General features: G+C 43.3%; 12 protein-coding genes and 1 long non-coding RNA gene across 30 annotated transcripts; 4 read left to right on the top strand and 9 right to left on the bottom strand.

Annotated features, from left to right (window-relative positions):
- Positions 1-3,684: 3,684 nt before the first annotated feature.
- st3gal4 (ST3 beta-galactoside alpha-2,3-sialyltransferase 4) lies at positions 3,685-38,063 on the bottom strand. Of its 6 annotated transcripts, none has more exons than XM_088620136.1 (13): positions 37,712-38,063; positions 36,701-36,776; positions 25,437-25,508; positions 21,966-22,071; positions 18,958-19,030; positions 18,567-18,644; positions 15,815-15,912; positions 14,682-14,745; positions 14,159-14,254; positions 12,211-12,400; positions 11,236-11,379; positions 7,346-7,498; positions 3,685-6,463 (listed from the first exon to the last, which is right to left on the bottom strand). In XM_088620136.1, exons 4-13 carry the CDS (start codon positions 22,015-22,017, stop codon positions 6,374-6,376), a joined length of 1,038 nt encoding a protein of 345 aa, XP_088476262.1. In that variant the 5' UTR covers positions 22,018-22,071; positions 25,437-25,508; positions 36,701-36,776; positions 37,712-38,063; the 3' UTR covers positions 3,685-6,373. The 6 variants fall into 6 exon arrangements, with proteins under 6 accessions (XP_088476262.1, XP_088476263.1, XP_088476265.1 ...); XM_088620137.1 differs by having other exon boundaries at positions 18,567-18,641; positions 37,712-38,062; XM_088620139.1 differs by lacking the exon at positions 21,966-22,071 and having other exon boundaries at positions 37,712-38,062.
- A 3,703-nt stretch (positions 38,064-41,766) lies between these two features.
- On the bottom strand, positions 41,767-59,032 carry dcps (decapping enzyme, scavenger). Its single transcript, XM_088619423.1, has 6 exons — positions 58,682-59,032; positions 53,903-54,053; positions 46,659-46,804; positions 45,169-45,282; positions 42,999-43,109; positions 41,767-42,147 (listed from the first exon to the last, which is right to left on the bottom strand). The coding sequence occupies exons 1-6, from the start codon at positions 58,901-58,903 to the stop codon at positions 41,881-41,883; spliced, it is 1,011 nt and encodes a 336-aa protein (XP_088475549.1). The 5' UTR covers positions 58,904-59,032; the 3' UTR covers positions 41,767-41,880.
- Positions 59,033-59,034: 2 nt separating this feature from the next.
- Positions 59,035-60,716, top strand: LOC148641175 (uncharacterized). 2 transcript variants are annotated; one of them, XR_015930151.1, is made up of 2 exons: positions 59,035-59,390; positions 60,156-60,716. It is a non-coding gene; the product is annotated as an uncharacterized LOC148641175 (long non-coding RNA). The 2 variants fall into 2 exon arrangements; XR_015930152.1 differs by having other exon boundaries at positions 59,223-59,390; positions 60,113-60,716.
- tirap (toll-interleukin 1 receptor (TIR) domain containing adaptor protein) lies at positions 59,500-65,106 on the bottom strand. 2 transcript variants are annotated; one of them, XM_088619425.1, is made up of 4 exons: positions 64,991-65,106; positions 62,430-62,474; positions 61,274-61,858; positions 59,500-60,470 (listed from the first exon to the last, which is right to left on the bottom strand). In XM_088619425.1, the coding sequence occupies exons 2-4, from the start codon at positions 62,434-62,436 to the stop codon at positions 60,169-60,171; spliced, it is 894 nt and encodes a 297-aa protein (XP_088475551.1). In that variant the 5' UTR covers positions 62,437-62,474; positions 64,991-65,106; the 3' UTR covers positions 59,500-60,168. The 2 variants fall into 2 exon arrangements, with proteins under 2 accessions (XP_088475551.1, XP_088475550.1); XM_088619424.1 differs by lacking the exon at positions 64,991-65,106 and adding an exon at positions 63,289-63,619.
- Positions 63,645-71,838, top strand: cry5 (cryptochrome circadian regulator 5). 3 transcript variants are annotated; one of them, XM_088619416.1, is made up of 11 exons: positions 63,645-64,000; positions 65,011-65,236; positions 65,804-65,998; positions 66,300-66,418; positions 67,148-67,302; positions 67,506-67,646; positions 68,070-68,237; positions 68,599-68,739; positions 69,291-69,442; positions 69,918-70,138; positions 70,389-71,838. In XM_088619416.1, the coding sequence occupies exons 2-11, from the start codon at positions 65,022-65,024 to the stop codon at positions 70,478-70,480; spliced, it is 1,599 nt and encodes a 532-aa protein (XP_088475542.1). In that variant the 5' UTR covers positions 63,645-64,000; positions 65,011-65,021; the 3' UTR covers positions 70,481-71,838. The 3 variants fall into 3 exon arrangements, with proteins under 3 accessions (XP_088475542.1, XP_088475541.1, XP_088475543.1); XM_088619415.1 differs by having other exon boundaries at positions 64,997-65,236; XM_088619417.1 differs by lacking the exon at positions 70,389-71,838 and having other exon boundaries at positions 64,997-65,236; positions 69,291-69,516; positions 69,918-70,051.
- Positions 71,839-72,236: 398 nt separating this feature from the next.
- foxred1 (FAD-dependent oxidoreductase domain containing 1) lies at positions 72,237-82,925 on the bottom strand. The gene is made up of 11 exons (XM_088619418.1): positions 82,548-82,925; positions 81,418-81,638; positions 80,114-80,224; positions 79,417-79,535; positions 78,796-78,890; positions 77,735-77,836; positions 77,306-77,343; positions 76,315-76,475; positions 75,125-75,254; positions 74,715-74,819; positions 72,237-73,948 (listed from the first exon to the last, which is right to left on the bottom strand). The coding sequence occupies exons 1-11, from the start codon at positions 82,696-82,698 to the stop codon at positions 73,694-73,696; spliced, it is 1,488 nt and encodes a 495-aa protein (XP_088475544.1). The 5' UTR covers positions 82,699-82,925; the 3' UTR covers positions 72,237-73,693.
- Positions 82,926-83,006: 81 nt separating this feature from the next.
- On the top strand, positions 83,007-94,540 carry srpra (SRP receptor subunit alpha). Of its 3 annotated transcripts, none has more exons than XM_088619414.1 (14): positions 83,007-83,384; positions 84,437-84,520; positions 85,192-85,355; positions 85,941-86,098; positions 86,758-86,944; positions 87,389-87,539; positions 87,917-88,047; positions 88,482-88,600; positions 89,053-89,139; positions 90,201-90,373; positions 91,025-91,241; positions 92,130-92,293; positions 92,732-92,830; positions 93,296-94,540. In XM_088619414.1, exons 1-14 carry the CDS (start codon positions 83,262-83,264, stop codon positions 93,422-93,424), a joined length of 1,986 nt encoding a protein of 661 aa, XP_088475540.1. In that variant the 5' UTR covers positions 83,007-83,261; the 3' UTR covers positions 93,425-94,540. The 3 variants fall into 3 exon arrangements, with proteins under 3 accessions (XP_088475540.1, XP_088475539.1, XP_088475538.1); XM_088619413.1 differs by having other exon boundaries at positions 87,386-87,539; XM_088619412.1 differs by having other exon boundaries at positions 87,383-87,539.
- A 1,252-nt stretch (positions 94,541-95,792) lies between these two features.
- On the bottom strand, positions 95,793-108,681 carry siral1 (SIR2 antiphage like 1). Of its 3 annotated transcripts, none has more exons than XM_088619421.1 (8): positions 108,201-108,681; positions 106,233-106,316; positions 105,621-105,873; positions 101,983-102,210; positions 101,304-101,432; positions 100,595-100,892; positions 97,449-97,511; positions 95,793-97,079 (listed from the first exon to the last, which is right to left on the bottom strand). In XM_088619421.1, exons 2-8 carry the CDS (start codon positions 106,307-106,309, stop codon positions 97,066-97,068), a joined length of 1,062 nt encoding a protein of 353 aa, XP_088475547.1. In that variant the 5' UTR covers positions 106,310-106,316; positions 108,201-108,681; the 3' UTR covers positions 95,793-97,065. The 3 variants fall into 3 exon arrangements, with proteins under 3 accessions (XP_088475547.1, XP_088475548.1, XP_088475546.1); XM_088619422.1 differs by lacking the exon at positions 108,201-108,681 and adding an exon at positions 106,814-106,976; XM_088619420.1 differs by lacking the exon at positions 108,201-108,681 and adding an exon at positions 106,494-106,647.
- A 7,157-nt stretch (positions 108,682-115,838) lies between these two features.
- Positions 115,839-126,643, bottom strand: stt3a (STT3 oligosaccharyltransferase complex catalytic subunit A). Of its 2 annotated transcripts, none has more exons than XM_088619239.1 (18): positions 126,493-126,643; positions 124,636-124,757; positions 124,248-124,308; positions 123,943-124,064; positions 123,121-123,266; positions 122,794-122,884; positions 122,581-122,687; positions 121,563-121,727; positions 121,080-121,260; positions 120,310-120,465; positions 119,975-120,066; positions 119,123-119,278; positions 118,438-118,626; positions 117,953-118,069; positions 117,669-117,771; positions 117,105-117,293; positions 116,306-116,421; positions 115,839-116,176 (listed from the first exon to the last, which is right to left on the bottom strand). In XM_088619239.1, the coding sequence occupies exons 2-18, from the start codon at positions 124,721-124,723 to the stop codon at positions 116,138-116,140; spliced, it is 2,118 nt and encodes a 705-aa protein (XP_088475365.1). In that variant the 5' UTR covers positions 124,724-124,757; positions 126,493-126,643; the 3' UTR covers positions 115,839-116,137. The 2 variants fall into 2 exon arrangements, with proteins under 2 accessions (XP_088475365.1, XP_088475366.1); XM_088619240.1 differs by having other exon boundaries at positions 126,370-126,527.
- Positions 126,644-127,148: 505 nt separating this feature from the next.
- On the bottom strand, positions 127,149-137,588 carry ei24 (EI24 autophagy associated transmembrane protein). The gene is made up of 11 exons (XM_088619286.1): positions 137,432-137,588; positions 135,859-135,992; positions 135,068-135,213; positions 134,058-134,118; positions 133,550-133,616; positions 132,670-132,794; positions 132,464-132,583; positions 131,666-131,777; positions 130,939-131,050; positions 130,514-130,588; positions 127,149-130,195 (listed from the first exon to the last, which is right to left on the bottom strand). Exons 2-11 carry the CDS (start codon positions 135,898-135,900, stop codon positions 130,033-130,035), a joined length of 1,023 nt encoding a protein of 340 aa, XP_088475412.1. The 5' UTR covers positions 135,901-135,992; positions 137,432-137,588; the 3' UTR covers positions 127,149-130,032.
- Positions 137,589-137,999: 411 nt separating this feature from the next.
- hacl2 (2-hydroxyacyl-CoA lyase 2) lies at positions 138,000-150,788 on the bottom strand. Its single transcript, XM_088619277.1, has 15 exons — positions 150,243-150,788; positions 148,832-149,033; positions 148,232-148,359; positions 147,370-147,508; positions 146,656-146,767; positions 146,214-146,313; positions 145,632-145,729; positions 144,684-144,820; positions 144,296-144,430; positions 143,420-143,534; positions 142,588-142,757; positions 141,620-141,690; positions 140,809-140,880; positions 140,454-140,559; positions 138,000-140,056 (listed from the first exon to the last, which is right to left on the bottom strand). Exons 1-15 carry the CDS (start codon positions 150,354-150,356, stop codon positions 139,878-139,880), a joined length of 1,878 nt encoding a protein of 625 aa, XP_088475403.1. The 5' UTR covers positions 150,357-150,788; the 3' UTR covers positions 138,000-139,877.
- A 2,285-nt stretch (positions 150,789-153,073) lies between these two features.
- LOC148641166 (beta-galactosidase-1-like protein 2) lies at positions 153,074-184,771 on the top strand. 2 transcript variants are annotated; one of them, XM_088620212.1, is made up of 19 exons: positions 153,074-153,354; positions 156,877-157,062; positions 158,009-158,077; positions 161,073-161,168; positions 162,667-162,775; positions 163,734-163,826; positions 164,797-164,878; positions 165,398-165,462; positions 167,150-167,234; positions 168,068-168,205; positions 171,169-171,249; positions 173,597-173,703; positions 176,640-176,786; positions 177,606-177,677; positions 178,028-178,106; positions 178,956-179,043; positions 179,619-179,730; positions 181,016-181,132; positions 181,532-184,771. In XM_088620212.1, the coding sequence occupies exons 1-19, from the start codon at positions 153,263-153,265 to the stop codon at positions 181,616-181,618; spliced, it is 1,905 nt and encodes a 634-aa protein (XP_088476338.1). In that variant the 5' UTR covers positions 153,074-153,262; the 3' UTR covers positions 181,619-184,771. The 2 variants fall into 2 exon arrangements, with proteins under 2 accessions (XP_088476338.1, XP_088476339.1); XM_088620213.1 differs by lacking the exon at positions 153,074-153,354 and adding an exon at positions 155,073-155,203.
- Positions 184,772-187,427: 2,656 nt separating this feature from the next.
- On the bottom strand, positions 187,428-273,578 carry LOC148641165 (galactosylgalactosylxylosylprotein 3-beta-glucuronosyltransferase 1). Of its 3 annotated transcripts, XM_088620214.1 has the most exons (9): positions 273,100-273,578; positions 229,979-230,199; positions 204,118-204,262; positions 203,393-203,535; positions 201,779-201,850; positions 201,180-201,688; positions 193,450-193,746; positions 191,124-191,227; positions 187,428-188,131 (listed from the first exon to the last, which is right to left on the bottom strand). In XM_088620214.1, the coding sequence occupies exons 4-8, from the start codon at positions 203,502-203,504 to the stop codon at positions 191,141-191,143; spliced, it is 1,077 nt and encodes a 358-aa protein (XP_088476340.1). In that variant the 5' UTR covers positions 203,505-203,535; positions 204,118-204,262; positions 229,979-230,199; positions 273,100-273,578; the 3' UTR covers positions 187,428-188,131; positions 191,124-191,140. The 3 variants fall into 3 exon arrangements, with proteins under 3 accessions (XP_088476340.1, XP_088476342.1, XP_088476341.1); XM_088620216.1 differs by lacking the exon at positions 201,779-201,850; XM_088620215.1 differs by lacking the exon at positions 229,979-230,199.
- Between the last annotated feature and the right edge of the window lie 10,927 nt (positions 273,579-284,505).

Below are 284,505 nucleotides of genomic sequence, written 5' to 3'. Positions count from 1 at the left end.
GCGGGAGGAAACTGGAGCACCTGGAAAAAATCCACGCAAACACGGGGAGAACATGCAAACTCCACACAGACAGCACCCCAGGGCCCCATCGCTGTGAGGCAGTGATGCTGACCACTGTGCCGCCCCATTACAGCAGACCTGCATGGAAAAAAAAAGCACTATGCTTTAGAACTCATATTTACAAATTTGATCTTTTTTTAAAAAAAGTCCAAGTGGAGGTCTTCTGATTCTGTGACTAACACTCTGTACATAACAAAATTGTGGAACATAAAACTGCCAACTGGGTAGAATCAAGAGGAGCCTTCTGTTTTGTTCAAGCAAGGCAAATGACACCTTGATATACACAGGACCTGACCTCCTGAACCGGCTTCTCTTGACTTACAGTCCTCCGAAGCCTGTGTGCCCTCCATCCGTTTTTCTTTCGGAGGCTGATTCGCACTCATTTCCATCTGCCTTGCGTGAAAGCAGAGGGATCAGCAAGCCGGAGCTTAAGGCTGACATCTAGTGACGCTCACCGGCCACTGCAGGGGGAGCTCATCCTGCACTGTGCCATGGAGAGCTGCAGTACATGCAGTCTGTGGTCCACCTCCGTGCTTAAAGACCTCATTGAGCTGAACGTTATGGTCACCGGCCCAGTTTCACACTTCGTCTGGCCTGCAGCTATTGACAAATTAAAGACACTGTGAAAACCTGTTGGGTTCTGGCCCTGGCGTATTGGACTGTGATATATACGTACAACAGGGGAAAACCTAAATAATTTGTAATATGAGTATTAAACCTGTTTTTTTCTTCAAGTTTAAAGGTTTTTCCTGTGAGTTTTGTATTACAGTGAAGATCCATTTTCTTCACACAGCATGTAAGACAAATGTGTGATTCCAGGTCTGCATGTTCTCCCCTAATTTCCATTCCAACACTCAGTTAAATTACTTAACTGAACAGGAGGTTAAACAGCAAAGAGATTTCAAGTTAACTGTAATTTGTTGTAAGAGTCTTGAACTGTGCTCTGCTTTTTCAGAAGTGGAGAGCCACTACATTCAAAGAGTACAATTAATTCAGGGAAGAGCTGCATCATAGACTTTCACAGACTTTCGATCTCTGGAAAGCAGAACTGGAAATCTCTTACTGGGTTATTAATTTGAAAGCCTTGGTTTTGAGGTAAGAGTGTCATCTACTGGCTTACAAATGTGCTCTTTCCAGCTGTAGACTGATTTTTCCTGAGAGGCTTCCCTTTGAAGGACTGACCCAGCCTTGCTGGAAAGTGTGATAACTCACCATGAGCCATAATGTTTGGGTAATTGTGCTGATCTATCGAGAACGTACATGGAAGCTCATGCGCCCCACTCAAGAAGACATTTCCTCTACAGATATAGTGTATTCCAAAGACAGAAATGTAGGATTAGGCCCTGCCCCCGGCCTTTTCTGATATTGCCATCAGTGACCAGAAACCCTTCCTGCAGCCTCAGCCCTTGATCATGAGCCCCGGCTCAGTTTGGTCCCCCAGCACACTACAATCTCTGTATCTGGCCTCACTGCAGACAGGGCAGATTTGACTCAGCAGCCTTCCAGATATCATGCTGCCCTTTTTTTCACCAAAACGTTTAATTTGACTGACAAGTGACAGTTCAACACAGCAGGCCCAACAGCGGCTTCCCGGTCTCCATGGAGATTCTCACTTTTCCCACCCACGAAAAATATGCTGAGGGCCGATTCTGAAAAAGCTTATTTCAGGAAAGCGTTCCATTCATAAACCCTGGATAAAACAAGAGCATATTCTTTTCTGTTGTAAATATTTAGTGGAACAACACAACCGGCTTTGTCAAAACAGTCACAATTTACTGTAAATTGAGAATGAAAAGCCAAATATATTTACACTTGAAATGACAGCAGACTTCTGTGGGAACAAGACAAACACAACGTGCAAGCCCTTATACATCTTTATCCAGTGAGTATTCTGCTCTTATTGACTCTTTTACAGTTGTAGTGCTTTGTTTCTCTGCTGACGTGTGACTTTATTGTGAGTACACATGTGGGCCACAAAGACATTACATAACATCCCCTCTCGAGAGAGATCACTAGGAAGTACACTCTGTTATAGTGGATGCTAGATTCATTCATTAACAAATTAATGCATTGTTTCATTCCATAACACCCCCACCCCACATTCAAATTTGAAACAATGCCTAGATTTCTTTTTCTGGCAATATATAAATGCATCTAAAGTAAAGTGGCTCTGCTGTGAAGAAAACAGTACAATGCAGACCTGGGAATACAAAGAAAAATTATTTTCTGCTGGGCGTCATGCAATATTTCACAGAAATATCCTCAAGTCCTCAGGAGCCCAAGTTCCCACTGGTTATTCAGGTATTGTAACGGATTATAACGGGTTATTTAAGAGTTTAAAACATTTAGGTCGTTAATTAATCCTTATCAGCTCGATTAATTATTTGGTTAAGTGACTGAGAGCTGGGCTGAAAGAAAGCTGAGAAGTCCAGGTTACAGTGATAAAAGGCCCGAGACACGAAACTAAGGTCCTGACCGGTTTTGGTCACGCGATCTCAGGGTACTAATCTCGCTAATCAATCTGGCCAAATTCCTACTCAGCCCGGCCGCAGGTCCTCTCTTTACCAAACTTTACCAATGTGTCTATTGAAGATGCACAAGTGGATAGAAGCATGCATTTCTTCGGTAATTCTGTAAACGGAAAGCCTTCTGCTGATTTTCATTCATGCCCTAAGTTGACCAACTTCATGTTGCAAATTGAACTGATATGGTTTCTCAGCATAGTATGGGGTTTCCCTTTAGCTCCTCACAATTAGCCACAATTCGATTAAAACAGAAGGTTGCCATTCAGCCCATGTGCTCATTTGACTTCTAGTATCTAATTGATCTCATCCCACTACGTCTCCTGAAAGATCATCAATAATCCCCTTCGACAACCTGTCTGGGCAGTTAGTTCCACATATCCACCACCCTTTGAGTAAAAGCTCCCAGCTCCCAGCCTTAAATACATTTTAATTTCTTTAAAATGTCTTTTCGTGGCTCCAGTCCTCTGTATTACTGATCCCTTTGAATATCTTTGTTAGCCTGCCTGGACTCAAAATACTTAGGCTGCCTCAATCTCCTCTGCTCAAAACTGAAGAGATTCAACCTGTACAATATCTTTAGGTGCCATGGATAGCTGGATTTCTAGAGGGTTTTTTGTAATAAACTTTCTTCAGAATGTGCTTTTCATTGCGTGTCAATGAAAACAGAAAGCAAACTCATCGCTTGAGGGTGGCCCAGTCTGATTAAGGTAAGGTACACACGGTGAAGGTACAGTCTAAGCCATCATAACTTTATACCCTTATTAACCACCCATATTTCTGCCTGAAGGGCAGTTATGTCATGTGAGCTGCCAACCCGGCTGGGTCATTTTCTTAATGTTTTGTACTCTATACCTTCGACGACAGGTGCCGACCAGCAGTTATTTCTGCCAATGGGATCCATGCCAGTCACCAGCTACCATATTCCCTCTCTCGGAGCTGGGCTGTCTCCACGGAGTGGTGCTTGCTGGATCTCCTTTCCCAAGTCCTCTCAATACTCGATAATGGGAAAAAAATAACTTCCTGGAGCACACACCCAGAGGAGGTACAATGAAAAACTTCCAACGGTTCTATCAAAGGACGAGTACAAATAAAGACACTCTTTTGAAAACTCCCAAAACATTTATTAAAACGTTTTGAAAACAAACTTTACAAAGTCATTTTATTTTTGTTACAAAATATATAAATTTTATTGTGAACTATTTCACTTAAATAAAACATTACAATTTAATTAGGAATCTTAAAAATCTTAAAAACAATGACAAGTGTTGTGAACTAGACGGACGGGTAGGATTCAAGTGAGACACGGGCTGCCCCTGCTGCAGGAGACAGGCCGCGCAGCGATCTGAACTGTGCAAATCTTGTTGATTGTTCTCGAGACAGGATGCATTTGTTTGACATTCAGAAAGCATTTTAAATAATTGCCATACAAACAAAAACTTTCAAGAGAACAGCACATTCACAAGATGCTAGTGAGAACTTGTGTTCAAGTATCCACATGTACAACCGGGAGCAATATTGTAAAAATTGCCTTGCAACAGAATAGTATGGGGAAAACACTGCCATTTCCAGGAATTTCAGCGGATATTAGACTATTTATATTACGCTTTATTCACAAAACATTCAGATCTCAATCGTATTTTTCATGTAAACACCTCCTTACAAACTCCTTCTGTCCCCCCCCCACCTCCCCCAACTCCCCCAACTCCCTATGTGTTTCCTTATGATAAACCGAACCAACCAGCAGCTGCACTCCCTTGCACTCCCTAAGCTCACCTGTGGTTGGAAGTGGAGTTGGCGTATCAGTGCCTACAGGTCCTTCTCTCTTGACCACAGCTTTCCACAACAAGGCTCTTTTTCTTTACAAGGGACTATGCTATGTATGAGTAGCTGATTTAGAGTTCCTGTCCCTACAATGCACATTAAAGATCCCCAGGCATTTTTCATAAAAATGCTGAAGCACCTGCCTGACACACCCCTGCCTCGAACGGGTTAAAGCCTGCTCCCTGCGCAACTTCACTTGCCCCGAGGACAATTTCCAAATAAGGTTCCTTCAAAATGTCCCCACAACAAAACCAAACAATGATTTTAATTCAACCAAATCCCAATGCCAGTAAGTCTTTCAATCTTTGCTCACACACTGCCTCGTATTTTCCCCCTTTTGGCTTTCATTTGACATTATCTTAAAAATGAACAGCTGCAGCATCACATCACCCCGCTTGGCACCTGTGAATCAGTTCATCTCAAGTCCACGTTGGGAATAATATAATGCAATTAAACATTAAGGAAAATACACCTTTAAGTGCTATGGGAACACAGAAAACACACAATGAGATGATACGCAGTTCCAACAGTCTGATTTCTTTGGAAATTGTGCTGTTATACAGGAAAAACAACAATTTAAAATAAGTATTCGACAAGGAAGCTAAGAACTATTCTTGTCAATTTTTGCGAACTGAAAATAAAACAAGTACCTTCAGAATTTGTACATATTTGGCATTTCTGCATAAAACCAAGATTTAGTTGGAACTAAGCCCATATAGTGTAGAAACATGAAATAATAGATGACGCAGGTCAGAACCGTATGAGGGTTGTTAGAGGGTTCTGCTATTTACAGTTGTCAACACAAATCGGTTATATCTAGTGATAACCGTATCTGAATAACCCCACCTTCTTAATCATTCTATTTGTTTGCATCAACAGATAAGTGGCTCCGTGGTTGAATGATGTTTAGAAAATGGGAATTACTTCAATCATAAGTTCTCACTTCTATTGTTGTAGGTGTCTTGATGAACCACAAAAAAAAAACTATAAAAAAGGCAGACAAAGGGCGCATTGACTCACACCCATGTGTCAGCACAATCAAGTAACACATTCAAAACATTTTCGTTGTGAATTAAATTAATCTGCTCGCAAAATTTCAATTTTCCCCAAATATTGGGATTTGAAATTCAAATAAATTTGTCCACAATGCCACAAAAATCTGATCATTCATGCTAAAGAATTTTATCAATAAATTCTGCCCCGTGGTTCTACTATAATGGCACTCTGATGGTTAAACACACGAGCACTCCAAGAGACTACCCTACCTTTCAGCCTCTTTAATTACTGGAGATTAGCTATAATTATCTAATAATACTATATAAAATGCATTGACAAGTCAAATACTTGGCAAATCAAAAACGAATGTCCTCATTCTTAATATGTTTGGGCCCTTACTAACATGGAGTCATTCCAGTAAGGCTCGGCATGTGAAAGACCCAGATGAAAAGCCTTCATGTGAAAGTTAGCAGAGCTGTCATCTCTTACTATACACTTTTGTAACATGCCTTCTGGGCCTATAGGGATCGGCTCCAAAACACTTAGAGTCGAGTCGAGTCTGTACTATTCCAGCTTTGGATCATCAAAACAGCTCATATTCAAGCTAACCCATCATAGCCCGATCCTTTCCAGGAAGAAAGGTATTCATGGACGTTTGGGTAGTCATTGGAATTTTGTTTCACCACAGATATCTGCCAAGCCCCGCAAAAAGAAGCAAGCATAAAAAACATGATTTATACAACATAGCCAGCACATTGAAAATAACAATTCCAAGGTAACCAGGGACGTTAACAGAAATTAAAGAAAACTTAAAATTTCTAGGGGAGATTTGTTACAAACCCTCCTTAATTTATAAAAGAAAATACCCAGTGATGAAAAACCACAGGGTCAGCCAGCTTCCATATAAAATGCCGCACAGGTCCTGTAGAAGAAAAGACAGCGCTCTGAGCGAGCCGGGCTCCCTGCCCCTGTCAGGAGTGCGGGTGTAGGTACGAGATCACCCCCAAGTCCTCGAGCTTCTTCAGAGCTTTCGCTTCACGCGTGAGATCGTGGTAGGAATTCTGCGGCCACAGAGGAAAACAGCCGTCCGAGGAAGAAGAAAAAAAAAGGGAAAAAAAAAAGTTCAGTTCAGTCAGCCATATTCGCTCACCCCAGTCCGGACACCTCCAGTAGCATGTAGCTTCCCGGTCAGTGCCAAACCCCCTGAGCTCCTTCTCCCCTCCACACACCCAGCTGTGTTTCAGGGCTTTGCCCTGCCAGCAGACACACAAGCTTTGGCGTCACCACTGCAGTTATAAGCCAGCTGGCAGAAACAGCAGGGAGATGGAGTTTGCAGCATGGTCACCTGGTCAGTAGTCATTTCGGTTCAGAGCATTCAACCTTAGTGATAAGACATTGTTAAAAACAGGGAAGACAGCTCTTTTTATATGACAATATGAAGGATTTTATTTTCGAACGCTATGCAGTTGGGCACGGCTGCGTTTGTGTTATATTGTTAAGGCTAACAATATAAAGAATTTAGAGACAATGGGCACTATCTAGCTACTGGCAACATTTGACGTTCTCTGGAGCTTCAGAGCAAGAAAGGAACTGAGGTTCTACACACTAATGAATCCTAATGGAAAAAATGGACTGACAACATTCAGAAATACCCACTGTTTTGTGCAATTTATGCAGTTATCAGGAATATGTTTGTCATACGTTTAAAACAATAGCTTGTACTAACAGATTAATAAACACAAATAAATCAGTGCATATACAGTATCCTTTAGGTCTTCATTAATGACCTGTGTTATTTACTTGCTTTAAGTCTGACAATTAAAATCTTGGGTTAACAGCTAAGAAACCCCACTCTTAAGTGATTACAACTATGATTAAAAACAAACATGTTTTGGTCAGCTGTAGTCAACCAGCTTCGATAAGCTTAAGTAGCTCTCACTCACCTTCATAGACTTCATAGTGTCATATCCATAGTAATGGATAGGATGCTTCTGCTCTGAAACCTTAGGATATCCAAACCCCGCGACATGAACTACATCGCAGTAATTAAGGGCCACATAAATGGCTAAAATCCCTGTGGTAGGTTGGGTTAATTTCTGTAGAAAGAGAGAGACAGAGACAGGCGTTTTTAAAATGTCATGATATATTCTAACACAAGGGGGCAGGGACTGCACATTTCAGAGTCTACATTCAGGGTCATTTCAGAGACTGGAAAAAGTTACATGGCTTCCAAAGAATCTTGACGATAAAATCGAGACAAACCTCTGTCCTTGTAAAGCACGTTTTATCTAACTGAAAAGATATGTACTGAGCTGCCTTCTCACAAGATGTGACGAAAAAAACTCATTAGTAGCTTTTTTTGTTCCCTTCAAGTTCTTTTCTTTGAAGAAGGCAAGGCTTACTGGCTGCATAAGAGCACGGAAAAATAATTTCCATATGATACACTAAATGAAAAAGTCAGACAGAGCAGCAGTGCTATACTTGGCAACCTACTCTTTACCTTCATTCCTCTTGATTCAGGCTATTTCCCAGCTATTTGAACATACTGTTGTGTTCCAGTCAGGTTTTACTAAACAAACAATTCATACAAAAAACAACCTTGACCATATGGCAAGTACTGACGAAACACTACGAATTCACTGTACCTTTTGGGTAATGTAGGGATGAAAACTACTGGCAAATGGCACTAATCACGAGCAAAAACAATCTGTGTTTAACCACCCGAGTGCAATACCAGGCGGGAGCTACAGTAGGTGGTTTAAAAACAGTGTGCTACGTCAGCCCACGGTGCTGGCAGGGCTGGATGGTTCTAAAAAAGAACCGCTAAGTAATATTTCCTGTCGAGACACTCCCAGGTTTTCTATAAAAGAACTGGTTTCCAATTTTTGCACATTAAGGGTCCCAGAAGCCCCAGAAGAAGAATGTTCTGCTTCCTCTACAGTATGTGTAACAGCAATGGCTGAAAAGGCTCTCGGAAATGCTCATTAGCTGATATACTAAATCCATGTGCAACTGCTTCACACGGATTTAAGGACAGATACAGGTGTGAGCACAGGGAGGGGAAGGGGATACTGTGGGCCTTCACAGGCATCAAACCAGCTTTTAATTTAGAAAGTGGAACAAAAAAAAGCACAACGCTGTTCCCCCTCCCAACCTCAGCTTGCTTTGCTCCGTGCGTTTCTTCAGCAGGCGGGTCACTCTGCTCGGAGCAGACATTATCTAAGCTAGCTGAGCGCTGCCAAGCTGGCACAGAGGGCCGTGGTAAAGGGCTGCCAACACAACAAAGCAGGTGGCCACTGCTCCTTGGGCGAGATGTTAGTGTGACCACTGTTTAAACGTTCAAGACTTTACAACTGGACTTTTTTAAATAAACAAGCTGCGCTTGACAATCACTGCATAATGGCATAGGAACGCCAGATCAGGATTGGCACAGCGCGTGGCTGGGCCCCACTCCTGATTTTCTACTGAGACCAAAGGAATTATTTTAGCAGCACGCCAATTACGTAATTTGTTTAATTATTTGTTGTTACTGAGTGAGACAAAACTGTTAAAATGTTGATTTTATTCTTTTTACTAGCTGAACACGGGTACCCTGAGGTGCTGATCTGTAAGCTATACAGCAGATCTCCTAGTTGGTATATGAATTTTGTAGATCTGTTCACACTTCAGATCCCTTTTGCCACTCATTGGGTTGCTATATTTGGAAGATCAATGTGAGAGTGTAGTGCACTTTGTGATGCTGCATGGGGGTGGCTCGCTCTTAGGGCCGTTGATCCACACTGTCAGCACGCCCACCACAGACTGCCAGGCAAATTTTTCACTCATCTCAGGGCTACTAGCACACCCATCTTCTGTAACACTATTAGAGGTCAGCAGTTAACAGACCCTCAAATCACTCTGTACTTCAAGTAGAGCGATGATCTTCCTGGCTGCACCTCTGCTTCCTGGACTTCACTCACTTAAACTTTATTCACAAAGTGTGAGTGGAACTCATATGGGCATGACGCACATCTCAGCAAACATCTCAGCAAACCACAGCTTTCAGAGTCCTGTTCCTTTGACACGTCTCCAGAACTTCTTTTAAAGTTTTGTGGTAGGATCCTAGATCTACATTGGGTTCTAGAAAAGACTCTTGGAAATGCTCATTAGCTGATATACTGAACTCCTGTGCACTTTCCAAAAAGAGTTCCTAGATCTCTATCTCACTATCCCTCCAAGATGACTTCAGTCCATTTTGCTTGCTAGCTTCCCAGATTACACTGCACCTGTAGCTGCCAGCCTTACTGAATAACCGGCTACATACAGAAAGCAAGCCTGCTGGCTCACAGCTATGGAAGAAGCACTCTCTGTCCTGTCAGCTCTCTTCTGTCTCTCTCTCTCTGCAGGAAGGCAGGCCCTGCCACTGCAGGGCTGCTCACACCTGTCACTCTCCAAGTCACTGACTGGAGACAGCTACAGGCCCTTAAAGACACAAGCTTCTCCATGAGAAGGTCCACCTCTCACCATTCCATTCTCTAGCCTTACATTACCTCTCCCTTGGACATAGATTGAGGAGAAGTTGGGCCCTTGCAATGCATATCTTAGGTGGCATTAAACTCTGTCCCCCTGGGACAAAGCTTAGGGTGAAATTATCAGCCACACAATCAACATCTCGGGTGGCATCACATGTGCAAGGGGACTTGCTTTGGTCTTCTAGTATGCAAAGGCTCACTTTTGCATGCGTAACAAAAGAGAAAAAAAAGATATTTGAAGAGAGAAATAGAACAGAGATAAGATAGGAATTAACTGCAAAAGAACAAAGGCTCTGTCTTTTTATATGGAGTAATTCATATCTGCATTCCCATTACTAAAATAAAAATCAAGCAGCACAGCAAAAGACAGTAAAAGAGAGTTATGATGAGCAGCACCAGAAACGTAAAACCCTTATCTAAATTAACACAGACTGTACCTTTAGGCAAGGCTAAATCTGAGCCTGCTGATAGCCAGATTCATTACAGTGAAAAACTGCCAAGTAAAGGGCTTGCTTACAGCTCAACAGAAACTCGACAGCATCTTGCTTCAATAAAAGCTAATGGTGCAGCTGTGCCTGCAAGAAGACTCTCCTGCATCCTTCAATACTACAACTTGCTGTTAAACATAAAGCATAATGCAACTCTTGTGCATCTCAAAGCTATGTCCTACTAAGTTGTGACAAGTATCCTTATGCTTAGGTGGGCAAACTGACCCCATTCCAGACAAATGCAAACTGTAAAATATAGCTAACAGTCTCTAAAATGACAACTTACACAGAATACTCCGGATAAAGCTCTGTGGAAATATTACTCCAGTGTTCAGGACCCTTCACCTGTTGCCAGCAACTTTTCAAAACAATTTCAAAGTAGCTACAAAGGGGTCTCTGTCCGAAATTGACTTTGGAAGTTCTTTGTTTTTAAAAACAACTGGATTTTTTCCATGTTCCTAATCATTATTTAGGATCACAAATTCCAGATCTGAGGTTTCTTTGAATCAAGACATTCTCTCTAGGTCAGATGTGGCTGAAGCCTTTGGCTGCTCAGCTCAGCTTGCCTGAGGAACTCCCTTCCTAATCTACATCAGGAGCCTCGAACGTCTTGATTCTTGACAGCCGCCTTTTATAACATAAGCCAATGTATCCGGTGTATTTTTACCAATGAGATTGTAGAATGCATCGCAATAGTGCTGTAGAAAACTGAAATGGTAGTGTAATATCCAAAGAGCCCAATGGTTCTCTCTCCTTCAGTACACTATGCCTGCAGACCCAGTCGGTGGTCCTGCGGGTGCAGTATGTTCTGCTGTGCTGGTCTCGTTCACTCACCTCGCGGCTCTTTGGGTTGACGTTCACCGTGAGGTTAAGCAGCCTGGTTTCTGTTTCGTGCAGGAAGAAAGGGTCCAGGATGCGGATCTGGCTGGTTTTGGCCTGCCAGATCTGAGGAGGGGGCTTCCAGAATCCCTTTCTTACCTTACAAGGAAGAGGAGGGGTTGATTAGGGATCTTGATTCTTGACACTGAGGGAAAGCAGCATGATCCTTCAACCAAATCTGGTTTATGAGCCTGCCTGTGCTAACTGATGGAGTTCTGAGGACAAATTGAGCGTTTACATATTCCCTTTTCTCTGTGGGTGCTCAAGACCCAGGATCAATCACTCCACATGTTGTCAGGAACTCGTATTCTCTACAAACTTGGTGCCAGAATTAGTTTCCTTGGAAATCCCTTTGTTTTGTCCTTTAAAACAAAAACAGTGTCAACGATCCCTTCAGCTGTTACAGAGTGTGGCTTTATGATTTTATGTTATTTTGTTATTAACTTTCTATTGAGAAATGGGAGAAAGCCATGGCTTCAAGCATAAATGACCAGCAGCCAAGAGGAAGGTCTGAGATTTGTGTGGTTTGTATACCTGGGTTGCCCATAACTAAATAAAGTACTTTTTTGTCTTTCTTTCATCACAATGGATTTTAAAAAACATAATATAAATATAAAGAGAAAAATGAATCCTAACAATATCATGGTGCTTAGAAACGTTGTTCCTTTGATGGAATAAACAATAAAGGGATCTATTTACTGTCATTTGAGTCTGCTCTGAATCTTCTCTGTTCACTTTCTAATCAAGGACTCTGGGATGTGTTACTTTAGAGAATGGTTGAGTAAAAAGGACATGTGTCGCAATATAGAGTGAGGAGTGCAGATGTGACTAGAATCTGTTCCGATATAGACAGAGTGAAGGCTGGAATTACACAATACTGTGAAGGAGACTCGCTGTCTCTTCACATTTACATAAGCAAAGGATACTCACCCTCTTCTCATCGTACAGGATCTCCTTCATCCAGCGCAGATCCTGCTGCTTGAAAGGCACTAAGACCATAACAGTGTCAGGGTCATTATGAATGTAGGGGTTCACCGAGGCCGACTCTGGGTAGAAGAATCTCATGGTGGTCTTGTTGCCCACATCTGCCTCATAGCCCCTCACCGGGGCGTCGTTTACTCTGGACAAGCAGAAAGCAGAATTTAACTTCACAGGCACAGCACTATGGTTGAAACCTGGCTTCTTTACACTGATTTTTAATATTAAAAGTTTTTATGCACCTGAATAAACGTCAAGACAGGTAACGTAGCAGTTCTTCAGTTCTGTGACGTTTACTTTTCCCAAGCAAACGGCAAAAAAAACAAACAACAACAACACTCGAACTCCACAATTAAGTTTTAATGCAAGGCTTCGGTATATCCAAGAATATGGGCTTTGTACCTTTTGTTGCGTATCCAGTTACGTTAAACCTGTCGCCAAGGAATTGAGTTTTAAGTGACAGTGTAACTAACACCATCAACAGACCAAAAAAAAAGCAGAATCAAGATAAGGAACTAATCCACTTGGCCCTGAATTGAAGTACAAATAATTGGCCCAAAAGGCAACTACTGGTACCTAAACAAGGAGTTAAGCCAGGAGACCAATATTTTTCAGGAGAAAAATATCCCCTTTTGCAGGCAGCCCCAATCAAATGATTCATTGATGACAGAAAACCCACAACAGTCATGAGGTTTAAGGAAGGAAAGTACACATGAATGATGCAGTACTTTTATAGCTGTGAAGTGAATGAGGAAATTACTGTAAATAACAGGACAGGGGCAACGCTCACCGGCCAAAAGGTTTTTACAAAAACAAGTAGTCATACCGACACCAAGCTGCTGAGGCAAATACTGCTTTGCACATTATAATATGGCAAATGCAAATTTCACTTAGAGGGATGAGAATGATTACAGAGTAAGGTTAAATGTACTGTCTGCTGTTTAAACAAATACAATATAATGTACTGCTGAGCTTTAGCCAACAAGGAAATCGAATTCTAATGAAAACCTTAATGGAACCTTTGACTTAAATAAAAAACAATGTGACCTACTATAGTTCAGCTTCTCAACATGCAAATAAGGGCCACCTGACTTCTCTCAAATTTAAGATCCCTTGCTAAATGATTTTGAACAATTCATTTTTGTGCTGAATTCTTACTAGAAGGAGAGTATGCGGGTGGTTTTGGTGCTGGCACGTACGGTACAGCATTAGCTGTAACATGCTTTCTTACCTTGCAGTGAACATTCTCAACAAACCAATAAAACAAACTAAAAATAAGGAACAAGTAATAGGTTAATTTGTCTCCCTCACACCTGAAGAAGGCTCCACGGCCGAAACGTTGTGATCTCTTTCTTCTTTTTTTCAGCATGGAGTAAACCTATTATTTGTTCCTTTGCAGCCTACGCATGCTGACGCAGCTCCCCCGACCTGAACTACTACAAACTAAATATAAGGTATTTTGCAGGGCTTCAATAAGTATCTGTGCACAAGGTGCATAAGAGGTCATCAGGGGTGTTTGATACATACAGTACACTCACACTTAAGAAATGACAAAACAGTAGTTTGGTTAGTTTTGCTATCTGAAGTTTCGTGGTTTTCAAACGGTATTATTCAAATACCTTTGACCATATTTCCAATATGATTTTGTGCATTTGGCAAGGAGTGGCGAGTCTACTCTGTAGCTATTCACACCATATCCACCAAAGTCTGTCAAGAGCAAACTTTAAATGAACCCTAACCCAATGGCAGAAGGTCTCGAGAGGAGAAGAAAAAGAAAAACGTACTGAGGGGAAATTCTTTAAGGCCTGCTGGGAACAGGTTGACGGGCTGATAAGGAGGTTTGTTGGCTTGGCATAATTACAAGCGGGCACAAGGAAAAAGAAGCACAGGTAATTCTTACCTGATTACGACATCGTACTTGTTGATGGTCCCTCCTAGAGAGGTGTTTTTTATCGAGAACCCATTTCCAACAACAACGCACCTTCTGCAGTCCAAGCTGAGGAGACACCAACAAAACAGCTTCTTCAGGATGTTCGGATTGTGTTCCAGATAAGACCCAACACCTCTCCTCTATTTATTGATTTTTTCCTACAAGCCCATATTAATCTTTTCGCCCCTTGTGTTTCTGAATTTCAGCGGTTTTAATTAATGGCCCTCCCCCCCCCCACACACACACCCCTTTTCAGTCTTCACTTTTTCTGTCCCAGTCTGACATTTCCCCTTCAAACCTCGTCTTAACTGTCATTGTGAAACACTAATGCTGCCTTTTAGTCTCTGTTGACAAACACATTTTCTTTCAGGATGTGACATTACACATTGGAAACCCACTGTATACACAAGACTGGTTAATTAATAACTGTACCAAGAAGTTCTTGCGACGTTTCCACAAACTAACTTAACGCAAATCTCTTCATTTCACTTACCTTTCAATACTTTGTGGCATTTCATAACTGGCTATGACAGCTAAAACCTTCAGAAGGAGCAGTTCTGGGGGAAAAAAAAGAATATTTTACTGTTCTATCAATGGATATGAATATCAATGTAAAATCCCATAGCTGTGCTGTGAAAAATTCAAGGCTACTTACTGTAAGTGTCCACTAACGTTTATTTGCATGCTGCAGTAGACCTAGAAGCCGATGTCTGCCAAGTTTACTTACTGCAGTTCTTTAAAGCATGGGTTCCCTCTAATCATCAATTATATAATTTAGGAGTTCACTGTAGCAAAACAATGCAATTAAGAAGACGGGGGGGGGGGGGGCACAGGATGAGTAGCCATGGGATAAGGCATTCCAACTTAAGAGTGTGGAGCAGCGGCTGGGGCTGTGGGCTTGAAGGCCAAAGGTTGTGGGTTCAAATCTCAGCTGAGAATGCACTGTTATACCCTGGGGCGGAATATTTCACTCCGACTGGGTCAATAAAACGCCCAGCCGTATACGTGAACAAAAACTTGAATCTGTCGCTGCTTCATTTGGCTGATGGTTTCATTCACAACAAACATTCTTAATTTAAAATGCCATTTTAATTTTGCCGATGAGAGAAATGATGAGCACCATGACACGTGACGTGACACAATGCGACGACACTGCAGAGGAAGAAACTGAGTTTGCGGTTTTACAGCTGAGTTTGCAGCGTAAATAGAGCCATCCAGTCTTTAAGAGATCAGACCAATTCGACCCAAGGAAGGGGAGAAACCAGTGAGGAGCCTTTGTCAGGGACGCCCCATAGAGCGGCTTCCTTTAAATCCTTGGGAATGAACACGCTTGTGCTCCTACAGGAGACATGGGAGCACCAGGATGTTGAGACCGACAGCAAAGGAAGAGGAAGGTCCAAGCCCAGAGAACAGAGCAGCAGGAAACACACAAAGGGGATTCGTTGAAGGTTGTGTGTGTACAGAAATAAACAGGAGCCGCACAAATGTTAATGCAATCCCCAGAAACAGTGGACTGAGCACAGACCACTTCACTTTTCAAGGGCTCACAGCCATCAGAAGGACTTGTTCCCAGTGCCTAGATATGGTCATGCATTAGTGAGAAGCCCTAAAAACATTGAAACTTACCACTCCCTTTAATGCCATAAGGTAATGGCAGACTTGCCGAAACATTTTTCCAGAAGAAATCTTCCAGATTCAGGAACAATTTGTTTTTCCTGGTGATGCTGCAGGACACATGTGGAGATACAAGAAAAATAAATGCAGATCCTTCCAGTAATCCTGTCACCACGTGTTTTATCTAATGCTGGAGCTGGAAGTTCTCAAAAGCCCTCACTTACAGTACATGCGCTGTCAGATGAGAAGGTCTCGGGCTTCTGCCACGTTTATAGTAACATTTAAAAAAAAACATTCCCACGAGCCAGCCGCATTGTAGGAACCAAAAATCAGTGTATGGCCGATTTTTAAAAAAATCTACTACCACCACCTGAACAAATCGAAGTGTGTTTTGTTTGCCTTTTTTACGACAGAAAGGAAGCAAAAGGTGTGAAACAACCATTTAGCCTAATAAGGAGAAACGGTCGTGTCTTTGAATACAAGGAACATGAGCGACCAGCCAAATTCAAACAACTCAAAGGACACCCCAAAGACAGACCCATGAAATGATTCAAATGATCTGTAAAAAAAAAAAAGACTTCGATCTGAAATACACAGTCTGGCACCTGTTCTCTATGAAAACAACTTAAACAGAACTTCCCCCCTATCCCTAAAACAATAAAAAGTTACACCGCAGCACAGTTCCTGGACCCATTTAAAAATAAACATACTGTACCTTCCGCAAACCACAACCCATGGACAAATATACACTACTGACATTAGTATACTAATAGAATTGCACTAATACTACATAATTCCAGAATATTGACATAATGATCTGTGTAGTACTAAAACTTAAAGGTTGCAGTCTGGCTTAGGAAAAGGATGGATAAAAGTGTTGTCTTTGCTTAATTGAAATGTGTCTACATTTCCCAAGAGCTCTTTCCCCAATGTGATTTGAGTTTGTCTCAAGTTTCATTTCTTGCAGTACAGGTCACAGGTTTCCTCCCAGGAGGATAGTATGTTGCACAACAGGAAACTAAGTCCAAAACGTCTGAAGTCCTTAGGTTTTCTTTAAACTAAAGATTTCAAGGACTGTATTTAGTTATTAAATGGTATTGTACAGTACAGACATCTTCCAAGACGTTTTGTATCTGGTCATTGGGAAAAAAAGAGCATTTCATTGAAGGTACAGTTACTCCTCCATTGTCTAAGTGCTATTTCCAATTCAGTGTCCCAGTCGAACTGCAGCCTGTCCCAGCAAGCAATGGGTGGAAGGAGGGATACACCTTGGACAGGATGCCAGTTCATCTCGGAGCACAAACGGATACCAGCACGCGCTCAGAGCAGGGCCCATTTTCCCCAGCAGGCAATGAACCTACCAGGATGTTTTTGGACTGAGAGGAGAAACAGGAATACCTGGACAAAAGCCACACAAACACAGAGACTAAAGGGATTAAAAACTCCACGCAGACAGCACCCCAGGCCCAGAATCAAACCCAGTGACCCAGCACTGTCAAGTAGCAATGCTAATAGCTGAGCTACGTTGCCTCCCCAGGTGCAGTTAGCTGTTCTAGGATTTGCTGAATCTTAGAAAGAGGCTTGCTCAATCTCTCCAGTTAATCCATCAATTAAGAAACTCAGAACGCAAACAAAAACAGCACTCCAGGTCATTAAAAATCCGAAGACACTGCTCACAGAGGGGAGTTCCCTCGGATATCCTGACTAATTTCCACTCCAGGAAATTCCACAATCTGCCCTTTCTTGCAATTTTTCCAATTGCTGTGTATGTAGTGGAACCTACTGGCACAGAAGGGCTTTCGGGTTTAAGTTCCCATACAAAGACTTTCACTTGCCACATTTGCAGTGTTAGTAAAAGACTACAAAAATATTTCCTTCATCTCGCTGACAAGACGCGTTTGCAGGAAAGGCTGACAAACTCTTAGATGAACACAAGATCTCCGGCTGGCAGAATGCTTATATAATCTGCTGGTTCAGATGCCTGAGGGCCAGTGTGCTGTACTGTTTTATTTCAACTACGCTCTTAAACGAGCAAAGGCTGCTGGTTACCGGTTTAACTGGACGAGTGTAACAGAAACTTCCAGTGCTTCAGACCTGAAAATCCACCGACACACCAGCACCAGTATTGAACTGCCCTTTGCCCTAGTTCATTCCCTTCCCTCTCCCTGTTGCAACATTGTACAGTCTCCCACAGGATCCCATATATTACACATTTGCACAACCAAATGCATTTCTTAATAATCAATCATTATAATCAATATCGGAAAGATCTCAGTGTGCTTCAAATATCCCTGCTGGACTCATCTTTGGGGACACTTGATGAACACTTTTCTAAAAACAAATTTAAAGAAATTATTAAATATGTCTTCTTGATTTACTAGGATGGGGAAAATGCACTTTCTGTATGGAAGCTGCTGTGTGGTCATTTGCATGGTATGATGCTATTTGTCTGCGCAACTGTATCAATATATACATATTTATACATATATGTTTTGTGTGTACAAAATTTAAATAAAATGAAAAATGTACTTATCTGGCACCCATACAATATGTGAGATTTAGACAGAATAGTTTTAGACTTTTATCTATGCAAGATATTTCATCGTTTGTTCTTTCTAGGGGTCTATGCATCCACAGATCTTAAGGGCTTGAGACAGAATGCAATGGTAATACAGTACAAACAGATATTAAATTTAAAAATGTCTACCAAAAAATTCTTCAAGTCATTCACTCCTTTAAATTGGGTTTAAGGTAAATTACTTACTTTAATCCCAGACTCTCGTACTTCTTTGACGTGTACCAACTTTCACACAGTGGTCTGCTGGGGATGGTAGCTTTGCTGCTTCAACCATAACAGAGAAAAGAGCAATGATAACCATACATGTTGAAAAGACAAGAGACTGCCAGCAAATTCTACAATGATAAGGCCAATCTTTTAACATGGACAGCAGCTAACCTCACACAGACAGACACAGAGAAAACTTTCAAGCTAAAGTAACCATTTTCCACTAAACCCAAGATATCACTTCAAATTGAAAATCAATACCAGCACTGGCAGGGAATAACAGTTTTAAAATGTCCCCGGACACCAGCCCTGACACCAGGCCTATGGCGAGAGAGCCATATTTTGGAAAAAAGGCGCAGAACAACTTTACCTGTGCATGTACACTTGAGTGCAGCAGTACGAAATGAAGAGCAGTACTAATGGTATCAGCCTGATGAACCATGCTGTGTAGAAACAGAAGAAAAATCACTTTTAATCACAGACATTTTTTTAAATACAGGTATATGCATGTTTACAATTTTATTATAATTGAAAAAGACTACTCAAACTCCAAATCAAAAACTAGAAGCCCAAAACAATATGTACAGTATACTGTACATGTAGATAATTATAACAAAGATTGTGCTTTCATTTTAAAAGGCACCATTTTTTCACATTGCCGCATTTTCTACATGCTTTAACCCATGAAGAGTGCTCTTTCCCTTTCCCACACTGACAATACAGTGGATATCAAAAGTCTACACACCCTTACTGAGATTTCAGCGTTTTTGTTGATGTAAAGGCTGAAATCACGTCAGCCCTTTTTTCACACTGAATCAGATTTTATAACCAACAATATTTAAGTAAAAAACAGATTTTTCGTGAAAAATAATTAAAAATAGAAAACGTTCAATGCCTTTGTTGCTATCACAAGACTTGGAACCTTCCAAGAGCTTAAAGGGGAACTGCAACATTATTCTAAATTCGGTATTTCAAACTTCAATGTAGGTACATGTAAGGTGCAAAACCTCCAATTTTACATCACAAAACAGAGAAAATTTCCAGGTATGCGTATTGCATATTGCCATCATTACCTGTAATTCAGAACGCGACAACAAAACTTCTGGTGACATGAGGTGGCACCATTACAGTGCTTTGTAAATAAGCAGGTATGTGAACACAACTCTTTTAAGCCAATTGAAATACTGCTCTTAGTTGTAGAACCATATTCAATGCACATCTTAGGTCTATACTTAGGTCTTAATCATAGTTATGATCTTAAACTGTGAAGATTGTTTGGTATTTGTCTATCAATCACTGATGTCACCCTCTCACTGCACTCTCTATTCGTCAGTTTCTTTGGCAATAGTGGTAGGAAAAGTTTTGGTTTAGTATCTAAAATAAAAATGTATTTCATATTATGAACTATGAAATAATCAGGGTTCCTAACCATGTAAAACGCCAAATCAGAAATAAATTCAACACATGTGCTTTTCTAAACAGCCAATATTTGAAAACGAATTTCTGTTGCAAAAAAGCGAATGCTTCAGACAAAGTGAATTTTGCTACTGTATTAATTCATTTAAAGTATAATGTTATTAAACCAATGCATGAAAGGCAACATGTTTTTTAATAATTTAAGCAGACTGCCAATTTGAATGAGTGCAACTGAATTGAATTCAAAATAACTGACTTCCAGCTGGTTTGCCGACAAATACTATTTGTTACCTTGTTAACTCTGAATGCAGATCACGTTGGAACATTTCTGTGGAGAAATGTCTGCTGCACAACCAGTACTTATTCGCTTGTACATCACGCTGAATCTCGTTAGTTAACTTGTCGATGGGAACAGCATCAGTGCCTGTGTTTATTACCCATCTCTTGGCCTAAAAAGGATTAATGCTGTTTGTAGACCAGGTTTCCCTTTTTTGTTTGCAGGTACTAGTGAGCAGGAAGGGCTGCTTTACATCACAATTCTGGCAATCTCTCTCTCTCGCCCGTGGTGAGATCAGAGGTTTGCGACACAGTGCCAACCATACAGAACTTTCTAAAAATTAATGATAATGATAATGATTAATGATTGATTTGCTCTACCATCAATTAATTACTGAGATTTCATACCTAGTCTGAGAAATTGGGACTGCGGTTCCCCTTAAGTACCCAATTGATCCTTAATTACTTCAACTGGGTTTCTCCTGATAGTTTTGATTTTTGAGGATTAATGGAAGAAAAGACTGGCATTTCGATGAAAGCCCCCTATTTTTCAAATTTGACTTTACCATGGTTTAACTATATGTTTTTTATATGATCTGCCAGTTTTTAAAAAGGAGTCTAATCTGACTTGCTGGTTCGGTCAAAGCAACCTGGGTTTCTTTTTCAAATAACACTTTGCACCTTTTGAGAAAAAAACTCCACTATTGCAAAGGAACATTTGAACAAACACAAACCACAAACACTGCTGAAGGCTGTAACATTTTTTTTTTGTTTCACAATATTTGCACAAAGTATTCAGAGGGATTAAAATTATTTCAGCCAAACAGTCTTTTCCGTTCTCCAACTGTACTAAATAAACGCAGTGATACTATTTACAGACCACTAAGTCTGCCAACAGGCATTCAGGATCAAAGCTATGTACCAATTTAATCGAAAAATGTTGCAACCATTCACATGAAAGAACAAAATGAATTAATTCTACATAGTAAGATTTGCATTTCGGGAACCACTTTGGAAAATGCAAAATTTGTAAACGTCTTTGTGACATTTGGCGTTTTGTTTATTAATTTCAGGCATGGATCTACACTCCACCCAGACTATGTTCAAAGACAAAAACATCAATGTTTCATTTTTAAACATTAACAGTACAAGACCACAAAGTAAAGCATTAAAGGGAAGTATTAAAATGTTTAAATGTCAGGGACAGTCCTCTGGCTCGAGTTGATCACGATGAGCTGCATTGGAACTTTAGTCTGTAACTTAAAAAGTGAAATAACCATCAAGCCCATTCGCTTGCAGACGAGAACACTACCTACATTAAAACTTTAACGTCATATTCCAGGTTGAGTTTATAAAAGGGATTTTCAACATTTTATTAAATGCAATACATTATGGAAGTATATCTACATTTAAATAATAACCATCCTCTTTTGTAGATTAATTGAAATTTAGTAACAAAGCCCTAGTCCTGGCCATAGCCTGAAACACACACATCCATTAGGTGCATCTCGTAACTGTTTATAACATCACTAATAATAAGGTGATAATAGATTATTCGTAGACAGTAACAGTGACCCTGCTGGTCACGAGAATATAAGGTGTGACTGACATTTCTGACACTGGGCTGCATGATCACTATGCAAGGGAAGATATTAAGTCTCTGGAAATACCTTAGGACAAACTTACTGAAGATCATGAAGCAAAAGTCACATTGCTGCAAGGGGTCATCATGCAACATCACATGATCTGCAAGAATCTACAACTTGCGATGGTACTGCACAATGGAGGTCAGCTGAAGCGAAGGAATTAAAAATGAAACAATGCAGCCTATTCATACTAAACAGAATCACAGTAAAAAGTCCCAGGACACAGTACACTAGAACATACTTTTGGGAAAAAAAACATGCACTGGCTTAGCCCACGTTCTGCAAAAAAAAAAATGCTGTGCATGCAAACCAGTAACTAGATATACTGTAACTAGTTGCAGGTGTCTGTGCAAATTGGCCAGTTTACATGCCACGTATTTTTCAGACTGAAGCATTCCGACATTCGACGTTTCTGTGCAATGAGCCACTTGCTCGGTTGTGGCGCTTGTGTTGTATTACAGCAATGGGTCACCTGGTTAACGTAATGGTCCCATGTACTGGTCTGTACATGTATAAGCAACTAGATTGCATTAGCATTTCCTAAGATGCCATGTAAAATAGAAATATGTTACCTTTCATTGAGCTCGGCGTGTTGTTGTTACTTTAAAAAAGTCTGGGAGACGAAGAGATGCACTTACAGCCACCTGGACATACTGTATGCATTATTTTGAGTTATTATTTTTGCGGCAATAGTAATGTGCTAAAATGTTACAATATCTGTGGCCAGTACCAAGTAAAGTTTTTAATTGTAACAATTACTATAAAAATGTTCCTGCATATTATTATATTATACAGTACATTGTTGGAATCTGCAACAATAAACAGGACAACTGTGCTCCTGTGTCCCCAACAGGGGAATCTGGACACCATTAACTGCACACTGGAAGAATATTTATCTTTTATTTAAATCCTGAGATAAACTTAAGGAGGCTACAAAGGGGTTTCATAGTTAAAATCAATTATTTCAAGCAAAGCTTTCATTTCAGCTTCTGACATGTTCTTTAACTGTGCACTCTACCACTGAGCTACATCCCCAATTATCAGACGACTACAAGCACCACAAACTCATTTTTCTCTTTTGTACTCGCTACAGCTTCAGAAAAACCCTCGACAGCAACATGGAGAGGATAAGGGACTTTTTAGAAAAGAGGAGTCCCTACCAAATTTATTGTGTCATACAAATGACAAAGTCCAGGTGTCTGTGTAGTAGAAGTCTCTTTATTTCATATGCATATGGAAGAACAGCTAGCGACCACCGAACTAAAAAATAAGCAACTAAAGACGGTCTTTTATACCGTGAAACAAACAGGTTCTACATATCTACATACATGTAGGTTCTACAGCTACAATATATTCTGAACGAATGATAAGACAATAACATATCCCTATATGGTTATTAATCATATCTAAGTTGCAGAATAGACAAAAGTTCTGGGCACACAGCCAGCTTATCTCATATATGCCCACTTATCCTACTGACCAAGGACAGGCAGCACATTTATAAATTGGGGTGCAAAGCCAACTACAAACCACTAGAAAATTGATATTATTATCTCACTTCCCAGGTGTCTCCTTCATCTCTTTATCTCCAACAACCATTTTAATTCAAAGGAAGAATCAAAAAAGACAAAACTGCATAACAGTGTGCATGCCTGGGTATTTTTGGCCTCATACACAAATTCAATCCCATTTAAAAGATTCATTACTTAGCATGTGGAATTAAACTAAAATTAATTGCCGTCTTGTGAGCTCTGGATTGGTTTTTCAAGGCAAAGAGAAGTAGTGAAACATTACCTTGCAAGGAAACCAATAGGTACCATGCAAAATACCTGTTAAAACAGGTACATTGTTTATACCAACATACCCAGCACACAGCCCTCTATGTCTGAAACACACAAAGGTTGAGTTGCATTTTCCCCCAGTTCACATTACTAAAAATACTAGAATATCCTTAGTATATTTTGTCAAAACACTCTAATCACTCCTCATAAGTAAACTATCCTTAACTCTGAAAATTTAAAGAGAATTTTAACCTGCTCCTTCCAAAAACACTGCTCATTTATAAAAAGTGGGAAACCAGAGTCACAGAGAGAAACACTGAAGCCAAATCCAAGATCTTCCGTCCATACTGTACATCTGCCTCAGGAATTCACTTTCATGAGACACCTCTTTCACACATGGAGACCAGCCTTGTGAAGAAAAGACTCATTTGGAGTGATGACGCAAAGGCGCCCCAGATGCCGAGAAGAGTCGAGTTCTCCGTTTTGCTGTGTAAAAATCTATCTTGTAAAGCCCAGAAGTAAGCGCTCGCCTGCCATCTGCACCAGCTGCATGCCTTCTCCCCTCTTGACGTGAACGGAGAAAATATTCTCCAATCCAAGTCCACATTTTTTGTTTTCCATATTTTGGCCAATCCACTACCCGGTATTTAAAGGATCAGGCGGATCTCCCATTTATTCTAGAAGCAGGTCGAGACGGGAACATTTTTAAAAAAAGACTGTAATCGTGAGGCAATACCCACACAGCCACATACTGTAGCTACAGGTTAAGTTTCTACAAAACATGAACTGTCAACAACAGATAACAGAGTCTGTGGCCAGTTGCATAACATATTTTACCGGTCTTGAACTCTGTGTAAATCTCACTTGAAAAGCATTGCTTGGAACTGTTAAACACGCTGGAATTCATGCCATGAGAAACTGCCTACTTAAAATATTTAACACTGAAAAGGTCTTATTCCATTAGGCCACAATCACCAATTGACAGGGAAATATAAGGAATACAACCTCTTAACAAATCACGACAACACTTTGTAGATTCCGCATTCTGCTCTCACTTTGCGACTTGTCTGCCACACATAATGCATTTCATTTTTTTTTTATGCTGGACTTACGACCCTTTCTTATTGTAAATCCTTTACAATGTCGCCACTGTGGTGTATATCACACCAATACTCATCATATCAGGCAAATGCGATTTTATCCTTTACTTTACACCTCAATACCTGTCTGAACTTTTATCGCCCTACTCCCCAACTCGCAACCTCCTCTTCAAATTCTGCCCTCCTTACTGTCCCCCAAGCCCGTCTACATTGTATGGGCGACAGGGCCTTCTCCTGCTATGCCCCCAAGCTCTGGAACTCTTTGCCCAAGGATATTAGAAAGTCACCTTCTCTAAACTCCTTCAAATCTAGACTCAAAACCTTCTTCTTCAGAAAAGCCTTTACTTAACTGGTTCCATTCTTCACCCCTCTGCTCTTCTTAATACCATCTTCCACGGTCTCCTCTATTGTTATTGTTGTATTGTGCAATTATAATTGTGTCCTATCTTGTGAAATCTTATTTATTGTTGTAGTCTTCTTATTTATTGTTATTGCCACCCTGTAAAGTGCTTTGAGAAGCCACCTTTAAAAGCGCTATATAAAATAAAGTTTTTTATTATTATTATTATTACTGTTTCAGAAGCAAAATTCCACTGCGAGTGGAAGTTGCCTTCATGAAGGGAAGCTTACTTTTAGCAGTCTTGAGGGACATCTTCACCTGTTCCTTCTCATTCTCGTTTCTGAATGTTGCATGTTGTTGTCCTGGAGAGAAAGAAAACAAGGCAACATGAGAAAAATAATCCCGACAGGTGGAGCAAGAACTGCAGCTTTCAGAAGGATATGAATACAGCAGGTCGGCATCGCGGAACAGTCTCGCAGTGCCTGGGCCACGGGTTCTATTCCCAGGGGTCTGTCTGGGTGGAGTTTGTATGTTCTCCCCATGTTCAGGTGGGTTTTTCTCCTACAGTCCAAAGACATGCAACTGGCTTCTGGGAAAAGTGGCCCTGTTGTGAGGGTGTGTCTGTGCCCATGTGTGCCCAGTGATGGACTGGCTTCCATATCCCATATCCTACTGTACCTTGCACCTCTTGCTTGCCGGACTAGGTTCCGACTCCCCCCAAACCCATGTAGAAAAAGGACTCGCATCCTCAACTGAGGAAATAAGCAGAAGCTGCCAGTATTGCACAACTGGAGCGTGATGCAAAGCTATGCAAAGAAGGCGTCCATTGAGGAGTTATTTTAAGGCAGACCATCAGTGGTATTTAAATTCTGCGTTAATATAAACGGTCTACTGACTGCGGTCACTTACAGCGAAGAAGTGTCAAGAACAAGTCGTTAAGGAGGAAGAAAGCATGTGCTGTGCCAGGTCTTCTTCTGCCCGTAACTTTGCACCACTAATGAAGTTCCTCACAACCTCTGGACTTGAAGAAGCCTTTTCGGAACATAGACTTCACTCAGATAAGAGAAGATCACTTTAATAGCACTTTATTATTGAATACCCCAGCTTGCTCTCCACGAGACAGGCAGGCACACAGACAACAAGGGCAACTCGTTCACGGTCCAAATTTCAAAATGCACCTCATTTCGACAGCCTAAACATCTAGTTGAGAATACCGGCCTTGTATTCTCATTATCACCGTTAAGAATAACTTGGCAAACACCTTTACTGCAACAATTAAGAATATTAACTCCCGGCACCGATGCGGTGTTTTACACCCCAAAGGATGCCTAAGTGTTTAACATACAGCAGGGGACCAGCTCATTTCATCCACCACTGAAGTGCAGCACCTGCAGACGGGACGCACCAACTACACACGGGATAGAAGTGGAGAAGTGAGAAAATTGCTTCAGCTCTTGCGCTGTTGGGGTGGGGGGGACTGTACCGCTCTGCTGGTGACATGACTTTTGCACACTTCAGCCCCCTCAGACGACGCGATTCTGGAGAAAACCACAAACCCCTCATTTTTACCTCAAACGAAGGCCTGGGGATTATAAAGGATTACTGAACATCTGACGCCACGCATACTGTAGCTGCTGGTTGTTTTCGAGATTACAGCCAGGAAATCTCTTTATTTCTAGGCGACGCACATGAGACCACCGATGTGGTCTGCAGATATTTCACAAAACAGTATAAAAAAGTGCAACAAATCTCTCCGACTGATTTATACACCTTTCATTAAAAAGGTTTATAAAGCCAGGGAATTCACCTGGCTTTACCAGCCTGAATCCTTCCAAGGGATTAATTTTGAGAGACAATATACATGAAAATTATTTCAACCACTTTATAAAGAAAGAGAAACAAAGCTCATGTTCAGGGATTATGGTCTACTGCATTAATCTAATGCCCTAAACAAGGCACCTCATATTTTTATGTGCCACTGCACTGCATATTAACTGATTATATACTTTGGAGGGCTTTTATTACGGTCTGATTATTTTAAGAACTTTTAGTTTTACTTTATTGAAAAGAAAAGCACCTCATAGAGATACCTCGCTGTATGAAGGAGGTTTTCCATATTTCCCAGAAACCCAGAACGAACCACAGTTTCAGTCTGCCAGTTATAAATTACAAAACCACTTTTAAGTACTTGATAGCAGATCCCCACTGCGTAAAAAGGAAGAAACAAAGTTGCTTTTAGCAGTTTGTATATGGTACGGTTATAAAGTCGGGAAACCATCACAGCAGCCCTGTTTGCATTCTGCAGGTGGGAATCCAAACTCTTTAAGTGCTCAGATGTGTTTGATAGTTAAAAGAAATACTTGGGATTACAAGGAGTTATAACAGAAATGTCTGCATTTATACAACATGTAAATCCAGGAGGATAAAGTATATCAATCTTGTAAATCTACAGCTTTCAAACAGACTATAAAAGAAAATCAGTATTTTCACTCTGCATTGGGAACTAGGTGCTCATTTCTTTTTTTTATGCAAGTCATCACGGCCACATTTGGTCTTTGATGTAATGTTTTCACAGGTATTTCCAGAGATTGTCTTCAAAGCTCAAGAGCACCGCCAAACAGCTGGATGAGATTTCCTCATCTCGTAATGCGGCAAGTGCCTTACTGCAACTTACTGTCTCGCCAATCACACCAATCTCCTGTGCCTCTCAAGACAGATGCAGCCACACACCTCAATAACATCTCAATCTCAGCTGTAGAACATGACCTGCAGCGCAGACGACTTTCTGACTCTCAAGTGAAATGAGCAATCTTCTGCGCATGTTAGCATAACTTCTTTCAGTCAGGTGTTGTTTTTCCAATTTTGTGCACTTCATTGCACCTAAAGAAATCAGCGCTGATGTATCTTCAATATCAAAGCCCGTAGCACAGCAAATTACAGTGAAATAATGTTATATTGCAATTAAAGATTGCTATAAACGTACAGCAAGTGTCACAAAAACTGAAACCATGATGACACACAGAAAAAGGGAAGAGAGATCCTGGTTCTTCCCTTTATTATAATGTGACCACAGTGAGGCCATGTTCTCTATAATCTAAATAATTCAAGAAGATGCTAATTTGCAGACTGTGGCTCAAACCATAATGCACAAGTCACCAAAAAGACCACAGAGAATCCTTATTTTTACCCATATCCTGGGGATCAGTGATTATTCTTATTTTCTTGGGTTAAGAAAAAAAAAAAGACAGCTCTTAAAGTGAAAATTTAAATAATGCAATTGCGATTCTTTGTAATATTCACTTTTGTTCTTTTTTCAAAGACTGCTAGCAGGCCTTTTAGAGACATGCCACAGTTGCTAAAGACAACACCGTAAACTGTATAATGTTTCTACATGTTTGAATGGGAAATCCCCAACTCATACAGATCTTTTCAGAATATAAAAAAATAAATTTGGCCCAATTTGCCGCTTACCTTGGCACAGAATTAGAGTCAATATCTTAATAATTCTATTACCAAAGCATAAGAGGTTGTGACTCTAATGCACTCTCTTGGATATGTTTTATGTTTTATCCATATTAAAATCATATTTGTGCTTATACAGAAGTATGTGACTTTACCTCGTGGTTATATTCTCTTAATCAATCCTGAAAGGAGGACAAGAGCAAATCACTGACAAACCTGACTGATTCGATTTCGTATCTTCCCTGCCTCCAGAAAGAGTCTCACTAGACTTGGGGCCCCTCCTTTAAAAACAAAACAAAACATCCTAGTTGGCTCATTCTCCTATTAACTTGTACTGTATCTTTGCCATTTAACCTGGTTATTAGAACAAAAAAAAACTGCGATGTTGGTCCTACATAAATGAGAAGCACTAGCCTTCTTTAAGGTATATTTATCAATTCCACCGAAGAATAATACCAGCAAAATCCTAGCATTATGGAATCACGCCTCTGCTTGGGTTATAATCCATGCAAGCAATTTTTTTTAATCAGAGCCTCTGGCAGATCGTTTTATTTCCATCAGAAGAGAAATATAAGCCTCTTTTAAGTGAAATCATACCTCGTGATGATGATATGAAAATGCAGAACAAAAAGCACCTTCATTATAACCACTGAGCGATCTTTGTGCTGCTAGAAACTACCGAATTCCACTTCAATCTCTCTCTGTGTGGACAGCCACTGATACCATGAGACAGTCATGGGAAGAAAAAGGCACAGCAGAATCTATATATAACATATACAGCAGAATATAGGCATCCACAAGAGGAGAACAGAAAACAGATGAACAAGACTCCCCACACCCCTCTATTTCCAGAATTCCTTAAAGGCATAACACCCCCCAGCCCAATGTTTGCTGCATTTTCACAGTTTTCCATGAGCTGAAGAGGGAAAATGTGTTTAATTCAGTGAGTGCACATCACTTTGGTGTGTCTTCACTATTAATGTAGTCAGCCGGTACGTATTCTGTGGCCCCCTACTGCAGATATTAATATCTCTGTACTTCAAGTGTTCCACAGACACAGGGAAATAATTACAGGAAAAAAAATATTCTGAGAAATGTCTCGGATTCGACACCTGCGTTTCCAGCCTGTAATCCCTTTCCCATGTTCAAACAGCAATGCGAGTAGTGAAAATGAGACTAGGATAGCCAGACGTGTTGACATAGGAACACACTGCAAACTATTATTTCTTTGTCATACGGCATTTTCTAGAGCCATCTTGCCTTAACTGTAAGTCCAAAAAACTCTCTTAACGACCTCCTAAAAAAACAAAGCAGCCTTGTCTCACCCTGATATTTTACGGTGCTGAAATCTAATTCCTAATGTTGAATGTCAATATTGTGCATTCACAATAATCCTTCACAGTATTAATTACTGTCAACACTGAGATTTAAGATTAAGATTTGCATATGTTTGAAGGACATATTTCATTTTCTGCACTTGTGTTACAGTCTACCTATAATTGAGCAGAGGAATGCATTCCTCCCACAGGCGAACAGTGAAAACCACAAAAACACAGAGCTCAGTGAGACAGACTGGTCTGTCCCAAAAATGTGCCAAAGCTAGATTTCAAGCCAACCAGCACCGTAGGGAAGATCATTAAATAATTCAAGATCAACCTAGGCAGACAAATCCAGTGGAATAGAATGGAAAAAGTCCTTTTTCCCTACAAAGATTAAAGCGGATCAGCCTTGGATGGAACCAGAAAAATACTTCATAAAACCGGAAGTCGGTTAAGGGTATATAGCAAGAAAGGCTTTACTTGGAATGGGGGGAAAAAACAAATTGTGAACATTTGAAAATACCATTCCCAATGGGTGTTGGAAGTAAAAAATAAACAAACATTCTGCTCATACAGTAAAGCTCAAAATCACTTCCAAACTCTTTCATCTATACATGTAAGCTTAAATCTAGAAGAAATAATATCGCAAACTATTTTTCGCTGAGCTAGAGCAAAAAAAAAAACCCCGGTAATTAATCTTCTACAAAGTTAATGACTATCCACGCAAGCCCACACACATGTACACAGCCAGCAGTGCTTCTTGAGAGGCTGCCAGCATGGGCAACATCTGCTCTTAAGCATACTGTAAAGCACCAAATGAAAGGGGTGATATTTATTTCACTTAGTTAATTTTTCGCAGAGGTGCCCATAAATCAGCTATTAAAAGCGGGTGCATGCAGACGTCATTAATTCAGTACACGTTAGAGGCCTGGAAGACATTGTAGCCATAACCAGCTCCACACACAGTGTGTTGAATTAAGCAGTTTAAGCCCCCAGGAAGGGAAAAGAACAGGAAGCGAGGGTTAATCAGCATGGGAATGACCTTGAATTTACATGCGGTGTACACCTCATTCAAGAGGCACAAGAAGGAATTCGATTTTTGGAGTTTTCTGAATTTCTTTTAGAACCACAAAGCTCAGCGTTCCATTCTCTGATCTGAAAAGTCACGCCACACTACCTTTGGTGCCATTTTTGAGACTAACTAAAGTTGCACCTAGCAGAGAGTTTGCTCAAACAAAAGCATGTTACAGCCCCTTCCGAGCTCACTGAACCTGTAGTTAAATCTACCACACATAATTTTTAAACTTCAGTACACCTGCATTTAGAGATGCACTAGCAAGTTTGATAAAAACACTACTTACTGAGAACTGTGCTCCGTCAATAAGATCTGAATAAACATTCATTATACAAACCATGGATCTTTTAAATGACAGAACCTGTACAATTTGACAACAGCAACAAAGGGAAATTGAGACTCACGGAGGAGAAGCCACACTACACTGTGAGAACTGTGCCTTTGAACATCAAACAGACCGTGACCATTAACATTGTATTGACGGTAAAGCATTTCTTAGCATTAATTAAGTTTCATAAGAGCGTGTTCCTTTCGCATTGCTCTGCTACAGATGAGGTTATTTCTGGGACTTCATCGTCCAGAGATACAGACTCTTCATGAAAGTGGAGCACCACAGTGGGTTTTGATTTTCTTTGTGGGGGTTATTACACAGGCAGCACAGTGAGGCAGTGGTTGGCACTGCTGCCTTGCAGCACAGAGCCCTTTGTTCAATTCCCGGGATACTATCTGTGTGGAGTTTGTATGTTCTCCCCCATCCCCCACGGATTTTCCACAGGTACCCCAGTTCCCTCCCACGTGTCCAAAGACGTGCTGGTAGATTCATTGTCTACGGGGGAAAATTTGTCCCGCTGTGAGCGTGTGCGTTTGAGTCTGCAACACTGCACTGGATACAGCAGTCAGAAAATGTTCATTATTTTACTGCTAAAACAATTTTACATTAGTTAACTATTTGACAGCTTTGCTGTAAAAGTCAGGTGTTCCATGCTTTTGGAACAAGAAGTCAAAATAAGGGCAGATACTGGAGTTGGTCTAGTTTATTTTTTTCTTTTCCAGGAGGCTGTTGTCCTGAATTAGATCTACAGATTTATCTATTTCTGAAATACAGTATCCACATTTCCTGTTCCATTCATTTGCTGGCAGGGGCTGTTCTGCGCAGACATTTGTTCCATACCAAATGTCACTTGCTTATGTTTACAACTTTGTAATTTATTTATGACTCAGTTGATTTCTTGTTTTACAAAATGATAACAATCGGTTAAGATGTTTACAAGAGCTAATTTGGCATTGCATATGTGCAGTCTACTGGCAACCTCCCTACAAAAAAAACAAACTAAGAATAATAAAAAAGTATTTAAGAACTAAACAAAGCTTTTAGAATAATATGATCCAATTATATAGAAAGTATTTGAGCACCCACAGAACTGGAGCCTAACCTTTAAGGTTTTTAATCCCCATAAGAGGAGTTTAAATACTTCCTGCTCATGTGTTTTGAATAAAAGCCCATAATTTTTCTGATAAACTTCATTTGACACTGGTGTACAAGGAATGTTGTGCACAAAGCAGAAATGTTAGCACTTGAAACATGATAGTGAACGCAAGAATGGATAGATTACATGGAAGCTTCGGGAAGCAGAAGAAATCGAAAAGCCTTTCTACAGTACTTCTGAAAGAGCCTTTGCTGTACATTGAAAAAAAAAATGGAGAAGATCCATTAAGTAGATGGAGAGACAGAACAAGAGCACCCCCAGTATGCAGGATGATTCAATAAAACCAATTTTATAGAACCTATCTATGTTGGGGGGGCGTGTTCTGAAAAATAAAATCAATACAAACACATTACCCCAAAATGTCTCCTCTGCAAAAAATCAGCACAGTAGAGGATGCCCCCCTCAAGGACACAAGCACAGAACAAACCTGCCAGTAATACGCATTTGCCACATTTCTTTGAAAACACAGACTCGTTTGCCACACAAACTGCACCAGAGATCACTATGTATGACATATCACTACACAGAAATTGACAATTCTCGGTTATGCTACTTATGTGACAAGCAGAAATGCGATGCCAATCACAAAGGAAACTGCCACAGCTTTTGGCCCCGAGAATGTATTACGCGCAAAAGATCCGGACTGTGAATTAAAGAACGCTTTAGCTTTCCTCTTTTCCTCAAAGCGGTTAGGAAACAAAAAGCCTTTGGACTCAGGACTGACAGGTTGCGAGTTCATGCTCCTGCTGCTGTACCTTGAGCGACGTACTTTACCCCAGCTGCTCCTGTGCACTCAGATCATCCTCGCAATGAAGCAGCATCCTGCGCTGGTGGGGTCAGAGTCACGTGCTCTGTAACTTGTAGTTTCCATGACATGGGCCCCTGTGGCTTTGGTATGGACTTTACCTTTTTTTTTTCACTGAATGATAATGTCACAGTACCAGGACATATAAATCATCAGTGTCAAACAAACAAATCATTCGACCTTGTGGGTTGAACAGTAACAAGAATTATTGCCAACTGCAAAGATCTTCAGAGCCATCTCCCCCTCCCACCCCCCTCTACATTTGTGCGACAAACACAGCACGAATGCCTTAAGTGAAAGATTGTTACTTGTTTTGCAGGTATGCGATTTAAGCACACACCTCTCTTACGTGTGGATTGAAACAAGGAACGTTGGTACAGTACATGCCCCAAGTGTTAAGGGTGCAAAAGCAGGAACACGTTACACCTGTCTTGGCATCCCTGCCCCGACTGCCTGTGATTTTCAGAATTGGCTTGAGATTTTGCTTCTGACATTTAAAAATGATCACTGAAAAGCCCCTTTCTATTTTAAAGGACTGCTCCAACTACAGACTTCCTCCCAGATCTCCAGCCCCTTTCTATTTTAAAGGACTGCGTCAACTACAGACTTCCTCCCAGATCTCCTTCCCATTCCTTAGACCAGTCCGTCTTCCGTGGGGGAACTGTCACTGGAATGACCTGCTCCATGATATTACGGCAGTTGAGTTCTTGACAGCATTTGAATCAAGAGTAAAAACATATTTGTACAAGAAAGCCTGTATTTTATACTGCTGTACTGATTCGGGTCCATTTTATTACGGTATTGGTTTTTTTTATGCTGTGGTGTCTGATTTTATTCCGTATTGTATCCTGTTTATTATTTGAGTTGAATACAGTATATTCAATTGTACTGTACCGCACTTTGAGATTGACCTATGAAAAGTACACTATAAATAAAATGAGTAATCACACATTACTCACAAATTGAGTTTTTTTGCTTAGTTTTACAATGCTGTGTTAAAAGCTTAGTTTGAGTGAAAAGAATCCAAGTGTCATTTAGCAATCTTTAATTCACATTGTTCAGAATCTCCAAACACTTGATCACACCACCTTAAGGTAGACTAGAAATGAACAACTAATATGAAATACTGTACTGTCTAATCCATTCCATTTAACACTTCTGACGTATCGGCAGGACTTTGTCATCACTAGCTTATTTGTTCCACTCTACACCTCCACAAAGCAAAAAAAGCTACAAAATACAGATCTTGGAGGATTACTTATCTACAAACAAAAAGGCTAAATTTTCAGTTGAAGACCGCCGTAGAATTGTGTTCCTATACAAAAAGGAAAAGCATTGATTGCATGGAGTACACCAACGCAAAATGACTGACATTTACCAGGTTGTTTATAGTAATATGCTATTAAACTACACACAAAAGTCCATTACCAAGTAACAACACTTTTAAAAAAAAATAAATCACAATTTAACTGTGCATCCATCTTTTGAAAGATATATGCTGTTAACATGTTAGCGAATTAATGTATATAATATTCAAGAACAGCTACCCCCCCACACAAGAAAATAGGTATCCTATATTTTTAAGTCATCGTAGAAGAGCAATTTTGCTGACGAGTATTTTTTTTAAGCAAATACTCTCAAACATATCAACAATATTTAAAATGACACACCCGGTCTCTATTTAAAAAAAATACCAATGATCTGGAAATAATGATTTGACCTCACAGTTTACTTTTATTTCATTTCGTGATTACGTGCTTAGAAAGTCAGGCTGTGTAGATTCTGTAGTAATGATTAGGTTACACGATTCAATTACTGGCAGCTTCGACAAAGCCAAGCTTTCCAGTCTGCCTAAAAACATGAATTATTTTAATTTAACATTAATTATAATTTTCATTAAATTATCGAAAATGAAAATCCGTTTCTCCAGTTAATGGCAGTAACAGATGATAATTTACTCTGAAAACCACACTGTCCTGCCATAGTTTGGTGAGAAATGCATAAGGGACTCGGAAAATGTATGGCAGAAAAAAACCCATATTTGCTTTGCTTATCAGTTTGAAACATTCCTCGTGTAGGTCTGAAAAAAGGATGAACCACTCACAGATAAAGCGGTACTATAGAAATAGTCGCTTAAAAAGTACCTGCAACACGACAAACCAGACGCAAAATAATAACTTTTCAAATCCTTCCTTTTCAACATTTCTTTTAAAGACTTTTTTTTTTACATGAAAATGTCTGACTGGCATCTTGATGGGTAAAACAGAGACACATACTGTATGTGCTCTCAGCCAAGGTTCTCTGGAAAACTTCCAAGACGGGACACTTTCACAAGGGAGTAAATACACTGTTTGTTATAAGTTTAACTATGGTGTGGTGACATCTCCATCATGCCAAATGAGTTGCACAACAGGACTAGAAACAAAACTAGAATATAGGGGAACAAAAACGCTCCTTAGTCTGAACAAGAGAAAAAAAAATGGAATCTTACCCCTTTGTTTTCAGATTAGCCCAAAAGATTGCTCAGGGTACAGAAACAGTCCATTTTTAGAGGTCACAGTGGTTACTGTCGAAGGTTAGAACTTGAACTACAAGCTTTTAAAAAAATATGTGCATCTTAAAGTAGACACAAGACAACAATTTTACCACTTGTGGACAGGTTATTTCTGTTATTCCCTGGCAGATATGAGGTTGAAATTTTGTGCACGGATGGTCGAAAAGTAAAAAGATACAGTACCTTAGTTTCGGCCTAAGCATTGGTATGTCGGTGATATTACAACCTTTACTCTGTCCTTGTTGGAGATGGTGTTCTGTGCCATTAGTCTCAGGTGGCTAAATACTTTCCTGTCATATAAATTTTGTACTGCTAGTAATATCACCCCGGTTAATTAAACATAGATTCATTATCCAACATACACCACTGCTGAACTATTAACATGCTACTAAAGATGTTGCTTATTATTCTTCTTATCAAGACTGTTTCTATCTATATATACACAGGATAAACAGACCATCATAAAGTAAACAAATTCATGCTATTAAATAATACTTCTGCTATTAGGAGTGAGTTAATAAGAAATACAGGGAATATTAATCAAGAAGTTCTCCGATTAAGGGCCTTGCAAGCAACAACAACAACAAGGCTCTGTGGTTATTAAAATTAACAGTTGTGCAAATGAATAGTCCTACATTTGCTACAGGCACATGAAGAGTTAGTTTCCCTAACAGCTGCTCGGTACATGTAGAACATGTATGACAATATCCAAAACTCATATTTTCACACACAACTGTCATCGCCTCAACAAAAGTTTACATTGTTATTTATTTTAAAAATAGCAGTTTTGACACTAGGCCAAGTGTGACATTTAGTTGGAGACCACTTTTCAACGGAAGCTATACAACAGACCCTTGACGTATTTCAGGTGGGTAGCTGCGTCTGCATGCGTAGTCTGCAAAGGAACAAGTAGTAGGTTTATTCCACGCTGAAAAGAGAAGAGAGACAGCACAACGTTTCGGCTGTGAAGCCTTCTCCATGTTGGTTTGTTACCATAGGGACGTTCTCCCGGGTTTTGCACGAAAAATAAAAAAAGAACTACAAGACACCCACAGCTCATACCGCCTCTTTGCGGTAAAGCTGTACAAGGAGGTTATGGAACAGATAAACTTGATTTGAACACTGCTACCAGAGAGCTGCTAATATGTGCTAAATCACTGAAGAAAACGCGACTTTTACACTTGGCTACTGCCGTATTTCACGAAAGGATATTTAACAAAGGTTGAATTGTTTTGTCTGATCTTTGAAACTGCTGATAACACAGACGGTCAGAGTTAAAGAACGAATAACGGACTACATATTCATACTGTATATCCATACAATCCAAGAAGTCCTGCGCTGTCGACCATTTTGCAATTTAAACCCCAGATCTCACACTCCGCTAGAGGAAAAAAATCGGATTTTACAGTTACATTATTGCCAAATTGTATCTACACAATGTAACTCAACCTCAAACAAAACAAAAACGGAAAGTTTATTTAAGAGACGCCCGTTGTTCAAACCAGGTTTCGGATATAGGGCTGTTTGCCATTTAGTTTGCGGGGATTGTTTTTTTTTATTATTTAATATTGTAGCACGTTTATCAGTTGGTTCCTGTATCGAGGGACAACGGAATGTTTTCAAGCATCACAGTATGCCGTTGTAATCAGAACGGGTATCATACCGAAATTATTTAAAACTCGTTTTTCCGTTATCACTTATAATTTAACATTTTCGAAAATATTAAGTTACATTTTAAAGAGGAACACATGAGAGAACACCCCACCCTCTTGTCCGGAGTGTCTGTGCTACCTCATTGTGAGGCGGCAGGAAAGAGGCTATATAAAAACATCTTTGATGCAAACGGAAAAATACACCGCTTACCTTAAATATTTTGAGTGAAATCTCGTCTTTTTTCAAATCCAAATATTGTCATTAGAAATAAAATACAGATTTCGTTAAAGGGAGTAATTCAATTATCCCGTATTTCCTTTCTTACCGCACACCAAGAGATACTTGTGCACGTAAAAAAAAACAATGCGTGCTGTTGTGCTCAGGATATGAGAAGCAGCTCTCCGTGCTGACACTCCTCCGTGTTATATAGGACGTCGTCCACACAACGTTTAAAAAAAAAAGTGCAGCCTGTATTTTGCAATACGAGCGGGATCTGTAATATAGAGCGAACCAGAGGCAGGAACATCACATGAGGATGATCGTTTCCATTGGTATGCGCCCGAAAGCAAAGCGCATGCGCACGCAAGAATTCACTGCGGCCCTTCAACAGAAGATGATGGATGGGTTATTGACGCACACAGTTTTCTATCGTCTTACAGGCTATAAATTCACAATTGTTTTCACACGCGTGACAAGGGGCTGAACACTATCCTATACACATTCTTGGAGAGTGGTGGGGGGATAAACTCCACTTTACTGCAATGGTGCCAAAAACACCTTAGAAAACTTGAATGAGATTCCTTTTCTGCCTGTAGTGTTTAAAGAATGAACCATTGGGTTGGAAGACAACTTGGAGAAAGTTTATGTAGAAGCGGCAAGTACACAACAAGTGCTCGATAAATAGTTCATGTCAAGTATAGTCAATATACTTACGCTATACGCCAAAATCTCTTGACAAGCCAAACATGGAAGGAGGTCACCAGCTTCGACGAGACCAAACTGAAGCAGATGGAGACTCAAGAGAAAAACTTTGAAAACTGCCTTTTTTTTAACATTCATCAGCCTCCGGCGTGTGCTGTGCAGGTACAAACACTTCAGCGCCACATTGAAGATGACACCTGACCCTTTCTGAGCTAGACACTTAAAAGACTTCAGAGGTAGTGGCACAGCCTGTTTTGTGAGCTGAGCTTTTGCGCTTGTAGCATGACTTTAGCTCTCCATCACCTTGAACGTCTGGGCAAAAACAAAGTGGAATACATTTCCGTTGAGCTTTTTTTTCCACCCCAAAGAAATATAAGAAGCGATCTCTAAAGCCAGTTTACCTTCACAAATATTACACAGCGTTCCAGTCCTCCACAGTTCTCCCGAGCGCTTGCCAGAGTAATGACTAATTATTGCTATCTAATTGTCCCAACATCAGTCTCAGTTTCATCTCGATAACATATAAATGATTTTTTTCTTGTAGTCGTAATAATAATAATTAACAATTGTTTACACTCATATGGTGCTTTTCTGAATCTCTCCACCACCACCAGTGTACAGCCCCCACCTGGATGATGCGACGGCAGCCATAGTGCACCAGTACTCTCACTACACATCAGCTATTAGTGGGGAGGAGAATAGAGTGATGAAGCCAGTTTAGAGATGGGGATTATTAGGAGGCCATGATTGGTAAGGGCCAATGGGAGTTTTGTCCAGGACACCAGGGTAACACCCCTACTCTTTTCAAGAAACACCCTGGGATTTTTAATGACCACAGAAAGTTAGAACCTCAGTTTTACGTCTCATCCAAAAGACAACACCTTTTTAGGGCATCCCCATACCTATATTGGGGTATTAAGACCCACATAGACCCCCCTGCTGGCCCCACTAACACCTCTTCCAGTAGAAACCTTAGTTTTTCCCAGGAGGTCTCCCATCCATGTACTGACCAGGCTCACACCTGCTGAGCTTCAGTGGGCTGGGGCTGGGAGCTGCAGGGTGACATGGCTGCCGACTACAAATTTACATATTCCAGATCAGATGGAAATGTAAGATGAAAAACTTCACTGGACAACATTTAAGCAAGCATTTAAGCAAACACAAACGTTCACACATTGGATTTCTACGCAAGACATGGGTATTTCAATCTTTTATGGAAATCTTCTGCTTCTGGCTAATACTGTACATGGATCAGATAACAAACTTTTGACAACTGTGGATCATTTGGTAGACCTTCGCACCTAGTTAGTATATAGATCAGGTAGAAAAATGTGATAATTGATCACCATCGGTCTAATATTCTGAACCTAATCAGACCAGGTTAACAAAATGTAACAGGGATCTACTGATTGAATTTCCTACATTATCTGTTAAATGGATCAAAATAAAAATTGTGTTTTGTTCTGTATAAAGCCCAGCCTGCCACCTCAAATTGAATGGTTAATTATGAAACTTACTAGCTAGAAAGAAAAATAGCTATTACAATTTTGAATGAATGATGCAGTGGAATTCAATGAGCTGTTTATTTTATTGTTATTTGTTTTTCTAGGTATCTTTCATTTTGTCAAATAATAAAGCTCAAGCTATTCCTTGACAGAGCGAACCCTAGAATTCATTCTTCCCATAACTGTCAGTGACTCATCACTGTTTTGCGTCTTTATACACACCTTGCAACGATTAATATTTTTAGCATATACGGATAAGATTTCTATCATCTGACTCACATCTGTCAACATAGTATTTTATTCAAGAATTGGGAACAGGCTTTCACTATGACAAGTACAACTGTTTTGCCTATTTAGATGAGTTTTTAAGGAAGGATACAGTGCCTAGAAAACTTTATTGAGCCCACTAGTTTGGACCTTATCCTCATTTATTTAGATGCAAAAATTACTGCAATTAGATCTAATATTAATAAATGATAATTCCTTACGCTTATATAGCACCTTACTGGGCACTCCACTCAAGAGTGCTTTACAGTAATGAGGGACCCTCCTTCACCACCACCAGTGTGCAGCCCCACCTGGGTGATGTGACAGCAACCAGAGTTCGCCAGTACGCTCCACACACACCAGCTCTCAGTGTGGAGGGGTGATAAAGCCAATTCATAGACAGGGATTATTAGGAGGCCATGATTGGTAAAGACCGATGGGAAATCTGGCCATATTCTTTTCAAGAAGCACCCTGGGTGTTTTAATGACCACAGAGAGTAAGGACCTCTGAAGGACGGTACCTTTCTGCAGTACAGTGTCCCCATCACTAAGCTGGGGCATTAGGACCCACACAGACCACAGGTTGAGCGCCCCCTACAGGCCCCAGTAACACCTCTTCCAGCAGCAACCTTAGTTTTTCCCAGGAGGTCTCCCATCCAGGTACTGACCAGGCTCTGGACCAGGACTGAATCCATACAGTGTGTGGAACCCTCAGTTCAGTAACTGGTGTCACCTGTCCTCAGCAGTCTTCAACTAGACGTTAACTGTGCATCAATCTCCTTCATAGCACAAGCTTTTAGTAATTTTACCCCATTCTTTCTTACAAAAAAGGCTGCTAGGTGGCATGATGCAGTCCAGTACCTTTCCCTTAGGTCTAGAGAAAATGGAAATATAGGCCAGACTGAAATTTCTAAACGGGACTGCTAAACTCTAAATCAACAGTGCATACAGTTCCTTGGAATTGTTTTTCTTTCATCTTATCTGCTTCAAGATGAAGTCAACATAAAGACTCCACTATTGAGAAATGTACCTATTAATAACAACTCGCTTTATTTTTTTAGAACCACACCTCGTTTTCTGCAGCTATGAATAACCTGGATTCCAGAGCAGACAAGATTATGCTCTCGGAGGCTGGTCCAGCAGTCGCAGAGCTCTCACACGCAGACTCAATTAAAAGACGTCAACTAGCCCGCTCGTCACTGGACGAGCAGGTCTGCGTACGGCGAGAGGTAGCTCTCGCACATAGACGCACGGAATAACATGCAAACTCCACTCGGATCACACTTTTAATCTTCAAGGCCTCCCAGCAGTAACTTTTCTGGTACAGAATTCTCGTTAATCCACAACAATTATCTACAAGGGAGAGGAGATGCATATCCATACAGTCTGGGTGAAAACCTAAGGGAGGATTTATGATGTCTAACCCTGTGTCACCTCAAAGGGTAAAAAGACAATCGTATTAGCATCTCATGGTGACTGGGAATCACGCGAACATCACAAGACCTGTTGAGCTTTGTAACTTGTTACTCGTTACCCCAGCTTGTTTAGAAAAAAAAACAACCACAAACCGCACAGTGTTCAAACCAGTTTTATTAAAAAAAAAAAAATAGATATCAAAACATCAAATGTCAAAAGTGCAGTACGGCAAACGTGACAAGTTGCGCTGCACGTTAAAAACTCCTTCCGTTAAAGTCTCCCCGCGTCTCTGAACCTCTGCAGCAGGGGGTCGTCTGCGCGCAAGGCGAAGGCCAGGGCGCGAGAGACGTAGTACTGGGAGTCCGCCCGTAGGTTCTGGATCACATCAGAGAGGAGATGGGCCCGTTCCACCCCACAGCCCGGCGCCTCATAGCCCAGGGCGGTGAAGTGAACGTGGAGGTGGTAGTAAGTGGGCACATAGTGCAAATAAACACGCAGCTTGTTCCCAGCAATCCCATAGCTCTTCAAGATGGCGGCCTGTAGGACAAGCATTTTTTTTTCCCCGTTACTCATCTCCAGCCAACAACATTCCCATTAGCCGGCTTTTGTATTCCGCACACGCATATGCAGGACAAACAGGCTTTTATCTAGTTTAGAGATCTCATTTAGCCCTGCGTGATTCATGAGCGAAGAGGCGAATTTTGTTTGTGTGCTGCACAAATAGATAGCGAGATATTCTATGCCCAGAGTGGAATGGTCGACAAAGCACACTCCCAAAATGTCCAGCAGGCAGACGTGCGTCTTATAAAATACTTTTTTATGGGCTGGGTTATCGTACTGACAATCATCAAACACCCTTACAGTAAGGAGGAGAATGCCAATGAGTGGAATAGGACCGATTACCTTTCCAAATGACTTGGCTCTGCCTTCAGGCCACTCCCGTTTTGTGGAAAGCAACCGATTCTTGAGACACCGCACAAAGCCATTTCAGAGTTTCTACGTGACTCTGCTAGAATTTCTGCAGCGTATGGAACACATTGACCTTTCACATCTCCGCCGAGGGCCAGGGGGCACTCCTGGTTTCCATAGGAGGCGCCACACCCCGGACGAGAGCTGGCTTTCAAAACGTCAAGATGGAATGCGTTAGGCCAGTTAAGGCAGTTTTCAGGGCCCGAGTGTTCATGAAGTGCACTAGTGGCTGGGCCCAAATTCAGAAACAGAAATAAAACAGAAGAGCCGTGACCCGACCCTCTGACCTGGCCACCTTTACCACTAATGCTGCCGGGGGGCGAGCCAGCCACCTGCTGATGGGACCTCTTGGAATGAGTCTCACGGCTAAGAGTTTCTGACCAATGCACATCAGGATGGGCGGCCCTGGGCTCCCTCACCTGTCCGCGCTGCTGGATGTTCAGTAGCAGAGGCAGGTGCGCTGCAGTGAGGTCTCGCAGGCTCCTGATGTCCCGTCGGTGCACGATAGCTATCAGGTACAAGTCATCCAGCTGCAAAGGGAGAACGGAACACAGATCCCGTCTGAAACTTGATCTGAACATTTTTTTTTCAGCCGGTAGCATTTGTCTTTTTTCTCATGCCCCGTCCCCCCATCTACGACACCCACACCGTAAACTGCAGTTTGCTTCAGATACAAGTTGCCCGAACAAACGCAATGGCACTGTGGCACATGCACTTAGCAAATGATCAAATCCGTGGTGTACAGTAGGTGTAACCAGTAATCACTTTATTTTGCTAAGCACGTTACATGCACAAGGAATCTGATCTGGTTTTGATCGACCGGTGGTGACCTCGCCGGACAAGGTTTTGAGGCAAAAGTGTTCCGGGATGAGAGGAGTCACCGGCAAATCTTTTCGGCTTGAAAAGACTAAGCTGAGAGACACTGCTCTTCTAAAAAAGGAAATTAAAAAAGTAGGAAAACCTGAAGCGGCGCCGTGGATGTCATTCGTGCAGACTGAGGGCATCGCCTCACTGTAGCTCTGAAACAAGGGCGATGATTGGGGACGAGGTACAACTATTCAGAATATGAAAAGGTGGTGACATGGTGTTGGCAGTGTGAGTTCTACCTATAAATGACTGATACGGTTTCATTCCTATTTATTTTGTGTGCCTACCTAGATGGTTCTGTGGAACAGTTAGATAAGATAACATTACTTTATTGGCCATATACAATTTCTTGCATTAGGAATTTGTCTTTCTGCATACCCCAGCTTGCTCTCCATGAGACACACAGACAGGGAGAGAAGCCTGGGGTCAGAGCGCAGGGTCAGCCATTTATACGGCGCCCCTGAAGCAGTTGGGGTTAAGGGCCTTGCTCAGGGGCCCAACGGAGTAGGATTCCTCTGCCGGCCGCGGGATACGAACTGGCAACCTTCCAGCCACAGGCACAGATCCTTAGGCATAGAGCCATCTCTGCTTTGCGCTGCGTTGCACGTCTAGCCTGATTTGTGCAAGCCACTGGGTCTTTTTATTATACTTTTATCTTATCTGTTTGTTTGGACTGTGACACATTAGAAAAGTTGCCTACATTGTATGTCGCCCTAAATAAGGAGCAAACAAAGTGAGGTCACAAGCAGCAGACGAAGAAGAGATGCACTGGAAAGTCAAATTAAGATACACTAAGGGTGTCTGAAACAAAATGTCCAACCATGTTAATAATCCTTCCACGTAACATGGTGCTTTTCTAGACACTCTACTCAAAGCACTATACAGGTAATGGGGACTCCCCTCCACTACCATCAGTGTGCAGCCCCACCTGGATCATGTGACGGCAGCCAGAGTGCACCAGTACACTCACCACACACCAGCTATCAGTGGGGAGGAGAACAGAGTGATGAAGCCAGTTCAGAGATGGGGATTATTAGGAGGCCATGATTGGTAAAGGCCAAGGGAAATTTGGCCAGGACACTGGGGTAAAACCTCTACTTTTTTCCGAGAAACACCCTGGGATTTTTTTTAACGACCACACAGAGTCAGGACCTCGGTTTTATGTGTCATCCGAAGGACAGCACCCTTTTCACAGTATAGTGTTCCCGTCTCTATACTGGGGCATTAGGACCCACACACTGCAGGGTGAGCGCCCCCTGCTGGCCCCACTAACACCTCTTCCAGCAGAAACCTTACTTTTTCCCAGGAGGTCTCCCATCCAGGTACTGGCCAGGCTCACACCTGCTGAGCTGCAGTGGGGCTGCCAGCTGGGAGCTGCAGGGTGACATAGCTGCTGGCTAATGCTGTAGAAAATGAGGCCCTGAAACCATTCATAAAGCAGCTGGCTGAGAAAGATTAATTAGCTAATTGCTACCAAATGTAGAGGAAAGTTTTGTTTGTAAGCCGCCTTACACACTTACAGGTCTACCACTATTTATTTATTCCAGATTCTAATCATCATTTACATTCACCAGATTTTTGTCATCATCATCACTTGTCCTCAATGGACTCCCAGGTCGAGTCCATTGAGATGCAACTGCTCACTGACTGCAGGTGGACATTGAACAGGCTGACCCGAGACTCTGCCCTGCAGACCCGAGACCCAAGAACGACCCCACTTACTTGCTTCTGGTCCCACTTAAAATCCGGGAGCAGGACGAAGCCAACGTCCGGATCTGGATCCTCATAAACGATCCTGTCAGCTTCCGCCTTCTTTTCCAAAATATTGTAAACCCACTGCAACACAATCAAATGTCTACTTTAAACATCAGGATTAATCTTGCAAATGAGCAGGACCCTTCAACTGCTATGTTCTCAGCAACTGAAATTCAACATACTAGAGATGCAGGACAATATTGCCCCACTCATGTCCACTTCCTTTATATTCTGACTGTTGTGGTGATTTCTGTACATGCGTGCCTTGCTCTGGTTTACTATGAAGTGAACAAAGTGTGGGGTTACCAGACTGATGCCACCTAATATAGACCACACATAAAATATTGTAATGCTGGGTAAAATCTATCATTTTTATAAAGAATAGGGGGGGAAAAAAAGCACAGATCAGATTTAAAAATCATGGAGAAGCAAGGTCACAATTAAAAGCCACGCTTTGCTAATGCAGTGACTGTAATCACTTGTTCCTAAGCTGTGTAACCAATGACCCGGTCCCTCTGCTTTTACCACGATCGACCTGTAGGGGGCAGCCATCGCTCTTCTTTGAGTTCTGCCCCTGTAGTTGAACTTTGGTACCCACTAGGACCCACCCAAAGATGTACAGACGGGACTTCATACCCCCCCCCTGCCAAGCTGAGCTGGGGTCTCTCTGTCTCACTGGATAAAAAGACCATATCGCTACACAGAATGACAATCCTAGCACTGACTGGCTGGACCGCAGGATATCTGTCAGGGAAGGTGATGAGGGCAAAGATGAGGCTGGGTCACACAAAAAAACAACACCTGCTTCAAAAAAAAATGGCCTAAAACATACGAAAATATAGACCAACCTAGGGGACTGACAGGTCTTTTCTCAGCACTGTAATATAGTTAAGACAGCCGCCGCAATCACACGTACACAGTATAATGAAATGGAATAAAAATACATTTCCCAGACAGGCTACATTTGCGTTACTTTATGCGACTCAGTTAGTAATTACTGCTCTATCAACTTCCAGGTAACTTTTTGTGATGGATCAAGGAGGCATTGTTCTCAAAATGCAGAACACACTCCGGCAGTAGACCGTGTCTAATGGTCATCGGCTTCAAGGATAATGAAAGGGGACAAAAAGGTTTGTCTGAAACAATTGCAGTCATCGTCTAGGTTTAACAGGCTGGCACTGGGGAGAAAGTCAGGACTACGTGACTACCTGCCAATACGATGTTATGAATTTACATTATCCAAGAAATGAATAACTCTTGATGCCCAGCACAACCAAAAACTATGCAGTTACACAATCAAGACAAACACCTGGAAATCTCTATTATTTTTGGCTCCAATATCCTCATTCTTTGCGATGCCTAAATTTACGGGAAGAGGAGGGCGTCGATATCGCTGCTATTCCTTCTCGTGGTGTCACAGATGCCTATCTCGGTGCTCCAGAGAGGCAGGCACTGACCTGCACACTGAAGCTCTGGCTGAGTATGTAGGGGCAGGTGATTCGGCGGTAGTCCTCTCCACTCTCCTCCATCAGAAACAGCTCCTGCTGCAGGTACTTCTTCACATGTTTTGTGGTGGCCGGGCACACCACCGTCGTCTTTATTTCTGGGGTTTAAAAAAAAAAAAGGAGATGCAGAGTCCCTCTCCAATTACTTGAACTGAAAACAAAACCCGTACATGATTGGCAAGTACCCAGTAAACATGAGTGAGTCTCACATTCAGCCCTTGTCTGTTTTTTATCCTACAAGAACTTTAGGAATGCCCTATCACACCCACCCCCCGACAACTTGCCTTCTGCCCTTTAACGGTTCTAACATGGAGCGCGCACCACTCTCTCGTTCTCAACAGTTTGAATTCTCGGCCGTCGGTACCTCGCCCCATTTAAGGCTTGAATTATCTGGGGGGAAAAAGAGCGACAGCCAGCCGGGTGCCCTGACCACTTCCAGGAAACATTTCGCAAACGCGATAGGCCGCAGAGGCAGACGTGCAAGAGTGACATGCCGCCATGTCGCTTGTCAGCCGGAGTGAAACAGGAACTTCAAAGGTGATTTGACTTTACCTGCGCTGTCCTGTCTATGCAGACAACAAAAAGCCAGGAAAGAAAGCACAGAAAGGTGAAGGGAGTGCAGTTTCAAAACAGGAAGTGCCTTGTTTCTACTTGAGATCGGGTGTCTTTTTTTCGCGCCATAGACCTCCCCACAGAAGCCCTACAGTGCGATGTAATAAGAGCCACTGATCAGAGCCTCCCACAAGAGTTTAACATTGCCAACAGCGCAAATGACATGGCATCACAATATGCTACCTGCATCTCGCTATGTGTTATATAAAAAAACGCGTGTACCTTGTTCACAGTGTCTTAACATTACTTTATTAACCCTTTACAATTTCTTGCATTAGGAATTTGTCTTTTTGCATACCCCAGCTTGCTCTCCATGAGACACACAGACAGGGAGAGAAGCTGGGGGTCAGAGCGCAGGGTCAGCTATTGTACAGCGCCCCTGGAGCAGCTGGGGTTAAGGGCCTTGCTCAGGGGCCCCACGGAGTAAGATTCCTCTGCCGGCTCCGGGACCCGCCAAGCGAGCATCATCAGCGGCAAACCAAACTGAAGCTTCAAGACTTCCGCTCGTAGGTCGCCGGACGGCATATTTTTCCCGGGTGGTTGTGGGGTGACAAGGCAGAATGCACACATCTTATCAGAGCCTGAGCTGCAGACCGCTTTGGGGGTTGCTGATAAACCCTTTGGTGGGTTCAGTCACAGCACGTGCGTGTCTGTCCAGGCAATGCAATGCAAAGCGTGAAAAAGTGAGAGTTTGGTTGTTCGCAGGGCGGAGGATAAGTGTTCCACTCACACACCTCTGCTTCTCACTTTCTGCCCCACTGTTTCACACATCTTAAGAGAACCCCTTCCAAAACATTAATCTGCAGCGTCATCCTCCTCTAACACCTGTATGATATAAAGGATATTTTCAAGGCAAATTAGTGAGAAAAACTATTTTTCTATTTATTACTCATTCTGGGGGATCTGTGTTGAGTGTAAAATGTTTTGAATTATATTTATATATAACACATAGACATGTCACCTAGACATGGGGAATTACTACTAATAAATCTGATTATATATAGCGCCTTTTACGGTGCAACATTTCAATATGCTATGGAAAAAAAAAAGAATGAAACAGGAGAGGGGTATACACAAATCCACACAGTGAACTATATGGGGATAAAAGACCATAAAATGAGTTTTAAGGCAGGTTTCAAGTGCTGACTGACTTGCAGAAATGTGATACGCAGTGGGGAGTCATTCCGCATTCTTGGAGTAACAGAACAGGAAGTTCAGTCTCCCCGTGTTTGGAGTTTCAGCACTGGGAACTGAAAGAAGGCCAGAGACTGACGCGTTTCTTATGGTCTGTAGGTGTGTCGGGAGTTAAGAGTTCACTGATGTACTCACTTGGCAAACCATTCAAGTTCAGACGGGCGAGCAGCAAAATCTCGAATCTTATTCTGAAATCTACAGGGAGCCAGTGCAATAAGACTAAAGCAGGCGGTACAGGCTCATGGATTTTAGATTCTGTTAACATCAGAGCAGCGGAGGTCTGAACATTGCTGCAACATGACAAAAAACATGGTTTAGATACACCACCGATACATTATAATAAAACAAACACTCAATACAGTGCATTAAATAGGACAGATGTGATGTAACATCATTTGAAAAAGCTGTTGCTAGTTGGAAAGGCCAGTCTTCAGTGGCAGAGACTGGCTCTTCACAATCTGGGTCCACACTCGACTTCTCATTTGCCTCTCCAAACACAGGAGCCTAATCCCTAGCAACTGCAGGCGGTGATGATACTTCTGCAATTACAGACATACTGCACTTTGACTTCACTAATCACCCCTGAAGAGCTTGTTGTTACAGGGAGGCTCCTCACTAGAAACACTGAATGACATAATGCTCCACCAGTCAAAGCAATGTCCCACAAACACGTCTCTGAAAGTCGAAAGCTGTTCACATTTAGTGTGCTTGGAGTTCCGTCGTTTATAATGCTGTTCAGTTCAAGGCGATGGCAGCAACACGAGACAGAAATGTCTAAGCAAAGCAGAATGATGAAATCCCTCAATTCCTACTAACCCGTATGGCACTACATCTTAGATTTGCAGAACAAAAAAGCTTAGCTGTTGAAGGAGACCTCAGTATCCAGTAGTAATACACTCAAAGGGGTTTAAACAATAAAATGTCAAACATGAACAAAGAAGTGAAAAATGACCATGCATTATGCCATGCTTAGAAAGTTCACTCAACAGAGATACAATGGGAAAAGGCAGTACGATGACAGCTGGAAACTGTCTTCAAGGAGCAGTTCCTGCTCAGTCTGACGTCATCCTTCTTCAAACATTTCCCTTTGCAAAGCACCTGCCTGACCAAAGTAAGGCCGTTTTAAGATGTTCCACACCTGCAAGGTGAGATTGCATTGATACTGAATCACCTGGAAGTGTTTTTTTTATTATTTCTTAATCTTCAGCAATTTCAAACCAACCTGAAAGGAAAGCATAGGAAAACTGTGCATCACCCTTCCCAGCAGTTTTGACTGCCAACCTGCTGGACGAGGAACTAAACTCCAATTAAGGGTCAAATCGACAAAATGTGGGAAGGTTACCAATGAGATGAGGCCACATCTAACTAATTTAAATATTTTGGTGAATCCAAAATCATTGCAATTGCCTGCTATTACAGTGGCTTCTCTCTCTTGTATTGTTTCATTCATAATCCTGGCATTTATGTGTAAGCATTTAATTTTCTGGTATTTAAACATTTTTTTCCTTAAGTTCTCTTTTTCACTCTACTGTCCTTCCTTCTTCCTTTCAACAGAATCTTCACCTGTCCCTTCCATTTAATTCAGTTCTGTTCCAGTTTATTATTTTTTTTATTCAAAATTCTCTGTTTACCTTCAAGGGTGTCACATTTGTGCAGAAACAAAGCAAGCTTTCAGGCCGGGCAATGAATCATAGCCTTCGCTGTGGCAGCAAAGCCCTAACCTCAAAAAAAAAAACTTGAGCAACAAAAGCCTCTTAGAACAACCTCACCTACCCAAGATTAATCTTGCGTTCCACGTGTATTAAAAAAACAGCCAGGCGGTGCAGACAAAACATGGCCAGTCTGAGTGCAGACCGATTCTGGGGCAGATTAATTTCTAATGCCTGTTAATCTCCGTAATCCATTATGACGATCATTTCAGAAGTAAAAGATACGAAAAGGGATACATTTAAAAAATTGCCTGGCAAGGATCGCTTCTGTGTCTCATTCTGGCTTATCAGTTATCAAGGTTTCTGAATGAGACACTGAGAGGTCTGGGTGATTACAAGCACACAGTGATCTGCAGCCTACTCAGTGTTCTCAAACCGTCTTTGTTCTTTCAGATGTTTTGATGCTCCCATGGCACAGTTTTATACCATGGACAGGGAAAACCCGTGGAGAACTAAGAGATTGGACAAGATCCAAAATGCAAAGAGGAAAAAAGGCAACATTACAGAAAAGTGCAGGTCATTCTCTCCCTTTCACTGCTGGCTGCCTGGATGAGTTCACCCCAGGCTGTGCCTTCACCTGTATTGTACCCCCCAGTGCTGGAACCACCTGATCACAGACATCACCTTGATCAACTTCCTGTACTACCTCGGAACCCCACTCTTCAGGCCGCTGATCCTGTTCAGCTTTTCCAGCAATGTTAACCTGTAATAGCCAGCAACTACCCACTACAGAACACAAGATCATAAACACTTCATGTTGAGGTATTCTGTGTGCACTGGTTGTAGAGTGGTGCGCATAGCTGCCTTCCAAGCAGTTCGATTCGTTTGGGGGGGGGGGGCGGAGCGGCGGCTCTGTGTCTAAGGATCTGCGCCTGTGGCTGGAAGGTTGCCGGTTCAAATTCCGCAGCCGGCAGAGGAATCCTGCTCTGCTGGGCCCCTGAGCAAAGGCCCTTCACCCCAGCTGCCCCAGGGGCGCTGTATAAATGGCTGACCCTGCGGTCTGACCCCAAGCTTCTCTCCCTGTTTGTGTGTCTCATGGAGAGCAAGCTGGGGTATGCGTAAAGACAAATTCCTAAGAAATTGTATAGGGCCAATAAAGTGATCTTATCTTATCACTCTTTAGTCTTGAGTCCTTCCCTTCCATCACAGCAGCTACTGTCATGTGCTAGCAGTTTGGTTATTTTTAAAGATATTTTAGTTGCCCTTTAAAGGATACCTCATTATTTCCATTTCAATCAGAATTTTTTTTCCTTTCTCATATTTACCGTATGTATATACACTGTTTATCAGCATAACCTTATTTGATTCATTTAACTGCTATAATGGTTTTAAATCAAAGCCTAAAATAAAACCAAAAAACCAGAAAGCATATATGATATATCCATACTTTCTAATCAGGCTAGAATTTATTTTTTTTCCCCATGTTCATTTATTATCAGTTTCTCTGGTTGTAAAACAGCAATGGGTCTTATGCGACCCAAATATCCTCACTGTTGCCAGATGTAATAAAATGGTAAATAATAAAAGTAATGGCAATTCCAAATAACCAGATGACATGTCACCTGTAATCGGAAATGAAATCAAGCAGGCCTGTCGTTTTCCCGAACTAGTGAGACAACGGACCAGGAAGGAGGTGCAAACTCAAACATTTCTTCGCAACACTGACTAACTTCTATTTCCAAATGGTTTCCAAGGACAGGCAGTGCCTGAGCCCACATTTCCCCCTGGGTGCAGCCAAGGGCAATCAGAGCTATGTCCTACCTTGCTTCTCATATACTTGCCGGCCATCTTACATTAGTCCTTCGCCTCTTGGAAGGTATTAGCCGTTAGGCCAACCCCAATCACAGGCCTGCCTCACAGACAGACGTCCTCCTGGTGGAAAATTGCAGTGGACACTCTAAACACCCTCCAAACCAGAACAGTCTCTCTGCATAATGGAGTCTCTAAGCAGATGGCCTGTAGCCACCTTTGCTTACTCATTGTTTACTGACTTATACCAATATGGTTTATGAAATAGCCATTTAACGTTCAGTATCATTTAAGCAATATTAGTGGTACCTCCCCCCCCCAACACACAGCGATATGGAGCATCATGGCCAAAAGCTTTCCATCAGATTTTCAGCACTGGTTTTCTGAGGTTCTTTAATATTTACCACAACTTCAACCCAGGCCACACAAAAACCACAGCGGTTTCAAATGATTCATCTGTTGCACAAAGTCAATGTGGTAAAGCTCTGTTCCATGTGTCGGTTGTACACAGCAATAAAGCATGTAGCTCTGCCAAAGGACACTGTGAAAATCCAACCTTGAACCACCACAACAGAGCCCAGAAAGACCTTAGAAAACACCCAAAGTGATCCAGAGGCCCTTTCGTCCAAAACAGAGAAGGAATGCAGGATAGATATACCAGGGCGTAACAGTCCAAGCCTAGACACATAAGTAAGAGTAAAAAAAGAAATAAACACAACTGTGAGCATTTTGAAGAGGAGTCAAAGTTATCGGAAATTGTACAGTACACACTCATTCGGAGAAAAGTTTTCCGTGCGCTGCCTGTCACATTTGTTATTTTAAAGGCATATTGATTCATTACGACAAAATCAGTGTAACAATTTGGACAACATTTGCTTATCAACAGAATATATTTCTACCACAGTGCCTATCACGTGCAGTATGTAGCTGTATTTTCTGTTTTTAGAAAAACTCTAAATATTGTCGGACACTGCCAAATAAGAAAAGATAAGATACAGATATTCCCAGAACTTCTTCTTGCTGTTATGAAAGAGAGCGCACACCTGGTTTCATCAATACTTAGGAACGTCACATTCTCCCCAACCGGCCATAACATCTCCTGGCCAACCAAATCCCAATCTCCACTGAGACTTTTCTTTCTCTTGAAAAAGCCAGGAATACTGTACCACGGTAAAAGCAAAGCAAAGCTGGCAAAGAAGTGCAGGAAACTTCGTGAGACCCTGGGAAAAGTGTGAAGAAGGAGTGTGAAACATTAGCAAAGCAGATGAAAGGCTTGATATACTTAAGAGTAGCGTTCTTAAAGTGAACAACAGTGACACAAACTACGACACGAGAGACAATCTGCGAGGAGCCACACGCCAACACATCGGCTCTCTCCGGCGCCATGTCGATTAGGAGCCTGAACCTCCAGGTTTAAAGAAAGCCTCTTTCTCATAGCCATAAGATTTCTGAACACCACCTCTTAATCCTCCTACTCCTCACATTACTGCCCATTGCTTCTGCACTGAACTCACAATAGTCACCACTTGTTTTTGCACACTGCTGCCATTTGAATGCTGCTGAAAATCAGTTTATTACCCTTCTGTAGACTGCTGCTCTTGTATTCTGTACTAATCTCATGCTTAATCGCTTAATCGCATGCTATGGTTTTATGTTCTTGCCCCCAACAATTTGTGTTGTCATGTGGTATGTGAGGAAATGCACAAGCCAGGATTTCCCTGCGCTCGGGTACATTTGGCAAATCCACTTGAAACTGCATAAACACGGAGAAAACCACACCCAGTTAATGAGCACATATTCTTTCAACACCTTCCAGTGTTAACCAGTGCATTACCCTTCACTCCAACCCCCCCCGAACGACTGAGAAATATTCCCGATAATCAAACTCCGAGAGATCCCCCCCGCCGGAGAAGGGTTTGCTCTGAGACGCACCACTGAGATGGGCGGGCGGCCGCAGGTAATAGGTGCTGTAGATGTCGTTCCTCATCTCCAGCTCCAGACGGGAGCTCCGGAAGAGCTCCTCCAGGGCGTCCTTCCGGATGGGGGTCTTCTCCAGGATCACCACCGCCTCCTGCTCCGCCAACTTTGGGGACGCGGCCAACAGCAAGGCAGATGAAGAAACAAGGGGGACAAAAAAAATGTATTCAGTATGTACTGACCCCCCCCATCGAGACCGTTTCATAGGGTGTTCATTCTGTGAAATTCATGCCTCTGCGATTCTGATTCTAGAGATCAAGTTTCATGTTGCAGTCATCCCTGATCTCATCTCTCGCCTCCTACCAGACAACAAGAGCCTTTTCAACGTGTTGCTCAACTTTAACCCCGGAGTGTGGACATGTCTGCAGGCTTTTATTCCAGCTCGGCTCCTAACGAGCACAGTGAGCTCATTATTGCGCGAAGTGAACTCGATGGCTGTCAAGGACTGCAGCTGTTCTAAACAGACCTACAACCCACGCTGGACCTGGAGGGAGGCACCCTGGGTTTAAGACGACAGAGCCAGCCCAAGAGAAATCACACTAGAGAAGACCGACAGCTATGTAAATATACACAGGAGAGCCAGCTCACACAACCCTGCCTGCCACAACTGTAGATTCAGGTTTATTACTCAGTCAAAAAAAATTTCCTTTATTTAACCAAATAAGCCAGCTGTAAACTAATTCCCTTTTACAATGATGTAAACGAACACCATGTCTTCTGGATCCTGTTCCAGGCCAGTTCTTAATGACGGGCCAATGCATTTCCAATCTTCTATAGAGGGCGTATTTAAGGGATAAGATCACGCTGTATTGTTGTGCATATGATAAATGCACTTTGACCGATTGGTATTTGTAATCGTGCGTTCAACCCTTAAAATATCAAACGTGATTTGCCACTCGTATCAACCCGAAAAGCAATATTGGAGTTTCAGAACTTCGGAACTGCCGAAACCTGCCCTGCCCTGTGTAAGCAACCAGTTTGTCCACTGCAGCAGGAAAAACACTCATTTTGCATGTGAACAATGCTTCTCACCCCCACCTGTCTGTTCACGGCCGTTTGTCATTAACTGGTCAACTAGTACCAGCTGTTCGGTCAGGGAGATGGGAAACAAGTGCAGGAAAAGTTGTTGAAAACAGAACTCAGCGTTTCTGAAACCCTGTACCGACCGAAGAAAAGTTCAACTAAAAGTCTAAACAGGCAAGAAGACCAATTAACTTATCAATTAGCACTGGAGCTGTAGAACTCAGCTGGAACCTTAAATCACTGTAGCACAGAAAACAGAACCATTAATAAGTAGAAAAGAACAATAACTGTGAAAAATGTAGCTGGACATAATTCAATAGGACATAGTAATGTTAAAAGTTACTAAATTTTAATATAAATTAATGTGAAGCATTAGCGGTTTTAAAAACGCACCTGAAAATGGCTTAAACGGACGTGTTTTAGTTTATCCTGTAAATTGCCCCAGTAACAGTGAAGAATTAGAACAATTTGCACCCAGGAACGATAGTGGGGGGAAAAATAAATTCTGAAAACAAAAACATGAAAGTGGTTTAAATGTTTTAATGTGGGGGGGATTCGGATCTGTTTTCTGAGAGCCCAGGGGTAATTCCTCCCATTCGTCACCCAGGTTCGTCAGATGAGTCCCCTAAAACACTTGTTTATTTCGTACCGCTTAAATGCCACTCAAGCGTTCACAAAATGTGCAATTTCGTTACTTCGACAAAAGGGATGCCCCCGGGCACAAAAACTACCGGATGCATCCCGGCCGGTAGCTCTATAGCACAGTTACAAGCGCCACCTGGCGGTTACTAAATTAACTGCAGGGTCTCGTTTTCGGCGTATGAAAATATAAATAAATAATGAGGCAAAAACGATTGATGGATGTACGACTTTTAAATAATTGTGTTCAAACTGGTAACAACGTCTTCTGTGTAGTTTTTTTTTGTGCACTTCACCTTATTGGATACATTTTCTCCTTTGTCTGCAATAGTTGTTGTTCAATAAAGCTTTGGGGAAAAAATCGTTCACACCATTTCACGTCACACCTCAGAACCACCACCACCACGAATAAACAAGTTTTAATTCCAGTTAAGAAACAAACGTGGCTCTCAGTTAGGAGATTTATCTCACAATTCATTTGGTCAGGAACTTTTATCAAAGACAGAAGCAATATTCTGATGATGCTTCATTTTCATTTAGGTGTCCCTCACGGTGAACTAAAGGGGCAAAAAGGCATGTCATTTTCTGAACAAAAACTATTTAACCTACAAGACAAAAAGGTGCTTCAACTGTTGTTTTTATTATTGAAAGAGCCGAAAAAAGAACAGCGCTATGGCGCAGTGCTTAGCAGGGTCAGGGAATACTGGCCCTGGTGTGAGTGTGTGTCTGTGTGTGCGTGTCCTGCAATGGACTGGCGTCCTGTCCAGGGTGTACCCTGCCTTGCGCCCTTTGCTTCCGAGATTCCCTGCGACCCCGTACTGGGAGAAGCAGGGAGGGCACAGATGGATAGATGAAAAAAATATATCAGTGGTTCCCAGTCCTGACCCTGGTGACCCACACAGCTCTTATTTGAACAAAAAAGTTGCATCACTGGAATATTTGCGGTCACAAGTTTGGGATTTTATTTCACTTACAAAATACAAACTGTCAAAGCTACAGCATGATTCACAGCTGGGAACAAACAGTTGAAATGTTATTATTATTATTATTATTATTATCATCAAAATAGTGTGTGGGTCACCAGGAACCACTGGGAACCTTAATGTTCATCAGGAAGTTTATTGTGTTGAATTCTAACAAAATTGTGACTTTGTTATGAAAACATATTTTAAGTTTATAAAACAAGAGAACGTTTCGTGGATATTTGTGTACAAACACTTTTCCTCCACATACATATACTAGCTTTAATAATAGAAACATTGAAATTGAAAGAGACTCACATTTTGGCCATAAGCGCCACAAAATTGAAGACAGTTATTGAATTACCCTGATTCTCTGAGAACTTTTCCCAGTTTTTTATTCCTCAATTACAACTAACTTCTGAGACTCTACAGTGGTCTGATAGTAAGTGACGTGTATAAATTAAAGAAAGGAATGTGACAAAAACAAGAGAAATTTACTTTGAAGGTTAATACTCTTCCTGCAAAATCTTGTGGAATGTAACCTTTGGATGCAAAAAATCCGAGATTTATAATCAATAATTGAATAATGTCTCCGTCATACAGCTAACAGGTGAATGTTATGAAGAGGTATATATTATCCATAAGATGTATCCAGTTAAAATGGTTCTATTGTAAAAAAAACTATAGCTTATTTTACCACTGCACTACAATAATACTGAACTACAGTAAAATATTTTAGAAAAATATTTTTCAGGATTTTAACAGACATTTTGTTAGCAGTGATGCTTTGCTTTCAGAATGGAATTTGATATAGTAAACCTTATTTAACAGTTCTCAATCTGTTCTTTACAATACTGTTCTAAGACTTGTGCTCTTTTTGCATAATTCTGTTCATGACAAAAGTTTTCAGGCTGGCACGATGGCGCAGTTGTTAGCATTACCGTCTTGCAGCCCTAGGGCCCTGGGGTCAATTCTGGACCTGGGGTGCTGTCTGTGTGGAGTCTGGATGTCCCCCCCCTTTCACATGAGTTTCCTCCCACAGTCCAAAGAAATACTGGTTCATTGGTTGGCTTCTAAGAAAATTGACCTTGGTTTGAGCCCAAGTGTGTTTGTGTGTGTCCTGTGGACTGCTGTCCCATCCAGGCTGGACCTTGCCTTGTGGCTATTGCTTGCCAGGAGGACAAAAGCATCCAAAGAAAAAAAAAGATGAGTATCTAGAGTGGTTAATACACCTGTCAATATGCATATAGCAAGGACAGTCTTCTGTAACAGTGCTGTACATGTAAATACCTACGGTAAATAGGCAACAGGCAAGCACCATTTCTTAATTTAAGTCAGCAAAGGAACAAGTAATAGGTTTATTCCATGCTGCAAAAAAGAAGAAAGAGAACACAACGTTTCGGCCGTGGAGCCTTCTTCAGGTGAAGAAGGCTCAGGTGAAGAAGCTCCACGGCCGAAACGTTGTGTTCTTTCTTCTTTTCCAGCATGGAATAAACCTATTACTTGTTCCTTTGCAGCCTATGCATGCTGACGCAGCTACCCACCTGAACTTAATTTAAGTCAGTCAACACTTAACAGACCGAGATCAGATTTCTGGATACACTCTGGACTAGATCGCAGGACACACAGACACACACACTCACACACCAGGGCCAATTAACTACATGGGGCACATGGGGAGAACAAACAGACTCCACACAATACAACTCCTGGAATTGAATCCAGCGCCACAGCACTACGAAGTAGTACATGCTTACCCCTGCACCGCCGTGCTGCACAGTTTAGAGATCATCCGAGACCAAAACCTAACTTTTCTGCCCTCAAGCACCAGAGTGCTTTTAATTAAACAGATGGCTTGTATCACTAATCGGACGGGAGCTGAAACTTTAAAAGCAGGTTACTAACGACTGGGAATCTCCAGGACCAATATAAGAAGGTCTCAGCCGCACATACATCGCCTCGCCTGATTTAGCTGAAGCTTTCATTCTTAAATTGAAGAGTCTCTTTTTTTTCCACCTCGGTCCCTGCCGTACATTTGCGAGGCATGAATAAAAGTCCTAAATGATAACACGGTCTTGTTTATGGTTAGTGCAATACACTTGTCCTGTACCTTCCCCTGGAGAAAGATGGTTTTCTCCCGCGCCGACTCCCGCAACACCCTCTCCGTGCGGAACCCGGCCAGCACACACCCGGACTCGGACCCGGGCTCGCCGCCCCGGCTGGGCTCCCCGTCACCCGGGGCCTCGGCGCTGCGGTGCTCCTGTCCGTCCTGCCCATCCGCGCTCGGGCAGTCCACCTCGCTGTCCCTCCTCCGCTTCTTCGCGTCCGCCATCACGGTTTTGAAAAGCCTGCACACAGCCAATCCTCTGCGACTAACAAAGAGGCGCCGAGGAACCCAGGAGCTCTCCGGCTGCACTGAGGCCCTTTGCAAGTGCGCCCCACTCAGGCCTGTCTTTGCTCTGCAGGACCACAGCGCCCAGTTCTGATCCTCGATGCCTAATTGCACCAATAACTAAGCTTTTACCCTTTTTTTTTTAAATGATGTGACGTGAGCACCTCGCATTGCCCATTTACGTCCTCGGCAAGCAGCGACTTGTCCGGATTTATCATTTGTGAAACTGGGCCTTTTCTGTATGCATACGTGACAACCCTATTTTATTGTAACTGCAAGTCCGTGTAATTCACGATAAAGGGAAGTGCGCGTCGTGTCGGTTTCCGTCACACGGACAAAAAAAAAACAACAACAAAACAAGAAAGTGTTTGAGATGAGAGTCGGTGATGCATTACGACTAGCAGAAATCAACCACACATTATGTTCTGTAAGTATTTTAGATAAAACCAGCCACTCTTTCCTTCTAAAAATCTGTCGCTTGTCCTCAAAATAAACGACAGCTCTAACGATGCTTGAAAAAGAAAGGTGCAACTCAATAAACTTCAATGTTTATTTCTGTAAACAATGTCACAAGTGATGCCTTTAAGCAAAGGCAGTTTCTGTAACGTACATTCGCTCGACACGGTTATGTCAATGCCCATATTTAAAACGACAGGAAATAGCCGAACTTAACCTTTACTTGCTCAGCTTATTTCTCCGGCTGTGTACAAGTTCAGCCGTGTCGTGTCGAATTCAGTATGCCGTGGAAATCTGTATCCCCTTTCAAAGTGCGCATGTCGTATTGCTTGTAGGAAACGCGCAATTCTCAAATGTCAGGTTTAAGTATTATATTTGCATGTCCAGAACAACAACAAGACTCGCACAAGCACTGTTTGTGCGTAGTAGACGCGCAATTCTGAATGTCAGGTTTACTTAAGTAATACAATTGCGAGAAATGAGGTGTTAATCAGCAATTGCGTCTTCCTATGAATTTTGTCTTCATGTGCGTTACACTAACTCCTGGCGAGGAACCGAAATAAATATGAAAAGACAGTTCGTTCCGTTTTTTTTTCTTTGCCTGCAATATTTTATCGGTAGGCAGAAAGGGTAATCTCAGCCGTGTTATCTGCCCCACAATCGTATCCCCTTACATATGTCTGTCTCCCACAGAAGCCACGCTCTCTCATGCGATACCCTTCTCCCGTCTCCCCAGGAGGTAACTTCCATCACCCGACGGCGTCTCTCGCCAGCAGGGTCGGGCAGATCGGCGGTCTCGGACTTTCTCGTTTAGAGGCGTTTGCCTGCGAGTCCCCGGCTCCTGCCCCATCTCCGCCCGGCTGGGGGGACCCAGGGTTGTGTAGGAGCTCCGCTTCCGAGGGGGAAGGCGTCGCTGTTCCGGAGCAGGGCTGCACCCTGCGAGGGGCGAGGTCGGACAGCCCGTCGACCGCTAGGGAGCGCTGGGAGTCTGGGCAGCTGTGCCGGCCGGAGCTCTGACTGTTGCCGTCGGTTTTACACACCTTCAGCAGGTCTACAATAAAGAGATGATATTTCTGAAACAGAGGAGCATGGCTTCCACACGACCTCCGCATCATACCATTAAACCGTGTGAAATTGTAAGACGGTAATATACACGCAGAAATGTTTTCTTAAAAAGTTCGATGTTTTGGCCAGCAACATCTTAGCAAAGATGTCTTAAATATTTCAGTGTTATCATATTATCGGTAAATGGTTGCTTTAATAAATAATAGTTAATAAAATCTTACTTGTACTAGTACGCAACTGGGGGAAAAAATATTTTTATCGTTTGGGTGCTAACACGACATTTTAATGCTAACGGTAGTTTCCCCAGGCTGAATTGTAAACGTAACACGGGAAACGTAAAAAAAAAAGTAATAAACAAGGTGCACAGTCAATTTCGAGGTGCCGGTTACACCTGCAAGGGGAGAGAATGAACCCGTTTGTACACTCCTCTGACCCGCCCACCCGTCTCGAGCTGCCCACCGCCGGACAAGAGAGTTAGTGTCAATAGGAGAGGCAGCGTGTCTCTTACTGACGTCACTCCAAGCCTGACGTCACAGGAGCTGCTGGTGCACTACGAGCCCCGGGGGGGGGGGCGGGGGACTTTGGCCAGTTCCCCCCCCACCCTGCTCCTGGCGGGGCTCTGATAACTGTGCCACTGACCACTTAACCTGGTCCCAGCTTGGCCAGTGACACAAGCTTGAACCAGGAACATCCGGACCACGCTGCCCCGCCTCAGTGCCGGGGCCAGTCCCTCGACTGCGGGGCCCCCCCTCTCTCCGTTGGGGAAAGCGCGGCGCTACGCTGACTCACAGCTCAGCACACTCTTGTACACCAGGCCGTAGCCCCTCTCGCGGTCCAGGGTGACGTCAATGTAGTAGTAGAACCGCAGCTCGTCGGGGTACTCGGCGCGCGGCAGCTGGAGCATGATGGGAATGAGCCTCCCGTCGGCCATGGGCGCCTCGGCCAGGGCCTGGTGCACCTGGTACCTGCACCAGGGGTCCCCGAGGAAGCTGCGGGTGATGAGCACGGCCCAGCAGTGGCTGCTGCTCACCGCCCGGAAGAGCTCGGTGGGGACGGCGCCCCCCGGGGCCGAGTCGCGCCAGTGCAGGAAGCAGCGCAGCGGGGGCTGCCGAGCCTCGAGGTGGGAGACCAGGAGCTGGGCTTCGGAGACGTCGGCCTCGCTGTGGCACACGCACACGTCGTAATCCCGGCTCCACCGGGCGCTGCTCCGCAGGTCCGGCATCGGAGACCAGGAGGAGGACGGGGAAGCCAAGGAGGAGGAGTCCGCGAAGGAGGAGGAGGACGAGCGTGATGCCGCGGGGGGCTCTCTCTCATCTGCCGAGGAGCCTGGAGCAGAGCCTCTCTTTCTGCGGGGGAGGATGCGCCAGAGGCTGACTGGTGGAAAGGAAGAACGCGTTGGGAGAAGCCCTTTTGTGCCGAACCATCCCCAGCCGAGTCAATTATTTCAAGTCGGGAGCGGCGTCAGCGTGCGTAGGCTGCAGAGGAACAAGTCAAGGCTTATTCCAGGCTGAAAAGAGAAGAAAGGAAACACACCGTTTCGACTGTTCGCGAGAAGACACCCGGAGAAGACCCCACAGCCGAAACGTTGTGTTTTTTTCCCTCTTTTCAGCCTGGAATAAACCTTTACTTGTTCCTAAATTCTTTAAAGCTCAGTCCAGCAGGAAGTGGGGGGGGGGGGATCAGTTGGGGTCCTGCCCTTTAAAGATCTCCTTCAAATGGCTCGATCCTCATTCGTGACAGATGGTGACAGTCATGGGAACCCCTGTGCATAAAATGTGAGAATTGTTGGAAGTCTGCACATTTGAATGCTAAATGATGAGGTGGGTGCGTGCCCATCAAAACTGTCTATTGATATTGCTGCTATTGATATGGATGAAAGACTAAAACTGTATTCTGTGGATAAGAAATACCAGGCAGTGATAGAATGAGCATACGTGTGACTTACAGGACATGCTTCCAGTGGCAGATGTCTGTATGGTGTTAATTGTTCCTGCAAGACAGATGCAGAGAGAAATTAAAGGTCTCCTAGCAGGGGGCCGTGACTCTCACCAGCCCACGTGTGCAGTACAATTACCTGCTCCCTGCTCACACACTAGAAACAGAAGTGGACTACTAAGCTTTCTTCATTAATAAGCACTTGTACTGGATTTTATATCACATAATACAAAGAAGGGAGAAAAGGTATCCAAAAAAAGATAAACAGCGGTTGCTACAAATCAGAACTCTCAGTTCACATACATATTTTGCTTTGATACTTTTCAAGTGTTCAAGCAATATCAATAAGCGCTTTGAGTGGAGTGTCCAGAAAAGCGCTATATACAGTAAGTGTAAGCAATTATTACTATTATTATATTGCATTTCCATCTTATTAAAGTAGGGAGTAACGTTAGACCATTGTTTTCTACATAGGATATCGAGGCAATATTACCAACGGATCGATTACACCCGACTGTTGCTTTCAGAACTATATCTCCTCGTGACGTGTCAGTTTTTTCCTGCAGGATTCCTTCTGCCTTTTTTTTTTAGATCCGTTACAATTAAAAATCATACTTTTGCTTTTTTTTCTCTCTCGCCTTCCGACGCCTCATACCAAAATTGAGGTTCATGAAGTCTCCGACTTCCAGAACTTAAAATTTTGTATTTTAAAAAGAGTCGTGTGATGACAGGGACTAGAACCCTCAGCACACCTATTGCCTGCTGGTACCGAAAACGTATTGGAGTTTCCCCCCCAGTTTCTTCCCATATTAAAATGCTGCTAAAGTACAAAAACGAGAAGATGAGGGTTCACAGCACAAGCAACTCACCGCGTTGAAAACTCTACCTTTGACCGAATCATGAGCAATGCAAACGGAGATTTCGGGACTGTCGACGTTTATACTTCCCCTAGCAGCCTGCAAAGTTTACTTCCTGTTGTGTTTAGCAAATGAAATAACAGTGCCGAGACGGGCATTGAGCCCCTTTTGCTTCCTTCCGCAAAACAGTTCAACAGGGGCGGCAGCCAACCGAAAACACACTGTAAATGAGTCTTAATGTCATCTGCTGCTTTCATTTCATTCATCGTGGGGAGCCGCAGAATTCTCTTATCAATAACCCCCTCACACACACAGTATCGTCGCTTGTGCACCCTCAAGCGTCTCTCGCCTGCTTCTAAACCTCAGCGATTGATCGCATCGAACCGGCACCACGTGTGCATGCATGTAGTGTACATATGAGATGGGCACCGAATTGAGCACTTTAATTGGCTCTTGGAAGTTTCTGTCTCGCTCTTCTGACGTCATGGGTTGCGGTGAGTTTTGTAACACTGTTCAGGCTGCAGGATGCTGGTTAAGTAATTTGCAAGTCGGTGCACAAGAAGAAGGAAACGTCAAGCAAATGAACAATTCTACCGTGTTTTCACGGGCAGGTTTTTTTTTTTGAATGATAATCTTCGAACCTCAGTCTTCAAAGTGGAATCTGGGAATTAGTACTGGTACAGTATATGGACTCTGACTGGATTTGGCTGGAAGCATTTGCCAGGTTTGCCATTTAATTATATTTAAATATTAAAATGGTTGCTTTATTAAATCTTGACAATTTTCTTTGTATCAACTCTTTTTTTTTGCACTTTCACGGTCCTGTAATCTGCCTGTTCCTCCACGCACGGTTTAAAAAAAAGTGCCCTGTTTTCTGTCATGCTTGTGTAATTACTGCGTTACACAACGCGTGTAGCTCCAAAAAAACAACAAACAATTTTCAAGTAAATCAGGCATGCACCCGTTTTCCTTGCTTTGTACAAAGATCTACAAAATAAAGATGTGTATGAAATCACTATGGAACATGGTTTTTCTCAAAATAATTAGATGTACTCCAAAAGGTTTCTGACAATAATGTCCCGGCTCTTGGCTGTAACATTCATAGGAATACGTAAGGTATTGTTTTAAAGATTACTTTATTTTCTATCATTTTTTAATTCGGTTCGTATTTCGTTTCATATACTTTAATACTTGTTACTATAGATTTCACCCATGCATGACGCCCTGCTCCAGTCTGCACACTGGAGTGACTGTGCTGTGCTCCCACTAGAGTATAGAGCACTGTGCTGGCCTCATCCATAAGGCTGTGTCAGTGGAGTGCTGGGACTGTAATTTTCCCACGTGTTGTTTTAACCTTGGGCGCAGTGGTCACAGTGGCACTGCTGTCTGGCAGCACTGGGACCCTGTGTTCAATCCTGGACTTGGCGTGCTGTCTGTATGGAAATGTGTACTTTCTCCCTGTGTTCGAGTGGGTCTCGCAGCTCAGAGACACACTGGTAGGTCATTTGGCTTCTAGGAAAATTGTCCCTGTTGTGAGTGTGTAGCTGCTCTGCAGTGGACTGGCGTTCCAGCCAGGGTGTGCCCTGTCTTGCGCCTGTTGCTAGCCAGAATAGGCTCCGACTCCCCCACTACCCTTAACCAGAGGAAGCGGTCTGGAAGGTGGATGGATGGATGTTTTAACCTCTGTGCTCCCGGTCTGCCTCGCGCTAATTACCAGCAGTGTCCTTCACCCAGGCGCCAGGCCCATGATGCACCGCTCCATCCACTGGTTCCGCAAGGGGCTCCGTCTCCACGACAACCCGGCTCTGCTGGCCTCGCTGCGGGACTGCGCCGAGCTCTGGCCCGTCTTCCTCCTTGACCCCTGGTTCCCCAAGAACGCGCGGGTGAGCGTCAACCGCTGGCGGTTTCTCCTCCGGGCTCTCCAGGACCTCGACGGTAACCTGAGGAAGCTCGGCTCCAGGTGAGAGGGGAACTGGATCGGCCTGCTAAACGGAGATGGGTGCCCATGTGACCGTCGCGGTTCTGCGCGGGCTCGTGCCCTCTGCCACTCCACCCCGCCCGTTTAGTCCCGCAACACCTGGCAGCTGAGGTCCCTGCTACGTGCAGGGAGGGCGATAATGTCACCGTGTCCAAACTTGCTCCGCTACACCCAGTGTGGGCCATGTCCATCCTTTTCTTTAGTGACTCGATTCAGGAGTGCCCAGTCCTGCTCCAAAGTGGCCTGTTTGCAGATTTCCATTCTAACTTGGTTCTTTATAAAATCAATCAGCTCATTATTGGAATAATTGAACCCATTAGACACTTTTTCCCAGTTCTTCAGGTGCTGCAGCTTGGACAAGACCAGAGAAAACCTGCAGACAGTCCTCTGCCAGGATAAGTGTTAAACACCCCTGACTTAATTCTTCCTGCTGTTGAAGATCGCCCCCATTATTCAGTTAACGGGTGGGGAGGAAGACTTGGAATGGAAGTGTTGCAATGGTATATGAACGGATGCACTTGAGGGTGACCTGCGGTCCTGTTTCATCAGGCTGTTTGTGGTGCGGGGGTCACCGGCCGAGGTCTTCCCTCGCCTCTTCGAGCAGTGGAAGGTGACCCGGCTGACCTTCGAGGTGGACACGGAGCCCTACGCCCGGCAGCGAGACGCCCAGGTGGGGAAGATCGCGGAGGAGCATGGCGTGGAAGTCATCCAGAAGGTCTCCCACACGCTGTACGACACAGAGAGGTACTGTGGCCATCCACCCGGGGCTTGATCCCCGGTCTTGTCTCCGAAAAACGGCGAGGAAGGCTCTCGCATATCGGGGTCCACCAGGGCTCACGTGGCTCCAAGGGTTTCACGGCCAGGCAAAAAAATCGATGAAGGCTTGTCTGTGGATCACAGATTTAAAGATTGCATTGTGGGTAATCTACACTAATGTCGCAAAGGTCAGGAGTTATTCCTCCTGGGTGTCTATAACATGTTGGTACCTCTGCTCAAAGCCTTGTAAAGTGTGAAAAATGGTTGTCTCCCATTCTTCTCGTACCAGGATATTAGTGGAGAACAATGGGAAAGCTCCTCTGACGTATAACCGGCTGCAGGCTCTGCTGAGAACCCTCGGTGCGCCCAAAAGACCCGTACCACCGCCGACGGCGGAGGACATGAAAGGTATCGAGCGGTCGTTGGCAGTCTGGGATAGCACAGGCCACTTCTGGACCTGCGGGTTTATCATCCTCAAGCTTCACGGAAAGTGTGCTCAGCCTTCTTCACTTTGATGAACTGCGTGTGGTGGAGAAGGTGTGAGTTAGGCGGTCTGGCCCTGCCCCGCCCTCAAAGCCCATCTATTCTCTAACATCCAGTACAGACCTGCGGGGGAGCTGGAGCCTATCCCAGCAGGCAGCAGGCGCGAGGTAGGGCGCGCCCTGGATGAAACGCCAGTTCGTTGCATGGCCCCCGCAGAAACAAACTCGGACACACCCTCACGCCAGCACCAAATTCCCCAGAAGCCAGCTAACCTCCCAGCATGTCTTTGGACTGTGGGAGGAAACCGGAGCACCTGGAGGGAGCCCACATGAACATAGGAAGAACATACAAACTCACACAGACAGCACCCCAAGAGCTGAACCCAAGGCCCCAGTGCCACCGTGCCTCAATGCCCATTTTTAAAATCAATGACATTTCCCATGAATATTCAAAAATGTAGACTAGACAGGAGGTGATTGCACAGTGAGCTACCTCACACATACCATAACCCCTTCATTGCATAGTGCAACATTTCCTACTAACTGTACCTACACGTGTCTGTAGTCATCCAGTTTACTGCATCTTTTTAGTACGTGCACCCAAGAACGGGGATTTTGCTCCCTTTGATATTCTCCCCCCCCCACTCCCCCACAGGTGTGTGCACCCCCTGTTCGGAGAGGCATGATGAGGAGTTTGGGGTCCCCACCCTGGAGGAGCTGGGGCAGGATCCCCGGACTGCTGGTCCTGAATTGTACCCCGGTGGTGAGACGGAGGCTCTGTCCCGGCTGGACCGACACATGCAGAGAACGGTACCTGTCGTGCGTCCAGGGCAGGGTGGATGTGTGTTGTAAAAGGCTCCCTTTAAGCTGTACTTAAACAATGAAGGAGGCAGAGAGAATCAATTGGTTAAGCCTCACATCCAGAGTATTTTTATTTCTTGTGAAGCTCCGTTGATAGCACGAACAAGTTTTTGGTTGGGTCTTGAATTCACCTGAATTGTCTGCTTTCCCAGGCATGGGTGTGTGGCTTCCAGAAGCCCAACACGGAGCCGAACGCCCTCAGCCCCAGCACCACCGTGCTCAGCCCCTACCTGAAGTTCGGCTGCCTGTCGGCGCGCACGTTTTGGTGGAGACTGACCGACGTGTACCGCGGGGTGAGGGTCTGCCTGACTTTGGAAATAAAACCGCCCCTCGTGAACTTCATAAGACGTGCTGCTTAGTTTGCTTATCTCTCAGCTCTGTACAAAACTAAACGAACAAGCAGAACTGAGGGATGCCGTCTAAAACGCTGCTCACCCCTCTGGTGCTTTCTCCGCGCAAGATTTTGTCAGCTTTGTGTTAGCTGGGCGCAAGAATGGAGCCTTATCTAACCATTTTCTTAAAAGTAACTGGCACTTGCCTCCTGGTTTGCCCTGGACAGCTTTAATGCTTCATCCATTATATGTAAGCTAAGCCTCTTCCTTCCAGACATCCAAGCAGGTCAAGCCACCACCTGCTTTGCTTTGTGTCTCTTACGATGTGGCACACCGTGCCGTGTCCTGTTAAGGCTGAGCACAGTCGGAGTCTGTTTCCTACAGCGGAAGCACTCGGAGCCCCCCGTCTCCCTGCACGGCCAGCTGCTGTGGAGGGAATTCTTCTACACCGCCGGCCTGGGCATCCCCAACTTCGACCGCATGGAGGGCAACCCGGTTTGTGTGCAGATCAACTGGGACGAGAACGGAGAACACCTGGCGGCTTGGCGGGAGGTGAGCGATCGGGAGGGGCTTGTGAGTGTGAACCCCCCACTGCCGCCAGAACCAAGGAAGACCCCCCCGTATTAGTGCGAGTGAAAAGGCCGTGATGAGCAATGCCAAAGGTGCTCTCGAAGAGCCAAGAGGGTCTTGTCTCTCCATGGCCAATACTCACGAGCTGTAGGCTCTCTAAGGAAGGTTCTTCATCTTGCACACCAACACCACCCAACTCCTCGAACATCCCCGTTTTGAATAATTTAGTTACCCGAGTGAAAATGGGTTATCCCAGGCTGCCTGCTCTTCAGACTGGCTGGTTACGTCAAGCGCTGCTACTCGTTCTGTCCCACAAGTGTCCGTGCGTGTGTGTGTGTCACAGGGTTGCACGGGCTTCCCCTTCATCGACGCCATCATGACCCAGCTGCGGTCCGAGGGCTGGGTCCATCACCTGGCCAGGCACGCCGTGGCCTGTTTCCTCACGCGCGGAGACCTCTGGATCAGCTGGCAGGAGGGCCAGAAGGTCAGGAGGAAAGCCGTCTGTGCTGCTCTGTCCCGTTCGCAAGCGCCTCGTTCTCTCCCCCCCCCAACCCCTGCCGTTTCCATTTTCCTTAATCGAACAAGTTTTTTTTTAACTACATGCTCGCCATCGTTTTTTCCTAGGATAGAAAAGCGCCATTAAAAGGAAACGGACTGCAGCCCATGAAGGGATAGGTTCACAGCCTGGGGTTGGCGTCGGCGCCGATGCATAGTGCCTGTTTATAAATGAAATTGTTTCTGGGACAAAAAACCACTCGCCTTGCTTTGCTTTTGTTATCGTTCCTCGGAAGGTTATATTTTCTCCACAAAATATTCCAAGATGTGTTGCAGGAAAAGGCTGAGAGTCTGTTTTCTTTTCTAATGGCCTTCATCTGAGTGAAACGTTTAAGTGATTGTACACGTTATCAAAGAGTATGTGTTAACCAAACGCTACACTACTAAGACAAATATTGGCCTTGCAGATGATTGGCTCCGCCCCCTTTCCTCTGTAGCGCATACGCGGGGCCTGAGCGGCTCGTCTGGTACCCGTTTCAGGTGTTCGAGGAGCTGCTGCTGGATGCAGACTGGGCCCTGAACGCCGGGAACTGGCAGTGGTTGTCAGCCAGCGCTTTCTTCCACCAGTACTACAGGGTCTACTCTCCCATCGCCTTCGGGAAGAAGACAGACAAGAACGGGGACTACATCAGGTACCGCAGAGCCCCAACTTCATCCCATGGGCCTCACTGAGCAGCAGCAGGGACATTCTGAAGTCCAGAGAATGGTCAGCTGTTCACTGGGAAGCATTTTTTTTTATATAACGGATGTTTAATTACAAATTAATGCAGACAATCTGAGGAAGACCTGCAGAATACATTTCATATGAGGCTTCATTGCTCTTAAATTTACAGTTGCGCCATTTGCCAAAGTAAATATTCTTTAACTGGGTTTCAATTCTCTTTCGTTTATTCACGTCAAGTTGATATTACGACACCTATTGAAGATTTATTGTCTTATGGCATATAAACAAAATCGCAAATTGACCTTCACATATTAATCTAAAGAAATAAGAAATCCCTTCTTTGGTGCGTTAGTGCCTCAGAAACAGTGCCCACTATTCTACGGCTGTTATTCCCTGATTTAGGGAATGGAGGGAGTTCCTTGACAGTCTCTATCCTGTTATAGGAAGTACCTGCCTGTACTCAAAAAGTTCCCATCGGCATATATCTACGAGCCCTGGAAGGCGCCACGCAGCGTCCAAGAGCAAGCAGGGTGCATTGTGGGAAAAGATTACCCCCGGCCTATTGTGGACCATGATGTAGTCAGCAAGAAGAACATCCAGAGGATGAAGCTGGCATACGCACGGCGTGCCCAACTCGGTGGCGAGCAAGAGGGCACAGGGAAAGGTGAGACTGAGGACACGGAGAAGGATTGGAACAGTTTCCAAATGCAACTTTAACATTCTCGTACGGAAGGTGTCCACATAGCAGAGTACTTCCTTATGCTTCCACTGGCCGGATTCTGAGCCTGACCAGTTTTCCTGTTGAACTGCGGTTCCTAGGGCCAAGTGAAAAGAAAAATAAGCATTTAACCGTCTTGACTCTTCCATTCAGAATGGATGATGATGATGATAAAGTGTATTTCCTTTTCTTCCAGGAATGAAACGCAAAGGGCAGTCAGTGGCAGACCTGCTGACGAAGAAACAAAAGCGAGATTCTGTTGAAGAGAAGATGACGCTAAGTGGATAGCGAGTGACTGCGGGCCTCCAGGAATGTGTCTTGCACATGGAAGGAGAGGGCGTTCGATGAGGCAGGAAGGGTCGTAAAGCACAGCTGTACGCCTTTTACTTGGAAGTTTTTTTTCCCGTGACATTTTAGATTGCAAGAGTATTTATATACAGGGTGGCTTGGTGTCACAGTAGTTAGCATTGCTGCCTTGCAGCACTAGGGCCCTGGGTCCAGTTCTGGACTTTCAGTATTCACCTGGGTTCCCTCAGGGTACCAGTTTCCTCCCACAGTCCACAGACATACTGGTAGGTTAACTGGCTTCTGGGAAAATTGGCCCTGGTGTGAGTGTGTGCAGCCTGCAATAGGCTGGAGATAGGCTTCGGCTGCCCCGTGACACCGTTTTCAGTGAAATGGTTAGATGGATGGGGGTATTTATATACCTTCTGTTGTCTTCTGGAAATATTGGTATAAATATATAAAAGCTTGGGGGTTAAAAACTGTCTTGTAAACTAATAGTACTGCTTGTTTTATTATTAGGATCTTCAGCCATGTTTTGTTGCTGAGGTACATAGGACAGCTGTGTGAACCCTGAAGACCAAGCTCACTGTTTGCAATTTAAAAAATAAGGTAATTGTGCTAGGAAATAATAAACATTTAGCTTACCCCTGAGCTGTAAGTTTTTGATATGGTTTGGAAATAACTTAAAATAGTTGTTAACCACACACTTAAGTAAGGTTACAAATGAGAGGAGGCTATTTGGTCCAAAATGTCATTTGATTGCCAGTAACCAACTGACCGAAGGACCTCAACCAACTGTCTTTAAAAAAGCCGGTTGGCTTTGACATCTTGAATGCGTAGCTTGTTGCAGACATTCACAGGCCTTTTGTGTAAAAAAAAAAAAGAAAAGAGCCTTCCGTTGTGTTTTAAATGTGGTTCCTTGTGGTTTTCACACTGTTCGGTCTGTTTTCACTGTTAACTAAGGAAAAAGTCCAGTGTTCAGTGCCTTTGATCTCAATACTTGAATTGCCTACTCTTTTTTTTTTTGTCTTCTCTTTTCACTAAGGCTATGTAACTGGTGTTGAAAACTGTACACAATATTCTAAATAAGGTCTTATCAGCGTCTGGTGAAAATGTTAGCCCAAGAGCTGTTGAAATTGCACATTTAACTGAATATCATGCTAGTTCGCCTTTTGTTGCTCTCCCACCTTTCCTTGAAGAGGAAGATGTCAGCATCCTGTAGATACACAAGTTTTTGTCACGTAGATTTTTCTAACTTTTTTTTCTATAGTTCTTGCTACATGCCTGTAATGAGTCCAAACCAAAATTGTGTCTTTTGCAATGTCCTTCCTAATGGTGCCAGTAAAGAAAGATGGGAATAATTATGCTCTTGTCATTCTTGGGTAGTGATTGGAGCTGTGCAGGAGTGAATAAGGTAATACCTAATCACTACCATGAGATAATAACCCTTTATAGCAGATGCCCCAAATTCACTGGACGCTCAAGAATTAATGTCCTCATTTTCGGTACATTTTTCAATACTTAGATCTGGTCAAGACGACAGCAGAAATCAAACAAGATTTGTCGTTTCTGAAGGAAAATTAAATTTAATGTGCCTTTGTCGAAAGGAACCTGCGCTCCCCAAAACTGGTGATTCCTGAAGTCTTTCTCTCTCTACACATTGTTCCCCAGAGGGGGGCTCCTTATTCACTCTAGTGTAGGACTTAAAACATTAAATACAAAGAAAGTAAGTTTAAAAAAAAAAGCCCAACTGTACACATTTTCCTAAACTAGCTCAATTTAATAAGCACTGAAACCAATTTAATAGTATACAATTTTGTGTAACAAAAGGAAAGGCAAAATATTTGAAGCAAGTTTCTGAAGACGCAGGAATGTAGTGGGAGGCAGAGAAAACCGATGCTCAGCTACAGCCCAAATTAACGGGAATGAGCCCTGCCGGAAGAGTGAAATTTCCCTTGGGAATATCTGCACTGCAGCGGCACACTTCCACCTGCTGGCTGCTCCAGGTGAGGCAGATCAGACACCCACCTCCTGTAACAGCCACTTCATTCACAGCTCATGGTGGCTTCAACCACAAGCAGTCAGATTTCTACAAACTCTGGCCTTGGTACAAAGGGCTTGTGAAAACCTGTTAATATAATATGAAATTATATTATAATAATATAATATGAAATGCCTTTAGCAGATTGTTAAAAATGCCTAAATATTCAGTTAAAGTTTTTTGAGTTAAAAGTGCATTACCCCCCGGCATTGATTGTATGATTGGTGAAATGAAAAGGTGTTTCTCCAACTCAAAAGATTGTGAGATCATGAAGGGTATCCAGGCATTAAATCCATCAAGCAGCAGTTTTTTTTTTAAATGAGGGGGCTATTCTCTTATTGGCAAATGCATTGGGAGCAGATGTTGAGGATCTCAAACAATCAACTGCATCAAACTTGGAGATCATTGGATCGACAAACAAGAAGTGGGAAAGACCATCCATCCAGTCTGATCGAACTTCTGACCTTTTTGGATCCGTACAAAGAGGTTTTTTTCTCCGAGCTGTTCCGGTTATGTAAAACAGTTGTGGTAGTGCCGGTCAGCAGTGCAACATGTGAAGGGAGTTTTTTTCCAGCTCTTCAGCTAGTGAAGAATCACTTCCATGCCCTCTTCCTTGAACAAGTACAGCGGCTCTCAGCATGGAGTCTCAACGAAGCTCTGGATTTGGACGAGTTTGCGAGGCGATGTGCCGTACACCACGGCAATCGCCGCCTTCAGCTCTCATAGTCACGAGAAGCCTGTTTAACCTTGCCGTTGTAGCGTTATTGCAACACGTCAAGATATTGCAAAATCAATTGTGTTGAACGTTATATTCAGGACTTTGTTGTCTGCTTGGAGGATTGGTGTTCATCAAACAACTGACCAGTTTTGGCGACTTTTTGGCGATGACTACACTGATGCTGGATGTGTCCTTCTCTTGTGAAAACATAAGTGACCCTTGGTGGGGGGGTGGTCTATGCAACTAAAACCACAACCTTGATGATAAGATTTTTTTTTTAAAAAGCTTCCTGTATTAAGCATCAAAAACAACCGTTTTGTTACTGAACAAGTTAAAAGTCTATCGATATTATCTTCTTACCCAACAAAATTATGAATCTGTCATGCCCCCCCCCCCCCTTTGCTGCCCCACGTACAATTCTCTCGAACCGCCACCGCCTCCGTCCACAGTCGCTTGGTCAGATGATGTTCCTCTCCAGCTTGGGCGAGCTGGTGAGGATGCGCATGAAGCCCAGCGCCTTGAGGTCCAGGGTCGTGTACTTGTAGTCCAGGATGAGCTCGGCCACCGCCCTGCCCACGGCGGGCGCCTGCTGCAGGCCGTGCCCGCTGAAGCCCGTGGCGAAGTACATGTTTTCAACCAGAGGGTGTTGCCCCACGATGCCGTTCTGATCGAAGGTGTTGTAGTCGTAGTAACCGGCCCACGCGCTGGTCACCTGGTGGAGAGGCAAGTAAACAGTGGACACTTTTCTGGACAATCCACTCAAAGCATTACACAGGAAATGGGGACTCCTCTCCACCACCACCAATGTGCAGCCCCACCTGGATGATGCGACGGCGGCCATAGTGCCCCAGAACGCTCACCACACATCAGCTATCAGTGGGGAGGAGAACAGAGTAATGAAGCCAATTCATAGATGGGGATGATTTGGAGGCCATGATTGGTAAAGGCCAGTGGGGAAATTTGGCCAGGACACCAGGGTTACACCCCTACTCTTTTTGAGAAATGCCCTGGGATTTTTAACGAGCACAGAGAGTCAGAACCTTGGTTTTACGTCTCATCTGAAGGACAGCGCCTTTTTTACAGTATGGTGTATAGTAAGGAACAAGAAGAGCTTAATCCCATGTTCTTTTTCTCTCCTTGGTTTCAGTCCTGTCTGTATACTTTCAGGCAGCTGCAGGGGCTATCCAAGTCATAGCTACATAAAGGAAAACAGATTGTGTAGTTTAAGCTCTCCAGGCACTGGTTATTAATGCAGGGGATCTCATTTATCACTGCCATCAAGCCACTGTCTAAATGAGATGCTCTGTTCTTAGAAATCAATTTTCCTTAATATAGGAATCATAAACATGCAGCAATGATGGATGGAAAGCATATTTTTGACAAAGAGCTTACTTTTAAAATAATATACTGAAGCTGCAGGATGCAAATGTCAATGAAAGTACTAAAACCTCATCTCTTAACTCTGCTCACTGACCCACCTTCAGGCTCTCGAAACATGGGATTCGGCTGGCTAATCTGGGCCACACTTGCTCATGGAAGAACTCATGATCCACTTCCAGGTCACCGGTGTCTGGTTCTTCTTCCTGAACAACAGCAAACATTTGGCAAAGTGTGGTATAAAACTCTGGACCAGAAATTGTCAAGAATTTGTACATTCTACCTCAGAGAAGCAAGAGAAAGAAAGCATTTCATATCCAAACAGTAGATTATGCTGTAAACTACAGTTCTAAATCGTTTGACTTCTGCGTTGGGAAAACCACCCGAGGAACTCACTGCTGCAGATGAGCACCCTCAAAGAAGATACTCTCTATGTAACTTGGCAGTCTGCTTAAATTATGTTTTTGCATCACTATGCATAGTCTTCACCCAGTCCAGCCTCCTTGCTCACCTCCTCAGGGGACTTTCCTGTAATGTAGTTGCCCCCCAGTCCTTCTCTTCTGATGTAAAAGCCTGAGTAGTCGATGACGAAGGGCATGTCTAACCCAGGCCCATCAGGACAGTGAACGACATAGATGTACCTGGAGGGGGATTGAGAGGGTGCACAGAATAAGCACGTTTCCAAAACCCTGAAGTCACCAGTGAACCCTTTCCGCTTTCAACGATTCACCAGTCCTGAAAACTGCATCTGGACAGATACACTGGGCTACATCTGCCAGAGTTTGGGAATCAAGAAGCATTACACCCAGTGACTGGGGGGGGGGGGAGGAGGGAATAAGCTACATGATTTATTTTCAGTGCAGCTGTAGCACCCGCCATCTTACCATTAATCTTCATTTAGCGATACACCTTACGGCGGACTGAGGACAGTCTTTACACAAGGAGACAAACCGAACGGCTCCGCTTGCTAAAGAGTTTTTTTTTGTCCTGTGAAACATCTGCAGCTGCTAATCTGTCGCTCATGTTCAGAAAACAGAATTTTCAGTTTGCTCCAGCTGCATCACCATGTTCTGGAGGACATTCAGAAAATACAAACGAGAAAACGAGGTGTTTTTATTTCCCCTGCCGAAGAGCATATGACAATATTTCTAGGTAATAATGATGATGTGAATTTAAATTCCTGTCCTCTTCATGTGGGAATATGAAGAGATAAGGGAGACACCTGGGAAGTGAGATAATAATATCATTTTTTGTAAACTATGCAGTCTAGTGGCTAGACGTTGGCTTTGCACCCAAATATGTAAATATACTGCCTGTCCTTGGTCAGTGAGATAAAGGGCAAGTATTTGGTAAGCTGGCTGTGTGCCCAGAACACATGAAAAGAACTTACTGTTGTCTAGTCTGCAACTCAGGTATAATTAATTACAATATTGGCATGTGTTGCTGTCTTATCATTTGTTCAGAAAGTGACATAGCAACTTGTTTGTTTTAAGGTATAAAAGACCATCTTTAGTTACTTATTTTTGAGTCTGGTGGTCGCTAGCTGTTCTTCCATATGCATATGAAATAAAGAGACTTCTACTACACAGACACCTGTATGACACAATAAATATGTAGAGTTTACGTCCTCCTTCCTCGAGAAGGAAGAAACAAGCTGCACACCGGACTGACTGAGGGTGGGTAACCGGCGACGCCACATACCTCTTGCGGGGCTCCACCGGGACAGGCATATTGCTCGTGGTGTTGGCGGGGTCCACGCCGATGCCAGCCAGCTCCGCCACCTTCCCGGACTGCGCGCCGGCGGCGTTCACCAACGCGCTGCACTTTATGGAGTACTGCTCCAGGCTGTTGGGAATGCGGACCTGAGTGGGTACAGAACGAGGAAGAGCTCCCACAGAAAGATGGAGAACCAGAGATTCCATTGACGTCGCACAAAGAGCCTGCTCTTGTTCTTCTGTGAGGAAATGGATATGATAGTACACCTGAAGAAGGCTCCACTGTTTGTCTTCTCTTTTCAGCATGGAATAAACCTTTACTTGCCCCTTTGCAGCCTACGCATGCTGATGCAGCTACCTGCTTGATAATACTGATGGCAGCAGCCCTGACTAGCAGTCTGCGATGTCAAGAAGAAGCTAACAATCATTACACAGTGCAGGAAAGACAGAAAATGTAAAAGGATTAACCAGATCACCGAAGCAGCAAGACATGTATGAAAGGGTCTCTGACAAAACCAGTTTGGTTTCTTTGCAGTACATGTCGCCCAGAAAACAAAAGCTGTAAGGTTACAAATCTGTTTTACAATGTCTGCAATGTCAACAATAAAGCAAAATTGGGAAAGCCATACATTCTGAATGAACGACAGGAATATATTGTTCTGGCACACTACAAGACGACTGCATCCTCAGGCAACTGGATCCGACAGTAGACGTTACACATTCAGAGAGCGAAGACGAGATAAAAGGTTTCCATTGCAGTGCAAATGTTATTTTTGCATGGGGAAAAGACGATAATAATTCAGGAATTAAATCAGTAATACCGAGAAACTCAAGGGGTATTTTTGCTTTTGTCAGCTAGATCACTCCAGTATGTCACTCAGTAAAATTCCAAACACGAAGAAATCAATGATTCTCCGGGAGAAAGCAGCGTTTCCATTACTCATTAAAAAAATGTCAACTGTAGCCACAATACTTACGATGACATTGTGAATCTTGTTGTTGACAATCTTGAACCCTGCAGTGCAGAAGAGCATTAGACATCTTATTTAATGGCCACATAACTGGGTTCGGTTAGCAAATATTACTAAACCAAAGACTTTTCCTGAAAAAATCGCGATGCTGAGGGACTGATTTTGTTTTGTGCCGAGTGGCACAGTAGCAAAGACTTGGGTAACTCAACCACATTTAGGAAGTGATCTGATGAGATGGACTGGGAGGTGGTAATTCATTGTGGATTCATATTAAGATTTGGTATATATGAATGAACATAAAATGGCATTACTACTACTGATCACAATACTGGCACTCCTTTGTACAACATTAACTTCTGTTCTGAATGCAAACAGCTTTACGGATAAGAATAAAGTGCCAAAGAGCGGGATTTAATTAGGACAGTACCCACTGACCTTTGACATCTCCAAAACACTGGTGGACTCCCATAGACATTGCTTTGCGTCTGAAAGCATTCAGCAGAGTCCAGGGATCAAACCAGCCCTCATTTTCCAAGCCTGCAATGCAAGAACAAAGACACCCTATGGTATGATACGTTTCAGCATCTATGAGCTAAAGGCTCTTAAGCAAGCCAACAAGCTGGCAAAATCGCAAGCATGTGACCTTAGGTTCAAGAAGTGGAAACAATGCTAAACGCATTTTCTTTTGACGTTTCTTCAATAGAGTTTGTGCAAACTATCAGGTGCATCATCTCAGGAGTACCACTGGGAGTGACTGTTCCCATGCAACACCTATGACAATGTAGTCTTCACATACCACGAATGCAAATACTGTTCCAGGGACAAAACGGCTGCAGCTTGAGAGGCATCTGGACTGATGGGTCACACATGATCAGAAAAGGCAGTGCCTGAATTCATGGGGCGTGGAGTTTCTACCTGCTCAAGAACAGACCACACACAGCACTAGGTAAATGGCAAATGCTGTGCAGAGGTGGCGGAACAGTATTGCAGTCTATGAATTAACAGGGTCAGAACCATATAACCACTGTTCTCCCAAAACCCTCAGCTCAGATCAAGCGTAAATCAGACTTAGGCTGACTGGAATGAAGACCACAGGAGATATCGGTCCAGAAACCTGTACTGCAGAAATACTGGGTGCCTTTAGTGACAGGTTTGACATGAATGACCAGAAACAGGGGCTGGGCCACTGTGACCCATCCAGACAGCAGCTCAGTCAGGAAAGGTTGGGGGTTTTCGCACGTTTGGGTCATGGGTCACGGGCATCACCTTATGTAAAACAGGGCTCAACGCACCAAGCGTGTTGCAGAAGTGACATCACTCCACCCCCCCCGCAACTCAGACATTGTAGAGTTCTGCTGCAGCTGAGGCACCACGTGGCTCTGGGCCCATGAGCCAATCCCAGCAAGGCCAGGGAGACCTGCACTCGTCTCACTTCCATGGTCTTTAGTACAGTGCGCGGCAACTTCTGAGAAGGGCAAAACTGAACACTGAATTACCGTATGAAGCCAAGGCCACACCATCCGTGTTGATCCACGGAAATTTCTCCTTCAGCTGCGTTGGCGAGAGCAGAGCAACTTTGGCTCCGACGTTCCTAAAAGGCAAACAGCCACATCGTTTCATACCGGCCATCCTGGCTTCAGACCGAAAACCTCATTATAGTCCCGTTGCGATGGAAATCGTCCCTGCAGTGCAAGAGGAATTTCTCTGGCTGCTTCGGAGGAGAGTGATTTTCCGACCACTTTCACTGGACTCTTTTTTAAACCAGTGTACTGACAAAGGACTCCCACAGAATGCCACCTGCAGCACTAAGGCAAATCACTTCAATCATTTTAGCACTTTCAGTAAAGGTAAAACCAAACTGAACATTTAGTTGGTAAGAACATTGATTTTTGTTACAACTTTACAGGACTTCGTAGACATGAGCACCTGAGATTCAACTGAATGGTTGGATGCCAACCTTTTTGAACTTAGGCGTAAAAATAAAACATATTCAAGAATAGTGCACTCTGACACAAAACATTGGGCCAATACACATATGAAAGCAGTCTTTCCGCACGGAGCCAAGATGGACAGATGTTTCAGCATCTGGAAGGTTAAGAAGCCACTCTTCAAATCACCTCTGGAGAAGATGGTTCTCCTCCATCACTTCAGCTCCTTTCTCGCTTGCTAGGAACAGATACCCCGAGTGATTGAACTGCAGGTCAATTGGATCTTCATTCAACACATGAAGATGCTCCTGGAGAGTTAAAGGAAATTGCCTTGGTTATCAAAATGTTACAGAGCACAAACGTTTTAAGCAGTCTGCCTGTTAATAGAAGCTCTTATACCTCCTACAGCAAGGTACTCTGCTTCACTATACTGGAATATTGGATTGGAGGAAGTGGAGCCACCTACTGGTCTGCCAGTACCACTTGCAATAGCAATGTGCTCAAGTTTTAGAGACAGTTAAGAGACACTACTGGCAACTTGCTTTAGCAGGGGCAGTAAACCCTGATCCAGGAGACCTGGCATGTCTACAGATATTAATTCTGTCTCATCAGCTCATTATCAACTTTACGAAAGCAATTAAATAATTTCTCCCAGCTCTCCGGGACCAGGACCAGCCAGCCTTGTGCTATAAGCTATACAAAATGTGGGCCTTTTCCTTGATTGTCAATTCCTGTCCCAACACTTTATCGAGGAACAGCTGGTTACCCCAATTCCCCATGCTCAACGAATGTACCTGGCAATTAATCCGAGTAACATGCTAGGAAGAAAAGGCATATGAACTCCTTATAGCCTTGGTCTGCTTGCTAACATCTTCCATGCTCTTACATTGATGTTCTTCAAGAACATGGAAGAGTCCAGAGAGAGGCGGATGTTTTCAAGCATGGAGAACTGCTGTCGGATCCCTCCAGCCGAGAGCACAGTGGAAGCTTGGGAATACTGCAACGGAAATGGGAAAGGAAAGAAATGACTCCAAAATAAAAATAAAAATTACAAGCCGAAATAGTAGTATTTTGTGGTCTGGACAATGCCAATACAGTTTGCAAATGAAGGAATTCCTTTTTCAATCAGTTTCGTGATACCAAACAGAAACAAAAATTCAGATTCCTAACTGAAACAGGACCCTAATATAATATAGTACAGTTTTGAGTTATTTATTAGATAACCCTGTCATAAGGTACACTGCTAGAGCTGTGCCTTGCTCCTTCCTCTGCAAAACCTTTTCAGGCTGTTATTTCCACACATTGGGTTCAGGAGATCGCGATCACAGCACTTCTTTGAGCTTGAGATCCATGGAAAAAACTCCTTCAGCGTTACGGACGTGGTCTGCAGTCCGTGTCGGGTTTCGTAGTGGAGCCTATGCGATGGGGTAAGAGCTGGAGTAAACAGGAGGCGCGGTATGGGAAAACTGGGTAATGGTGCACAAAAGAATAGTGACAGTCCGTGAGACAGCGAACTGGGGAGACAGAGGATGGCATCCAAATCCGAGCAGGTCCAAAGGCAGGTCAGGGCACAGTCCGAGAGTCCATTAACAATGAATCCTCTGATGCGACTAGGGTTAAAATCCCCTGGTAGGGGGAAAACACACCGCAAAACGTGGAGATCCTGGGATAACGGGGGGAGGTCCTCCAGACCCCAGGCTCAGACCCCGGGAGGTGTCGGGGATGAGGCCTATGCCCTCAGGAGACGGACGTAGGGTTTCCTGGTGCTAGGCGGGCCTCGTGACACCCGTACCCTAATGTTGAGCCCCGAGGACTGGAGCTAGGCTTTAAATAACAGTAGACATCCCTAGGTGTGGCCTGTTAACACAGGAACAATCCCGGAACTAATGACAGGAGTAGTGGGGCGCCCCCTGGGGGAGGAATAGTGGCCGTGCTAATGAAAAGTGCCTCTGCAACCATTTGGCAGCGGCTGTGTTCCCACTCACCAGATTATCAGCCCCTCCGATGCAGGGGTCTGTACTGTACACAGACGACACGTCGGATATAAGGTATAACATTAACTGTGCATGCAAGTACGACTCGCCCACCCTAAGGCGAACACTGCAGTAATGTATAGGAAGCAGGATTATTAATATATAGATTAAGGCCATTTCTCTTCCACTTCTCCCCAGCCCGTCGGCCGGCACCCACCGTAGGGTCTTTCTCCACCACGACCACTTCAAACCTCTCCGGGAACTTCTGCTTCCTCTTCAGCCAGTAGGCCACGGACCAGCCCACCACCCCGCCGCCCACGATCACGGCGTCGGCCCGCTCGGGAGGCGGGTCGGGGTTGATCTCCGGGGGGGTCCAGCCGCTGGTGGGGAGAACCGCGGCCGCTTTCTCCCGGAACGCCTTCAGCTGCGCCTCCAGATCTGCGCGGGAGGAACAGGACAGGGCTGTGCTCAGTGACGGTGACATTATTGAGCTGCGGTGTTTACTGGGGGGGGGGGTGCATCCCTATCACAGTCTGGAGGCCCACCCAGGATAGGGGGGGGAATCACCTTTAATCTTTCATCCTGGAAACCAGGTTCAAATCTGAGCTAATCAGCACCAAGGACTTGCATGTGGAAATGACTGATTAATTCGTTGAGTCAAACATTTAGCAAAAGCACCGCTCCACAAAGCCCAGGACACGCAGTGGGACTGCAGAATCAAGACCGTGTCCCAGTGCTTTCGGGACGTCATGTCTGATATAACTGGGGACTACAGGTCTGACTTCAAACAGCTGGGTCAGCATGCGTAGGCTGCAAAAGGGACAGGGAAAAGCTTATTCTGTATGGAAAGGAAAAGAGAGACAACAGTCATCGCTGTGGAGCAGGTGTGTGACGATGCTGTGTCTCTTTCTTTTCCTTTCAGCACAGAATAAACCTTTACCTGTCCCAGTGAAAACATGCACCTGGCGGGCAACTTGTCACTAGTTTGGATAAAATGTTTGCCCCAGTATTTTAAATAAAATGGCAACTGCTAATGAATGATTTCATTCTATCTCATTCTAACAGAAATCTCATTTTATGACACACGGCTATTTCAGGGGAAACTGAACTATGGATGAAATATTTGACCGCGATTCTCTTCACTGCTGGAATTTAGCCCCTCATAGCTCAAAGATAAATTTGTTAGTAACCATACACTACAGTTAATAATCTAACAGTAAGCACATAAAACATGAAAAGGTATTGGTGTTTTTAGTAATAATAATGTATTGCCAGCAAAGATGATTTCTTGTTATCTTAGAAGCAAATGCATGGCGTACTTAGGGGGAAAAAACGAACAGAAGTCACCTTTAAAGAAGTCCTGTCGGGTCGTTTTGCCGGTGCTGAAGCCCCTGGGGCTGACAGGTGTCCGGAGGGCATGCTCAACGAACCTGCAGCCGTGGCTGACGGTGCCAGTCCTGGCTCTGGCGACCCGCAAACAACCGCTCCACGTTGCCATTTCTCACGCACAGGCGGGATAAGCAGTAAATGACTTGTACAGCTGTACTAGATATCGTATTCTAGCTAAACAGCCCCGAATGAAGCAGAGGGGAGCCCTCTCATTGGTACCGTTGGTCGGCGGAGCCAGAAACACGTGATTTAAGATGTTAGAAGCCAACAGGCCAAACTCTTAAGGTTCATTCCCGGATCACGTTACAAGGTTGCTGTTGGTCGCGTCTTAATAGCGTAAAACCGAAGTCCCTGATCACATGACAAGAGGGTGTGTAAGTCCGGTGGGTACGGGCTTCACCGGAAACAAAACGTCATTTCCCTGCGTGCAACTGACGTGACGTGTCTGTAGCCGAGTTGCATAAGGCAGGGGGGAAAGTCCCTCGCTCTTTTTTTTTTTTACTTTCTTAAAACAAAATTTAATCTGATCAGGTCACCCGCTTTTCGCGGGGCACGGTGTTATCGGCCAGTCTGAGCACGTATTTATTATTTATTGTTCTGTTGTGCCGTTCCGATCTTTGTTTTCCCTTCCCTGTGGTGTTATTGCTGAACTCGACTCCGCTGTGTGGCAAGATGTTGGATTTTTTCACCATCTTCAGCAAAGGAGGCATCGTGCTGTGGTGCTTCCAGGGAGCTGGCGCCAGCGGGTCCTTCACGGGGCCTGTCAATGCGCTCATCCGCTCCGTCATTCTGCAGGTAACGGCGACGCGGAGAGACGGACCCAGCGTGACAGCTGTCAGCGCCGGGGGAGCCGGCCGGCGGCGAGGTTCGGTTGGCTGCAGCGAGCTGGGATCGTTTAACGAGCCCCAGATAACATTGATTGCAAACAACAAATGCGCACCCTTTTCCTGGTCCTTTAAAAAGCAAGTTGTGCTTTTTCGCAATCGAGTCCTGTTTTTATGTTTTCCGTTCCTTATGGCTTTTCCAAGTGACAGCTTTATGGAGTTGCATGTCTGAACGTGCTTTGATTTATGCAAACAAAACAACAACAACTCATTATCATTAGTTTATTCCTTTTGCTGATTATGGTAGATGGGCGAGGTCTTCTTTAATTGGTAATTGTCGTCTCTTCTTAACGCCTTGCCTGAGCAGGGTCTTAAGATCCCTTAAATATTTTCCAGTGTGTTCGTGTCACAAATATCGGGAAGAAAATGAGCTGTAATCGTAGTAAGCCTGCAAGCGCCTGTCGTAAGCAGTGCTTATAGCCGTGGCCTTTTACACAAAGAGTTGTAGGAGTGTGGAGCAAGCGGCGATGTCGAAGCTGACCTTGGCTGTTTTCAAGTAAAAGCTTCGATTCTTTACAAATGGGTGGCACTAGTGAACCCCAGCAAGATCCTCTCATTTGAAAAGTTTATTGTGATCTCCTGTTCTGATGAGGTGGATCAGAAGCATGCTCTGTGTGGTCTGTCACTCTTGAGCTTAACATGGACATAGAAGCGTGCTTTGTGCAGGTAGCGAGCCGTGTCGGCATGCGGAGGCTGCAAAGAGACGAGTTAAGGTTTATTCCATGCTAGAAAGAAAGGAGACACGATGTTTCTTCAGGAAGGCTCCACAGCCGAAACATTGTGTTTCTTTTCTTCTCTTTTCAGCCTGGAATAAACCTTTACTTGTTCCTTTGAAGTATGCTTTGTGCCCCATAGTGTTGTGAAGCAATCTGAGCGCCAGACTGTGCTGTTGGGGAGAATCGGGTGTCGAGAGTGGTCTATAATAAAACCTTCTAGTACTGATGCAGCCTTTTTTTTTTCTAGGAGCGCAGTGGGAACAATTCCTTCACCTACGATTCCTTAAGCCTCAAGTACAAACTGGACAATGAGTTTGAGCTGGTGTTCGTTGTAAGTAATTTAGTGTTGTTCAAGTGGTTCATTTTAATTCTGAGGGAAAGGTTTTAAATCGGTTTAAAAATCTCCCCCTTTGATGCTTTTCTGGTCTTCACTGACAGGGAAACAATTTCTTTAATATTTAGACGGTTATTTTGGAATGTCTTGGCTAACAGACTGGCGTAGACTTGTATTTTTTTTAAAGAAAACCAAAACAGATCAATTCAGTACATAGACCTAAAGTCAGCATCTGCCACCCGCCACCCCCGGCAGTGAATTGCAAAATCAATGGAAATCTTATTACCTCAAAGTCATTTTTCTCCTTGACGCAGCATGACGCTGTGGTCATCTTTTTTTCTCTGATTGTTCGTTGTCCTTGTTCATCTGTTGCCCCTTTCTTGTGATCGGCTCTCAAACTCCGGGTGACCACCCTGCAGGACGCTGGTGGTAACTAATCTGAAAGAGAAACGTAGTGCGACACACCTGCACTCTGTGAATTCGAAGCATGAATCCCCCTGGGGGGGTGTCCTCCATTTTCCAAGATCTTTCTGTCAGTAGATGCGATTGACAGGGGGCCAGAATGAGTTTCGGTAGCAGTTCTCCTCCTTTTGTTTGCTCGCTGTGACTCGTGCGTTCGGAGCTCCCGGGTTCCGAATCAGTACGCGCTGTTTGGTTGTGCGGTGCAGGTTGGGTTCCAGAAGATCCTGACGCTGACGTATGTGGACAAGCTCATAGACGACGTGCAGCTGCTGTTCCGGGACCGCTACAAGAACGAGCTGGAGCACAGAGGAGCCCTAATGCTGCTCAGCTACACTTTTGAGTTCGGGAGTGACTTCCTGCAGCTTCTTCGGTACGCCCATTGACAGGATCACTCGTCAGAGTCATTTATAGCGTTCAGAGGTCCCGCATCCAGCCGTATAGTGTGTTAAGAATTTTGGAAAAACAAAATCGCATTCTGATTTGAGTTCCTAGGCAGAGATGGGATGATAATTCATAATAATTTCATATACTTGTGTAGCCCTTTTCTGCACAATCCACTCAAAAGCGCTTTACAGGTAATGGGGACTCCCCTCCACCCCAATCAGTGTGTAGCTGTACTTGGATGATGAGACGGCAGCCAAAGTATGCCTGTACTCTCACCACACACCAGCTATCAGTGAGTGAGTGATGAAGCCAGTTCAGAGATGGGGGTTATTGGGAGGTCATGACTGGGAAAGGCGAAGGGGAAATCTGGCCAGGACGCCGGGGTAACACCCCTTCTCTTTTCTGTGATCCTTCCGTTCCAGTAAAAGATACACCGATATGCTTTCTGTAACCTTTCAGAGCGCAGTTTTGTTTTTGTTGTGCCAGCCTGCGTCAATCGCAGGCGCTGCCCCTCCTCTCCGGCTTTTCCCGATCCTGCCCCAACGCCGTGATCTCTCTCTCTCTCTCGCAGGCAGGCGGAGGACAGCAGCAAGGCCCGCGCCCCTGTCGCCATGAAGACCTTCCAGGAGTCCCAGAAATCCCAGAAGACGGTGAAGTCCATGATCGAGACAAAGGGAGGGGACAAAGGAAAGGAGAACAGCAAGAAGAACAAAACGGCCAAAAAGGAAGGTGAGGCTCTCTGCTTGCGGAGGCTCGGCAGGGGTGGGCGTCGGGATCCGATGGCAGTTTTCATTCTGGGCATCTTGGTCCTATCACAGTAGGACACCCAGAGAAAAGGCTTTGTGCTGCTTTGGTCGCAGGCGACACTCTTGATTTCAGATCATTTCTGGAGGGCAGTTGTGACGGTTCACTTTGTGCTTTGTGTGACCTTTGCTGGATTCTTAGTTTCCTGCTATTTAAAATGTCCTGGGGGGGGGGGGGAGATCAGGAGCCTTCTGACAGCGGAGCTCTGGAATGCAAGAGGAAGGCATGAGCTCTGCAGCCCCGCGTTGGCAGGGGGAGAGACACCAGTTTTTTTTTAATTTTCCCCAGTTCATATTTTTATGAATCCAAAATATTAGAAAAAAAGGGTCTTTTAAAGGAATCTCACCAATCAGAAAGAATCACTGTTGACTAATGCATAGCTACAATGCTCTCGATCTCGAGCAAACAGCACTTTACTAATTAGAATACAATTAGCCACTAATACATTCAGTGCATTCTGTGTTCATGGGACCATGCTGGTGCACTTACTGCACATGCCAATCCAGCCATTCAGAATGCTCAAAGCGCAATGCGCCATGCCAAGTATAAAGCACTTTCTAACTCCCTGATAACCGTCTCCCCAGCTCCTGCTCCCGCGGCGGAGACGGCGGGCGACTCGCCCAGGGGGGGGGCCCCCAAGAGCGCCCCCAAGAGCTCCCTCAAGGCCGCGGAGAACGGGAGCCAGGGCCTGAGCTCGGAGGAGATCATCCAGAGGAACCGCGAGGAGTTCTTCCGCAAGCGTGGAAAGGCCACGGCCCCCGACAAGCAGAGGTGAGGGGCCGGTGGGGGGGGGGGTGGGGGGGTTGGCGGATGGCATAGGACTGGCCGGTGACATTCGTCAGCGTCATTTACAGCAGTCAGACATCTCACTTCCAGCAGTAAAATGTGTTCTTTAAAATAAAATCACGTTCTGATTTGAGTTCCTAGGCAGAGATGGGGCGATGACTAATAATAATTCCATATACTGGTATAGCGCTTTTCTGGGCACTCCTCTCGAAACGCTTTCCAAGTAAGGGGGACTCCCCTCCTCTGATCTGAGACGGTTATCCAGGTTTCTCCTAGAACTCTACGACCAAGTCATTTTGCTTCATGCAAGTCTCGCTGAGACACTTCAGCTCATGTTTGCATTGAGCCGCCGGCAGGAATGTGTTTCGGGGAGGTGGGGGCGAGACAGCTCGTGTCTCAGGGCTGGTCCGCTCTCTCCCCCAGCAGCAGCAAGTCCCCCCGGCCGCCGAAACCGCGTGGCAAGGAAAACCGCGTGTGGGACAACGGGGGCAGCAGCAGCAGAGACCTGGACTACAGCAAAAGCAGCTTCAACGGCGCCCAGGACGGGGAGGGCACGCTGGAAGACACGTCTGCCGACCTGGTAGGTGCCTGGCTGGTGGGGGGGCCGGTTACAGTCGGGTCAGCGTCCACCCTGTCTTGGAATTAGATTCAGTGTCGGGTATAATAATCTATACTGCAGTCAAAGCTTGGGACTCCATGGAGGGAAATCGGTACGGGGTGGAAATGAAATGGAATCATTAACTCCCACTGATTTTTGTCATCCCTGCTCTTAATAGCACAGTAATCTTCTCTCGGCACAAAGGCGTTCGGATTATCGGCATTTTTTCGTATTGGCCGAACGGGGCTTTGAGCTTGCCAAGTCAAATGGGAGCTGGGCGTCAGGGAGGTGGCAGCCTGCTGCGGTGTCCCGGCTCCCCGTGACTTCGCTCTGACCCCCAGACTCCCTGTCTCCATCAGGGGGTGCAGCCTGGTACCATGGGGGGAGACCTGCGCCCGGTGGATTACGAGTCCAGCGAGGAAGAGGAGGAGGAGGAGGAGGAGGAAGAGGAGGAGGAGGAGCAGGTGGTCTCCAGTGCCAGTAAGAAAAGGTGAGGCAGGGGTTGTCATTTTACAGCAAAAACAGATGTTGCTTATTTTTAGGCATGAAAGAGCACATGAAGACAGTGGAGTGGCTCCTTCGGTGTTCAGGCAGATGAGACCCGTGCAGAGTGAACACAGTGGAGTGGCTCCTTCGGTGTTCAGGCAGATGAGACCATGTGCAGAATGAAGACAGTGGAGTAGCTCCTTCGGTGTTCAGGCAGATGAGACCACGTGCAGAGTGAACACAGTGGAGTGGCTCCTTCGGTGTTCAGGCAGATGAGACGCGTGCAGAGTGCACACAGTGGAGTGGCTCCTTCGGTGTTCAGGCAGATGAGACGCGTGCGGGTGCAGTTTCTGTTATTATGTGAAACCCTGTGCCTTGAGTGTAGAAACAGGTGTTTTAGAAATCTGCGACGGACTAATCGTTCTTTGCTTTTCCCAGCTCTAAGAAAGGAGGCTTCGGGGGGATGTTCAGCATGCTGAAGGGTCTCGTGGGCTCCAAGAGCCTGACCCAGGAGGACATGGAGCCTGTGCTGGAGAAGATGAGGGACCATCTTATCGGTATGACAGACTGCGGGGGGCAGTGCACTATTGACCTGTCCAGGAACTGCATTTGCAGGAAAAAAAACATTGCTAACAGGCTGAAGAAAATGTTAAGGCGGTTCGGCCACACATCAGTTTTAGCTGGGAATGAAGAGTGTACAGGACTGTTTGACCCCTCTCATTATAAAAACCCCATCTTTACTCAGTAAGGCGCTATGTTGAGGCTTGAGAATGAGAAGTGTGTTTCGTCATTACGTGCTTCGGGATGATTGGGCGTAAGAGCTGTTTGCAGTTTTATTCTTTATCTCAAATGGTCACTTGTATATCCATAATTATGAGGCATAAGCTGACTGTGCAGCAGGTCTACAAAACAGGAATGGTGCTGGAGGTTTTGTTCTAAATTTCTGCTGTGGCACCTGAACAAAGCTAAAACTCGTTTGTCAAATGCCCCCCTTTTTTTTTTCATGCAGCGAAGAATGTAGCAGCCGACATTGCCTCTCAGCTCTGCGAATCCGTGGCAAAAAAGCTGGAGGGCAAAGCCATGGGCACCTTCACCAGTGAGTACCCCTGCCGACGCCTCTGAGCTCGGAAGTGTGCGTCGTAGGGTCTGATGCCAGACAGCGCTGACAGTGAACGGCTTCAGAGGTCGGCGGACTGGCGCTGATGTAGTCTGATCGGATCTTCACGCGTCGTTGAAGAGACAGTGTGCTTACAACGAGGTGCTTTTACGAGGCATGAGCTACCTGCTCCTTTAGCCACTTTTAATGTGCTAATTCAGCCCAGGTCTGTGGTGAGCATCCGATACACAGCGTGGCACAGCGCCCGTTTTTTTTTCAATCGCTTTGAAATATCACCAGCAGCCATGTCACCCTGCATCTCGCAGCTGACAACGCCCTGAACCTCAGCAGGTGTGAGCCTGGCCAGTACCTGGATGGTACTGATGGAAAAACCAAGGTTGCTGCTCGGAGAGGTGTTAGTGGGACCAGTAGGGGGCGCTCACTCGCGATCTGTGTGCGTCCTAATGCCCTAGTATAGTGATGGGGACACTAGGCCATAAAAACCTCTGATGAGATGTAAAACCTAGGTCTGTGGTCATTAAAAATTTCACGGCATTTCTCGAAAAGAGTAGGGGTGTTACCCCGGCGTCCTGGCCAAATTTTCCCCTGGCCTTTACCAGTCACGGCCTCCTAATAATCCCCGTCTCTGAACTGGCTTCATCACTCTGCTCTCCGCCCCGACTGAGTACTGGAGCATCATCCAGGTGGGGCTGCACACGGGTGGTGGTGGAGGGGAGTCCCCAATACCTATAAAGCACTTTGAGCGGAGTGTTTAAAAAAGCGCTACATAAGTGTAAGCAATTATTGTTTTTCAGTCCGATTCTAGGCCTGAGGGTGCACTCACGCGCCGGTCCGCTGGTATTTCGAGGTTGAAAAAAGACAAAGACAGTAAATGGCACCGAACAGCGCAGATTTGGGTGCTTGGCTGTTGGTCCAGCCTGTTACATATTCTTCTGTGTGAAAGCTGCTTATATGGGATGCAGCTGTGAGGTGGGGGCTTGTCCTCTGTGCGGAAAGCCGTCTCCCTCTCGGCGCGTGACGTGTGTGTGTGTGTCCCTCAGCCGTCACCTCCACCGTGAAGCAGGCCCTCCAGGACTCCCTGGTCCAGATCCTGCAGCCCAAGCGGCGCGTGGACATCCTGAGAGACGTGCTGGAGGCGCAGGCTCAGCGCCGGCCCTTCATCATCACCTTCTGCGGCGTGAACGGCGTCGGCAAGTCCACCAACCTGGCCAAGGTCAGCGGCCGCCGAGCTGGCAGCAGCACCAAAGGCGGAGCCCCTTGAGGAAGGGAGAGCGTTACCTTGGTGGTCACGGTGTTCTGGAGAGCGCGAAACCGGAGCTGGAGTTCCGAGTTGGCGACGTACAAAAACGAGCTCCTTGAAATGGGCTGGGGCCTTTAGAACTCAAGGACGGTTACAAAAGTAAAAAGGCGCCGTCCTCATTTGCCCCCTCTAGCTCGTTTGGTAGTGAGTGGTTAATTGATCCCAGGGTTTCATCCAGACGGTTCAGTCGCTGGAGCTGTTAAATTCATCCCATGTTGGTCACACGCCAGGTAATTTACAAAAATGTAAAAAAAAGGTGGAAAAAAACAAGTGTGAACATAATACACTACACTACACTGCCTTAGTGTCATCATTTGCCTGCCCCAGCGTAAGAACGGTCACAAAGGCCCCGTTGGACCCCTCTAGGTCGTTTTGATAGTGCGGAGTTAATTGATCCCAGACGTTTCAGTCTCTCGGGCCATTTGCATTCATCTCGAGGTGGTCAGCCAAGGGTATGTGCCAAAATCCAAAGGCAAACGTTTGGGGGAAGAAAACGTCCTTATCAGCCCGTCGCAGCTTGAGAGGACGGTAGCTGCGGTCTCACTGCTCCCCCGTCCTCCGCAGATCTCCTTCTGGCTCATCGAGAACGGCTTCACGGTGCTGATCGCCGCCTGCGACACCTTCCGGGCCGGGGCGGTGGAGCAGCTGCGCACCCACCAGCGGCGCCTCAGCGCCCTGCACCCGCCCGAGGCGCAGGCCGGCGGGCGGCCCCGCGTGCAGCTCTACGAGAAGGGCTACGGCAAGGACGCCGCCGGCATCGCCATGGAGGCCATCGCCTACGGTAACCGCAGGCCCCCAGCCCCCAGCCCCTTCGCTTCAGTTAAATACACATCAAAACGTTCAGACTGCTTCAGTGTCGTTGAAGAGACACGATTATTTACCAGCAGCCATATCACCCTGCAGCTCCCAGCTGGCAGCCCCACTGCAGCTCAGCAGGTGTGAGCCTGGCCAGTACCTGGATGGGAGACCTCCTGGGAAAAACTAAGGTTGCTGCTGGAAGAGGTGTTAGTGGGGCCAGCAGGGGGCGCTCACCCTGCAGTCCATGTGGGTCCTAATGCCCCAGTATAGTGACGGGGACACTGTACTATTATAAGGCGCTGTCCTTCGGATGAGACGTGCAGTTGCAAGAAAAACCCTTTCTCAACGAGTGTTAAATATTGACAAGAAGTACAATTGTTTGTGTGTTATTAGTTTAAGCAAATTGTGTTTGTCTTTTATTGTGACTTAGTAGCCCTACTTTTTCAGACCACATTTTTATGAGCAATTAATGTTGGAAATGGTTCACAAACTTTTTCTTGCAACTGTAAAACCAAGGTCCTGACTCTGTGGTCATTAAAAATCCCAGGGAGTTTCTCGAAATCTTCCATCACTCTGCTCTCCTCCCCACTAAGAGGTGGTGTGTGGTGAGAGTACTGGTGCATCATCCAGGTGGGGATACTGGTGGTGGTGGTGGAGGGGAGTCCCCATTACCTGTAAAGCGCTTTGAGTGGAGGGTCCAGAAAAGCGCTATAAAAGTGTCAGGAATTATTATTTTTCCTATTTTTTAATGTTGTGCTGTCACATATAGACTACGGCTCAAACGTGCCATTAGCAGATTTGTTTGGCTTTGCCAGGCCGAGATCTTGTTTGCAGAAAAGCAAAAAAAGACCTGCTTTTTTTCCCCGCTCAGCCCGGAACCAGGGTTTTGACGTGGTGCTGGTGGACACAGCAGGCCGCATGCAGGACAACGCCCCCCTGATGACCGCCCTGGCCAAGCTGATCGCCGTCAACATGCCCGACCTGGTGCTGTTCGTGGGGGAGGCCCTGGTGGGCAATGAGGCCGTCGACCAGCTGGTCAGTGCCCGCCGCGTCCTTGCTCTGTGTGAGTGAGTGAGAGAGAGAGAGCAGGCTAAGTGGGAGACGTTTTTCAAGTTTTTTCCCCTCCCCACTTGACTTCCCTGGGGGGAACTATTGGAGTTATATTATGAAATGTATCTGCTGCCTTGTGCTATTCATTTTGATTGGTGTGTTTTATTTGTTTGATTTGAAAAGCGGGAGGGGCGCATTTCAAGTTGCAGGCCATTACCGGTAACATTCCAGGAGAGGGCGCTCCTGTGCTTGTCCGCAAGTCGCTGTTTCAGGCTCATTCAGGATCCAAGAATCTTAAGAATGCGGGTCGTTTTCAGCACGGACAGTAAATACCGTGCTGCTTTTGTCATTTTGCGGGTTTGTGGGCATCTGGTGCGCGTTTTGTCCCCACAAGTCAGGCTGTGGCTTTGCGTCCCCCCGCAGGTCAAGTTTAACCAGGCCCTGGCTGACCACTCCATGTCTGATAAACCGCGGCTCATCGACGGCATCGTCCTCACCAAGTTCGACACCATCGACGACAAGGTTTGTATAGCAGCAGGCAACAGTTCAGTTCAGGAACTCATTTTTCTCCTATATGAAGTCCTATATTTTTCCCGGTTCAAAGGGAAGGGAAAGATAAAACCATGAGCTTCTTTTTAAATGGGGTGGAAAAAATAAGAATCCCTAAATATATATTTTACATAGAAAGATGGAGCTGGCTGTAGTAATGGGGTGATTGCAATGCAGTGTTAAAATCTGCGGATGTTTTGGGAGCGTACTGGTGCACTATGGCTGCCGTTGCATCATCCAGGTGGGGGCTGCACATTGGTGGTGGTGGAGGGGATCCCCATTACCTGTAAAGCGCTTTGAGTGGAGTGTCCAGAAAAGCGCTATATAAGTGTAAGGAGTTATTAGTGACCTTATGATCTAACATGATTTCCCAGTTCCCACTAAGGGCATGATCCTGGGTTTCTCACCCCTTTCCTCTGTTGTTCTGTGGTTCCTCAGGTGGGGGCTGCCATTTCGATGACGTACATCACCGGCCAGCCCATCGTGTTTGTGGGCACTGGGCAGACCTACAGCGACCTGCGTAGCCTCAACGCCAAGGCTGTGGTCGGCGCCCTCATGAAGGCCTAGAGGGAGACGCGACCGCCATCGCTCTCCCACTGGCCGCCCGCTTTTGAGAATTCCAGTCCTGCAGCAGCTTCCATCTTCACATCCACAGACCATGTGCACACATGACACACACAGGCTTGGCACCATTTGGACATGGGGTGGAACCGAACCCTGCTCACGACAGCATGCGTCGTTGGGAAGAGACTGTACTGTGAGATCCTCCTGTCTGAGCCCTTCTCCTTATGAGACCTGGGGTCCAGCTGACGTTTACCTCAGCCCTTCTCCGGCTGTTGGGGGCTGGCTAGACGCAAGAGACCTGAAGCTGAGAATTCCTGTATCCCCGTTTGAATATGTTTTATCAACACAAATTAGTTTTCTGTCATAGTTCAGGGAATGATGACTTTTTACGAAATCGTTTAAAAGTGGCAAATGGTTAAAGTGGCATTGTTTTTTATTTATTTTTTTTGTTTGCTCTTGTTCTGATGTCCATTTTTGAAGATCGCGAGGCAGAGCTATTGTTTATCACAACTAGCTGTCCAGCTCACAGCAGAACTCTATTCGGTGTTCTGAAGACGCAGTCCTATGTCTGGAAAATCCGGTCTTAACCACAACTGAATCCAGCCAAAGTCAAAACCCTGGAGAAAGAAGTTACCATAGTGCCTGTATTACTCTCCACTGATTCACAGCTTTGTGCAGTAGATAATCTCAGCCCGGCTATGAAATCTGAAATGTCTCAGATCTTGTGAGGGATCCTGCCTGTAGGTTTTACTGTTGCACCTTGAGGTACCTGCTATGGAAATTCCAATGACTTATCCATGATTTGAGCCTTAGTCCTCTGCTCTGTTTCTTTTGTTGGGGGTGGGGTGGGGGGGGTGGGCGTTTACATGACAAAAGGTCTTTTATCCCAGTAACTCTCAGTGGCTAAAGGCACCCACACACCTTTGTTGTGGGCTGTTTAAGTGACTGAATTTTTTTTTAGTCTAGTCTAAAATAATTTACAATACAAAGGTGTTGAAGCTTCCAAACCCTTTATGCAGTAGTGCAATAAAAGAGAATTGAGAGCTATATAGAAAAGTCCATGTCATAATTTATGAGAATGTAATACATTTGTTAAAATAAAGCTGCTATGATAGCCTTCCCGTGGCTCTTATTTTTTTTTGGGGGGGGGTGGGGAGGGTGAATCTCAGGGGCACATATGGAAACCTGTGGGCTCTTATTTGAAGTTTGTCAAACAGCAATAGGAAGCTGGAAATGAACAGGTCTGTATTACGCTGTGTGGAACATTACAAGCTGTTTCTCTGACAATGTGCTCTTTCCTTTGACTAGATGGTAGAAATCTTTATATTGCAAAAGCAAGGGCATAGAACAAAATTTACTTAAGCGCCATTTAAATACAGCAATATGTTATACAGCAAGACTGATGTGGGGGAAAAGCTAAAGAGTGCTTTAGCGACCTATGGCATGCTTCTGTTGAGTTGGCACCTGCAAAAGTCACAATTCTAGTATTGCATTGTGAAAGAGCCACTAATTTATTAGTTATGAATATATTATTTACTAACATTTATTTACAGCATGTACCTGCTGTGTTATGAAGTGTTCCATCTTCATGGCTACCAGCTAACTGGAAATGTAAAGTTACATTTCCAGTGGAAAACTGGAGAAGTCTGTCTCGCTTTCCTCATAGTTTTGAATAGGTTGGACTATAATACGATGGACGAAGGCAGCCACGTCTTCTCCATTGTCTGCATTTCTATTGTCTCCTGGAAACGGTGCCTTAAATCTTTCTATTTCATTTCTGCATATAAAGCCTTGGGATTCTTTTCTTCCATGCCTAGTTAAATTAAGCATGTTACCTGCACCGAAGACATTCTAGAAAATTCAATTTTGTGTTTGAAGGAGTAGATATTAATTAGTAACCTTGATATGCAAAAGGTATTAACCCTCTTCGTTGACCTTGCTTTTACTTTGTCTTGACCCTTCATCAACTATCAAGAAGCCCTGCATTTCCTTTTTGCCAGCTCCTCAGGGCACCCAAGTCTTTATTTTGGTTGTCCTGTAGTTGGGAATAAAACTCAGGGAATTAGTCTGTTTTTCACTCAAAGCCTGGGGCATTGCTTGGATCTGTGGTTAAGGCTTTTTTTGGTAATATAGTGGTGGTTCACAGCACTTGAAGCAGAACAGAATTCTGGTGAAGATGACGGATATCAGCACTTCCTGCTTCGCATTCTTCCTCATGGGGTGGCTGTTCTTGGGGTTTTATCAATTGGAGTGCTCTTTGCAGAATTGCCACGATCACTTTCATTTTGCCCCTGTGGTTCATTAGGGAAACGTACAGCAAAGAATCAGAACTGTGCAGTACTCAGCAACATGCTTCTTTAGTAACATCACCTGGGGGAAATAAAACTTTTTATTTCAAGTCGTGACATAAAGACTCAAATTTCAATCCCTACAAAAAAAAAAAAAAAAGAATTTATGGAAATAAAAGCTATAACGTTTCATAGTACAGAGAAGACCACCCCTGGCTTTTTGATTGCAAAACAATATCATCATACTAGGGTGTAAGTATACAAACCAAGAGCTCTTTCCTTTGTTAAGAAAATAAGTCAATAAAAGTTAATAAAGCTTTTACTTTTAAAACCAGAAGAGTTCAGAGGAACTGGATGGACCTGTCTGTGTACTGATCATCCCGCTGGACTTCGTACAAGTGGTTGTTTTTACAATAATGGAGGATTCAACATCAAGACAAAATGGTAATTAAATTGAATAAAAGACTACTCCTACGCACACATCCAGGGCCTGTGCAGAAAAACCATACACCAGCATGATATAGTTAGAGCAACTATGTCACAAGCAGCTCAGGCCTTTGGTAGAGAAATGATATTGCTTTTTTTGGAGGCTCTATCATAGAAATGATAACTGAGCCTATGATCCTGGTCTGTCAAAAGGAAACAACCTGGTGTGTCCTAGAGAGACTCAGAGCAAACCTCACGTCATGGAGGAAACAAGCCTCTTACAAATAAGGCGTCACTCACCTCCCTGCCTCCCTGTGCAAGCGGTTTCAGGCCATATTGACATTCTGCATGATGGCTGCTGACCGATGGCTTTCTTATCAAAGATGATTCACAGTTCCAAAGGGGGATCCAATCCCTAGCTTTTTTTTCCCCTATCACAGCCTCTCAGTCTGGTGCTACATCAAAGATCATAAAACATTTTGCCAAAATGCCAGACAGCTTCCACCCTTTTCAGATCCTAGAAACACCTCACTCGAGCCTGTCTGCAAGGCCATTCTGACACTTAACCGCAGATCTTGACATTTTTTTTTTACTCTTTTCTTTCTTGAAAGGGAGCCTAAACCATGACATTGTGAGGACAGCATTTCCAATTACGCATGATTAGAACTTGGCTCTGTGTAGAGGCTGTTCCTCCCTTGCTGCTATTTGCAATATGATGGAAGCCACACAAAACCATAGTGGCTTTGGAGAGGAATGGTATGATTTTCCTTCTTTCTTGGAAGAGCCAGAGTGGGTCTCTTTCGTGGATCAGATCACAGTCCTTTTGCGTTATCGGACCTGGTCATCGAATTAAGCTCCGGTTTCAGGCTGGCAGGTTAATGATCTGCGAGAGCGCAGATGTTGTTTCCCCACAGCCCATCCATTCCTCTGTCAGGTATGGCATTCTAGAGGGAAAGAGAAAGAGAAGTACCTGAATGCAGAGAAAAAGCATGCATCAAAATCAACAACCTCCCTTCGTTGAGAACAGCGAACGTGCAGACAAAGCAAAATGTTGTAACCTTGGCCAAACACCTTTTTGGCAAAATGCAAAGTTTGCGTTGGACAGAAAAAAAAAAGGTGCAGTTAATGGGAGCATCTGAAAAATCTGAGATGATGATGATGATTAGAATCCTAATTTCAATATCTTACAGCGTAATTTGTTTTTGATACATTCTGCCTGTAGTCCAGCTGTAGGTGCTACTGGCATTGTCAAGTACTCGATCTCTGAAGGGAGGCAAATGAAGTAACACACTGTAAGTGCAGCTTCTCTTTACCTTGAAAGAGGTTGTTCTGTGAACTCAAGCCATTCTGGTTTACATCTTCCTGATCTGGGGATCCTGCAGGACATGAGAGATGCAAAATGGGGACTGATATGAGGTTGTGAACAAATGGATCTTCAGATACTGAACACTCAAACTGGACAGCATCCTTACAACCATTGACCCAGTCAGCTAAAAATGCAGTAATAAATGCTCACACCTGGTGGTCTGCATCGTTTTCAAATGGGTTAATTAGTCCATACAACATGTGCCTTTATATCAAGAAAAGAGAATGGAGCTGAACAGGGTTCTGGAGCCCCAGGCTGTGCACACACTGTAATGAAATGCAAGGATATTGCATGTAAAGAAAATTACAATCAGTAAAGGAAAAACTAGATATCCGCCAACAGCATGTGAAGAAATCGTGGTGCACTGATAACAAAGGCTGCAATTACAACACAAACTCGAATTGAAACGTGTAACATTTTGCATTTTATCCCTCGCTTTTTCGTGCCTTCTTTTGTCTGTATTACATAATACAACACATAAAAAAAAAACCAACTACATTCCAACATAAGCATTGTTTTCCATTCAGCTTCAGCTGGTGGTGTGGACAGCTTGGTGTGCGCAATTGTATTGCAGCCCTGCTTAAATCAACTCCCTTTTTTCCTTAAAGTAGCGCTACTTTTTTCTTAGCAGACCAGCTCTTTCAGGCAACTTACAATCCAAATATAAAATTTACAATAGGTAGGTTACACACTTGCACGTATGACAGAAGCATGAACTAAGGTTTAGACTAACTTCCTTATTTCAATTGAGATTGCGGCAATGGCCTTCAAACCTCAGCAGCCTAAACTCATGTTTGCGACAGTTACGCTCCAGCAGCAATATACTGCAGGAATGAAAGGAGGTTTAGCATCTTGACAGCATACCTAAAAGTGCAATTCAACTTACTGCAGAACCTTACAGGATACAGGAAGTGTTTCTGTTCTTTAATTGGTCTGAGTTGTCAGTTTCAGAACACTGTTCAGTGACGCACACCTGCGGTTTAAATTTGCCGCTAGTGCACGACAGCACTTTCATGTAATTTCGTCTGCCTAAGTTACTTAGGAAAGACGATCAGGCAAACCCGCACCTTCCTTGAGAACAGATTAAAAAAAATCTCATCAGCGCTATAGTTAGGTCAGTTTAGGGTTCAATATTGTAACAGACGTCAGCTACAGAGATAACCATAAGGCATGTAGGTTTCAAGGACCAGAGTTAGAAACCAAACAGATCATACAACTCTATATGTTATTGTTTTTACCACAATTTCCCTTACAATAGGAATAACACTTGTCTTATCTAGCTTCACATTTATTTTCTAACACCCTGACCTAATACAATAGGGGAACATGCAGCAAAACTGCTGAAATTTAGCTACTGGTGAATGGTGGAAAATGTGATAACAGGGACAGCAGAGAGTTAGGCACACCGTGCATTATCCCCAGTTTTCCAGCTCCTCATATCCAGGCCTCCCCAAAAATCCTCATGAGCTTTTGACTCCCCGAGTGGTACAAAATGTCCCTTGCTCAGGACGACGAGACTTTGATTGACTTGCTTTTGGCACAGTTCTCTCCCATGACCTTATCCGTCTTCTGTTTTGAAACTCTGACAATTCTGTGACTGCTTCCACATTCTGGAGTAGAGAAAACCCCTCTGGAGAGCTAGGAAAGACTGTATTTATATATATATGCTCATTCCTTTGATGGCCCCAGCTAAGATCCACTTTCCTGGTCCTCTGCTGATTGAGGGGTTCTTATACCCAAAATATGGGCTTCGACACCCTTTGTTCTCTCAGCTCCCCAAGATCCGTATTACAGGGCATTCATTCTTTTCTAGGAGGAACCGGATTCTTTTATAGACCTAGATATAGTTCAGCTGCAAGGGATCATCATATACTTCATATATTTCATGCATTGCTACTTGAAGACTTTGTGTTGGTGCCCCAGGACAATTCCAATATCTGAGGCACTGGGCACATTTGTTTTACATGGACATACATGCCTGGCCAGAGGTTTCAGCTTTAATGCTGATGATTGTTTCTCTCAGGGGCCTGTACTGCAGTTCTTATTTCATCACCTGGCTGACTGTTTCTTGGTAGCACTAAGGGCATCATCTTTCCCTACCAGTGTGCATCATGTGGCCTCTTTGGTAGCATACCTGATTTTGGTTAAACCCTTTCAAGACAAAATATACTTCATGCTTAGGGATTTATCTCCCTGCTTAGAGATTAATCTTAGTGCTAAACTGTACTTTCCTCCCAATCTTCCACAGATTTTACTTAATACTACCAGAATTCACAATTCACCTCACCTCTTGGCTGTTCACACAGTAAATAACCCAACATACTGGCTACACTCTTTAGCCTAACTGCGCTACATAAAACTGTGCACCTTGGCTCATTTAAATTTAGCTTCCACATTCCACAGTGTGAAATTTCGCACATTTCACAGAATTGCCCTGCTACAAGGTAATCCGGATATTACAGAACAGACTACGGACTACGGAACAGCTTCCACCTCCAGGCAATAAGACTGCTAAACAGCCAACCTGTAGCTCCTTAGCAAATCACCTCTAATGGCTACATGGACACACAATTCTCACTATATTCATCATAATTGCACTACATGTATATATTGCATACACCATGGACACATAACAGCTCTTCTCACATTGAGTTTTATTCAATTTCAAAAATGTAACCTCAATTTTGTGATTTTTGTGTTTTTGTGAATTTTTGTGATTTTTGTGAGCTCGCAGAAAAAGACATTTCATTGCCAGCAACTACTGCTGCACGCCGTATTGTTGTGCATTTGATAAATAAACTTTGATTTGATTTGATATTATATCCACAGTTGTTTGCACTGCAGATATCCTTAAATCAGCCCCATTAATGCCGACTTAAATAGTGAGCTTTTGACAAAAGTCTCCCGTTTGTTTCAGATCGTTAAAAAACAAAAAGGTTAACTTAAAAGTTACTTAACAGTATTAAGTTATATTAGGTGCTTAGGTGAATACACTGCCAAATACATCTTCTCATTCCACTGATGAGTCCAGCACTGCTAAACTAAGATCTCATCGGGCTCTCTCGGAGGAGAGTGTGTGCAGAAAGGACCCACCCCAGCCATTGACGGCCACATCTCGAGTGCAGATCTCGTTGGCCAGCCTCTCGAAGTACTCCGGCAGGTCCGCGTACTCGTTGCCGTAGGAGATGACCTTGATGCCCTTGTCCAGCATGTTGTCGCGCAGCTTCTTGAACTCGCCCACGTCCTCGCGCCGCACCAGCATGAAGTGCTCCAGGTCCGACTTGTGCTTGACCGCCTCCAGGAAGAGGGCCTGGAAGGTGGTGTCGTCCACGGTGCGCCCGCAGCCCAGGAACACGAACGACTTGGTCTCGTACAGCTTCTGGATCTCCCTCTGCGCGGGGGCCGCGAAAAACAAAACAAAACAAACCACATGTAGGCGGGCATCAATTACAGAGGATGGCAAAGTTCAGAAACCGCAGAACCAGAACTCACGCCAAGGTAAGACGGCACCTCCTGTGCTAGCGGTTTCCTTCATGCTAGATTCATAGCAAAAAATAAATAAACCCTGATGTTTCATGACAAAGAGAAACATTTAAACTGACTCTGGACTCACCTATGCAGTGTGGAAGATCAATGTGACATTTTAGAAATATCACACATTTAAAGAGTCGATTCTTTATAACAAAACAGGTATAAACGTAGCTTGGTGTAAGAATGTTGTACTCCTAAGAAACAGAGGAGCTGCGCCTGCTGCTATCGTTCAAATGGAAGCACACCCGGCTTGCCCCCCCAGTGCCCTCACCATGACCTCAGTGTTCCTCAGGACGTTCTGGTACCCTGCGGGGTGCAGCACGATGCCGCTGGGGTTGGTGTAAACGCCGTGGATGTGCAGCACGCTGAGCCGCCTCTTCTCCTGAGCCCACTCCAGCACCTGTGCCACACAGAACACGGCACGCGCCCAGCGTTAGCGTGAGTCAGGCCCTCGCCCGGGACACAGTGTAAAATAACACGCATTCTGTCTGAAATGCAGACTCCCCATACAGTATATGGTACAGGCCGGCTTTATAATAGTCACTCGTGCTGCATGCCAGTCAAGTGAGCATACTTCCTGTGTATAAAACCAGACGCAACCCTGTTGGTTTGTTAACACTCCTCATGAAAAGCTATACAGTGCATCTTTGGTAACTTTGCTTATTAAAAGTCTACAGTACTGAACTTGCAATATTTTAACAAGCCACACAACTTTTACCAATGAGTTATGCTGTGAGCATATATATCTTCATGGGTACTTCCCAGTAACCACCACTGTCATTATATTCATACGGCTTGCAGACTCGATTTGTGAAATAACTATCCAGCACACTAGTGATAGACAGTGACAGAAACAGGTGCTGCTCAAAGAGGACGAGGCTTTTCTGGAGAAGCGTGCGTAGCTGTAGCTGTGTGGTCACCACAGAACAGAAGGCAGGTAGCGGGGGGACCTTTTTCTCGTCGGTGAGGTCCAGGGACTCCAGCTTGGTGCCCTGGTGAGCCGCGTAGATCTCCAGCAGGTTGTCGAAGTTGGTGGTGAGGACCAGCGCCCCGCTCTCCATGAGCTGCAGGACTGAGCGCAGGAGGTGCTTCCCGGCGTGCTCCATCTTGGACTCCAGGTCGTCAAACACCTCGTACAGGCAGTCCTTGAAGAAGGTGGAGCGGACGTTACCCGTGCGCTGCGGAGAGAGGAGAGGGCCGGTCCAGGGTCATCAGCCAGCTGGGTCCCTTCTCATCATCAGCAGCTGAAGACCCTTGGAACGTTAGTGGTAAACTGGTCAAATTAATGAGCCTAATTAGCTGGGATTAAAGAGAACTTCAAGACAGGATTGTTCTCAAGGATACGAATCATGCCCTACTGCTGTAATGTCCTTTTATAGTATAATCATCTCAAAATGATTCACAACTCATTTAAATTATTTCAAATTATTAGCACAACTTTCTTTGTTTCACTAACTGAATGTTTATACCAATTTGAAATATTTAACTTGGGGGGGTGGGGAGAGGGGGCGGGAACAAAATCCTGGTGTGGGAATCTTCGACATGAGCACCCAGGAAAGAATGCCAGACTGACCGACGCAGGCGGAAATGTTAAAGTGAGCCATTTGACTGGGCTCAGGATTACCGTCTGGCCAAGGGAAATCTCATTATACTGAGCTGGGCATTCAGATCCCACTTGGTAACAATTCCCAGAAGCACAGGAGAGAAGCTTCCATGAATAGCTTTGAAAACCTCATCCATTGTCAAATTAACAGGACAACAGGAGCACAGAGACACAAAGGTCAGAGATAATGGACTAAAGTGAAGATTAATTTTGGTCGATAGCCACTTTTACTACTGCCTACTAGCACCAGGTAAATGTCATAGTCTGATATCAGAAATACTACTTTTTTTGTCCTGCAGTACAATAGGTCCCTAGGCTCACAGGGTGGTATAAAGACTACATTCTAGGAAGACAGAAAAAAAAAAGAAGAGGCTGCATCCTTCAGAATTTATCACAAGGTCACAATAAGGTTTCAAGCCACCCTGTCTTGATCTGGAAGAAGTCTGAGATTATCTCAGCTGGAAATCACCCATCGATTATAAAAGATGAGCCTTCAGGTCACCCAGAACATGTCAATCTTTGGCTGTTCGTTAAAAGTGACAGCTGTATGAGGAGAAAATCACCCCAGGATGTTTGTCGGTAAGAAAGATCTGGGTGCTGTGAACAGAAAACTCACATTGACAAAATTATAAAGAGACGTGAGGTTCCCATTCAGAAAGCCAACTTGCGTCTTAAAAGTTGTGTGTGTAAACAAGCAGGCTTAATGTCAGAGGCCATGGAGCATGTTTATAAAACAAAAAGTTATTTTTCTTAGTTTTTTAGCTTTGTTTGTGAAACCTTCCAGGCATAATCTGGGCTAAGGAAGCATGTACTTTTCTAGTGTGCATTATCAGCTTGTTGAAAAGATTCAGGTCACAACACACAGCTGAGAGAATTTCAGCACAGCGGGGCAGCTTCACAATGCTTCTTCAGCACAAAGCAGAGAGAAAGAGATTGCAGAGCTTTAGCATAGCATGATTAACCTCAATCAAAAACAAACCAAAACATTATAACACCATTTTCATGTGGACAATTTCCCCCTTTTGAAGATATGCTGCTCAGCTCAGCAGGTTAATTTCCCTAATGCTATGGTTAAGCAGGAATGAACAAGAGAGGCACAGCTAACAAAATAATGGAAAAACTGCTATAATCACATCTGCAAGGTCAAAGACAACTGCTGACACATCCAAGAAAAACACTCTTTTGACTGGATACCCCTGTGGGTCTTCATTTGACTGAAGCACATCATAACAGCATATCAAAATTAACTTCAGACAATATTGTGCATCTGTTACAATTCCCCATCCTCAAAACCCACAAAGACAATTCCAATAGTCAAGAACCTCTTGTTGCCAAACAGTTTGCAATTCAGTAAAGCCCTACCGGAGAACCTTTTTAACGGCCAAGTTCACATAACCACAGGGCACAGGTGTCTACTTTGTCAGACCAGAAACTCTGGGCAATCACATCCATATTAGTCAAGGAGATTAAACCCAAATATAGATTTTACCACACAAACATACTTCAGCCTTGAACCAGCCAGAAATGATATTTTTTTACAAGTAGTTGCAACAGAAACACTGAGCCTTTCTTTACTCGAATCCTCACTGGAAATATCCACTCTTTCCCTGGCTTTCCCATAACATGACCAACATGGCATCTGTCTCCTGTTCACCGTGATTGGATTCACACCAATGTAAATAACTGCAACGATAACTAGGTATGTGATGTTTTGTGTTCCAATCTTGGTATGAAAACCTTACGTTCTAGTGAATACACAATCCTTGTGTAAATGCTAGAAAGCATAAAAGCTGACTCTACTCGCGATGCTGCACATTGGTGGTGGTGGAGGGGAGTCCCCATTACCTGTAAAGCGCTATGAGTGGAGTGTCCAGAAAAGCGCTATATAAGTGTAAGCAATTATTATTATTATTATTATTATTATTATTATTATATATGCATTCTCTTTTCTACAGCTCTTACAAGGCCTTTGCAATGCCCCCTTGTCACATTTTTTACTGAACAGTACTTTATAGAGTCCCTTTTCATGACTGTGCCTCTTAAACTATGCTTTAATTGATTTTAAAGCAGGAAAGACAGCAAATTGCTGCCAAGCAACAGTGGACCATTTGCTCTGGAAAATGCAGTGTGGTGAAACAAATGAACCACAACTGAACAGAGAGACAAGACCGATACAGGAAGCGACAGGAACAAAGGTCACATAGTTTGGCTTTAGATAAACAAGAAATCACAAAACAAATGCCTTTTCTAAATTCCTTGCTTCTGTTCTCTAGGCACAGCATAGCACAGCAGTGTTTACCCAGTTGGCTTTTTAAAACCATCTCTACATTAGCACCTATGACAAGTCAGTATTACTTTGCATTTCCATGTTCCCTAATAGTAGATCAGTTTGTAACAACCCCAAGACTCTCTTTTATTTTGGAAGTTCATCTCAGGTTCTCTGCAGAGGCCGGTTCAGTGCAGTTTTTTTCTGTAAACTCAGTAACATAATTCATAAAACGTCTAAATAGATCAAGTTTTGTTGTCACATGTTAGAAATAATTTTGTAACATGTGCCACGAGGAGGCCCGCGATACGTCTCGTAAATACTTAGAATCAGGAGTTACCCATAAAGGCATCTTTCTGTTGCTCCTCGACCTTACAATAAGACTTTTTGACGGTTTAGATATATGGAACAGGCAAACGCATCAGAAAAAACAAATCCATAAGGATTCGCAGGAATGGACTGGCGTCGCGTCCAGAGGGTATCCTGCCTCGCGCCCATTGCTTGCTGGGATAGACTCCAGCTCCACCGCAAGCCTCTATTGGATAAAGTGGTTAGACGAGGGAGTGACCTTGCAGCTGGAAATGTCCTGATCTCAAATTTGACTGACCAGGCACGAGGGCCTTTCGTTCTCCACGACGACAGAAAGACCGAAAGCAACAACGAGAGCGAAAGGAGCTCGGGGCAGGAAGCGTGCGGGAGCCCCCCGGGCACCTGCTTACCGGCGACAGTTTCTGGATGAGGTCGTGGGCCACGTGCACCAGGTTCTTGTCCTCCTGCAGGCTCTGCTGGAAGCGCCGGCTCTCCTCCTCCTCCAGCAGGTCGAAGTCGTTGGCGGCGTCCAGCAGCGCCTGGATCAGCCCCTTCCAGGAGCGCAGCGCCGGCACCTGGGGCGCCACGGCCGAGCTCACCCCGGTCCCGATCACCAGCACCAGCTCGGGGGCGCGCTTCGTCTTCAGGCTGGGCAGCAGCTTCCTGCGGGGCGGCACGGGGCAAGAGACGCATAGCTGAGCGTTTCTGCAATACATCGGTTCTTGAGCCATGATTCAAAAGAAGACTCTAGATAGGGCAAGTATCGTATCGTTTTCTCAGATTTATTTTGACAAGAGACTTATGGCGGCTTGCTTTTAAAAAAATCATTAAAGACGCAACATTGTTTGCGACTTTAGTGGGAAGGCCCTGGAAAAAAAGAAACAGCTGACAGACTTCCTTTGTCATATCAGCAGCAGATTTTTCTGCAAAATGATCGACACCACAAAGAAACGCAAGCCCAAAGGCAAACGCAACAGAGCCTTAGAACGGCGACTTAGCACCGCTTAGAGGCGCGCGGCTACCTGGGTTTCTTGGCAGCGGAGTCTGCATCAGCAGAGGCAGATCGCTTCTCTGTCTTGACTGGTGCTACCGAGGCCATCCAGTTCCTGCAACACAACCGCAGTCACACCACCATGAAATAAAGCTGGAAACAGCCCCTGTCATCACAACAAACAGCCGACTGCACAAAGAACCGTGCACACAGGGGTAGGATGGGGTTAGACGGGACAAGACAGGTCTAACCCAAATCCATGGCTGGAAAGAAATGTCTCCCATAATCTTGCCTTTTGATTTGTTTTCCCCAGAACGCCAATCTGTACATCTCTAAGCCACCCAGGGGACTTTAGGAGCAGGAAATGAAGCGAGGGTTTCTCTGCACCGCTGTATTTCTGGAACTCAAGTGTCCGCTGGAACGACTCTGATACACATTTGAGATGAAAATCCATTCCGTTCTTTGTTTCTTTTCCACAAAATGGAATTGTCGAGGACCTTGCCAATAATTGTTTCCATTTCTAACAAAAAAACCACACTTCTTCCCCCACCTCAGGGGGCCCACACACAAAGGACAAGCAAGGCAAACAGAAACAGCAGATAAGATGATCACCTGCAGCCTTTGGATTCTTCCAGCAGCTCGGCAAACACATGTAAGACAAGAATCTGAAACTTGTTCAATTCTTTCAAGGCCACATGTTTCCAAGACGTCAGGACAGGGCACCCGAGTCTATGTGACACTAACAAGACCTCCTTCGAAGATGTGCTGCTGTTCCAGTACCCAGTGTTTCATGCCTGTGCTTATCAACCACAAATAACATCTTTATCTCAGTACAAGGCCTGTTTAAAGGAAAGGGGGGGGCACTGACTTCTCATATTTCCATCCACCACTGAAAATTACGGCAACATCCACATTTTGTCCCACTGCTTTAAAACACAATAGCAAATGTCAAATGCCACATTTTTCTTGTGGCACCGAGAGATTTTTATATGAAACTGTTCGCTACAAAATAGAGCAATAACGTGGACAATTCAAATCTAAGAAACTAAAAGTGGAACGGAATGTTTTTTTTTATTACAAGCAGCATGCAAACTGTGCCTTCAAAGAAGCTACAGCTTCAGTAAGCCTACCTACAGCCGACTTCCCCTTTCTGAGGCAGCTGCTACAGTAGTGCTTCTACTCAAGCCTGCAAGCACTACTCTCCTATCTGACCGTATTTTACTAGAATCTGGGAAAAGGAGCCTCAACAGGTGTGTGCAAATGGTGACGAAGTCAACTCTTCCAGCGGAAGCCCTCTCGGTTCCCCCTGGCCCCGTTGCCATGGTTATCCATCTTTTTCTCCAACAGCAGCTGCAATAAAGGGCTGCAGCTGGTATTAGTGTTATCGGTCATTTACGGGTACGCAAAAGCCCCCCGAAGCTTAGGCTTCACCGAGATGAGGTTACCTTTCGGGTATCATGAGCTCAACAATACTGAAAAAGTTTTTTTTTTTTCCTCCCCGATGTTACTGGTAATGTAGGCGACGTACCCGACTTCAGCGACAGCTGTTGCGATGTCAATACACCAGGGTGGCTAAAAAGAGCTACATGTTACATGTTCTTTTTGTTTAAAAAAGAAAATAGAAATTATTCCTCACAAGAAAGCCATTGAACTTTCGGGGCTCTGAGACGTAACTCTGAAAGTAAATCCGTTTAATTTTTCAGAGTAAATTGACGCAAAACCACAGACGTGTAACCCAGCGCAGCACTGTATCTATACATCGTGTGCGCTAGACGTCTTCAAAACACTTCACCCTTCGTCGTCTGCTAAATAAAATAAGCGGAAAAAGAGTTAGCACAGTGACTGCTAGCTAATTGTAAAATGTTTGGAGACGTTTATTAGTTAAACTTCATTTATTTAAGTGATTTCTGGGAGACAGTTCCTTGCTGTTTATAATTGCTGAGATTCCTCTTTGGTCTTCTTTTTTTTTTTTAAAAAGGCATAAATGGACTTCACTCACCCCTGTTATAATTCCAGAGGTGCGAGATATTCAACCCAGTTAAAATTGGGGTTTCTTTCCCTCCTCTTTGAGTCGTCAGTTCTGAAACATCTGCAGTCCGCGTTTCTCTTCCTTCGTCATGGTAAAAGTTGCTGTCCGTCCCGGAGATTTTGCACGCAATCGCTGTCGCTTCTGTCCCTTTAAAAAAACAGCAACCGGTCGGTTCAGGTACTTCAACTACGAGCCGCCGTGAGGGACAAACCCGAGAGCCCGCAAAACCATTTAAAACCCAGTGACGGCTTTGGAGCTCGGCGTGCATACGTTGCTCTTTTAGTTTCGATTATAGACTTCAGTAGTCGTGCGTTTGCACTGGAGGGGAAAGGATTTTCTTTGCTTTTCCCTTTCTTGACCCAGAGCCAGTGATTTGTGTCCGGTGCATCACCTTACAAGGTGGTGGTAAAAGCGACTGTTGATGTGCAACTGGATGCACTTCGTAGCGAAGCGCACGTAAACTGTTTATGGGAGCTGTCATGGAAACAGAGTCTCAGCGCATCTCATGCGCAATTAGGCTTTGCAAACAGTACTCAGGCAAAGTCAATAGTTCTTGTCAATTAAAGCAGGACATAGGACTGTGACGCGAGGGCTAGATAAACAACCCGTTGTCATAAAGGCATGTTCAGAGTCAGCTAGAATTTCATTTCTTAAATGATTGGGATACAACAAATTTCAGAAAAGGGAAGATTGTTCCGTTATCCGCGATTACTCTGATTATATATTAACAAACAACAACAACAACAACAACAACAACAACAACAACAACAATAATAATAATAATAATAATAATAATAATAATAATAATAATAATAATACAGTACATCGGTATGGAATACAGTATATCTTCCCAAAGTTAATATTCCAGTTTAGATACCAAGCCTGATTCAATGACTAGTTTGACGCCTTAGGCTTTGCCAGTGAGTGTCGCTCAGGCCTTAGTACATAGTAAAATAACACAATAATAATTATAATAATATAATCAGGTGGGTAGCTGCGTCAGCATGCGTGGGCTGCAAAGGAACAAGTACTAGGTTTATTCCATGCTGAAAAAAAGAAGAAAGAACACAACGTTTCGGCCGTGGAAGAAGGCTCTGTGTTCTCTTTCACAATCTCACGTTGTGTTCTCTTTCTTCTTTTTTCACCATGGAATAAACCTATTACTTATAATAACATAATGTTGAGCTTGTGTTTGGGGGATCAGGAGTTTTTATAATATCAATATGATCAAAATCTGCTTCTGTTTTTAAAGAAAACGTTAGGTCATCACTGACATTTTTGTAATATACTGCATCATATGTATCACGGTGTCTTTTTCCGTGAACTTCTTACATTATTCGAGCACGTGTGTGGACTGCAGTAGTGCAAAATCCAAAAAAGCCACGCCCGATATTCAGTTCTGATTGGACAATTTATTATATGATTATATGATTTCTTTCCAAGGGCAGCAAATCTTTTATTAGGACGTCTTGTATACAGTATGAGTAGTCTCTATGTAGACAAAGTGTATCTCAAGATACAGATAATCAGTTCTGTATCCTGAACGTATTAAATATCAATTCCCCCGTTTTTATCATTTATTTTATATACATCTATTACTGCTAAAAAGAGCTATTAATTAGCAGTCATGGATCTTTACTACTGAATAGTGTAGAAATGTCAGAAATTGAAAAGCCCTGGATCAACTGTTAGCCAATCAAATCCTTAATTAGGGATTTTCAGCAGCTGGGAGGCACTTAAACCATTTAGTTTCAACGCCGTTTCCTTGAATGTTCAATTATATGCGCAGAAAATCTCATTTTGAAAAAAGTGCCTAGAGAACCACCGGAAGCACCCTTGTAACGAACATTAATTTTCTCCGATCAGAACAAACCAAATCGCATCGCTGTCGCTTGTGCACGAAAACCAAAAACCGTCCAAAACCTAGGAAAAGGGCGACACCTGGTGGCTAACCAGGGAAAAACCGATTAACCACTGATCAAAGTCGATTCGAGAGGCCTGTGTGTTTGACGTCACCGGTGACTCTTAGCCACTCAGGTAGAAACCGAGCTTCACATCTGCACGTGGCGAGACGCAGTCAATTACGCAAATAATTCAAACCACCTTTTCGCCGTTTTAATTAAAGTAATAATTTTCACGTGTTTAATATACAATCAAGTCTTAAATAGCAATCACCAACGACTCTACGAAGTGATTACGCTATTAAACGATTCAATTATTAGGGAATAAACGCGCTCAACTCGAAAATTAAAGTAATCGCCGCAGGCGGATAAATCACACATGCGCCTGCCCTCTAATCGTCCTCAGCCTTCAGTACAGAGCAGATACAGCATATCACGTTGGTCTAAAACCGGCTTTTATGGGGGAAAACACATCGGCAATAGATATGAAGTATTGTCTTACTTAATTTTCAGTGGTGGAATATTATTAAAAAATAAATAATTCTATAATATTACAAAATTATTATCAAAGGCGATCTTCAACATCTGAAGTAATTAAGGTTACAGTCAGGCACGAGTTTATCGGAAAGCAAGTCCTGGAATTGCATGAAACGGAAGAGCTAAGGCTTTTTTTTTAAAAGAATTTTTATTACATTTGTAAAGGATTTACAAATACAAATACAATCAGAGGATCAAATTAGGTACAAGAGAACAAACACAAACAGAAAAATAAACAATTAACCGCCAGAGGTAATAAGTAAGTTATATGATTAACTTGTATGGAAGAGCTAAGGTTGCTCTCACCTTCCCTAACAGCTCAAGGCAGCACCACCACCCCCTCCACTCAACTCCAGGCATTTCCAATCCGGGTTCTTGAAGCTGACATTCCTGTCCTGGTTTTCATTCCCACCACACTCTTAAAAAAATCCCTTAATTGAGTCAACAAGATAAGATCACTTTATTGGCCATAAACAATTTCTTGTATTAGTAATTTGTCTTTTTGCATACCGCAACTTGCTCTCCATGAGACACACAGACAGGGAGAGAGAAGCTGGGGGTCAGAGCGCAGGGTCAGCCATCGTACGGCGCCCCTGGAGCAGCTGGGGTTAAGGGCCTTGCTCAGGGGCCCAAGGGAGTAGGATTCCTCTGCCGGCTGCGGGATACGAACTGGCAACCTTCCAGCCACAGGCGCAGATCCTGAGCCACAGAGCCACTGCACCAAGATGCATGACTGGGACAAGTGTAATTTTAAAAAAGACTTGATAGACCAAGTCACTTAGTCACAGCAGTAATCAAATGGCAATCTGCTATACTGAACAGGCTTGGGAAACACCTCATGTTCTGTGTTAAATGTGTTAAACTGTAAAGGCGCTTTCACACAATTCCACACGCACACTGCTTTCAGCCCCTGCCCTTCCCTTAACCCATTCACTTCCCCACTTCCAACCCCCTCCAGTCACCATTACAGCTAGGGGAGCTGCTTCTCCCCGAGCACAGCGGGAGAGCGCCATCTCAGGGGGGCAGTGCGTTCTGCCTATTTAAAACATTTGGAGCTACAGCCAAAGCTCCCAATAATTATAATGCAACATCCCTTTTGGAAACTTTAAATGCTTTATTTTATTGAAGATGAAACACACCATTTAACCCAGAGTTTCCCCCAAACGTCTAGCTAAATTAGGATTCCTACAAATACCAGTCCTGGAGGACCTCAGCTATCAGTGGGGAGGAGAGCAGAGTAATGAAGCCAGTTCATATATGGGGATTATTAGGAGGCCATGATTGGTAAGGGCCAATGGGAAAGCTAGCCAGGGCTCCGAGGGTAACACCCTTACTCTTTACGAGAAATGCCCTGGGATTTTTAATGACTACAGAGAGCCAGGACCTTGGTTTTACATCTCATCCGAAGGATGGCACCTGTTTACAGTATAGTGTCCCCATCACTATACTGGGGCATTAGGACCCACATGGACCTTAGGGTGAGCGCCCCCTGCTGGCCCCACTAACACCTCTTCCAGCAGCAACCTTAGTTTTTCCCAGGAGGTCTCCCATCCAGGTACTGACCTGCTGAGCTCCAGTGGGGCTGCCAGTTGTGAGTTGCAGAGTGATATGGCTGCCGAAGCGACAAAAGACCATACACGTTTATTTTTGCAGCTACATCGACGGTAACGAGGTTCTGAATCGTTAATAAAATATAGTTGTAAAACCAACAGAAAGGAAAAACTTCTATAACTCCTAGATGTATAACGATTGTAAGCATAAGGCTAAACTACTGCAAGAAATCGGTCCACCTGAGCAAACAAGATCGTAATAATGTTGACACGCAGTGTAGCCACTATGTACTATGTGCCATTCCTGGACGGATAGCCCTCCTGCACATTAAACAGTCCGATGTAGTAGTATGACACCTGAAGAAGGCTCCACGGCCGAAACGCTGTGTTTTCTTTCTTCTGTTTTCAGCATGGAATAAACCTATCACTTGATCCTTTGCAGCCTACGCATGCTGACGCAGCTACCCACCTGAACTACTACAGTCCGATGTAGTAACTGTGAATTCGGGGTTAGTGTCGTTATCTGACCGTTGCACAAAAGTAAAACTGTTCTTCAGGGCGCAAGCTAAGTAAGCGAAGGTGTTCAAAAATCCTTTTGTCCAAAACCGAGGGAGGGCGATGCCGGGTCTGCTTTGCCCGCTGGGAGCTTCACATGCTCTGTGTTTGACACGGCAGCTGGAGCCCTCGCTCCGCCCGAGTGCACCGGAGGCGCTGCGCTCCCTGACCGAGTTCACGGCAGGTCGTGTCCTGGGTTCACCCCCGCGCGAACTGGAGCGCACCGCGGAGCCTCGGTGCGCCGGGGAGGTCGGGCGAGTTCAGAGCGCTGCGCGGTGCCGTGTCGCAGGAGCACCCGGGTTCACCGAGTGCGCCGGGAGTTCAGGCAGGGGAAGAAGGAGGGCGCGCCTCCCCGTACTGTCGGTGCGCCTGGTTTCATTTTCCCCCCTGGCATTGAGCTTGAGAAGCCAGCGTGAGTTTTGACGGCGTTACCTTTTCTACCAGTAAGACAATACACGCTTTCTGCCTACAGTAGGGCGAAGCGGTGCCTTTGGGTGTCGAAGATCACAGAAGGGTGCTTTTAGTGCAATAAAAAAACGGCTCTATGTCATTTTATACGATTACAGTCTTCGTCGTAAAGTAAGGATTTTATCGCACACTTGGATGAGCATGGACAAAGTGAATGATAAAGGTAGGGGTGTGGGGAAAACAATCAACATTTGTTTTAAGTGCTTTTTTGATATAGTATGTAACAAGAATACAAAACTGAAAATACGATAGACGCTATATTATTGTATTACCTATCGCTACAGTATATTACAGTATCTTTTGCAGCTACAGCTACGTTTGCAGTAGCTAAATCCCTTCTCATTTGGGTTTAAAACAGGAATCTGTGTCTCTAGTGCTGTAGGACCATCGCCGTTCAACCTAAGTTCTTGACTATTAAAATGATCTCAGTATTCAACATGTAACAATAATTTGACATCTTTCCCTAGTTCGTGAAATAGTGAACATAGTGCTACAGGTCCTACTGGACTTGCATACGTGATACACAGTGTTCTCGATATTATAGAGATGTACATAGGCTAGTCACGGAAATGAAATCACGATCTCAACAAACGTACAATGAGAAAATCGGACGTTTTATCGCTTTTTATAATTTGTCACACCGCTTTTATTCTCGGGAACGATGTGAACTCGCCCTTTTACACGGTGAAGCCTTCTTGAAGCCAGTATCATTCTTATAAAAGGTCTCTTAGCTCAGTGTCTCCCTCTGGTGGATAATACAGAGAAGTGTTCCTTGTTTATGTCCCACCGCTGCACGACATCGATCCTGGAGGCCCGTAAGGTTCTTCATTGAGGTTTTCTTCTGCCCGCCGGAGCCGTCAGCCGTCTAAACAACTTGAAATACTCCTTGTCTTCAAGAAGCCGGAGAGTTCAAGACACAGGTGCTCTTGACAGCCAGAAATGAGCAAGACAGCTCTGCTACATCGGAGTTCCAGGTTCTCGGGTTTGGTTCTGGGCTTTGATGTCTACGTGGAATTTGCATGTTCTTTCCAGGTTTGGGTGGATTCCTTCCAAATCCTGAAAACATGCTGGCCTGGGATAACTGGCTGTTCTAAATTGCCTTTCGCTGTGGCTCTGGCATCCCATACAAACAGGGCAGAAGGTGGGAAAACTGGGATTTTCAGCAGTATGAGTGGCTTTCTGATAAACAATAGAGGGATGAGCTACAGTAAAAAAAGCTTAGTTAAGAAGAGGGAGATTTTTGCACTATTAATTTGTGTTGTATGCATGTTTTGCAGCTTCAGTATATTAAAAGACAGTTGTGAAAATCTTTGGAGTTCCTTGGCCTACCCTTTCCTAACACTTAATTCCACATTTGTGCTGTTGAGAAAACCCTAACCTAGGTTTTCACAAGCTTTTGAATTCAAATGTCAGGAAGCTGGGGTCATGGTTGACTCGCAGACTCAGCAAGTGCAATAATGTCAAAAGCATTCGAAATGTTCTGCTGTGATCTGCTGAAGTGGCATGAACTACAGCCAGGAACTCTCGACTGGCAACCCAACATTAAGTACCACACCATTTCCAGTTGGATAGAATAGCGAATCTTTGCAGCACTGGTTTATGGTAACAAAACAAATACATTTATGAATACAATCATTAAAATATAAACATCAACAGCTCTAGGAGCAGGGAACAAAAAGAATGACAGTTTAAAATTAACCAATGATCTCCTAAAATCCCTGTGCATGGAAGAAGCACTAGGAGCAAGATGACCTATTTCACTCCCCCCCTCCTTCACTGGATTGTGGTTCCTGTACCATCTTCATAAGACTACAAGCATCATTGTTTTAGGATCTCTTTTTGTTTGGTATCTTTTCTGAAATACGGCACTTGATGGGCACAATGAATCAGTTGGTGACGTTTAATTATTCTTTTATTAAGCATTCTGTCGCCGGTGATCAGCTTCGTCTTTGTTCACATCCATCTATATATAAATATACAGTAGGGGTTTATAAAGACTATTTTTGGCCACAAAAAACTGCCATAAATGTATTTCAAACGCCTGAGTTGTGATTTGATAAAACCATTCAGTCAAGGATTTGAGAGATTTAAAACTCCCCCAACACTCGTCAGTTTTGCTCACTGCTCTTTTGGAGCTGGACTGTTACATTCCATTAAAATCCAGAGAAACCGTCAAACAAACTAATTCACAATTCTCTGCAGTGCTAGCTGTGAATCCAAGCCGATTGGGGGAATTATTTTCACGATATGTAGAGGTAGATAAAAATGAAAATTTTGTATCCAGTCAGCTGGTGGTTAACAGGTTGGATGTGAGACAGGAAAAAAAAAAAAAATTATGCTGTGATCTATAAAGGAAGCACAGTTTCAAAAGAGCTTCAAATGTTATCCCATTGGCCTTTGATTTACTTAAGTAAGCAAGCAAGGGTAAACTCGATGAAATAAATCTGAAATTCTGGGAGAAATGAGAATTGTCTCTAGGTGGAAATGCAACATTATCCTACATACCTGAGAAAAGTTTTTAACCATTAAACCTGATCTTGTTGACATAAGAGTGACATAACGGAAAATAAAAGATGGAAAGAAAGACACGCAGAAGGTTTTCACCCCATTTTCTCCCTTTATTTGCCCACAGTAAAAGCTTTAAGCCCACGACTGTCAATTTTGTTCTCCTGGGCCCTGATGGCAGAAACCGCATCAATCATATCAAGCTGGACGTTTCGCACGATTCTCCTCGTTCCATTCCGCATCCCATCCCCACATGTAAATAAAAAAAAAAATCTCTTTCTGCAATTACAAACGCAAGTATAAAAAGAAACTGAGCTCGTGTTCTAGGTCTCACAGGTGAAGGCTTCAGTGCTGTGTGCTGAGATTGTGAGGAGCTGAAGATTGGTGAGGATTATGTCCGAGACAGACCACGGTTGTCCAGATCTTTCACCTGCAGAGCGAGAGAGAAAGAGAGAGAAATGCCATTTTATTAACAGGATCGTGAGTCTCTTCTAGACTTCCAATGCTGAGAAGTCCTCCGGGTGCGGGGCTGGTGTGTGACGTTGGAGGGAGTCCCCACCTTGTATATTCTGACTAGCCAGTGCTCTGTGGTGTAGGCCTCCTCCAGCACATCCAGCTCGAAGTCCTTGTTGCCGATCTCCGCGTTTCGTACCCTGTCGTAGCCAGGGGGGCGCTCTGCAAGGACGGGGGGTTGGGGAATGAAAAAGAGTAGGAAGGCAACGTTAAGTCCGTCTGTCTGTCTGTGCACAGGTATGGCAGCCATCAATCCACAGCCCTGACCCATCTGAACATTTCAGACTGTTGGTCATGGAAGAGACCGGGGCGCGGTTTGGAAAAGTAGGGGTGACGATCCTCGCCTCCTGGCTAAACTCCACCAGGGCCTTGTTCAATCCTCCTTAATTGAACTGCCGAAGCAATTGCTCGCTTCTCCACTTCCTGCGAAGGAGGGCGATTGTGTGGTGCAGGTGCAGAATGGCTGCCAGACATCACCCAGGCGGCACTTCCCATATGGTCTGGTGACTGGATTGCCTGTTTTCACCCAGGTGGACCAGGTTCTGGGAGTGCAGAACAGGCTGTCCAGCCATGGGACTGAAGCAATACCCTGGCTTCATTCAAGACACAGCAGCGGGGGATCCTGGGAAACCTGATAGTGGCTTGGGGTTATTACTCCTGACCTGGCTTGAGATGTACACGGCATCTTGGGAATAACTGAAAGGTGGGGTTAACGTAACCAGGTACGGCCCCCGTGCCATAAGTGGAAATATTTTCTATGTTCCCAATACAATTGAGAATGGTCACTCATACAACCAGAACGCGCCCCGCCACGCCCCCACCCAGCCCCGGCGCGGGTTACTCACTGGCCTCGGTGTAGACCTGCCCGAAGCGGTAGTAGCACATCTTGTACATCAGGCAGTTGAGGAGCACCGGCGAGCCGTCCCGATCCACGCGGAACTCGCCCGTGGGGGTGTAGTAATCGTGCTCCTTGATGTGCCGGCCCGTGTCCGTGCTGCCCCCGATCCGCACCATCCAGAGGAACTTGTTGATGTCTGAGGGGGCAACGTCAGAGAGGGGCTCTTCGGGGTTACGCACAAAAAAACTCTAATCTAATCTGAACACACCTCTTTTTTTTCTCAGGTACGTGAAATAAATCGTTAAAACCAACTTCTGAGTAAAGATAATGCCCAATCACCCCCTTCTCGTTTTTTTTGTAAGGGGGATTTCCTTTTAAACAGTACCGCTTACCAAAACGGTACAGAATTTTGCGGTTCTTTGAAATTCCTTTAGTCTACAGAATCAAAAAGAGGACACCGCCCAGGACTGCGGCTCCTGCTACATCAAGAAGGGAAGGGTCAAATGCATGCCCAGATGACCGCACTGCAGAGATTCCCCGAACTGCGGCAAAGGCACCGTCCTCTCCTTACCGTCTGATGAGTATCCGGTCAGCCCTCCGAATATCACCAAGACGTAGCTCACGTCCAGCTCCCGCATAATCTCATAGGCCTTCTCCTCCGTCGAAGCCATTGCCTGGCAAGGAGGACACCCGTCTGGTTAATGACATATGAAACCCGCAGACGCATTCCCAGAAGTCTCCTGCGCCTGCGGGTCTGCGTCCCCAGAGCCCGCCGAGGAGCCCGAGCTCCTCGGCGAGGCCGACAATACACAGGGGAGGTGCAGATCTGAGAACGCGCCGACAGAGCCTGCCCACCTGGCCCACTCTGGAGATGTGCGTGTTATTCCATGTGTTGTTGTCCACCAAGATCGTTCGATTGGCCATGGCTGTGATCTGGTACCCGTAATCCCACCAAGACATCACCTTAGCGTCCTGCGGGAAACAAACCACAAAACAAACGACAAGGTAAGAGCCCATGCCAACGATGAAAACAAAAACTAGCCTTCTCGCTGGACAGTGCTCTCGCTGGATCTGTTGAGGACGTTTTTTTTAATCTACCATTTGAATGAAGAAGGCTCATTTCTAAAACTTTTTCACCTGACTAGAAGACGTATTTTGCTACTAAGCCCTGCAGTACCAGTCTGGTACGACGAACGATAACTTTTTTTAATCCTAGCCTAAAAGAGGAGCGGCTTGTGGAACTGTCACGGTTTCCTGCTAAAATAATTATGAAAAAAGACTCGGGGGAAGGTGGGCTCATGCAACAACACCGCGGTCCCGGGGCGGGTGGGCGCGCGGACCTCGGGGGTGTTGTGGCGCAGCCAGTAGTAGGCCTCCCGGAAGTCGTCGAAGATGATGCGGCTGCCGTCGCCGCCGCGGGCGGACAGGACGATGGAGGGGGAGGAGTAGGCCTCGCTGGTCACCCAGGTGGAGTGGAAGGTGTAGGTGATGAGGAAGAAGGCCATGATCAGGATCATCCCACTAGCGACCTGCCAAGAGAGAGGGGGAGAGTGACTGACGTGGACAGAGAAGCAGGCACCCCCGTCTCTCGATGGGCAAGCTACGTCCAGGTGCTGCTGGCCGCAACCTTGCTAGATTGCCCGAAATGCAGCATTTAAATCTTCGTTTTAGTGTACTGTGTCTGTACAGTGTATTGTCTCCTTTTTAATTAAGACAGATTGGAGGTAGCTGTTGGGGTGTCAACAGTATGAAGGCTCAGCAGACACACTATAGCCACCCCAGAAAAATCCTCCTTTTCCCTCTCCATAATCTTCACTTTAAAACACGTGCAAGCAATGAGGTGTCTGTGCAACGTCAACAGGCAGATTTTTGTAACTTTTCACACAGTACAGACTAGGCATTGCTAAGATGCTCTCAGCAGTTAGCGATTTTTGTATCTTTTGTGCTTCCGTCTGTCATGTGTTATCTATCACACGTAAACAGCGCTGCGTTACAGATGTTACGGACCCAGGACACCCGACTCACCTCGTTCTTAATGGGGTAAGTGGAGTCCTGCTGTTTCTTGCTCTTCTTGTCGGGCCGGCTGACGTCCAGGTTCTTCATGTAGGTGGTGAGGACCTGGGAGACGCCGATCCCCGAGAGGATGCACATCACTGGGGCCAGAACCAGCATCAGCCGCACCTGCAGAGAGCGGCCCCATCAGGGATAGTGTGTGTGCACGCAGACACACGCAGGCACAGACACGCGGTGCGGTGGCTCTGTGGCACAGGATCTGCGCCTGTGGCTGGAAGGTTGTTGGTTCGTATCCTGCGGCCGGCAGAGGAATCCTACTCCCTTGGGCCCCTGAGCAAGGCCCTTCACCCCAACTGCTCCAGAGGCGCCGTACAATAACTGACCCTGCGCTCTGACCCCAAGCTTCTCTCCCTGTCTGCGTGTCTCATGGAGAGTAAGCTGGGGAATGCGAAAAGACGAATTCCTAATGCAAGAAATTGTATATGGCCAATAAATTGATCTTATCTTATCTCGTATACACAGACGGTCACACACATGTACACATATACACGGACAGTCACACGCATACACAGACACACGCCCACACATGCACGGACAGTCACACACAGAGACAGGTAGATGCACACAGAGACACGAGGAGGACCTGGTTCGTACACTGTGGGTACACCACCATCTCATTCATTTACTTTGGAGCAGGCACCTGACTCACAGTGGAATATAAGGACCCCAACCCCTGTGCAAACTAATCCCAAAAGATGCTCCTTGGGATGCTAGATGACATTTATTTCTTAAAACAAGACGATCGCCACTTAAATCAGGAGTCGGAAAAGGATTGTTATTCAGTACACGGCAGTTCCAACCTACCATGACAGCTGAGAAATACATGCTTGTGACGCCATACATGATGATGAAAATCCTGGCGTCTGAGAGGTTGTTGAAGCAGTAGTACAGCCCAACTGGGAAGAAAGGGAAATGAACACATCAGAACAAAAGACCAGAAACGAGATTCATCCTTCTGATGAATCTGCCCACGTGCAAAGCTGGATCTTAGACAATGTTTTGATATGTCAATGAAGACAACATAGGTTACTACACCTCCAAAGAGAGGCTTCATTAGGTGTTGTGTGAAATTTAGTGCCGTCACTCTTTGAGTGACTTTGGCAAAGTGAAAAGCTCCTGGCCGAAGCCCCGCGCCGTACCTGGGAACATGAAGACCAGCAGCTGGAGGTCAAAGTAGTAGGAGGACCAGGTGGTGGGCTGGTGCTCGGACACGGAGGCAATGATCGGGATGTTGTTCTTCGCGTAAGAGGGATCCAGCAGGGAGTAGAAGCGTCCCGTCCAGGGGGAGATTTTCCCTGAAAACACCAAGAGCTTTACGAACCCAAAAAAGCCTCATTCCACAAAGAAAGATACAAGTAGGAAGTAAGTAAGAAAGAGCTGCTGAATAATCCCATTTCAACCTTGGGATGTGCTGTGCCGTTTTAAAACGGATGAACTTGAACGGCGTCCAGCTTGTGTGCACTGTGTTCACAAACGTTTCTGTAGCTGTCCATAAATTATCACCCGCCCACTTGAATTAGAAAGATACTGAAACATTTGTCTAATTAGTTGGAATATGACAGAAACAATGGCATTTCTCAAAGAGTAGGGGTGTTACCCCAGTGTCCTGGCCAAATTTCCCCCTGGCCTTTACCAATCATGGCATTCTAATAATCCCCATCTCTGAACTGGCTTCACCACTTAGCTCTCCTCCCCACTGATAACTGGTGAGCATACGGGTGCACTATGGCTGCTGTGACATCATCCTGTGCTACACACTAGTGGTGGAGGGGGGCTTCCCCATTACCTGTAAAGCACTTTGAGTGGAGTTTCCAGAAAAGCACTACAGAGATGTAAGGCATTATTATTAGCTTATTAGCTTATTATTAGCTGCCAGCTGAAAGCCAACAAATGAAAGTGCTCCCCCTACCGGTCAGCATGAGCACTGTGCCCACGGAAAGCAGGATGAAGCCGACCAGAGAGATGACGCTCTTGAAGAGGATCTCGAACTGCTGGGGGTTCAGCTTGCTGCGCAGGTAATCCACAAAGGCGTGGATCTGACAGAGGCCGAACACGCCGAAGGCGGCCATGTGCTCGGAGGACTGCACCGGCTGAGCGAGGGGACAGAAAGGGAGAGGGTGGGACAGAGGAAATAACGACTTTGACAAAAAAAAAAGAAACGTATCGGGGGGACCTGTTCCACACACAACAAAATAGATCACAATCCCATTTTCTGATCGCTTTACTGTTGATTTAGAGCCCAATCCACCAAGATCAATCTCCTGCATTTGCGTGGTCACACATGCAAACAAAATCATTTAAAAAAAAAACCCCAAAGTGAAACAACACTCTTCCTACCCCTCCCAAGCAATGAAGTTAAATGACAGATTCACAGTTGGTGCAGAGAGCTTACCTGGAACCCCACAAACGAGATCTGCATGGAGAGGATGGTGCCCAAGCAGTAGACGGTGCAATAGGCCACATAGATCCTGTGGGAGAAGCGTCCCGTCAGCATCAGAACCAGCACGTGCAGCGGGATGAGGTTGATCAGGAACACGTAACCGCCCCAGGAGGACACCTGCAACCAACAGGAGCGCGGCTCAGGCACTGAATTCAAATCAAGACCTATTACTTCCGCCTAGCCTACTCACACCTTACATCACAGCCTGCTGCAACCATGGCTGCTGGTGCTGCTGTAAATGCCATTGTGTGTCTCTGTGTTGGCCCACCAGGTAGATACATCTGTTCTGACCAAACTATCCTATTCTCCTCCCCACATGTCCGGATGTTGCCCAGGCTGGGCATCATCTGAGTTGGATGCTGCATCACTGCCATGGATCCAAGAGGGACATCGTGGATATAGCTATCGTTTAGGAGGATTTTGCTGGTCTACAGAGATCTGCATGAAGTACTGACATACAGAAGACATGATGGATGGATGGATGGATTAATACCCTCATTTATTTATTTCCTTTTTTGTTTTAATTATATAATGTTACCATGCCCAAAGGGGTTGGGCAGCCAGTTGACTTTGGACCCCTAGAGTTTTTTTTTTCTCCTTACTAAGGAGTTTTTCGTTCCTCTTCGCCGTTGTCTTCTGGTCTTTTCTGTTCAGTCTTCATAAAATGTATGGTTACTTGCATTATTAAGCGCCTTGGGGTAACCTTGTTATAAAAGGCGCTATATAAAAATAAATTGAACCGAACTTAATCAAGATCACAGGGAAGTCACTCCTCCATGCAGAGAGCCTTCCCTGCTCCGGTCTGGGCCGAGGAACAGTTCTGCTGTGCAAGAACGGGCACACTTTCTAGCACAGCAGACACCCCTCATGGCATTACACTTCACATTAAGGGCTTCAGACACAGGAGACTGACCAAGGCGACCTACTTCTAAAATCGGCCTGACAAAGAAAAACTGTCTCTGCTGCTCACCATGTAAAAATAGGCCAGCGAGCACATGGAGGACCAGTAGATGGAACCAGTCTTCACCGCTTTGATCCACATGTAGTAGGTCAGCAGCATACAGAATATGGCAATACCTGTGGGATGAGAAAGCGTTTAATGTCTTCATTGGCTGACGGCAGGGGGGAAAAAAAAGCAAGCGAGACCTTAAGAAATGTGCAATGAGCTGCTGAACCCCCCTACCTTCATTGTCGTAGGAGCCGGCGACTGAACGCGATATGTATCCTGGCACCACGGCGATCATAGCTGCAGCCAGGAGCCCAGCACCTGCATCCTGGGAAGAAGACGGGTGGTCAAACACAGACTCGAGGACACAGGGATTTTCTTAAAGGGTATATTGTCACGTATACGCTGAATACATCCTGCAAATTGCTGGGTTAGATGAATCAGATGCTGGAGTCAGATGTGCTGGGAGAAATATTACAGGGTGCTTGCGCCTCCTTCTGTTGTGTCTGCACTGTGCACATTAGCAGTGCCCATCCTCAGCCCACCTCGCGGGGGGTGCCTCACCTTGAGCTCCTTGGTCAGGTGGTACGTGACGATGGCCGTGAAGGAGGAGAAGAGGGGCGCCAGGAACACGCAGACGTTGCGGATGTCAATGGTGATGTGGAAGAAGTGCAGCACGTGATACAGCGCCGCCGAGGTGATCATCAGCCCTGAGGGGCAGGAGAGAGGGGGAGGCTGTCAGTTCCCGTCTCGGAGCAGCCCAGAGAGCATGACGCCGTGAACAAAACATTACGGACGTACGCGCAAAAAAATCTACTTAACCAATATAGCAACCAAGTCTCATTGTTTGGGTGGCGTTCTAGTGTCCCCATAAATTAAGCAAAGACGTCACTTGGCATTATCGCGTGTAAGAACACAAACAATATGAACACGCGGGCCTGCTCCAATACGCCTTATGCGAGGATTGCACTAACTGCACAGTGGTAGCTCTCCAACAGATGAAAACAGCAACATTTCTCCCCCCCAACTACAAAACAGGGCTTCACAAAGTTGGTAGCTTTACCTTCCATTGTTAAAATTACATGACAAAAAGCTTTTATCGCATTCCGCTCTCCAGCAGAAAAGGAAAGGAGCGTCAGGAGAGACAAAGCATAAGCACTTTCAAATGAAAGCACGACTATCTTTGTGGATAAGACTGGATAGCTGTGTGCGCTCCAGGTGCTTTCCACAAATGCCTGGTCACGCAGGAATCATGTCAACTGCTTTTAAACTAGGATGTAACCTTCCCCTCAGGCCAAAGTGTAATAATCTGCAGTTCCTGGATCCCAGATTCAGACTGACTGCATACCAAAGCACTATTTTCTCTGTCAACCTCTAGAGCCCAACCTGGATAGATAGTGCCCCCAATAATTCTCCCCAGGGGGTACCAGGCTCTGTCATCGAACCAGTTGTGAAACTTGTAGAAGCCTTCTTCTGCCAGGAAGCGGGTGGTCCGGTAGTTGAAGTATCTGGGAACGCAAACACACAACACAAAGTGCGCACACTGTGATCCAACTGCCGTTTTGAACTGAAGCATTTTCCCCTCAAGACCAAAGCCCCGGACTAGACGGGATTATTTTTTTAAAAGGTAGTTGTGGGTTTAAGTACACAAGGAGACCAAGTAAAAGCCAGAAACAAACAAACAAACTTACGGGTCAAATTCGTGGATCACGCTCTCGAACCGCAACACGGAGAAGAGCCGGGTGGAAAAGGCTGCAGAACACGAGGTCAGAGGTCAGAGGTCACCCCGACTGCGGCACATTCATCTTATTCATTTTAGCAGACGCTTTTATCCAAACTTGTAATCATTTGTACAGCTGAGCATTATTCTACTTGAGCAAACTGAGTGAAGCGCCTTGTTCAAGGGCATAACACCATCAGGGATTCAAACCCACAGCCTTCCAGCTAAGTCCAGAAGCCATTTCTCAGAGCACCGATGCCCATTTTCACATTGGCAGGGGTCAATATGGGCTGGATATGGGCAAACCGTCTGCTGTTTACCAACCACCATCCCGCTCCTCGTCACGGTCGGACACTCACACAGCACTGCTGCCATGGACAGGATGAGCAGCTTGAGGAGGGTGTCCTGCTTCTCGTAGGAGAGCCGGAGGAAGCCCAACTTCGTCATCTTCGCACGGGGAGGGGGCTCTCGACCTTAACACCTGCAGAGGAGGGAAGGGAGTGGTCAGAGGGGCGAGACGAACAGAGAGCTGCACTTGCTGGCCATCCTCTTGCCAAGAGCCTCAGAATATCAGGCCTGCATCTTGATGTACAGTACAATCCCAAGCACCTTGTTTGTTCAGCAGGCTCAGGTGAAATGGTGGCTCGCGTGAGCGCATGATACACTCAGAGCACACAGGTGCAGGGATAGATCGAAGGAGAGAGAGAGATAGAGGAGCACAGTGTAGATGGATGCCTGGGCTTTTATTACGTTCTTTATGGTTTGCACTTGGCTACACCCAAAGTGATGCACGTTTGTAGCTTACTCAAGCCTATAACAGCACTGCCCCAGGATCAGAACCTACAACCTTCTAGTGAGGAGTCCAGACCCTGATCCACTCTGCCACACCGCTGCCTAACAGCACTGGTGTCGGGTATGATACACAGTTATGTGGTTTCACATCCCATCACCTCCTGAATTTAAGGATTTGCAGATTCTCACATTGTATTCAGAGCACAACTGTTCAAACTCCTTTTAAAACACCAGTCCAAAGACACAGAGACACAAAGAGCATGATATTCTATTTTTCCCCACACTATTTAACCCAGGGATGTGCAATCCTGGCACTGGATGGTTAAGTTTGTCTGCACCTGAAGAGTTGGGGGAAGCTGTTAAATGGGCTGAATTCAGCCAATAATTAAGCCCGAGTTACACGGTTAAAAGCAGAGTTGGAATGAAAACCTGGAGGTACGCTGGCCCTCCAGGATCAGGACTGGACTACTTTGATTTAACTTGACACTGCTGTTTAAAATGTAAAGCAGACTGCATGCAGGCTTTATAGACTGTATAAAAGGCGGGGGGAAACAAATCTATAAAACACTGAAGGGATAGTAAAAGCGGTTTTAAATAAAAATGGGAAATTAACAGCATTACAGCAAAGTAACTGCTCTCACAACGACTTAAAACACCCCGAACGAAACGTTTCTCACGCTTGTTTCTGAGAACAGCTTTCATTTACACTGGTCTTCGGGATAAGAAACATTAGAAACGATGTTTAGAGATAGGAGTCCGGGCCCTAGGATTCTCTTGGGATCACGTTCACAGCACCTGAGAATAAATCACTAACTTGCAGAGAGGAAGAGATCTGATCGAAGTCACCGCTGAGGGTTACAAGCAATTAAGAGCTCCGGCATTCAGGAAGATTTACAAAAGCAACCCGTGTCCAAGAAACTAAGGCGGTTACAGGAGTGAAGTCGGTAAACTGTTTACTCAAACCCCAAAACAGGAATGTGACCTTCTGTTGGCCTATTTTCCAGTTAAAAAAAAAACAGAACTGGAACAGAATTTAGTGCACAAATAGAAACGATAAAATACGAGGCAAGAAAGTTGCATTATGCCAGTGTTAACGAATATCGCTTTGTCAAAACGCTTTTAAAGTAAACCGCAGCTGTTCTCCCACACCCCACAACCTCTTACAACTCCGCTAAATGCACGCATGCTTCGCGGTTATCTTAATTATTGCGCTTGGTAATTTTTGTGCAAATCCAGGTGCTGGTTAGAATAGTTAGCTACGTATGGATGGCTTGCAGATGGAACAGAAGCTTCTAAATTACCTGCAAAAAAAGACTCTATTTTGACTCCTGACAACAGCCGCTGTCGGGCTTTCAGCTGCACATGCTGTAGCGATGTTGTGAAAATTGATGTTGTCTTACTGAACAATTAGTTGTGTTAATTACCTTCTATCAGTCCCTCTAACCCCTCCACGGCTCCAGCTTCTCACACTAAACCTTTCCGACTCACACTACCCTGAAAGTGGCTACGCCCCGCCCCACTAGGCCGGTGCAGTCTTCTATTGGCTATTCCTCGGCGATCGGGACGCTGGGCACTTTTGGATTGGCCAGGCAGACGTCCATCAACAGCCAGGCAGGCGCGCCCACGAAGACTAGTCAAGTTTCTCTGCTGCTCCAGCAGTGACGTGTCCCATTTAGCAAGGAGCGGAAGCGAATTCAAAGCGGAGTGCTTTCACTGCAGCGACCCCGCGACGTTGGAGGCGATTTACTAATGAAACGCAAAGGGTTTATAGTACAGAAATACAGTAATACTGTTTTTTTCCCCTCCCGAAGTCTTGCTTACGTACTCCCCTTCCCCGAAAACACACCTTCAAGGGAAGTAACATGCACAACACTTTAAGAAATAATTCAGGACGCCAGGTTATTCCCGGCTGCCCACACATATCCGGCACCCAAAGATAACACTTGGCCAGCTTCCCATTATTGGAGCACCGAATGGTCTGCCCTTAATTTTCGCTCCAACAAAAACAGGGCCATGTTTTCACTCCCGAGCCAGATAACCTTGATTGCACGTACTCTGGGACGATAAATGACACTTTCAGTTTATGTTAATATAGCGTAATAAAGTTTATTGAAAGAAATGCATAATACTTTTACAAAACTTCACTCACAACAGTTAACCTGCAGACTTGGCTTTGTATGCTCCTGTTGCAGTCATTTCAATGGCTTTAACAGTACCATCAAGAGCTTACAACTGTTACAGACCTATATAACGGGTAAACACTTTTTGTTATGAATTTAAGAAACACCAGTTTTTTTTTCTTCTGTTGCGGATTTGTGTATCGCCGACAACCCCTCCATTGAGCCATTCATGTTTTGAGAGCCAGAGACATTGGGCAGGTCCAGAAGTGACTGAGGAGAGACTTGTCCCTCCCTCTCTGACGCCGCGCGAAGCCTGCAGGGCACCTGGGAGGTTGCAGGCATTGCCGCTTCACTGCAAGCCCCGAGTGCGCCAACTGACTCATCCCACACCTACCCACGGCAATATCGAGCCAACTGCGAGCTTCCTTTTGGGAAATCCTGGTCACGGTCAGCCGCAGTCCCACGAGCCACCAGGTTTCGGAAACTGGGGCATCACAGAGAACCACTTCACCAAACAAGGTTCAGAGCCGAGTCCCAGCTCACTTTGCTCCGGTGTTCCGAGACGCTGCCGGTGCCTCGCTTGTGCCTTTCCTCACGTGTGCGCACGGACACAGAGACACAGACTCAAGGCATCCGAGCCCCGCCAAGGCGAAGACCAGAGGGAGTGGCTCCATTGCTTCTCAAGCACCTGCAGGATGTGCAATGCAGGAAGCAGCAGAACAGCCGAGAACTATTCGGATGAGGCTAAAACTGAACTTTGGACCATGTGGTTACTATCCAGCACTGCCATGTGGGCAGTTGATCTGGGCTCAAAGACCGAGCAGCACAGAAGCAGTTTTGGGAGTTTGGCAGAGTGTCTTCGGTTTTGTTTGCAGTACCTATTTGTCTGTTTGAAGGGTCCCATTGCCCCCTAGGCAGGTTTTACCATGACCATATCTATAAACACCTGGACTCATGCAGGCTGAGATCAACTTCACACGCCAAAAAATAACATTTTAGACGAAAGTCCACTTGCGGACAGATTTCTGTTCGTACGACACGTCTTACTTGTGTTCTTGCCCCACACCGAGACACTACCACGCTGACCTGATGTATCAGACCCATACAGCAGGGCAGATGGGAGTCAGCTGTTTGGAGCTGGGAAACGAGCCCGATGATACGAAGTGGAGCACATGGCGGAGGCAAGCTCATCTGAAGAGGAAATGGTTATTTTTGCTGTGCAAGGGCTGGCTTTGTGAAAAAAAAAAACATTCAGCCCAATGTTGAGAACAGTTGAGCTTCTACTTCAAAATGAGGCACTTTTTTTCCTTAAAACATGAAGCTTCTTCGGACTTTCTATTTCTTACACTGAGGATGACCTGAAATCCCTGCCTCAAAAGTAGCAGACATGCAAAAGGACAAAGGCTTAAGCATCCAACACAGAATTACCAATGTGGACAATTCTCTTCACAAAAACGTTACAGCATTCAAGGTATGTATCACTGATCTCTCTACAGACTTCCACTTATATTCTAAAGATATCTAACAAATACAAGTTTGTAGGGTCATTGAAGGTCTTTAATCTTATTCCTGGACAACAGACAAACTGTTTTTTTTTTCCTCAAGACAATCCTTATACAGTTTTTATTTAAAATAACATACAGTGTAATTCTCACGTGAAGGAAAATAGTCTCTCTTTCAATGTCATCACCACCCACTTCAAGTACTTCCACATGTCACTACACAAACGTTAGGGTCGGAAGGAGGGAAAACGTCATCTTCCACAAGTCCAGATCAGCGCCAGGGGCTGAAGAGGATAAAGATTTCTTCCCCAGAGCCAACAGAAGATGTCTTCATCTTCGGAGTTTTTTTTTACTACATGGGAACAGAGTATGGTCTGGGGAACTTCAGGTCCACTGCAGTTGCTAAATCCCTGAATTTGTGCAGAAGTTCAGAATGGTATTAAAAAAGAAAACCAAACCGCAGTCTGATCCAAATAGAGAGAAAACTGCCATATCAACATCCAGACCATTAAAGTACTTAGAAGCTGACATCCCATAAAGATACCATCCTAAAATTACTGAAGGAAAGACCTGCTTGCATCCATTCCTCTTTTAAGACAGCACGTCACCAAACACACATCTTGGCAGGCAAAGAAAATGCTTGGAGGCAACTTCACAGTAATACTACAGCCTATGTGTTTCAGTCTGTGACACCACCAACAGGACATCTGGATGGCTTTTTTGGTGTACTTTAAGTAACGCTCACTTTTACCTAATTTCCCTGCTCCTTGATACTCGCGCAGCACGAACTAGACTATTGCACACAACACATGGACGTCTGAGTTTGATTTCCTAGTCCGCTTGATCCTGGGTTAGCTGTGACCACCGGGTGGAGTTTGCAGGTTAGAAGCTTCAGCATGTAAACAAGCAAACGGAAGAAAAAACAAAAATTCTGCACATCTGCTTTTGCACAAGTGGTGTCTGTGCTTTCGTCAGCTGGAACAATACTATTAACATGGGCATAATGGCACATTTTCTGCACACTCCTCACACCACCCGCCCCCTTGGAAATCGAAACACAAGCGGTCTCAGGCACAGAGCAGTCCAAACCGTAGCATTTTCTTGGAAAAAAAAAAAAAGAACGTCTGCTCCTAATTCATTTCAAACAGGACGAGAAAACGCTCCAGCATGAATCAGTCTAAAAAACAACAACAACAACAACAACAACAACAACAACAAACAATTCCAGGAAATGAAACTAGAGCCATTGAGACCTTGTTTTGCCTGAGTGGTCTGAAGCCCGGGACCCCCGGTAGGGCCACGTGGAGTGTGTCGTTGTCCAGGCTGCCCTTCCCTGCTCTCCTCACTGTGCCAGCAGGGGGCGCTGGCGGGCCGGGGAGGCGCGGGGAGAGGCCAGCCGCTCGCAGGGGGCCGCGGCCGTGAGCGAAGACTGCAGGTTCATGGTCTTGTGGAACAGCTTGTTGCTGATGAGGACCACCAGGGAGAACAGACGCAGCTGAAAGTGACTGGAGGAGGTGGGGGGGGACAGAAGGCGAAGAGGCAGAGGTGTTTAACTGGAAAACCAGCAGCAAGCCCTACCCACAGTGTAAAAGTACCTTCAAGGAAGCCTACTGCGAACATCCTTGGTTCTTACCATTCTCTAAATACCACTACGCCGCTTCTCAAACACTGTCTATGAAAGGGTTCACATGCAAGGAGAGGGAATCTAGAATTCCAGGAGGTAACCGATACAATCTACATGCAGCGGATTTTAAGATTTAAAGCTGACTAAACAACTGTAGATTTCTGCAGGCGCAGGAGGAAGAACGGAGTGTGGGACTCACTAAGGTTTGACAGGACTCTTGGCCTCATTTGCGCTGATGATGAAGAGAGGGAAGAGGATTGAGAACAGGCAGCCACTAGGAGAGAAAGAAAAGGCATAATCATTCCACATGTTTGTGGTTAAGAAAAGCTCTTTCCACAAGCCCTCCCCCCTTTGGAATTGACACTGGCCTTTCGATTGGCATTGAATTCACCATGAGCCCACGGATTTCTGGAAAATCAGAGAGGTGGCTGTTGGGTATGGAGGCAAGAGCGAATGGCACCACTGAAACCCCCAGCAGGCGAATCTGCGCCACACTGAAGAATCTCAGTCACACTTGTCTCACAACACAGAGCTGCTAACATCTGGGTTATAGGGTGGCTCTATTTGCACTCAAGTCCAGAAGCACGAAAACAGCCTTAAAGGTTTAAAACATTCCAGTCATACCTGATGATATAGGAAGATGGCAGGGCAGTGAGAAGAGCCATTGGCAAACCAAAACCAAAGTAGTAGGGCCAGTTTCTCTCTATGTTTGAGAGCCGCTGGTGCATCTCGATACCTATGGAACAGGTGAAAACAGGATCTGAATGTACATAGATCTGAAGCCGCGAAACACAACTTCATCCTGGCACTCAGTTGGCTATAGACTACTTGGTACTCTCACTACATCACCAGAACATGCATACAAGTAACTCACATAAATCAATCACAACTATGTCTTAAGGAGCATTTTTTGCATGTCTTGTACTTAGAAAGCACGGCTGTGCTTCCTTCCTGCTGCTTGCCCCGCACTCAGTAATGGGCCTCAGCTCAAAAAACACAGAATATTTATTTCCACACGTCACACATTCATGCCACAGGCTGCGGCAAATCTGCATCTAGATCGAGCATCTCAATTCAAACACTTGCAGGAGACGTTCCAAAGCCTTACATCTCAGAGAAACCGGGGAAACAAATGATTTTGTATTGATTGTTTAAGTATTGATGACCCGTTTTCTTCCTGAAACGGGATTTTTCTGGAAATCAGCTTCCTAAAAGCTAACGGGAGGGCCCCCCCCCCCATACTGACAATGTGTATTTCAACAGCAGGGCCGAGCAATACCCAGAGATGAAATGGGTGGCTTGCAGGCCGGCAGCTCTTTGTTTTTGCTGCTGGCCTGAAGTGCACGCTCACCGTGGTTGAACCAGCGGTACTCAAAGCAGTACAGAGAGTAGAGCAGGGACATGTGGAGAAGGCTGATCATCTGACCAACCACGTCGATGGGGAAGAGGCTGACGATCATACCCTGAAAAGGACAGAAGCAACGCCATCACACCAGAATCAGATGACACCCGACTGCACAGGGTAAACCGGTCGAGGATTTTTAATAAGCAGAGTCTCAACACTTGGAAGGAGCATTCATGGAGATTAAGCAATTTGAGCAAAGTCATGTCAGGTCATGTCACGTCATTGGCCAAACCGCTTTATACCATACGGTGTCACGGTGTACCCAGCAAGCAACGAGCGCAAGGCAGGGTACGCCTTGGATGGGACACCAGTCCATCCCAGGGCCAGTGCAGGCCGATCATACATGCGGACAATTTGGAGGCCACGGTAAAGGCCGAGGGGGGAGATTAGGCCCGGACACCGGGATAACTCCCTACTCTTATCGAGAATGACCACTGAGAGTCAGGACCTCGGTTTAACGTCTCATCCGAAAGACGGCATCCACTACAGTATAGTGTCCTCCCCCCACTATACCGGGGCAGTAGGACCCACACAGACCGCAGGGTGAGCGCCCCCTACTGGCCCCCCTAACACCACTTCCAGCAGCAACCATAGCTTCCCAGGAGGTCTCTCATCCAGGTACTGACCAGGCTCACACCTGCTGAGCTTCAGTGGGTAAGCCAGTTGAGAGTTGCAGGGTGATATAGCTGCTGGCCAAATTTAAGCCAAGTGCATCTGGAATACCAAATAAACAGAGACGAGCACCTGAATGAGGAAGAGCGCTTGCAGCAGGAGGTTGAACAGCATGTCAGCAATGATCTTACTGACACTGGGAAAGGGCTGAGGTTTCCGGCCTGACACCTCAAACGCAAGATCCGCAATATCCTGAGGGAGAGGATCAGAAGAATTCTCAACACTGCATTCTCCCCCACACAATAAAGCCCTCAACGCGAAGTTTGTTCAAACCCCACCTGGAACCAAATGGCGTTGACAATTTTACTGAGCACGAAGAGAGGCAGCACCCAGAGGGCACTGAACACGGACGTCAGGATGAACTCGAGCCAGGACCAGACATCGCCGTGTAAAGAGGGGTCGCCTGAAAAAGATGAGAGACTTTGGGAGATCTTACAAGCCAAGACAGGAGCTGCTGCAGCTGCATCACACCGATCAAAACAAGACCCCCTGTTGACTCCTCAGCTCCTCCTCTTAAATCCGCCCCCAGGCACACTCCTCAGTTTGTGCCCTGAACTCAAAATACGGCTACTGCTGAACTTTTGTACACAGCTGCTATCTAAATGCTAGTTAAAATGATAGCTGCTACCCTGTTAATGTTCATGTCATTAATCAGGAATACACGCAGGTAAGCATTTCATTGTACAAAGGTACATACGGCAATAAACCTGAACTGGATCTAGAATATAAAAGCTGCGTATAGGGTTATAAGCCTTGTGTAAACAGTATATACAAAAATGTAGCCTAGGCAGCTACACCACCCAGCAGGAAGATGGAAAGAGGAGAAAAGTCATATAAATAGAATTCAAAAGGCAGCTTCATTACTGGTTTAGCAGACGCCCTTATCCAGGCCAAATTACATCTGCACACAATCAGCACAGGAAGTAGGCAGAACATATCTCAATGTGTATTCAACGTGTGCTTATTCCTATGAAAACCCGTGCACCGCCCACAGGCTGTTCTCTTCCTCTCTGGCTCCACTTCATACTGCTGAGTTACAAGACGTCGCTCTGTAAGCTACAGGAGTCCAGGTGATTCCATGCAGCCATGCCGGGATGCATCGGAACAATGAATCCGCACGGAAAAGAGTTGGAGGTTGACCCGAGAAGCCACACATACCGATAATTCTTGCCGTAAGAGTCTGAAGAAGTGGGATAAACACCCGGTAGAAAAGGAATAGACTGAGCTGTGAGAGAAAACAAAACAAACGGTCATAAAATCCTACACATATTGCTATTTCTTTCAAGACATTCACACCCCTCATCGTCCAACATATTCTCATCATAAAATCATTTGCAAGTTTCGATTCCTATTCAGATTGTGTAACGTTGGAGCTCTTGATGGAGCACTTACTGAAAATGAACAGCAGAAACTCCTGGATTGTAATTTTACTGCAGAAACTGTTCACAATTACAGATGCACCTGAGATTTTACACAATGTCACTTTTTCAACATATGAATAGTTACTGCCAGGAAAATAATCTTGCCATGCAAGTACACGCACAATGATGGCAAATGACTACACAACTGTTAGATAAAATTTCACTTTTATTGCTCGCAGTCTGATTTGAGTTCACAGTTCTACAGTGGCAGCACCTACAAATTACAGAACGAAAAAAAACTTTACCCAGAAAACGCCTCCATTCCACGCACAGCACTGCAGAATCCGGCTGGCTAACTTGGGATCACTGAGGGAAAACACACAACACTACAGTCAGGCAAGGAAGAATTTTATCCGCTCTACAGCTGTTTACAGCTGGGCTGTCTAACTCACTTCCTGGGAGACCTCGTCTCTTCTGGTTCTTGTTCCAGCCCGAGTTGTCAATTAAGCTAATTCACTTCATTAAAATCACAGTTACCTATAATATACCTATTGCCGGCAGTCATATCACCCTGAAGCTCAGCAGGTGTGAGCCTGGTCAGTACCTGGATGGGAGACCTCCTGGGAGAAACTAAGGCTGCTGCTGGACGAAGTGTTAGTGGGGCCAGCAGGGGGCGCTCACCCTGCAGTCTGTGTGGGTCCTAATGCTCCAGTATCGTGACAGGGACACTATACTCTTAAAGGCTCTCAGACTGACTCTGACTCTCTGTGGTCATTAAAAATCCCAGGGAGTTTCTTGAAAAGAGTAGGGGTGTAACCCCGGCGTCCTGGCTAAATTTCCCCCTGGCCCTTACCAGTCAAGACCTCCTAATAATCCCCGTCTCTGAACTGGCTTCATCACTCTGGTCTCCTCCCCACTGAGAGCTGATGTGTGGTGAGCGTACTGGCGCACTATAGCTGCCGTCGCATCATCCTGGTGGGGGCTGGTAATGGGGGCTGTGGAGTCCCCATTACAGGTAAAGCGCTTTGAGTGGAGGGTCCATAAAAGCGCTATATAAGTGTGAGCAATTATTATTCTAAAACACCATGCAATCTGGTTATAAGTCATACAATTACGTAGCTAAAGAATTAGACCTGCCATGTCACAGGGCTTGGGGGGGAACCAGAGGGCAGAGAACCGACTTCAAGTGAAACACTCTGTGGTGTGCAATGAAGGTGCCTTTGAAAGTGGAACCACAGTGCGACAAACACCCCTTGGGCCTCTTCCCCACAATGGGGCTGCCGTTCTCCGTCGGGGTTTGGGGGGGTGGGGTTACCTTTCCTGCCGGCGCTCCTCGCTCTGCGCCCGCCTCTGCGCCAGCGCGCCACTGGCCCGCCGCCGCCTCTGCTCCTCCCTCTTCTGCTGAATGCGGGCATCTAGCTTGGAGATGGTCCCGATCCCGAGAATGGAATCCTTAATCCCCTGGGGAGGCATGGAAACGGGCAAGGCGTGACACAGGGAAGGAGGGCAACCCCGGGCCAAGGTGTCCCCGTCTCTCAACGGCTGGCCGGAAACCCAGTTTCTCCCGCCTGCCAGGTGCCGTGCTGGCCAAGGAACACACTTCCGTTGGGAGCAAGCGTAAAATCCGAAAACAGTTTTGAAGCGGCAATCATTTGGGTATTTTGCCATTTTCACAGAACTTCAAAAGCTGAACTTTTTCAGAAAGAAATTATTATTTTTTTTAATTCTCCTTTCTCTGCGTCCTTATATTTGTGTAACATTGGGTGGTCCTTAAACTAAAAACCTGTGTTCATTTCTACGGCCGCTATCATTTAAAGCAATTGCTTAAGTCTCTCAATTTTACTGTGGATGCGTGGGGAGTTTATGGTTTGGAGTTTCCAAATATTTCACAGCCAACTTCACACCCCAGCTGACCGGGATTTTCTTTTAAGTGCTTCTCTGGAATTTAACCCTTTATTGACTGGGTTTTTAGGCAAAAAACCTAAAAACCCAGTTTAGTTTAGTTTAGTACTGTCTTAACAGAGGAAACATTCTCTACTGCATTTGCTACATTCCCAAGGTGGAAACGTGGGAAAAAAAACGGGAAGACAGAGGGTGATTCCTGACCGTTGCAACACCATAAAGGAAGGTCCTGACACTGTCTGCCATCACTGGCTCATCTCCCAAGTCATCAACTGCAGAAGGAAGAGGGGTTTGGAATCTGGGAAGCACTCATGCTGGCCAGGAGAAATCCCAAGAACCTGCAAGCAAGCAAAGACTCCTTTATCTCAGGAGCAAAGAACATGAGCCCGGTACTGTTAAGAGAGAAAGTTAGCGGGCTCAGTTCCCCCACATTCTTCTGCGAGTGGCCCATGTGCAAACTGCTCCAGGAAAAGACTTATTCACATGGTTTTGAAATACAAAGCCTATTGGGATCTGCCCTTCTGTACAGGCTGGATTGTATAAATAAATAGGTCTTAAAGATGAGCTTTGAAGGGCTCTTACAGTTATGGGGATATGACCCGCAGTTTTCATTCCCCATACTGTGACAAGGAACGGCCTCAAACGCGCAGTTTATGTTGCTAGTTTGTCATTCATAGTTTGTCATAGTTCGGCGTTAGCACCGTTTTAGTTAGACGTGGAACGGACTATGCTATCTTGCTACTTCATTCGTTGATTGAATTCAAGATGAAAACGGAAACAGTTGCTACAACTTTAAGCTGTCATTAAGAAATGGGCTTAAACAGGAATTTATAATTATTAGTATCAAAGCTCACCAGTAACAGAAGGGTAGAATCGCCTCCTAAAAGAACATTTTAAAAGCCACATTAAAATAGAGGAAAACCTTCTCAGGGTCCTCAGAAAGAGCGACTCGCTTGTCTTGGGTCCTTCCATAGAGCAAAATCTCAGACGCGGAAGAGGTGTGGAAATATGTGTTTAACGATCCTGATTTATGGCTTATGATATAGGGATCACGTGTGTGTATATTTACAGTGTATATGTATTATACCCCATTGTTTCAAAAGTACGCAGTCTAATGGTCATTTATGCCAACATCAAATCCATAACATGAACATCAAATAACTTTCGATTTCATGGTTGTCTAACAGGTTAAAACAACGTAAAGGTTAGAAGAAGGAACGGTTATAACGTAGTGATCAGAGAGGATTTCACTTTTCACAATAAAACAAGGTTAAGTGCTTCCATTACCAAAAACCGAGAAAATAAAAGTCCAACAGGGGAGAATGACATTCAACGAAAAAAGTAAAGCACAGACAAGAATAAAGACATTTAAAGCCATTAAGCAGCTAGCAAGCTTCCAGTTAGCGGAGTTTAAGTGATGCATATTTCCTGACACAATGTCTTTGTTGTTGGGCACCATAGCATAATCGATCAATCTATATTATTAGTTGTCATACATTTAATACACATTGCACGTTTATGTTTCGCGAAAAGCAAAGAGATGTTAATCCCCCACCTTCACTGTCTTTTAAGAGCTCAGCAGCTCAATATCTTGCTGTTGTTCAGATCAAGTCACGTATTTCTCAACAGCTCTACATATATACATTAACCAGCTGTCATCATGCAAAGCTCAAAAAACACACACAACAGCTACCCGCATGAAACCCTTTTCCAGCGACAGCCCGAAAAGCAACATTTTGGGCACCAGACTTATCAGACTGTTGCTGATCTGTCTTACCTCATGTAACTCCTTCGTTTAAAGACTCCCTTCGCCTCTTTTGTAGCTCTCTAATTTACTCCTTTTGTGATTCTCACATTTACAAAAACAACCCCCAGCCTGGCGCGACCAGGCCCGCCACCGTGCAGCAGTACGCATGCTCCATATCAGCGGATACTTAGACTCATGGGATATGTAGTCAAAATAGAAACGAAAGGTGGTCGGAGCGGGAAATACGAAATACGGTAGTCTACTTCTGTTTAAAAATATGGATTATATATTACATTATTTTATATATTATTGTTTTTGCTGAGGCACTAAAGAGTGTACATTTTAAACATATTCAACTGCTTAACGGTGCACTAAATTATGAATGTAAAAAATAATGTGGATGTGCCATTTTCATTGTAGAACATTACTTAATATGCCAAAAGGCATGTATTTCCATATCTTTAAATATAAGTGGAAAATTGTGATCTAACACATTCAAAAACCCGCCCACATGATTTCCTCCAGTCAGAGTGTTACAACTGTAATGATCAGCTTTTCACCGAAATGGCAATCTTTTTAAACAGGGCGACACAAAAGATTTAACATCTTTGTTTTATTGGAACATCAGAAAGTACAAATTATTCCCAATACTGCTCACATTCTTTTTGAAACCCTGTGGTCAGCTCTGTTTAAGGCAGAAGGCAAACCCACTCCCAGAAGATAAACCTGGTAAGGTGTCAGTGCTTTGTCACCACACAAATAAAACCTAACGTTTCCCAGTGATCCAGTAACCTGTTTAGTACCCTTCACCACCAGGTGGATTAGCTATAAATGAAATTAAAAAATAGGTCTATTCAGAATACTTGCTAGCATAACAGATCCCATCAAGATGTGGTAGTTCAAACTCAAGAACCTTCTCTCTGTCAGCCAATACAGAGGGATTAATGTATTGTATTTTCATATTTCTGAATCTTCTCTGTTCAATATAGAACGATGACAATGACAATCCCAAAAATCACAGACTAAAGTGAAGATTAGCTGGAAGGTGAGAGCCAGGTTTGGGGTGGTGTGGCTCTGCGCCTGTGGCTGGAAGGTTGCTGGGTTAAATCCTGCAAACGGCAGAGGAATCCTACTCTGTTGGGCCCCTGTGCAAGGCCCTTAACCCCAACTGCTCCAGGGGTGCTGTACAATAGCTGACCCTGCGCTCTGACCCCAAGCTTCTCTCTCCCCATCTGTTTCTCATGGAGAGCAAGCTGGGGTATGCAAAAAGACAAATTCCTAATGCAAGAAAGTATATATGGCTAATAAAGTGATCTGATCTTATCACCCTCCTTGGAAAAAAAGTGTCATTTAAATAAATGAAGGGCACACGCTAGCCTGCACAGTAGAGTACAGTAAAGTATCCACTTCGATGCATAGAATTGGAATCTTGCACATGAACTAAATGCTTCTGCATCATTTCGGAAGATTTTCAACCCAATTTCGTCCTGTAAATCTGAACTAGGTTACAATTTTAACTTCAGCCGTGTGTTTCAAGCGCCAGCAAACAGCACGGACAAGAACCCTGTTCCTGTGAGGGTAATTAGCTAGCAACTGATGAAAAGTTTGTTTATAACCTTTGTTATTGCAAGTGGACAACCATAATTACACAGTGCATGAGCTTTACATTTAGAAGGTAAAAGCACAAGGTAAGAGTACAATCTTCACACACCCATAATCTTTTTTTAAAAGCAAACAATTAAAACAGAAAGAGATTTCACAGGCATTAAGCCTTCTTGCGTTATGTATTTTGTGTATTCAGGAGGGACATTTAGCACACTAAAAACAACATGAGATAGGACTACAGTGTGATTTAATTTAAACTCGGTTCAATTAAACTGCATCCACAATGACACACTTCTCTTCTCACTATTATTTTAAGAATAATAAAGGCAAAAAAGTGATGAAGAAACACAAAACCCCAACTTAAAGCCAGCGTGTTTGTTTTTGAGAATGACATTTTCGCTTGATAAATAAATGCATCACGGAAAATAATGAACTAGATTAAAACTTCGAATGACAGTAAATCCAGGCTCACAGTTGTCTTTTTTTTTTTAAAGTCTCTGTACTGTGTAGTCATTTCCCTTTTTTTGGTCAAAAGTACAACCATTTTTAGTGTGCTTCTCTACTGTAACAAGGGGTTTCAGAAATAAGCGGCCGATTACAGAAGGAAAATTAATCATGACACTGCCTCTGAAGATGTTTCTTTCCCACTGGAGTCTGGAATTAGGGACTGAATCCTGGAAAGTCCCCAGGCCATTTCGTCTTCATTTCAGAAAAGGTGGAACATCAAGAAGACATGGACAGGCTGTCTAACCTGCTGTAGCTGTCTAGGGAGCTCTGGGTTCCTAGTTAGAAGGTCGCAGCGCACAAACCCCACCAAAGAGGAAAGACAACAAAAGCAACCAAAAGTAAAGTGCAGGTTCTGCCCACAGCCCTACACAGAGATGGACCCATCCCTGAAGTTGGTTTTCCCGATGAGAACGTTGAGCAGGACTGCGCGGCCCTGGCGGCACTCCTGCTGCGCCTTCCCGATGACCTCATCCAGCCGGCCCTCCTCCTCGCGTCCAATCAGGTACCCCTTCCCGCCGTAACCGTCGGCAACGACATGGTAATCTGCGCGCAAGAAACGGAAGCCATGTTTTTTTTTTCTTTTACAAGCCCGCCGCTCAAACGGGGCGGCCTGTCAACAAAACAGTTTGAACACTCTTTCTTGGCTGATGATGGGCACTAACCCAATCATTGGATTAGTGGTACCAACATAAAAAAATAGGGGTTCTTCCTACAGGCTCAGCAGTGTTAAGGAATAATAGTTACATTTGTTTACGTGGCACAATAACTCATTGTGCTTTATTTACTATAGTTGTACAGTATATGACCTTTAGCTTTAACCTTTTTTTTTAACCCGCTTTATCTGCTTGAAAGCCTTTCAGGACAGCGTCATACAAAAAATGGCTTCCGGAAGTGAACCGTTTGTCATGCTGCTGCAGGACGGAGGGGCTGGGGCACTGACCTGTGAAGGCCAGTCCGCAGGCCACGTTGCTGCCCAGGATGGGCACCTGCTCCCTGGAGATCTGGCTCCAACAGGCGTCATTCCCCACAAGGGCGATAACGGGCGTCTGTGTGGGGGAAGAGAAGAGAAAAGAGTGCGCTAGCTACCTGGAAAATACCTGTCCGCGGGGGGAGGAAACTGAGGCCAATGCATCGTTCCCCATTTAAGACTTCAAAGGCAGGGACAACAAGACCCACACCTCCCCCCTTGTGTGTCCCAGCACCACAGACTGTGTGCTTTAAATTCCCTTCACTCCTGCAGATCCCAAGGGAGGATGCAAGACAGTGAGCAACTGAGATGTCGGGCGAAAGGGTACCTTGTGGCGAGTGAAGGTGTCAAATTCGGCCACGCTGTACCCCAGAGAGCCGTCTCCGTAGACGATCCACACCTGAAAGAGTCGCCTTGGTTACGCAGCCCCTGGGAGACGAGCCTGGGGTGACCCTCCACACACAGCCAGCCCACCCAGGGGTCTCAGCACAGTGCCAAACAGTTGCAGATGTGAGGAGACAGCTGCACCCAGACAGCTTTGCGACATTCCTCAGAACAGATCCTTGCTAATCTCCATTGTCACATCCAAGTCCAGATGGATTTGTCCAGAACATTTTTTTGGAAGGATGGCCAAGTGCCGCATAATGAAATATAGGTTAAAGAAACAAGTAAAGGTTTATTCCATGCTGAAAAGAGAAGACAAGAGACAACGTTTTGGGTGTGGAGGCAAGACACCTGAACGTTGTGTCTTTTCTTTTCAGAGTGGAATAAACCTTTGCTTGTTCCTTTGCATCCTAAATGTGCCAACGCAGCTCCCTACTTGAACTTCTACAGGTTAAAGTGCTCTAAAGCAAAAACCAAAGAAACAAACTCACCCAAGAATAAAAGGTTTGGGGCACGAATGATCAAAATCTAGCTCGATTTTTTGACAAAAGCAGATCACCCCAGATACGACTTTTTCTAGACAACTACAGCTTCTTCACTGGACCATTCATTTCCAAGCGATAGAAGTTCTGTGTGTTTAATAGTCACTGTAGCTTTCGGTCATGTGCAGCTAACTGCGTGATTGCTGTGTGAGTTGCTGTTGAGAAAACAAGAGTGACAGGTGTTTGTTCGGCAAAATAGCAGCTGTATTGCACCTCTGACTCCGGTCTGCAGAGCTTCGCTCCCAGTGCAAAGCCCCCACCAACACCCAGGGTTCCGAAAGCACCTGTTGAGGAGGACAGAGGAATTCAGACCAAAGAAAAACATTGGATTCTGCTGCTGGGATCATCCAGAAGTGCAAGAGACTTAGGACTGCCTCCCCATCATTTTTAATAGCCACGTTACAAGAATAATGATCCTAGTCACTTGAGGAGGTCCTGGAAAAGTTATACTTCTGTAACAGTGTCTGATTTTCCATTTGATGCAAAACTGCTTGCCAGAGTGTAGCTCGATATTTCTTTTTTTTAAATGGGAAAAAAAAGTCCTAGCAGAGCAAAAAGGTCCTTTAATAATTCTCTCCTCGCCGCCACTAACAAACATGCTGGCCTTGACAAAAGCTGAAACCTTTCTGGACTCAGGAGAGGAAACGGGACACTTAGGAAACGTTTCATACTTCACACTCATAACACTCATGAGTTAAAACAACAAAAAAATAAATTTCTCCACTAAAAGCAAAGCAGAACTCAGTGTTGGCTGACTGAGCACCACTTTTCTTTAGGGGTACATGCAGCAAGACAGAGACAAACCAAACTGTTCTGGCCAAATTTCCCCCTGGCCTTTACCAATCATGCCCCCTTAATAACCCCCCTCTCTGTACTGGCTTCATCACTCTGCTCTCCTCCCCACTGAGAGCTGGTGTGTGGGGAACATTCTGACGCACTATAGCTGCCATCACATCATCCAGGATGGGCTGCACACTGGATGCAGGGGAGTATTCATTACCTGTAAAGCACTTTGAGTGGAGTGTCCAGAAAGGGGCTTTATACAGTAAATGTAAGGGAATATCACTATAAACGCAGTTGTTGATTCAGCATGTGGAGGAGAGGGCAGAGGAATGTTCTGTGTGAACAGGCTGTCGCAGCCCCTGGTTTGTGGCGGGGTGGGTTCAGGGCTCCAGACCGACCTGGGTCGAGCCAGCGCAGAGGTCCCCTGGGTCTCATGATGTAGGCAGCGCTGCCGACGAAGTCGCCCCCGTCGGCCACGATGATGCTGTCCTCCGCCATCAGCTCCTCCGCCTGGTGCAGGACCCGCAGGGGGTTCAAGTGCCGTTCGGTCCTCTCGGCCGCCTTCTCCCTGCAGGGGGACAGGACACACAGGGAAGCACTAGGACAGGCAGGAGGGCAGGAGTCCCGGCTCGGAGCACAGGAAGCGGGATATTAACCGGAAAGATCTTCTCTGCCTACCCTTCGGCTGGCACCTGTCACAGGTCTGCACAACAGAGGAAACTCTGGCATTCACGATAACGTTAACAGTCCTGATCTTAGTTTTATCAAAGTCTTGAGTACAAGACTTGAAAAACATGGTTACCACAATTGCAAACAAAATATTAGGGACAGGTGGCACTCTCTAGCCCCATTGGCAGTAATAATCATCATCATCATCATCATCTGTATTTTATATAGCACCTTCAAAGGTGGTTTCTCAAAGCGCTTTATAGAATGACAACAACAAGAAAAAATACACAAGAAATGCACAATGAAAATACACAATGATGGGAGACAGTAGAGGGGGGTACTGAGTACAGTAGGAGCAGAGGGGTAAAGAACAGAACCAGTTCAGTAAGGACCCTTCTACAGAAAAAGTAACCCCCCCTGCTTGGCTAGGCCAATATTTGGCATTTCACCAAGGCAAGTGTGGTAACTTACAAATCTGCTGCGTTTCAGTTCGGGCCAATGAACTGTGAAGAGCAAGCAGAAACAGCTCCAGCACGGCACCGTTTCTGGGACCAAGCGTACCTGTTTGCCTTCTCCTTGGCCAAGTCCCCTTCCTTCAGGCTCTGCGGCCAATCTGGAGGGCATCTGTGACCTTTCAGGCCCTCCGAGAGACGCAGCAGGAAGGAGCCAGCGTCTCCTGGAAGCAAAGAGTTGCATGAGAAGGCTGCAGGACTCCTGGTCTTACCGATCGTACTGAGGCCACTGGAGACACTGGTTTGGGGAAGATGATCAGAATGGGGGCCGGATTCTTTTCCGTACCGAGCTCAGGTAAGGACAGAACCCTGGAGCCCCTCCGTACCACCTGAAACACTCCGTTCTGCCGTCCAAGGTAACCTGGTCATGTTTTAGGATTTGGTTCTAAAGAACATAAAGCCTCCAAAGACCACGTTTGGGTAAATAAAGTATTTTAGTCGAAGTATTTAATTTCAGTGAAACTAAGACACGTCTGTAAGAAAGGCTGCAAATAAGAGGCGATTTGACCCTTCTAGCTCATTAAGTAGTTAGCAGCCAAACAATTCAAGAATCCAATACTGCCATTTTGTGAAAAAGAAGCCAGAGTGTCAGTTTTGACCAAAGTCTGGACCACAGCTCGGCAGTGTGGTCCAGACTCCAACAATCCTTTGTGTGAGTATGCGCCTGTTTAAAACGCACCTCACCTTCGATTCCTCAGGCTTGTGGTCTACTTTTCATTCAGGGGTGCTGATAAAGAGCCAGGGTCCTCTCACTCAATCAAATGACTGCCTAAACCCTCTCGGTTCAGTTGATTAAAAATGAAAACAGTGCATGTGAAAAGCTCTGTGAACGGTGTGCATTACGTTCACGTCTCAAAAGCTCATCTCTTCCCGATTCTCCGTCCAATCCCTGCGTAATGCTCGTCGCTGACAGAGTGAGCCGTACCTTGAATGGCGACGGTGGGCTTCCAGAACATATCCGAGTTCTTCAGAAGCTGAGACCTGTCCCGGTTCACCGCGATGATCCTGCTCCGCCGGCTCAGGACACGGCCGTAGCTCAGGCGGAAATCGCACACTGTGCCTGGCGGGGGGACACAACAGCACACTCGGGAGAAAAATTCACTGCCGCCCCCTGCCTGACCCCGTGCCCCCGTCATTTCCCACCGCTTAACAAAATGATACAAGCAACCAGCTGGGACAACGTACGGAGGCCCAGCGTGAAGGCCAGGCCGCATATTTCTACTGTAGCTACGCTGGCGAGACGCTATCCAGGCCAGGGAGGTTTCTGCCAAAGCTGGTGGAGAACGTGACCCCTCCGGCAAGCGGAGCCCTACCTGCCAGGATCACCAGGTCGGCCTCCTTCAGGGCGTCTCGGCGGTTCTGGCGGATGTGCAGACCGCTGTCGCGGCCCAGCATGCCCCTGGCCATGCCACCCAGGAAGCAGGGGATGCCCAGCGACTCCAGCGCCGCCCTGAAAGTGGCGGACGGACACGGCTGACCGAACCTTTGCTTTAGGTTTTACTGCGCACGGGCGTCCACAGGCCCACTGTCTGCGGGCGCCCCTTCGCACCCCTAAAAAGCCCCCCCGTCCCGCTGCACGACTCCTGACCAGGCTGACTAGACTTGCCACTAGACTCCTGGAATGCTTATCACTCGAAAACGGCAAAACAACAAACGACTGCCAAAATCAAAGGCGGCCGTTCAGAGTGTTTATAACTTGTTTGCCCCCCTACCATCTGGCAGAAGGTTCCGGACACTCAGTCGCACACAACTAGACTCCAAAATAGCTTCTTCCCCAGAGCCGTCAAGCTGGTGACGCCCCCACTCCCTCCCATCATACTATGATCTCTCCTCACTTCTTCCTGTACCCACAAGGACTGTACTCCAACACCACTACATACACAACTGAATGTAAGCCGAAATTGTACTTCAAACCGTATTAGTTGCAATATTTTTTAATCACCGTACTATTTTTGCACTGTTCCCCGAATTACTTTTGCACTGTTTTTGTCTTGTTGTATTCTTTCTCTGTTTGTGTATTTGCACAGTTTTGATTACACTGTTATGTTATTACACTGTTATTGTTATTATGTAACTGTCTATTGTCTTATCTTCCGTTCTATTTATATAGTGCACCTGAGTGACTAATGAGAAACACTTTTCACTGTACTATGCACCTGTGTAAGTATAATGACAAATAAAGTTGAATTGAGTTGAAGAGGAAAAGGGGACATTTCAACGGGAAAGCCTGTTACACATAAAGCCAACCCAAGGGTCCCCACCTGATTTTCTCTGCCGGCGTCGGGGGCAGAGTGGCCTGGCTGCCCAGCAGAATGACCGGCTTCTTGGCCCGGCTCACCAGCTCCACACACTGCTGGACCTGAATGCGCAGGGGGGCTTGGCGTCATTATTGTACACGAGCACATCACGGGCGTTTCCTTTCCCTGCCCTTTCAACTCCCCAAAGTGAACAAGTCACTCCGTTACTTATGCATTCAGTGTGCTATTTTCATTATCAAGGGGAGAGGCCATTTTCCTGAACTGAAGATTTTCCAGTCATACATAAACCCATAGGAACAACATGTGGTACATCTTAAGAGAAGCCTAAGGCAACAATGAGGAATTATCACACTTGAAGGGCCTAGTGTTATGACTTTGTCCTGTATAAAGACTAGTACGCACATGACGCTGGCAATGGGCTGTCAAAGCGCTTTTCATACCACCTATAAATGATCCAAGAAAAAGACTGAATAAATTCCCAGAGAGATATCCCACACTCCGCGTTCTGTACTGGGCTGGCTCACCAAGAGCACCTGTACAGGTGCTAAACCTCGGTGAGCTGTCTGAGGTTGAGCTCGACTGTACCTGTTGGTCGGTTGCCGTGGGAATCTGTACAGGGAGGGGGGAGGTGTCCTGAGGCTCCCAGGCTCCGGCAAACAGGTTATTTAAATGATTCTGCAGATACCTGAGTGGAGACAGGAAAGGCCAGCTTTTCACATGATCTGAAATCCAGATTTACAGATTCCACAGACCAGATGATGTTGGCCCCCCGGGCTGAGGAAGACCTTCTTTAGCTCAGCCTTCAATATCCCTGTTGAGCGACGTCGGAGACCGGGGTCCGATCCCGAGGCGGGGGACGAACTGGGACAGGAGGGGCGAGAGCAGAGACCCCCGAGAACCCGAGTTCGCTACAGTAACTTGAATAGATTCTTGGGAGGGCGAAGAGCAGAGGAGGAGAGCAGCAGCAATCGTTTGACTGCGACACAGAAAGCAGTGACTAGTAATGGCTCCTGAAAACATTCTTTACCAGGCGATAGCTTTGCCCACCAATCCCTTAGGGGCGTTTTTGACGGCAAACTCCTTCTCCACCAGATGGTAGGGGTACAGAGTATCGATGGGAAACTCCACGAACACGGGGCCTACAAAGACACAGAGAAAGCCAACAATCAGCCCTTACAAAACCGTCAAATATTCATTTACTTGGATGATGCCTTTTGAAGCACCAGACTCTCACTGTATAGAGCCAGATATTTGACTAAAGCAATCTGAATGAAGAACTTGGCTCCAGTGCCTAAACCTCTAACCTCTCAGTAACCAGTCAGAGGCCTAACCACTCCTCCACTCTAAAGACAATCGACTCTTTTGACACAGCAACAATGTCAGATTAACACACACTGGCACCATCCTGGTACGTCAGCCTTAATAGGCATCGCGTCCTGCAGGCCTGCTACCCTCAAGCAGAGAAAACTGCGACCCACAGCTGTAACAGTTCATGAAAATATATGAAAGTAGTATATCTGAAAAACAAAGACATTGAGCCACCATCCTTAAGTGTGCACCAGCTGAGTATTCCCTGTCTAAGGAAACCACAATAACAGTAAGGTTGTACACCAACACGTACGTCTTCCATGCTGCTAATGTAACAGCCTACAGGGTGCTTCTTTCATTTCCAGGGGTGCAGCAGTGGGATTCTGGGCCTGCTGGTCCCGAAGAAGTGGCTCTTGAAATGGGGGGCACTCACCTGGCGTTCCAGACTGGGCGACAGCGATGGCCTTCCTCAGCACGGGCACGATTTCCCTGACGGTGCGCACCGAGGCGCAGAACTTGCACAGCGGGCGGAACAGCGACAGCTGGTCGATGTCCTGCAGAGCCCCCCGACCCTGCGAACACAGGAGGTGGGAGGGTTACTCAGAGAGGAGGTACCCCGCACACGCAGCACCCACTGGGGAAATCCACAGACTGCCATTAGCAACGCACGCCACTCCGAACATGCTGTCAGCTATGAGCTCTCATCTCAAACCACTACACACACCTCTGTTCTTTCGATGGAAAACTTTTGAATGAAAAAAAAAAACCACGATCATGTCACTTTTTCCTGGGCTCTCCAGTAAAATATCTTTGGTTCCGGGAACAGCCGGCTTTGCAATGCAAATTCCTGCTCATTCCGTACAGAGTTAGGATTTTACAATTCCGAAATAAAATCTGAAAGTAATTTAATAGTAATCGTACATGCTTTTGAAGCTGTAAGGGGCAGAAAAAGACATGTAAAAAGTGTCTGATTTTCTGTTTTCTGTAATCACAACGTCAGAACGTGCTGACTACAGGGATTCGTTTCCCAGGCTTCAGGGACAGGATGTTTTACATTATACGTTTCAGACAAGGTTCACGGTGGGGGCAAAGTGTAAAATCATTTGTCGAAGAAATAACTACCCCTTACAACCCCCCCCCACCCCCCAGAAAAAAAGGTGACCGACGGGTATGGACTTAGAAAGGCCGGTTAACACCTTCCATTTTTATTTTGACAGACAAATACAGGACCGTATGCTCGAGTCCCGGCTCTCGAAATTGTTTCTGCACGGGTACAGGAAAGGTCAACAGCTAACCTGCAGCAAAGTAGCCGCTGCTCCCCCTATCAGAAGCAGGGGAGACTCGGCCATCTGTGCGTTCTTCACTGCCGTCACGGTATTGGTCAGGCCAGGTCCTGCAGTCACCGCGGCGACGCCAACGGTCCCTGGCCAAGGGAGAGAGAGATACAGAGACGATGGAATTAACCCTTCGTTACACACACAGTCCTCCCGCATGCCAGTGATACAGTATAGCCTCCTGCTACTGCAGGATCTAGGGCGGGATGGGCCTTCTGATTCTCCTAAAGCAGCTGAATTAAAGCTTGAAGTGGGAAAGAAACGTGCAAGAACAACCTGACATTTGGTCTGTTTCTCGGCCTGCAGCGCTATCCACCTGTGTGCAGTCTGACACAGCGCAGGAAAGCTTGAAATCCAACAGAAACAACGGATGAGGTGGGAGTTTTGTGCTTTCCTGCAAAATCTACCAAACCAAGCACAGCACGATCTCTGCAGCGGGTTGCTTAAAAGCTGGGTGGGACAATTCCAAGAAAAGGGAAACCTGCGCAGATACAGTTCCGGGTCAAGGTCGGGGGTCAGGGGTCGGGGGTGGGGTTACCGAGCAACCAGTGCGGATCTCACCGGACATCCTGGCGACGGCGTCCGCGGCGAACACGGCGGTGGCTTCGTGCCGGGTGTCCACGATGCGGATGCCCAGCTTCTCGCAGGCCACCAGGATGGGCGAGATGTGGCCGCCCACCAGGGTGAACACGAACTTCACGCCGTGGGAGCGCAGGACTTCCGCCACACTCTCGCCTCCATGGCGCGGGCTCTTTGACTCCGCCTACGAGACCGCAGGGACACGCAGACCGGGTTTTTAGGCCTGTCTTGAGCAGCCAGCCCAGGTCCTAGAAAGTCTTAGTTCTGGAAAGCCTATAGAGCCGGGCCATGGAAACTCACCTGGCCCTTTGCACTGCTTTGCAGAACTAAGCCCAAACCTTTCTTCAGGTAGTTTACTGAGGAACGCCAATGAAACAGGATGCAGATTGCCCTATAGCAGAGGGAACTGTCCTTTGACCTTCTGGAAAATGACTTCCAGTTGTTGACCCTTTGATTCTGAGACTCGATCAGGTTTTCGTGAAAGGTGATGCTAGGAGTAGGAGGCTCCTACTCCACTTACTTGAATAATGAATGGTAATTTAAGTAAATCTAAAGGAAGCCAGGGTATCGGCTTCAACAACACAGCTGGGCAGCTTGTTCCGGACACCCTTTGTGATAAGAAGCATCTCCTGTCCTGAGTGGAGGATCTCATCCAGTTTTTTTTCTTGAAAGAAGCCAGAGTATCAGCTTCAGCAACAAGGCGGGAAACCTGTTCCACACTCCCACACCACTTTGGGTAAAGAAGTGTCTCCTGCTCTATTCATGACCACAGAGACACGCGGTCCCCCTAGGTGGCGAAAGAACTAAAGAACTTTCCAACTTTTCATGTCCAAACTGCCGAAACCACTCACACACTCATCCAAGAGGGAGCGAAGAGCAGGATTTCGAAAGACTTGAGTCTGCTCCCCTTACCTGCTAAACTGGTCGAGCATGTGTGAATCCGCACCTGGCAGGACACCCCAGTGAATGGATACCACTGCACTCTCCCAACTCAGGCATCTCAGACCCCCTAAGCTCCAAAGCAAGGGCCTGCTAGAGACCCCCAACCCAGTCAGTCCTATAGGTAACCTGTTTCTTAAGAAGTAGAGTTACATCTAAAGACAAAAGATAAAGTAATCTGTTCCATTCATAGAACTCCATTCCCGAAGGGCCAGACAAGGGATTTCTAATCCTGGTCGTGGAGGAGCACACTTCCTGTGTATTCACAAAATAGGTGTATTCTCAAACTCGGGTACCACACATTCTCTGGCTTTGTTAATTTAGTCTAGTTTAACAAATGGCCTGCCTAAATGGTCACAGTGAGAAACAATTCCAGAGTTTCAGAAAGAAACGATTTAATGACGGGTCGGACAAACCCGCTGTCCTAAACGAAGCCAGCAGAACAGGCACTTACCTTGTGGAAGAACTGGTAGATGACTCCAAGCTTGTATACTGCAAACGCCAAAATCGCACAAGCGCAACCGCAGAGGCACCCAAGCGCTGTAATAATACTACACCAGTAATCCATTGCAACTGCTCGGAGAAATCAAATGTATAGGAACAGCGAAAAGGCAACGTGTAGCCGATGCAAAGTCAAATACTGCAATCCATGTGGCACTCTGTATAATAATACATCGAAACAACCCAAGATAGACACAAACTGCAAAAACGTAGTTTAAGTCAAGTGAAAAAATGTCATAAAAAGTTAACTTAAAAGCAACCTAATGGTACTTTCATGATTATTTCCTCAGCTTCTTCAGAAGTTAAAGCAACACCATGCTTTTCCTAGAGTTAGATCATCCCAACGCGCCCGATTACATGGGCGAAGGGAGAGGATTTTTAAATACAAATATGAATGAAAGCTTCAGAACTTCTTGAAAGTGTCACAACAGCACGCTGGTCCCGATTCCATTTGGAAAGACCGAAGTCCTTCAGCTGTCACAGGGGGTTCCGCAATTTCCGTAAAGCTCTTCGCAGAAAAAGCACTTATGGGACTTGTGATCACTAAAGTGTTTTGTGAATTCAAGCCGTAGCGCCGTTTGCGGTGATAGATGGGACCTGTGGCCAATAGGAAGAAAGAGGCTTGGTTTAGTGTCGGTGGAGGGGCGGGCTCTACGGGGATGTATTTCCTGGTTCCGAGTGAAACCGAGGCAAAGGTCACAAGCTTTGAATGTGGTTCGTGAGTCTCTCTTTTTGTTGTCAAAGTTATGATCAAAACATAAACGTCGCCGACGGTTTTCATGACAAGTATTGTGTACTTTAATACACAGCCCTTGATAAAACGTTAAATTTAGAAATAAAATAGCTACAGTTGAGTGCGTATAGTATCACCCCAAAACCTAAAACCCAAAAACCTAAAAGTGGATACAAATACACCCATAAGACGAGAAGATAAAACTCATTTTCCTGATTCAAAAATTAAAGAGTAACAGTATTTTAACACATTTATCTAGCTCTGTGAAGTTGCCCCCCCCAGACAGCACAAACAATTAAGTCCACCTCATTCATTAGTGCTGTTTGTGCCGTTGAAAATAGCGTTTGACCTGCTTTCGTTCCGGAGATATACTATATCATATAGCGCCTTGTTTTTCGGGTGATCACATGACCGTGCACGGTGCCTTTGACCTGCAGTGACCCCGTCTGCCGAGTTCAAGCGCTCTGTTACTGGTGCGAGAGTAACAAGTCTGCAATTGTGTTTCTCTGTTTGGCCGGGTGGGGGGCGATTTTGCATTTAATACCAGTATCTTCTGTGCGTTTGTGTGAAAAGGAAATTAAAATTAATAATAATAATAATAATAATAATAATAATAATAATTGCTTACACTTATATAGCGCTTTTTCTGGACACTCCACTCAAAGCGCTTTACAGGTAATGGGGACTCCCCTCCACCACCACCAATGTGCAGCCTCCACCTGGATGTCACCAAATTGTCACCAATATCATACCCTAATCAGAAGAGTTCTGGATGTAGCCGTAAAAGGCGAACATCAGCAAGCAACTACTGTACTTGTTCTTCCAAAGAGGCTTTTAACTAGCATGTCTCAGTATTTCCTAGCTGTGTCCTTTTTAAAAACTCCCTTGCACCTTAATGGGAATTGGAGTAGAAATTCTGCTTAAAAGAGAAGAGCACCCTCTAGTGGTCGACTCAGACCATGAACAACCGCAACCCGGTTTCCTGTCCCAGTATGGGTCAAGCCCGGTTTCGCTCTGTTTCTGACCACTGGCAACATCAGAAGGTTGAAGCCGTGCTTTGTGTAACTGGGCTGTTTAGCAATCTGATGTTCCCCGTGTGTCTGATTAAATGCAAAGAAGCAGAGCTGCTGTATACTGTAGTTGACGGAGATCTGGGCTCGCTGGCAGTGAAAATTTGCGTTTCACCTTTGCGTTGCTTTTATTTTGCTCTCATTGCCAGTCCTTATCTGGTGGGGAGTGAGTGGGTTTGCATCGAGCGGAAATAGAGTCCAGGAGTTTCCAGTCGAGCCTTGAGATGTTTACCTTATCTTAGGGGGAACATGAAGATATCTTAATAGCGTTTATTCTTTCCTATACTATACTTTTTCCCATATTGAATACTGAAGATTGTAAAATCTTTTCGATGGACAGTATACTGCTCAGACTATGTCAGTTGCTAATAGATTTGGATATTTAGTGTGGTGGCAAATTACATCAGTGCGCCAAAGGTTAAGGCTATACACATTTGCACCAATCTTCCTTCAGGCTACAGTGGCTATGGTTTAGCGTTGGTAAGTATTGAAATCTAAGGGGTATGAAGCGCACGGAAGCTGTGTGGGTAACAGGTGAAAATTTGTGCAACTGGACTGCAGTCGTGTTTTGCAATCTCTTTGCGTGAGGAGAGCTGCACCATCACCTTCTAGTCTAGAAACTATCTGAAACACAGCCTCGCCCTGCTCTGACCTTCACTGCCTGGGAGTGGGGGCACAGTCGAAGCCCAGCTTTTTAAATGCCCTCTCAAAACATTTTTACCGCAGAATGAATAAATGCAGAACGGATTTCGGAGACGGTCTCCTGCGAGAGTTACAGGGGGTGAGCTCAGATATACTGTATTATGTGCAAATCCAATGGCGAAAATCACCTCAAATAAAGCTTCATGTGCACCGACAACAGACATAAAACACATCTTCCGTCACACATCTGAGACCACTATCAAGTCTCCCCGCCGGCTCAGTTACCCCTGACGCCTGTGCATTTTCTGGGCGGTACGTAAGTGGCATACTAACACTTCCCAGCCCTCCGGAACTGACATTTTCCTGTGGAAAGAGCGAGCATAGTGCGCCTTACACTACTCGAAAGTTGCACTTGTCTGTTGTTTAATGTATCGCAGTTTTGCAAAACATCCTCTCCTGTTAGATCTGTGGCTGTGTAAATGAAACATACGTTTCCTGGAGAGACTCCGCAGAGAAAGTGACACATCGATGATCATTCTAAGCATAAGAAATGCCCAGCGAAGGAGAATTGCCGCTATCGGTCTTATTCTTGTAGGGGTTATTACGTACTACTACATCAGGTAAGCCCGTGACTCGTGATAAACATGCAATGCACAGTAGAAATAACCGATGTCTACATTTGCCGGCTTGTAAACGGCATTAAAACACACTTCACGACGTCTTAGTAATAATCCTGACCGTGCTGGAACGAAGTGGGTTATGCAGAAGGCATTTCACGTGGTTTCGCGTTTTGTTTTGAGCAAAATCTACAGCATTATCACAGTTTTGAGCGGCCACGATAGTGGCTTTTAAATAAGGCGAATAGATTTGTACAGTTTATTGTGAGAACACAAAAGGCGTTTATCATTTATGAAACACATCACCCCCCGTTTAAAGTCCAACCAATCGAAAGACACATGTACGAAGAAAACGCCTAATTATGACCATCACGTCAAAAGTGAACTTCGTGGGTAATGAAATTGGGCTTTAAGCATGCCGAACACCGGATTGTCACTTGAATGAAAATAGCATGCCTGCTGCTTAAATGGGTATTAAGACAGAAAGAGCAGGAATACGTCAGCAGAAGCAGCTGCTAACAATAATAGAATAATTATTATGTAAAAAGGTACAGCAGGTAGTCCTTAACTGGTCAGTAATGATGTGATCCCCTTACCCTTTACAAATTCGTTGTGAGGGAGATCCTTACAGTATATTTGCCTACAGTATATTAACTACTATTCTTGCGAAAAGGTTTTTAAATCGTTTTTTAATATCGTCAGCATCACAAAGAAAGCACAGCAGAGAACGTACTGTTTTTTTGCGCCAACTGGAAGATTTTGGTGTCTCTCAACCAATTTTGACAGTTTTTCAGAGCCTTTATCGAGAGCGTTCTGACGGCCGCTGTAGCTGTTTGGTTCGGCAACACCTCTACTCAGCTCCAAAAGTGCAGTGTGTTGTTAGCTCTGTGGAGAAGGTCATTGACTGTTCTCTGCCCTCCATGGATAATTTATTCAATTCCAGAGCAAAGAAACAGGCAGGAAAGATCACAGAAGACAACTTCCACCTAGGTTACGCCCTGTTCCATAAACGTCCTTTAGAAAGACACTACTGGTCCATTAAAACCAGAATCACCTGGTACTTGAACAACTTCTTTACTAGGGCTGTTATTTTGCTAATCCAGAATTTCTAGTTATGAGTGCACTGCCTTAATGAGGTCTGTTGTCTGGTTTGCGTGTGGTATGTGCAGAAAGCTTTTGCAGCACCAAGTGTACCAGATTAATGTCCTTCTTTGTGAAACAGACTGGGCAAACAAAGGAGAATCCAATTCTGAATTCGGAAACTGGCACGTGGTTTCATTGCTCGTGACCTTCAAAACAGTTGTTTTTTTTTATAAACGTTTTAGAGATGCCGAGGTGCGATGTGTTTCTGAGGCGGTTGCTATGGGGTCTCAAGGGACCCTCTGGTTTGAGGTACAGTACCAGTACCAGGCTAAGACTGAGACAACATATATTGCCAAATCTGCAACAGCAGCATGGCTCTCAGATATAACAAGAACGCCAGGTGCATAGTTCACTTTTGTCTTTTGAAGCAGACCACTGCAGTGTAAGTAGTAAGTAATAAAATAATTTGCCTTGGCTACCTACAGTAGCTTAAAGCTGGGAAAATCACTAGAAGAGATGTGCAAATTATTTTAACTTTTTAATTCATTTTTTATATTGGCTTTTGGTCAGTTTCTTGCTTTCCATCCATGCATCCTTGAGTGGGATGATTCAGTTCTTATGTAGCTGGTGCCCCATTTTCCTGGATCTCTGGTATAGTATAGTAACTTCAGTGTGTCCCCAGTTTTTTACGTTACTGTCAATTTCCATCCGTTCTGGAAAATGAACATATTGGTTGAAGACTCTCTGCAGGAGGCAATATGTCAAGCATGTAAGTATGTTTGTATAAACTGTATAGTTTTCAGGGGTCTTGGTATTGATCGTGAGGCACATCGCAGACTTGCTTCAGTGAGCCTTTTTCCCCCAAAATGTTTCAATTTACACTTCTCTTCCAAATTTACCAGCATGCTCACTGAGTGTATTTTGTCTGGCTTAATATCTCACTTTTAGAGACTTTTTATTTGTGGGCCTGAGGTTTCAGATAGTACACGAATGGGCAATTCTGATATTAACTGGACAGAAATGAGGAAAATTGCTCACAAGAATATAAGAAATAGGACAATTGAGAGAAGGCCAGTCGGCCCAGCTGGCTCATTTGATTCCTAGTAGTTACTTGATCTGATGATCTCATCCTGCTGTTTCTTAAACAAAGCCCAGGGGTCGGCTTCAGCAACACACCAGGAGTGCTTGTTTTTAGACCCCTCTGCACAGTACATTTTCAGGACTCTAGGTTGTAGGTTCAGGACATAGTTAAAAAGGTTTTCAGGTGCACGTGCAAAAGTTTAAATACAGGTGAAAGTTTTGCACTTTAATGGAAAACACTGCATGTAATGCAGCTTTTATAATATTTATAAAAAAAATATTTTTTAAATGGCTTTCCATATATAATTTCCATATATATTACCAAATATATTCTACCCCAACTCTCTTTTGTACAGCACTTTATATGAACCGAGTTTATCCAGCTCTCTTCATCTCCCCCCAAAACTGACCTACTGTAGATTCCCTTTTTGGACTCTCACCTGATGGCAAAGGTTTCATATCTAAGATTTATTCCTTGTTTTTTTCATGATGTTTTCCATACTTGTCCGTAGTTAAAATTTTGCGAGAACAAGTCCTGGACACGGTTGTTATATTATTCAAATGAGCCAGTGGCAGTCCTGTTCAGACACAGCCTCATGTCTGAGTCTGAGCTTGCTCAAAGGTTTCTCAGTTCGGATGTGTAACAGATGTGGATGGGCTCCTGCACCTCTCATGCATAACTTTTGGTCTTGTCCCAAACTGGTTAATTTCTGGTCCTCCATCTTTGACACTTTGTCTAATATTGCTCATCTTGAAATCAAACCCTCTCCTTTTTGTGGTGTTTTCGGTGTGCCACCTCATAACCTCACCCTATCAAAAATACAGTCTGTCTTGCAAGGCGCTTTATTCCCTTTAAATGGAAGCAAGCTGCCCCACCCTCATTTGTCCAATGAATCACAGATATGAACCAGTTTCTTCAGCTGGACAAAATTAGAGACTAATTGGATCCACCAATATGTTTTTTTTAAGCTTGACAATCATTTCTGAACTATTTAGAGACTTTTAGAACCTCCTTCTGCACCCTAGACCTTCTGTCACTAATTGGCTGCTCAGATGATCCCTGATAGGACTGGCCTTACATTTATTTTGCTTCCTAGAGGCTTTAGGGCAGAGTAATTAGTATTTTGCTGTGCTCCGTTTTGGGTATCTTGCTCCCGTTGAGTGTTACTCCTGTTTTTGTGTGAGAAGATTTGGGAGGTATGTGGGAAGGGGGCTGGAAATTCCATATTTTTCCTGTTTTCATGAGTTATACGTCTCCGGTTCTGTTACTTGAATATGCCGCTTATGCGTCGTGTATTTAAGTTGGTTTATAACCGGCAAAAAATACTTGTGGGGGGGATTACAAACCCGATTTCCCACCAGCTCGCGGACGGTGATGATGAAGATAAGCCGGAAGGTGGGACTGGAGGCGGAGTCTTCAGAGTTCGCGCTCGGGGGAGAGAAGTTCCAGATCCTGGGGGGATCCATCCACTACTTCCGCGTGCCGAGAGCCTATTGGAGGGATCGCATGAAGAAGATGAAGGCCTGTGGCCTGAACACTCTCACCACGTGAGTGTGGCCGTTGGGCCATTTCTTCCTCTGCCTTTGTATGACTTTGGCTCGGATTCGGTTTTGCTTTTTGTTTAAAATTTCGAAACGCCCCTTATTTTGACTTCAAAGAGCCAGTTGTGGGTTTTTTTCCACATCCCGGCTTGCAGCTCCAAACAACCACAGTCCCCTGACACACCCAACATCATGCAAAACCAGCCTTTTCACACATCACGGGGAGCACAGCCCCCTACTGCAGGATGAGCACTGATCACAGCAGAGGTGCGACCTCACCTACAGGGCCGTGTGCCTGCAAGCACCAGGAGGCCAGAGGTGGCGCTGTGTCACTGACAGCCCATTGTGTGCCGCTGTTTGGAGAAACCCAATGGCTGTTGGCTTGTGTCATGACAGGCTCAAACCTGCGGCCAGGTAGCTCAGCCTGTGCTCGAGTGAGCTCCTGTATGAGTTGAGCCGTTCAGGAGACCCTGTTTGTTCTAGTTTATTTTCATCTTGGGAATATATGAAGATATTGGGGGGAGCGGTGGCACTGTGGTTAAGGATCTGCGCCTGTGGCTGGAAGGTTGCTGGTCCAAATCCCACGGCCGGCAGAGGAATCCGTTGGGCCCCTGAGCAAGGCCCTTAACCCCAGCTGCTTCGGGGGCGCTGTACAATGGCTGACCCTGCGCTTTGACCCCAAGCTTCTCTCCCTGTCTGTGTGTCTCATGGAGAGCAAGCTGGGGTATGCGAAAAGACAAATTCCTAATGCAAGAAATTGTATATGGCTAATAAAGTGATCCTATATGGATAACATACTACAAAGTATTTAGCTTTGTACAATAAATTGCTACTGAAAAGTTTATTTTGTTTTAAAATGGGAGCATGCATTTTTCTTTTTGTTTTTACTCTGAGCCTTGCAAACAAGTTGCAAAATGCTAAATGGCTTCAGTCTGATTCTGATGTTTTGCAGGTATGTGTCTTGGAATCTACATGAACCAGAGAGAGGGCGCTTTGATTTCAAAGACCAGCTGGATTTAGAGTAAGCCTTCTCCTCTTTGTTTGGAATATCAAAGGAGGTCAAAGCTCCTGATGAGTTTTGTGCCTCCACTTTTTCATCCTGTCTTTCTAATCTTGCAAAATTATCTGTAGTTTAATTATGAATCCAGTGTTGTGCCCGCCACTCAAATAATTAGGAAAGTATATTCCCGTAATTTGCAAGATTTATAATCTAAAAAAAACCTAAAAAATCAGATGTAAAATATCTCAGAAATGCAATCTGGATTCCGCATTTGTTTGAGACATTTATGTTGAAACACACCTACTGTACAGTTATGTGACTCATGAATGTTTTCATCTTCTCCCAGATTTCATGTAGATTATGAAAATGTAGAGAAAACCCAAATGGTGGTATGTTTTTAGTGCAAAATAGTTTTAAAGGAAAGTGATGACACTGGTTGTTTTATGAAGCAGCATACAGTGGGCTCAATAATTATTTGCAACCTTGATAAAGATGAACAAAAAAAAAACATACAAAATAAACATCACAGATAATGATCTTTATTTTATGTCCCCCAAAATGGAAAAACTACAAGCTTTTATTCTAATGCAATTATTTCTAAACAAATATGTAATACAATTTTTCTCCTTTGGGTTTTTTCATTCCAAAATGAAATCTTCAATGAAATTCAGCTTACCTGAACACAATTCTGTCCAAAGGAATTATTTTTTGAACTTGTCGGAGCTGTTTCTGTAGCTTATAAAAATTAGGTTACACACATGAGCACATGTGCAAGGTAATGCACGTTACCTTTCGGTTGCTGATCTTCACAAATAAGGTAATGGATACAAAAAAAAATGAGAAGTTAAATAAACCACTATGCACTACTAAGGCAATGATCAAGAAGTTCCAAAGCACCAAAACTGTGGTTAACGGACCAGGAAGAGGACACAAGTACATCTTGGCCACTGAAGAACTGCGATACCTGGTTGCATCTTGGGGTCAAGTCTCCAAAATCAACAATTTGATGGTACATCCATGCCAACAGGCTATTTGGAAGGGTTGCCAGAAGAAAGCCCTGACAAACAACAAGAGAAATTGAAACAGCTGGACTTTGCCAGACACCACTGGGACCAGGTGCTGTGGTCAGATGAGTCACAGAATTGAACTCTTTGGCCTTTCACATTAATATAAGATCACCTAATTAGCCATTTACGATTTCTTGCATCAGGAAATCGTCTTTTTGCATACCCCAGCTTGGTCTCCATGAGACACACAGACAGGGAGAGAGAAGCTTGGGGTCAGAGTGTAGTGTGAGCCATTTACCGTATACGGCGTCTCTGGAGCAGCTGGGGTTAAGGGCCTTGCTCAGGTGCCCAGCGGAGTAGGTTTCCTCTGCCGGCTGCAGGATTTGAACCGACAGCTTTCCAGCAACAGGTGCAGATCCTGAGCCACAGAGCCACTGCACTGCCCCATTATCAGTACGTTTGGCTTCAGGAAAAGGGCACATGCAAAGAAAAGAACCTCATACCCACTGTGAAATATGGTGGTGGATCGTTGATGTTCTGGAGCTGTTTTGCTGCCACTGTCCCTGGGGCCCTAGATAAGATCAATGGCATCACGAACTCTTCTAAATATCAGGATACTCTGGCCAAAACCCTGGCTGCCACTGACAGAAAGCAGTGACTCACTCACATGTGGACCTTCCGGCACGACAATGACCCTAAACACACCTCAGAATCAACAAGGCAATGCTTGGCTGAAAACAAAATCTGCATTTATGATCCTCCAGATTAACCAATGGTCTAAATTGAAGAGGGCAGTCGCTCATCGTAGACCTAAGGACAACAAGGATCTGGAAAATTTCTGCACAAGAGGAGTGGTCGAAATTCCCTCCCAATGTGTTCTCCAACCTTATTAAACGTGATAGGAAAAGGCTTTGTGCTGTTATCCACGGCAGAGGAGTTTGCGTCAGGTACTAGAAGCAGGGGATCCAATCATTTTGAGAAACAAATAGTAATGAGAAATAATTGTATTAGAATAAAATCCACTAGTTTTCCCATTTTGTGGGGCAAAAGATATTGGTCATTACCCGTGCAGTTTATTGTTTAAAGCTTTTTTTGTTCATCTTTATCGAGGTTGCCAATAATTGTTGAGCCCACTGTATCGCACAGACAGCACTTAAGGGAAATGGTTTGTGATGTAACACAAGAAGTGGCAGCACATAATATGATTGAATGAATATTACTTTGTTCATGAGAAAACATGTCACAGTGCAAATAAGCAAAAACCAATGACACCAATGTAAAACCCAGCTGATCTGGGCGAGTTTACTTCTAAATTGTTTTTGGGATGGATTGTCGTTAGTTTCCAATCTGTGTTTAAAACAAAACACATTTAAACCTATAACGTCACAGGTGTTTTCACACCCATCCCTGCCCAGATGAGTCTGTGTGCTATTTAAACCACATGAGAGTTATCTGTTCAGAGAAAATGGTTCATTAAGACCGGTCTCCACTCAGGAGAGCAGCACATAGACTGCTCACACATCAACACCAAACCTACACCTTGACTCCTAATTAACAACTCTTGGAAAAACTCCCTGTTCCTTCAGTGTTTTGTTGCCTTTTCTGTCAGTAACATTCAGCTTGATTAGTGAAGTTGCTGTACTATCATTTGACAACATTTCATTTAAACATTTGGTATGAACCAGAGCTTTACTTTATTAAGTTAAAGATCTCTGCCATGCCAAATTATGTCACTCCTTAACATGGGAGGGTTGTTCGACTTTTCTGCTGTACTGGTGCAGCAGTGATAAAACACCCTCTTCTGGGTTGTCTGTGTAAGGCCCTGCACGGCGTGTGAGGCCAGGCTGCAGGGAATCGGATGTTTCTGTGTTTGCTTTTCATTTCGTGTCGACAATTGTAGCAGAGCTGCATTGGCTCTCTGTAAAAAAAAAAAAAAAAAAAACGCTTGATTTTAAGGTGGGGGTGAGGTCTGCTCCTCTTGTTCTACTTTCTCATCTCCTGTTCCTTAGGGCCTTCATTAATCTGGCAGCAGACGTGGGACTGTGGGTGATTCTGAGGCCCGGGCCCTACATTTGCTCAGAGTGGGATCTCGGCGGACTGCCAAGGTGAGTGTGCTGCCCACACGAACTACAGGAAGGCCTCCCCCTAAACAGCTCCAGCTTTATTTTGCCTGTCGAACCTTTGGACTCAGCTTACTGTTTTCTTCCCTGTGCTAATCAACTATGAAAACAGGACATGGGGCGGAGAACAAAATATGTGATTACCTGATACTTGCATGTGTATACTGTACAAAGGTCTCGTGTGTATGATAAAAGAATCTCTTTGGAGGAACACGATGATTTGTTATGCTAGTTTTCCGTCATAGCAAAAATGGCAGATTAATCTGAGCTTTGTTTGTTTTACTGAGTAACAACTGAGGTCTCTAAGAAGGCTTATTTTATTGTCCTAGCTGTCTTGTTTTGCAGTTGTTGTCCTGTGAATTAGACCTTACTGTTCTTCTCCTTCAGTTTGTACAACAGATTAAGGCTGCTCAAGAAAGGTACGGATAACTCCCTGAGCTTTTACAACTGGAGTAAATCACTGATTCTGGAGAATGTTTGTGGCTTAGCAGAAAGTTAGATTAGTCATTAAGTAGGTAATAGGTTTCTGCAAGGGTTAGGCAATATGACAATTTCTGTTCATTCCCTTATATAAACTAATCTGATATCTTGCAGCACCTCCAAACTTATTGCAATCCTTTCCACTCTTTTCTAAAGCAGAAGTTCATACGGAAAAAGTCTGAAAGACGAATCACCACTCTTATTCCTCAAGTCCTGTCTTGGCCTTTCCCTTCAACACTTGGAGTTGATTTTTGCCATCTAAAATCTTTAAAAAAGAGGGATAAGTGTGCATATTTCAATGCAGTTAGGCGTCTCCTGTGTTAGAAAAAATATGTAATCGTCAATTTTCTTGAAGAATCTGCAAGCACTGATCATGTGTGTTACACTCCGCACTCAGTCGATTAAAAGTCTTGGGACTTGTCCTTTGCACTCTGGGACACAGAGTTGTATGGCTAAAGTATACTATTGGTAATGGGTGTGGGGCTTTAACAGCTGTATGGGGCAATTTAGAATGTGCTACTACACTGGGTATTAGTGTAGTACAAATGGCACAATGAAATAATATTTTTAAAACCCTGCTATTGCATACGTGGCCTGAGGCTGGTATATCCACCCCCATCCATTTTCTAATCAGTTCATGGGCTTCAGGGTCACAGGAGAGCTGGAGCATCCCTTGGCAAGCAACAGGCGCAAGGTGGGATACACCCTGGAGGGGATACCAGTCCGTTGCAGGGAGGAAACTGGAGTACCTGGTGAAAACCCATGCAAATATGGGGGAAACTCCACACAGACAGCACGCCGGGAATCGAACCCAGGTCCCCAGAGCTGTGAGGCAGCAATGCTAATTACAGCGCCACTGTGCTGCCCAGACTCAAAGTGCATCATGGAAACTCCTCAGTTTAATTGAAAAGTCTACCGGTGGATAGTGCTGTCTTTATAAGAAGAGCTGTCCCCCCCCGTCGCTGTTGATGACTTCCTGAACCGCTCTGTGGTTGCCTTCCAGCTGGCTTCTCCGCGATAAAGACATGCGGCTCAGGACGACCTACAAGGGCTTCACCGAGGCTGTGGATGCCTACTTTGACAGACTCATTCCGATAGTGGCGCCCCTTCAGGTAATCCGCCCGAGAGCATGAGACAACGTCTGTATGTGCTGAGCCATTTGTGCCGATGCTTTTCCTGGCTCTGTTTATAATAATAATAAATGATAATAAACCTCATTTTATATAGCACCTTTAAAGGCAGCTTCTCAAAGCGCTTTACAGGATGACAGCAATTAATAAGAAGAATACACAAGATAAAACACAATTACAATATATAGAGGTAACCGTGGATGGTGGTACTAAGAAAAGCAGAGGGGTAAAGGCTTTTCTGAAGAAGAGGATTTTGAGTTTGGATTTCATGGAGTTTAGAGAAGTTGACTCTCTGATATCCTTGTGGAGAGAGTTCCAGAGCTCTGGGGCGCAGCAGGAGAAGGCCCTGTCACCCATACAATGTAGACGTGCTTGGGGGACAGTAAGGAGAGCAGAATTAGAAGAGCGAAGGTTGCGAGGTGGGGAGTAGGGCGATAATAGTTCAGACAGGTACTGAGGTGCCAAGCCATGCAGAGCCTTATAGGTGAGCATGAGGATTTTAAATTTTTTGAAGGATTTTATTTTGGAATTTGATGAACTGTGACCCGAAGCCAGTGCAAGGACTCCAGGATAGGAGTAATGTGAACACTTGCACTAGACCTGGTCAGGATTCTGGCTGCTGAATTTTGGACATACTGCAGTTTGTTAATTTTTATTTCAAGTTTATTTGTAATAAAAGTTCAAGTTTATTTGACTTCCTGCGTTTGTCTTCCTGCGCTTTTAAAACAAACCTCTTCTGCAAAGAAGGAATCAGTGATGTACTGTATATAGCACTGGGAGGGATTCTGACGCCTCAGTAATAGGAAACTGTGTGCACGTTGCAATGTGCTCTTATCTAAAGCTGTATAGGGCATCCTGGTGCAAGAGTATTTAAAAACGTGACCTTTTTCTGCTCAGGTGTCCTCTTCTATGTAGTCATGGTGCTTTTTAATTTCTACAGTTCAAGAAAGGGGGCCCAATCATCGCGTTCCAGGTGGAGAATGAATACGGGTCTTATGCTATGGATGAAGAATACATGCCCTACATGAAAAAGGTATCTGGAATTTTGCCTTGCCTGCCAACATATATGCTCAATGTGTTTGGTGTGAAACATAAATACTCAATGTGTTTTGCCTGTAAATCATACGTTCTGTATGGTTTGCGGTTCTGAGTTTTATTTTGTGCAGCGGAGACCACCAATGTTAGATGACAAAGGAAAAATGTACCGCAGAGCCTGACAGGTTGCTATAATAATAAGAGAAATACCTGTGAAGAAGCTTGGGCTTCACATGCACTGCAACAGGGAGCGGCACCCTCAGAAGCCACGCACGCACACACGCACACACGCATGCACACAGGTCCACTGGGGCTCTCCATGGAGACACAGCTCGCTTCAGAGGTGACATCGAGTCCCCAAGGACTTGCGATGTGTTAAGATAAACCGCAGCTATCATCCACCTAGTAATCTCTCTGGACCTGGCCCTTATCAGAGACGCAAATAGGTGGATGTGTGTTTTTACCTCACCAAAACACCATTAGCCCCTCTGCACATCTCAAATCAAACAATACAGTCTACTTCCACAAGTCCATTCAGCTAGATCTTTTCTTTTGTGCATCCTGTTAAATAGATCTTCAAGCACAGAAGTTGAGAAATCAAGGGAGGGTCTTTAGTTCTGACAATAACTTCTAAATTGTATTCAAGAAACTAAAAAGGAAACCAAAAAATAATCAGAATTCCGTTCAGGTACGTTTACACAGCAAAGTTTCAAATCATTCCCCGTATTGTATACTGCTCCGTACTTGATCACAGAGGTTCTGAAAATGAATGCTGAACAGAAAACATATTTTGATGTAGTTCACTTGTGTTCAGCATTCATTTTCAGAACCTCTGAGATCAAGTAATGAGCAGTATGCAGTATGGGGGATGATTTGAAACTTTTACTGTATAAACTTCCCTGAAACCAGCATGGTTATCATCTGATCACCAACCTTGCAAGTATCAAATCTCTGCTGTTTTCTCTCAGAGTCTGCTGTCCAGGGAGATAGATGAGCTGCTGATGACTTCAGACAACAAAGAGGGGTTTAATCAAGGAGGAGTGGAAGGAGGTATTGTGCCTTGTTTGTTTTCGGAAACGGACCCTGTGTGTCATCGCGGAGATGAAAGATCATTCCCATGTGACTGCTGTGATGTCATGTTGCTGTAAAAAAATAAAATCCTCGCCAACTGATCCCTCAGTCTTCAGAAAGACAAGAGGTTCTTTGTCACTCTTGTTCTGACATTGATTTCAGAGTGACGCCAGCAACAAACGCACAAACAAAAAAAAACAACTGCCCTTGGAGCGTCGGCTTATTTTAAATGACTTATTTAAACCAAAGATATAATAAAGTATTGTCAGATCATTTTAAATTTCCATTTAAACCAAAGAAATAATAAAGTACTCTGTACAAATCTATTGGTTTCTCAGAAAGGAGAAACCAATAGATTTGTTTTATAGACACATGCCACTGTATTTATGGTGGCATGTGTGTGTTGTCAAACAGGAAAGGCCTCCCTTGTGAGTTTCCTATTCCTGTATGTTTTGCACCAAACCTTAATAACGCTCTCCTTTCTCTGTGGTGTTGAAGCTTTGGCTACCATCAACCTTCAGAAACTGAAACCTGAACATCTAAATCTTCTAGAAGCTACACAGGCAAGTATAAAACACGATCTAATGGCAAAAAATGAAGTTCTTTTTCTTTTGTACCTGCGCATTTCATGATAAAGATGGCAAAAGGCATTTTGGTACCAGACTGTTAAACAAAAACCAGGTTATTCAGCACCCTACGAAGACAGAAATTCACAGGTTTAGGACAAAATTGCCAGCAGCCATGTCATCCTGCAATTCACAGCTGGCAGCCCACTGAAGCTCAACAGGAGTGAGCCTGGTCAGTACCTGGATGGGAGACCTCCTGGGAAGAACTTTTGGTTGCTGCTGGAAGAGGTGTTAGTGGGGCCAGCAGGGGCATGCCCACCCTGCGGTCTGCGTGGGTCCTAATGCCCCAGTATAGTGATGGGGAGACTGTACTGTAAAAAGGCGCCGTGCTTTGGATGAGATGTAAAACCAAGGTCCTGAATTTCTGTGGTCATTAAAAATCCCAGGACGTTTCTCGAAAATAGAAGGGGTGTTACCCTGGCGTCCTGACCAAATTTGCCCCTGGTCTTTACTGATCACGGCCTCCTTGTAATCCCCATCTCTGAACCGCTTCATCACTCTGTTCTCCTCCCCACTGAGAGCAGGTGTGTGGGGAGTGTACGCTTGTCAGGTAATGGGGACTCTCCTCCACCACCACCAGTGTGCAGCCCCACCTGGATGATGCAGTGCCATCATCCAGGTGGGGCTGCACACTGGTGGTGGTGGAGGAGAGTCCCCATTACCTGACAAGCGCTTTGAGTGGAGTGTCCAGAAAAGCACTATATAAGTGTAAGCAAATATTATAATAAACACACACGTGTGTCAGTAGAACCACAATACCTTGGATAAATTAAGCCTAGTTAAAAAATTAAGGTGGGTTACATTGAATTATAATTTTGAAGCAAGATGGAGCCCTGTTTATGAGAGGGGAATAGAATGTCATGTCTACATTTGCAATTTTGTCTTTATTTTAGGATAATTAAGATTTTTTAAAATATAATTTAAGATAAGAGAGGTACATGATGTTTAGATGCTTCTCTAGATTAACCAAATCCATGTCCTAATGTGGCCTTAGATGTTTAGGTTGTGGCCTTAGTTTAGGTGTTAGGTGTTCAGGTTTCGGTCCTGATTATTTATTACTTACAGATTCAATGACCCAAGAATAGAGATGTTACCCTCATTTCTTTTTGCTTGTATATTCTTACCTGCCAAAATGCCCCCTTCATTCAGATTGTGGTAGTTTCTTACATCTCCATCTGACCTGCAGGGGGCTGCTGGTGCAGAGTCACCCAGGTGGATCAGCCCTTCAGTGGTGGATGATGTTGGTCTCCTCCTATATGTAAAGTGTTCTGGGATGAAAAGTGCTTTGTAAATGCAATTAATTAGTAGATAGTATGCCATTATCACAAGAACATTGTTTGATGTTGTCATTGCTTATAATAATTATTCATTTGACTAAACTGGGACCTATAATTAACTATATAATTCATTACCATCTAATAGGAATTGGAAAATTAATGCAGCAATAATAAATACTAAGTTAATGAATTGAAGAGCCATAAGGATGCAACATCAGTAGAGTGGGGTGGTCCTCACTGACAAGGGATTGGCGAGTTTTTTGCTGCGGGTTGTGCCCTCACACCTTTGATCAGCTGTCAAGGCAGATGCAGGCGCAACCATCCCTTCAGGCTTGTGTTTGTTTCAGCCCCAGAAACCCAAGATGGTCATGGAATATTGGACTGGGTGGTTCGATTCCTGGGGAGATCTTCATCACGTTTTCCCCGCAGAGGGTAAGGCAGGCGTACACTTGATTCAATTACAGTGGTTCTGAAGATGATTTTGTAATGCGCTGTGATTGTAGGCCTGAAGGGCATGCCTGGAATCTGAGGTTGGTTTCGCAGTTTGCGAACACCTGTTGTTGGTTATACTAGTTTGGCCACTGCTGTGTTCATATAAAGTGACTGATAGGGGTAAGTTTGCTTTGCAAATGTGTCGCTTTGCATTTTTAGCGACCTGAACGAGTGAAAGCGAGAGATGTTTTATATCTGGAGGGGTTGTGGGGCAGAGCAAATTAAATGTAAGCGCCATGGGAAAACAACACACACCACTTTTGTTATTACAAAAACAAAAATGACTGGTCATGTTTTGTTAGTCTTCTGCCGTCGCTCCGAATGATAAATGTCACCTTTGAGCAGTGGCAGTGGATGGTAGGCAGAGACAATTCAAAGCTTTTAAAACTGGTCAATAACAGATTTGCAGGGACAGGCCGAATTTGTTCATTACTTTTGTTTCTTCCAGAATGCGCGAGGAAAACATGACGTTGCTCCATTGTTAATTGTTCCCTCTGCTGTTTTTTTTCTGTTTGCAGCTGTTTTCACACTCCTTGCATATTTACAACCTTCCTTTCTAGACTCTTTTCAACTTTTTCCCGCAGGCGGGAAAAAGAACAGCAGAGGTCCGTGGGATCTCAATATAAGGCTTTCTTTTGTATTTGAATGTCATCGCCAGATTTCTGCTGGTGGTTCTGTGTCAGTCGTTCTCACCCACTATAGAAAGTCATCTCTTGTGTGATGTTCTGTTTGGCCGAATTGTGCACTGATTCTGCAATGGCTTTCTTTGGCAGACATGGCTGCCACAGTGACAGAAATCCTCAAGAAGCACATGTCCATCAACCTCTACATGTTCCATGGCGGAACCAACTTTGGTTTCATGAGCGGAGCCCTGGAGTTCGGCACCTACAAGCCAGATGTTGTCAGCTATGGCAAGTAGTCCTCATTTTAGTACTCTTCCTTTTCTGCTTGTATTAATCATTAATAATAATAATAATTTCTAGACACTCCACTCAAAGCACTTTTACAGGTAATGGGGACTCGCCTCCAGCACCACCAATGTGCAGCATTCACATGGATGATGCGACGGCAGCCATAGTGCGCCAGAATGCTCACCACACACCAGCTTCGATATTAATCGTCATTAAGACAACCTCATTTAGTCCTAAGACCAAGAAAGCCAAGGGTTCCTGAAGAATTATGGCACTGTCGAAAAGGTCTGTCTGAATATCACTGCAAACTAAGAGGCTACAAAGGAGAGGTTGACTATCCTCCTGGAGAGCAGCAGTCCAGCAGGTTTCTTGATTAAGAATTCAATCCTTTAAAATAACAAAATGAGACCCCACCTGCAGTCACCTTGAGACAGATTTTTTCTTTTTCTGCCTTAAAGGAATATATTAATTGCTAACTTGATGAAAAACTCATATCTGTGACAAGTTTTAACAAACAGGTGACTGACGGTGGAATGTCAGAAGGTGCTGGTTTGCATTGTGTGTGGTTGACACCTATGTACCACAACATATTCCTGTTTGTGACCAGCAGATGGCTCTGTCAGTTCACCTCAGTGCAGGCCGAGAGCTATGTGGGAATTTCTGATTTTGAGTTACTGGAGAGTCTTGGGGTCTCCAGGCTTCCATTCCACTCAAGTTCTAGGATTTAAGTGGTTCTTTTATTTATTGATTGATGGCTTAATTAGCTGGACAAATGTGTAACACTAACCCACAGACTACTGTACATTTGGGAGGAAGTTCCTGCTTGGGCATCATCTGATGTAAAAGCCCTTTGAAAAAAGGGAAAATAACGATTTAGATGAAGTAATTGAAGAATCTCCCTCTTGTAATGTGACTGGCTGCAGCAGGCATACAGAGACTTAATAATAAGTGATGCCTTCTTCTTTTTTATTGCTTTGTTTAAAGGTAAGAGGGTATAAAAATGGTATTGCAAGGCTTGGTTTAGTAAATTAGTTTCTTGTATAGTGTTTGTCAGGGGAAAGTGATAGTCTGCACACCATTAAAGAAGGAATAATATTTTATCTGTGTACTGCATCTTCTTTTGAATACCCACACAATGAGAAAATTTAGCAGTTAAGACAGGGGTTGAATGTATTGAAAGTAATAAGTTCCCAGAAGCAGATACCAAGAAACAAAGATATTCCTTCAACCTTTCTTGATAAGGATGGTAGTTCTTTTTTTCCCCTGTGAACCCCACAGCTGACTGTCCGTCAGGGGTGTTTAACATGTGGCCCGTGGGTAGTAGTGGTCAGAGGTATCGGCCAGGAGACAATTCACACCTTGTCTGAACGTGAGTAGCCCACACACACATCAAAACTCCCTCGGTAACACAACTGTAGCCGTCCAGCACACACATGCTCTCTGTGGTTCTCTATTTCTACCCAATCTTGGTTTTCCCTGTTTGATGATGTCACAGAGACATCATCAAACTGTGATGTGATGATGTCACAGATGTAGTGTCTATGCATGAAAATGTTGGGGGCGTGTCTATGCATGAAAATGTTGGGGGAAAAAAAAATTGGCACCACAACAACACAACACAACACTTCTTCCAAATTCTGGAGCAACCTTAGTGACTGATCCACTAATTGTCTCATTGAAACTGGACCTAGTGTTAGTAGAGGTTTTGAACATGGCACTAAGGTCCTTCTAATGTATTGTCTTCATAGAAAAATAAAATTATGTGGTTCAAAAGTGAAGAAATTTCTATTTCTTCATAGAATTGCATAGAAATTTTGATGTGTACGGGTTACCAAAGAGGAATAGCGAGAGCTGTATAAGTTATATTTTTTATTTGCTTTCTAACACCCGAAGCACTAGCGATACATTTTGCTGACAGGTTGTTAAAAATAAAGTGGATGTTCAGAAATAAAACTCACTAATAAGTGACAGCTATCACAATTGAAGTGGCTATAAAGGAAGGCCCGGCCATTGTGGCAAAAATGGCTTTGTGAAGGCCCGGCCATTGTGGCAAAAATGGCTTTGTACAGCAGAAAAAGATTTTAAAATACATGATTCACAGTAGCAAAACATCTGATAAACTGAGCATTCGTATTTTTTCTTTTGCAAGGTATTGAAAGAGGTATCCCAGCAGAGATTTATGTAGTGTGCAGTATTCACAGCTGTGGTATAATAAATAATTAAGGTGCTGTAAACAATGCTAAGAAAAATTCTAGACCCAGAGAGTAATGCATATGTTTTGCTAAATCATTATGTAGTGAAGGCTATGGTGATTAAAAGAAACATAAAAAACAGACTACAAATATATGATGTTACTGTATGTAATTGTCGTGTCTGATATTTTGATCATTTATAGTATGTATGGCCTGGTTGAAGTATATTTAAATCTAATGTAGCAGATGAGTTTGCCATTCCTGGTCTAAACGGTCTAAAAATCATTATTGTATTGTTATGTGGTGATATTATAAGAGGTGCCTGTGCTGGAACGATGATAAAAGCTAATTCAGTATGAGATCAGGAGGCGTGCGTCCAGCCGAAAAAGTGATGTGTCATTTCTCACGAGACCGTCCTCTGAGGGTTTCAATCAATTCTGCAGCTATTTTCCCCCACTTTCACCTTGTTTTAATGACACTGATATTTAAGATGGATTGTGCTGTCAGGGGACCTTTTGACAGCTTCTGAAGTCCTTGTTTTGCGCATCTTCGGTTTAACTAATGTATAGATACAGTATATATTATCATTGAGGTTATGGCGGTGCACCAGTCTGAGGTTCCAGAAGGATGAGTCTGAAGGAGAAAGGCACCCTGTGGTAAAGATGAAACATATTCAATATAGCAGACAAATAGATACTTGTTTCCCCAGAGGCTTGGAGAGATCATAAGGCACCGTTGTCGTTTCTCACTGGAGAAGTACTTGTCTTTCAGATTATGATGCCCCTTTGTCTGAAGCAGGAGACTACACTGAGAAGTACCATCTGCTGAGGAATATATTCAGCCAGTACCACAGTAAGTCTTGTCATCAGAGGTTACAGCTCTCTGCCCGCTGTGCTAAACCCAGAAAAGAGACTTCCAAGAGCAGGACAAAACAGCCAAAAAGATTTTAATTTGCCTGTTATTTTCCACACTATGTACTGTGGAAATCTGACCCTGGCCTGGGGTCATTCCTCTGACCTGGCTTGAGTGCATTTTCAACAAACACCTGCTGTATGAGACCTTCAGGAAAAACTGTTGAGTGTTCAGGTGGGTAGCTGCGTCAGCATGCGTCGTCTGCAAAGGAACAAGTAGGATTGTGCCATGTGTGGAAGTTTATCTATTTCCTACCTAGTGGTCACTCATAAACACCCATTCATGGTAATAACATAGGGTGTCCAGAGCTGTACTTGGATTACCTGTATACAGTGAGAGGATACTCCTGGTGTGTACATTATTTGGTGTTCTCTGGAAATGGCCATTTCATTACAAGTTAAAACTCCTCTCAAATATTCATTGACCTGCACTGTGACTTCTTAACACACTACATACAATGTGAAAACATGTTGCATGCATTGGTACATGTCAGTATATAAAATAAAATCTATGAGAGACCGTTGGAGAGAAGTCATAATGTAGCCAAGCTCAGTTCAGTTGTTTCTAGTCATGCTCATTATTTTAAAGTCAATTTTAAAGATTTTTTTGGTGCGGAATAAGTGTATGACACGCTGGGGAGTATTTTAGATAGGTAGTATTCAACTTCTATTTAAATTCTTTTAATTTAATTCTGAAATGAGGCTCTTAGGAAACCAGATTTGGTTTATATTTAATGTCAGGAACGCAGTGCCTTCTGAGACGTAAAACAACTAAATATAATCCCTTGCAATGTCATTATTTCCTGCTTAAAGGTAAAACCGAATAGTTCGTTGCAAGGAGAAAGCCATGGGACTTTATTTCCTTGATTAGAAAACCATAACTGTCGTTGTTTTCCTGGGCGCACTGAGGGGGCAAAACAGTTCCCAAATTAGAGATTATGAACCACCGTGAACAAAATGAAAATATTGAAAGCAATTTTAAATATAAACCCAGCAAAAAAATGATTGTGCTCTAATTACTAATTTAATTACTCTATTTGCTGTTAGTAATGTTACAAATATACGAGTTAAAGAAAATAGAAAATGCTGACCGGGATAATTAATAATGAAAACAAACAACCCAAACTGTAAAAATATGCACAATGGGTGGTATAGTTAGAGGCACCTGAGTTCTTTGCTTTCTGGCACACTTTCCTGAATAAACAAATATATAACAATAACACCAACATGCTGTGTCAGCATGCATTGGCTGCAAAGGAACAAGTAAAGGTTTATTCCATGCTGAAAAGAGAAGAAAAGAAACACAATGTTTCGTCTGTGGAGCCTTCTTCGGGTGATGCCCCCTGAAGAAGGCTCCACAGCAGGAACGTTGTGTTTCTTTTCTTCTCTTTTCAGCAAGGAATAAACCTTTACTTGTTCCCGTATGAAACAACATACAGATTACCCTAATTACAAACAAGATGTCATCTTGACTACCCAGAAAAACCCAGCCTGCTAACTGCTCAGAAATCTTATATTGCTCTACAGGCCAACAAGAGAGTTAAATTGTTGCTGTCTTAAGTAAAACGGAATACAACCTAGAGCTAATTCTTCCATCACAAATGCGTGAAAGCTCTCAAGTGAATGGGATCCTTTTCTAAGAATGCATCGCTGATGAAGAGAGAATGTTTTTAGCCTGGGGATTGCTTACAAAGGAAAAAAAAGTTTCCTCAAACAACAGAAGGGCAAGCTCTCTTAGACAAGGTTCAAATAGCTAGCCTCAGTCTGGTCTTTTAAGGTTAAAAGGTCCTCTCACCTGGCGTGGTTCTTCTCCTCTTTCCCCCTCTCTTCCTTCTGTCTTATTCCTCCTTTCTCTTCTGTTTTGTTTGCTTCTGCCCGTCTGTCTTTTTACCTCGTTTTTCTGGACTGCTGGTCACTCTTAATGGTTGACTAGAGTAATTTTCCAGAAGGTCCCCTTTGATCTTGCCTCTCAGATAACCTAAAGCTGCTATCCATGTTTTGTAGATACATGCACCTCAATAGCCACTTCAATAGCTGTAACAATAACCTTCTAAGTGTTTCGAGAGGATGATCTGATATTTCTAAGCCACCTCAAACTATACCTTAAACAACATAGTCTGTATTTGTTTTGCCAAAGCATGCCTGTTGTTTGAAAACAGTCTATTTCCCAGCTGGGCCCAGCTTTTACAATAAGCAGACTGTACTGATTTCTGAGTGCTTTGGACTGAACCTGGTGTCATGGACTCATTGGGTTTTCTGTTGTAATTCTGACACATTGTTTCCTTTAGCTGAGAAGCTTCCTTTGGTGCCTGCGCTGTCCAGGAAAGCTGTCTACGAAACGTCAATAATGTATCACTACATATCTATGTGGGAGGCCCTGCAGTTTACGGAAGAGGTAAAAAGAGAAGCTGTGCGGTCCTTTTTTCTCCATTAAGCACAATGGTGTAAATTTGTGCAACTTTTGTATGGATATATGTGTAAAATAATACAGTATGCACTGCTGCTTCAAATCTCTGGGGTCCTGGCTTTGATTCTGGGATGAGGGAGCCTTCTGTCAGTAGCTGTATCACCCTGCAATTCACAGCTGGCAAACCACTGAAGCTCAGCAGGTGTGAGCCTGGTCAGTACCTGGATGGGAGACCTCCTGGGAAGGCTATGGTTGCTTTGCTCACCCTTCGATCTCTGTGGGTTCTAATGCCCCAGTATAGTGATGCTGGTACTATACTGTAGAATAGGCACCATCTTTTTGGATGAGACGTAAAACCAAGGTCCTGACTCATTAAAAGATCCTGGTCATGAAAAATCCCAGGGCCTTTTTTCAAAAAGAGTAGGGGTGTTAATCCTGGTGTCTTGACTGAATTTCCCCTTGGCCTTTACCAGGCCTCCTAATAATCCCCATCTGTGAGATGGGTTTATCACTCCTCACTGAGTTCCCCTCCTCACTGAGTGTGGTGGAGGTACTGGCTCACTCTGGCTGCCGTCACGTCATGCAGGTGGTGGCTGCACATTGGTGGCACTACGATGGACTGTCAGTCTAACCAAGGTGTATTCCTGTCTTGCGGCCTGTTTCTCCAGCCCTTGCTATGATGAAGTGGCTGTGGGCAGTGGAAGGGTGCTGTAGCTCAGCTGCGGTGTTGTGCAATTTGGTTTGTAGGGCACACCCTGACATTCCACTAAGCTTCTGTGATGGAGAGATGCTTAGACAAGAAGTAAGCAGTCTGACAGGGAGGCAGAATTTTAATTCCGTCCTCTGGCGCCCTGTCATGTGTCCCACTCCAGATTTCAACTGCCCAGCAATTTGTGCCAAAAGCAAGGCAAAACAAGATTAAGACCTTTTTCGGTTAAGTGCCGCTGCATTTCTGAGCCTGGTCATAAACTGACAGGAAATCGCATAAAATCCTTTAATGTCTACTTGTCTCACATAAAAGGGGCCTACAGTAACAAGTGGTAGCTGTGAGTCCAGTGTGAGTCCAATGTGATGTGTAGGATTGAATACTGGATTTAGTGCAGTGGAAAAGTTATGCATGAGTATCAGTTACGTGTGCCTTGTGTAAAGGTTTAATGTTTTTTCAAATTAAACACTTGTTTTTGAATTACAATAGTTGAGTGAAAGAGGACAGGTAACTGATTTTTTAAATTATTTTGGGAAACAATGGCACTGTAGATGGTTCCAGGTATGATTCAAGGCTGTGAATTTTTGTCATGTTCATTTCTACACTTTTGTGCTTTTATGTCACGTCATGCTGTGCTGTTTCTGACATTTACTTGTCAGGCTGAAAGAGGTTTGCCAGCTTTCTAGCTCGAGCTGCAGTGTTACCATTAAGGACTGGATTTTAGAGAGTTATTGCTGGCAGCCTTTTTGAAAGCCAGCGCAATTATTAAGAATATCCACAGGGATTTTGTTGTCGAAATCCAGCTACTTCATTTCTTTCATAATTTGAGCAGGATTTTGCCTTTCCAAAAAAGAAACAAAGCAGCAGCAGGAATTCACTAGATGAACTGCTTTATATTTATATAGTATCCCATCTATTCCTGAATGTGTGATATGCAGTTTGCCATATCTACACAAATTAATACTACACTTTGTCCACCAGAGCTTTAATCGCATTCTCTGGTTTTGCAAATCCATTCGGACAGGACAATGATCTTGCACTTAGTATGTAGAAAAGAAGTGAAATGAAACTTGGATGTCTGCTGTCTGCTGTCACAACAGCATCTGCCATCTGCTGTCTACATCTGCTGTCGCATCTGGATGTTTGCCTGCAGCTGAAAAGGCAATTCTCCGTTTGGAAAAGTGGATGAGAGTCAGCTTTTTTGGTCATTTTGCAGGCTCACCCTTAAGAAAGATTTTCGTGGTCATCTTTACTCTGGCTTTATATCAGGGTTTTACCCTAGTGTGCCTCCATGAGTTCAATATGCCTTCATGGATCATGGGAATGTCACAATGTACTGTAGCAGGCAAACATTCGTGGTACATATGGTGGTATCCCCATGGACCAGTGAAGTGAGGCAGCCCATCGAAAACCACCTCCGATCCACAGGAAGTGGGATGAGTGAAACCCAAACCCAGGTAAAGGTGCGCGTGCTTTGGTACCAGTTTGCACTACATCTGTGTGTGGCTGGACAGGGCTTGTCAGAGTCAGCACCTGCTGCATCTCCCAGATCCTTGTTACAGTCCAAGGACGGTAATATCGGTAATTCCATAATTCCGGTAATGCCAGTAATTCACTGTTGAAGAAGATATAAAGAGCACAAGAAAGGAAACACGTGAGAGAAGGCCATTAAGCCATTAAGGTTTTTTGAGCTCATTGATCTGGAGGTTCTCTTGTAGCGATCTGTTCGAGCAAGCCAGGGTGATCACCTCAGCCACATGACTTGTCACATGGCAGCTGGTCCATTGTCCCACAACCCCTCCATCCATTTTCTACCCTATACTTCCCACTCAGGGTTCTGGCATTCAGGGGGCTCAAAGCGGGTTACGCCCTGGACGCGACACCAGGGCAGACACACAGTCACGCCAAGGGCTTCTTTTCCCAGGAGCCAAGGAACTTACCAGTATGTCTTCAGGCTGTGGGAGGAAACCGGAGCACCCGGTGGAAAGCCAGGCGAACACGGGGAGAACATGCACACTCCACACAGACAGCACCCCAGAACTGAAACCAGGGCCCCGGCAGGCCCAGGCGATAGTGCTAGCCACTGCACCGACCCACCGCCCGCCCTGCAGCTGCTGGGTTCTCAGTGTTAAAAGAGCTTCCTTTTGGTTTCCCCTTGTATTCTTGTTTGTTGCAATGCGTTTCCACTGCTGATGCAGATCTCTGCTCTCTTCCCAAGCCCTTCAAGTCAGAGATGCCGGTGAACATGGAAAACCTGCCGGTGAACAATGGCAACGGGCAGTCCTACGGATACACTCTGTATGAGACCACCATCACCAGCGGTGGGACCCTGCACTCCAACAACAGCGTCCGCGACAGAGCCCTGGTGAGCGCTCAGCTAGGACTCCACCTGTGCATCATTCCTATATGTTTTTTAAGTAAATGCTCATTTCCTGAGGGCATGCTTACTTTCATAGGTGCCTGTCCCCACAGCTCCTTAAATTCACTTGGAATTCCACTCACTTTTCAGAGTGTCTCCCACTTAAAGCTCAGGGGTGTCAAGCTAAACACCTGCGTCTCATTGCTGCTCTCAGGAACCATATTGGCTCCAGGCCACAGCGTTTGGTCAGGGTTTGAGCCAAGATGGAGGCTTCCCAGGGAAAGCTCTCAGCAGCTCCATGCAGTTATTAATTAAAAGCAAAAAAGACAGCACTTCAGAGGCTGTGGTAGATGGATTCAAGATTATTGGGAAACAGGTGGACTGTTGTAAAATTATTCGTTTCTTGGCAAAACAAGTGGAGGATGACAGGTTTTTAAGAGGTGCCAAAGGACTGTTTTTTGAAACTGGTTTTGAATCCTCTTTGGTTCCAGTTTGTTCTGACTGCATCTGTAATGAATAAATTGAAACTGATTCACAAGATATGGCAGCCGATTCTAAACATAGACAGAATCCACAAGGTTTCCAGGTCTCTTTAAATCATCAGTGCCCGCTGCCCTTTGAAAAGTCTTGATCTGGTCCCGTTAAGCTCTGAGAAGCTCAATTAGGTCATTAAGAGCAGAGGTGGAATGTAAACCAGTAGTAACTGTGACCCTTCAGGACTATAGTTGTGCACCCCTGGTGTAGAGTACTAACTCATTGGGAATAAAGAATGGTAGTATTTTCTTTTTACCCAACTGAGGGGCTTCTTGTGTTTGTTTTTTTTAGGTGTTTGTAGATCAGCACTTCATTGGAATTCTGAAATCCAAGACTCTGGAACTGGCCGTGCCCGAGGGAAAGGTACAGGGTGTTTTATTGAGACAACCTACAGGCGGATGTCAGAGATAAAGAAAGAGTGGCGTTCAGCTACTAGACAGCTGTGTGGCTGGCTGTATCATTCAGGGAATGCAGCCAACCCTGTGCATCCATTTTCCCCACTTGTAAAACAGAAGCAAACCCTGATGTAGCGTGGTGGTTTGCAAACTTACACACCTGCCAGGTTACCTGCAACTCCAGGCCAATGCCTCTGTTACTCGGCCCCCAGCCTTCTGTCCAGAGAGGCTGCTTTTGGAGAACAGAAAATGCAAACTGTTCATGCAAATCGATCAAGATGCGGTCTGACAGTTAGGAGCCTTTTTTTACTGTTGCAGGGAGACCGAAAGCTGAGTCTGCTTGTGGAGAACTGTGGGAGAGTGAATTATGGGAAGCATTTAGATGACCAGCGGAAAGGTAAGGTACAAAATGACCACTGTAGCCCACATCTACCATTCTACTATCCACTGTTTCTGTTGGAAAGAAAGCAGGAGGCCTCTGCCATGGAAAAGGACACAGTCAGACATCAAAATGAGTTCTCATTTGGTGAATTCAGGGAGGAAATTTTCATTTTGACCACGTTTTGGACTTGAAAAGTTCTCCTTCGGTCCAAAGAAAGGCGTTTGGTGAGGTGCTAATGCTCCAGCTGTTTAAGATCTGTTTTCAGAGTTTATGGCTTTCCTTTGTCCGCCATGTCGATTAAGAAAGTGCAAAAAAATGTTATACAATTCTGCCACCATTCTGATACCAATGCTGTGGCATTAATATTAATTATACAGATGGCCTTATCCAGGGCACGATAGGGTATATAAAACTCTCAATCCAGTATGAACAAAAACTGTGCATATACCATATAGCAGTAATTTAAACAGCTCATAGGTATTTCTGTCTTATTTGCAGTAAATAAGGGAAATTCCAGCAAACAGAATTATAAACAGCAGTTCTACATAGCTACCAAGTGGAAGCAAATGACTGTGAGATGGCATTTTCTCTAGTGGACAGTAAACATCTATCTGACTACCAAACAGTGTTCTAGTAAGGAGTATAGGAAAGCTTTAGAGAGAACAAAAACAAATATACATATACGTAGCCTGCAGACTAACCATGTACCTGATGAGTTTGAACTCTTTTCTGGTATTAGTGTTATCTGAAAACACATTTTTACTTCTGATCTGTCCGTCTTTGCACTCAGTCACCTTTGCTTTGTGTAATAATAAGCATGAATTGCTTCCTTCTTTTTCTTAATTTTGCTTTTCTTTATTTTAGGTCTGGTTGGTGACATTCTGTTGAACAATATCCCTCTAAAAAAGTTTGTTATATACAGCCTGGACATGAAGCCCAGCTTTATAGATCGGTATGCTTTGTTTTGTCTTTTTATCTCCTGATCTGTTATGCTGCCACTGTGTTGTGGAAAGTGTTGAGGGAAAACAGGAAGGCACAAGTCACACACGGAAGGATAATCGAAATAAAAAGCAGTTCACGAGCACAGATCCGTGGTAATTTCATTCTGCTGGAACAAAACACCGTGAAGAACTTGAATTCACACTGCGGCCCGGGCCACTGCTCTTCTAATGAGATTCTTTTTATATAAATTATAACAGTCAAGAAGTGCAGTATAATTATATAGTATATCACTTAATTTCTGTTGTTTGGAACTGCCCAAATGACACAGTGCAGCATTAATAATGCATGTCATTGTAGTATTACTCCTGCTTGTATTGTGCAACTACCATCATTGCTTCTTTAACTAAAGACTATTTCATGTTCTTCGTGATCGGTATCTTCTGATGTACTAGAAAGCTTTTCGGAATATAGCTGTGCTGGCATGTGGCTTGGTGAAAATGCGTGCCCGAGTTCTTTCAGTTCAGAAAGGAAATGTTCTCGCACCACGTTAGCGACAACGCGAGCCAATTCTCTCCATTCTTCCAGTCTCAGTGGAAAAAACTGGAAGCTTGTTCCGGAAAAGCCGACGTTTCCGGGATTCTTCCAAGGGAGGCTGTTTGTGGACGGTTACCCGCGGGACACGTTTGTCAAGTTGCCGGTGAGTAATGTGTCTCTTCATGAAGTAGGTTGACGGAGAGACGTCAGCTTTGTAGCTCATGAGTACAAGCTTCCAGGTGTATGAACTCTCTCCCCAAGGATATCGGAGAGTCACCTTCTCTAAACTCCTTCAAATCCAGACTCAAAACCCTCTTCTTCAGAAAAGCCTTTACTTAACTGGTTCTATTCTTCACCCCTCTGCTTTTCCTAGTATCACCATCCACAGTCTCCTCTATATATTGTAATTGTGTTTTATCTTGTGTATTCTTCTTTTTATTGTTGTTGTCATCCTGTAAAGCTCTTTGAGAAGCCACCTTTAAAGGCGCTATATAAAATAAAGTTTATTATTATTATTATCATCTTCCAGGGTTTAGCGATGCACATGGAAGAGATACAGCATTTTCTCCTTTTGTGTTATACTGTTTGATCAGATCAAAAGTGACATAATGGTTAAGGCTTCGGCTAGTGCCACACAGCTTCTTGAGTCAAATTCTGGGTTGAAGCCCCTTCTGTGTAGTGTTCGCATGTCCTTCCCGTGTCCATGTGGGGTTTCATCTGACTTGGGTTCCGGTTTTCGATCAGCTTCTAAAGACACTCTGGCTAGGTCAGCTGGTATTAGAGATAATTGGAACAGGTAAAAAGAAAGGAGACGCAACGTTTTGGCAGTGGAGGCTTCTTCAGGTGTGAGAAAGGTAGACGGCAAAGATTAAATAGCACAGGAGGACAAAAGCTGGAAAAGTGGAGGGAGAGGGGAGAGGCAGAGAGGCCACTCAGGAAGTGCAAAGTGGAGAGGGGTGGAGAAAGGTGTGAAGTCAAACCCTGCATGAGAATAGAGAAGATTACACGAAAATAAGTCGGCCATTGAGAGAAGGGGGACGGTGTGAACCTAGTTCCAGGATGAGTTTCATTTCTGTTGTCTTTCTGCCGTGGGAGTTGAGAAACCCTTCTTGGAGAACAGAGACAGAGAGATCAGTGTGATCATGGCCGTCTGAGGTGAAATGAGTAACTATGGACTTGGAGGAATCTTTAATCTTCACAGCCCTAACGTGTTCTCTGAAGCGGTCTCCTAGTCTTAGAGATAATTGTGCATCTAATGGATGGATTGTCATCCCATATCCCAGATGACAGTCTTGTCTTGTACCCTACGCATTTACAATAGGTTCTGGGTTGCCACAAGCCTTACTAGGGTTGAATAAACTCCTTTTGGATAATGGATGATTTTTTTTCCAGTGTGTCTGGTGCATTTCATCATTTAGCCTTTTATAACATTCAGATTCTTTGTCTAGGGTTGGACAAAAGGAGTAGTATTTATCAATGGGCAGAATCTTGGACGCTATTGGTCCATTGGTCCACAACAAACCCTCTACCTCCCAGGACCCTGGCTTAACAGTGGGATGAATCAGGTACATGGTTAAAACTCTCACTGTACTTAAGCCTTTTAAACTTGCATGATGTCTTTCAAACTTTTCTTCTGTCGCAAAATGCGCTTCACAGTTTAAACAAAATCATCCTCAACTGATTTCCCTAGCGTTCCATGGAGGGAAAATGGCAATGATTGAATTAAACTTTCCTTTTTGTACTTAGTGTACATTGTTTATGGCTAGATTTGCACTGCTGAGCTTTTGGAATGGAGTAAAATGAAGATTAGCCAGCATGCTGGGAATTTACTGATCTAAATTTACTGGGAGATTAAAACTCGATCGAATCTAATGTTGTAAACCTTTGGTGAAAGTTCACATGGGCTAGATCTGCTTGTCAGAAAACACTTCCTTGTACCGATCATTTATTTTTTTCTGCTGCAGATCATTGTTTTTGAAGAACAGGAAGCAGAGAGAAAGATCCAGTTAGTGGACACTCCCGATCTTGGGATGGCTGTAGACATTGAGTGATGGAGAAAGATCAAGCTGGTTTATTTTTCAAAATGCCATGTACTGTCCTGTAGCTTCTCTAGACTGGATGCCCCATTGAATGTTTTTTTTTTTACAATTTCAGAAAAACGCATGACTTTTTCAGTAATCAAACCAACTTGTGGTCATAATTGATCTATGCAACCTAGAAGATTGTTACCCGATCTACCTTGTCATTAAGACCTTTTTGTTTGGGAATTTGTACATGCACTTGCATGTCTTACATTTGGTACTTATTTGTATTCCTGATTTTTGTTGATCCTTCTGCAAGGACCTCCTGTGTGCAGGTATTAGTGATCATTATCTTTACTCTTGACTCCTATCAGATCCCAAATTCCTAACGTTAAAATGCTGGGTTTCCTTTAGCATTTGTATGTATCCTGAGAGGCATGAACAACAGAGCAAATGCTATTACAGTAGTTCATATGTTGCATTTTTAATACCTCTCAGTGTATATGTAAATATGCAGTCCTCATATGTTTATATTTCTTCATAAGATGGGATTATCATTGAAACCGTGTATTTCAGAAAACATTTGAATGAAAATTGTTTGAAAATGTGGGGTCAAAAAACATTTTGATTGTATTTTGTCAGGTGGCCTTTTTGTACAGGTTTTATTTATGTAATTATTTAATGCTTTTTATCCTCCTGAAAAATAAGAATATTTTGCTACTTTTAATATTCCACAGATAGAAGTTATTCGATGTGTATATAATAATTTGCTGTAAAACACCAGCCTTCTTAAATTTGAAAGTTTTTTTTTTAAAATGAAAATCTCTGCATCACTGAGAAATGACACAATACAAGTGTCATGGCCATATTCTTAGCTTATACTATTCTTACTAGATAATTGTGGTGTACAAATTCAGGTTTTTAAATAATGTGGGCAAAATGAACTTCTTTTGTGCTCGTCACATTGTTGGTTTTCTGTATAGGGCTTAATTAAAACAATTGTTAACACTAAAGTACAACTAAGTGACTCAAAGCTATTGTTTTCATCGAAGGTCTGGCAAATGTTTCAACCTATAACCTTTGAGAACACTGCCTGGAAAAAAAAAACGTGAACAAATAAAATGTTTTATAGGGATATTGGTTGTATACTGTGTCTGTATCTTTCCCTTTTTTAATACCCACATCCTTAAAAATCACACGATGAGCAAGCAAAATATATTTTTTTATTCTGTTTATTCTGTACATTCTAATTAATGCGACATTTTAATGCTAACAAATTTGATGTTATTCCTTTCCTTAGTTCAACATTCTGAAAGAACAGTTGAAGGAACAATTTAAATTTCCTTCCTGTTTGTTTCAGAGACTGGGCAAAAAGTTTCCTGAACTGCCTAGAAAGCACCCTTGCTTCAAAACTAAGAAGATGTGAAAGACTGACAAGCGAAAATAATTGACATACTCAGTATGCACTTACTATTTAGACAATCTTTTGCTTATATCACAATTTCAGTTAAACCAGGGAATTTAATTGAAACTCCTTAATTGGCTCACCTTCTGAACTATAGAGACAGAGAAACATTCTGGTTCAGTTTATTTTTGGGCAACTCATGAACAGAACGGAGTAATTGAATTACGTTTCCACCTTAATACTGATTGAAAGCCTTTTTTTGGTATTAAACAGCTAATTCTATGGATTGCAGTTTTCGTCTTTTTCAAACTGTAAAAAGAAAATGAATGCCAAACTAAAGAAGGAGGGCAAACCGGTATTTTTCTAGGTTTTATTTCTTTCAGTTTTGATATTTCAGTTCTTCTTACTAACATGGAATTGTGGAGGGAAATGAACAACCTTTAGTCTAATAACATGCAGAAAGTGCTTCTTGTAACCCCCATCATGGATGAAAATGACAACCAATATACCAAACAATGAAATGTACTTACTATAGCAAAGACCTAAAAGGTGGGGGTTTCACATGAAGGATTAAAAAGTGCCATGGGATTAAAACCAGCTGTAATCGCGAATGACCAGAAACATAGCAGACTAGCAAAAAAAAATAAAAAAATTAAGACTTGCTTATTTTCAAAGGGTTTTTCAGAAACTGCAGCTGCTCTCCCGTCGGACAGAGGCTTCTGTACCCGTCAGCGCTGACGTTAGCCTTGTCAGATGAAGAATGACTCCACGTCGTTAAGTATTGATGAATGAAACTACTGAGCCCGAGTGTTTTGCTTGGGACAGAAGGAGTGGAGCGTACAAAGAGATCGATGTGCAGAGTGTGGCTCGGTGTGGTGTTAGCGTCTGGAAAGCAAAATCTAAATAAAGAAGTTAGCCTGAAGGGAAAAAAACAAACAGACCAGAATGAAGAAAGCACATCTTGAGTTTCAAAAAAGAAGACAGCCTGAGCCCTGATCGCTCTTTTAATACTTGATGTATTTTGGATGAGGAGCCAAGACAGGCTCACTCAGGCTTGTTTCAGGAGGAGGCTAGGGTGTGTGCTGAAGGAACTGCTGGAAACAGCCAGAGCGAGATTTTGGACGCCTGATGCTGCTGCTTCATCGTCTTGGGAAGAGCTGTTTTTTTTTTTCAGCAAGCAGAGAATGCTGACATCAAGACCGTTGTGAATTAGGAGTAACCGAGAAAAGCTTAAAAGGCCCTACCTTCTGTCTCCTTAGTTTGCAAAGCTAGCAAAACAGCCTGAATTTTCTGTTTTCACAACAGGGAGAAACGATCTGTGGATAATTTGTGCAGAACATCCAGCACCCAGGAGCCTAATGATGAGTTTTCAAAAACACCTTTCATCTTTCTAAAACTTTCGGTGTATGCTGAACAGAAGGACTTATTACAATATGATATTATCTTGAAGGTTTTAATTTTGTCCAGGAGCAACACAGCCATTCAATAGAATGACCAAAAAAACTATACCTAAGTGCTCAAACATGAGGAATGCAATTTTGAACAACAGCAAAATGTACAGGCAAAGCTGTAGTATTTCTACTGTAAGTTGTAAATGATTGTGTAGTCTCTCATGTGAGATTGTTCTCTTTCTGTTCAATTTTGTTGTGCAAACATTCAGTAATTAAAACATACACACACCAAATCGAATTTTGTTCTCAGTCTGTAATTTCAAAGAATATTGTGGAAAAACAATGTAACAAAAAGCTTATACCATTAAAGAAAAATTATTGCCATAATGTTTGGACTGATGTCTTTGCAAGTGAATATGAATATGACCACTGTCAGAAGTGCATTTTTATCTTGCTTAATGCTTTAATCTTTTCCCAGCGATTTCAAAAGAAAATGTTACTAGTTCTGAAAAGCACTATATGGTTAACAAAAGACAAAATTCACTTCGGAACAGCTGCCATTCTACTTGTATTCATTTGAACTTACAGACACAGAATGAGAACAATGTAATATTTACTGTGATTCCAGCCTTTGTCAAAAAAAATTGAGGATGAGTCTTGTACATTCATTTCACCCTAATTTCTGTTTATATTGCAGCCTTATAACACAAATCTAAATTAAAACAACTCAAAATCAGTATGTCTACCATAACACATTGAAGGTATCCTTTAAATTTGAATAACTGAAAACAAATATTTAATATTTTCTATTCAGGTTAATGCTTTGAAGCCTTCATTGGAACATTGTGCTTGTTTTGTTTTCACACTATTTTATTTCTTTCTCTTTATCTACCAGTGCATCAAAAATAGTCATGAAATGTGTTTCAGAACTGATTTGTGGCCAGAAAAATCTTAATTTTCTCTTTTTTTTTTTACTCTGAAGCAATCATTGCCTGTCTTTAAGTAGCCAAGGGGAAAAACCTAGCTACAACACACTGATAAATACAGTCATTGGAATTTTCCTCATCACATTCATGAGCTTCCATTCGTTAATTTGTTCATGTATTTAAATGACAAGGTAACATTTCAAGTTCAAGCATAAATGTATACTGTAGGGCATAGAAAACATAAATGCGAATGGATCCAGTACAATTTCCTTGCAGTTTCAATTAATATTGTTATATTACAATTTCTTAATAACCAGTTTCGTTTGAAACTGGTATCAGAAATACAAGATCCAGATACAGAGAATGAAGCCTGAATGTTATATAGGGACAACAAGAGGTATTTGGAAATAATCCTGTAGACTCTTCAAAGCGTTTTGAGAAAGGTAAAAACACCCATGTCCAGCTTTTCCTCTTAAAACTCTACTGCCCTTCTCCGATAAAAGAATGCCTTCAGAATGTATGGATTGAAAGAAACTACAAAGACGTAGGTTGCATTATGGAGAACTGGCTTTAAATCCTGGCTTGTTGTTCCTCCCTGTGCCTGGAGTGAGGAAACAGATCCTGTCTCGTCTGTCGGAACGGCTTGGCTGTGGCTTCTCACTACTGAGAAGGAAGAGCTCTTCATGTCCAGTGAACGAACGCTAACGAACTCTGCGATTGTCACCATCTTGCAGAGCCCAGAAAGCCTCACGAGGTGACAGATTTGAAACCCGACTGAGACGCCCTGCCCCCTTTTCTTTTGTTGACCCTGCAAATGTCCAGTACCTTTGGATTCGGGGTTCTTGGAAAAATAAAATGTGGTAAAGTTAGTCCCATCTACAAAAATGGAACAAATGCTATTGCTTTCAGCACTCGTTTATTGGATGTCTCTCTGTATATACAGTATATAATTAGACATACTGTATATGTTCCTGACAACTAAATATCAATATTTCTTGATTTATAAAATCTGCGAGGAAAGCATCACTTTGAAGTATGTGAAGACCTCAGCTTCATACTGAAAGCTTAACATATTTGCTTTCTTATTACATAGTGAAATAGTCCACATCTTGACATACTTTTTTATCCGGGTCAGTAGTCTGCCACAAAGGTTTTTGCATAAGCCTTGTCACCTCCTGGTCTGGTTTCATTGGACCTCAGAAGACCAGCCTGGCCAGTGCTGGGGTGAGAGACCTCTAAGGAAAACGAGATTGCTGCTGCAAGCGCAGACGGTGAACCAACAGGTGGCGCTCTTGCCCACCGTCAGCCAGAATTTCCTAACTAACGTCCCACTACAGTGACTGAGGACACCGTCCAGCAGGGGTTGCCGTCCTGCGGATGCGATTTTAAAACCAGGGTCCAGACTATTTGGCCCCTTCAGCGCTGGCTAATTTCACTCCGGGCTTGACCACTCTCCCTCAGCTTCCTGTTTAGCTCGGGGGGGGGGGTGGTGGTGGTGAAGCAATTTCTCACTCCTCCCCCTGATCCACTGTGCAGTGGGGCTGCTGTGTGTCGCCCAGGTGGGGTCTGTACTTCACCAGGGGATGAAATGGGTCACCTCGTACACATATGCAGTGAGGTCCTTTGGAATGAAAAGTGGCATGTTAATGAGGTATATTAATGCAATTATTTTGATTATTGTGCCCCATATCTTAGTCGCGTTTATGCATTCAAGGGAAATTTGATTAGAATACACCACTGAAGTGTAAAACTCAGAAGTGCCTATTTTTTATGCAATTTAACTTAGACTTTGGAAGATGGAGGGGGGCTGGTCTGAAATTTTTTTAGGCTACAAATGTTCTGCCCACATTTCATGACATCTGTGCCAGGACCACATGGAATGAAGACGTACAGTAAGTGCCATAGTTAAAGAATGCGCGCAAACATTAAAAAAATCAAAAGCAGGCATCATGTCAAAGAGGTATGTAGAAAAATTCGACGTTCCTTCCCTTTTGCACTGACGTTTGCAGAAACGAGAGATTGAAAGACTCATTTGGTACGCGAATGCCCCAACCCCTGTGTACGTCTACTCCTGCTGAAGGTATGTGCTGTACATTTCAGGAAACTTATCTGGTCAATTTTCTTTTTTCCTATTTCGTTCCCCAGTGAATGTGAAGTCAAGGGATGGCGTCTGTCCCACCTCCCAGAGTCGGGGTGTCATTCCACATTCACTTCCCTGTCGCGGGACCATTCTAGTTAAGCAGGGTTGCCTTCCCTTGCTCAGCCTTCCCAGTTTCCAAAATGGCGTCTTGAGGTTTCACCGAAGAGCTGCTCTTTGAGTGGCTGGCTCCCGCCCTCACCTCACTCCTGCCACCGTGATTGGCCAGTGTGTGGATGGCAGCTCACACACTGCGCGGGGATCGTGTCTAATCTCTGTCTCCCAGGGTAACGTTGTGCTGTTGCTCTTTATTGGACGCGGTTGTTGTCACAGTATCATGCCATGCAGATGCAAAGACGAAGACAGGCTCTTCTCTTCTCCCGTTGCCATGTTTGACTTTGCATCGTTATTTCTGTCCGTCTGCTTTACTTAACACTAAAATTAATAAATATTGCCATCCCGTACTATCTGTGCTTTTATATTATATATATTTTTTAGTTTTTTTAATTTACTTTTTCGTTTTAGTAAAAACCTTTTGGATTCAGGATCCTTTTCCAAATACAGCGGAGTCGCTGTTGGTGTTTGACGTCCGTGACAAAAACACACCTACAGAGATCCGTGTATCTGCATCTGTTCAGTTCAGGTGACAGTTTTCATTGCAGTAACCCCTTGGAAAGCCGTTTCCTGTGAAAAAAGACAAAGACTTTTTGTAGGAGGATACAATCTTCTATTCCTGAGAGAAACAGTGTAGAAACTCTGTCAGCCTCTTTGAAATTATGACAAAGTACCTGAACGTCCATTAGAATATATTTTTCTATAATATATATATAATATATAGGAAAAGATTCACATAATTCTTGACTAGGGTGGCTTTGACATTAGTTTTAGTCAGTTTTAATACACCAATTGTTAAACAGGCTTCAGCTTCTATATAAAAGGTTGTTTATCATAGGTCTTATTTTTTAACATGTTTTAGCTTTGCCCATTAACTTACTTTTATTCTGTAATTTTGTGGCCTTAGGGTTAAACAGTCCTAAATGAAATGATTAAGGGTATTTATCAAAAATAACCGATAGTATCGAAAGAGAATGATCTCCTCCCAAGACATACTAATAATGTGATGCGTTATCTGCGCCAACAGTTTTAAAGCAGCAGAGAGCTACTTAGTGAGAGAGAAACACTGGAGAAAAACAGATGTTACACATGTTCTGGTGAAACCATGGACTAAGTGCCTATTCAGGAGTGAGCTCAGCTGTTTTAGAAGTCTTTCATGTTTCAATTCCATTTCAGTGAGCGGGTTCCTAAGAAGCTTTGGAAGAGGGTTTTTAGAAAATGTATGACAGGTCACAGCCACAGGCCAACACATTTTTATCTCAGTCCTCTGTCTGCCTTAGTATACTGGTCCAGTATGAAGCTCAAAGCCAGGCATTCAGTTATTATTATTATTTGCACCATTGGCTCCTCAGCCAAGCACACACACCACATCTCTCATAGTGAGCAGGGTCACTACCATCATATTTAAGCCAGGACACCAGTAGTTTCAAAATTGGGAAGAAAAAAAGTCTCATTACTTACTACTACTACTGCCATAGTCAGGAAGCCAAATTATAGTCATTGTCATCATATTGTGTTAATAAAAATTAAAAGTTCTAGTTTCTACTCCTCTTCTGCCACTGTCTGCTCTAACTGTAGTTAGTGGAGTACTGCAGGGATCTGTACTAGGACCACTGCTTTTCCTAATTCCTTTCAATGATCTAGGTTCTGGTATAGTTAGTAAATCTGTCAAGCCTGAGTGATGATACCAAATTAGGAGGATCAGCAAGCACTGTGGAAGCAGCAAATTACATTAAAAAATAGATAAAATTCAAGACTGGTCAAACAACTGGCAGATAACGATTAAAGATAGTAAAAATGTTAATTAAAAACCTAAAATGCATAACCCCAAGCTACAACAGGCTACTTAGCTGCATACGTCAGTCATTTATAACTCCTAGACAATGTGCACAAGCAAATAAAAAGGGAAACACGTACAGTTAACTGTGGAGAACAATGCAATATTGAATTTGTATAGATTGGACGAGAATTTAGAATATTGTATGCAATTTTGGTCAACATATTAAAGAAAATATATTGCTGCTTTGGAATAAGTCTTGAACAGAGCAGACCATGAGGGTCCACAAAGACACTGACAGAGACAATCCAGCAATTATTTTCATAATGAACTGTGAAACTCAACCCAGAGGGCACAAGTGAAAACTATGTGAATTGAGAAACAAGAACAACAGACACTTCTTTACCTAAGGCTTGTGGTAGGATAGAACACGCCACCCAGCTGTTGAAGCTGATACTCCAGCACCTTTCAAAAAACAACTAGATGAAATCCTGGGATCAATTATCTACCTATTACCTCATGGGCTAGATCAGCTGAAGCTCATTTCCTCTTGATTGTAAACTAGTTTTATTCTTATGTTCTACTTTTTAGTATTTTCTCATACTACTATGTAATTTGATTTTGCACATGCAATGCTAAGCTTGACGTGCTGCACTCTATTTATACAGAGTTTGTCTGGGGTAAAAACTGAAAATTCTGGGTAGTTTTATGTAAACTCAAGCTTGAACTCAGCACTTCCTTCTTTTTTTATCCCGCCTTGTCCAGCTAGCTGCCTGATTCTGAATCTTGATTGGTTGCAACAACTGAATGATTGGCTTATAGGCATGCCAATCATGAGGAAAAATGAATAAGGATGGCCCATGCTGCCACAGCTGCAAGCTGTTGGCCAAACTGACCTCCTTGGAAACACAGTGAGAGAGTCACCTTTGTAGACTTTTGATATTTAATATTAGTATTTAGAGTTTTAATATATAAAAAATGATCCACAGTGAGAAATAAACTGGGGTCTTCAATTTTGTGTCTGAGCCATGTACTACAAAGAATAAACACAATAGAAGATACACAGTTTCAAAGCTCAAGAATCAAGGGATGTGTCCAGCTTCTAGACAGAACAGAGGCACAGAACATGCACAGAAAGTAAGACTGTTTTCAAAAGTTGATTGTCTGTTTGGTTTGGTTTGATATATATGTTTCATGCCTGATCTTATATATTACTAAAGCTCATTAAAAAACTGAATGTAAGAAGATAAGGCTAATGAGCACTGAGAAAGCTGTTTTGGAACTATTCAGCTCGTCTTACTGTGTAGTCCTACTGGAAGTATGCAGTTCTGATAGTGTGCAGTTCTGCTGAGGGTATGCAGTTCTGACCGTGTGCAGTTCTGTTGAGGGTACACAGTTCTGCTGAGGGTAGCAGTTGTTCTGACAGTGTATAGTTCGTCTGTTGATGTGGAGTTCTATTTGTGTGCTTATCCTTGTGCTGTTTGCTGTTTTTTTCATTTTCACATCATCTGGGATTATATCACTGAAATGGGTGCACATGTCTGTTTCATAAGTCACATATCCCATCCATATTGTAAACTTTCTGGTGGGATCATCATCCTGCTTTGATTTTGATTTGCAAAAAAATCAAAGTAAATATGCTGGTAAAGTTGAAGGCAAGAATGTATTGTAATATCCACCAAGCCAACTTACTTTCCAAATAATGGGAGATTGATATGTCTGTATCTGTTTGTTGCTTTGATTTTTCTTGGCCTAAAAGCGTTGCTGTTCTTGTTGTTATCTTACCTGTGTCATGATGAGCCTCAGATTTCCACGTTGGGGTCTGTGAATCCCTTCTTTCCTTCATTAACTAGAACGGGCTTTTCTGTCCTGGTGTGCCATACGAGAATCTGCAGAAAGATAGGTAGGTGTGGTACACTTAGTGTGTGAAGACAACAAGGCTTTGGTAAGGACTCTGTATTGCGGATAGGCCCATAGTAATGGATAAGTATTCAGCCCAGAGCTCTGGGATGTGTGGGAGGGCAGCAAATTATTAACACGTTTATTTAAACAATTGTAGTTCATCCTGCTCATCCTCCTTCCAGCAGTGCTGACATCACGTCATTCTTTTCCCTCCTCCCGCCATGAATTATGCATCGGCACGTTCGGAATCTGCCAAGCTGTCTGTTGTGCTCAGATGTAGAGGGTGTAGAGGAGGTTAAGAGCCACACTTTCAGCAGAAGAGGAAGATTATGGGAATGAGAAGTGTCGGTGCATGGCCTCAGCTCTTCAGCTTTGGAGGTGACACTACTGTGCGACTCTTGTTGTATATCATTCATCAAGTCAGTCAGCTGACAGTTAACCTGCGGGTAAGCTTTCAAGGAATTAAAAAAAAAATGCTTTACAGAAAGGATTTTGCTTGAAGCATATCAGATCTTCTGGAGACAGACCTCTGCTCTGCTCTGCTCTTACTCTTCAGACATGTTGTTCGTTAACGTAACTTCTTTGCAGGAGACAACTAGGGAAGAAGCACGCTGCTGTAAAAAATATTAAAGTGTACACCTTATAGTGGGTCTGTCCACCTCTAGTGATGCTCACAGCTGCAAAGATTTACACCATTGATTACATTAGATGTTTGAAGATCTGTGTTGAGACATATGTCTGTCTACCTGGGATCTGAGTAGATGTCAAGTAGCTTTTAGAATTGTGATTCCTTTGTTTTTTTTTATCCACCAACTGATGCCTACAACCCTTTAGGCTGTCTGAACTGACACATTAGCCAGGTCTGCTCCTGTCTTCTGTGTAACACAAGAGGTCTGTGCACCAACAGTGTTGTCTTTTTGAAGATCCTTTACTTCAGCTTTCTTTTCCAATATAGAAATGAAAATAACTATTACACAACATGACGCATAGATCTGTTGCTGCTTTACCAGGACACTCCTCCTATGGACTGACTGTTTTCTTATTAATTTGTGAGCACAGAATGTAAGCATTTTTATCAGTTTTTTAAGAAGAAAAATACATATGAAAGCTTTAAAGTTTAATTTACTATTTTAAATAGGAGGAAGAATTTCTGAGAAAGAAAATTAAAGTGTATACTTAATTTTTTCCAAGAAATGCCAAATATCTTCAGAATATTTGCAATAGATTTATAGCATGCCAAGGGTCTACTGTCATAGTGTGAGCTTGCGTAAAATAGTGAGCTGACATTATTTACCTGCCCCTTCAGTCCAACGTGTCCTCAAAAGACTGCCATCAACAAAAAAGAAAGCTACACTTTTGCCCGACTTACTGTGTACCAAATGTAAGCTTTCTGGAGGAAGAATTGGAAATGAATGACAGTACATTCAAAAGAGACAATTGAGCAATTCCCCAAGGAGTGAGAACAAATGAACAAAAGTAGATTAATTAAAAAAAGACGCTATGCAAGACCATGCTCTTATAAAAAACATTCCTCAGACTTTTGCCTAACTTTCTTTTCAAGAACAAAAGTATTGAATTTTGTATTTTGGATCTGAACCTAGGATCACGCCTTCCCCCTTCTCTCAACAACAGACTCGTTTCCTTCATTTGCAGGTTTTGACCTTTCACCTCTCTCGACTTCGCACCACCCGAGCGTCAACTCTGCCTCTCTCCTGCTCCCGCCTCCTCTCCACTCCCGGCTTTTGTTCTCCCACGCTTTACCAACTGCCGATTTTCCTCTCTTTCTCACAGCCGAAAGAAGGCTCTTTTCACCATGGAATAAGCCTGTACTTGTTGGATTCGGGATGTTGACACTTGACACCATCAAATTTGTATTTTTCACTCCACACTAAATAATCAGGCCAGTGGCAGCGCTGGCTCAGCTGCTTAGTTGAGCAGGAAAGGCTAGGAGGCAAACCAGGAGCTATCGCTTTGGGATTGTACCATAAGGGGCACCTCTGAAATATTCATGGGTAACACGCACTGTTACAGTGTTGGATAATTGCTCCCGCTGCTCATTCTTGAAAACGCAGTTCCAGACGTTAGTGTTTCCACTCACCCATAAAGCTATGGGGGAAAAATGCCCCCTCCCTCCCACCCACCCACCCACCCCAGATGCTAACTTTTCCCTCCTCCATCTGTGCTGTGAACTGACCGCTGCCGCGCTCACCTTAGTGCAATTGGCCGCTTTGGGCTCGAGGTCATTCAGTGTGACGAGCTCTCTGAGGAGGCTGCTCTCCTGGTAACCCCCCTTGACGCCTCGCAGCTTGAAGTAGGCCTGGGGCTTGAAGAGGATGAGCCTGAGGTTGATGGCGAAGCCCGCCATGTCGATGGCGAAGGGCCGGTGGGGGTCGAACACCGTCTTCCACCCGTAGACCTTCCCCGCCGCGTTCACCTTCGGGGACTCGTAGCGCAGGCCCCCCACGAACGCCACCGGCCACACCGACACTTTCCGGGTCGACCGCATCTGGACCACGCGGGGAAAAGGGAGAGACAGAAAGACACGAGAAATGTCTTCCCCGGCTCTGGAATGGGTACCGAAAGGTGGCGATTTATTCTTGGACGTTGAACTCTTATTGTCCACGACTTCATCCCCTACCGCAAGAAAGGCAGTAGAACTCGCTGTTTAGAGTGTCTTGAGTGAATGAGCGAAATGCAGGACTGTTTGTTTTCTTTAACACTGCAGAAACGACGGCAGGGCTTGGGAAATGAGAGACTAGAGCCGTACGCCCTTTAAAGGTTACAGGCAGAGAAATAGCCTGTTTTATCAAGAGGTTGTGAATTAATAATGTAATGTTCTCTACAGCAGCAGAAATGCCGCTGGAGTTCTAAGGGCAGAGCTAGGGATTCCGGCTTGATGTGGGCAGGTAGGCCGACGTGATGGGTCTTTCTATTATAAGTGGGATTGCCAGCTGCCGACATGGGGGGGAAAAAAAAAAACTGCAGCTACTCTGAGACTACTCAGGCTCACAGAAGGATGAGCTAGTTTATGAGCAAGCCAAGCAGAAGCAATACTTCCCAGGCGGGTTTAATGAAGCTTCGCTGTACGTGGGCACAGGGAAGCATGTGTCTCCCCTGGGTTGGAACTGATGTGTCCTCTGGTGTGATAGGCAGAAAGATGCTTTATGACAGAGGCTGGGCTCTTCCCCTGCGCTCGGCAGTGCTTTCCCGTGCTTCTGATCCTTCTGTGGGTTGGTTCATGTCGGGGGCTGGAGGGTTTGTGGATCTCATTAAAGGTGGGTGATAGTGGCCGAGATTTGCAAATTGATTAATCGAGCAAATTAGCTTAGGGGTAAAGTAAAGCTTTCATAAACCTATGCCCGCGAAACAGTAAGCTGCCCTGACTGTTTCTGCCCAGCTGTGCTTTAGTGTTACTCAGAAGCTAAAGTCACAGCTCAGTTCTGTTAAACAGGGCTTGTGGTCCTTTCACTTGGCTTGGTTGGAATTAGCTCCCTATTCCCTTGATAACTGGCAGGATTAATAGTGTGCTGTTCATAAAATACTACAACGGAGTGGGAGGTAAGGATTCAAGCTGGGCTGTATCCCTTAGTCATTAACCTTTGTCAACAAGCTACATTTCACTGCTTCAGTCTGGAAAGATGATTGGGTTTCAGCAGATTTCCCACGTCTGTAGGATTGCAGAACCCAGCACCCTGTCTGTGTGTTGCAATCCTTTACAGGCCCTTTAAAGATACACAGGGCATCTTCTGAAAGTTTCCATGGTTTTGGGATTCCTTAACCCATACACACAACGTTTCTGGAACGAGACGCATTCACCCCAGCGTTCCAGCTCACTGTGGTCAAATGTAATTCCCCTTCATTGCTGTAGCCCACGTTTAACCAAATGGGAAAGTTGATGAATGTGTGCGTTACAAACTCATCACTGGGCTGGAGTCTCATTTCATCTGATAGACCTAATCAGTGGAAGGGCCTCATCGCCCAAACGTATTACAGTGCAGTTCTGTACGCTGTGGTGCTGTGAAGTGAATTAAACTAAATTAGATTTTCTTTGCCCAGCCTGAGGGAGCTATAGATTCAATGTAGGCAATGGGCTAAGATCGGTGTCTTGACTCTGACGGATAATTGAACTAGCCCTGCACCTCCGACTACAATCCGTGCTGGATCCTGATTACAAGGGAAATCTGTGTTCACAAGCGAAAATGCACAGCCCACCAAATCAAACACTGTTTTTTCATCTGTATTATTGTTTCATGTTTTTCCTTTTAGAATTCCTCATGACGCACCAGTGGTTGATGCTTTGGTAGTGTGAAGATTTTATTAAGATAAATACTCCCGAACGCTAAGCTCAAGGTCATGAAAAATAGCATAACTGAAATTTTCAGCTGTGATGATAAAAGTTGTTCTTCATTTAATATTGATCCTCTGTGTTGTGTGGGGAATCCCTGCTCGGTACTCACGGACACAGGGCTTACATCATAAATCAGAACATGACACTCCTTTTTTATGGTTAATTATGTATAACTGATGGATGGAGGTGAAAGTATAAATTAGATTAAACCACTGATGGGACACAGTTAGCATTTGCTTGCAATGCTGGAAAGAAAGTTGTTTTCAAAACCGTGTCAGAGAACATACCCAGTCCTAGGTGTCTGGTGTGTGTCTTGATAGCTGATTTAAATATATTAGTGACATAATTGAAAGAGATTAGGCTGATCTTCAGCCAATGAGTGAAGGTTTTTATAAAGGTTGTGGAAAACCCAGGCTTATCCCTGAAGCTTTGGGTGTCAGGCAAGACTGAGAGCACATCACTGAATTGAACCCAGGATCTTTGAGGTAGCAACATGCTGCCTGGACTGATAAATTTGACCTTACAGTCACTTAAATCAGAATTTTCCATCTTATTTGTTACAACGGGCCAGATTTAATTAAAATATTTCAGGTGGGCCACACATACCATACATGATCGAAATACAGTACTAGGCACAATCCATATACATGCACTGTATTATTCATTTGTAGTGTTCTGTGTTCAGGTGTTAATTTTACATCCTCCCGTTAAAATGTAAAAAGCACTCATGAATACCAATTTATCAAAAAGTACTCATTACCCTCTGAGAATGGGACAGTTTTCAGCATTAATGGTAATTATTTAAAATATAATAGGAGTATGCTACATAAATCTCTGTTGCGTTGAAAAGAATATAATTTTACAACTCATGAAAATAAATGAAAAATGTTCACCCACCACAAAAATACTCTGTTCATGAATTTTCATTACGACCAATATATTTTAATGTATTTTGTATTTTAACTCTTTGAAGTTCCATTAACACTAAAATAGCAGCTTGTGACGATAGTGGAGAAGCAGCTTAGGCCGTATTTCATAATCAGTAATGTTTCAGTGTTTTCTACTGGATCAATACAAGTGGTGCAAGTCAAGGTTAAGAGGTGTTGCTTGACAAAAAAGAACCTCAAATGCAAAGCTCTGTTGGCAAAACATCAGCAATATTTTAAAATAGCAATAAATTCACTTCTACAACTATTGCTATTTCCCTTTGGCAAAAGCTACCTGTTGTGCACATCACATATATTGGCTTTCTACTTACTTCTATGAACAAATAGTTTTCTCCACTTCTCTTGAGCCACATGCATTTTTTTATCTTCCATACATAGTACTACAACCCTTAATGCTGCTGTGCATATTAATCTAATATTGTTAAAGCGCCCAATGAGACTGATGGTGGCTCAGTTGCTGATGTTGCTCCGAAACTTGGAGGAGGAATTTAGAGGCAGTGTGTCTGTGGGTCTTTCCCCCTCCATTGTCATGCAAAGCCATGCCCCTGCCAAACAGGGTTGCATCATCAAAGAGGAGTGCTGCAACTGCAATGAGGTAGATATTGTACGGACAAGGAATGTGAAAACGTGTGCTGGCTTAATCTGCGACTATGGATGCTCAGCCAAAGAGCAAATTGATTCCGGGCTGAGGGTCTGGTCACACCTGCCACACTGGCTGAACACATGAGCTTGTTGGTCCAGACTTGGCCCCGGGACCGAAATGTGTGACACACCGACATAAACCATCGAAATAATCAGGCTTACTAGTGAGTAATCCATGGGAATGTTTTCTGCATTGCCGAAATCAAAGCAAATGAGTCTCTTTGTTTCCCATGTTTCTTGCAGATTTATAACCAGGCTCTTTTGTGAAGAAGCCATGGGTTTAACGTTTTTCCTCCCATCTTTTACCGAGTGGAGAAACACAGTGGTCCACAGGGGGCAATATTAAAGCTGCAGAGCCAGAACAAAAGAAAAAAAAAATCAAATGAACACTGTCACGGTCATTTAAAAAAAAAAACCCAGGGCCAAGAATAATGGTGAAAACATAGCAATGGAAACTGGGATCCGGGGGAAAAGAGTAGCAGCTGAATATAAATCAATAACCTCTGGAAACAAGCTTCACAGTTCACAGTGGCAACATAAGCATTTTTTAAAAATACAGCTTGAATAATTAATGAATTCGGCTCTGCGGTGCACAGTGCTTTACAGAAAATGCTACATATTTTATGGACCATTTTAATTTGCTTCTCCTGGAGAGGCCCGTTATGTATTTCTCTGTCACCGTTTGCCACCTCCAAGATTAATGGAAACAACATGGCTCTTATTAAAAACTAATGGGCCTGACATCTTTCGGGATATCGTGCGTTTGCAGGACTTTTATCTCCACTCGGGGACAAAGGGAAGCAACGTGCTCTGGATTCGTTCTAGGGCATGCCGAACTGGACGTGCCCTGGGCATCGGACCGCCAGTTTTATCTCAAGACTGCGCTCGTTACAGGACTTTAATAAAACATGACAAGGTTTCGGGCAGCCAGCCAGTAGTCTGCAGTGCTATTTTTTCCCCCTCTCTCCTTGTTTTAACATATGCAGCGGCCATGTCACTCTGCATCTCACAACTGGCAGCCCCACTGCAGCTCAGCAGGTGTGAGCCTGGTCAGTACCTGGATGGGAGACACCTGGGGAAAAACTAAGGTTGCAGCTGGGGAAGGTGTTAGTGGGACCAGCAGGGGGTGCTCACCCTGCAGTCCATGTGGGTCCTAATGCCCCAGTATAGTGAGGAGGACACTACACTGTAAACAGGTGCTGTCCTTCGGATGAGACGTAAAACCAAGGTCCTGACTCTCTGTGGTCATTAAAAATGCCAGGCTGTTTCTCGAAAAGAGTAGGGGTGTTACCCTGGCGTCCTGGCCAAATTTCCCATTGGCCCTTACCAATCAAGGCCTCCTAATAATCCCCATATATGAACTGGCTTCATCACTCTGCTCTCCTCCCCATGGAGAGCTGGTGTGTGGGGAGCGCTCTGGCGCACTATGGCTGCCGTCGCATCATCCAGGTGGGGCTGCACACTGGTGGTGGTGGAGGGGAGCTTTGAGTAGATTATCCAGAAAAGCGCTATATAAGTGTAAGCAATTATTATTATTATTATTATTATTATTATTATTATTATTATTGTTTTCCTGCTTCTGTAACTGACAAGGAAGTATCACCTGAAGGAAAGCTCATCTGCAGCTGCAGTACTCACTGGTTGACACTAGGTGGCACAAGTATTGTACTGTGACCTGAGGATTGCAGCTCTGCGCTTATAGCATGTTAAAACAGCACACTAGGCTCACTGCTAGAGGAATGTCCTGTCATAAAACTGCCGACATTTGCTTAGTTCAGGGAGCTCACTGACACTGCAACACGTTCATCCAGATGGCTAATTGCACATAAACTAAAATGAAAGTAAAAAAAAAATGCCACCTAATTTTCCCTTTTATTCTGTTTGCTTCTTGATTTGCTCCAGAGCCCTATCGCTCAACCTCAGCCTGTTAATATTCCTGCTCAGCTTCTGCTTTGCCACTGTAATGCAATAAAACAAAGTCCCCTGGGACTAGTGTGACAAAGTGAGGTGGACAAAATATTTGTAAATCTTCAAGCAAGCAGCCAGTACAATAACCTCTTGGATTAACGGACTTCTCTTTAATGGATTCGGATTTAACGGACAAAATCTACTGAAGGGGAATTTTGTCTAGAAAATCAGAAATATCAGACTTACCCCACTCTACCAAAGAAACGCACAAATAATAAAACAAAGGTTTGAAATTCGGGAATAATGCCCTATAGTAGTAGGTCCATTGCTTATGATGGATTTGTGGTTCGTATGCTTTAGTGAATTTTATACAGTACAGTTCTGACACACACCCCTGCGACCCTGTGTTGGATCAAGGGGTTAAAAATGGATGGATGGATATTTAAAAAGCATTAAATAAAGAGCTCATATTTATGATAAATGGGACAGGAACACTTTTCACTGACTCTGTGGGTTACAATTGACAATACAAGAAAAATATATGTGTGTGTATATATATATGTATGTTTCTCATATAACAGTGTGTTTTTGTACTCAAAAGAATATCATTCACGATTTAATGGACAGTCTGCATTAACAAACAGGCTTTCCTCGTTATTATTCCATTAAACAAAAGCTTTATTGTACGTTGTATAAGATATCTCTGCCTTCTCTAGCAGCTGTACAGTACCGACTCATATGAGCTGATAGGAGTGATGTTAGGTTGGGCAAAGAGCATGAGATCTTTACTAATTATTTCTAAGGAAATGCAATGACAGGCCTATAAATATGGAGCACCTAATTATTCCTGAGGCTTCTTTTGCCTTAACGTGTGTTATTGCAAATGCTCTGAAACCACTTCACGTGCATTTGGTGATAAGGAAACCCATTCGGGGAAAGTTCATCCCATCTTAAATGTTAATAATAGGTCACATATTCTTGCTCATGCCTTGAAAACCCTCTTTTTTGTGTTTTTCCCCTGGCTGTTGTCTTTAATTGCAACCGTGATTACAGACACAAGGTCAATTAAACCTGACAGCTGAGTCGCAGTGTTTCATGTTGACCTCGGGCAGTTCTCACTCCGTGCTGTTCCTGTGGTCTCAAGGGTTTGAACCATTGCAGAAGGGCAGCCTATATCACAAGGAGTGCTACATCGCCAGTTTTGTCGGTGTCTCATGGTGATTCCCTCTCAAAGCCTGTCGTATTCTTCCAACAAATTGAATGTTGTATTGAACCTTCCAAAGATATGTTAAAAAAAAAAACAATCTACATAGTTTTTGTCATGGTTTTCAGAGACTAGATTCTCATCCATTTATACTTTTTTTTTAACTTGGCAATATATTCATAGCATTTATCCTTAAATGATAGTCCTGGCAATCTCTTAAGCATGCAAAGAGGCATAAATAATGAACTATAAGATGTTTGAGTGCTGATGTATAATTTCTAGGAAAGTTAGTGAGAACATTTTCTCCACCAGGTCCGGTTACTTAAAAAAAAAGGTGCCTAGCACTGGAAAGCTGTTATCTCATGAGTTCAGTCAAAATCAGAAGTGGCATTTCACTGAATGCTTGAAGGGGGTCAAAGGATGCTTCTATGTACAGCAGGGGTGACAGTAGGTGTCCTTTAGCTTTTATGTTGGGCGCTGAAGTTGCAATTGATTGGGCTCCAGTGCTCCATGTCAAGGCTTGTCTAAAACATTTTGGGATGCCAAAGATTTTTTGGGTATTGTGTTTTGGGGGCATTTACTGTGACTATAAACAATTTGTTTACAATTAAGGATCAGAAGGACTCACTGCCATTGTCTACAATGAGCCCCCTGACTTTTGTAATACGTTTTAAAGCTGAAAGTGGGCCTAGACTTGCTTTTCTTGACGTTTTGCCCGTGTAATTACAATATGACCCTATTCAACCTATCACGTCGTTGGTTTTCACACGACCTTTCGTTTCCCCGAATTGGTTTCTGGAGATTCTAAGGGTGTTAGGATGCAGGGAATGAATCGGAGTGCCGAGTGATGTCTGACGGGGCTTGAGGGAGGGTGATGGTGGCTCCCTCACCTCCTCGAACAGCTCCAGACTGTAGGTGTTGTCATCGTCGGCGAAGTAGACGATGCCGGGCTGGGTGCTGTTGACGTTGAAGGTCTCCCGAAGCCAGCGCAAGGCCAGGTTCCTCTGCATGGTGCCTCGCGGGATGCGGGGGTCCCTCATGTCTCCCCGCAGCTTGTAGTTTCGGGGCGTCTCCACGTTGAGGTGGGTGTAGTTCAGCCCGGTCTCGTGGAGCAGGCGGGTGACCAGGGGCGTCCTCCGCTGGGAGTCCTCCACCAGGATCCAGTGGAGATTGGGCACGTGGAGGAAGGTGTTGGCCAGTCTCGTCAGCTCGGCCTTCTGGACCGGCCGGCTGTAGGTGGGCGTGATGACGTGGATGGTGGGCAGCACGTCGGACCAGGGCGGGGGGCGGGTGTAGACGTACTCCGTCCGCACCACCTCCACTATGTCCTTGTCCGAGGAGCAGTACTCCTTGGAATCGGAGCCCTGTCCCAGGTCCCGGCGCCCATCGCTGCCGTCATCTGTGGGGAAAGCAGCACAACTGAGGCATTAGCGCTCCCGTGCGCGGGCCTTGTATTTCACAGTGCCTGACCCAACCGAAAATCGTGTACCTGCTAGGCGATGCCGTCGTACTGCCAGCCTCTCTGGTATGATAAACAGTTCTTTTACCAGATGGTGACAGGCTGCGAAGAGTAAAAGTAAAAGCAGGCACTATGAACGGATGATGGGCCACAAAATGGCATCAGTATTCAGGACACTGTAAAGGCTTTTCTGAACTCCTTATATGGATTTGAATGGGACCATGTCTGGTAAAGGACTGAACTACTAAAACTCCCATGAGGCAGTGCAAGCCAACAATGACAGATTTTTCTCAGATACGAGCGTCGTAGAAAAAAAAAAGAAATGCTCTGTGAATTTCAAGAAAAGGAGAAGATCTCTGGAGTTTTGAGCAACGGACTGTAGTCCATTAAATCCAATTCATTAAAATGGAGATTTCAAAAATTCTGAAGAAACTTGTTCAGCCTCACCTTTTTCATTATAAAAGCACATGTTGTCTTTCCTTATATAAACTAAAACTATGCCCAAAAACAATGCATAGAGCACGCCAAGAAGTCCTTTCTTGTCAGAATGCTGAATCACTTGGTAAACCGACGTAATTAAATTTAGCACTGATTTAACAACTGCTGTAATTTTATTCCGTGTCCCCACACAGCAGCGAGACAGAAAAATAGAGCATCAAATTGGAATGATTATCGAATCGTTAAACTCATTCTTTCCAACTCTATTTTGCGCTAATGGCGGTGTTTAGCACTGCAAATTTTTTTTTTTAGATCTCTCCTTCCAGTTACTAAAAGGATATTTTCTTACACATACATCAATGCAGTCTCTTGACAGCCAGATGTTTTGTGTTTCATGCCAGGAAGCACCTTGGCATTCCATCTACTGTACCTTTGCCTCTGTAATACCGGGGATAATTTGAGCGAGCATTTGCGCAGTTGGGGTGTTAAAAGGCTGCATTTCTGTCGTTTTCTCTTACACCTACAAAGTGGCTTATTCTTTCCACTGTGGGTTTTAGTCTCCAGAATTATTCACTTCTACAGGGAAGGAACTGTCACTTTGGTCCGGCTTGCAGGCCCACGCAAGCTCCTTTATTTCTTTGTTCAGACTCGGAATTATAAACAGCTCACGAACGCCTCCATCAATATGCTTCAAGAAAGAGCAGGAGGATTTTCACATTAACAGTGCTGGGGCTTTTTCATTGTCTTTTTCTCCTAATAAATGGTTAAATGAATCAGAAATAATTGTATCCTTTCGATTAAGAAGGAAAGGCTGCGTGTGTGACATGCGTCCCTCTCTCGTTTCTAACTGCTTAATAGACCAAACGCACCTCTTGCGAAAACGGATAATCGTACCACTATGTCAAAACCACTATGTGTAGCACACCACAAACTGACAGGCTGAAAATGATGTTTCTGAGAGCCATATTTGTTCCCCTTTGCTGTGAAAGCTCCAGTAAAATATTAATGGTGTTAAAAAAAACCCTACGTTGACGGGAAGGAAGATAAACGTTTTTATTCCCGTTTTTATTTCATTTTGCCAGTTCTGTTTTTTTATTTTTGAAGCAAGCACAGCAGACGTCGCCCTAGCACAAGCAACTTTGAAAGAGGGCGTCTCTCTCTGCTTTTTGTCTGCGAGATCTGCCCCCCACCTCCCTCTGGACTCACCCTTTCGGATGGCCAGCAGAGGAGCAATTGCATTCTGGTGCCAGACTGTGATGAGCAAGGTCCAGGGTAACACTATCAACACAATGGCAAGGATATCTCTTCTCTTCGGCATCTCCAGAGCTGGTCCTATGCCTCTTCATTACCTGCAAAGCAGCAGAGAGAAGACATTTAGCGCTTGCATGCAATGACGTACTGTTTAAAGTAGGGCAACCCTGCAAAGCCTCCTGTTTATGGGTTCGCAGCATTTCGCCTTGTTTCCGTTTAAACATTCCCTCCAGTTTTACATCTCGGCTTACCAGGTAGGTGTGGGGTTTCCAGTGCCGTCGGCCTCACTGTTTAGTGTGCACCCTTCTGTGGGGGGTTCAGGCCAGTTCAACGTGTCAATTCCTCAGTAAATACAGTAGTTCAGTAGCAGTCAAGCTCGTTTTTACTCGTAGAGAAGTAAGTGGAAGAACTGTCAGATGTGGCACATAATTGGCTGCTCTTTGGCCCAGTGCATCATGGTACAGTCATTACACAAACCCTCTGTGGCCTTTACTTGGTGTGTTGTTGCTAATGCTACAATTTGACATAAAATCTGAGTACTTTTAGCGTGTCTCATTGGACAGGAGCTTCACTGCAGAAGTTTGGTCACATATCTGGCAATAGGAGAGCCTCAAACAAGCTGTTTTAAACATCTCCAGCACTGTTGGAGGCTTCTGTACTCAGCTGAGACCTGGACTTACCTACGCTTCTAACTTGTTCATGGCAGAGCTGATGGTGGGCAGCGCAGGGGCTGCACAGCAAAGGGCCCGTTCTGGGGTGAGGGAAGCTGAGAGGTCTCAGCTGGCCATGCTCCATGAGCCTGGCCTAGTCTGTCTGTCTGAAGACCTGGAAGAGGAAAGGAGGCCTTGAGTCAACACGTTTGCTGCACCCTGGTTCTGTGACTTTGTTCTCATTGGGTACTATTGCGACCCCCTTGTGGATCTGTTTTTTTTTAATTAGGCTTAAAAGTTTTTACTCACATGACATGTTTAATTTGCAACTATATCACCCTGCAATTCGCAACTGGCAGCACACCGAAGCTCAGCAGGTGTGAGCCTGGTCAGTACCTGGATGGGACACTTCCTGGGAAAAACTAAGGTTCCTGTTGGAAGTGGTGTTAGAGGGGTCAGTAGGGGGCGCTCACTCTGCAGTCTGTGTGCACACTATACTGCCAAAAAGGTGCCGTCCTTCAGATGAGACGTAAAAGTGAGGTTCATTAGTGTAACATAAGTATAGCACAAGCTTTCTTTAGTCCAAATTACCCCCCAGCAAGTTTCAGAAGAATCAAAAGGTAACATAGGACATTCTGTACCTAAGTTCTTATGTTGGATTGTAGGCCAGCTTCTGATGTGATCGTGGATTTTTCAAAAGGTCATAGGCGAATGTAAGATCAGAAGTAACTAATGCAATGGTGTATTGTGATGCTGCAACTGTGGTCTTCTGTTATACAGCAGTAGGCATGCCGAATATCTTTTGAATCTGCGATAGCATCAGGCACATGGTGAGGTAATTATGCGGGATTTCAGCTGATTTTCAAGATCAAGAACAAGATGCACGAAACCCCGCAGCAGATTTTCTTTTAAGACCAGTCGCTTAAGAAAGTGTGGGAATTCTTTTATAAAGGAGGGGAGTATGAGGGAAATATCTTAATTAGCTTAGTCATAGATGTAGTTTAACATTGCATTTGGGATTCCAAGGCAATCTTGTAGGATTTTAATACTTCTGATGGGGCTGAATGGTAGCGCAAGCATTAACATTACTGCCTTGCAGAGCTGGAGCTTTGGGTTCAGTTCCTTGGGTGCTATCTGTGTGGAGTTTGCATGTTCTGCCCAGTTTCCTCACCCAGTCCAAAGACATACTGTTAGGTTAATTAGCTAATTGGCAAATGGCCTTAGTGTGTGTGCCTGCATATGTGTGTTGGAATGTAATGGACTGGCATCCTGCCTTTCGCCTATTGCTTGTCAGGTTAGGCTCCTGTACTGGATAAAGTGGTTTAGCAAAAGGATGGATGAATAAAGATCTAAGGTAATGAGGAATGTGAATAAACAGAATCATGCAAATAATTACATCAGATTGGAAGGAATGTCAAAATCACTTTAAAAGCAACATGTCCATGCTTTCATTTCCACGGAAAGAGCACATATTTGTTAGCTGCTCTTTTTGTGGATTAGGTGCGTAGTAACTTGATTCAACTGTTGGGTATGAATCAATATGAGATAAATACAATATAAGTCTGACAGCCCCTAACAGTTTTTCTGTTATTGTTACTTCTTTGGCTTCTTTTTCCCCAAAGAGAATTGGAAAAAGGATGCAGTTGGACTACAGTGCAGGTGAGAATACAGGGCTCTTCAGATGCAATGAATGCTTGATTAAAAGGATAAACCTTGAAACAGGTCTCGCTTAGATTAAAGGGATTTGTTGTTAATTATCTCTCCAGGCACAACTTTCAGAGGTCTCTTGATTTAATGGGTGTAATTAAAAGTGTGATAATACAGTGTTGAAAATCTTTATGACAATCATTTTCGCAGGGACGAAATTCTTTTGTGCTATGAAGACTCCCGTCGAAGTGCCTCCTGTTATATACAGTATATTGAATGTTTGTCCTGTCGCTAATCTTATTTACAGTAAGAACTGGATCTTGCTTCCCAGCTTGTGCTTCCTCTTAATCCTTCTGATCAGAGCTCCACTTTCAGTACACAATAATCAATGAGAATGACAATATTTTGCTTTAGTTAGTTACTGTAGATCACGCCAGGCAGGGAAAAAAAGCCCTCTCCTTTTTTATAGCAAGTCATTAACAAAACACAAATGATTTCTTCACTAGGCAACCTTTGTAAAGTCTTAAAGGCTTTTGGATTTTTAAAGCAGCTGAATGAACTCTCCATCCTTAACATTTGCCTTAGAAATGCTGCTAATGTGGACCAGAATATTTCCTACATCTTGTGGGTCTGGGACAGTGATGGTTTGTAGACAATATGGTTTATGAAAAACCAGCTTACATGCCTCCCATCCTGATTTGTTCCTTGTTATATGGGTTCATGTTCTTTTCCAAGATCTTCCAGTGGGCCAAGCTGAAAGACTGCTTCTGTAGTCAGCTCTGTAGTCGATGTTTTCTGAGGTGCAGCCCGATATTAATTCAGGTGGCGATTTTTTGAGAAGAGTCTTTGGGTTCCTGATTTGAGTGAGAAGCACTGTATCAATATACCCTGGCGCTGCTGTCGTTATTATGACTGAGGCAGATCACGGCGATCATTTGGTGTGGCTGTGCTTCCCTTTCGGAATCAGAATGATCTGAAATGAATGAATTTGGGCTTAATTACCTTCAGCAAGGAAAGCACGTATTCATGAGCACCTGCATGGGTTTCGAGTGGTGGTGATGTAATTGTCAGTAGGTTTAAAAAAATAATGATACTGTAACAATGGGAAAAATAGAACTACAAAGGAGTTATGTTTCTCCAGACTTGCTTTGCTGAAAGATCCTTTTAATTAAGCTTTCCCCTCATCTCTCCCAGTGCCTTCCAGTTTTCTGACAGTCCCTAATAAACAGCAGAATCGGTGGAGGTGTTGGGAAAGAGAGTTGAAACTCATGCCCCTCCGTTGCTGTGATTACAGCACAGTGATAAATGATTTTCTCCTGCAGATGCTCCCACTGCCCCCTACAAACTCCAAAGAAAGACCTCCTTTGATATCATGGGATCGAAGAATATTTCTGGTCTTTCATCCCATCTCTGGAGATCTCATTCCCTGGTGTAACTAATCACTCTTTGTCATTTCCCCCCATTATGAACTCGGCGAGTCTGTGAGACTTCTATTTAAGACACAGGTCAGTCCAAAGCAAGCAAGCCCGATAGCATTGCACTGACACTCTGCCACTGGTCGAAAATAACTTGGCCTGCAGGTGTCGACAAGCACGATTGAGATATGGATTACCACAAGTTCGTTTTCTACACGGAAAGGTGCAATAAAGTCTTGATAATGTTTTCACTGGTTTTGTTTGAGAGATTTTGACCTTGAAAGTAGCCGCCGCATGCAAATCCCTGAACTAAAGCAGTGCTACTGCACCGAGCTCAAAGGAAAGAAAGGTCCACAGTCTGAAAAGAAGAAAAGGTAATCAAATGAAGAAAGCAGACAGAGCTGGGAGGAATTGTGCACCTTTGTTAAAATGTGTGTTTGTAAAATTAGCTCACCTAGAGTTCAATGTGTAAAATAATGTATCCATGGTACCCATCTGTGTGTTTTTAGCTTATTTTGTTTTTGTTCTCAAGGACAAACAACAGTAGGCTTAGTCAAAGAAAAGCTTTAAAGCCCACATACAGTTTTACAGCTTCTACTGACTGTATACTAAATGTACTTTTTAATGAGCTTTGTAGTAATGAACAAAACAGAGTCACAATTGTCAAATTATAAAATGCCCATAAGCAAGAAAAAAGTTATTAATTGTTTGCATTAAATGCAAACTACATTCACAGTTGGCTCCTATGCTCCTGTGTTTCTGTCTGCAGAGGTACACTCACTGCAAAATGTGCCTTGGACAATTTCCTCTCCTCTCCCTGCAATGAGTGCAGGAAAGGTTCCAGAGGGTATACTCTCTGAGGAGACAGGAGAATAACAGTTTGGAATAAGCGTGAATTGAGCTGCAAATGTGGTTCGAGTTGGATTAGAAGGCGATGAGAGGGTCATGAGAGAAGGAAATATTCAGGGAATTTTTCTGGACTCAGCTGTTCATTCAGGCCTGGTGGTGCAGATACTCCAGTCTCACACACAAGCAATCTGAGATTCTGACAGCTTGCAGGAGGGGCTGTCTCTATAGTAAGACTTTGTACGGGGGGAAAAAAAGAATAATAAGACTGTCTATTTGAGCATACCCCTCTTTGTTTTGCATACTGCAGGTGTGAGCCAGTATTTTTAATCAAATGAAGCAAATGTAAAATTTGTTTTCAGGCAGAAATGTCTTTTTTGAGAAAAAAAAAACACATTGTGCACATTGGTACAAATGTGTCTGATGCCATATCTGGGTGGAGGTGAAGTCGATCAGACTACTTGGTCTTGATCAATCATCCTTTTTCAGGTATTGTTGTTCCTTCCTAAAGTATTAATAAAAAGCATTTCTTTATGCTCCTGAAAAAGGCAGTGCTCCACATACTGTACCAGACACATACTCTGATAAATCTGGCGCTGACTTAAATGTTTCTCACAGGTCGTTTAGAAGGTCAAGATGTTTGTGCTCCAAGATTAAAAAAAAAGCTACTGTACTTTCTGTACAGTACAAATACAAAAGGTGAACTCAACAGGGCCGATAAACAAACAAAACTCCAATAAGCTGACAAAACAGAAGAAAAGAACGAATAAATTAGTTCAGGTGTTGTAGAAGTAGTTGGTATGTCTTAACTACAATAAAAGTGGTTGCATTTCCATGTGTGTGATGTTGGCATGCCCTAGAAACACATACAGTACCAAGAGGACAGTGCTGTGCACAACTTTAATTTCTTAAAGTGTACTGAGATCTTATTTTATAAAAAGTAATAAATATCTGAACTTTTTTATTTTTATTTAGAGATACCGTTAAAGTTCCCTGTGCTTGGAACATCTTTGGACATTTGTTTTTTCTTTCAGAAGCTTTTATTGAACAGATATAAAATACAAATCCCAACACCTATTCATTCCAGCACTATAGAAGAAGTGGACAACATTCTGTCATTAAGATCAATTTTCATCCCTTGTATTACTGCATATTTAATCAATAATCAAGTAATCTTTCTTTTAAGCTAGAGGTTGCATCAACTAAATATAAGAATTCTCTATTGATTTTCTCAAGTTCAGTATGCAGCTGCTGAAATCATCCTCCATTAATAAGCATTCTGGAAATGTCATGAAACTGCTGAAAAAGATGTCCCTTAATGAGGTTCTTCAGTATTATACCTAAAATTGAATGCTTAGGAAGAACTACACGAAGAAATAAGAAAATAAACCTCTTGATTTTTTTTTATAGCTAATTGGCTTGCACGTCTTTCCAGTTTTCACCTGATGGCACTAGAGAGCCTCCTGTGATCGAATTGCCTGCTTGATTGAGTATTCCTCACACTGTATGCATCTCTGAAAAAGCAGCAAGACAGATCTCAAACAGAAAGGCAGGCATCGATGTGGACCGGGGCCATGGATCTGAAATGAAATCCCTCACTCTATAGCTTCTTCATTTATCTTCCTGAAGCCTCCTGCAATAGAGTTAGCATCAATCTCTTCTTAATTTTATTAATGGTGCTGCTTCAGCAAAGGGACAAGGAATTAAATCTGCCCTTTCACCTGTTTTGGCAGACTGTCTGAAGGAGTCTTCTTGTCTAAATACCTTTTAGGAACACAGCAAGGCCTGGTCACAGGCCAGCTACAAAGGCACGTTATTATTGGAGAAGAAAATGCAGTTGGGGTGCTTTTAAAAAATGTCTTCTTTTGTGCAAGGACCGAAGATTACAGCTTCAGCTGTGTACTCGAGATAATAACCAAGCAGTGTCTACACATCCTTTCTTTTTCAATAACTAAATCCATCCAGGGCTGTGGACGAGCTGCAACCTATTGTGTCATGGAACACTTTTCACCCATGACCAGTCCATCGCAGGGCAAGCATCAACTCAACACAATTCAACACCATGCAAATTGGAATGCACCCATCATAAATCCACACAGCCAGGGCCAGATTTTGGTGTTTGTAGACCCTAGGCACTTAGTATCCGAAGTGTGCAAAAAGAACAGTATACACCAATTGAGTTCCGTCGATTGAGATGATATACTTTAAACTATTCTGATGCTGAACCAAGTGATTGATGGAGCGAGCCTTTCGACCATCACTTCGATACGTCTAGTTTCTAGAACAGCCACTAGATAGCGTATGATTACTGACTTGGAGCACCTAGAGTCGATCGCAAGCACGTTGCTTCAGCTCGTTTTTCGTTCGTCACTAGTGTTTCCCTTCTTCGTAGGCCCTAGGCACTGTGCCTACAGTGCCTCATGGGTCAATCCAGCACTGCACACAACCATAGGAAGAATGTGCCCTCAAGTCCACATAGATGCTGCCCCAGGCCAGAATCCAACTGAGGACACATGGGCTGTGAGGATGCGAGGAAGCACTGCTGACTGCCCTCCACCGTGCTGACTTTGTCTAAGCATACAGTACAGTGAGAACAAGAATTTTCAGGTTGTTTTCCCAGCCACTTTCAAACTTCACTACAAGGCACAGCAGGGAGCGAAGTGTAGGTGTTATGAAGAATGTTTAATGTTATATTGGACATTCTGTTACCTACAATACTAACCTTACATTGAACTGAGGAAAACAAAAAAGTATGGGAATTCAACTCTTCACAAATGATCTGTTCCTGACTTTGTGACTTTACGTGTCCACAAAAGCCCACGAATAAATGAGAATAACCAGCGCTCCCATGTGATAAAAATTAGTACATGTGTTTGCCATTTACTCTTGTCTTGGGCTCTGCCACCACTGTAGCCGCACGAAACTGTGGGATTTTCTCCATTCAGCTACAGTGCTGTGGGTTTACTCTGCAGCCTATGCTTTATGTGGGGCCAGGGCACTGAGGAATTAAATGCTGTTTAATAACATAATATTGCCAAAGGAGCAGCTGGAAGTGCACTTTTCCTTTTGATTTAGAAGAGAATTAATTTATTTGAAAAAAAAAGTTAAGTAAACCATGTGCACTAAGCTGTTTTTCTTGATTGATGAGCCCGCAGCTGTCAGAGGGTAGCCGCCTCAGCAATGGCGAAAGATTTAGACCCCTTGCCTTGCTCGAGTTACTCTCTGCTGATGTCTGCAGAGCCAGCCTGCCTGTCAACCGTTTTCAATTTTATTTATTCCTGGGATCCCTGCTAACCTCAAGCCAGGCCGCAGGTATCTGAGAGAGCTGCAGGGGAAAAAGGAGAAGCCCTTAGGTGGTTGTCAGCTGGCAGGTTTTCAATACCCGCGATCCGCAGGCTCTTCAACACTTAATCTCCTTACCCATACCCCCCGCCCACTCAGCCCTCCCTTCCTTCACACACCTGTCCGACTTTGACATCTCCTTGATCCAGGGCCATAAGCCTACCTTCCACTTCCTCTCAGGAACTCTCCCCACTTTACCTCTTTCTCCCCTCGTACTCTCCGTTTTCTCTCTTGTGGACTCCTCGCTACTCTTGGGCTTTTTTCCTTCTTGCTTTTTCTTTAATCAAGCCTGCATTATACTTCCTTTAAAAAGAACACCCTTGATCCCTGTCTGCTTTCTTTGATTTCCCTCTGAGACCCTTAACAAGCGGTGCACAGTCAGCCCTCGTCTATCCTCTTTCAGCATGTGCTTCCTGGCCCTCTCCAGTCTGGGTTTTTGCTTGGCACCCTTGCTCTTCTACCTGTTGCTGATTCTCTTCATGTGGCTTGTGCTGCCTCTCTCTCCTCGGTCTTAATCCTTGTCATGACTGTGCTGCTTGTGATGCTGTGAATCACCCGGTCCTCCTGCCAACACCCACTGACCTCAGAACGTTTGCCACTACTCATACCAAACTCTCCACCTACACTCGCTGGTCAAAAACACCAGCTGCCCTGGCAAGGGGCTCCCTTTCTGCTCCCTTCTCTCTGTTCACTGGTGTCCCCCAAGGTTCTGTCCTGAGTCCCATACTGTTCTCTTTCTACTCCTGTTCCTCCCATGATCCTCCCATGTCTATTTGTATCATTTTCATGCTGATGATGTCAGAAACAATGTCTGAGGGTTACAGTCTGTGCTCCAAATTTTACCCCATACTTTGAGTGACATTGCATCATACTGGATAGAGAGCAGTGCAATGTATGGACTATTTTGCATCAACAATCACGGTTGTAAAAAAGTAAGGAGAATGCTTATATTGTGAATCACAAACAGCAGTTCTAGTCAGTCTGTCATAATTTTTTGAATGAAACCAACAGTGCTTTACCAGACAGATTTCTTTGCTCAGGATCAGTGCCGTGTAATGTAAGACTGTAAGAGACTAATACTCATGACATCATGACATCATGACATGATACTCATGACATCACTCCCCAGAAGTCTGGAGAACACTCAAACCAATGTAACAGAACTGGCATTTTGCTGTAGATGGACCTTACTGAGTGGCTCAAGCATACTCAGGTGTGCTGTTTGAATACAGTGTCTTAGCACACATACAACACTATGTTTGCAGTGAATCTAGTGTCACCTAGCTCTTTTTTAATATGCGTCTGTCTTTCAGGGGTCTGCAGTACATGTATGCCATGTGTAGGTTTTTAAATTAACAAGCTTGGATTTAAATTATGGGCAACATCTGTATAAAAGTGGGTTGGGTACTTTTTACCTTTTATCAACAAGAAAAAACGAACACCAGCTTGTTTCACTAATAAGGTACTGTATGTGATTGTCAGTGACTAACGTTCAAGAATGGGTAGAATTATATGGCTTACAGGTGTCTCTAAAATTTAATATTAACAGGAACTACCAATTATTTATTACACTTTTGCATAGTGATTCAGCTTGTTTTGTCTTTGTCCTAGGAAACCCCTTACTTCTCGATCAAGTGCACAGGCCCATAGGCTTGGCTGTCTCTTTTTTTTTTCCATTCACTATTGGTGATCTTGTGGATATTGATTGACACCTAATTTGAAGCTGCGATCCTCTTCAGGCATCATGTTCCATTTGCTGTCTCCAGTGGTGCCATCCTCCCGGACAGGAAATCAATGTTTTTATCTGTCCCACGTCTCCTGATAATGTGTGACTCAACGGGACAGTATTTCCTCGATGTCTTGGGTTTAGGAAATGGATAGTGGAGAATGTGTCACTCCTGTAGCGAGCTTTGGTTTCTTTTGCTGATGGAATAAGCAGATATACGTAGATCACACAGACGTGTAACTCTGGAATGATCACAGCCATGTGCAGTGATTTTTCTAATTCAATACAAACGCAATAGTAATAAGGAATGGATTTTATAGGAGTGGCAGTTACACATTACCTGGGTATTTGCATGGGGAGTGCAAGAGAAAATTTAATTGCGGACGAATGGGGTAATATTTCCCAATTTTAAGCACATCTTAAATGGCGCACATCACATGCTGTTGGTAAAACCTGACTAAGTGAGAAAGGAGAAGACAAAAAAGGCATTGCCCTCCTTAATGAGGCAAAACTGCTTACTACAGAGTGGCGGGAGCAACCTCAGCACGATGAATCTCTGGAGCCAGATACAGTACGTCAACTGTAGTCCTGTGCAGAAAATATGTAATTATGTTGGTGTTCATTAATAATTAACTCAGGGAGGTTACTGAGGCAGAGCAATACATGTCCTTTGTCACAAAGTCATTTTATTGCATTCAGAATACTGAGCACAATTTTATTTACCCCATTGCAAATGAAGATATTGCTGCTCTGGAATCAGCCCAGAGAAGAGCAACCAGATGATTCTGGGATTTAAGGAGTAGCCTACACTGACAGGCCGTAAGAACTGAACCTTTTTAGTCTTGAGCAGAGAAGATTAGGACAGGACCTCATGCAAGTATCCGAAACCTCAGTGGACTGCTTCAGAATGAACAGTGAAACACAAACCAAAGGACAAAAGTAGAAACCGATGAGGTAGTGCATTTATAACTGAGAACAGAACGTCTTTACCCAAAGGGATAGGGCAGTATAAATGAGGGTTATGCCGTTGAAGCTGATACCCTAGCTTCTTTCAAGAAATCGATAGATGATATGCTTGGAATGACCAAATGGGCTAGATGACTGAATGGCTTTCTCTCGCTTGTAACCTCTCTTATGTGTTTAAGTGCAAATCCCGTGCAATGACTCCAAACAAAGGGAAACAAAGCCAAGAATGCACCATGCATGTTTCCTTAGGGTGTTCCAGCTAGAGAGGTTAATGTGGGAACACACAGTAGCAGATTGGATCTCTACAACAAGAGGTACTATTTTATTGACTGAGCCGCTTTACCCGTATCTTTCATTCTTGACTGGCTTTCGGCTTCTGCATGAAACTGATAATTTTACAAGTCTGGGACATCAAAGAAGGAGTAATTATCCACTTTAGTATTGATGTATTTCTAGACACACATAGTTCTACAAGTGTTTTTCCCCAGAATTCTTTTGGATTTTGAGTTTGCAAAGTGTCAGTTGTTAGATGTTGAATAGAATCGGCAGTTTGAGTTCAGCCACATTGAGCAAAACTAATTGCTTACACTTATATAGCATTTTTCTGGACACAAAGCGCTTTAGAGGTACCACCACCACCACCACCACCACCAGTGTGCAGCCCCACCTGGATGATGTGACCGCAGCAAAAACGCTCCAGTACTCTCAACACGCACCAGCTATCAGTGGGGAGGAGAACAGAGTGATGAAGCCAGTTCAGAGATGGGGATTATTAGGAGGCCATGATTGGTAAAGGTAATTGTGGCCTGGATAGCGGGGTAACACCCCTACTCTTCTAAAAAAAACACCCTGGGATTTTTAATGACCACAGACAGTCAGGACCTCAGTTTTACAGGTACATCTCATCCAAAGGACAGTGCCTTTTTACAGTATAGTGTCCCTGTCACTAAACTGGGGCATTAGGACCCACACAGCCTGCAGGGTAAGTGTCCCCTGTTGGCCCCTCTAATTTCTCTTCGAGCAGCAACTTTAGTTTTTCCCAGGAGATCTCCCATCGAGGACCTGACCAGGCTCACACCTGCTGAGCTTCAGTGGGGCTGCAGGGTGTGAGTTGCAGGGAGATATGGCTGCTGGCAAACTCGCCACATTTAGTTTTGACCTCGGCATGAATGAAACTAACTGGTCTAAGAGGCACAACCTTCCGTGCTGTGGAAGTGAGCGCCGCATGTGATGTGCTTGACTAGCACTCGGGAGATGAAGACATCACAACAATGTGGCAAAGCAGGCAAATTCGTGACTGTCTTTTAAAATCTCAGTGTCTCCCCGTATGAAGGCCATGACTGAGGCGTGAATGTATCAGCGGTGGAGACTCCAGTCTGCAACAGACATATCAGTGGAATTCCACTGGGGAAACTCTACATCAAGATACATCTTCCTCTCTTTAGTAGTTTGTCAGTTTCTTTTGATGGTGGGGGAAGAGCAACACAGAGAAAATTGGATTTCTGTGTGAAAGTCATCAAACGGTTCTGCGATATTTACCACACCCTACTAGAGCACATTCCTTACAGGGGTCTAAAAACAAAGAGAGGTCAATATGGGTGCAAATACATAGAACTGAATCTCATTTTGTGATTGTCTTTTTTTTCTCCTGAAAATCCTGCTGAGCAAGCCCTAAATTGTACAGTCTAGTTAACTATCTTTAGAAGTATCTTTCCTTTTCCTTTGTTTTCCTGCGGTGCTTCCATTTGTTAAGCAGAAGTGCACAACAATTTAAGGGTGACCCCAAGGGCCATAGTTTCCTATGCAAAACTGTTAAGCTGTTGAAACTGTCAGCTGCTTCAGGTGCCTCTGCAGATCTCCCCCGACTTGGCTTGGTTTCACCACACTGTAGCCAGCCTGAAAAAGGCACAACAGCGCCTGCCCTTTCTGCAGTGCTTAAAGAAATGTGGTGTTGGGAAGCAGCTACTCATGAACTTTTACTGCAGCACCACAGAAAGCGTTCTCACTAGTGGCATCACTGTCTGGTACAGCAATACTACCATGCATGACAAACACGCACTACAAGGGGTTGTGGCAACGGCACAGAGGATTATAGGATGTGATTTCCCATCAATCAGTAAGATTCACACCATCTGCTGGTGCAATAAAGCCCAATCCATCATTCAGGATCCCAACCATCCCAGCCACAAACTGTTGCCCTCTGGAAAGCTATACTGCACTATAAAAGTATGGACCACTAGGCTTAAGAACAGGTTCTGCCCTACTGCAGTGCACATCCTTAAGAGCTAACTGTGCAATGCCTCAGACTCAATACACGTTGGCACTTTACATGGTCAACCATGTTTTTCTTTCAGTACTACGTATTTATTGTTCTGTTGTTTTTATGCATCATTTTTGTCTATGTACTGTCTACATTGTTGGGTGTATTGTGTTATTGGCTGTACTCTGTATGTCCCGAGAGATCAGTGCGAATAAGAATTCCAATGAACATGTGCATGTGGCAATAAACTCCTCTACTCTACTACTCGACAGACAAAGCAGGTTCTGTAAAGAATCCGCTATACCCCAGCAAACTGTCCTCTTTATACACTGATGGGGAAAAAAGAAACAACTTTTTCTGCAATGAGAATACTATAGTTATCGCTTATATACTTTCACAAAAAGTTGTCCATTTGTTTTAAGCCCTCTGACCAGCAATACAGCTTGTGCAGTGAGGCATTGCAACTTGCTAATCACACAAAAGCTCGTTAGATGCACTTTAACCCAACGAGGTCCAGGTGGAAAAATGCTGAAACTGCTGGCAAACACAATGCCCGCATCACTGACTCACACCTCCTAGACGTCACACCCAACTGGCTTGGGCCAGACAGAGGCTGCGATGGACTCATCAGCGGTGGCATCAGGTCCTCTTCACAGATGAGTCACTCTTCAGCCTGATCCATGCAGATGGGAGGGCCAGAGTGTGGAGGAGGAGGTGTTGTTTCTTTTCTCCATCAGTATAATAGAGAACTTGACAAATTCAGGAAAAAACAACATTTTTTCATCACAACTGATACTACACTTAGTGTAAACTGGCTGAGTGCAGAGTAACTCATTTGTGTCCCTCACTGAGTGCATTTCTTTTGTGAGATGCCTGTGAATGGAAGATTCGTATCCGTATCTTACTGACCAACAACAATGACATGTTCTGTGAATGATGGTGACCAATAGTAAAATGCAAAAACATGTTCTTACTACCCTTTTATCTGAGCAAAAGCTTCTGTAATTAATGTCCCGCAAGCCTGTTTTTGAGCAGTGTTATTATCTGTACTGCTTGAGTGCACAATTTATTCTTTTGATGTGCAGTTCCTTGCTTTGAACAAGTAGCAGAAAAGCAGACTAAGGATTCAATTTATTTGCAGTACTACCTGTATTAAAGGGCTGTAACAATTACCAGGCTTATTTGATTCTGTCTGCAGGACCCTTCCTTTTTTTGTCCTCCATCACATTTGTCCATTAAAGGGGTCATGGTTTATTCTGCTCTGAGTGTGTACAGAAGGATCTAGGCTGTTTTTGCTTAACTTGTTCAGATATTCAGTTACTGCTTGTTCTTGACACCCAAACCAAACATGCCAGCAGCCATGTCACCCTGCGACTTGCGTCTGGTGAAGCTCAGCAGGCGTGAGCCTGGTCAGTACCTGGATGGGAGACCTCCTGGGAAAAACTAAAGTTGCTGCTGGAAGAGGTGTTAGTGGGGCCAGTGCTCACCCTGCGGTCCATGTGGGTCCTAATGCCCCAGTATAGTGACGGGGACACTGTACTGTAAACAGGCGTCATCCTTTGGATGAGACGTAAAACCGAGGTCCTGACTCTCCGTGGTCATTAAAAATCCTGGGGTGTTTCTCGAAATAGAGTAGAGGTGTTACCCAAGCATTTTATCTAAATTTCCCATTGGCCTTGAGCAATCATGGCCTCCTATTAATCCCGATCTATGAATTGGCTTCATCACGATGTTCTTTTCCTCTCTGGTAGCTGATGTGTGGTGAGCATACTGGTGCACTATGGCTGCCATCACATCATCCAGGTGGGGCTGCACACTGGTGGTGGTGGAGGGGAGTCCCTATTACCTGTAAAGAGGCTTTAGTGGAGTGTGCAGAAAAGCACTATATATAGTAAGTGTAAGAAATTATGTTTTGAGAAAGAATCATCTGGTACTAACATCCAGATCTTCATGTAGCAGGGCTCCTTTAGAAATGTTTTAAATACCCATTGCAGACCTTTGATCCGGCAGATATTTTTTAATTTTAAATTTTGCTGGCCCTGCTACTGAAAGTCAATTATATATTGATGAGTTGGAGGAAATCGCTGGCGATGGAATAGGATGTAAGCGGTAGGGTCTCAGCTGAGGGTGAATGTGCTCAATTGAGAAAATAGACTGGAAAAGGAAAAAGCATATTCTTCTTATTTGAATTGTTCTTTACATTGGTCTCCAAACAGACCCCTGCTTTTCCGCCTGTAAACTCCTACCATTCTAAAACATGCACTTAAATAATGAAATAAGGCGAGTGGCAGTGGTTAAATTTCCACTGCCTTCTACTCCTGTAGTATTTGAATACATTTTAATATCCGTCGTCTCACTTTTTTTTTCAGTCTATTGGCGGTGTTCTATTCAATTACTCCACTTTTTAAGTTTTCTATTACCGGGTTACATAGCGCATTTTGTCACAGTCAGCAAAACAATCCTGCACAATTCGTTTCCATGAGTCAGCAATGTATTGGAGGAGAAGCAACAGCACAGTTCAAGCAATAAATTTGGCCTCACTTCCACCCACACTCTGTTGTTACTACGTAAGCCTGTGGTCTTGTCTGCAGAAAGGGCATGTGTAGGGAAATTGCAGGAGCCCACTTCCTACACTGTGTGCGAGCTTCAGTTACTGATTTTTTTTTTCATTGCTTTACCCATAAAATCAAAACTAGTAAGAGCGGTCGAAAACCTACAGTACCTATTCAATCCATTGTTAGATTTTTTTGGTACGGCAGTTACCAACTGCGCAGTTTACGTAATCTACCGTACAGCAGTCTTCTTAGTTAAAGAGCTCTCTGGGCTCTTGACTTGCCTTAGAATACTTTTGTAGAGCAGGTTTTCCTTGGATGATCATCAAGAAAGGTGGTTTCATTGTTCCATCAATGGATGAATTGGGATAACAAAAAACTTCGACATGCTGCTGGCTGAGGAAGTGCTGCACCAGCATAAAGACCATATAACGATTTTGGAGTTTGTGCACATGAATCCACAAGGGATATGAGAGCTCGGATAGTTAAAGCAGAGGACTGCTAAGTAAGAGCAGTCTCTAGAGCAGAGCAGGGCACCACTTCATCTGTCAAAGAGAAGAGGAGTTCTTGTGATTCCTCTCTGTCCTCTTAAATCCTTAAGGTGACTGCACCTACTGTACGTGACTGCCTAACCTAGAAACCTACAGTACCCCATCAAAACAAGAGAAGTACAGACTGCTTTTAAATTATAGCTAAATTTTAAATTAAATTAAAAATGTTTAGTCCATTTCATATACAGTACATACATTAGCTTAAATTAAAGAACTAAACAGTAATATGTCTGTGTGCTCCATGCTGCTAGTTTCTGTTTTGGATTTCTTTTGTAGATTGACAATAAAGGTGCTCGCATTATATATCTGGGCCCTGTTCAAAAACCTGTCAATACCATAGCCATTTTAAAAATAAAAATAAAATATTACGAGGGGGAGTGTTTGCAGCTAAGGAGTTAATCGCAGCGGCGATCATTCCTCTGAACGGCAGCGCAGTGTTCCAAGTATCAGATCATGTTTCCCTTAATCAAGGTGAAAGTCCTAGGAAATGTTTTGGTAATGAAACGGGGGAAAAAAAAGGATTCACAAAAAAACTGCTAAGTAGCATTCTGACACATGAGAAGGATACCTTTTTAAAAATGGGGAGGTCAATGCCAAAAGCAAGGTGAGCCACAGAAGATGAAGATTAATAGCCAGGGACATGCATGAGTGCCTTAGTCGGAGTTTTGATATTTGCATAAATCCATGTGCATTGGAGTTCTCAGCCGTAGGTCAGTGTTTAATTTCAGTGGGCCTGTTGGCATTCTGCTTTCTCTGATCCTTTGTTGCACAGGGCCATCTTACAGAAGGTGACTTTGATAGGTGTAGCCTGTAACGTGGCTTTTCTTAAAAACCGTAAAGCACTGTGTGTGACAGAGCCGAAACTCAATGGAAAGCTCGAGATAAGAGCACATAATCCTCCATGTATTTGGTTGAGAGGGCTTTTTGCCCCCTGTGCTATAGGCAGACTTCCTATAGTGGAGCAAAAATTAGAGCAAAAAGACTTCCTGCCCAGAAACAAATTAGTTGACAACACTTAATTTAGTTTATTATATTTGGCCTCTAAATCTCTCTGTTCGTGTTAACATTTAATGATAACAATAATAATATACAATTTATGTAATAAAATAAATATTCCATACACTTATAGTGCTTTTTTGGACACTCCACTCAAAGCGCTTTGTACTGTAGGTAGTAAATCCACAGTTGCCAATGTGTGGATGATGATTGGTTATATTCATCAGCAATCAAGTGCATTTACTAAAACGCTCTTGATTGCTGAACATTAACATAGTCATTTGAGTAGAAACTACCCTTAGTGTGTTACTGAAGTGTCTTGTTTGCGAATGCTTGCAGCTCTTTGTGTAGAATTGTATTTCCATTCAGGTTGCTCTGCTGCAGTTAATCAGAAATGTTATTTTGGTCAAAATGGTCACTTTTACAATTAAAGAGTGGGTGGGGTGATTTTTCCTGTGTTTTTGCATAGAAAAGTAGATACAGAATTACTTCATTGGTAAAAAAAATGAACATCAAAAACAAACACTGCATGACACTGACATAACCACAAGTGGATAGTCCCTTTAGATAGGTTGCTAACATGGTCCATGAACTTTTCCTTTATATCTTTCAAAGGCAGCAGAGTTCAGCTTCAAACAGATTATTTCATCTTGACCAGCTTACTCCAGTCACCAATGTACTTCAGTAGCCTCATTAAAACTTTACAGCCTCATTAAAAAAATGAATTCAGCTCTGTAATGGACAGCAGACTTCAATATTATGTCGTGTAATAGACTGTATTGGAAGAAATGACTGTTACATAAGAACATAAAAAGGTTTGCAAATGAGAGGATGCCATTGGACCTATATTACCAATTGGGATTTTAGCAGATAATTGATCCCCGGATCTTATACGGCTGTTTCTTCGAAAAAGAAGTGATGGTATTGGCTTTGACTTTCAGAAGTAACATCTTAGTGTAAAATGTTGCGTGAAAATTCCTATTGACCAGCTCTGTGTCTTCAGCAGCTGCCCCCACTTCAACAGCTACATGAAGCATTGCTCAAAGCATCATGCCTGTACTAACACTGAGACAGTAGCAATGATAGCAGCGGTCTGATGAGAAAACTACATTAGGGGAAATGAGAAGAAATATTCTTTTACCTTTTTCAATGACCCTCTATTCCAAATCTGAAACTGTGTAGAAATTAGAGGAAAGAAACTTGGTTGCTTTTTTACAGAAAGCTGAACACGTCAAAAAATGTGCAGCCCTCTGCGATTTGTGCTGTCACTCGAAGAGTAGATTCTTTTAACTTAACTCTAGTTCCTGCTGCCAGTGATTTATAAGCAGGGAATGTTCACGGTTAAGTAAACTGTATGTACAGTAATCTTAATTGCACATTATAAACTGAATTAGGACTGTTCCAATATCTAAATGTTAAATTCACCGGATGGATGTTCAGCACCAAAAAAATATCTTCTGCAGCTTCCGTGTTAAAGTAAAAATGAAAGGTTTGATGTCTGCTTTTTTTTTTTCCTCTGGGCCGCTCAGACTGGCTGCGCTGTGTTAGAGCTTCGCGTCGCCTTTCAGGATGTGCAGTTGAAAGAGAATGCCTGGTTGGGCCCCTCTGCACAGTTTGACAAGTTCTTTGACATTTTTCGTCTTTGTTTCCTCCCCAAAATTACATCCGCCAATTATTTTTTTCCCCCCGCTTGATTTAAATTAGCCACTTGTCCGTTTTTATTTCGTGTCTTGGCTCACAGCGCCAAACGCCCATGACTGCGCACACAGGGATATGGGCAGGATCTCAAACCCGGCCCTTTTGATGCGTCGCAGTCCACACATTCAGATACTGGAGTATGACTGTAGAAGATAGCGCTTCTATCATCAGTCCTGCATGGCTGCAAGTACCTGGAAGACCACAGGGGGCGCTGTTTCACTGAGAAGTGAGAGTGCACTTGGCCAATCAAGCCTACAGCCTGCTAGTGGCATGAACTAGACTCAGACCCTTATTGACAGAGCTCGAGTGTGCACTTTTACTTAATGAGCCACGTGGGAGGTGTTTCTGTACAATGGAGAGACCAGTCACAGGGGTGGAGTCCAGGGGGTATTGGCGAGCAGTACTCATACGACGTTCAGGGTGAGCTTAGGTCCAGCAGTAATTAAAAGCGCCAAACAATACGGAAACGCTGACCTGATTGTTAGAAAACCAAATCTGTTCTGTTAAGGTGTTGAGCCTTCAGTTAGCGGGATTTGGATGCATCATGGGATGGGAGTAACAAGGGGATGGAGAAAAGTGGAAAGCGGATGACTCTGTGCTAATCAGTACAGAAAGAAGCTCTTTACCAGGATGCAGCTAACAAGGTTATCCTCAGTTTGCAAAGTCGCTTGTCAGCAGTGCTTTCTTGAAGAATCATCCCATGAGAATCACCACCATTTGCACCTCCTTTGTGTCATAATATTGTTACAGTGACTGTAAGGTATGAATAAACAGCCTCCTGTTTAAGTGTAAATCATGCATGGTGAACAGTAAAGTCTTACTAAATGTATTTTTGAGTACAGAATGTTTGTCTAATGATTCATGGGTTATTTGTAGCAGAATACAGATTTATACATTATGCTGACAGTCCATTTTGTCTGAGTCATATTGGTAAGATTGCACTACAGAGATCTTAATATTAGCCCAAGAGCTTAACCTACTAAACTCCATTATTCATGTGCATATTTAAAAGCAACTCCCAATTCGCACTGCGCTTGTGCAAAGAAAGTGTCACATACACTTCAGTATGGAGCAAAATCCTTACCGTCTCCAGGGCTTGGCATCCAAATTACATTGCACAGATTGATTTCACAGGACTATGGCTTAGAGCAGCATTGCTGCCTTTCCGTATCACACTGAATAATACTGAGATCACCGAGTTATGATAAAAATCGCAGGATAGAAATTGCAATGCACTGCTTCAATTTATTTACAGAGATTATATATGCTGGATTTACATGCCGAACAGGTGCATTCAGGTGCAGTGAGATTCATCTATCTTTTGTTTTAGTTTTGTGTGTAGCGACACACACAATGCATTCCTCGGCACTGAATTGTCATTCCTTTTTATCTACTGTTGGTCTTTTTGCAATACCCCTGTCAGAAAATCACTTGATCTTTGTGTCTGGCTAAAACTGAACTGAGCTACAGACACCTCCTCATCAGATGTTATACAAATCTTTAGAAGTACTGAATCCTAACTTTAAAAAAACTTCTTAAATATTCTGATGTCTTAAAAATGATATGCTGTAGTTAATTTACGCTTTGTGAAAGGAAAAGCTCTGGTGTGTTTGGGGGATGAGTTTGTTTGAAAATTAATGCAGGAACAATTAGGCAGGAGAGCCAACTGTTTGAAGTACAAGTACTGGGATTTCAACAGTACAGTGGATTTAACACAGCCGGATGGGTGTAAATAGACTCATAATATCCTGAGACAGAAACATAATCTTGACTTCATACTCCAGCAGGATCTCACTACTCAGTGCCTGGGGGGGAGAGTTTTTTGCTGAGCTCAGAGCTGCTACTTAGTTATTGAAACTTTACTCTCGTAGCTCTCCCAGATTTAATTATTCACCTGGCCAAGTCTGTGACATCAGTGTAGCTCTACTAATCTTTATTTTCTTGTGGTAGTATCTTGGATATTCTACCTTTAAAAAATAGCTTCACGGGTAAACCAAGGCATCTTTATTCATATATGGCAGAACATCACAATATTCATGTCCAACAAAACGTTTAAAACATCGTTAGTTCACGAGCAGTCCCTCATATTTGGACTATTATCCAGGAAACTATAGTACTGCATGCCTAAATGCAATGAACAGTCTTTGAGTTTTTGAAAATCAATTCTTGCCTTGATTGGATTACACTCGCAAGCACGAGCACAACACAATGCATAGTGTGAGAAGAAAAGCTTAAGACAGGATTTGCATAATGTGATCGTATACATTTTACAGATGGACTTGCTTTTGACTATATTATAATACTCTGTAATGCTGACAAGACATGCACAAACACAGGATATTAGATCCTCTGTTTAGTCGTAGTACGCACAAGGAGGCAGGTTTCCCCAAATATGTTTCCAGAAACCGACTTCTTCAAAAATAAAGAGCCTGGAAGCATCATAGGATTGCTTCATGTGCCATTTCTTCCATGCGTCTAGTAATGGATGGAGTGAGTGGTGCTGTATTGGTTATTGCATTGAGAGGTACAGAAAGAAACAGCCACAGTACTTCACGTGGAGAGAGTTATAAGGAGTGGATCCTAAATCACCAAAACAGAGGAGCATTTTATCTTTTAAGCCAACTATGTAGGATTCACTTCATGGATTAGCGGTAGAGAGGGTGTCATGGTCTAGCAGTGTACATATCAATAAAAGGATAGAGCATAGCAGGATTGTGAATTGACTCTACAGAAGTTGCTGCTTGCCATAGCTTGTGATGATGAACTTGGGCTCACAGTCTTTCCTGATTGGCCAGGTTTCTCTAAAGAGAAGCCAGATCTTCTGCCGGAAACGGTTTTCTTGTGTTTTTGAAACCAAAACAAGCACCTCACCTTGTGTCTGGAAACACTTCACTCATGTATGCTGGGCTTTAAACTGCAGGACTGAGGAGATGGCTAAGCCAGATAAGTACGACTCTGGAAGTTATGCCTTGATAATTGATGAAAGCCCCATGCAATATCCATCAGTGCTGGACTGACAGGAAATAATGATGGCAAGATCATGTTTTCAACTTGAACGACTGGAACTTGGCTCTTTCTGTTCTGTCATGAAACATATCAGGTATAGAGAAGACCAGGAGTTCGAAGACTAAAAATCAGTTTGCTTAAAGGATGCTGTGTGCTTAAGTTGGCGAATGCAGCAATCTGAATTCTGCAAGGAAGGGCATCTTGATGATAACGAGGACAACTGTCAAAGTATAACGTGGAGTAAATAGCGATGTGAACAAAATGCAGTGTGGTTTAGAAAAGCAAGCCGATTCTGGAGCTATTGTCCGATATGAGGCTTGTTCTTTGGGTCAGCAAGTGGACTTTTGATTTCCCATGACACCGTCTTGAATTTGTGAGGCTTTATTTGCAAGCGCTACCAAGACAAAAAAATTTGGTTTTGACTCCTTGTTGGTAAGGCGAAGAAGACGATTGTGTTATTAATAATTCTACACAAGAAAGAATTGAGACTGATGTTCTGCTCCTAGTATATTGATCCATCCTTGCTTTTCTTGAACCCTCATGGTAGCAGTTTCAACAACATGGCTGGACACCTTCCACACTCCCTCATGCAAATATGTACCTTTTGGTTTACTCATACAGTATGTCTTTGGGCCCCTTATTTCACTGATCCTGAAGCATTTCTCTGAATTAATATTTACAGTGCCTTTCAAGATTACAATGGTTTGTAGTCTTTTGTTCAAAACTAAAGAGATTGTTTCTTGAACTTGACCGCAATTAGTATTAATAATAACAGCCATGAGAACTGACCTTCACTTTTTGGAGAGCAGGTCACTTATTTTCCAGTTACAATTTACAACACGGTGCTTGAATCATTTTCCAGCAGGACTCCTACAACGGTAATAAATAATCGAATTAAATCCACCTTACGGGAGTAGGACAGAAAAGCCAAAAGGCAAAACTAATAGACAAATGGTGAAAAATATGATTGCAACTTTAAAAAAGGATGAATTGCAGGTTCTTTTTGATGCTATTGTAAGGATCTGTCTCAGGAACAGAAGAGCCAAGAAAGATTATTCAATAATTTAAAGGATGACACAGGAGACTGAGAAGAAATATTTTACTCCACTCCTAATAGTTTGTAATGATTTAAATATTGTATGCACTTTCAGCTTGCCAACTGTTTGTGCTTCACTGTCTTCACTGTCTGCTGGGGAAGATGAAAATGTTTTCAAGTGCAAGCGTTTATTTTTTGGAACTGTAGAGAGAACAGATGTTTAAGGCTGAGTATAAATGCTAAATCTTTGATTCCCTCTTTAAATGTGGAGCACAAAATCTGCCTTTGCTGTTGTTCATCTTCCCAGATTTTGAGAAGCATAAACTGCCAATAAACCACAGCATTGCAATTCACACATGAGCACAGAGCATTACTTAATTGATCCCACAGACGTACCCCTGCCAGAGCCTAGGATGTACAGATGCATCCGTATCAATAGGAATTATTAGAATGTTGTACATTTAAACCACCAAAATACAGAGCATGGGTTTCTAAATTAAAAAAAGGATTGCAGAGCTCCAGAGCAAAGCCTTCACATCATGTCTGAGCTGTGCTACATCAAAATTAAAGCAATTTCCAAATGTTTCTAATGCATACAAATGGAACACCATCCTACAGAAAACTATGTGACCTATCGTAAGTGATCCTTGAGCTGCTTCCTGGCCACCTTTGTCAGGCCACTATACCAAACTCTAAAATTGCTACTGTAAAGAGAGACTTAACTGGTGGGAAACAGTTAGTTCCTCCTGGAGTCTGAGAAACTTGCTGCATTCCTCAGCTGCCACTGGCAGCTCCGAGACGAGGGCTGGAGATCCTGATTTCACAGGTCCGCTATGGTTTCCAAGACCAACAGCTGACACACATGTATGTAACTGTGAAAAACCTCTGGTGTAATGACCTCGAAGTCAATGCTTGCTGTGTTTGTTTGAAAGCAGACCAACATGGAGCATGGTGCAAAGCCTGGAGGACAAGTACAAGCACAGATAGCAGGACCGTGGCTGGGCTCGAGCCTGCCTCTGATCTTGAGAGCCAGTCTTTGCCACACTAACCGGGAGGGAGGGAGACCTGTGTTGCAGCAAACACGGCCTGTTGATTGTCTGCCCTTGACACACTCACTGTTACATGCCAGCGACCTGTCAGCGAATGGAAAATCCCAGTGTATTGCCAGTTGTGTACGTATTTATGAGGGGAGATTGATTGTGACGCTGGTGGTGGTGGTGGTGGGGAGGGTTGAAAATTGTCATTTATCTGATGGGCTGGCAGCAGCCGTTGTCTTTCTGCCTGACGGAGCACATTAGTGTCTGGGTGCCATGCGAGGCAGCGCCTAACGTCCTCAAATCGATTACTGCGGTGGGCTGCATGAACAAACAGGCAGAGCGATCGCTCCAGGGTCCCCAGGGCGGCCCTCTGACACCGATAGTCTCTCTCGTAGGTCCTGGGCCACCAACACTGCTCAGAGGAAGTCAAGACATGATGTTTCCTTGTGACCTGAGATGGTAGGGTAAGCTTTTGGGAATTTCCAGAGTCTCACTGTAGTACAGTATAGTTTGTTTTTTTGGAAACCTTCTCCTACAGACTTTTGCCAACCTTCATCAACTCTTTGTTAACATTTCAGGTCTCGTTTAATAATAATAATTAATAATTGCTTAGACTTTCTGTATATAGCACTTTTATGGGCACTCCACTTAAAGTGCTTTACAGGTAATGGGGGCTCCTCTCCACCACCACCAGCCCCACCTGGATGATACTCCAGTACGCTCACCACACACCAGCTCTCAGTGGGGAGGAGAGCAGAGTGATGAAGCCAGTGCATAGATGGGGATTATTAGGAGGCCATCATTGGTAAGGGGCAAAGGGAAATTTGGCCAGGTCGCTGGCGTAACACCACTATTCTTTTTGAAAAGTACCCTGGGATTTTTAATGACCGCAGCGATTTTACATCTTATCCAGAGGACGGCACCTTTTTACAGTATAGTTTCCCCAGCATTAGGACCCACATAGACCACAGGGTGAACACCCCCTGCTGGCCCCCCACTGACACCACTTCCAGCAGCAACTTTAGTTTTACCCAGGAAGTCTCCCATCCAGGTACTGGCCAGGCTCACACCTGCTGAGCTAAGGGCTGCAAGCTGTGAGTTGCAGGGTGATATGAGGTTTGCGTGTTTTTAAAGCTTACAGTGCATTCTGTCCCAACAGCTTGGTAAGTCAGGCAATGTAATGCACTGATACCATGTCTTGTATCAATTGCTTTGCAGTCTGCATTTCTTGGTGGTGGTCTGTGAAAAGCGTTTTGGCGAATTTCTCATCTTAAAAATCTTAAAACCCCTAAAACGCCTTCAGAAACGCCAGTGTGATTCCCGTGCGTGCCCTGCCCACATCTCTTCACCGATAGAGATGGGAGACCGCAGGAGCGGCCTCAGCCCCGGACAGATGCAATGTAACGTGCTGCTCAGGTACTATCTGCTGAGAGGAGGGTGTAGCATGTTTTGGCCCGCAGCATTGTGCGATAAACCGACGCTTCTCCCGAGACCACGGCACCCAGGAGCGATTTTCAGCAGCCTGTTTTTGCGGCTGTTTTATTCAGTCACTGCCTCTCAAGTGCACTTATGCAGCTTTCCTGTCAGCAGCATCTGCTCCTCAGTTACCCCCCCCCAAACTCCCCCTTCCCTTCCTCTACTGCCGCAGGGTGGCTGGCACTAATAATATCGAGCCCTGGGCTCACAGATGCTTAAAATGTGTAGATCTGTCACATTTCTTCTGTTCTGCGCACTTAGTCCCCTTGTGATCACTGTCCTTCAGTTTGCAGCAGGATTTAGGAGGGAGGGAGCAATATGGTTAGACCCCAAACCAGAAAGGCTACTTTATTCACTCGGCTACAGCACTGCGTATGGAAGCTTTCATTGGATAATGGTGCCGAAAACTGATTTGGGCTTTTGTAGTTACTGGCGTTAATTGAAGTTACAATTCCACATAATGAGGGTAAGGATTCATTCTCTAGCCCTGACAGGTTTGCTCCTTTTAATAGCTTAAGGCCTTCCATTTTTTTTTTTTAGAGCAGTTGTTTAAAAAGCACAATGACTCTCAAAAATGAAAAAAGAACCAAACAAAATTAGCCAAATTGAAAAACTCATTTCAGAATCGCCCGTTGAACTCCACTGTAAGGTACTTTCTATGATTAGGGATTTCTTCCTGAGATTACTGAAGTTTACTGCACTATTCATTTCACACAACCCTACCTGCCCGTTAAGGAATGGCAATTATGATCAATGTCATTTGGGTTTAACAGTTATAAAACACCCAAACAGAAAAACAAACCTGCAAAGTCAAAATCCAAATGGCCAAAATGTGTTTTTCCTTTTGTCCGAGGGGAACAACCTCTGACAAAATCCACTTCTTATTCCTCACCTGAACGTTTGTAGTCACAGTTACAATGCTGTTACTGTGGGAAGTGGACGCACTGAGACAATGGTTTTTAATCATATATTAGAAATCATTTGCCAATATTCTTGATGGATGAATAAAATTATTTAAAGCACAGATCAAGATGATGGTATTATCCTAGCATCACAGTCGAGCATTCCTACATGCCTGCCTATGTGCAGGAACACAATCTCTTTCTCCAATATGCAGCATAATCTTGTTACATTTGGAGGCATTGAAAATTAGGAGCATCTAGCTGGCCCATTTGGAGATACAGGCTAAGCAGTTTTAATGAAAACAATTTAGCATGCTTTCCGTTTCATCCTTAAATCCAGATAGAAAAACATCCCGACATGATTTTGGTTAAAACAAAGCTGAACTTTTCACAGGTTTATTGACATGCCACTGAATTTATTAGCTCAGGACTTACAAGTGTTGTTTCCACTGTGCTGGGTTTCGGTGTTTTCTTTTTCCTTCCGGTGCAGTTTTGATTGATCCTTGCCTGATCAAGTCTTGCTTAGCAGCCCCTGAACACTGCGGATTGAAGCTCCGGACAGCAATTTGATCCGAGAAGTCCGGCAGTGGTCTCTGTGCGCTGCAGGCCTGGCCGATGTGAGAACAGCATCAAGGTGTGCATCTCCCAGAAAACCCCTGGTAAAAGACAGCCAATGAAATGAGCGTCTATCAGTAAGGGTGCTCCTTCCCATTTCCAAAGACAGATTTGTGTGGAAAATAGCGGCATGAAACCCCTGCTTCAACCCGACCATCCTTAAAGCACGTGGCCGACAAACAGGCTTCATAATGATGATGTATTCAATTTAATTCAATTAATGTGGCCCAATGTACTGTATGTCTCCCAGAGCTTGGTCACTTCAAAGACAGCTGGGCCATTCCTTGCTTATTTAATGCCTCATTTCCTACACCCCCAAAACATGCAGTGCAGAAAAAAGATGATTTTCATTGTGCAGTGTATGAGTGCGTGAATATATCCTATTCAAATACAAATCATTTGCACACTTGCCATACTTTATTCACACAAACTGAGGACTATTTTTTTTAACATTTGGGGCCTGCCTTGAATTTAACTTTCCACAGGTTAACGTTTTCCACAGGTTTAGAAAACCAGCTCTGCACACTTGAAAAACACATTCAAGATTCATTTTTCGGCACAAGCTTTGTGACCCAGAATTTCAAATACGGCCCATTACATACATGCATGCATAGTTCATTTATCAGGAGTGAACATGACTTATAGTTTAAAAACAAACTGAGTGCTGTTTAAAAAAACCGAATGATAGGCTTTTTTTTGTTTTTTTTTCTTGTTGTACATTTAGGCGATATTTTTCAAAACTTTTACATTTTTCTCACATAAAACACGCTGTGAGAATGTACTGCATGCTTTTCTGCTTATGGCTTTCCTCTATGCCTTTCGTAATACTGTAATAATATCAAGTAATACTTCAGTGAATCTGAAAAGTTGTCCTTCAGCTTTGTTTTTCATAGTTTTCTTTTCTTTTGTATAACTTTGGCTGTATAGAATCTTGAAAAAACATGCAAGAGAGCAGGCTGTCATCCAATTAACCCAAGATAAAAACACAGGATGTATTCTAGGACAAAAAGTATAGTAGTTGTAAGTATATCAATTGAGCTTTAATTATTATCTACATAGCAAAACAATATATAAAACGTAGCAAAAATATATGTATTGTAATTCTGTGAATTTTGCTATGTGGTTTGTGCTCAAATTCAGCATTTTTAGTGAGAATCTCTGTCCAGACCCAGATGAATCCAGATTAAGGCGTCACGTAAAATTTAAACAAGTCTCTTTTCACTTTGAGATACAGTACCGTTATCCTTTTTTTGACTGAAATGCATTTCCTAATGACGTGAACTTTTGCTACAAACCAATTAATACTTTTGGTCTGAAAAGTCTGAAATGCATTCAACTGACTTTTTTAATTCAAGTAGGTAGCTGTGTCAGCAGGCATAGGCTGAAAAGAAAACAGTTAAGGTTTATTCCATGCTGAAAGGAAAAGAAGAGAGACAACATTTTGGCTGCAGAGCCTTCTTCTGCGTCCTGGCCAAATTTCCCATTGGCCCTTACCAATCATGGCCTCCTAATAATCCCCATCTATGAACTGGCTTCATTACTCTGCTCTCCTCCCCACTGATAGCTGATGTGAGCGTTCTGGCGCACTATTTAATATTTACTACAAAGCTGAAATGTTGTCTCTCTTTTCTTTTCAGCATTTAATGTTTAAAGGCAGGATCCTAACATCCAGTCTTGATTGCAAGCTTAGTTCTACAGTATATCTTGGATTAGAAAAACTGACAGCAGGGAGTTAAAAAGAATCCTAACTTGTATAAAACTTGAGACATTGCTGCAAGATCCAGTTATTCAATTACAGTATATTTACATTTACCTCTCTCTCAAAGGTTAAATGATGTTGATTGAGGTAATTTAAAGATAGATCTTTGAGCAAATGACATTTGGCTGACTGGCACTAAATTATCCAGTGCCACTGTTCTCCGCTTCTCTTTCAAGTTCTTGAGATACTAAATTAAAATGTAAAGAATGCTAATTTAAAATGGGGAAGACAAAGGTCACTCCAATCATGCAGCAAATTAAGAATGATTTAACTTTAATTGAACTGCATTTGATTTTTAATTAAAACTGCCACAAGAAATGTCAAAATACCATTGGCATACTTTTTGTGCTCATGTGTCTTTATGTATTTGATTTTATTGTGTCCAAGAAGAAATCAATAAGCATGTCACCTCCACCCTTGTTTAATTCACAAATTAATTCCTGCTTAATCCAAAAGATTCAACCACTGATTGTTTACATTAATAGTGAGGAGCTTTGCAAACTATAAATTACTCATCTGGTATAACTATAACAAGTTCTAGGTGATATCATGCTCACATACAGTATACAGTGAATCACTTTAACAGCTTTTATTTAAAAATAAAATCAAATGATTTAGATTAGCGGAGGACGGTTATCATTATTAATTTGGATTTTATGCCACCTCTGTACAAGTTAAAGAATAATATCGCAGTCATATGTAAATAATTTCTATTTTTGTGTGCTCAGCTAATTAGGCCATTCACATGCCCATGCAGATCCACGTATTGTATGATAATAAATGCTGTGTCATCTGTGTTGGAAGAAGAGTGAAAGCAATGAAAAAAGTGGAGGTCAGACAATGAAAAATCTTTGCAGAATAACAATCACTTGAAACCCAAATAAACTCTGGACAGGAGAGCACATTTCCAAAAATAATCTGCAAAACCTACTCCTGGGGATTGTGTAAGGAGATGCAGAACAATTGAAAAGAGAGGGTAAAGTTACACCTGTGCAAGACATTTATTTATTTATCTCCAGTGACCTTGTGTGGTATCATTCTGTATCATTTACCCAGTAGCAGTATACATGATTTGTTCTTGTTTTTTATGATATGCCCATCCAATTTAGAATGGCCAGTGACTTTAGATGTCAGATCACTGCGCTCACATGGGCGGAATAAGGAAACACAGCCAGGCTCCATCAGGAGCAGCACTGACTGCGTCACCCTGACTGACCATCCAGGAAGTCATGGCGGGTGCAGACTTGCATTTGCCATGCAGGGTGCTCACACCTGAAGAAGGCTCCATGGCCGAAACGTTGTTTTCTTTCTTCTTTTTTTCAGCATGGAATAAACCTATTACTTGTTCCTTAACAACTGAGTGCCTGTCTCCCAGCTTGGTTCTGTCTATATACTGTAAAGGCCAAACGGAAGGAATTTAGGAATTGTGGATGTTTCATGACACCAGAATACATGCCATGCAATCTGACAGTGTTGTTTCTGTCTGATCAGGTGCTACAGTCAGATAAGAGTCCTACAGCCTAGGACCAAATCGTGACAGTAAAAGCGAAATGACAGTGTTTGAAATCTCTCCAGCCAACGGTTAGCTTTTTCATGCTTGAATGCGGTGGTTTCTGTAGGTACTGAGGACTCCCTGGGGGACAGTTAATATTAGCGCCCACATGCAACCAGATTTATTGGCGTACAGATGTCAACTGTTTCATTTACTTCTGTATTCTGTGCTTACAGCAGATGTATTCACTTGCACAACATACTGTACTGTAGATGTTGAATATTTCTAGAGGGATATTTTACAATATAAATACTTCAAAATGAAAATACTTCAAACATTTGCTGCACTGTCTTTCCTTCTCTCTGCCTCTTTTCTTTCATTTCTGCTTTTTGGTGGTTGTCATCTTCTGTGTATTAACGTAGGGTTTGGCAGTCTCCCCTTGCTTAAAAGAAAGTAAAAAAAAAAGACCCCCTTTTGTGTAACAGCACAATAATAATCCAGACCCACTGTAACACAATTGTGAAATATTTTAGATGTACTGTAAGGATATAGAAGAGACAGGTGTCAAGATGACCAAGTGTCTGATTATGTAATCGTACAGTCTATGATACTGTAGCTGCTTTGGCTGAATACTCAGTCCTAGTTATAGACTCAGTCCTCGTGCTCAGGACCAAAATGAGATCAGCTATGAATTGTTATTCTTAAAGCAACAACACTCCCGGGATTTGAAGCCGCCAGCCTGTATAAAGCTATGACCAAATAGCCTGCAGGCTGTAGCAGGGTCTTTTGGAGAGAGAGGAATGGTGCTCATTTAAATGGCACTCCAGAGGGCAGGGAGATAATCAATGGAAGGGCTGGTGACCCTTGGAGGGGGAGCACGAGGGATCAACAGATTAGTATTGATCGCCTGTTCCGAGGCCCTGATGGTAGGGAGAAATGAATCAACTGCCTCTCTGAACCCCTATCAATCCTCACTCCGTTAACTGTGTCATCAATGCAGGGGAGTGGGAGAAGTCCTTTCAATGAAGGAGAAGGATCTGGCTTCACGGAATGTTGTGGTCTAGTCTGTTTGAAGCTTAGGTGGGGAAAAAGATCATACTTTTCATAAAAGATCCTACTTGTAATATGTTAGGCGATCGGCGATTCCCCCCCACAGCTCTGCCTGTAGCTACGAAGCCCATGATTACAGACAAAGTAAGAGTCTGTAATACCGGCAGACCCCTTCTGACCTGCCCGCCTTTGAGCCACTTGTCTTGTAGCAAGTCACAGCCGAGTACCAGGGTCTTAGGGAGCACTGCAAGCGACCGGGAGGGGCACCCTGAAACCAGTCGCGGTCAGCTAGTAATACAAATCAGTCAAGAGGCTGATGATCTTTGAGAAAGCCAGGGGATGACAAAATGTGAAAAAAATCCACTCTACATTCACACACCTCAAAATTTATCAAGAGGAAAGAAGGGATATCGTTTAGCGACAGCGGCGAGCCGTCTCCCCCATCACCCTTGCGCGCAGCTTTGATTTCAATGCATCGTTCAGACCTGTCATTACCACTGTATTCACGCAGTAGCGGGGGATGGTGTAGCTGCAACAGACAAAGCATCCTGTGCAACAGCGTGGAACCATCCAGCCTCATTATCATTAGCAGGCCCAGGATTGGCAGTACAACGTAGGACAGCTGTGGGACTTGCCTAGAAACAGCTGAGGCTGCCTTGCAACTGAGGAAGGAAGCTGTGGTCTCGCACACAAGTCTGTTGCAGTCCATGGTGAATTTCTTCCCTCGGATTTTGAAGAGCAGGTGTAACTTTTAGGGTAGGATAGCGGTGCAGTGGTGGTGTTTCATCCGTATATTGGATAAAGCAATTAGAAAATGGATTGAAGGGCGGGAGTAACCTTTCTCCTGCGTTTTATCTCGTAACTTGATTTATTTTGCAAGGCATCTGTCATGCTTCAACAAAGCTGTTGCTGTTCATGTGTTCTTTGTAGTACTGGCAACTGTAGAATTCTCTGGAGATACTATATTCACTTCCACAACCTACAATGTTATAAGTTTGGGTTAATAAGAAATGTCAGTATGCTTGAATTGGCTTTGTCTGTGTGTCTCATGGAGAGCAAGCTGGGGTATGCGAAAAGACAAATTCCAAATACAAGAAATTGTATATGGCCAATAAAGTGATCTTATCTTAATTAGCAAGAAATTGGGGCTTGTCATCTTCCAGGGCTTTCTCTATAAATTCTGTTTGATTTTACTTACAGTATATGCCTAGTTTGACCCGCATATTATAAAAATTCAACGAGTGTGCTTCTTAAATATGCGCTAATTTTAGGAAGATAAGAAGAAGTGCCATTCTGAAGATGAATGGAATCATCAACAAGATTGAGACAGACTGCAGTGATAAATTACTTGAACAGACTTAAAGGTATTTTAATAAAAATAATGTTTTTCTGCCCCCAAATAGTGGTCAATTTAGATGGAGTAGAATTTATGATCAAACCTGCTTTAAGTTATCTCATATTAAAGCAAGATGAACATAATAGGTGGAGGAGAATTCTTGAATTGATTGATTAATATTGATTTCAATTTAAATCATTTTTTTATCTGAAATGTCTCTATGTACTTGATTTCAGCAGAGTGCACCTTGAAGATTAACCCCTTTCATGCTTTTTGTAAATCTTTTTTTGTAAACCAATAGTGTCTTAACCATTACGTCCATTATGTCTCTAGGTGGTTTTCCAGTGTACAAACCACTGTATATCACAAGCATACTGGAGACCAAAATGTCAAGCATTATGCGGTCTTTCTCAAAGATACATTATTATGGAAGAATGTGGATTAGATTATTACTTGTGGTCATGCACTTTTTATTAAAAATACTATTGAAGGGGTACTCTAAATATAAAATGGAATTTCACACTCAATCTCTTTAGGACTGGTCATGGTCCCTGTCTTGCCAGCCTCTACAGATGGGGGCACAGTTCAAAGCTCTCTTTGTTGCTGAGGGATGGAGCCAACTATACAGCACATCCTAGAGGACTTGCACACACTCAACACAGCCGGACCAAAAGCTATTGCTTGGGCTCAGGGACTTTGCTAAATAAATAAAGTTACACTGTCAGGCAACAGAGTAAGAAATCCAGCCAAAATCGGTTACAGGTAGGCACCCTCTCTCTGGTGTATGAAAAGCTAACATCTGCCTTTCCCTTCTGATCTTTGGACAGAGCTTGATATCACAGGCCACAATAAGAATGTTTAAGACTGCGCAGTCGTGCTACAACAAAGGAAATAAGACTGCCAATAGTACAATAGTTGGAGCTGTTCTGTGTTGTAAGAGCCTCACTCTTGTGCACATGCCAGCAGCTGGTGACTATTACAGGACAGTAATTGTGGTCGATAGGCTGCAAACCTTAGAGATGAAGAATATTGTCAAATTCCTCTATGCCCTTGTAGTTCCCTAACCTATTCATAGGTAAATTAAATATGGTAGCCGAAGTGAATTAGCATTTTGCTGTCTGCCTTGAAGGAGTTCCAAGTCGATAACAGGCTCGCAGGAAAGGCACACAAATGACCACACAGCTCCTCTTTTTATTCCCTGTCACTGTTTTCCTTTTCACACAGGCAGTTTGGTTCTGCGACTGCTATCATACATGTCCCTTTATCCAATTTGGTGGTGACATGCAGTGAAGTCTATTCGAGGCTACCGAGAAAAACAAATGCAGGTTTTCCCAGCTACTTAATGTTTAGCGAGCGGGTCTCATCCTTACGTTTCTCTGGGGGTGCAGAACTTGAAAGACAAGCACAGCAGAACTAGCAGTCTTGTATGTCAGGTGGTTTTCTCTGGGAGAGTTAAAATTCCTTATCCAAGACCATTTTTTTCCCTGCATCAGGCCATTCCTTTGTGGCTTTTTGCTTAGTGAGATTCAGAACGTGATGGGTGAAAATTGTGCAACATTCTATTTTCTTCTGTGCAGCAATATCATTCTCCTTGTTCTGTACAAGCCTGAGAATGCTACAGAGGTTCCAATTTGAAAATGAGGACCATCGGTGCTCTTTTCTTTTGGTCGCCATATGAAATTTGGCTGATTTTCTGGTCTTGGTGCCGTCCATAATACAGTACATTCTGCACATGTTCTCTGTCAGTGGCCAAGTCACATTTTCCCTTTCTCCTTGCTGTGATCTTCTATTGTCTTTTACAGTCCTATGCACAAACCTAGCAGTTCTTCCATATAGTGCCTTGAAAACACCCCTTTGCTTTATAAAATGAGATGTTTGTTTTTCACCCAGAATTCCACAGTTTTTATACTTTGCAGTATCTTCATATCATGCTGAATGTGTGCTGAGCCCATAACCCAGAGGTTGATGGATTTGAAACTATCTTTTGTTATGTTTCACTGTTTCTATTTTCTTATGAAGTTTTTGTTACCATATTCAGGTCCTTCAAGATGTCTCTTGGTCTGCTGAGGGGGATCCATTTTTTTTTAGGTTTCCATCATTTGGAACACTATAGAGATGTAAGCATTGAGTGGGGTTCTTGAAATAGCAGACTCAGATTGTTTCACTCATTTTCCCTGCTTCCTGTTCTGCTAATGAAACTACAGCTCTTCTAAAGAAAATGTAGTTTTCTGTTTTACTGTACACTTGTATGGAAATGCATTATGTACAATTTATCAAAACATTATAAAAAGGGAATACTGATATTCCATAGTATTATTTTTCTATAAGGTGATAGACCCAAGAATATATTCTATACAAATATTGAATCAGGTCATTATGCTTTTGCAGAGTATTATCATTATTATTACAATCTTGGAAACAAACTAGGAAACTGATGACAACTAAGAGCCACAGCCCAGTATACTAAGCAGCATAACATTTGTGTAGAACATTTTATTTTTCCTAATTTCATTGAAGGAAGCTCTTTTGAGAGGAAGGCAGATTAAGGAGTTTTGGTGGTTTTCATGCTTAATATGAAAATGCTATTTTTGGATTTATATTACTGTATGACCGAGTTAAAAAGGTACTGTACGTAATGTCCATTTGTCTGCATTGCACGATTATTATGCTTACAGTGACTTGCTGCATAATTAGCACTGCTTGCACCTGGAGTTTCATCGACAGAGAAAGGGCTCTTTATACCATTGAAACAATGTGAACGAGATGGAAAACATAACAATGAACAGTTTGCTCTGTTAGAAGCAGCCCCCTTTTTTTTAATGCAAAGGGCACCTCGCCAGTCTTAAAAACCGAACTGCAGGGTTAGTCACTTGGAAAATGTACACAGTGAGGTACAGAAGCTGTCACTGAGTGCTGGGTGCTGTGATAAGTACAGTCTCGTTTGCCTTGGGCAATGTCTTACTCCTGTACGAATTACACCGATGAATGTGTTGAAATTTACCTGAGAAGCTCTTGTTTTCTTTTCCAAACCCGAAAGGCACAGTTCTACTTATTAACAACGGTTTTTATGAGGAGCTGTGGAACATCCAGGATATCACAACAGATGTGTTCATTTAATGTTCGGACATTCATTGCTACGAAGCTTGGATAACCTGTAAATTTATGAAATGTGCTAGCTTTTTTTTTTTAGTCAGATTTAATCTCTTTGGATTAATTGAATATTGAAGCAGTGAACAAAAGCCAACAGAGCAGAACTGAATATTTTGTCTCTGTAAAAAGCAGTTCATGAGGTTTTCTGCAGTCTTTTTTCTTCCCTCTGAGCATGAATGAATTGAATTCCACATATCTTCTGCACATGCTCTGAATTCTGATGCTGGTAGCGGATCTGAAAGATTGGTGCAAAGGGCCCACTTTTACTCCTGTTGCATTCAGGGAGGGTTCGTTATGACTTTGACAACAGTTTTTTTTTAAACCCTTGCTCCCTTTCTGTTTATGTTGAGGCGCTTATGTAGGTTAAATCTGAAAATAAATCTGAGTTTTGCTACTGCCGTTGCCAAGCTATTGAAGAGTGTTTTCTAATGCAACGTGGATCTGGCTTTCAGTGTCTAATTCAGAGCAGCTTTTGGTTTTATTCTACACAGAGCTGAAGGTTGTCCTGGAAACATCCAGCAGTTTAGGAGTGGTCCCACACATTTATTATCAATAACAAATTTATGCAGCTATCCATGTCATTATTGTGTAGCTGTGAGGTACACAATATCTTAAAATCTTAAACTTCACAGGTCAGAGCTTGGCTGAAGAGCCTGTGGACATTATTTGTCTCCTTTACAGCCCAAAAAAAGACTAAGACATGACAATCTTAAAAAATGAGGCCAAAAAAAGTCCCTCTATACAACATTGCAACAAATACAACTGAGTGATGTCTATTCTGAAGTGAAGCGAAAAATATGGGCATACTGTACTGTAGCTATTTACTGGGATGATGATTCTATCCAAAGAGATATTCATTTATATCCACTAGTACAGCAGGGTGGGGGTAATGCTTATATGCTTGCTGGAGTATTGTCATCTAAATGTACTTTGCTCAATAATACCACAAGCTGTGCCTCACCTGAGCTTTGAACCCACAATCTTCCAATTCTGAGTTCAGCGCCCTGGTCCATCCTACCACATACTGATTATTCTCATCACTGGGTTACATATTGGGACTGAATGTGAATAGAGGAATCTCCTTGATATCCAGCCCGGACTGTTTTTCACTTTGAGGGAGGCAGCGATTTCGCAACGCCACCTCAAAAGACACTTTATCACCGCGGATTAGAGAGGGCCAGCGGGTCGTAAATATTCATCGAACGGCTGAGTAGACAGAAGGCTCTGGATACAGCGAAGTACATATTGGAGCATTTATCCTGTACAGCACCCCTTGCAAAGCTGTCCCCTTTTTTTCCTTTCTTTTTTTAGTAAGCAGGATGTAATCAGGGCGATGCGATCCCTAATCAACACTCGGGTCCTGCCGTAGCTGCCATTATCATCACCGCCATTGTCAAATCACAGGAGGCTCCCGTCGGAGTAAAGCAAGAGATTATGCTGCTGACAGACTAGCTCGAAGTTATCAGAAAGACGTTTTATTTTTTTACAATTCCAAATGATTCCGGATGAACTTCTCCCCCAGCTCCGCTCACCCCGTGGTGCTTCAGAATTACAGTAAATTCTCTTTCTTTCTTTTGTCTCAGTCTGATTACTTTTTGGAGTCAAAAAGTTTTTTTTGACATTTAAAAAAGCAGAGCGACTCGTCCAGTTTCGCTTCTACACTTTTTCCCCACGTTGCATATATAGGTAATTATATTCAGCCTGATGCTTAATTTCAAAGAGGCTTACAGAGTTAAGAATGTGCTGTACCTAGGTTAATCGCAAAAAGTTCCAAGAAAATTGAAGTGATTCTTCAAAACAAGGACCAGATATTGATAGACTTGGCACAGCAGAGAGAAATCACTATGATTATAGACTTATCTCAGTAAGGAAACTGCAAGTGACTTGTAGAGTGTGCTGTACAGTATATTCTTTTGTTTTTATTTGTTATATTCTCTTGTTTTTTTTGTGTTTGGAAATGAAGAACAGAAGCAGAGCAACAACTTCTGAAAGTGTTGCACTTTTTGCGATGACAGAAATTTTGTAGCCTAAAAGTTCCTTCCTTTCTTGTTTCATTTATATTGCAGACTCTTTTTGCCAGTGTGAAACTGCAAAATATTGAAGGTATTTCAGTAAAAAAAAATCAGGCCCATTCTCAGAAATTCTGTTTAATAAATCCATAAAAGAAATTCAATAGACCTGTATGTCTCTGCCAGTACACACAAACCTAAGGAGATGATAAGCTACTTGTTTGTCAAACATGTACAAAATGCTTATCTCTCCCTTCCGTTTGCCCTAAAATAGGCAGGATCTAGAACTGGGAAACCCAACACTAAGCCACAGGAGCAGGCACCAGTGGGAGTCGCTTTCCTCTGTGTGTGTCAGTGCAGGAGCTGGCTGACACCCACCACACCCGACAGCTGATCAGGTTTAACGAGAGACATGGGGACGTACTGGAGAAAAAGTATTCCCTTTATGTAAGGATGAGAAATGGGGAAATTATGCTAACACTTGTAAGGCACTCCCCACTTTCCCTTACTCTCCAGCGAAACATCATGGCTTTCTTGCTGTCCAATGCGACAGCTGCGCTTGTGCCACACCGTCTCGGTTATGCCGGGTATACCAGACTGCCCTGTCCTGACACCTCCTCCAGCGTTCATGATCTCTTCCTCTCCCAGAAGACTTAAGCAGACCTCTTGCACCATCTCACAACTGCCGAAGCGCGCAGCCTTTGGAAGAGCATTACTCTCGCACAATTGTTGGCCGAACCGATATTCTAACGATGCTCCATTTCTGCAGGATTGCCGTTTTCTGCTCACTGCTTGCTGCCGTTTTCTTTCCTGCAACCAAACAGGAATTTTGCGCTGCTGTCGATGGGGTGGCGGGCAAATTTGTGGAAGCTGCTGTGGCACATTTTTCACGCTCCTGGGTCTTTAGATACAAATGGTTCTGCCTGAGGTCTTGGGATTTGAGCTGGGAAGCCCTGCATGAGGAGTTCTGTTATTCTCTCCCTGCTCACGTGGACTCTCGCCTCGCAGGCAGGCTGGGTCCATTGGTAAGACTGGCATCCCAGGCAGGGTATAATCCTCTCTCATATTTTTAGGACAAGGTCTGGGATTCTACAACACTTCCAGGAATATGCAAATGCTGAAAAGGGGGGTGAGGAGCCAGGATGGGATTTTCTTTAAACACTGTCTGGGATGCTTGACGTTCTGGGATTCTGGCACAGATCCTGCTTTTTCCTTGAACATCACATAGTATATCTCATGGGGATTTCATGGAACATACCGTACCACTGAGACATTTTCTTCACAAACTCAAGTAGTTTTTTCTCAAGGTCCACATTGCTGGCTCTGTTAAGTGGGTCTTAAACAGTCACTTTGCTATGTTAGTGTTTCTGCTAAAATCAACAGCCACAAGCCTACAATATTACCTGGCTTTTTAGTATAAGTGAAAATACTCCTGCATAAAACAGCTGAGATAACAAACAATAGGAATACAATGCCTTCTTGCTGTAAAACAAACCTAAGAGTTTGTGTCTATAAAAATATTTTAGTTAGACAAAATGTGTAATATCCCTCTTATAACAAAAAGTAGCTCCTGTCTCTTTGGAGGAGATGCATGTACTGTACCGTAAGTGTGAAGACAGGAGCCATATTACTCTGCAACTCACAACTGGCAGCTCCACTGAAGCTCAGCAGGCGTGAGCCTGGTCAGTACCTGGATGGGAGACTCTGGGGAAAGCTAAGGTTGCTGCTGAAAGAGGTGTTAGTAGGCCAGTAGGGGACGCTTACCCCCTGTGTGGGGTCCTAATGCCGTATAATGGCAGGGACACTATATTGGGGGGGAAAAAAAAGCTCTGTTCTTTAAATGAGAAGGAAAACCAAGGTCCTGACTCTCTGTGGTCATTAAAAATCCCAGGGTGTTTCTCAAAAAGAGTAGGTGTGCTACCCCAGTGTTCTGGCCAAATTTCCCATTGACCTTTACCAGTCATGGCCTCCTATTAATCCCCATCTATGAATTGGCTTCTTCAGTCTCTTTTCCTCCTCACTGACAGCTGGTGTGTGATGAGAGTACTGGTGCAACATCCAGGTGGGGCTACTGGTGGTGGTGGTGGAGGAGAGTCCCCATTACCTGTAAAGAATTTTGAGTGTAGTGTCCAAAAAATTATAAGAGTATTGTAATTATTTTTATATGTACTGTAGATCCTCGTGTACTGACAGTGTCATTTAAGTCTTAATGAGATTTCAGCAGTGATGTGATGGCAGGATAATGTTATTGCACAGAGCTATCCATGCAATCAGGGGCTAGCCTTCTTTGAAGCATTTGTTTAATTTCAGTAAGAAATGCTTAAGTGAGGTCGTTCATGACTTACTGAGCACACTGAAGCCGGCAATAGTCTAGCTACAAAACGAACATTTGGTGATTTTGCTCTGCACACGTGCAAACGTTTATTAGCAGAGCTAAATTTACAATGGTCTTTTCGCTCTCTCAAGCACTAAGTAAAAATCGATAAGAAGGAATAACAGCAGATCAAACGAGATTTGTAAACCAGTCTCCAAAACGTCAAGCTCTGCCTTGATCAGGGTGAGCTGTGAACAAAAGAACAGGTAAAGTTGGCCTTAGGGGGTAGATTACCTCATCATAAGGAAGAAACGGGGCTGGTGTGTATGTATGCAGTTTAATGAATTACAGCTTAATCAGGGGACCTGTCAATCACCTGTAGAACATTTTAAGTTTACATCAAGTTAAGGCTGCATTTGAAAAAAAAAAACAGACCCATCTGATTACAAAAATGATCATTTACTGTAGATTATCCAGTGTCTGGAAGGTGTACAGAAAGTAGCCGCAGAGATGCGGTGCACCCACAGATGTACCCGTGCATATTGAGTGCCCTGGTACTTGTTAAACTCTTGCAGAACACTCCTTGTAGTTCAGTCACATGCTGTGGTCAACAGCACTCCTGAATTTTCCTTAACTGCTCAGGCATCTGATAGATAAAAATGCTGGTAATGTGGGGGAGAGTATTAGAGAGAAGTAACAGGATTTAGCTGTTAGCGGCGAGTGCAAATGAGATACTAAAAAAGCACTGGGGAAGCTGCATGCAGAGGGAAGCGGAGGATGGAGAGGAATAACAAACGGGCGATGGAAATGGCAATAAAGACAGAGACGAGGGATCCACGCAGCTCCCTTCTACTGTCCAGCAGCAGACTGAGTTCGCACGAGGGTCAGACCTGGATCACGTTGTCCTGTGGATATCACAGCAATGAAAGGAGATGCGAGGCCAGGATGAGATCTGCTTGGTGATTCCAGCGAGCAGGGCAAGATGTGTACTTTTAAGAGCAGCAAGGGCTCATAAAAAGCACAAAGGAAGCACAGCTTTCAGACACCGGCCTCTCTTATTCAGTGGAGGAAACAAAAGAGCTGTGTGCGTTTAGACTATTTCTCTGCAATGTGGTGGAAAAGGGCTTGGGGTTCTCAGCTATTGAAACATTGTCCTGCCCAGGCATTTAGAAATATCCTGCGCTGATGTTTCTTAGAACCCTGTGAGTCTGTTGCTTTGTGTTTGGGCATGTAGAAGGATCTGTTGAAGAATAATGTTATGAATAAAGATCTGTTGAAGTTGGTTTTTTTGCATGAAAGACTGGAAAACGGAGTGTCTTTCCTTTGTTCACTTCTCTGCTTTGCAAATTTTAAAATGCTGGTTATTTCAAAGAACGTGGCTCGGTAGGCATTTTGAGTGATTATCCAATGCAAGCATTTCCAGATCAAGGCAAGATGAAGGCTCTACAAGGCAAATTTCTGTCCTTTTTGCCCCAAACTAGTCATGTTAGGGCTGACCTCACAGCAGACTGCCATCTTGTTGAGGATTTACACCCAGGGAAACTTTATAATCCCGTTATGAAGTATTATGTTGTATTGACCCTTTCACCTCTTAATTGTGACTTCTGTGGCATCAACAGTTTGTAGCAGTTACATCTGCTTTTTTCCACTATTGCTTTGTGGTTTGTGGTTTTATGTTGAATTAATAATAATAATAAATTTCTTACACTTATATAGTGCTTTTCTTGACACTCCACTCAAAGCACTTACTGTAGTAATTATAAAAATGACAGAAACAAAAGATGTTTGATCTCTGTAGGTCAAAGTGTAGAATTTAAATCATGTGATGTTACATTAAACAAGTCTCATTTACATTATTGGGAACAATTCTGATCAGTATGTTACGGAAAAAGATTTTGCAGCTCTGGAGTCACTCAAGGGAAGAGCACCCAGGTACATTCTGGGTCTCGAGGGAATGTCCTACACTGACACACTGAAAGAACTGAATGTCTTCAAACAGTGAATTATGAGGGGACTTGATAGGAGTATTCAAAAGGGACTTGTAATGTAACAGGATGTAAGTGGAAACATGGACGTGCTTTCAAAACCGGCAACAGGAGGCAGATCTTTACCCAAAAGGTTGTGGGAGCATGTAGCTATCCAGCTATGTTATTGTACTCGATACCTTGACTTCTTTCAAGGAAATGACTGGATGAGAACCTGGGTCAATTACAGTAGCTACTAACTACCAAAAGAGGCTAAATGGACCTAATTGCTTTCTCTCATTTGTAACTGGTCTCGACTTGACTCAAAATCACGAAAAGGATGCATGAAAGACATCAAAAGCTTTACAACCACACACGTAAAATGGCTTACACACAAGCACACTACAAAAACCAGAAACAGACTGTACACCCCATTATCTATTAGAACAGGTAGGCATTTGTATTTGTTGGAAATGATTAAAGACTCACATTTGTTCCTATGAACAGTGACTCTTTCCACACTTTTCTCATCAGAAGTATTAGTATAAAAAGACGCGCAGACAGAGGGACAAGGACAACTAGAGAACGATGAAGTCTTGGGACATGTTTGGATGAAACAAAAACATCCTTGCATTGGGATGAATGATTAAAAGTGTAAGAAGGAAAGCAAGCGAAAAAAGACGGAAAAGGAGCAGGAAAATGGGTTGGAGTTTGCTACTGCTTAGGGAATGATTGTAGGGATAGTTTTTGGATTGTATGCATGCACTGTGTGTCCATGCATGTCCATGTTAATCCACAGGCAGATTTAAGAATGTAATCACAGAAATTCAGACCTCATTGTTTGTATGTGTTCTTACGTTCTTAAGCAAGCAACAACAGTTGTTCGCTACTGCATCATTCACTTCTGTGTTAATATTTTGTTGACTTGTGTACAAATCAGTTTTGGCAGCTTCTTAACTGGCTCAGAGATGTCTGAAAAGTGTTTTTTGCTTTCTTTCGGTAGAAGAGCTGAAATGAGCAGCTTTGAAGTTGAACTCTGCCTTGAGGTTAGGCTGTAGGCTGGCAGAAACTGCTGTCTAGTTTGGAAGCTCGTGACTCCCGGAGCATGGGACTTTAAAATATATTTTTTCAGCTTTTAACAGAGGCAAAATCAAATGCCAGTCAAATTTTTCATCTAAAAATCGAATCAAAATATATCTTTGTATTAAGTGTTACCTAATCTGCAGTTTCCTTAACAATATTTCCACAGTGTCTGAATCTCACACAGTACAATATAATTGATTTTAATCTTATTGTCTTTGAGATGTCTATGTAGTCCATCTGTCCTTTCACCTTGCTGTGAAGTCTTATTGTCTAAAAATGTACAGTTTCTGGTACTTTTGATGAAACAGGGTGTCTGACAGGAGTTTTCACAAAGATGATAAAAAGGAATATGTTTATAGCCTTACATAATGAAACAATAATTCGTATTGTGTATTATGTGCTATGTAACATACCGTAAGTATACTATTCAATGAGTTTAAGAGTTAAATGCCTTGCCTAATAAGTACAGTTTAACTAACAGTATTTCCAACAATTAATTACCGAATAACCTTTTCTCAGATACAGTACTGCTGTTGTATCTGCTTTACTCTCTTAGGGATCATTTAAGCTGTTACACTGTCCTTATCGAGCGAGGTTAAAACCACTGGGACCAATTTGCGAAGTATTTCAAGGGCCTGAGCAAAAGTTCACATGTAGCGGAGAGAATGTACAGACAGTTTGCAGTATGAAAAAAAAAACAAGTTTTATGATGCATCTGTTAATATTTGCTGTGTCCGAGACAGGGATTTTCTAATGTCTTGCTCAGAGCCTATTTTTTTTGTTTTTCAGCCCTATCTTCGAAAAAAGTTGAAGGTTTCATTTTTGCACTCCATCTCTCCCAAGATCTTTCCCAAAGCTAGCGACTCTAATGGTCAATCAAATAATATTAGATGGGTTCAAACTTCATAGCTGCTTTTACAATGCAGATTTTTTTGTAAGTGTGCAGTGTTTGTAAAAGGTGGGGTTTGGACACGGTGGAAGACAGTGTTAAAAACAAAGGGCGCCACTCATGCATAGCCGTCCATAATAACTTGGGCTAAATGTGATTCTCTCCCAACTTAGGGAAATGATTAAGAAATGTAAATGGGATTTTTGCAAATCCTTAATAAGGCTACACCTAGAGCTCAAATCCAGCAATAAAGAAAATAAAGCAGGCATTATTACTTTATAATAAAGTGTTATATTGGCCTTTGAAGAGCTAGAAAGTTGTTTAAAGATTAATTGGAAGGGATAAATATGCCCTTTGAGTCTTGAACAATTGCTCTGAGGCAGGGATGAATTTTAATGTGCCTCTTTTTCAAAAAGCCATCTCCCCCCTCCGTCATTAACGCCAGCCATGGCAGGAATTTCCTATTAAAAAAATTAAAAGCAACTGCAGCAAATTGTGAAGAAACTGGGAGGTTGGCCTTTTGCTAAACTTGGCACATCTTTCTGAAAGGCATGGATGTAAATGTGCTAATTCTATGGTAAAAGCCACTACTTTCGCTACCCTCCAATCACTCTTCCATTAGTGCCAAGTTTTCGTGTCTCTTGCTTGGTAATTTCGTTTTATTAAAATTCTTTCAACTGCGTGTGAAGGTTTTTGTACTGGCGATTAGGTAATTAGGGGGGGTAAGCGCTGAAGTTGCTGGATCCCTCAAGTTATAGCTGTGATTATGGTAATTTTGTTTTCCGACATTTTCAAAAGGCTGTAGGTTCTCCAAACCCTTATCCCGGAACGCCCCTGAACTGATACTTTGGAAGTCGCCATTTATTCACCGGTTTATAAAGAATGTGAATTATTTAAGTGAGATTAAACAGGTGATTTCTTAAATTACATGACTTGGCAATCATTTGGACCAATGTATTAGTATCTTACATTAGAACTGTGATAGTCTCGGACACTTCAAGCGTTTAAGAGCTGGGAACTACAGAGCTTTTAATAAAATGTACACTGTATATACTGATGGAAAAAAGAAACGCAACACCTCCTCCTCCACACTCTGGCCCTCCCGTCTGCGTGGATCAGGCTGAAGAGTGACTCATCCGTGAAGAGGACCTGATGCCACTGCTGACGGGTCTATCGCAGCCTCTGTGTGGCCCACGCCAGTCGGGTGTGACGTCTAGGAGGTGTGAGCAGAGGGCCATGGACAGGTCGCCTTGCTCTGAGGCCAGCAGCATGGAGCCTCACTGTCCTGTCACTGATGTGGGCATTGTGTCTGCCGCCAGTTTCAGCAGCAGTACAGGTGGCAGATCTGAAACGATCTCTCAGATGGACCAGTCTGATTGTCGGTCCATCTCTGGTCTGGTCACTTGAGGGCGACCGGATCATGGACGGTCATCTGTCCTGTCGGCAGCATGCCAATGGCCCTCTCACATTCGAGGCATTATAGAATGCACAGAAAACTGACTGTGGCTTTTTTCTTGCAGGGACCTAAGCTTTGAATTAAGGCCTTTTTAAAGCTGATGATCAGGCATTGTTCCACCTGGACCTGGTTGGGTAAAAGTGCACCTAACGAACTTTCGTGTGATTGGCAAGTTGCAATGCCTCACTGCACAAGCTGTATTGCTGGTCAGAGGGCTTAAAACAAATTGACAACTTTTTGTGAAAGTACATAAGCTATAACTATAGTATTCTCATTCCAGCAAATTTGGCATTTCTTTTTTCCATCGGTATACTGTACATGCAACCACAACCTTTACAATACACCCTATAGCCTCTTTGTCAGAGATGCCAGCTATGAGCTTCAGGTCATGACAGTCCTCCCAAGGCTTGTGGGATTTAACGAGAGAGATGGGCACATTTGCTGGAGAAAAAATATTCTCTGGATGTAAGGATGGGAAATGGAAAATTATGCTAACACTTGTAAGGCAATCCCCCCTTTCACTTACTCTCCAGTGAAACATCATGGCTTTCTTGCTGTCCAATGCGACAGCTGTGCTTGTGCCACACCATCTCAGTTATGCCGGGTATACCAGACTGCCCTGTCCTGACACCTCCTCCAGCGTTCATGATCTCTTCCTCTCCCAGAAGACTTAAGCAGACCTCTTGCACCATTTCACAACTGCCGAAGCGTGCAGCCTTTGGAAGAGCATTACTCTTGCACAATTGTTGGCCGAACCGATATTCTAACGATGCTCCATTTCTGCAGGATTGCCGTTTTCTGCTCACTGCTTGCTGTCGTTTTCTTTCCTGCAACCAACAGGAATTTTGTGCTGCAGACTAAAGCCCCTGACAATTTTTTCTTCTCAGGGTTCAGGGGAATGTGGGATAAAGAAAATGTAAAGGAGGAGGATTTTAATTAATATACAGTATGGCGACAGCCTCATCATCACTGGGAACTAATGGGGAAAGCTGCAACATATTAAAAAAAAAAACACCATGCATACAGTATACCCCAAAAATTGTGGTCCACAATGAAAAAAAAATTAAAAAAATTTTAATCACCAGTGACATACAATTCTTTTCCCCATGAAACACAACTTGACGGGTGTAAGAAGTTAATTAAATGTGTTCTGTACAGACATCTCCAGCTGTCAGCTCCAGAAATTGAAATTTCTCTCCCCCTGTCTTTATTTTTCATATAAGGCACATTGACTCATGCTAAATACCTTAATCGCCTGAGACTCGTTTTTGTTTATTCGGGAATTAGAAAATGTTTTTTGACAACTCTGACAGAATAAGATTTCTTATTTTTGTTATAACAAGTGCAGTGACAAAGAATGAATTGTTCTACCCAAACAATCTAATTCAAAGAGTTACATGAAACATGTCAAAATATACAATGGCATAAGTACTGTATATGTTAATAGCAAGTATACCATATCCTTGACAAAGCAACAAAACGATGTGTTGTGTATATATATATGTATTGCGACACATTATTGAAATATGACATGGAAACATTTTTTAAATAAAGGAAAAATAATTTGCCATATTTAATTGTTTGGAAGACGGTTAGATGCAATACATTACATCTTAGCGCATGGATCACTTCGATCTTCTGGACAAATAATGATGTAACTTACGGAGAAGTATCACTTATTTTATTGGTATCATCAAACAAAACAGTTTCATTATCTTGTTTTTAACGATCAGCAGCGAAACAGCTGTAGGCCTTTGGCAGGCAGCTGTGAATTAGCAGCAGCCATAAGTTCCTTTTGGTTTCAATATAATGGTGGCTGATTTAAGTTGTCTTTGCCAAATACCACGGCAGAAAACCACTTCAGACAAGCGCTGTTATCAGATTTAGTTTTAGAAATGGTTTAGTACAAAATCCCACTTTGTGGGAGAGGAGCGGCTCTTCCATTTTTTATTTAAAAGGCTGGTAAACTGCTTAGCACATTCATGTTTCAAGCAGCAGAGTGGCAGGTTGTATAAATGCGACTTTTCTGGTTGTGTTTTTCACCTCACCCTGTTGTTTTTTTTTAATTCTTTAAAAGTTGAACACAGTGTGTTATTTACTCCTGGCAGTGCATGTGGCATCTCAGATGCTCACTTTTACCTCATTAACACCGGACACAAAGGTGCCTAATGGAAGCAGGAACAGCAGGCAGGGTAGAATATTGTACATCGGAACATCAGGAACGACTCAGGTGAGAATAGGCCCGTCAGTCCACAATGCTCACCTGACTCACTTTCCCAATGGTTCCCTAACATGCACTTATATATTGTTATACTGGACCCAACGTCCCCTCAAGATGTGAAATCCTTTTAAACCCCCTGTTGCAGAAAGGCACTAGTACTATCCACCATGCAGGAGCTGTGCCAGGCCGGGCTAAGAAAAGCAGGTAGTTAGGGGAGTATTATGTTCTTTAAAAGGAGATGACTCATGGAGACCGGTCGTCAGGTTGATCCCAATACACGTATATTAAACAGTGAGGCACAAAATGGTTAGAATAGTTCGCAAAAGCAGAATGCTTAACTGGTCTCTGAAGGGTTAAAAATGCAAAAATTTCATGGCACATTTGCTGTAAGGCTAATCTGCCATTTCCACATGGGTAGGGAGAGGAATTCTGCAGGGATGTGGCTCTGAAGTTTGGGTTTGCTTACTGCTGAGGTTTCTGCCAAGCTTTCAGATTCCCATTTGAGCTGCATCAGCTTGTTTTCAAGGCATCAGAGACAGAGGGGAGCTCCAGCCTCAGCCCCATTATTTAATGAAACGTGAGCACAAAATGCTAATCTGTGAGGTTTTAGCAAAGAGTAAGGTCATTTTTGTTTTTCTTCCTTGTGGGAGAGCATCACACACGAAATCCTATACTACGTGAATATCATCAGATAACTGACTAGGCCTGAGTGAATGTTTTTCGACAGCTTGATATATGGAGTTAAACTGTGGAAAATGTAATGAATTAATAAACGGAGAAAGACTGGTGCAGACACAGTGCTGGAAAGGTTGTAAGTCACAGCCTTGTAATACCTGCAGGTTCAAGGAAAATTTGATTATAGATCAAAGCGGAGTTGTAGAGGATTTATGAAAACCTTTGCAAAATGCTGACAAGAGCATAGAACGTAAACTGGGAGACAAAAAACAACAGAAAGTGACATTTTCCCCAATTGTTGTGGTTCAACCAGTTTGAGGGGAGTTTTTTGTACGGCCAAATAGATTCCCCCCTTCCTTCTTCAGCATTTTGAGAAAAACTGCACACATCTGCCAGTCTTGTAATATCAGCTGTCAGTCAAATAAGTAACAGAAGTAATTAAACAGTCCTGTACCATACTGTATATAAGCTTCTTCGTGCACATTATTTTGCTGAGGCACTAGACATCATTTTTGTACATTGTTTGGGTTTCATGAACTGGCCTGGCCCGTATCCCTTTCCATGCTGAGAAATATCGCCGGCTTAACAAAAATAGTTTGCTTCGACAACGAGAGCACCAGGAATCTGAACAGAGTGGCTTTGTTCATTAATGGGTACCTCAGGTATCTTAAAAGTCAACATATGCTAAGTGGGCATTAAATGGGAAGGTGTGTGGTGAAGCAGCTCACATCAGGCTCACCCCTGTGCCTGTCTCCAAGAGCATGCTGACAATGTCATGGTCAGTTGGCACAGTGCTTTCTTGAATCTGCCAGTGAAAGGGTCGTTTATTCCCACATCTAATGCTGTAATTTCGTTTTCAGCTTGAATGCAGATGGTGCACGTCGGCGATTTAGGATCTTCTCTGTTCTTGAATCTAAAAACGCCTTTGTCTCCTCCCATCCACGAATGCTTTTTTTTTCTGCTGACTTGCTTACAACTTATTTGCAGTGTTGGAACACTTTTAACCACAAGAGTTGCTCTGAGAATGTCCACTCATCTACTGGACACTACATTAGACAGCACTGCCAGCTCTTTTTTCTCAAAAGAAATACATCATAGAAATGCAAAAGGCGCATCTTGCTAGGTTCCCGAAAACAAAATACTTCAATTCCTCTGAAGTATTTCTAATAAGATGAATATCATAGTAGCACAGTGCCTCACAGACTACAGTGCGTACATTTCGTTTTCTCCCTGTATTCTTGCATCTTGCCCAGGAAAATAGACCCCTTGATGTACTGTATGAGTGAGTCAATATGTATGTGTGTCCACTGTGGCATCCTGTCCTGTGAGTGGTTCTCCATGCTCCCAGTGCCTGTCAGCGTAGCCTCTGGGTCATCGTGAAAACGCTAGATGCAGTAGTTACAGAAAATGGGAACTAGGAACAAGGAACTAGGCAGACTAGGAACAAAAGAGATTAAACTAGACCTTATGTCTGTATATCCCACGTCTGTGATACTATATACTATATAGCATTTGATCTTCTGTCACTGCTCTCTACTTATTTACATAAGGAAAATGAACTAACTGTTTCTTTCCTTGGAATATTTTCTGATTTAAAAATCAAAGTGGGGATATAATTTTCCTTTATGTCAGAAGAAAAAGTCTATTGGCCAATTTTTCCATTATTAATAATGATTTTATTTCATCTCTCAGAAAAGTACCCCTGCTGAGCATTCTTTGATATGAACTCTAATGCATGGCCTGTTAATGAAACACAGCATGTTACATAGCAAAAAATAAAACAGAAGCAAAACTGGCTTATACTCTTGATAGAATAGGCCAGTCATGAATTAAAAAAATATCCTTTCATCTTAGCAATATATTTGGACAAAGAAGTAATGCGAATGGCAGTAACCTCCATCTGAGTTGTTCTTTGTGGATTATGGTATTAACAAATGTATCTTCAGATACATAGGGTGGCCATATGAACTATGTGCTCTCCCAGTAATGTCCAATTATTCTTATCATTATTTGGCTATTTTGGGATTTTGATTTCTATTTTAAATTTGTTTTATGTGCCTCTGTAATTTACAAATACAGTGGAGGCATATTGAATGTGCATACAGTATCACTTTCTCACCCCGCACACATGAAGGAATGAAGAAGCAGAGGCTCACTCCTAAGACTCTCCCACCTTCACTAACAAGGCACAGACTAGACAGCCCCAAACTGGAGGTACAGTCGCAACAGGTACAGAGGTGCATCAGTCACTGACAGCACCACAAATCTGTGAGTACCTGAGTGGCTACAGGGGTCGTTGTGTTTGCTGAGAGCTGAGACATCTCCAACGCACTATTCTCACCCTACCCCGAGAGGTAATCAACCAATTTTGCACCACCGCTGGTGCTAGTCACATGCTCTCTAACTGGATGAGCCACTTCAGAAGCCACTGAGGTATTTTGTCCTCATTTTTATTTCATGAAGTTTCTATCAGTTGTCAGGTGAAGGTCATAGTCTGAGCAGTACATTGTGTAGGCCGTTAGCTGATTAGTCAGTGATTAGATTTATTTTGTCTATACTGTAGTATGTCCATGAAGATAGATATAAAGTATGATATGAGGATGGATGTACAGTTTCATTGTAGTCTAGTAAAGGTATTGCTTGCTCTGTCAGGTAGGATAGGCTTATAAACTAAGAGGAAGAAAATTGACTTGTAGTGACAGGATGTTTCTGAAAATACTAGACTTGAAAATGTGGGCTTTGGGAGTTTGTGCTCTTTAGAAGAAAACACCAAGTTCATGAATCTTTTGACAGCTCTTATTAATATATTGTGGGTGTCACATTTAAGAGCATGTCCACTGTTGTCCAAACCTCTGTCATGTCCCCATGTTGGAATTGAGATGTGTGCAAAATATTGACACCCAGGAAGCTATGGTCTAACTCGGTTCAAAACAAATGTTTCGAAATTCCTGCATTTTGCGAATGTGTGCACTTTTCATTGTCTATCTCAGGTTCCAACATGATTCCAACATGTGCATTTTTTATTGTCCTCGGACTGAGTACAAGTTGGATCTGTTTTCCCGCTTCATTGTGTGAAATACAAAAGCAATCTATTTAAAAACATCACAAAATGTTTGTTTTCTGGGAGCAGACGTTAAAAGAGAACCATTGTTTAAATCGCTTAGACTTAAGCTTAACAGAAGCTCTAACATCAGCCAAGGTATTCTGTATCATTACATTTCAAGCTTCATGTTGGGCCCCATGCTTTATTTGCTGCTTTACACGCTGACAGCATAAAACATCTTCAGCAGATATAAAAGTGGATTTTTTCTGTGGCACTTTTAAACATCTGAAGGGATCAAGTATTTGCCATTAGGTGCTAGTCTGGTGGATGTACATTGCTTACGTACTGGACTGATGTCATCTTTCTCAGAAGGCGTACTACAGTAGATGGCAGTAACTAATTTCTACATCTGAACCCTTAGAAACAGAAACTATGAAGGGGAGTCACAAAACAGCAGCAGGCCCATCTCTGGCGGTCCACAGAGACATTGCATGTAGTTCCTTCTAGAGCCTGGTCATTTTTCATACCTGATTCTGAGAGCAAAACCAAATGAGCTCGTGGTCACAGCTGTTTAAATGGAAGTAAAAGTAACGAATGAGCTGAACACCAACGAAACACTAAATCTTTTGTTCTTCGAATGAGACTAATTTGCATTATATTAAATGTAGAAGTTTCGGGATGTTTTGTCCCCAACTCATTCTGCTGGTGAGGCGCCTTTTACAGTTTTTGTCTTTTTTTTGTTGGTTTGTAAAGAGGAAGATTGTGAATTTAAAAACTACCTGAGAAACTAAAAAAAAACATAGACCATCTAAATTCTCATACAGTATGCTAACTACTGTACCTAAAAGTCCCATAGAATACAGTGAAAGATCTGCAGTGAAGCCATAACATGATATCTGCTCTTTTGCTCAGAGTAGTTGGATTGCCTTAGTGTTGCTGAATTTAAGTGACTTGTGAACAAAGTAATTTGACAAAGTCATCCCCAGTTTGCTTTGATTCAGGAAAAGGGAAAGATACAGTAGTAGGATTTCATGAAGTGGGCTGATCTCACACACAGTTGCCCTAGGATGACACATGACATCAACTAAACTATTTTGTGTTTTCTGTAGATCCAGCTAATGTGCAGATATCATGATGGTCTTTTTTTTATCTTGGTGGACTATTGGCAACCTGACTGTTGAAAAATTTCAGATGTAATGAAAGCCGTTGAGCGTTTTTCTTTTTTTATTGTAACGTCTGCTAACAGGGGCAGCACAGGCTCAGTCTTGTTTCTCCTGCTGACAGGTGATTCATCCTCCTTGCCATTCAGAGCCGAAAACACAGTGAGATGACAGAACGTACTGTAGATCAGAATCGATGAAAAAGCATTGCAGTGACCTCTCTGCAGTTTTGAACCAATATCCACTAATGTCTGTTTCTGAGAATCTGTTGCTTGTTTTTATTTTTCCTGTTCAAAAGAAATCCTTGACCACTATATCTTTGCACATCTTCTCTTTCCCTCATTAGGCATGACAATTTTAAACAAAGCTACATTTTCAATAGGTAATTGAGTGACAATGATTATGTTTGCACTTTGCACTTTTAATACATGCTACAGTATTTATTGTCTGCTTATGGAAGCACCGAAAAATAAATGCTTCCTTCAGTCCTGTACAGCCCTTTTCATGTCTTCACCACCTTCAAACGCGATGTGGAACAATACATAAACTCTGTGAAAAGAAATATGTGTGCTTCCTCTTGAACCACAGAAAAAAAAAATCCCTGCAGAAACTTGACATGATTGTGTTAGGTTTGCAGCAAACAGTAAAGCAGAATTTTAGGGCAAAACTAGATTCCCAGCATGCATACATTAAGCAGAATATTGTTCTGTATTGAAAAGAGGTCATGGATGCTGATGAGATGGAGGGAGGTCTCATCACCATATTCTACTAATTTAATTGATGTAACATCTTTCAGATCCTAGTGTACTTGCGGTGATCAAGAGGAAACTTACAAGAATGGCTCACTTGAAGAGGAGGGTGACAAAGACGGCCTTTCAGCCAAACCTGAAAAGAGTGGCTGTGCTCGATTATTTAGGTTTTGCTTTTCTTCCTGACAACGACGCCCGAGCAAGAATGGTGGACAGAGAGAGATCAGGACGTTCAGGATTCAGCTGTGGCTCTTTCTGGGTGGCAGCAAGGAAGGTGGGGACAGTATTTGTTAACGTCTTACTTGCCTCGTGTGCGGTGGGGGATTCTAAGAAATCGAGAAGCGCAAGCCTTCTTAGTTGATATGGCAATATAAGTTGATAATACTTCATAGACATCTCCTGAAGTGGTCTTAGAATAAAGGGGATTATAATAGCTGGGTCTGATAGGACTTAGTGTATTGACGGAAGTGCTTTGAGTCAGCTGCAGTCTGCTCAGCTCAGCATCAGGATGACAGAGCTGTTCTTTCAGCGTCAACTTTAATCAGACCCTTGCAGCCATTCCTATATTTGACCAAAGGCTAGAAAAGAAGGGATTCAATTCTTTCGGCAACGTTTCTGCCCCTTTTCGGAGACAGTCCAACACATACAGGTGCGTACAGAGGCCGGCTCCACAGCATATGCAGATTGTGTCTCTCTCTTGCCTATACTCTTAAAGGCTCGGCGCAATTACCTCAGGAGATGAGGAGCAGTTTAACTGGGTGTCATTAAATCAATCTGAGCCCCAGTAATCAACTGGAAACAAGTGCTGTCGTGGTAGATCGACACCAGGTTAAGCATAAGCAACCCAGTGTGAGCCATTCCTCAAGAGTAATTCTGTTGATTAGTCTTAACAAAAAGACTTCTTACTCCTGAATAGGATCTCTGCTGTCTGGTTACTGCACTGGAGGTCCTTTTCTGGATGACCTCGAAAAAACGAATTTAAATTAACACTCAGATTGCTCTGTTTCTCCTTTTCTTGAAAGTTGTATGTCAGCTTCCCTATGATAGCAAAGCCCCAGCAGAGTTACGACTAAGGACTGAAGCAGCAAATAAAGTCAAAGTGAAGGTAAACTAAAATAAATGATCATTTAAGGTGTACAGATCTGTCAGTCCTGAGTTAAAGAACAGACTGTGCAGTGTGTCAGTCTTCTGTGTGCTAAGTAAATGTATCGTGGGTGCAGGAACAATCAATTATCCTGCTAAGGCGATTTTTGTGGATCTAAAGGTGAACACATCAAGAATGGAAATCACAGGCAGGAGCATAGTCATGTGTCTTGATGTTCTTTTCTCTCTTCAAAGCAGTCAGAAGAATCGTAAGAAAAATTGAATTTTTCATTCTTTAATAGCATGCAAATGGGTGCTCTAACAAATCATGCCAAACCCTAACATACCTCGGCACTCTGTACACACCTAGTAAAAATGGGAATCAGCTCATGTTCAACTAGTGATCACAAATTAAATAAATTAATTCAATATGGATTTGACTGGGCCTTGCACTTTTCAAGCCGGGCTTTGATGCTTCTCTGTGAAGATCAACTGTTGTATATGACCATGGAAGAAACTGCATAAAGCCTGTTTAACAGTGATCACTCTTTAATTAGCTTAAATTGAAAGCAAAAACACATTTCTGCTGACTGTAAATGCCATGTGTATATGTGCTGCAAAGTTTGTCATAATGCGCATCTCTGTACCAAACTATACCTTTTGCTCTATTGTTTACACTTGGCATTACTCATAATTCTACAGTATGATGATCTTATATTGATATTTCAACCAATTAGTTTTAAATTAGCAACTCATTCTGATAGATCCATATTTTGTCGTACCAAAGTAGCTTTTTAGATTTATGAATGCGTAGAGAGGAACAAATAAGCTCAGCGGCAAAGATCATCTCATAATCAGGCAATAAGATAGGATGTGCAAGTGTGATGGATTTCATGGTACAGCACGAGTACAGTTTACCTTGATCTTTTACCATCAGGTCTTTGAAGATCCTTACCAATGTGAGTGAAAGATTGGCTCACTGGTAATTTGCATTATCAATCAGAAGTTTTCTTTTAAACGTTTTTTGGTGGCACGCCCTAGCAAAGATTTTGCATAAATTGCTGATGCTCTTAATACAGTCTTGCATTTAAGCCTTTTGCACTGCAGTGTATATTCTAAGCATCTCTGCACTACAGCTTAATCAGGCTACCAAGTGTTGTTGAAGTGGAGCATATGGATCAAAGCATAAACTGCTAAGCCCAAACACGCAGAGAAAGTTCCTTCAAAACAAACTTTCTTGACCCTGCCTGATTTTGAACTCCACAGAGACCATATGCATTTTTAATTTGACTTCCAGATACAGCAAAGAATGATATGACTGCACGTGAGAACCCAGGGCCAAGCAATTGCTTGTGATCTATTGTTAATTTGGCCTCGGAAAGCAGAGCTCACAGCAGCAGATGTCTCTGCAGAGCTGAGGGGGAAAGGTAAAAGCTAATGATGGCTGTGTTTTATAAGTGCGGTGCTACCGAGCCAGAGACAAATTCACAGAGCCTGTTGAGAGCCTGTTCATCTCCCCCAGAGGTTTCAAATGAGCCAGGCCTTTTGGGACTAGCTGCGTGACATGACTAAGGCTCTTCTTGGAGGTGCTGCCTGGGGTGTGTGACTGCATTGAAAAAGAACCCTGAAAAAATTCTGTTCTGGACAAATTCAAACAAGTAGGAAAGGAAGATAATAGTGTTCTGACACCAATAAGCCTTAACAAATGAAGTGAAATCAATAACTTGTTTCTGGATTGATATAAATATATATTCTAGAACAATGTTATCTCTAGATCTACAGTAGCTGTGATCTTCTGTCAGAGTATACTGTTCACGCTGTCTGGTATCGACTCTAACAATAGACAGGCTTAAAAATCTGGACAGAGGTTGACTAGATTTTATCCCATAACAGAAAACAGTCTTCTCATCCTTCAGTGTTTTAGCAATAGTAGATCCACAGTCATGCACTGCTACACAAATTTGAAAATGTATTTTTTTCTTCAGATTTTCTTATGACTCATTAGCCCAAACCCTGAGATCAATTCTGTTTTCTTATTTCATGCCAGAACCATTAACTCCCAATAATGTCTGGTTGACTGTTCTACATAAGCTGTTTATTATTTAGGCTGCATCAAAAACAGCTTGACTGTCCCTACTGTGCGTGCCTGGTTTATGTTAATAATGTTTCTCTTCAGCTGTGATTATTTTGGAGTATATGACTTGGAGGTCTTATTGTCTTGGGCCATCTTCAATCACGCAAATCTTTGGAAAGCTCTGAAAAAAAGAAATGTGTTCAACAGTATGATAAAATGCAGAGAAGGGGATGATTGCATTCTGGGGCTTGAACAACCTGCACTTGAAATGATATCTATTTCAGATGATATATCTTTCTTTCTTTGCACACTGTGTTCATTTTAAAATTCCACTGGCTCATTAAAATTAAATGTCTGTAACAGTGGCACAATGTGAAATTGGGTCTCTGAAGACTAGGCTGTAAATACAGTAGTATTTAAACAAATATTTTGTCTTTCTCCCCTTCTTCTGTAAGTCTGAAAACACTTTAATCCAATGGGTTGTCCTTTCATTCACACCCTGCTGTTCTGTCTGTTATTACTGCAATGTGTGCTTAATTCAATTATTTAAATAGCTGTGTTACTGTAGTTTTCTTGTATGACTGGCTTCTCTTCATTGAACCATGTCTCCAGCAATCAATTTTTATATGTTGAAATTAAGCCAGGCCACTTTTATGGATAGATTATGCTCACTTTCCACAACATTTCCCCAACACAAGGCCATGTTTGAAGCTAGAAACTGTCAGCGTGATGATGAACTGATACCAGACCCCGCAACCAAACACGTCGTCTATTTTTATTCAGAATTCAAAGCATTCAAAGCCGAACTGCTTGAGACATACAGCAGGACAAGTTAAGGATCAGTGAGGGATATAATGATTCACTATTGTCTGTTGTGTAAAGTTACCCTTTCACAAAAGTAACAAGTAACACCTATCGACGTGCATAACATTACTGCACAACTTTTTAAACAGCTTTACTGAAAGCTAGTTCACGTTACGTGTACCTGTCAATGATTCTCGTTAATTGACAATAAGTCACATGTCCTTAATCCACCTTTCACTACTTTGGGCATACCCTAATTAATGTGCCTTAGAGGCATGATCAGGATTAATTGAGTTATTAATTCATCTGGTGGAGGGAATGGCAGCCTGATAATAAAAATAAAATTAACAGACCCCTCCCCCCCCCCCCCCCCCCCCCCCAAGACAGCAGAGAAGATGTTTGAGTGGGGACTCTGGAGGACAGAGAGTTATACCCTGAATGGTGGGATTTGGTGAGATTACGGCTTGCACCACCTCCTGAACCTTTTATAAAATTCCCTCTACACAGGACCTGTTGGGATGTTCTGAAAAGGAGCTTGACAGTCGTGTGGGCTGCATTAGCACTGGTTTAGTGGCACAGGGGTTAGCATTGCTTCCTGGGTTCAAATCCTGGTCCTGGGGTGCTATCTGTATGGAGTCTTTATGCTTTCCCCATGATTGGGCCACTTTCCTCCCAGTGTCCATACTGGTAGGTGAATTGGCTTCTGGGAAAACTGGCGCTGGTGCGAGCGTGTGTGTTAGCGACGTGTGACCTGTGATGGAATGATGTCCCGTCCAGGGTGTGCCCTGCCTTGGGCCTGCGGTTTGCCCAGATATGCCTCGGCTCCCCTGAGACCCTCATCTGGATGAAGCGGTTGGAAAATGGAATGGGTAGATGGAAAGTACTAGTTTCTTCTGTCATGCTTATCTGGTCTCGCAGGGGATGTCTGTGAGGCCGCACCAGCAAGGTGATTGAACACTGACAGGCCGTCAACAGAAGCTGGATCGGTTTTACGGACACAGTATGGCAGAGCCGCCCCTCAAAGCACTAGGCGAGAACTGGATAACTTTGATGAGAAAAATAAAAAAAGATTTTTATCACTAACAGATTAACTTCACATTGTGTCTTGCTCAGTTGTGGGATAAAAAGGACTGGCATTATCCGCAGTAATCCATTTCCTCTAGATTCATGATCGTTGCTATTTGTTCTGTTTCATTCAATTATGATTTGCCAAGCTCAAGTCATCATATTTACAAAATGTTTTGTACTGGTACTGCTTATCAGTGAGTTTTCTATGCAATTTTTTTTTAAATATACACCAATATTTTATAAATACAATTTTTTAGATTTTGTACGTCAACAAACACACAAAAGAATTTAAGAAGTAGGATTTATAAGATGAAATAGTAAACCATGTAGCTTTCATTCGAGCTCTAACAAATGGGTGAGAGGTGTCTGAGGTTGGGTGGCCTTGTGAACACCAGTGCTTCTTTCTGAGAGTGTTCTTAGGCAGCAACATGCTGGAGTTCTGTGTGAAGTTGTCTCTGATCTGATCAGATTGAGCCATGAGCTGACACGTCACAGATGGTGAAACAAAAGTGACTGTTTAGAAACTACACAAAGCGGGGAAAAAAAAAATCTTTCAGTCTTGCCAAAAAATTGGAATGTGAATTGCACTTGGCAGAGCTTTTCATTGAGGTGGCCTTTCGGAATAGAATCCAGCTTCTAGGCATGATTTGACCTGCTGCTGTAAACACCTGCAAATCACACTTGCGCATTATTGGAGTGGCAGAAGGCTATCGAGAATTTCCTGCCTCACTGCCAAATTGATGGAAATTCATGAGAAGAAATATCCAAAATCTGTGGAATGAACCTTCAGTTTTGAAAACAGGGACAATAATTCCCCAAGTTGCCTTTTTTGGGACTTTTCATTTTATTGTTTCACCTGTGTGGCAGGTCATATGGAATGCCTCCCAAAGACGACAAATGTAGCATAACACTTCTTACTTTTGGTATCTTGGTGTGGTATGGTAGCCTGAGTATTAAGAGTAAATGGAAATTGGCCAGAATTAGTTATACTGCTAGTAAAATAATTGGTCGACCACAGACACAGCATAAAGAACTATATTATATTACAGTTCAAAGGAAAACTCAGCTTATTGTTGATGACCTCTCCCACCCTTTTCATTCCCATTCCCACCTACTACCTTCAGGGAGGCATTTTAGACTGCCTGTGGCTGAGAACAACGTGTACAAGAAATCTTTTGTTCTCTGTGCAATCGGTATGTTAAATGCAGCTAAGTGACTTTCCTGTTTGAACCTTTGAGATTAATATAATGAAAGTGTAATATGGGCAGAGCAAGATGGGTGAATGTACTGTATATACTGTATGTATTACTGTGTGGCCAGGACTGTTTGTTTTTAACATTTTTATGTGAATTGTTACATGTTTTTTGTAGTTTTGTATGGTGTTTCCATAGACAAATTTCTACCCTTAGGGTGGGCACTAAAGTTATGTAGATAACCATTTTCTAGCATTTCTGATATACCTTATGTTTCAATTAACAATGTGGCCTCCTGGATTCCCAGAAAGTTTTTCCTATTAGACATCAGCCTTCTCAGGTGCATATTTGAATCTCCCCCCCACCAGAATGTTTCTTTGTGTTTCCCCTATGTATGTTTAGGAAGGCAGCTGGAACTGAATGACTTGTTCACCCTTTGAGAAGGAGCTGAAATCGAGATCCTTCTGTCTCATCGGCAGCCATCTTCTCCCTGATGCCTGCCAGCGAACTCCTCATTCGTCACTGCTCGTGTGTGCCGGACCCCGGCCCGTAGGGTTCTCTCCGGTTCACAGGTAAGATGACCTGCTCTCTGCCCTGAGTACTAAGCATGGTTAAAGAGGCCCTGTGCTCTTGCACTCACTGTAGGTACACATTGGAGGACTGTTTGTGCCTCCCTGTCCCCCTCTTCCTCTTCTCCCCAACATCCGAATTCTCCTAATGGGCCCAGGCAAAGAAAGCAGGGATCTACACAGAGAGGTGTGTATCCTGCTATCGTCTGGCAGAGAGGAACAGGGCTCTCTGTAATGAAAACTGGGCGGATCCAGCCGCCTTATGCGATTATGTAAGGACACCGTTTTTCTGTTAGAGCTGCAGCTAGTTTTCAAAGGAACAAGTCAAGGTTTATTCCATGTGGAGCCTTCTTCGGGTCTGAGGCTCCACAGCCGAAACGTTGTTTCTTTTCTTCTCTTTTCAATAATGGAATGAACCTTGACTTGTTCCTTTGCAGCCTACGCATGCTGACGCAGCTACCTAGATGAAGGGAGTTTGTCTGTTAACGAAGCCTGTCACTCTGTTGATGAGTGAACTCATACAGGTAGAACAGGTTTTAGAAGAAAGGTATTTAGACCTTTATAAATTATTATTATGACTTTATTAACTAGGAACCAAAGGCCTGAGTGATAAAATGACACTGGCAAAACCTAAGACATTAAACTGGTCATTGAATCAAGTTTATCTATATTCCAATATTACCTTTTGAAGATGTACTGTATTCGTATCAGTGGGCCTTCTATGCAGCTATTTCAGAAATCAAACAAATGCACATCAAAAAAATTCCATCTAAGACATTATGTTGAGAGGCAGGATTTATAAGACCAAGAAATACGTGATGTCGTATTCGTCACGCGCTGTATGTGATGGAAGGCAGGTGACCTTTTAGTGTTTCCCGACAAATAAAAGAAAATAAAACTAGTTATTTAAAAACCCAAAAGCATTGCTTTCCAGATTGCAGGTTTTGTTACGTCAAAGGTTTTGCTTCCAGTTGCCCTCCAGTTACAGACTCTTCATAACTTGTAGTCTGCCTCCCTGTCTGACAACTTCGATGCTTTTATCTTGTGCTTCCCATCCTGCGGCCTGGTAGTGCTCGTAACCTTGTAAAAAATGAAGCCTGGAGAAAATCAAGCAATTCTGTCCCTCAAAGGTGTTGTACTGAGTGATACAGGAGGGTGTAATACTGTATACTGCTCAATATAGTGGACAGAACCCCTGGAGTTTAAAGGGTTAATGGGAGACCGTGGGGTAAGGAGAATTTAGACACATGGGACAGGAATAGGTGCTAATATACTGTTCTACACAGGCACACTTTCACGCAGTTGGACTGCTGCTTAGTTGGAGACTCTTATTTCAGCGAGGGTTACCAAGTCTAAATTAAAGATTTCAGCTGTTGCTGGAAATGTGAGTCCGTCTGTCTCCACCATCGAAGAGCCTAGTGGTGCCTCGAAAGTTGTCTTGTAATGAGCCTCCGGGCATTACATTTGCTTGTTAGTGCTACAGGGAAGCCAAAGCAGTAAAATAAATTTATGGGTCTTTTTTACATTGAATATTAAGATATGGGATGTTCATTTTTATTGTTAATTAAATATCCCTCACTTTTACAATGATAAATTACTGCATTGTTATTTTCTGTATGTCTGCTCTCTCCTTTGGCCTATTAATGTAAGAGTTTAAAGACATCTTTCTTTGATTTCAGAAAAATCAGTAGTGGTGTTACAGTGAGGTATTTTGCTGTATCTTTGTTCGAAGACCGCTGTACTGTTGTGCTGTGCTGTACTCTCTTATAAAGCAGTCACAATTACCTGTACAGTGTATTGTATGTACAGTATAAGGATGTAGTAAGGCATACTGAAAACAATTCAACTACAAGGATCTTGGTACAGTATATCTTCCTGTGGTTCCCAAATAATTTAAAGATGATAACAAAAGTTCTGCAATGTATGTCAGGGCAGCCTTTGTAACAGCAGAATTTGCCTTAAAGGACACAACTATGTCTTAGAAGGTCGGGGTATTATTGACCTTTATCCGAATGCCAGCTAAACATTAATGTCTACTGTCTGTTAAATGTAGAAACATTTCCTACATTTATTATATATAATTTTACAAATAAAAACCAGATTTCAGACTGTGCTCCTTTCCCCAGTCTGCAAGTAATTCCAGTTTTTAAGCAGAAAGTTGTCAGTTCCTTCTAGAAGTCTGAAACTAAGTTTAAACTATTAATTAAACCCTGAAGCAACAAAAAAAAATGAAAGAGAGCTTTGAGAATAGATCCTATTATTTTTTATTACTTTTGACAGCAAATCAATTTCTAAATTTAATCTTTTTTTTTAAGGTGTAATGTGTTTAGTCACGCATATGCGTGCACTCCAGAAAGAGTTTAGTCCAAAAGCTGTCAAAAGCCTGCGTGACACAGTTGTTTACTGTAATGATTTAATATTACATTAGTATAACTGCAGTGTTACAAAACTTGCTATAACAATGTACTTTGTGCAGGTACAATGTTAAAATGCAATTAAACATCCAAGCAATTACTCCTGCTTGAAAATGCTTTGAGAATAGCAAAATAACAATTTATGATCTGTCATTCCCCACTGTGTTTTGAACTTGGGTTTTCAGTTGCCATTGTTTCACTTGGTTTCAGTTAAGTAACACGGTCACTGTGAATGGGTTACAAGTGCTGTCTACAACTAATTAAAGCGTCTATAATACACTATTATATTCTCTTCACAATGGTTGCACTCAGCATAATTAATTCAAACAATGCTAGATTCTCATGTCACACAGAAGGGAAGATCAAAGCAGTTGACTGATAGGAATTGATTATGTGCAAGTTAGATTCATTTGTCTTTCAGGACCAAAGCCAGCTGTTTAGGTTTGAGTCCTTTCATAATTTTTCCTCTCTTTCAAAACAATATAATTTCTTGTAATTTAGTGTGAAATGTCATCACGATTGCATTTTGGCTGCATTGCCCAAGGCAAAATGGGTAACGCGAGGAGAAACTATTGCAATACATGCTATTCCTGGTCCTTTCCAGCAGGTAGCTGGTGATGAGAACGGATGTTGGGGCCTGTTGTGCATCAAAACTATTTCTTAAAATAATCTTACCGATTTAGTAAATATTCCAGTCTTGCAGGTATTTGAGTACTGGTAAGATTAAGTTTCCAGTTAGGTATAAGGGTAAGTACTATATAAACATTACTGCACATTTAGAAATGTTTTGTTAACGTTCTACAGAACTCCAAATAACAAAAAATGGATCATCAACAGAGTATTTATTAAAACCCTTGTATTTTCTAGTTTCGCTGGAGGTTTACAGTGGCCCAATTGAAGGCATTCTCCTCTCTTTTGTGGCTTGATATCTTAATGCCATTATTCCCTTTTACTCTTTACAATTTCCCTTTTGAAAAAAAAAATCGGCAATGTATTTTTTTTTAGATTCGATTTTTAGGAAATCAATTTGATCAAAATGTGTTTCCTCATGTTAAAATATCCGTGTCTATTATGTGTTCCAGGTACAAGGGTTCAGCAGACAAAAGCTTATAGCTATGAAGTAGACATAGTCTATAAAGCTGAAGAGTCTGATTGAGTCAGACCAAAATGAAGTGTGTTGTTGACTGTATCTTTTGGGTTAGATATTTATTCCCATGAATGAATCAGATCCTTCTATTGTTAATCAGGGATGCTTCATAAATTTACTCAAGCTCTGTGCCTTATTTGAATAAAGTAGATGTACAATACGTGTGTCAGTAAGGAGACCTAAAATTTGCTTTCACACAGAGAGACTATGCAGCTCTTTAAGGTACAACTATCAGCAAACCCAGATATGCTTATCCCTCCTAATACCTTTTGACAAACACCAAAAAAGAGAGGAATCTCCTTTGAGTCTGATCAGAAAGTAAGCTAAAAACGTCAAAGTTAGTTTGAAATATAGTATATCCACAGGCCTAACGTGTTACAGATCCTGTGATTTCATAACTGAAACCTAGTGAAAAAAGGGAACGTAGTGCCCATCCTCTCAGACAATTCAAGAACTGGGTTAATTCAGGGAGCACACTAAACATACTACATTTAATTCAAGAAGATTGTCAGTTTTCCTTATGTGTGGAATCAAATCCTTACCAGCTGCAAGCCAATATACTGTACAGTGTCTTGGCTTATGCTAGCTACCGTAGGTTTCCATCTTCTCTTTATACAGTAATTTGTATAAAAGATTTGTGTGATTATGCCTTCACAAAATCTCTTTAGTGTCTCCCCCTTCATCTCTTGAGTGTTTAGCGATGATGGGCCAGTAAATTGTCAGTGCTGTGGTGTGCTCAGATGTAACTCAGGTGGCCTCTCTGTCTATTATGGAGACCTTTACAAAACTAAGGCTTTAAGAATCATTCGGTGAAATGAGATTTACACTCTGTGACTTTGTTTTTAAAGGTCAACAGCTTGTTATCTCAGAAATTTCTTCTTTGCTCTTTGTGCTCTCTGACGAGGACTACCTTGAGAGGATAGAGTGGTGGGATAGATCTATTGTCCTGTACTTTAGGTTTGGAACATTTTCTGTGAAAAGCAATGAAATACTTTTATAGCCTTCCAAGCTGTACTTGTGTGGCAAGTTTATTTTTTCTCCCATGAATAACCTTCTGGGCTGATGACACTGCTATCAAAAGAGAATTTAAGTGAAAAAATGAATGTAAAAAATGTTTTGTTGAAGTTATCTACAGTTCAAGACTTGGACGTACCCTCCAATTAAAAATAAAATGGCTGATAGTTCATAAGTTCCCCTGTGTGGCCAAGAATCTTCTGGAAAACAGGGGGCTTATGGGTTGGGCGCAGCATTGATTTGGTCAGTTTCTATAATTTGTCACTTTCAATTTTCTCAGCGTCAATCTTCCCCAAATGATCTGTTTGATTCATATAGATAAAGTGCAAACTGGGCCTTTGTGTTTGTATTAAGTACTCAGTTTCAGAACATGTTGGTTGGACCATCCCGTGTATGGATTTCTGAACCCTCCAGCTGCACTGCTAAACCGGATTTTAGAGGGGGATATTCCTGTCCCCACACTGAGTAGATTGGTGCTATTTTATCCACATTACGTTAATTATTTCTGGGTGCACTGTGATCAAAAGGAGGAGTAATGGCAACAGAACTGATTGGTACGCGATCACGATTGCAGGATGCTTTTCCAGACAGGTGGTGCATGTGGTGCCAGAGCAGGTTTCACCTCTCTGTGAAAAGAGTAGCTTTGGAATGTAGGTTATGAGTGTAGCTCTCAGAAAATGAAAAGTTTCTGTTTCCGTGACATATCTCCATCAATAAACCATGGCAGACGGCACATTCTCCAGGGTTCGACCTGCTCACAGGCAGTTTTTATTGAGAACCTTTGGTGGGAGTAGCCAATCGAGATTCACCAGCAAAGGAGGTGGGACCAAACCGGACAATATCTACACTCCACACAGATCTGAAAATGGACCCAGGACCTGAAAGCCAAGAGAGAACACAGCTACAGTATCTGATGCACTACAGTACTAGCTCTTCAGTGCCACTTATTGCTATGAAACCTATGTAAAGATCCAATTACAGTGCTTACAGATTGCAACAAAACCCTGAGCCTTATAACCTTTAGCATTTGTCATCCAAGGAGGGTGAGTATCGGTGCCCTTCTTTGATTACCATGTAACGTTGTGCCGATGTGTCTGTAGTTCTGGTGGTTCACTTCTGAATTCGGAGTTCCGACTGTGCCCGTTTCCCTGCTCCCAGGGATCAGGATCTTAAGGAAGAAGTATGGAGAAACCCAGCTGCTGCTTTGTCCCCCTCTTCCGAGGGAAAGACTGTCTGCCTGTGTGCCCTGTGCCCACTTGGGAGCCGTGAAGGAGAGGCCAGCTTGGCAGACTCGACAGCTATCAAGGGCTGTGGTGCTGAACTCACTGTCTCTCGCACACATGCGGTTCGGCTCTTTAGGGGAAAAAACACACGCCAGTTCCTCATCTCTAGCGAGGAGGGAGGGTCTCTGCAATGCTGTAGTTGACACCACTGACCTGTCATCTTTCCCCAGCCCTTCCCTGCATCCTTTAGAGCAGATAAAAGCCAACATAATGAGATTATGCAAAGTGCCTGCCAAAGACTATTAATACAGTGAAAAGATGCTCATGCACTGTAAGAGTAAACGTGTCTTTAAATGATTTGGTCCATGTCAGCAGCAGGGCAAATCTGACACTGGAGCTGCCCTGTCACTAATTTCATGAAGCGCCTGGTAGGACATCTTTTGACATCCTAAATGGAAATGGGTTGGTTTCCCAAAGGGAATAGCCTAAAGGGTGCACCCCACTTTGCCTTTGACTGGAAATGGAAGATGCCCGTGTTTGTATCAACAGTGAAATGGTGCCATGCGCATTCAAAAGCATATTCCAATAATTGCGTCAATTGCTTCCAGAAATATTTGAAATGGCATTCAGATGGATAAAGTAATGAAGATCTAAACTTAAACCGAGGGAGACTGTATGGAAGCTGGAGTCTGCTAGGATGCAAATATATCCTATATAATAAATGTAATTCATAAATTAGCAGCGTTCAACACATCAATAAAATATAATAGAATACTACCCAACTAAATGTGGATCACAACTTCAGTTATAGAGAATATTTTTTTCAGCCTAGTGTTATCAAAGAAAGAAAACTTGCCAGGAGAGTAAACTACTGCTCATAGCTTTGAAAAGGTTTTTTACTGATTACTGCTCCACAGCTTCATTTTATCCGAGAACCAATTACAGGCACTTCTGGTGAATATTTGTAAATGTGGTTCAGAAATGAATAGTAGTTCAATAAACGTTTTGTCTTTTGCGGCGTAAATACAATTAGGAGGCATGAGGGCTTTATTTGAGTGTACAATATGTTGTGGACAGCTGAAGGGAATAGAGATGTCCTTTTACAGCTTGAATGATTTAAGGGAGGAAACAATGTCCTATACCTTGAATATTACAGCTCGATAGTGTCCTTCTACTCTCTACTAACTCTTCCGAGGCTCTTTTAAACACCTGCTGCCATTCCACCTGCACAAATCAATTCTTGGAACATATTTCCAGAGCTCAGAGAAATCTGACAATGAAAACAGAAAATCCAATGGACAGGGGAAAAGTATCGAGAGCATATTCAATATTAACTTTCAAATTCAGTAAGAAATCTACCACTGGGGTTTTTTAGCTCTTAATTTCTATTTTCAGCTGATTCACCTTCTATAAGTCAATGAGCACAATATTTACACAGGGCTGATCTTTTTCCTAGTACACTCTGTAATCCTACACCTTGAGGCTTTGCTTACAAGTGCCTGCTCGCCTGCCTTCACCGTCAACGCAATGCTCACATTGCCGGATGGCTATGGAGTGATTGGTTGCATTTTTGAAGAATTGATCTTGTTAATTAACACTCATAGTACTGTATGGAATTACAAAGTAGATAAAAGTGATTAATTCACAGCTGTGATATTGTTAAGCTTGACTTTGTTTGGCTGTGGCGAAACTGAAAAAAGATCTCAAGCTTGGTATGGCAACATTTTGTTGATGAAAGTTCCGTGACCATGACTTGGCTTTCTGGTCAAAGAGGTAGCTGGGGAACCATAACCTGTCATTAAGAAATTAGCTTGAATCCTCTTGTGGGGAACATGCTTAAAATCAATACAGGGAGTTCCTGTCCTGAATTGCATTCTTGTGTTGGGTTTACAGCAACAGCAAAAGGGCACAGCAACATTGCAGCTGGGAAAAGCTTTTGCCACTCTCATTTACGTTATCCATAGGTATACTGTACCTAATTTCTGATCAAATCAAGAAAGAAGTGCAGTGTTTCCATACCAAATCTGTCTTACAACCTCAAAGACAAATCAGCCTTACATCAGAGATGCACCAGCACGCACAAGGTTTACTTTTTTATCATTGCGGGCTTGCTCCACACAAAACTAAAAATGTCTTTGGCGTGACTCGGCAAGTGAAAGAGGAATGAAAGAAGAGTATATCAAAGGGCGGCACCCAAAATAACACCGTTAGAAAAGAGAAGAGGAAACATTGTGAAAAAGAGGCGTCCAGCAGTGTTTATTAAGAATTGCGTACAGGTGTGAAATTTGCATTGTTTTCACAGTTATTTTGATATTCCTCTAACATTAATTTTTGGCATACCGTTAGAGGAACGATATAGTAATTGGTATTGGTAACAATATAGTATTATTGCGTTTAATATAGGCCAGAATGATGTATACTGCTGCATCTCCAGCACTCTGTGGATGTGCTCAGGTCAGAGATGTGAATAGCCTACCATACAGCCTGCCCAGTAGCTTCTGAAACAAACTTCAAAGCCTTACCTCCCAGAACGAGAACACAAAAGGGACAAAAAATCATTTATGTACTTTAGAACAAAATTATTTTATAATCTCGGACACACTTATCTGCCCCAACACCATGTTCTAGACCTGTTTAATTACAGAATGTACACACTGCATTTTCCAAGGAGACTGGGAAGCAACTCTCTTAATAGCTTTACAATAATGCCCCAGAGTAGGATTCAAGCTTTAATTTAGTGATTTATAAGATGAGCTATGGAATGGAGCAAGATTAATGTTCGGCGGCAATCTGAAATATTTTTGTATTAATATGAGAGCGGTCCAGCTCATTTATCTTGCCACTGGCTCATTAATTAGCACAATCCCTAAAGTTGTCCCGTCTTTCGCCTTGCTTAGCTGGGGGCATATGTTTTATGAAAAAAGTGAACTTCTTTTCACATCATCCAAATCTGGGGAAGTGGTTTTATGTTGGTATTTATTTGTGCTAAGCCTCTAATGAGAACACACTTAATATGCCAGGATTAATCTTGAAAGGGGTCAAAACATCTAGGCTGTTGGGAAGGATACAGCCAACTCAGAGCAGTGACTTCTGAATACTCTGGTGAAGGGGCAAGGCAGCCTGGCATCTTGGTACAAGAGCGAGGACCACATTAAGGTCACTCCGTCCACTCACCAAAGCTGTATTTTGTGTGAAAGAAAAAATCGTTGCCAACAGACTCCTGCAGAAAGAGTTTGCGGAGTTTAGCAGCTGAACGTGTACGCGCAAAAGACTGTTTCAGCGAAACGATTAATTAAAGAGGCGCTCAGGTGAGCTTCGTTGTCATTTGAGAAATAATTTTTCGGTCATTATGAGGACTTTCCAGGTGGAGCATCTGTGGTGATTGCCGAAGGCCAGCCCGACGACACCGGCTACAGGCAAGCCCCTCTGTTTAAGTGCGTTTCGAAAATGTAAGAATCACGAAGAGAAAACGCATCTCCGCTGTTTCATGCGTGTCCAGCCCTGCTCACCTCGAATCATCTTCCTCACAAAACCAACTCCAGACACACCGAAGGCACACTTCGCCTTCTTCCGAATGACAAAATAAAACAGACTGCTGCCTCTCTCGCGGAGCGGGGGGTGACTGGTGCCAGTATAAGCCGTTGTGCTTCTGCGTTCCCTGCCACGCTTTATGAAAATGCAGCAGTGTCTGCACACCTATCTAATGAGAACACCTGGTGTCCTCAGGACCTTGCACGCAGCCACACTCATCGCTTCATTCCACTGCACATGAACAATGCTGCTCCTCTTTTGGAAGGTGTAAGAGAGGCACACATCTGTCCCTGCCATGCGTATGCTATTAGACACTCACATGAATGCAGATACTGTGAAACAATGCTTGAACAACAAATCTACTGTTGCAGGCTTGTTGCAGTTGTATGGCATTCCCTCTTTAAGAGAGCACTGTAGCCCCAGAATATAAAACAGCTTGCTTCCATGCAAATTAAAATAAAAGAGGTTTACCTTACTTGGAGACTTCAGATAGTCGGCTATTCCCACCACATCCTGCGTGAGGACTCCCATTCATTCCCGAATCCTATTTTTTTTGGCTTCTTTCTCTCCTGCCCCCCCCCCACCCCGAGAAACAGGGGCAGCATTCAAAGCATCCTTTCATTTCATCTCCCGGGCAGCTGACAGCCGGATTCAAGTCCCCAGCTCTGGACCAACAGCAGCAGCCAGCGAACGAATTCTTCCTTAGCTTATTTTATTTTCTCCTTTGCAGTTAACACATGCATATGTGTGTGTGTCTGTGTAAAGGAAAAAAAAAAACAAAGCAAAACAAAACAGAAAAGCAGAGCCCACCAGGAATTCTTCTTCTTTTCCGTGCCTTTTGGCTTTGTTGTGCCCCAGTCTGTGTCTGCGCTAAGCTGAAGCCGACTGTCGTAACAGGGGGAAAGGGACACCATGCATGGAGACACATCTGTGAATGTGTTTATATGAGAATAAAGTAGCTTCATAGCAGAAGCAGAGCCCACCCCCCCCACCCCCCCTTATAGAGATGGGCTTGCTAATGGCTCATACCATTCGTCAAGCAGGGTGGGCAGTTGGGGGGGGGGGAGAGAGTGTATGTGTCTGAATGAGAGCCGTCAGACCCTCCTACTGTAGGCTTTTTTTTTCCTCCTAGCAGCATAGGAAAGGAGGTCCCTGCATCTCAGTGGTACGCGCCGCTTCTCAGGGAAAGATCCAGCTAGTTGTTCTGCTAATCCAGTGCTACTGTTTCTTACAAAAGCAATCTGATTGCCAGCATTAATCTCTCATTAACCCCCTCGCCCACAGTGTGTACACATCGGGAAGAGCCAGCCTATGTGTCCGTCTTGTGATTGTGATTTTATTTTTTTTCGAATACACATCACCCCCTTTTTTTGTCAACAGCAGATATAATGGAGCACGTATCCTCCTCAGTCACACTGGGCTTCACCTCTCAGGGCGTGAGTTTTCAGAACTGCTCGTGTGCCAGAAGAAACTTCTGTCTGGTAACAGTGCTGTAGATGTAAAGAATGGAAGGCATTGAGATTTTTTTTTTGTTTTACTCATCTACTTGACATCGTATACTAGGAATCTCGGTTTGAAAAGGTAATATCAATCCCTTGTAATTTCCCTGTCAGTGGGGTGGAATCCCCTATGAATTCACCTCTGGAGACCAGGAAGTGGAGGAAGTTTGCTGGTCTCCTGTACTTTGGAATAAAGCACCTGCAGTACAGGAACATGACTTAATGGTGAGAAAAGGTCGTATTTCAAGTCAAGTCTGCTGTGAACATCCATTCACATACAGTAAGGGCAGAGTATTGAAGGAAACATAGTTTGTTGTGTGCTGAAGCACGGGATGAAAATTACCTCACTAAGCCTCTAGAGCTGAATCTGAGGCAGACTTATCCTTGGCTGACACAATTTTCATGGCGTTTGAGGCTAACAGAATCAGAAACTGTTGGTCTTACAGCCACTACACAGCACTGTGTTTTTTTTGCCCTGGGGGCCTTAAAAACAGCTCTGTATTCATCCTGATGTACTATTCACCCCTGGCACTGGGTACTCGCATAACCTCTAAATTAGAATGATGTTAGAGTTTAGGCAGCACATTTTAAGACAAAAATCTAGATGCTACAGATCTGTACTGGAGAGAAACTGCTGCTTTTTTTTCCTGTAGTATGATGGAGAAGACCCCATATACTGTACAGCCTATAAAGGGACAATGGAGAGTTTGTCATGTTTTTGGAAGATTTGGAGACCTGAAGTCCAAACTCTGTTTTCAATAGCCTGGGCTGTCAATTTAGGAGACTAGATATAAGAAATGTCCTGAAAGATGACAATACCACCAGTCTCTTCTGTCTAACAGAGGCCTCGAAGTAAAAGTAACAAACAAATGTTGTTTTTTTTTGGTGGAAAAACTTCAACAGATAGCAGAAACTAAGTTGGGTAGGGTTATTACAGGGACAGGAGACCTCCAAGGAAAATCAGGTTGCTTCCAAAAGTACTGTTGGTGGACCAGTAGGTGCTGCTCTTTTTTCTGGACCAGAATTTCCTATCCAGTATTCCCGAATGGTGACCAGGGACACTCTTCTGTAGGGGGTGACATTAAACCCAGGTCCTGACTACGTGGTCATTAATGACTCCATAGCATTGTTACAAGGGTCGTGGCCTCGATAGCTAAAGTTCTTTCTTAATTCAGACAGTGAATTAAACTGCTGTTCAGTGGGGCTGTCACCTAGATAGGTGATCCAAATGGGTGTAATGCTTCAGTGACTGAGAAAGTGAGTCCCCTCCTATATATTGAAACGTTACGGGATCCTTTGGGATGAAAGGTGCTATATAATGCAAGGGCTCAATATTAATGAGTTTGCTGTATATTCTTATTTTTTGTGTAATAAAAGGAACAATTGAATGAAGCCTTTTAGCTCTGAGAAAGGGCACTTAGAATCCTCAGCATGCACGGTATTCGTTAAACTAACTGTTCTTGAAGTAGTAGAACGTATTTGTAACCACAGATTTAAATCACAAAACATTTTATTTATAACCATCTGATTTTAGGTCAAGGTAGAAGAAACCAAACAACCAATTGTGAAAATACATTTTGTTGTGCTTAAATACAGTTAAATATATGTGATGCATTTTAAGTACTTGGAAAGGAGTAGGAAAGTCAATTTCACTGTCCTCGTGCTTTCTACAGTGTAAAAGTAAAGGTGTTTTTTTTTTTAGAAAAGGACTCAGTTTTAATCAATAGTCATTTTTTTAGTTTTTCAGGGCCATTCTGGGCAAGAGAATCTTTGTGAGCTTGAAATTGACATAAAACAAATTGCATCTGGGACACAAAATGTACACTTGGAGTGTGAATCTAAGCTCCCTTCTACCTACTTGAACAGATTGCCTAGCCTGAAGCAGAGCAATGTCAGCCTGCTTTGGGGACTTCCCCACAGTAACACAGACTTTGGCTTGAAGGCATTCAGAGTTCAGACTGCAGGCCCAAGGTTGAGAGTTATTGGGAGCAAACATCTTAGAGTGGATTGACACAGTAAGCTATCTCTCCCCTGTGCCTTACAGAATGGCTGCAATTCAAGTCATTGATTGAATGATACCACAGGAGTTTTACCTCATTCTGTGTCACAATTTACACTAGCGCTTCCATTGAAACTGTTCAATGTTTGCATCACCTCACAAATGCCGAACTTTTACATTTTAAAGAGCCATGTTCGGCAACTCTTCGCCTGCCCCGGATACAATGGGATTGAGAGTGGGTTTTCAGCATGTATTCTTTATTGCAATCTGACCCATAAATAGTTTTCAAAGATGATGGCACAGTTGTAATGAATAATGAAAATGGTCTATAGCTCACATACAATGACTATCAAAAGAGTTCACCTCCCTTGCACTTCTTCACATTTTGTTGTGTTACTGTACTTACTACAGTATACTGTATGTTACACATACAGGATATCCAATTGAGAAACTGAAAAATTGCTGTTCACCAATGGTCCCCATCCAACCTGAGGGAGGTTAAGCAATTTTTGCAGAGAAGAATGGGCAAAAAATGCCGAATATAGATATGCAAGGCTGGTAGAGACTTTCCAACAAAACTCATGGGTGTAATTTCTGCCAAAGGTGGCTGTACTGAAGAGTAGAGCCACCTTGTATTAAGTCAACGGGGGGATACATATTCAGTCAGTCATTTTCTATTTTCTATATATTATCAATGTAAGAGGATCCATAGAGTGTTGCAACATTTTGTGTGTGTCTATCAATGTGTGGGTTTTATGTCTCTCAATGGCAGAAACTCCCATATTAATACGTTATGATTCCACATTCTAACACTGCAGAATGTGGAAAAAATCTGGGGACGGGGATGGGCTGCTTTTGATAAGCCCTGTACTTTATAGGGAAGGTCTTCACAAGATTCCCTCACAGGTCTGTGCCAACATGCATTGCTTCGCTTCTCAATGTTGCTACAGTGCTTCTCTTTAGCCAGTGGCCCTTCTCTAACATGGAACATGGAAACATGGAAAATCACGTGTTCTTTTATGCTTCTCTCCCTGTTAAACTATTCTTTTAACTACTCAAAAGCAAAAGGAAATCAATTGCTTATACTTGCATCTATTTAAGCATAGCATTTAATTAAGGGCACTGTGTAAAAAGATTGTAGTTGCTGTAATGCTCTCATTGCAAACACAATTAGTTCTAGATTGGTGCAGTGGTTTGCTGTTTGGATGGAGAGCTGTGCTAATCAATGAACTGTGCATTCAAGCAGCTGGAGGTGAGGCTGGAAAAAAACATCTTTTTTTTTAAAAAAAGTCAAATGAACTCGGAGAAATTATTGTGCCTATTCATGTCTGAAGTTATGATTTGCACGTTGTTACAGCTAATCTGGAAAGGATGCGTTTATCTGAGCATGTGATTAAGAAGCACTGCTGTTGCCACTGTAATTTTGCGTGCCCACAGTATGTAGAATTGTGAGTCCCGCGTGTTGCTTGAGACATTTCATTATAAAAAAAATAATCTTGGCTTAGAAGGCAATGTGAGCAGAGGAATGGAAGCACAGGTCCTGCGGATTTAATTAAAACAGCAGCAGGCGAGTTGAGTACGGTGCTGCAGAGACAATGAAGATGTATACATTGATAGTCGGCAAGCTGCCAGAATAGAAAACACTTCACAGAGCTATGAGGAGGTGACAGTAATATGTAATTCTGAGATGAGGAAGAGCTAAGCAACTGTTTGGGATAAAATCGGATACCTTTACTGTGTATAAAACTGAGCAGTTTTAGTTCATTTAAAAAACAGAAAACTTGAGGGTCTAAGTTACTGTTCAGATGGTACTGAATTTAAGTATTCTTCGCATGAATTGGAGTATATACAACAGAAAACACTGTCTCTTCGCCCTTTCAAAATCATGAACAAAAGTTGCTCATGATGTTGCTCAATGAGGCCTTGTGAGGAGGTGATGATTTTATAGATAGCAAAAAAAATAACACTTTGAGTACAGTGTTTTGTAAAGTGCATTGAACCTTCATCATACTTGTTGAGAGATTACAGAAGCTGTTATCATAGCACTCATAACCCTTGTTGCCATTCTCCCAGAATTGCTACCTAATCGTAGCTCCAACCCAGTTCGACAGTCATGTAGTTTGACAAGTCTTCTAAATATGTATGTATGTCTTAGCACCAGTAGCCTTAAATGAATGTTGTAACAGTGTCATACTGTATGTAGACTCTGAATGGGGGTTCCGCTAGCTACATAAAAATGAATCTACAGTATGGGACAAAGATCAGATACAATCCAGAAAACAGACATGTGAAAGATTAAAAACATGCTGTGATAATTGTATTGAAAAAATATTCCCATTGAAAATCCAGTTCAGTTTCGGGATGTGTCAGTCTGTCATGTATTGTGTTTTAGCAACTGGTGGTTAGAGAAACACTTTCAAGGAAATGGGGTCCGTTTCTAATAGCATCAGATAAAATAATATGTAAGTGTTCGTAGATCTTGGCAAAAATGTGTGTGATATTCACGTGCTATTCATGAGATTCTGTCATCAATTGGCAGCCAGAAGGTGGAATTATTTTAATGCATGTATATGAAATTAACTCCAAGCATAAAATGTACAGTGAGCTTTTTTATATACAATGTACAATAATGTGATTAAAAAGTTATTTGCTGTCATAATTGTATATTTGCTATCAGTATAGGCTGTATACAGTAATTAGAAACTCTCATCACGAGGATTGTGATGAGCATTGTGAGCATTATGAACATCAGTCTCCTTCATACATTGAAAAGTACATTGAGCTCTTAAAGCTGTGCGCAATGTGAATTATTCCTTAACAAAAACACCAACAAGATTAAATAATGTGATTATAGTTCCCAGACTGTTTTTCAGCAAATAAAATTGTTGAAATGAGGAGCTGTTTGGCAGTTCAGAGAGTCCTTGTTAAAAGGCATATGAAATAGTTTTTTCCCCATATTTTCAGAATAACCATTTCTAGACATACAAGGTATTTTTAAATGCGTTATTTTCCAAGAAGAATGAATTGCACTTTGTTGACTCGCACAAGAGCAATTTCAAAAATAGTGGCAAAGGAATTTTTAAATTAATAGGAAACTTAATAATTAACATTGTTACAAAAGTACTACATGGGGCCATTAGGAATTCCAGAAATTCCTTTTGGGAATGTATATAAATTATGCAAACCATGTCTAATGTGGTCAAAGGTCTTGTGACAGGGGACACCCATCATATCAGATTGAATTTTGTGCAACACTTTGCATCACATGTATATTAATCATATTCTCTGGCGTGTAATGACCATGTGACTTCACAAGTAAAATGGACCTCTCTGTAATTTCAATTAATGCAATACAATGCCAATTTAAATAAACACTATAATGCCCACTTTAGCTCATCCAGCTTATTACTTAAAGTACAATCTTATGATCTGTGCCTATGCAAATACATATAAAGCTGCATTGTAAATTCACTTTAAATACAATGCAACTAGTGCACAGTTTCATAAAATGTGAAGCAGCACACCGTAACCGACACTTCTTGTGTGTACAGTATATCATCGTCTTGCAAGAAGGTTTGAATTTGAAGAGAAGAAATTATGCATCTTTTTGATTCTTCTCATATAAGTCTTATGTTAGACTACACTAAAATGTACCTATGTTACAGTCCGTTCGCAATTCAATTGCAGTGCCTTTTAAACCAGAACACCTAAAAAAAAACCCATAGAACATAAAGACTCTACACAGATAGTACCCCAGGTCCAGAATTGGACCCAGGGCCCCAGAGCTTCAAGGCTATAATACTAACCACTGTGGCACCATGCCACCCCATAACCACACATCTTCAAGAAAAAACAGTTTACTAACATTCGCCAGTTTGAGGGTCCTGAAGATAACAGGAGTCATCTGTCTTCTGTGGAAACAGCTGCCATTTGTAGCACTTCTTCAAGCCAGTGCTTGTTTTTCCAAGACACCTTGCTAAAAAGACCCCCTCAGATTTTAATTACTTGGCTTAAGCCAGAGCCATCTGTGACGGTGCACCTGAGGTTTATTTAATTCTGTGCAGTTTTGGTTAACAAAAAGGGCAAGGTAAAGAACAGATTCCATAGCTATTTTTATACATTTCTTATTGCTCTTTCTTCTTCCATAGTAGGTCAGACTTAGTATACTTTTTAGCACTCTTTCGTTTCAGTCTGGAACTGCCCTTTTTGCTTTCTGTCGGCTCACGGCCATGACTCTTGAGCTGCAAGGAGGAGACATCCTCCTCTGAGTTGTGCACTCTTTGGCGTTCTGTGTTTTTCACATGTTTCTGCCACTTCATTTATTAAATCTGGTAAAAAAGAAGATCCAAGTGCCTTCCAGAAGATTGTTTTGAAAGCACGTTAGAAAACTAGAAGACAAGCAACTTTGCCATTTATGAATTGTCCATTTTCTGAATTGTACCAGAGGCTGGATATCCTTTGATGAAGGGGGAGGAACCTACAGCCGTCCACATTTTAAAAGAGTGTGATCACCTACTGTACCAGTCCTCTAATCCTAGTACTGAGGTAAAATGACTCCTGGCCAGCCCAGTCTTGCATACAGATGTTGTTTTGTTCCTCTGCTTCGCTTTATTGAATATCTGTGTGGAATTACATTAAACATGTGGGTTAGCAGTCTTGCTGTATGTTGGTTGCTTTATGGTTCATCACCCATGGAGATCACCCACTGACTGGGTGCAAGGAGGAACAGGACATGCCCAAGTTTTGCATTTACTGGATACTCTTCTGAAATTGAGCACGGTGGTGCTGTTTTCTGCACACAGCTGCTTCACATTGGCGTGCTGTGCCTGGCTAGTATGGCTGTGTTAAAATCAGAACGTGTTTCTGTATGTGGTTGGGGTGGGAGAGAGAAATAACAGATCAGTTATTCAGTAACATTACTTTACAATCACAGAAATGATTAAGATGAGCTCATTGAGCCCCTAGGCTATAACCCTAGGGCTCTGTCAGATGACCTGTTTTACAGTATCTTATAAAGTACCTTTTCATTCTGAGCATCCTTCTGGAGCGGTTTTTACAGTGAGTGCTGATGCAGCAAATACTGTTTTCGGCTCCTTCTGATTTAATTTAAAGCAGTTTTTGACAAACACACAGTTATAATTAAGCTGTGAATCACTCAACAATTAGAGAACAGTTTTTAAAAGATGGCTGTTTTGGCAGTTTTTCCACACCAAAACGGACAAAGATTGGTCTCCTCTTGGCTGCATTCTGCAGGAGAAGGGTCTATGAAGCTCTCTTTCAGATTCAAATTGTTTGTGCTTGGCAATTTCCTCTAACTATCATTTTTGTCAACTCCTAGGAGATTGACTGCCTTTGCAAATTTCCAGGTGTCTTTCCAACTGGTGTGAGAATTAATCGGTTAATTGCCAGCTGGTTGCTTCATGCTTTTAGTAGTCCAACACATGTACAGGTCCCCAAATTTCCTCCAGTTACAGTAAACTGGATGCTTGGTAATCGTAGAAGTTGAACCATTCAAGTTGATATGAAAGTAGAAGTTCATTTATTACAGATCTATTGTTAGACCCCATGAAGGTTTGAAGCACATAGAACATACAGTAGATACTTCTTGAACACCTAACGCAGAAAAAGGAAAGTAGCACATTTATGGTGTTTGTCAACCACTGGCCATTTAGAGGATTGTTTTTCGCAAATGAGTTTTAATGTTTAAGTCAAATTATTCTAGAAATATTTAATAAAATTACAAGTCTGTAGTCTTTTTTATTATCCGAAATAGGAGAATTTGCAGTACCCTTCAGGTTTCTTTCTGAATGGCTTTGTTGGCATGATGTGTTTGCATTATTCTTTCTCATAGACTTCAATAATTCTGTAGCACGGTGCCATTTGTACTCTGGTTTTTACATCTAAGTCTAAAGACATCAATGACCAAAATATCACCAGAATTTCTAACTAAGAAGGTTCCACAAAAAGCACATAGCAAGGAATCTCTCTTCTGGAAATTGAACTTTTGGCTGCACCTTCTGCAGTTTGAGTTGATATTGAAGCCAAAATAGTTAGGGTTTTGTGAGAATGGACTATTTGTAAATCGCTTAATAAAGGATATTGTAAGTCACTTAAAATGCTTTTAACGTACTTTTTACAGTACCGTAGTTACTTTCCTGTAGCACATTGTAGACGCTAAAATGGTTATTTCTATGGCAGTTTTATTTAATGCACTGTTAGACTTCATTTACAAAATTAAAGAGCCTGGAGTGGGCTTGTGTAATATCCTGGCCTTAAGCAACATACAGTATGTGAAATGAGAGAGCTATTTAAAGTAACCTCCCCAGTTAGACTGCAGTGCTAATTGCAAAATGATGTGGTTGTGAATATAAACTGAGATTCAGTTGAGCTACAGGACAAAAGAAGGCTAATAAAAACAGCTAAAATGGCCTATTCAACAGTATCCCAATCACAATACAAGCACAGAATCTGGGCATTGGTGACAACAGTTGTACTTTAATGTTGTAGCTTTTGTTACAGTTTCACAAATACAAAGAACAGGTACGGTAGATGTACAGTTACCTGTGCGAAAACAATGCTATCTAGTTTTCTAGCTGTTTTCTGCTGTACCTTACAACAGGAACCAATGTCAATACCTCTCGAGGCTTAATTTACAGAAGCCATTTCGTTAAACTCATGCCAGTGTTTTGTCTCATCAGCTGAACAGTGAGATTTTCAGCCCTAGTGTATTTCCCTTTTTTAATGGATTGTAAACCGTTGCACTTTAAAAAAAGGCAGTTTCAGTGCTGTTTTATTAATTTGAGACGTTTTATTTATAATTTATGTTTGCTATGTCTTTGTTATATACCCAGTTTTGGAATATCCAATTATATGTTAAAGGGAGACTGCAATGCTATTTTTATATTTCAGGGTTAGAAATATTGATGAGTGCATTGCAAACCACAATAAAAGTAAAATGTGCACAGTGACGTGTAAAATCTCCAATTTAAAATACACAAAATTTCCAGGTCTGTGCAGTGCCATGTTCCGTGATTCAGAATGAGGCAACAAAACGTCCGGTAACATGATGCGGCCTTATTACATTGTAAACAAGCAGGCTAGTGAATGCATCCTAACAGAAATATTGCTCTTGATTTTAAGATGGTGTTGCTGACAAATACTACTTACTTGTTAACTCTGCATGCAGATCATATTGGAACATTTCTGTAGTGAAATGTCTGCTAAACAACCTGTACTTATTTGCTCGTACATTGCATTGTGTTAGTCATTACAGTGACTAGTGCGCAGGAAGGGCTGTTTCCCTCTGAGTGAACTCTTGTTTTCCCCTGTGGCGACACCTGGGGTTTGCGACAACAATGGAAACTTACAGTACAGTACTTTTGCAAAGTTCACGGTTGTTCCTAATCCGAAATGTGTCAATTTTTTTCTCTAATGTCAATGAATTTAGTTTGTTGCCACGTTTTAATCGCCAGTCTGAGAAATCGGGACTGCCTTTCCCCTTTAAATATCGCAGCTCATGGCTGCAAACCCTTGCAACCAATATGGGGCAGAAGTGAAGGCAGAGTCCTCTGACCTCTGAACTCTGACCCATCTACCTTCAAGGCACTCATCCTTTAACACATCACAGACTACTGCTTTTACTGGAGACTTAGAGGACTCCAGTGGGAAGACAGGTGAGTCCCTCACTCATAGTGTCGCATACCTGTGTGCTCTTGCAAAGTCATAGAGCTCACTCCTCTGTCTGATTAATCCCATCCTACCCTCAGTGGAGCTCAACCTCACATGCGCCACCACTAGGGGAGTCCCAGTGACTGTCGGTGTCTTTTCAGTGCTTTAGGATATAAAGAGGGTTAGGAACAATCACGCACCCGCACTTAAACCATGAGAAGTTGTACATTTTCTCCTCCACCCCAGGTATAAGAGGAATGCCTCCCTCACTCAGTTCTGCCTTGAGATGACTGACAAGCCTCCCAGACTAAATCTATTAATGCTGGTCAAAGGTAAACGCGCTGCGGGCTCAGACTGTGCTGTTGGCGTGAAATTTAATTAGCTGGATTAAGTTTTGAACAGGCTTCCCTCCACCTCTCCCCCAAACCCAGTCTTTCCTGATTATCTCAGACAAGTGTGCAGAAAGGTTACATGTCCTTGACTTCCAGGTGTTGGAGGTTTGAAGTTCATTAGTTCTGAAAATGGCAAGTCTCTTGTGCGCACACTGAGCGTCAAATGAGACGATGTGCCTGAAGGAATAGCTGCAGAAAGCATATCTCTGTGATGCCAATTATAACTAAGATTCAAAGAAAAAGTTGTTTGTGTCGAACAGAGACATTTACCATTGTTTTGTTTCCTCTCCCCAGATTAAACAATGAATTGAAGTTTCAT

The sequence above is a fragment of the Lepisosteus platostomus genome, chromosome 25, assembly GCF_059453375.1.
Source record: "Lepisosteus platostomus isolate fLepPlt1 chromosome 25, fLepPlt1.hap1, whole genome shotgun sequence".
NCBI classification, from domain to species: domain Eukaryota; kingdom Metazoa; phylum Chordata; class Actinopteri; order Semionotiformes; family Lepisosteidae; genus Lepisosteus; species Lepisosteus platostomus.
The sequence above is the reverse complement of the archived record's forward strand: the minus strand, read 5'-3'. Positions and strand labels throughout refer to the sequence as shown.

What these genes read in the sequence shown, in the direction of transcription:
- st3gal4 (XM_088620136.1), bottom strand. Translation starts at nt 22,017, where the DNA reads ATGTTGCATGATGACCCCTTGCAGCAATGTGACTTTTGCTTCATGATC. An exon ending in TTATGGCATTAAAGGGAGTG is followed by an intron (nt 14,746 to 15,814) that starts GTAAGTTTCAAT and finishes TTTTTCCCCCAG; the next exon opens with AACTGCTCCTTCTGAAGGTT. An exon ending in AAGTACGATGTCGTAATCAG is followed by an intron (nt 12,401 to 14,158) that starts GTAAGAATTACC and finishes CTGCTTGTCCAG; the next exon opens with AGTAAACGACGCCCCGGTGA.
- dcps (XM_088619423.1), bottom strand. Translation starts at nt 58,903, where the DNA reads ATGGCGGACGCGAAGAAGCGGAGGAGGGACAGCGAGGTGGACTGCCCG. An exon ending in GCCGCCCGCCCATCTCAGTG is followed by an intron (nt 46,805 to 53,902) that starts GTGCGTCTCAGA and finishes TTTAAACCCCAG; the next exon opens with AAATAAAGACGACGGTGGTG. An exon ending in GCCAGAGCTTCAGTGTGCAG is followed by an intron (nt 45,283 to 46,658) that starts GTCAGTGCCTGC and finishes ATTGTGTTGCAG; the next exon opens with TGGGTTTACAATATTTTGGA.
- tirap (XM_088619425.1), bottom strand. An exon ending in GTACAAGAGTGTGCTGAGCT is followed by an intron (nt 60,471 to 61,273) that starts GTGAGTCAGCGT and finishes TCTTTATTGTAG; the next exon opens with ACCTGCTGAAGGTGTGTAAA.
- cry5 (XM_088619415.1), top strand. Translation starts at nt 63,963, where the DNA reads ATGGACTCTGACTGGATTTGGCTGGAAGCATTTGCCAG. An exon ending in TGGCTGGAAGCATTTGCCAG is followed by an intron (nt 64,001 to 64,996) that starts GTTTGCCATTTA and finishes AATTACCAGCAG; the next exon opens with TGTCCTTCACCCAGGCGCCA. An exon ending in ACCTGGCGGCTTGGCGGGAG is followed by an intron (nt 68,238 to 68,598) that starts GTGAGCGATCGG and finishes TGTGTGTCACAG; the next exon opens with GGTTGCACGGGCTTCCCCTT.
- foxred1 (XM_088619418.1), bottom strand. Translation starts at nt 82,698, where the DNA reads ATGGCAACGTGGAGCGGTTGTTTGCGGGTCGCCAGAGCCAGGACTGGC. An exon ending in TGTTCTTGAAGAACATCAAT is followed by an intron (nt 79,536 to 80,113) that starts GTAAGAGCATGG and finishes TTAACTCTCCAG; the next exon opens with GAGCATCTTCATGTGTTGAA. An exon ending in ACAAGATTCACAATGTCATC is followed by an intron (nt 76,476 to 77,305) that starts GTAAGTATTGTG and finishes GTACCCACTCAG; the next exon opens with GTCCGCATTCCCAACAGCCT.
- srpra (XM_088619412.1), top strand. Translation starts at nt 83,262, where the DNA reads ATGTTGGATTTTTTCACCATCTTCAGCAAAGGAGGCATCGTGCTGTGG. An exon ending in CAAAACGGCCAAAAAGGAAG is followed by an intron (nt 86,099 to 86,757) that starts GTGAGGCTCTCT and finishes CCGTCTCCCCAG; the next exon opens with CTCCTGCTCCCGCGGCGGAG. An exon ending in ATGAGGCCGTCGACCAGCTG is followed by an intron (nt 92,294 to 92,731) that starts GTCAGTGCCCGC and finishes GTCCCCCCGCAG; the next exon opens with GTCAAGTTTAACCAGGCCCT.
- siral1 (XM_088619420.1), bottom strand. Translation starts at nt 106,531, where the DNA reads ATGTACAGATTGGCGTTCTGGGGAAAACAAATCAAAAG. An exon ending in TCCGCTGCCAAGAAACCCAG is followed by an intron (nt 105,874 to 106,232) that starts GTAGCCGCGCGC and finishes GCCGCCCCGCAG; the next exon opens with GAAGCTGCTGCCCAGCCTGA. An exon ending in TCATCCAGAAACTGTCGCCG is followed by an intron (nt 102,211 to 105,620) that starts GTAAGCAGGTGC and finishes CTCTCTCCGCAG; the next exon opens with CGCACGGGTAACGTCCGCTC.
- stt3a (XM_088619239.1), bottom strand. Translation starts at nt 124,723, where the DNA reads ATGACGAAGTTGGGCTTCCTCCGGCTCTCCTACGAGAAGCAGGACACC. An exon ending in GTCCATGGCAGCAGTGCTGT is followed by an intron (nt 124,309 to 124,635) that starts GTGAGTGTCCGA and finishes CGTGTTCTGCAG; the next exon opens with CCTTTTCCACCCGGCTCTTC. An exon ending in GACCGGATACTCATCAGACG is followed by an intron (nt 117,294 to 117,668) that starts GTAAGGAGAGGA and finishes TTGCCCCCTCAG; the next exon opens with ACATCAACAAGTTCCTCTGG.
- ei24 (XM_088619286.1), bottom strand. Translation starts at nt 135,900, where the DNA reads ATGGCAGACAGTGTCAGGACCTTCCTTTATGGTGTTGCAACG. An exon ending in TCCTTTATGGTGTTGCAACG is followed by an intron (nt 135,214 to 135,858) that starts GTCAGGAATCAC and finishes ATGCCTCCCCAG; the next exon opens with GGGATTAAGGATTCCATTCT. An exon ending in GGAATGGAGGCGTTTTCTGG is followed by an intron (nt 133,617 to 134,057) that starts GTAAAGTTTTTT and finishes TTTCTCTCACAG; the next exon opens with CTCAGTCTATTCCTTTTCTA.
- hacl2 (XM_088619277.1), bottom strand. Translation starts at nt 150,356, where the DNA reads ATGGATTACTGGTGTAGTATTATTACAGCGCTTGGGTGCCTCTGCGGT. An exon ending in TCTACCAGTTCTTCCACAAG is followed by an intron (nt 149,034 to 150,242) that starts GTAAGTGCCTGT and finishes GCGGTCTCGTAG; the next exon opens with GCGGAGTCAAAGAGCCCGCG. An exon ending in CGACCTGGTGATCCTGGCAG is followed by an intron (nt 144,431 to 144,683) that starts GTAGGGCTCCGC and finishes TCCCCCCGCCAG; the next exon opens with GCACAGTGTGCGATTTCCGC.
- LOC148641166 (XM_088620212.1), top strand. Translation starts at nt 153,263, where the DNA reads ATGATCATTCTAAGCATAAGAAATGCCCAGCGAAGGAGAATTGCCGCT. An exon ending in AAAGACCAGCTGGATTTAGA is followed by an intron (nt 158,078 to 161,072) that starts GTAAGCCTTCTC and finishes CCTGTTCCTTAG; the next exon opens with GGCCTTCATTAATCTGGCAG. An exon ending in TCACGTTTTCCCCGCAGAGG is followed by an intron (nt 167,235 to 168,067) that starts GTAAGGCAGGCG and finishes TTTCTTTGGCAG; the next exon opens with ACATGGCTGCCACAGTGACA.
- LOC148641165 (XM_088620214.1), bottom strand. Translation starts at nt 203,504, where the DNA reads ATGCCGAAGAGAAGAGATATCCTTGCCATTGTGTTGATAGTGTTACCC. An exon ending in TCTGCTGGCCATCCGAAAGG is followed by an intron (nt 201,851 to 203,392) that starts GTGAGTCCAGAG and finishes TACTCTTCGCAG; the next exon opens with CCTGTCACCATCTGGTAAAA. An exon ending in AAGCGGCCAATTGCACTAAG is followed by an intron (nt 191,228 to 193,449) that starts GTGAGCGCGGCA and finishes ATCTTTCTGCAG; the next exon opens with ATTCTCGTATGGCACACCAG.